Source organism: Excalfactoria chinensis, chromosome 16 (genome assembly GCF_039878825.1).
Source record: "Excalfactoria chinensis isolate bCotChi1 chromosome 16, bCotChi1.hap2, whole genome shotgun sequence".
Taxonomy (NCBI): Eukaryota; Metazoa; Chordata; class Aves; order Galliformes; family Phasianidae; genus Excalfactoria; species Excalfactoria chinensis.
Genome location: NC_092840.1, coordinates 7,872,698 through 8,161,055, shown reverse-complemented (window position 1 = coordinate 8,161,055; position 288,358 = coordinate 7,872,698). Strand labels below are relative to the sequence as shown.

The 288,358-nt window shown below is 42.7% G+C and overlaps 1 protein-coding gene across 3 annotated transcripts; it reads right to left on the bottom strand.

Moving 5' to 3' along the window:
* Nucleotides 1–114,357: 114,357 nt before the first annotated feature.
* Nucleotides 114,358–283,693, bottom strand: TMEM132B (transmembrane protein 132B). 3 transcript variants are annotated; one of them, XM_072350868.1, is made up of 9 exons: nt 283,675–283,693; nt 245,194–246,073; nt 217,878–218,018; nt 174,359–174,545; nt 148,368–148,511; nt 127,288–127,493; nt 120,781–121,054; nt 119,644–119,835; nt 114,358–118,923 (listed from the first exon to the last, which is right to left on the bottom strand). In XM_072350868.1, the coding sequence occupies exons 2-9, from the start codon at nt 246,048–246,050 to the stop codon at nt 117,778–117,780; spliced, it is 3,147 nt and encodes a 1,048-aa protein (XP_072206969.1). In that variant the 5' UTR covers nt 246,051–246,073; nt 283,675–283,693; the 3' UTR covers nt 114,358–117,777. The 3 variants fall into 3 exon arrangements, with proteins under 3 accessions (XP_072206969.1, XP_072206967.1, XP_072206968.1); XM_072350866.1 differs by lacking the exon at nt 283,675–283,693 and adding an exon at nt 283,391–283,613; XM_072350867.1 differs by lacking the exon at nt 283,675–283,693 and adding an exon at nt 267,842–267,977.
* Nucleotides 283,694–288,358: the final 4,665 nt, after the last annotated feature.

Here is a 288,358-nt window from a genome sequence, read left to right as displayed (position 1 = left end):
CTTTGAAGGTCATTTTAATTGCACTCTTATTTATAAATTGCTTACTTGGCCACACAGTGCCACTCACAGCAGATTAGATGTAAGAGTCTCTATCTCCGCCTTTGTTCTATGGAAAGGACTGATAAGTAATTTACTCTCTGTAGAATGCTCTACAAATGAGATAAGTGATTGGGAGAAAGATTTTTTCATCTGGAATTGTTTTCCACAGAGAACAAATGTGGTTTATCTTCTGACTACGAACATCAGGATATATGGAGCAGAGTCTTAAATGGAGTAAATTAGCAGAGTCATTGCTGATTTACACCAGATGCGAGTATTTTTCCTATGTTTTGTCTAGTTCTGTAATTTTGTCTAACCTCTAATTCCATCTTCCTGAACTTAGAACTCCTATAACTCCCACATCTGTTTATTCACTTTCTGGCTTGTATTGTTTTAGCTGGGTTGATTAACATACCGTGCTTTTCTACCATGTTCAACAGAATATATGATGCATGTTTAAGTTCTCATTTATAGTCTACATTTGCTTTATGGGATACTGTCTTGCTGAAAATCAATAATAAGGCAATTTAGGGAACAACGCGGTTTGCTCTTAACTCCAGTTAAAGAAACTGTGAATTCTTAATGAGAGAGACCAGTGTTGCTGCCTGTGAGCATGGGGATTTCTTTTGGGCTTCAGTAGGATTTAGTGGGGTACACAGACTCCTGAGTATTAATCTGCTGTCACAGCTGGGAGCTGAGCCTATCTAAGGAAATGATGCTTAGCTCTGTGTCAGTCCGTTCAGCTTCAGTAAAAAGAAAAAGGCTCCCAGCCTTCTTTCCAGATATTAAATATAGGAATAGGATTTTGTAACTCCAACTCCTAACAGAAAGAAGATTTTTAATACCTATTTTAAAGGCTTCTGATTTTTGGTTCTTATTTGTCAAATCTCTAGTTGTAGCACCTGCTGAAGGCTGGGCAGCTTCCAGAGTGTTACCCAAAGTCACACCAAACTCTGGCTTGGGGACATGTGAATGTCAAGCTGTATATTACACATCAACAGCACCATTGGTTTGAACTCTTCAGCCAGTAGATTGGCAGACAGAAAGACTGTGTGTAAATCTACACTGAAGATGTGCATGGCTGTATGCAGCTTGGGGGCTTTCTTCTGGAAGCTGAAAGTGTTTGTGAAATATGAAAAAAAAAAATGTTTGTTTCAATAAGTAAATGGTATTTTGTGCTGAACAAAAGTGTAGCTGCAGTCCTGTCTATCCCACCCACTACCCGATGCTCAGATAAATGCATTTTATTAATCTGTTATCATTCAGTTTTGGTGGAGTTTTATTATGCTTTCCATTGTTGTTGTTAGTATGTGAAATGCTGTTAATCAACCTTTATTAGTGAATATATGATTAATAGCTAGCAGATGTACTTGCCCCTGTGTATATTATGTTAAATGCAACGTGCCCACATATAATTCATTATTTTAATAACACAGTGGGCTAATAAATCAAAGGAACTCTTGAGAATGCAACAGACAGAATTAGCAAGGGGAAAACTGCATTGTTTTAAAAAAGATTAAATTTGTGTGTTGTTTTAGGTATGGCATGGACTTGATAATCAGGTACCTATGACTCCTGGTATCACATTAATGTGGAAATGACTAAGGGCTTGTAAACAACAGGTCTTTTCTCCCTGACCCCCCTTCTGTTAGAGAGCAAAAATCAATCCCAGACCCAAAGACCTTACAAATCCCAAGAGACAGAATGGGTAAAGGGTGAGGAAAAGGAGCAGCAAGTACTGATGAGCATGCAGTAAGTTGTCTGCAAATATCCTTTTCACTCTGTGATGTCTGTAGTTTCGTAATTTCAGTCTTGCTTGTGATCTCAAGTTACAAAGGTAATAGCTACAAGAGAAGAGCAAGGAAGTTGTAATAAATAGCTGATCAGCAGAGAGGGAGAATATTAAGTCAAAAGTGGTGGAGGGAGCAACCAGACAACACCATCAGTGTCCATCAGTGCCTAACTGCAGTGGTGCATTGAAATGTGTGAGTGATGCTCAATTTGACCACTCTGATATTTTCCTTAATAGGAAATCACTATCTATCCAAAGTTTTATGTTCAAAATCTTTGCTCAGTATTAATCACTGACAATCTGTAGTGACAGTTGCATTACTGAAAGAGCCCTTTTTGGTGACATATGTCATTCAGTTCCTGAAACAGAATGAAAAGAACTTTCCAAGTGGAATAGCTCCACAGAGGCAATAAATACCTTGATCCAACAAATATGGAACCAAAGTAGAGAAAAATGAGATAATTTGCAGAAATTCTAAGCTGAGAACTATGCCTTAATTCCTTTAGTCTCATAGCAGTATTCCCTCCCTGCTCTAAATTGCCTATCTCTAATGGAAAACATCTTATTTATGACAGTATAGTTGTGGATATGTTTAATGGTAAGTGCCATGAAGTACATGTAGTGTAACGCACACATCCAGCAACACAGCTGTGCGTGTGATTTACTGCTCTCTCTTATATTTCACAGGCTGCTCATTTTTGCTGACCTTGGCAATGTGCTTGATTCAATGAGGGATTATCAGATTTGATGGGCCCCGTATTTAATTCTGTGGCTTGGCTGAAAGCTACACTGCTTTGCATTGATTTCCATGTGCAATTAATACATTCATCAGTGACTAATGCATGCAGAGATAATATACTCTACTCATTTCAATCTCTCCTGCATGCGTTTTAAATCAAAGTAGCACCTGGTGGCCAAAACCTCCTGAGATGTGACAGATTTAAGGTGGGAATAAAGCACTAAGAGTTGCTTGCATAATACTGTAGTAATTTTCAGTAGTGAAACAACAATTCCTTAGAAACCCGAGTAGTTCAAAAGCTTAAACACCTTCACATCATTACTGTCTTTCCATGGCTTCCTTGTTCTGTGCCTTGCTCTTCCTCACGGTGCAACAGAATATCGAATCAGCTGGAGAGCAAAGAAAATGATCCCCTGAAATGTGAAACGTTTTCCCTCTGCTAAGCCACCAAGAAGAGACCCTTCTACGATTAATTGATAACAGCAGGTTGTGTGGTCGTGTGGATACTTTGCATTAAACTGGCTCTGAAACAGCATTTGTGCTCCTTGAGGAAGCATCATCCATTATTCTGAGTTTGTTTCAAACTAAAAAAAAAAAAAAAGCCAAGATTTCTTGAAAGCCTCAGAGATCATTTTACAATTAATTTGAAATGTTATTTTGCTCTTTCTGACACATTTCATGCATCTTTTTGACAGGTATAATTCAGCATATAATCTAAAAGTCATAGCTACCATAAACATTTAATTCATACTTGAAGACAACCAAACGTTTTGACCATATTCAACCAATAATTTTTATATCCAGTTATAAAGAGATTGATATCTGTGTTTGAAGCGCTTCAATTCTGTCAAATCTGTGTTTTCAGACACTACGTTCTTCCATTTATAAGTACTTCATCCAGTCAGCTCTGATGTGCAGTGTCTGAAGTTGCCAAGTTTTCATCTACCCGGTATAGAAATGGAGCATGACTGATAAGAGTGTTTTGGTGCTACTCCTGTCAAACTTCACAGAAATGAGACTGTTAGAATGTATAACCCAAATCCTCTCTTTTTGTTTTATGAAAAACATCCAAACTTCTTCATCCAAGTAAAAAGCTGCCTTTGATATCCTACAGCACTCCTTTTAGAACTCCAAAGTGGGCCTTTAATTTCTTCTAGATATGAAAAATGAAACTAGTGCTGAAACCTGAAACTTCTTACTGAAATAAAAGAAAACAATAATAACAACAAAAAACCCACAAACCAACCAACCAACCAAAACCACAACACCACCACCAACAAAAACATCCCTCTGGCTTTCATTATCTGTTCGTATTCTTCCAGCATTGTTGTTATTACAGTTGCCTGTGTAACAATAATGGATGATGTTTTCATCATGCAACAGTGTGACTGGAAGTGTTACTCTCAGTTTGCTGTCAGATATTTGGGGGAAGAAAAGGTAGAAAAATGGCGAGGTTTATCTCACATAACTTTAGATGTACAACATGAAAAGTAGATTTCTGGGCTAAATAAGGTGAACTTCCCCTATATGCAATAGAGAGAAGAAAACTTCTAGGGGGTGATTTATCATCCTGTGGAGGAAGCCCAGACAACTCAGACAAACACACTGCTTTCAGTGTGACGTGGGAGTCCAAGTAATCTGCATAATCAAAACAAGGTCTCCAGAACTGTAGCCCAGCAATAAAGCTGCATTCCAGCATACGCCTACTGCAAGTAATCCTAGTTGCCACTTCTCAGAGAATATCACATTCTGTAACCCTAAGAGCAGAGTAACTGAATTATGTGGGAATATTAACGAGCCCAGGCATATAGATTCCATCAGCTCTTCCAAGTCTTCTATGTCCACTCTGAAAAAAAGAGCTACCCACATCTGCCAAGAGTTTTCATCCATTTTGCTTTTGGAGTTGTTTTACTGGCTGCATTTTCCCATGCTTTTTGAATCTTTCTTCATTAGGAGCCTCTAGCATCTGACAGGTAATTTGCCTGCCTACAGCTTCCTCTATTAACACTACCTTTAGACTGAGCACATAGGAACAAATGGAAAATGGATGTTGTGCTGTTTAATGGAGTAGCTGTCCCTCATCTGTTTTCAGTCTGTCATGTGTCCTTTCCACCACTTTCCTATGGCTGTATTTGAGGAAGGAGGGTTGCTTACACCTGTGTGGATGTTTCTATTGAATGTTGCACAGATGTCTGTCCTAAACCAGAATGTGCTACTTGTTATTCAAAAGGATTACTTCTGCAGATGTTCCTACCACAATGCTCTCCTGCCTTTTCCTCTGACCGTCTCTTGTACATGAACAGATTGCAGTGAGTTTTTCTTTTTTCCCCTCCAGAGAACTAAATCCCAAGACAGTCCTCTAGGTTTTTCTTTCCTATTTCTAAGCAGCAATCCGTTCAGGCATACATATGGTTTTCTCTCCTTCCTCACCATCTGGACAGATGTTTTCTCTTGACTGTACATTCTTAATCCATGAGAGAAAAGAGAAAATGTCATGATTTTTTAAGAAAAAGAGGAAAAAAAAAAATCAAACATTTTTCTTTCCTGATGCAAACTGCTTTTCAGTTGTGTGTTCCTTTAATGACCTGATTTTCATATGAAGACCAGTCAATACAACAAGACCAGAAAGCTTATTCTCATTATACATGAATCCCATTGTGAGAATCCTGAAACAGTTTCTGCACATAAAAGGACAGCAGGCAAGTGCAATAATCAGATGAGAGGATTCAAAGTAGTGATGGGACTTTTGTGTTCCACATATTAAGCAGTGGTCAAAGAACTCCTATTGCCTAATTATAATGATTAGTTTATAGGTAAATGAGAGGTAAGAAGTTATTAGAAATAAATGTCTGGTTAATTGCAGGCAGAAAATGCTAAAGATCTATTTCACAATTATTTCTGGGGCATTTTGAGGTCAGCATTAGCATTATTTTTCCAAAAGTTCAGATTCCAGTATATGTCTTTGCAGTCATGGGAAGAGGAATGGGAATATATGCAGTGCCTGCATGAAAATAAGCTTTCTTGAAATTATGCTATTTTCATTTCTTCTTAATTTCTCCTCAGAACTGACACTCTCCAATTTGAGGTATCATGAAAAGATGAGTATTTATGCATGCCTGTGACCCCCCCGGGTAAAATGAGGCCCTGAAGTGGGAATGTTTCATGTAGCAAGCTGAGAACTGTGTCCATGCTCTTGTGCAGGGCTTTTTATTTGATGCTGTCTGCCTCTGTTAGAAACTTAAAAATGAATGAAAGATTCTGTCTCCAAACTCTTCGTTCTTCACTACTCACTATATAGCTCTTCCTAAATTAATGATTACAACCAAAATTTTAATACGATACCCTTGTCTTTCACACCATAAGCATCCCACACACTTTCACACCTCCCACCGTGACAGCTGAAGGAGCAAGAATGAGCACAGCCCCAGTGTAAGCAAAATCAAAGAGATTTATTCAGGGGTTTATACAGGTTTTGACACCAGAAATTTTCTTGTGACAATGGGCTGTTGGCTAACATTCAAGGTGATCTTCCCTGAGCCTCATTAGGCTGTCTTTTGTAGTTAGGCTTAAAATGGGAAGCTGGTGGCTTCCTAGCCACCTGAAAGAAGAAAGGATGAGATTCATCTCTGCTTGCAGTTCTTTTATGGCTGAGTAAAGTGCCTTGACTGTTATTCAGAGTGACTGCATGCAGAGTGAAGAATGCTGGTTCCAGTGAAGTCTATGGAAGAGATATAAACTGTGTTGAATTAGCTCTTCAAATATTTTGATACCCTGCTGAATTAATAGGCTTATTTTTCAGCATGACCCTGAGCAGATCCAAAGGACTATTGGTGTGTTTGAGGTGCACAGTAAAAAGGATGAGATGTTAAACTTTTTCTGGTACTAGAATCAACAAGGTTGCTGCTGTGACCTTCAGATCTGGCTAGGAATAAGAGCTTCATTCTATAATCAGATATTATTTTATGGGTGGGAAGGAGGAAAAGCTTGTATAGGAAGAACTTAAGTGGTCAGCGGGATTCCCAGCACTTGGGTTGTCTGAAGGATGAACCCTCAGAATTGATTTTATTCTGTCTTTGCTTCTGAAAAGCATCTAGAAAAGACAGGGTCAAAAAGGGCGAAGTTTAGCCAGTGTTGCCAAGCCCCAACCTCTGCCAGATTTTCCTAATCTCTTTACATAACAGACAATGGAGCTGAACAAAATGCTTCCCCCAAGACATTAGAAGCCTCCTTCTTTTCAGACATTACAGACACAGTGTCTGTTCCAGATACAAGATTGCAATGCTAAGTGAATATACAGCAAGGGTGTGGAGGCAGCCTGCAGGCCATGGGCCTGAGGAAGAGCATTCCCAAAGGGAACCCACAGAATTAGCCCCACAGCTGGACAGAGAATAGTACCCTTACTTTTGGTGTTGCCAACCTTGATGGGTGAGAGATTTTTCTTCAGATACTCTAAATTCTCTCTCAAGACTTTCCATCTCCCAGGTGCCCTTCCAATAGCCTAGAGATCTAGGTTATAGCTTTGGAGCATTGGGCCAAGAGTCATTCTTCAGATTTATTTTGAGTATCTGAAGCTTGTGCGGATGTTTAAACTGTCTGCATTACCCACATTTCATCTCTGTTTTCACTGTTCCTATAAATGGTGGAAGTAACAAGAACTTCAGACACTAATTAAAGAGCTTGGTCCAGGTACGTGTCTAGGGAAAGCCACTGAAGTCAGCTGAACGCACTGCACTTGCATAGTGGATAAAGGATGGACCCAGAAGCACAGAAAATCTTTTTGAGAGCATTTTCATCCTCCAAATGTTATTTATTTGGATCAGAACGGATCTTTTCAGTGATAGTGATATTCATCAAAACCCTTCTCTGTGATATAGTATTGCTCTTTTATTAAGCCATAATGCTAGTAGATTGTTTTAAGCCTTATGCTGTGAATCTCATGCAGATGAAATGCTGCATTGGGAATATCCATATGATAAGGAGATTGGAGGATGCTTTTCTGCATAACTTTATCATTCCAATGGTCTGGAGGATTTGGATGATTGAAAACCAACAAGTAAATAAAGCCCTGTCTATTACAAAGCCAACTGTCGGTAAGTATTGAGTGATGGGGAGGAATGTGTAGATGATCACGTGAGGCTAAACGGTGCTGCATGGACAGAGTGACTGAAACAGCATTTTAATCAAATCTGACAGCTCTATTGCATTATAATTATAGACTGCCAGAGGCACTTTTTAGACTATCAGTACTTTTGGGATAGTTTGCATCTAAATTAAAATTGAACTTCAAAAGCAGCTTGATGGGGATGTGTTTCCAAGGAGTTTCAAAAACGTGAAAGACACCAACTGATTAGCATTATGCACTGTACCAGCTGGTTGCTACTGTAAAAAAAAAACATAAAGTAGCAGCCATGCTGATTATCAGAAACCACTGCCTTGAATCTTATTAATTCTCTTTTGAATTATTTATTGGAGGGGTTGTTCCAGTCATGCACTTCCTTTCAAATGTTTATTTAGTTTCTCTGTAAAGGGGGAAAGAAAAAAAAAATGGAGGAAGAGAGAGAAATCTGGAAAACCTCCAAGGTTAGCTCACTGCAATCTGTTTAGACGTCCCCTTCTCAACCCAGCCTTGCTCTGCTAAATATTTATGGCAATGTTTAACAAATATATCTCACCCACCTCCCCATTTACAGTAAAACAGAAGAGTGAAATGCTTTAAGGGAAGATTACCTTTTTTTTTTTTTTAATCACAAGAGAAGGAGATACCATGAAAATATTTTGATTTCTGGAAAACCTGAAGTGCAGAATTGCATATGTGAGCATCTGTCTGTCCACATTACAGATGTTCTGCCTAAAGCTTCTATTCTAATCCCACCTCTAGACATCACCAACAAAGAGCAGTTCACAGCTCCGCAGTGTTTTCTCCTTCTTGTCATATTGTGTAACCACCAGTCAGAAGCTGCAGACATTCTCAGGGCTCAACTCTGTCTCCAGATACATACATGCATCACTTGGCACATTGTAAAAAGTTAGCCGGTGTCTCAGCCACAAGCAGAATCAAAATGCATTGTAAGGCAGGCTGTGTGCTGTAAGGAAGGAACATGGCCCTCATCTACTAAAGTATTTAGATTTCTCAATGCATTTCAAATGGAGATTAAAAGTTTTAAATATCTATGTGCTTGTAATGCCAGTTTCCCATCAGCTCCCATTCTTTGACTCATAGTACTCCATAATGAGGATCTCTTAATTCTTTATACTTTTGCTTCCACCCATTACTGGTTTCACTTAGCTTCAAATTCTTTAAGGGGGACTATGGTGAATCAAAGCAGTCAGGATGACACCACGTTCAGCAAAGGCTATGGCTGGACTCTTCAGAACAGTACTATGAAACTGCTATGAGATACATGGATTTTATTTTTCCCATACATTTATTCTTGTCCAAAACCAGACACTAGATGGAGCTTTTAAAGGAGGACTTACAGGTCTTTAAATTAAATTGAGTTTGATGACTGTAGGTGAAAGAAATGCCAGTTATATAATTTAGAAATATGCAGTTTGGCTTCTATATTTTCAATGATGTCAATTGCTATCTGGGAGCCCTTCTGAGGTTTGTCTCAAGATACTGCATCTATTTGGATGCTTCCACACTTATCTACCCACCTACAGCGCCAATCTGTATAAAACTGCTGTATGCAGAATCTATGTAAACAACTTGTGCAAGAAATTTGAAGCTCACTAGACCAATTTTTAACAAATAGATAACTTTCTGCAGAACTTTCAGACCTTTTCTGTCCTCATGCATTTATTTTCACTCTGCAAAACAATGTGTTAAGAATAACTCTGGTAAAACTGCAGTGTTTCATTTGTGTTTTGATTCTTATTACTGCCTTGCTGTGAGAGACTTTGGATGTTTGTGTATATTCATGGTAACCTATCTGTGACTTCATTTACTGATAGTGTGTGTAGCTAATAGCATATGGGAACTCTTTCCATACACAGTTCATAGGATGGCATCGTGCCTATTTCTTAAGCCAGAGCATTCACAGAATTCGTTTTGGTAGTTTCTCAGGGAAAGAGCCAGGAAAAAAAAAATAAAAAAAAAAAATGCATTTTTCATTAATTATTTTCTTTGAAATTATTTACTGTTTTGCAACAAAATGTGGAAAATTTGCCAGGCCTCCCTCAGCCATCAAGCACTTCCTTTTTCTCAGACCATGGGCACACAGAAGTATGCAAGCAACATAGGCTAAAACTGATCATCACTGTAATTATACATCAAGACCAAGTACTGCATGCAAATATGTAAGCTGATTTAAATAACTGAGCAAACTTTGGGCTCTTACAAGCTGCAAACATCTACATGCTGGACAGCAAGGTCTGGACACCACAAACTCAGATTTTAGTGGCAGCTTTGACTAATTTCATTGCAAGTTAACATGCCGAGCACTTAAACCTGAAGTGCTTAAACATACTCACTTATATTTCCTGACAGTGGCTGGTTCCCCTGCCTAGGCCCTCCTCAGAGTGCACAAGGTTGCACAAGTCCTGCTGTATGGCAGGGATGAGAACACCCAGTAGCACCTCCGTGCCATGACCTTCCATACACCAGCCTCTGTGCATTGCTCATTTGATCTCTCCTTGCAGTCCAGTTGCCCCTCACCTGAGAGCTGCTTTGTTGCAGACAGCATCACAGGCAGACAGAAGCTGCTTCTCGACAGGTTCTGCTAGCTTTTCCTCTCAGCTGACATGGATATTGTGACCTGGTAGCATAGCAGGATTTTGTTTTTCGTAATTCCAGTGGTGTTTTTTGCCATTAGAATTACCATCACAAATCGTTGCCGCAGGAGTTCTTCCCAACAAGAACTGACAAGTTATTAAAGAAAAACGCTTGAAGACATTTAAACTGAAAACTGGTATTCCCATTTACCCCTTGACAACACATCAGCCACTCTCTGAGACGGGGGGAGGCAATTTTCACAGAGCCTTTCTGCTTTACTGCACTCTCTCCCTCCTCCACCCACTTTCCTCTCTCTTGCCAACTGCATGGAAATTCAGAACATTTCCCCAGAAACAGTGTTCAGATCTGAAGCCTGGATATGTATGTGCTGGTAGCTTGTAGTTCTTGACATACTTCTGGTGGCTTCAAAGAGTACCTGCCAGCTGTTGGCCTGGAGCACAGAGGTTCTTACTGCTGTGTCTGAAGAAGCATCGGGCTACAGAGCCTCCCACCCAGTGGAAGCAATTCAGTTCAAGGAAGGCCAGAGCTTCTCTGAAATGGGGATTTAATGTAAGTCTGTCCAGCTGGGAGTACATCTTGTGCCTTCTTCCCACTCTGGCAATTTGCTTTATTCTCACTGACCTGCACTTGTTGCTAGCAGGACTCAGCTTTGGAAATAGGCCCGGTTTGACAGAATGCCCTGACACAGAGTTGCACACAAATTTCCATGTGCCAGCATTACTTCTGCTGTGGAATGCCTCTTTGTCATATCCCCTTTTCATATAACCTTATTTTTTCCTTTCTTCTTAACCAGGTGAGAGCCACCCAGCTTACAAAGCCAAGGGTAGGAAGATATTTCCTTGTGTTTCTCCCCAGCATGCTCCTGAGTGCAGGGGATGGATGGAATGTGCACAGATCCTTTCTCTTTCAGGGACTTCACTTTCCCTGACTAAAAGCATACCTCATATAAAAGTTTCAGCTGATAGCAACTGTTAAGGAAAGACCTAGTTATGATCAGTTCCTTTCACAGACATTAGCAGTACATTTCCATAGTACATTATGCTTTTGATTTCTGCAGCAATGTTAAATAACATTTATACAGTGCTTTCTTCAAGCTGCACTCTATATGTACAGTAAAACATTATGATAAACATGGCTTACTCTTATACTAAAGCACAGAAAAAGTGTGGAAAAGTGAAGCTAAACTTCTTGTTCAGTAACTACTTGTAAGGGGATTTCTTGCACTATAGGAGCACGTCGTTCGAACTGAACCATGATGTTAGACTTTCAACATAGGATAAGACATATCACAGAAGTGTAACTATATTTCTGTTGGCATCATCTTTGATTGAGTCCTAGGGAACATATGGAGTGCACTGAGTGAGAATAGATTCAGCGATGCTCTTCGTGTCTGCTGGCTGGGAAGTAATTGTAGCAGAATAAGAAGAAATCACCAACTTGTGCTGGCATGTTCTTCTGCCTGCTTAGATTTATATATTTAGCCAGCAAAGCCTTGGCAAGGAGTGAATGCAGATTTCAGGCAGCTCTTCCTGAGTGAGATGTGGTGGTGACAACATACTCTCATGTCACTTGGCTACAAGCAGTTGCTATGATTCTATTCAAAAACAATGAAATTGCTAGAGTTGCCAGTTTTCTGTTCCTCTATGGAACATAACAAGCCAATATAAGATGGTTTGATGATGATTGAAACCAACTCAGACTTAAATGGTATCAGCTGAGTTCCTGGTTGCCACAGACTTCCCACCTAAGCTAGGAGGAAGGGCCCCCTGCCCATTTCCCCTCACCTCACAGTCCTGCAGCTGTTGCCCTTTCCTCAGCAAAGCCATGATGTGCAGGGCTGGCGGTATCAGCCACAAGCAGTAAATCAGTACATCATCGGCTTCATCTGCATATGTTTCTTTAAGAGAAGCAAGTAGAACTCTAGGCCTATAGAACCAATAGGTTATAAACAAGTTCTGTCTAAGCGTGTTTGGATGATTGATTTTAAAAGTGTTTTGTCCTGCTTTGTCCTGATAGTCTTAATACTAAAAGTACTAAGTGCTAATACATGGTAATGCTCTGTGCTAAGGTGCAAGGTATTATGCACTGCAAATCTCAGAAGAAAACAGAAGCAATCCAGAAGCTTTGGGAAAACAACGCTGCTGCATCAGCCTAGGGAAAAATTATTTGAGATCATATTCAGTTGCTGAGAGGTCTCCAATTTAAATGCTTGAAGAAGGTGCTACTCAGGCATTCAGTCTGAGTTTCCCCAAGATTAATTTATTATCAAGTATAAGTGATGGATCAAGTAAGTTGTTTACAGGAGCAGCTTGCTGGTGATAAAATCAGGTAGGTCTCAAGCCTGCCAGCCCTCTCTGTGACATGCTCTGTTCAGCAAGGCTTCACTTCCACATTCTTATTATAGGGCTGTGTAGAGTGACTTATCTGAAATACAGGTAAGCAGCAATGCTTGCAAGTCTATTTCCTTGCAACACTGGGACATTCCCATTTGAGGAAGCAACTGTTACAGTGTCCTTAGCAGTGTTTGGGAGATCAATGTGTTCAGGATAACAAGTTCCGAATAACCAGAGACAGTAGGAGTTCAGAGTGCCCCATGCAGATGTTCGTGGTAATTGATGGATACCCATGGGACCATCAGGCAGTTCAGGTTCAGCTCATCTCTTAACTTACCATTAGACACTTTTCCAGTTGAACACGCTTTGGGTCTCAAATGTGGAGGAAAGAAAGGAGCAATAGGAAAGGGAGCAAAGCCTTTCTTCTGTGTATGGAAATTATTCTTCAAGTGTCTTTGTTGACAGCTGGCATGGCACAAAATAAACATAGGTCTATTTGCAAGTAAGCAAGAATTAGCATAAACAGCAGCTGCTGTATTACCAAAAAAAACCCCATGTAACAATAAAGATTTTTTTCTGCCTTTGGAAACAAAGGTAGGTAAAAAGCCCGCATGAAATAATGAGTTAGTTAACCACCTGTTAAAGTTCTGAGTACCAGCAACATGAAAGAGCCATTTGTTGATGGCATAAGAGTTTTTCTGAATCAGAATTGCTAATTAAAACTGAATCTGTACTTATGAAAAAAGAAATGCAAAGCAATATCAAAAAAAGTTCTCTTTCTTACCCCCTCTCTCTACCAAATTAAGGGAGTTCCACTTGCCTTTTCAGTTGCTTTCTTGCTGCATGCGGACAGTTGTCATAGTTTTTTCTTAGCTTGCTTGGATATGATTTCTTGCTCCCTTTCTCCACCTATATAGTACATAGAGCCAAGTCAGATCATCAGAATGTATAACTGATGAAGTATAGCCAGGTCGCATTAAGCAAGATAACTTTATGGTCTTATACATTTCTCTGGTAGAAGTTAGTTAGTAGTGTACTCAGCAGCACTGTCATGTTTTAACTAATGATCCAGCTCAATGAAATGCAGAAACATAAGAAGCAACTGTATCATTTTCAATTGATGATCCTTGAATGTGTATTTTAATCAGTTTCCAAAGGAAGGTAGTTTACCTGTTCAATTCACTTTTTGTTGTAAGTTGTACATCCAGCTCTCTGCAAATGCTACTCATTAGCTTATCTAGATACTCTTTACTATTGTGGCTTATAACTGGCTTTCATCTGTTTGAAACTGAAGCTGTGTGTCTCTGAATATTTCTGGTATTTTAAAAATAAATGAATAAAAAATGAAAATGCAGTAAATAGCCCTATTTAGAATTTATATAGAGCTTTACAATGTGTCTTAGAATCAGTGTAAGTCTTTCCAGAATACATTTGAGATCAGAATAGCTCACAGTCAGATCCTGATATTATTCCTTGCCAGAATATTCACTTTGTTTCGCAAGTCAATAAATCAGCTCAGTAAAATATTGCCCCTACACAGCAAAGGCATCAGAATCTTATGTTAAACAGACATCATAAACTTGGAATGTTTGCCCTGGGGGGAGGTGTGTAGGGGTGTACTGCTACATCTGGTGATGTGCTTGTGGCTGTGTAAGAAGTTCAGGTCAGTGCTGCTCCATGTCACGTGTCCAAGAAATACCATTTCTCCCAGCCAATTTCTGGGTTTTATTGAGGAGTGTTCTGGTTCTCCCAGCTCACCCAGGTAAGCTGACAGTGTTGCTGGGCTGGTGCCGCACTCTCATTAGGTATTGCAAAGGCATATTTTGAAGAGAAAGTTATAGCTGACTGAAAGCAAGGTGTTTTTTACTGTTGGAGAGGAGCTATGTGAGGAGTAGCAGTTTTTTGAATGCATATATGAAGAGGCAGATGAATGACAGGCTCACAGAGGCAGCCACACACATAAGAGACAACCCTTATTTTCATGACTGTTACAAGATGACTTGCATTTTCTGCAGAGAGAATTACAGCATCCTGCTTTGCTGGAAACTATTTCTTCCTTCTACTCCTTTCAAATTTTCCTCTTAATTGAAAATTGTAAGTTTTGAGTGGAGCTGATTGCAAAGTTCAGAAGATCTAAAGTCCTAACAAAAACAAGGTGTGGGGTGGAAATTTATTACTTGCTGCCATCATAAAGAAGCCTTCCCTCTTACGCATATCAAGGGCCTATAGTTTCACAATACCACAGGAAAATTCCACAACAAAACCCAGAACCAAACCCCAGGGACTTAAACACTGGTCCATTAGCCACCAGACCACAGCTTCTCCTTCTGCCCCTTCTGTTTATTTTTGTAGCTGACAGCTGAAATGAAGTTGATGTTCAGGATTTCATGACATTGTTTATTTGAGTACATCATCACACTGTGATTTTCCCAATGCCATCACTTCCTTACGTCTTAAGAACCTGACAAAGATAGGAACTTGCACAGAACCATCAATGCAGGCACAGGTCAGTTACTTTGCTTGTGCTTTGACTTTTCCTTCTCTTTTGTGCTTTCCCTTCTGCTTTGCCAGTCATTCAGTCAACATTTTTATTCTGCTGTCTAGTCTTCTTTCAGTGAATAACTTCACTATCTGCTAGGGTCCTAATAATTCGCTGCTTTTTTGTTTTAATGAAAAAGCCCTATTCTCTTGATATTAGGCCTCCCAGAGCTGGGAGTGTGCAAGCCCCTTCTCATCTGCTTGTTCTCTGAAACCCATGTTCCACAGGGATTCTGCGATCTATTATTCTTTCCCCTCTGCCTCTGCTGCAACCAGTCTTGAAAGGAGGGCACTTAAAAAGAGAGAGCAGCAGCAGTATGGCTTATGAATTCCTGGCACACTGCTTTACCCTGAAGGATATATTAAACAATAAGCGTTTTTTAAACAAAGACCTCTAGTAACCTCACCACGGGCACTGACTCTGCTGATAGATTATTAATTTTAGGCACTAGCTTCAAATTATCTCTCTGAAATACTGCTTGTCTGCTTGTAATATTTGGTCATCAGAAAGATAATACATCTTTCCTAAATGCTACCTTCCTTTGGTATTAGACTGCATAAAGAATAGAAACTTGGGTTTCTTTAGGTAGCTGTAGCCCAATATTCACTGCAGAAAGTGAGAATGTAGTAAATCATTGCAAAGCCTCCCATTGGAGCACACAGTTAATAGTCATGAGAGGAATAAATACCATTAAAAATTAAAAGTGGTTAAACACAAAGGGCCACTAGTAAACAATAAAGGGATTTTCACACAAAATATGTAGTTATGCTGCTTTGTCTCAGACTTTCCTCAGACTTTTACTCTAAATGACTGTCTCTGTTCAGATTCTTATTTATATTTATTATCCAAAGACAGTAAACATTCATCATTTGTCTCCTAGGGGCCATGCCAGGCACTTTCAGAAAAAGAAGTGGTTTTGGATAATAACTATAGGGTGATGCATGCAATTAAAATATCGTGCCTTGTTCAAACCATGTTCCAACAATATGTGTTGTGTTTTTTTTCTAAGTTGAATGTTGCCTATTTCTGTGTTCAGGAGCCAAAGCCCCTTCTAGCTACTACCATCAGGTGTCTGGAGCTGGACCCCCAGTGCTGCCCCCAAAGGAAGCTTCTGGGTGAGGGTCCATGGCTGTGCTATATGAGAAACTGCAGCTGAGATCTATCCAAGGCCTGAATGGCTGCAATGGGAGGTGGAGGGCTGGAGGCCTCTGGGAACTGCAGGGTCTTTTCCTTTGCAGACTTGATTTGCAACATATTCTATCATGAGCAGAGGAAAGTCATCATTCCTCCATGCCCACAGGGGAATGAGCATGGTCTGCTCTCTTAATGGCTTTGTGCTGCAGTTGCCTAAAGGACTCCTATACCTGTTTGCATGCAGAATAATAGGGCTGTGCAACTTTTCCAAGCCTTTCTTTCGTAGCAATTAGAGGAGCTGCAGACTACAGAATCAAACTTTCCCAGAGTTTAGTTGTGCCCCAGACCTATCTCAGATGTTGCTGCTCCATTGCAGTCATTAAACTCTTCTCTTTGCCTGATGAGAAGGCTCTTAAATTTTGCATTTTCAATGTGGTAATTATCTTAATCATATTAAAGTATAGAGGAAAGTTCAGTGGGGAAAATAAAACCATACTTCTCTTTTCGAGCAAACTTTATTTCCTTTCATGTTTGTATCTTATTGCCTGGACCTCTCCCACTAATAAGCTTTTAATGATCGTTCCCACTGATATCATAGCAGCAAATTCTTTGCATGCTATCTTTCTTTCCTGGAATAAAATCAATTAAGCTCCTTGTCTCCCTGACCCCATCTTGTATTAAGGCTTTGCACAACAATTAGGAGCACATTATGGTGTTCATTCTTTTATAAATTTGGTTCTGCAGACACTGCAGCAAGTCAGGTGTCAGTGCAAAGATGAACTTTGATGCAATGCAATGTAGTATGTGTATTAAAAATCTTCAGTGCTCTAATTACTATACTTATATGATTCACTTCTGCAAGAGTGATTTAATGAGCCTATGACACTTTTCAGTGGAATCTAATTTATTTATTTATTTTTTTGACTATTCTAATGACAAAGTTATAAATTTTGAAGACTTTCACAGACTTAAAAAGGTGAACTTTTGGAAGATGCTTCTATCATGCAGTGTAAAACCTCAAACAGCTACTTTAGCCTCCATTAAAGTCTCAAACTCGTACCCTTGAATTTGACTAAGTCTTTCTGGTGAGTTATCTCCTTACTTAGAAACAGGCATGTTATTTCCTTTTCTGATAAAGATATCCATTCTTAACTTGAAATGATGTACTTCAGCAAATAGTAACATGCCATGGGAACTGCTCTTTTTTCTCTGAAAGGAAGATAAGAAAGACATAGCATTCTACTGGGATACAGTGAGTGTCCTTGCTTGTCCCAAAGTAGCTTCTTTGTCCCTGTCCCTGCTGCTGTCTGTGTTCTAAGTCCTGGTATCCAGTTCCCCCTCCAAACTTGTCATGATAATTCAATAGTCAAAAAGCAAACTCTACTTTCCACCACTGGATGTCCTTTCAAGATTTTCTCAAGACATATCATCCCACCTCAGAGAAATCTTCTCCATACGTATGATTTCTAAGCTTGGTTCCGGCTGTGCTGTGGCATTTGAGGCCTTCTCCACGTCTTCCTCTTCTGTCACATTTTCCACAAGAAAAAACTGGGGACAAACTCCATAGTTTGTACAGTTTTGCATCACAGATACCAAACTATAAATAATGTTGCAGGTTGTCTCTTGCCTATGTGGGTTGTACTGTCATGTACAATGGTCAGCCTATGCATGGTATACCCAGAATCTTCAGGTTTCTCAGCTCACTGTTGTATTATGGGCAAACAACAGCAAGCTGCAAGTGGCTGCAGTGTATGTAGGAAGCAATAAGGGAATTTGGCAGGAAGGTATCAGGACTTGATGTATTCCACAGTTAATCCAAAACAAATATTTGGCTTATAGATAATACAAATACTTTGTTTCCAAATTACCTTGAAGAGATGGTTCGGAATTTCAAGTGAAAGTTTTTCCACTAAGAGTTTTCACCAAAAGTTGTGGCTTACTGTCAAAACCGCTTCAGCAAATTTTTACCAGCTTTAGAGAAAATGTTCTTGGGTTACTATAGCTAATGGCGTGATTGGTTTGTTGCTAAGCTGCTGTAGACAAAACCGTCACTCCCCTCTGCATTCTTTTTTAAAATCCCTTTTAACTTTAAGCAGGTTACGAGACCTAATTGATCAGCTCCTGCAATCTTTTGCTTCTAATTAGCTAGATGTCAGATGATGAAGGGAATAATATCAGATCCCATCATTTCACAAGAGACGCTTTGTACTAGATACTTGCTTTTCTCATAAAACACAGCACATGTGGCTCTTCTGAAATAAGTCCTTGACATGGAAAGACTTCACTGGGTTTGGAGTCCTTTTTTTTTTTTTGTGGGACTATTTGTCCTTCACACAGATTATTAGCCAGCTGAAGACCATTTATTTTGCTTTTTTCCTCTGTGTTTTTTAATTCACAATAATACAATCATTATACAGCGGGTCTGAGTACAAACTGAGTGCACTGAAGTCAACAGAGATGCCATATCTGTGTCATTTGTTTCTCTTTACATTCTACATCTGTTTCCTTCATCCTCATTTCTTTTCTCTGGATCAAACACCGTCTTCCTCCCCAGCTGGGCTGCATTAAGAGAAACAGTTACATCTCTGTGTTAAGGGATTGGGTTTTAGTAGCAGAAAGGAGTGTGAATACTGGTGTTGTACTCAGCGTAGGTTACCAGCAATGACACGGAACATTAGCTATGGCTTGATGTCTCTTGGAGTTTCCATCCCTGGCTGTAAAATGTTCTCTGATCCTGTGGCCTTCCACCTGCGTTGCCAGAGACTTACCTTTCTCTCCATTAGCTGCAGTTGCACTTCATCTTTCATGATTACACTCCTGAAACACAACTTTATAAGTTAATGCCCAATCCTAGGTCTCCTAGTGTGACTATGATTAAGCATTCATGTAATCACACCTTTCCAGAGGAAAGGCTTTAGAGAGTACTTTGGAGTGACCACAGCAGCAATACATGTGCACAGCAAGCTCACCTTGTTTCCTTGCAGACAGCAGTTCCTCAGATCCAACCCTTATAATTTGCACTCCTACCCTCATGAGCAACTTACCCAAGTGCCTGAAAGTCTCTGCTACCCGCTTCATGCCTTTAATATTGGCAGTAATCAAATACTTCTCCTGGAACCACTTTTGCATTGTTTATATATTTCATTCTAACACTGTTTATATATTCTATGGGAATAAATACTCAGATATGCTTTCATGCCATATCCTGCATCTTTGTGGATGTTCCTTTCTTTGCTCTCTTGAAGATTTTCAGATTGTTCTGGATGGGCTGAGGGGAGGCAGAAGGGCTGCCTACAGTGGACAGAATGACAATACCAATTTGCTTGACTGACTTTGGCATGAGTGAAGGATGAACAGGAGATGTTTTTGTTCAGAACTCAAGCCTTTCTGCTTCTTACATACATGCAGGGAAGTGTAATGAGCAAGGATGTGATTCCTGAGCTCTGCATCAGTATTCCCAGAGATCAAGCCCAGTAAGAGTTTTGGTTTAAAACACTTTCTGGCCTAGTTCTAACAGCAATTTGTAGAACCAGGCAAGCCTTTGGACAGAAAAAGGAGGTGAGCGTTTGAAGTAAGCACTGCTGCTGGCTTAGTGTGGAGGGAAGAGGACAGGGAACCTCTTTTCTGTTTTCAAGCAGTCGGGATAAGAGAAAGGGTAAATGAGCATCTGAATTTAGTCTGTTCACCTGTGATGCAGAAGGTAGTCCTGTCTACAACTATCAAGATTTAATTAAAAAATGAAAAGAGCAGAAACAAATTGAATTGCAAACTTGGCCATGTTATCATCAAGTCTGCCTAGTTTCAAGAATATTGAATAAATTGCTGTGCTTTCTGCGATAGCCTCTGTTGAAAACTTTGGTGACATTTCACTTTGAAAAAGAAATTCATTGTTCCCCCCAAACGTGATGTTCTGAAAGTCAAATTTCCCTTTCATGTCTGTAAGCAAAATTTTCAAAGAATTTCTTTTAATAATTGGACAGAGTTATTCATAGGAATCCATTTTCTTCAGAAAATTCTGGCTTTATTTATGCTTGGAATAAGGCTTGTAAAAATGAACAACAGACTCTCTGGATTACTTGCATGTAATTAAAGGCTAAGTTGAAGCTTTTCTATTTTCCCCACTGTGAATGGCAGCACTTTCCTCAGACTATCTAGGGACCACATTAAGGACAAAATCATGAATCAGACACTTTTTTCACCTTTACCTCCACCATCACTGCTTTCCCTTCCTGCAGCAGCCAGACTCTGCTCGTTGGTCCTGCTGCAATTCCTAAAACAGGTGGACCATTACCATGAGAAACAGTGATAGGACAAGGCAGTAATTATTACTTCATAATTTCCCAGACCTATATTCAAACAAAAGGAGATAAGTGAAGTACCTTGTTGTCTCTCATTCAAACCTTCAGCCTCGTTATAGTTAGCAATGGACATGAAGTCGCTTATAGTCCTGAATAGCTCCCAGGAGACTGTGAAAGTAGAGAAGCAGTGGAAGTCATTTCATCACATCTTTCCTCAGTCAGTACTATCTTTGATTGTTCATCTTCTGCCCAGAACCTATAAAAAAAAACAAAGATAAAAGTATGTAAGCAACAGGCACATGCTTTATTGCAATATCACTGCATGTGAAATTTTTCTTAAACGTTATATTGACAGGTCTAGTCACCGGCTATCTGAGATGCGGTTTATAAAAGTAAGGAGCATTTTATGTGGGCAGAAAACATTTCTTCAAGAGAAAGAAATAGGTAGATTTTTTTGAAAGTGATTTTTGGGAGGAGGAGACGGTTTTCTGACTGGCTCCCATTTTCATCTGGTTCCGTAACTCACTGGATCAGAGACGCTGCAGCATGGCCCCAGGCTGGGTACTTAGCAGACAGCTGTCTTCCTTCTCAAACAGCTTGCAGAGTCAACTCCTCATTATTTCTAGACAGGTATCTGAAAAGCCCTCTTGCTTGTATTTTGACACACACTCTAATTATGAGATGGAACAAAGAAACAACTCAGTGTTTTAAAGAGGACTTGAGTTGTGATTGATTCAATTGATGCTAAAACCTGCTTTGATACAATAACATCCCTCATTACAGTGACTAAAATTCTCACAGGCTCTTGGAGGGAAACTTCCAGTCTCCCAACTAAGCATCTGCACTCTCTGCTTACAGGAAGACATTGTATTCTGTAGAGAGGCTTAGAAAGGACTTTTGTCTTTGCTGGTGGTTACAGCTGCTGAATAGATATAGAAAAGTATGCTAACAGTGTTTAATATGGAGGATTGGGCGATATTAAGTACCTTCAATTTGAAAGCTCAGAAAGAGAATATAATTTTATGTGAATAAAATATAACAAAAAGTGCTATTTTAACACTTGTAGACTACTAGAACACAGAGATGCAAAAAAAATCTTCTGACTTGCACCATCAAGGTTATCTCAATTGAACTGTGGAGCAAGGTTTCAAAGACTCTTCTACTACAGAAAAGATGTTTGCATGACCTGCAGATCTTGGTGTGTTCTGACATTCAAACAGATCTTCTGTAGAGGATGACACCACTGACACAAATGAGAATCTCTTGGCAAACTCTACCTATTATAAACCTTTTCTTTCATCTTCCTTGATCTGTGCATTTCTTCCCTCCCATTCCCCACAAATATCACAAGGCCATCCAAAAGGTGGGATTGCTCTTTATCCAGTGGTAATTCACAAGTTTTACATAGGTTTCTATACACAGTATGAATCTTTTTGTTTTCATCAATTAACCTCATATATTTTAAGTCTCATTATTTTTGAAGTCTCTTGAAAAGACGTGACAACTGCAACTGTGCTATTCTGAATTTTGATCATTATATTTCTCTAAAAATAAAAGCTCAACATGAGACTCATTTACAGTTGTGCACCTGGGGAACCTCTGATTACTGCCTAAGGTATTCAAGGCTATTAAAATATTCACTCTGAATAGGCCTCTTTCTAACTCCTTGCAGTGAGGGAGAATTTCAGCTCCTTGAAGACTGGAAGGCAGTAAGTGCTCACTGTGGTGCCAGAGCACAGACCTGGGCTACTGAGGAGAACTGTGCGCCTTAAGTGGTGGGAGAGATCCAAGTTCAAGAAGTTCCTTCATGGGACTTTTCCATTTCAGGTTTTGAACTGTTCCTTATCCTGGTAGAGAAGCAGTTTGCTCACCAGAGCAACTCTAGCAGCAGGGCATGAGCTGTATTTTTTAAGAAAAACTTTCTCTGATCTGAGAGCTTTTGTCCATGCTCTAAGAAGCATTGGTTTGTCCTTATCATACTGAAATCAACATCTTGGTATTAAAAAAAAGATTTGATTTCCTGCAGAATTTCTTACTGCCATTTACAAGGTTTTCTGCAGATCTACTGAATATGTTGTTGCCCATTCTGTGAAAATGCCAATGGATATTCATGCCTTGAAGCACTTGCCTTCTAAGCTGCTTTTTTCTCTTATTCAATGGCAGCATGAAGCCAGAAGTACCAGCACTACTCTTAGACAACTAGATGCAAATGGAAGTAGGGCAATAAATAAAGGCTGCCTTGTTTTCAACAAAACCAAAACTGTGCCTAAAGAATAAAATAACAGTTATTATATGAATATGGTTGAAGAAAGGCTAAGATACATGTTGGAAGGGAATCAGTTCAGAGAGAGAAACAAGCCTTAGGAAAACTAGGCATCCATAGGGAAACTGTTCATTGTAACACTTTGTGCATCTGTCAGGGATTGAAATGAAAGAAGTTACCTCCCGTTTCTCTAAGTTCACAGTGTATGAGATTCTCATTTGTCAGAAGATTTTTCTTTTAATTATTTTTTTTTTTTTCAGTTAATATGCGGTGTTCAGTATTTAGATCTGTATAACCTGAGCTTAAAAATGAAAGGAAGTTGAAGGTGCTGCTCTTTTCTATAATGCAATACAGCATAGAAAACATAGCTACTTACTGAAGTCCCCTTTCCCTTCGTTATGCATTTAGGCGTTAGAGTTAGAAAAACTATTAAAATGCAATAAAGTTTAAGCAGAAAAATAAACTAAAAAGCTGAAACATAATTATATCTTCCTGTAAATGATGCACAAGCAGCATGTAGAGCTACCAAATAAACGATACGAGTCATTTGATAGTGGATGAGGACACTGAGGAAATTTAGATTCAGGACCAAATTACACCCTGATGAAATGCCATTGGCATTAATGAAGTCAAACTCAAAAAGAATTTGTCATGTGTAATCCTAATATTATGTAGGTTTCAGCATGTTATTTTCAACCTGCACTAGCTAAATATTAACAACTTGTGCACTTTATTTTGCAAGATTAACCAATCTAATTATTGAGAAGTACTTGGTCAAAATTACTTTCCAAATACATGTGCAAGTGTGCAAATAAAAACACAGTCCTACTATAATTGCAGCTGATGTTGGCTAACCTTGCAGTTGCTGCTAGGAGGAGAATAGCTGTGTTAGAGGCTTCCATCATATCCCTAGAAATATATTTTTCTTTCCACTGACTGCTCACCTTTTCAGCCTAAATATTTATTGGTTTCAGTATTTAAGTGATTTATTTCTATTTGTTTTTAATTTCCTTATGCAGTGTTTCAAATGGTACCACAAGCTATGAATGGTTGGTGTTAAATTATGTAGAGGTGCCACATTGCTCTTGAATGCATGTTTTTGATGAGGTTATTAAAACTCTGACAATACAAATTACCATAGCAACAAAACCCATAAATTCACAGCCTATACCAACCTCTGGAGTATGAAAATATTTTAGAGCACTCAGACATTTTGCAACATAGCACAGCTCATGTAGCTTGGCTTGCAGTTCTCTGCCATGTCCTAAAATATATCAGCATCCATTGGTCCTTGATCTCTCAAACAGAAAAGGAATTGTGAATTTGTTCCATTTTTTTCTATTTAATGTATTTTATCCAGCTCATATCCTTTCTGATGGTTTTCTCTGCAACCATCAGGTGATAATATGAGCACAGTCCTTACACAAATAAAGAGAGGAAGAAGAATCTGGCTGGAGTTGACTCTGATGGTGACAGTGGAGCTGCGCTATGGTTTTGATTCCTACCTAAGGGCTAATCCAATAATTTCCCATTTTTGCTTTAATGGTCTAAAAAGTCTGTTTCTGTAATGGGTTGTTTTGTGTAAATTACTGTAAAAATGCTTTAAATTCTTATTTTTTCTTAAAAAAAAGGTGTTAGTCAGCAGGTCTTAATGCTGGAACCCAGAAAATCTTGCTTTACAATGATAAAAGGCTGAAAGTACAATTAGGATTAGAAGAACTGCATCTGTTATCCCCTACATATTTCATAGCTGTTATTTTAGTACTAAGCAGTAATAGATGATTGTAGCTAATTCCATGGGCACCTATACTTCATGTTCTAAAATGCAAGAAGTGTAGTTCAAAAGGCACCTTCTCTGTCCTTGTTCAGCTTGAACTTGATACACATTTAAAATTATGGTGCAATTCAGGATGGTTGGGCAAGCTGATGTATGCATTTGTAGGAGGCAGATGGAGGAAAGAACATGAGTTCCTGCTTTTTAGATACCTTTCTGGTTACTGACACAAGTAATTCAACAGGTTAGTCATAGATGTAAGACGAGATTTTACATAGTTCTTATAAGAATAAGGACTCAGTGATCATTGTTTCTTGCCTTTGTGCTTTATAGACCAGTTTGGTATTCCATGGTTCATAGGGACATTACAAAGTGGTCACCATATGGTCTATTAAGGTAACCCTACTATTTCTATCTAATGTTTCTGTCATGAAATCACACTGCATCTGGTAAATTTAAACTGAAAATATGTCCCTATTTTCTCAAGACCTGTTTTCCTGTTCTGTTGATACTAAAACCTATATTTTCTACTTGGCAGTATGGCTCTTGTTCTCACTAAAGCACTTTATGCCTATAACAGTGCATGTATTTGAATACTCAGATAAACTATTTGGGTTTCCCACCTTCTATAAATGAACATTCTTTCCCTCTACCAGACAAGGATATTAAAGCTATCAGCAGGTAATGAATTTTGTGTGTTTGTTCACTGCTAAAATATACAATATAAATATACTTTACAGTTTGCTTTTGTGGAATATATACAGCAAAGATTAATGTATTATGATTCTTCTGCCTTAATCACAAATAAGCAGGGAAATAAGAACCAGGATTTAACAGCAAGGTGCATTATTTAGAACTTATATCTGTCTTTATCTCAGAATCAAAATCTGAATCATCTAATAAGATTTATTTTATAGAAAAAAGTGTTAATTTTGAACAATTTAAATTACTTAAAGAATTTAAATAGTTGTGAACTGTTTTATTGTCTTATTAATAGACTGTAGTTCAATTCTGTGAAAAACAGCATTCATAATCTGTAGAAACACGGAAGACTCTGTGTTACGGCTCATTTACTTTATTCCAGTGTCTAAATATCAGCAAATAATAGAATAAGTCTCCACTTGTTGAAGACAGAAGGAAAAAACCCTGACACAAAGGATCTACAATTAGTGATCTTTGATCTTTTGCAAGTATAGTTGTTACAAAACACTTAAACTTTTGTTTTCTCAACGCTTCTAACTTTCAGTGCAAAACCAGCATCATTTTACTAAGTAAGTAATGTCATTCCTGTCGTAGCTGGAGTTCAACCAGCAGATATTCTGTTTCATCATCAGCAAAGGATCAAACATTTTTACTTGAATATTTTTTCCTGCTCTGTAGGTGAGAAAGTAATGGCACGTTCTGTTTCTTCTGCTGGGGTTGGCATGCAGGAACCTGCAAGAATCTCACCCCTTCTGCAATACTGTGGGAGAGAGTTTTAAGCAAAAAAATCTGGTTATCTTACTAAATTAAAAAAATAAATTCAATTTGTGCCAGGCTTGTCACAAGTAGTTGTGACAGTGCATGAGTTGCTCTGTTATTTTTTCTCCTGTATCAGGGACATCAAGCACTGTCCTATAAAAGCAATAAAATTCCACACTAGGGCTTTCCTGAGGATTTGAAATGAAGTACTGTCTGCAGTGGCTGTAGAGGATGGAATGTGGGGAGTGTAAAGCCACAGCAATATTTTTTGTTTCTTTTGGAAAGAGTGGGAGAGAAATGTGCAAAAATACAGACAAGCAATGGGGGATGTCTGTCCTGGACAAAATGGCAGTAAATTACAATACACAATGGAACTGATGGGCACTGTGATAATATACTGGAGAAGACACAACATTGGTTTTGAAGATTCATTAGATTCCTTCCATCCTAGGTAATTCTTTGATTCTGTGGCTAGTGAATCCGTATGGAGAGGTGCCAAAGCAGGCCTTATGGCACGACTTTTTCATCAGCTCTTAAGAGTTCAGTGCTTTTTTCTGATTCAACTTTTAAAATTCATCCATTGGTTTTTCCTCAACTGAATGGTCTTATTGAAGCCTGTCAGCAACTACATATAGAACAACTGCAAACTGGAAAAGCTTTTGGAGGAAAGAAATTGTTCTTCAGTCTCTGGATTTATTTCTGTAATGAGTATGGACAGTGGAAACTGCTGCTTGTCCCTACAGTCTCATTTTCATGCTGGTATAAGAGGGGAAATGATCATATATTCTGATCCACGTTAATAGAGCTATCTTTGAACTTGTCCTATCCAGCCAATAAAGGTGAATTGCTAACTCTAAATTGGAAACTGTCACTTTAATTAGGATAGGAATAATCAGACAAAGTTTAGCAAGGGCTCTGTGCTGTGGGAAAAGGTAGCAGCTAACCAAATGGATCATGAGACTGAGACCTTATGGTGAAAAAAGAGTTTAAAAGGAAAATGAAGGGACTAGACCTGCAAGGAGAATCATTTCAGAGAATTACTGGACACCTCAAAGCACTCTGTTTTCTTTTCCCCACAGTAAACTTGAATGATCTTAATGACAGAAGATGAGATCCAGCAGGTGTAAACTACAGCATTTAAATATTTATGAGAAAAAGTAGAAGCAGGAACTGAATTTAAGTGCAGGGGTCACTAAGGGGGAAGACTTTTCAAGGCACTGAAGCAAAATAGCTGTCAGGATGCAGAGAAGATAGTGATGAAAGACAGCTTGAAAGAATATGGTAATGGTCGAAGTTGGCTTATAGGTAAAGCTATGAGGAAGAGGCAGATTGAAAAATGCTCTTGAAATGTGTCTGAGCCATTTCCAGAGACACGAAATTTTGTGCCGGGCTTCAACAGAAGCACTGGAGCAGAATTCAAATGGGATGTGAAGTCATGGAAGGGCTAACTTCTGCCCTGCATATTTCCCACAATATTCGATCACTGTTGATAAACCTGCAACCTTTCTTCCAAACAAACCTCCAAAACCAGATCAATTTGTAAAATTTCCAAGAGGTGGTTAAGGAGTTTTCTTCTCCATGATTTGTATCCACAGAACATCACTATAAGAGGAAAGTTGTACACTGTTAAAGAATGAGAATCAAAATAAGAAAAATAAGGTGCATAATTGCAGCTGAGAACTGGCTTTTTGGTGTGGTTTGGAGAAATATTTGATTTCCTAGTATCAGAAGAGGAGAGAATCCACTGAAATCTTGAGTAACTTTCCCATGTTTGGTCAATATGATGAGCTATTATATGAGTAGCTCTTCCAAATAACTGTCTGAAAAACTCAGGATGTCCGGTATTGCCAAAGACTGAATACCTATAATATAGCAAAAGCTCAGGTAGCGTGGCCCAGCAATGCTTTGAGAAACTGCTGCTCAGTAAAGAGTAAACCTAGAAGGGGTTTCTTGCCCCCATGAGGTCTGCTCCAAAACAAATGACTCTTTTTATAATAAAATAACCCATGTTATTAAAATATTCATTAACATCTATTTAAGTCTTTGATTTTTAGGGTTATAAGTCTTTGATTTTTATCTTTTCTTCATTCTGGGGGGTGTCTCAGACAAGCAGCACAGCTGCAGTTTTATAATACTAAAGATAGGTCATTTGATGCTGGCAAGCTATCAGGAGGGCAGGCATCACTCTACTCTTTGAACTGATGGATGTCCTGATGCTCTTCAGAAGGTTTTAGAGATTAGAACCAGTTAGTTTTATCTGCAAGTGCACAAACTGCTAACCTTCTGCTCCCAGATAGCAGCCCTCACCGTATTACAGTGCTGGGAAATTTGGCTACTTAAGCAGAAATCTCAGTCTAGACTTTTAAAATGATGTCTGCAAAGCTCCATGAAAAAAGTAAATTTTAGAGCAGCTATTCCAAAAATTTAGGTCTTTGGATAACATTCCTCCATGTTTGGGGATTGATAAACATATATATAATATTGAGTATGTTTTGGAGTAACAACATCCTTCTTCAGGTCATTTCAGTGTCCCAGTTTTGGTCACACTGTCCGGTGGTTATCTGTGCTAAACACATTCACCTATCTCCTGTTTAGTGTTCTATCAGCTCTCGTATCATCAAGACAAGTACGGGTTTTGAATACTGGTTATAAATGCCTGAATGTCTTTTGGTCTTTTGTGTTACTTTTGCTAAAACTTTGAAATCTCTTACACTGCCTCATTACCTTCTTGGCTATCTATGTTTGTTTAATAGTTGTGTAGTTGTTATTTTTTCACTACATCAATGGTATCTTAATCTAGCTGAAAGTGTTTCCGAATGTCCCCTCTTGGTTTTCAGCAGGAGAATTTGAGAGGCGTGCAGAGAACTCTATTTTTGTTCAAAGCATCTCTTCAAAACCAGCCATAAACACTGTGTCACATCACCGCTGCTTTGTTGAGACACTGTCTGTACACAGGGAGGAAGGAGCAGAGACAAAGAACAGCTAAGCGTGTTTTTTTCTCATTCTTTTTAACAACTTGCAATAATTGAACTTGGAATTTTTAGTATCTAATTTGAAACCATTTGTCTGTGAGATGACTGTCTTGCTGATCTGATTCCAGAAACGCAGGTCTGCTGGCAGTATTCATAGCTTGGATATGTTTTCAAACAGCCTCATGTCCCCTGGAATCAGGGAAAGTAGTCCTGGCTTAATGTGGAGTGACTTGCAGAACCTATGAGACCCCCATTAGCTGCTCTATTTTTTTATTTTTTTTTTCCCATGCAAGTGAATCACTTTCAATTATTCAGTGTGTCCCATTCTCTGACTTTGTTTTTACTACTTTAAATCTGATGATGATAGTCAAGGAACAGAAGCACATGAACATAAGTAGCCTGTTTAATTACCTATCTTGCCTGGAGATGAATGCCAGACCTAGGTGGAAATGAAAAATGAGATTGCATGTGATATTAAAAACAAAACATGTGGCACACGAGAAGTTTGGGTAGAAGCTTGACTGGCAGGGTATATGGTGGCAAGCTAAATTATTGCAGAAATCTAGGTCACTCCCCAAGGCACTGCTTTCTCAAGGCCATATTCCTGAAAGTGGGGCTAGAAGCTGCAACTACTCCAGCCCAGGAAAGAATGGGTGATGGGAAAGGCACCAGGTAAAAAAAAGTGACTTAAAATATGCACCAGTTTCCAGCAAATGAGTGAGTGAGCTATAGAGCCTTAGAATGTATAATACTAAAGATATGCCCCAGAGGTATTTTTATGAGTGATTTTAATTTTACTTCCAATGTCCTGAACTGCCCTGTGACATGACTGTATGCTTCCCCCCAAATGGTGTTACGCACAGTTAGGTTTGCACAGTTGACATTTGCAAGGTTTGGAATGTTTCTGTGGTCTCTGAAAGTGCTGTGCTCAATTTAACTCTATCTGGAGTGTATTCATGGTGAAAAAGGAGGAAAACACGAGATAGTGTGTTAAAGAAATGAGAAAAAAAAAATGACTCTACCCTTGAAAGACCATTACAGAAAGTTAGATCATACTTTGTCTGACATCAGGATGTGCTAGAAATGAAGCTATCATCAAGTGACTTAAACCAAGAAAGTACAAGGAGTCTTTCTGGCTCTCTTAAGATTACAAATATAACTTGAGAATATTGGCTTTCTGTTAATGACTCCATTCTAGACTGGGCAGCATTCATTTATCCCAGCCTAACACCCCAATGCCCAAAGCCCTAACTGTGTACAGATATTCCCTCTGTTTCTGAATTCATTTTGCAATAGAAATAAATGTTTGGCATCCAGCTCAGGCACATGATGTAATGAGCTCTGTGTAACCCACCAATAAGCAAATGTAGTTAGATCTGTTCTTTCGCTTCCCCTCTCAAATGTTATGGAACACTGGGGATAGAAATGGGGCATTTGCAACAGAATTTTCAATCTGTTTACATTTTCGGATGACTGTTAGTTAGACACAGAAGCCTGGAAACAGTGGCTTTTATCTTGCATTTATAAAGTATACATTGTTCCAAAGGGTTCCCAAGCATGTTGTAAAACTAAATGTGACTTTCAAGGGGAAGTTTTAGATAAGAATAAAATCTGCTATGGAGAGAACAAATCACATGAAGAAAATCTTTTGCCCCATTCGTAAAAACATTTGCAGAGTGAAGTTGAATTGGTTTTCTCTATACTGGTAATGGTATTAAATACTCTTATTTTACACCTTCCACCAAAACTTCCACTTCTTAACACTTCTAGGAGGTCGATATCATTGCTCTGGTTTTGTAAACAAGGAACCCTAGGCAGAAGGAGACAGAGTGGCAGACGTTTGGTTTTTGAATGTGTATTTTATTGAGGAACCTACAATTCTAATATGGCCAGTCTTTGTTACTCTTCCTTCAGAAGGGATTTCCTCATTGAGCTGGATGCTGCTAGCTCAAGGAGTTACACAGAGCTTCTTTTTTTCCTGAGTTTATGTCACAGTGTGAGCCTGGAAATAATACAATTGCAGGCGCAGAGAAATTGTCAAATAATTTCCTACCTGTGCCTATTTATAGTTTTAAGATTTTATTCTCTTTTTGAAGAGAGATTTACCCTGTAGATAAAAAAAAACTGTGTAAAAGGATGAGATGTAGATTCGCTTTTTGGACTAAAATATTTGTTTCGTATTCTCTGTTACCTTATTTATCACAGTTGTCTGAATGTTTTCTGTAGAATCAGCAGCTTTCATTACAGTACAGATTTGTTAAATAAATAATCATGCACTGAACAGACGTAACAAAACTTATAACTGCATTTGTCTGCTCACGTTGTGTATTGCATACAGGACTAAAAATCACTCCTCGCCAAGGAATATTGATCTTAGTGACAAAAGATCTTCCTGTAAAAATCCACTAAATACCATTTATTAAATAATGCCAGCAGAAGATGTGATCTAAATACATTTGTTACAAGAGCTTCATTTCAGTCCTGCAGGTACTTACCACACTTAGAGTGCTATGCAGGGAAAATGTGTCAGACAGAGGCTGCTTCTCGGGGCTCTGCAGTCCCCAATAGGGCCAAGTGAGCCAGAAGATTGGCACCGTCTGGTAGATCACAGGGAAAGAGATAATTATTGAGAAACAAGCCGTAGATCCTTCTTTCATTAGATGGCATAAAAGTATGAGCTGAGCCACATATATCCTTGCACTACTCTTGTAATGTGTGATTTCCATTTTCTCTGTGAAAATTGGAAAGGAGGAAGGATGAAATGATTTGCTCAAGTTTACACAGAATATTTGAGTTTAACCAAGGAGTTTTGCCTTGATTTTTTCATTCTCAATCCACACCATATCCAATTTCCTTCCTTCAAATTTTAATTTGATAGGACTACAGGTACTATGTGTAATTACTATTTACAGCTAATCAAGAGATAATGCAGGGTATTATATCCTTCAGTACATCCTCTGAATAGCTTTTGCATGGCACAGGCTGAAAGCTGAGTGTTATTCAGACACCTTCCCTCCCTGCCTTTCCCCACCAACAAATATACTGGCTATCAGGGGTTTTGTCCTCCCTGTGGCTCTAGAATCCTATATGTATCTAAGATTAAGCATTAAAAAATGAGATGCTTCTGGACAGAAAAAGCTGCTGTTGGTTTTTTATTTATGGGAATATTGTGAGTGCATAACTGAAAACAAAACAAGAAGAACATAAATGGCTGGGAATTAAATTATTTTTCAGCAGTTCAGCGTATTTTTTAGTAATTCTCTTTCAAGAGAAAAATTTTCACCTCAGTTGTGGTCATTGGGATCTACAGTGAAAGGAAAACAAGTTATTCATAATAATACTAAATATGTGGCAAAGTACAAGATATTAGAGCAATATAAACATGAGATCTATTATGCGGTGTTTAAATAGATCAGCACCACTGGGGACGTACTTTGGGGAAAGATTTGACCCGCTTTTTTCCTCAAGAAGAGTCTTCTGTCACTGGCATGATGCTCCCCCTGAGGATGCTTGCACCTTTTGAATGCCTGAATATGCTTAGAGATAAAATAATAACCGATTACACACAGCGCATTTTTATTAACACTGCGGTAATGTGGGTCACCTTCAGAAATAGATTCCTTTTAGAAAACAGGGAGAACAGCAGTCCAGCTACTATCCTAAGCAAATAATTATCTTAAATTCTTACTGCCTGTTTTGTTTTCATAAAATACTGTTTGAATAAGTCTTTTTTAAATGACACTGAAGAGCATTTGGAGGTTTTCAGATAAAAAGACACTGTTGGCATGCACTTTTCAAGAAGGATTTGGGAATGATTTGTGGTTCTGCATAATCCTTGGTTTTCTTCGTAATGTGCTAGTGCTAATAATATTAGTATTTTGGATAACAAGGAAGTGGCATGGAAACTTCATAACTTGCCCAGGAAGTTCAGTCAAATTAATTGATAGCACACCATATCGAGATAAAACTGGATTCAGCCTCCACATATTCAACCAGGCATGTTTCCAAAGCCTCATTTTATTCTGATGAGAAAACACGTCTATTCGCACAATTGCTGCAGGATGGATTTATGGTTAGAGTGTATTACACCTCCATTTCTGTCCTCCTGTACTCATGGTGAACACAAATTCAGGAATTTGTCTGCCTGTCTCTTTGTTGCTTTTGTTGTTTGGTTGCCTTTTGTATTAATGGTGGCTGTACCCAAGTGGGTAATACTCGAATATGTGAGGAATTATACAGACAGCAGCACAGAATTGCATGCTTTTACTGTTCCTTGTAACACTGTCACTCCATTGCACAGGTTTTTGGCTTGAATGTTTCAGAAATGATGATAGAACCAATTAATAATAAATTATTGATATTGGCGGCTGCTCTGCAATTTTTCCCAGCTGTTACACTCAGACGTGTCATATTTCTTGAATTCTGTTCTGATTTGCATAAATGGCAGAATTAATCATAAGGATAAACAAGATTTTTTTCTCCATCCCCTTCGGCGAAATACAGTAAAATGCATTCCTGGCCTCCCTTGTTTAATTGCCAAGCTGACACTGTGGCCTGCTCTCACATTTCAGTCTCTTGTCTCCCACCCAGTAGACCTCCAGTCACCTCTTCACATGGGAGACTGATGATATGAAGAAGCTGAGCATTCATAGTAAATCAGTTCTTTAAATCTTATTCGATCAGCCTTTGTTTGAGTTGTGGAAGTGGCACCTGATACAGCAACTGGGATCCTTTTGCTGTTAATTTAGCATATGCTCACACTCCTTTGTGGACTTCAGCACAACTTCCTTGTCTTCATGTGTTTCCAGGACCTACATAGAGTCCTCTTGCTTTCACCCCCCCCTGTCAGGCAGTAGTACGCTCAGTTGACAATCCATGTGATTATACAATTAAATTAGCAACTTATCAGTGTTGTTAAAGAAGACCTGCAAAACTCCTCACTGATTTGGAAGGGATTTTCTGAGTGCAGATCTGAAGTTCACAGTAGAACAGAATGAGCGTAAGCAGGGTTTTAACTAGTTTCCAGCTGCAGGTCAGTGCTACTCACTAATGAAAATTTTGCTGTTTCTCCTGGAAGAAAACATGCCAAACTCAGGGAGAACTTAACCTTGAGTTTGGAGAGCGAAGGTGATACCAAAGGAAATCTGAAAGCACTGAGAAGAGATTGCAAACCTTCCTAAATGTAGGGTTTGGCTTTTCTTTAGTTTTCTTTGTTAATCCATCTGCAAGGTGTGAGCAAACTTCCATTTAAAATCCCACAGTAACTGTCTTTGAAGATACGTGCCAAAAGAGCCAAAGTATGTGAAATTTTTGCAGCCAGACCTGGTGTCTAGTTATCCTGAGAGGTAGTCAGGTCTGATGGTGCAAGCAAGGATTGCTAGAAAAGAGCTATTCTGAATTGCTCTTGCTCAGCCTGAAAAAAGTCTAACCCTTATCTTTGTACCAGGGTCTCGCGTCTAGTCTCAGTGTTGATTCCTCATTACAAATGCTGTCAATATTGTGTTAGTGTTTTAGGCTTCTCTTTAACAGCCCAGCCTTAACAAAACACCCTAGTGGATAGCTTACTGCAGATTTAATAACGATTTTTCATTGCTGGATGATTTCTTCTAAATGTCTTTCTTTTGAAGTACTGAAGTCAGGGATAATGTTTCTTGTGAAGTTTCTTGTGAAGTTTCAAGAGCATGAGATACTGCAATAGCCTTCCCCCCACCTTCCTGTCTTCTGGTTTCTATACTGGTGTTCAGTTCTTTCTTCAGCTGTTTGTGTGCATTTGCACTGCATATATATCAGCTGTGTTTCTAACAACCTGTAACTAATAGAAATTAAAGACTTGGGATGTGGGGAGCATTCTGAGGAGGGACAGAGGTTAAGTGTCGCATGCTAAGTTCTGTAGCCATGAGGGTAACACACTGCAGCACACACTGAGCAGCAGCATATCTGAAGTGTTCACATTCCATAGAATGAGCAGGTTTACAAACAGACCCAGGTCTTCTCGTCCATCTCACATCAAGTACTGCTGTCTTTGCCTCTCATTGAGTACTGTAGGGCTGACAGCACAGTTTTCTATAAGCCACAAAATGTGTGTATGATGAGACTGAGTTGGAAATATGAATTTCTTTTAGTGCCTTAATATGTTTTTAAATCTAGAATTGTTTTTATGCAGCTTGATGTTCTAATCTTCAGACATGGGAGCTGCTGAGTTCATTTTAACAAGCTCTTAGCATTAAGTTCTTCCCAGAGAGGGCAGGGAGAGAAGGAGCATCCATGCACACCTCCTGCTAAAATCTCCCTTTGGTGGAGATAAGGGAAGGGTGAGCTAACAGGGACAGGCTGTCTAACTGCGTCTTCTTGGGGGGAAGGCGAGGATGCAGAGATCCCAGGACCTTCAGTTTTCCAACTCCTTTGGAACCACCATCTCAGCTTGGAGGGACCTCTAGTGGTGGCCCATATGAAGAAACTTCTAACCTGCCTCAGACCCTTGGCTCAGTGCTAACAATTGTTGGCTCATTTAACAGCATAGCCCTGGGTTTGTTTATGTATAAAAACAGCCTTTGAATCCTGTCATTTCTAAAATTTTCCAAGTCTGACAGAATCATGAGGACAAAAGGGCTGTTGGAGCTAATCAGGCTTCCAGAATGCAAGGGATCTTCTCTTGATTTAGTTTCTTTTTGATATTCTTTGCTGGTAATTGTGAGAAGCACGAATTGCAATTTGTTCAGCCTTCGAGTTCCAAAGGTTTTTTTCTCACTGATTGAATCTGGCCTTTCTCCTTTTCTCTGCTTGTATGTACAGATATTTCCAAGCCTTTATCTCCAAGATTTGAGATCCAGCTTTTCTTCTGAACTCTCCTACTTTTTATGTGTGTGTGTGTATCCATATTCTCCAGGAAGTGGATGGAACGTCTTTTCAAGGATCATGCCTAATGAATGAAAGCATACTTCAATCACCAGTAACCATGACTAGGACTTGGCCTCCATCAAACAAATACCCTCAGTAACCCATCTCCTTATTCAAAATGTACCTCCTTACCATTTACCTGTTTCTGTGCCCACAGCAAATGGTTCCTTTTACCTCATTGTGTTTCCTTTTTGCTTTTAGCTAGACTTACCTCTGCCAAAGGTGTTTTATTAAATCTCAGATGCTACACTGTGCTCTCAAAAGGTGCTTGGTCTGCTTACCCCCTTAGAAGCGTGTGTGTAAACCTGAGCTTTCTGGCTAAGATCTCTAAGCTTGTTGCCAAGCGGATTTGTGCTCTTTTCACCTGACCTTCATGACTCTGCTCCTTTGAGATTGTGCCTCTTTTCCCATGTTCAAAGCAAAGTACATTTAATCAGTGTGTGCTATTACTTAAGCCTCCAGTCCCAAACTGATTTCTTTCCTAACATTGTGGTTTTAGCAGCATGGTGGGGTCTCTTTCCTTAAGCTAGCTTTATCTGGAAGGGATTGCGTTCTGTTTTCCTGACCAAAACTGATCCTGACTCCTTCTCTACTCCTTCTCATCCAAATCACTGTAATCCCATCAGAAGAGGAAGCCCACAGACAATTATGCAGCCAGATGTTGTTTTCTGAGATGCTTAATAAACAACATTCCATCAAAGCTACAGTCAAGTCCGTGCTCATCTCCTAGTGCTGTTAACTTGGTAAAGCAGGATCAAGATTCAGAAGAGAGTCTGTGATTTCTGCTTTCAATATCCCTTCTTTTCCTTAAGTTTTGTCTGCATTGACTCATGCTGAAGGTATACGCTTAGAGTCTGTCATCCAGTCTAATTTCTCCTTGTGTGTTAAAGGCAATGTGGCTGTTTCTGTTTGCGGGGTATACACAACTATGTCTAAAGCCAGGTGAGAGTCAGATGCTTCTGTACATTTCCCTGTAAAACTGAGGGACATTTATAGATATATACATCTTAATTTTACTCAAGGTGGAAATTGTTGTTATTATAACATAACATACAGTATTAGCGCTTGTTGAAGTTCAACATTTAGAAACCATACGTCTGCTGTCATTTGGCAGGGGTGGAGGATTTTGATTAAGTAGGGAAGCACACTGGAAAGATGATTCTGTTGAGCCTCTGTATTTATCTCCTCTGCAGACAGAAGGGTGGGCGAGCAGATGCCTTTGCAGATGAGTGTAACTTAGCTCCTTGGCCAACACACATTTCAAACAGATTTCAAAAGTCCACCGTGTGTTTCTTCCCCTCAGGGAAATATACAGAAAGATGGAGGTGGGAGAGGAAAGGCAAACAACCTAATCGCAGCCATCCAACTGCTGACATCTTTCTTTATTTTTTCGGAGGGAAACTGTCCAGTGTCTGTGTGTGTTTAACTTATATACAAGTTTGTAAAGATATGAGAAAAAAAAAAAAACAAACCCAAACCAAACACCTCTGTGAAAACTCAACTTTGTTACCCATTGGGAGAGAGCTGTCTTGTAATTTCAAGCACCAGGAGATAATGCTGACAGCCCAGTTCAAAGCCACAAACTCAGAAGTGAATTGAGAGTGTGAGTATCTCCCTGCCAATGTATATAAGCACACTTTAAATAGCAGACACTATTATCTACGCATCCAGTTTTTCATATACAAGTTTTTTCCAAGTGTTTCACAAAGCTGATTGGCACAGTTTGCCTATTTACACATGGGGAAACAAAACACCAGAAGGAAGCAGCTAGACCACAGTAACCCCGCAGGTAATTGAACTTCTGAGCTGCACTCAGTGCTTTACCCTTTAAGTTTCATGAATTGTTACTGATAAATGTTGCTAACAGTCTCTGACTCTTCTACTGGAGCAAATTATCTGTGTGCAGTAACATAGAAAACGTGATTTCCAAATACACACAAAGTGAAGGTGGAGACAGAGATGAGGGAACTTGAAAGTAGGAGTCTGCTGATTCATGCACAAGTCACTTCAGTTTACGGATGCTGCATAACTGGTTTAGATTATTGAAAATGGGCTGTGCAAAGAACGCCTCTGAAAGATATCATTCAGTCTGCTCTGAAATCCAATTGTAAATAAAGAAAGAAAATTGAGAAAACTGAAATTGTTGGTGGGGCTGAGAAATAGAAATCAACATAAAGGGTGACAGAGGAGAATGGCCAGGAGAAGAAGAAAAATAGATCCCAGCTTGTGTTGCTTCTGACCTGAAATATGATAAGGGTGTGAGTTAGTCAGGTGAGAAGTCTTCACAATCTTGAGAATAAAACTCAGCTGCCATCTCGTAATAAAAGTGACTAGTGCCTCTGTGAATAAAGAACAAGCTGTAGCTAACCAAACTGCAAGGGCTGTTTATCATCACACAGCATAGTGCACGCTTTTCATTTACACATCACATTTTTCCCCCCTTTCAAATTGCAACCATAAGTCATGGAGGAAAAAAAATATCTCAATATTCAGCTCCATTAGACAAAGTTATTCTTTGAAATTCAGGGCAAGGAGCATATGGAAATTCCTACAGCAAGGAACTGACACTACATCCAGAATAAAAATCAGCACTGTGCAATACTGAAATGAGTGCCATTATGGGTTATTTTGAATCTGATCATGATGTGATTGAAATTCAATTACCTCTTCTGCTTTGAAGGGCCAAGTAGCTTGAAGAACACAAAGTTAGACTGTAAAGATTAAGAGAACAAAGAGTTTGTGCTGGTTGTTATTCTCCGTTCTCTTCTGGCTTGATGCTTTTAACCTATTCCAGAAGTCCTTGGGTAACATGGCATTTACAGTAAAGGCTGCTTGTGCCTTGGCTGTGCAGTCAGTTCATTCTTGTGGATTTCCTTTCAATAATGTGTTATGGGCAATTGATCACTACAGCAGCCAGTGCTTCTTTGGTAGGATTAGCCTTGTTTACAACTTGCCCTGAATCTCTGATTTATAGTGGAAGCATAGTGAGTAAACCTTATATCTACTTTGCATATTTTTCTTCCTTTTTTAGCCCGCATTTCTACTTGTCCATGTTCAAAGGCACTTCCTCCTTTTGTTCACACCTTGTCATTAAAGTCTGATGTGAAATTCTGGGGCCAGTGCATAGCCAAATAATGTGAACCCAAATAGTACTTATTACAGCAAAATGGGTAAGAGAAGAAGTGTTCGTAACTTCATGGTTGTGGCTTTTTAAATTGCTGAGTGACAGCAGGATGAATGCTAAGGTCTCTTGGTCAGCAAGAATCACTTATAATTGTAGATTATAATACAAATCATTTTGTTGTCATTTTGCTATGGCTATTTTATTTTTCCAAACTAAACTATGGTCATTCTGAAATATCTCAAGGATATTTTGAAAAGGACTGAGTGCATCCTTCACACTAATAAGAACTAGAATGATTTTTGTAGTCGATATTGCATAGCTTGTTTATACTGGAACTCAAGAGATTGGAGTACTTCTTTCCTAACATAAACAGTGTTTGTTATCATAAAAGCGTACTGATATTCTCCATGGTGCAATGTGTCTAGTTTCAAATCAAAGGAAAAACTCTCCTGGTGATCTGTGTATGCGTATATGTTTAACTGCTTATGTTTATATGTTTATTCATCTGCTTCTGGTTATGGATTAGGGAGTATGAGGACTGCATGTAGGTATGAGAGCTGATTGACTAGGACAAAAACCAACACACAAAAATTGATATCATATTTCCAATTCAATGAAAGTGGCTTTTTTTCCCCCACTTTTGCTCTTCTTTGAATAGCTGCTGTTTATAAAAAGCACAGATCGATTTTTATTAAGTATTAGCTGGATTCACTCTTTCTAAAGAAAACAAGACAGACATCTTACAGTGAATGAAAGCTGCATGGATTTCTACAATTCAGATAAGTCTGTTAAGTAGTCAGCCAGCTAGAAACAAACGTTTGTCTTCCAGAGCAAGACTGTAACCTTTAGAATATGCCCTTAGAAGAGAACAGAGCAGCCCTACCATTGCAGAAGCAGCTGAAATGGCAAAGCAGGATTGTTGGTTTTCCTCACTGTCATCAGGGTAGATGTGTGACTTCCTTGCTATAGAAAGAGTTTATTCTCAGTCACTCAGTCCTGAGCCTGTGGTGATCTTGAGGTTCTTTGGTAGTATGTGAGGAGGTGGCTCATAAAACAATTATAAAAGAAATAATAATAGTAAATAAAATCAACCATCCATCTCCCCTCCAAATCTGAAATATTTCCAATCAAGGAATGGTTCATATGCTCAAGAAAATAGCATATGCAATGAGAACGGAACTGGGAAGAGCTCTCCATTCATTTTCTCCTCTGTACAAAGACTAACCGAGGGGCAAATTAATGCACTGAATTTCTATTTATTTATTTCCCTCAAGGACTGTATATATACGGTGCTAGACACCTTCAGTTCTCAGTGAACTGAGAGCCTGTGAGCTGGGAGAACCATCTCTTCACTGGTTTTAATCTTTGTTCTGGTCAATCTGCTTAATTAAGGCCATTAGTATCTAAGTTGAAGTTTTTGTGAAACTGAGTCGTATTCCTGCGAAAGGAAATGTGATTGCAGCACAACAATGCAAAGCTGTTGTTCTTATTTTACTCTGTCTTCTCATTCTTCTTTCATAAATTATTATTCTCCAATTATTTAAAGATTTATTCCAAAGGCGGGGGAAAAAATTAATTTTAAAAAAGGAATAATCTTTTTAAAAGTACAAAATATCTACTGAGTCCTAACAGCAGAACACTGCAGGGTACACATTAATGACCCATTAATGCACTTCTAAGTGGTAAATGGCCCATTAATGCTCCCTTGTCATGCTATCTTGTATAATTTATTCAAATTCATAGGCAGGGCATGGAGAGAAGGGAAGCAGTGCCATAGAAATGGTGTTTGAGATATTGCCATCACAGATCTTGATCCTAGGGCAATTCCATGTCATCCAATGGAAAATGAATCCCGTAACCAAACAGCAGGTACTTTACTGGGACAAGCAAAGCTACCTCCTCTTGTGTTCTCATGGAGCCCGTTTTCACATCTGTAGCATCACTTCAAGGAATAATTTGTTTAATAAAATGTTTGCAGCATCTAATCTAATTCTCCCCTCTGCAGATTCAGCTCATTACTATGACATCCCCTTTACAAAAGCAGGTAAAAAGCATTCATTCCCCTTCTATTTTACATCAGCCTTTTATGTACTCTCAAGACTGTTATCCCTTCTTTTAGCCTTCTATTCTCTAGACTGCAGAGCCCCAAATCTTTCAGCCTTCCCTCATAGTCACACTCCTGGTGCTTTGATCTGTCCCACTGCTGGAATTAGTCAACTTTTTTCTTGAAGTGCAGTTTCCAAAACTCAGTACGGTTGTAGGTGAGCAGGGGATGCTGTGCTGTGACACATCGCTCACAGCTAAGCTACCACTTGTGTTTCCTGTATGGTTTATCGAGCTCTCGGTTCACATTCTGCTTCTGACCATCTATAATCTCTGATGTTTCTTCTGCAGAAAAGGGACTGGCCTGTCTTTTCCATCCTGATTTTGTAATAATTGTTGATCATGTGTATGGAAATGTCCATTTAGTTTTTATTATATCCCTTTTTCTTACTGATATATTTATTTAGCCCTTCAGCCAAGTAGGCAGTAAATAAAAAGAGGCAGTTGCTTTTTAATGTACACTTTAATTTTCTTTCCTAGTTCCTCCGATTCCGAAAACCTGTTTCAGCACATCTTTACACCCCAGCTCAGAGCTTCTGTTAATTTCTCTAAGAGATGAGTGTGATGCCTGGGCCTCATTGCAATAAAACTCTGTGCCATCAGTGTTATTCTTTTTGTTATCTCTTCCAAATAGTGTAGACAGTGGTTCTATGGAGATATATAGGTTCCCAGTGCTAATCTTTCCTGATTTTCATCACTTTGCATAGTAATGCTGGGAAGAGGGGTTTGAATGAACAGAATGGTTCTACCATACATGTTCCTTTCAAAGCTCAAAACTATTGAGCAGTTAGATCCCTTCTGATGACTCTGAAGGGATGATCTATAGCTCATTGCTATGTTGTAAAGCAGTGATAAATGGTCCATGACTGATCTATAGATGTACATTAAATATATTTAGGCTCCAGATTTTTATGAATGCCTGGTGACTATGAAATGTGGAGGGATGACAGATACTTTATACTAAAAAAAAAAAAAAAAAAAAAAAAAAAAAAAAAAAAAAAAGAGGACTTCTGCTGCAGCAGATTGTTCACTTTTGCACATAGATAAGTATAGAGAAAGATTTCCTAGACAAGCTGGCCCCATCATCTATACTAATCTAGGGCACACCTGGGATGGTTAAATCCTAAACTTATCAGGTAATCCTATCCATGTTGTCACTGTAGATGGCTGTTCTATCCAAAAACTAAGCCAATATACATGCATGTATACAAAAATCCACATGAGAGAGCTCTGGAGGGTAGTTATTTAAGCTGCAGCCACCTGAGCTTTCAAGAAATAATTCCCATGCACTCAATCAGCATCTGTTTGTTCTCTTCCTGTGCTCAACTATTTGTGGTGGTGAAGGGATGGATAGCAGGACACTGTGAAACCTGTTGGCATTGCTAGTGATGCAGAACAGACAGAATGGGCACATGAGCAGCACCCACATGCTCCTAATGAGGACAAAAGGAGGAGGATGCGCCTGTGCTAGCACAGAGACAGTGCCAGGCATCTCCTGCTGGTGGGCAGCCTAAAGAGAAAACAGTGTCGTCTGTGTAGGCTTCAAAGCTGTGTCAAAGCCCTCCTTACACACAATGTACCATTGCATCTGCTATTTCAGCAGAAAACATTAGGATAGGGGAAAGGAAATGATGCACCTAGGAAAAGCTGTTGTCCTGAGATAGCTGGAAAAAGCTTGTTTGACAGCATGGGAGGCACATCTGTGTATCACACAACTGAGTTTTGCTCGGGAAAGGGAAGAAAAGTAGAAATGAAAGGAGCCAGCATGGGTGTACCCTGTGTTGTGCAACAAACAGGATTTCCCTTGATCTTCTTGGGGCTGTACCAGCTCATGCCAGAGCTAGATTTGGGTAGAGATCTCATCCATAGCCTAGCCTATGCCCACTCCAGCTTTAGGAGAAATGGAGAGGCAAACTTTCTATTCTGACAGCACAGCTAACCACCAATAAGGTATCTTTTTTTAGGGTTTGAGGAGGGCATAAAGCCAAAGGCATCCTACATTCCTTATGCTAAGTGTGAGGGTTGCCAAAATTAGTGCACATGGGGAGTGCACAATAAACCATTTCCCGCTCAGTATGCCAAGAAGGCTGAGGAATCTGTGAATTATGCTGTTAGAAGGAAGCACATACCAACATCTTGTCCATCAAAGCAGAAAACACCTCCAAACGGCAGCAGGAGAAACTAGCATTGCATGAACCGGTGTTTAAAACCAGCAGCAGAAGAGCAACCTTGCAAATAAAATTCTGAGCTCATGTAGATGGCTCCAAACTTCCTGCCAGAAGCAGCGAACACAAGAGTGTAATCGAGCTCTTCCAATCTACTATGCAAGTGCCTCTGCAGTGGCTTTTTCTCCAAGAAAGCCAAAGTTCAGAGTGGTGTCTTGAGGGAGACATTTCACACTGCTGCTGTAGGTACCGCAGTAAAATTGCCTCAGCCATTGCAGCATTGCGTGGCTCTTTATTCCATTTTGCAGAGGTAATAACCATTAGCTGAATAATTTAGGCTGAAACATTTTGCCCCATAAATTTTTTTTTTCAGTTGACAAACAGTTATTTCTGTCATCCACAATAACCAGCAGAATTAGACTGAGTTTTCCATTTCACGCAAGCTTTTTTTGTTCAGAAGTCCTCATTTATTTACACTGAGGTTGAATTGGGAGCCATGATTTGAGGAAAAATATGGTTCATTGGAAAAAGAAGGCAGAGGGGAAAGGTGTGATATTTATTTTCCAAGCAAATGCCCCTCTGTTTCAACAGTGAGGGAAAGAGAAATCTGACTGTTTGCAAGAAATCTTCTATAGTTCCCTGAATTTATTCTGTGAAGCTAAGTGGGGTACTAATGCATATCAAAGTGAAGTAGGTCCTGCTCCTCTCCCCATTCAGATGCAAGTAATCAGAATGTTTCCCTGAGATAACTGAATTATACCTGTAGCAACATCTGATGAAAGGTGAGACAAAAGGGCAAGTCATTATTGCTCCAGTCAGGTGAAATCTCCTGCCCAAATCACAAGTGAGAAATGTAGGCAATTATTTAAATTGTTATGGAAAAATGACCAGGTTCTGCATTAATGCATGATGTAGGTAAGTGGAGTTCTAATGGAAAACAGCATAAGATCTTTTGTTATAAAAAGCCCTGTTTGTACTGTCCTTGATCCTATCTTATTTTGGTCACATAGTATCTCTCTAGGTCACTTTGAGACTTAAGAATATGAAGATGTCCTCATCCATATCACAGAGTTATAGAACCATTTGTGTTGGAATTGACCTCTAAAGGCCACCTGTTTCCACTGCTTGCAGTGCTCAGGGGCACCCACAGCTCTGTCAGTGCTCGCAGCCCCATCCCCTGCCTTTGGGTGTCTGAAGGGATGGGGCACCAACACCTCTCTGGGCAAATATATACAGCGTGGAGTATCCCCAAAGTTCTTTGCTTTGCAGACTGAAGCCTGCAGACTTTCTACACTTGCATGACCTTACAGCCTGGTAACACAGCAGGGCTTGTCTTTGGTCGCAGAGATAGGATGAGTTGTAATGATCAATAACATGCATTTTCTTAGCTCTGCTTTCCTTCAAAATAATGATTCTACATATCACCCCCACAGCTCTTGACTTTGGCTCCACACCAGGTTGTGACCTCAGGCCCCTTGGGTGTAAATAAGAGCAGCACGTATTCCTGGGTCTCAATTGTAAATATTACACTTTGTGTCTCAGTTTTTAGCACAAGTGATATATTGATGGAGATAGAAATGAAAAATTACCTCAGAAAATGGAAATAACACATTTGCAATGTTCTCTTTAATTGCAGAGATCTAATTGCATCCTTATTTTCAGGAGTATAAAAGTAGTAAGGCTTTTCTTTCTGCATAATACCTAATGCTAGTGAGCTTGCATCGTATGAAAGTAAATTCTCCACAACTATCTTGCAATTGAAGTATTGTTAAGACATTACCTAAATATAGAGGTAACATTAAAAGCCACAGCAGGCATTTTCTTCCTGATTTTTTTTATGTTTAGGTTGGACTTAAAAAAAAAAGTGTATCCGTAAATACTAAACAATGAATATGAGCACTTATGTGGCAGCTATGGGGAAATGGAATGGCGATGAGAAGAGAAACCAATGGCTTGTGTGGCCACAGGTCTGGCAATGAAACTGCTGTTGAAGAGCAGGCCAGGAGATTGGCTTTGCCTTGCAATGCAGCTCTTGCTATAAGGGTGCTGAGGAAATCCAAGTCCACGCTACCAGGCTGTGCTCTTTGAAGATGTTTAGGCAGAGTTCCATAGAGGGCTGGCTGTGTACTGCAGGCTGACAAGATAAGTGCAAATATTTGCCAGTCCAGGATTAGCATCAGTTTGCATCTGTGTAACACCCAGGGAATGAAATTCTTCAGTCCGCCAGTGGCCGGACCACACAGTCCTGATGAGAAGGAGGTGGCAAAGGACTGAGTTAGGGTGCATTTAGTGAGCAATGTCTTTATGCTCAAGCACACTCTGAAAACCTGAAGCTTCCTGTCTGTGAGCTTCAGCTTCCCCTGCTGCTAGAAAAGTTTGTGATCTCCAGGAGCTGATACATGAGCCCACTGGAATGCAGTCAGGTAGAAGGAATGCTGTGACTTGCAGACTGCAGCAAGAGCTTTAATCCACTCTGGGTTCACTTGGAGCCTTTTCTTTTTCCTCTTCATATATATATATATATATATATACATATATATATATATATATATATTCGTTCCTCTTCATGTATATATATATATATATATTCATATGTATATATAGTGTTTTAAACATGAACCAGCCTGTGAAATGCACACACACACATGTTAACTGAAATCTCAGTGTGATATTCTTTAGATGTTCAATGGCAAAAAAGCAGAACTGCAATTTGAAGCCCTTTGCTGCTCATGGGCATACAATGCCCTACATGATGCCACGGTACCACCAGATGGCTATCAGTGTGGCTACAGCATCTTTTTGCTCCCACTCCTGATGATCTGATATTCCAAGATCAAGGCACTGGGTTCACTTCATGCAGCCCACAGGGTTAAGGGGGTAAAATAATCAAAACTGAGATTGTTCTGAGTTGGATGCGACCCTGTGACATTTTGTTGTAGAGCAGGCTGCTTTAATGAGTGCATGAGCCAGCGTTCATCTTAAATCAAATCTTTTTCCCCTGTGTATTCTGCTACCTCTCCAAGGCTGCAAACCTGTTTCAAAGGTTATTAGTTTGGAAACACTTTAGGGGGTACATCCCTGTACTAAACCTGTAACTGCCTGCCTTATTTTGGTGGCAATAGACAAAGAGAGAAAAGCTCTCTTTGATTTTTTCTTTCCCTTTATCTGCTGCTTTGCAACTATTTTCCATCCAATTAATCTCACTAGGTTTCTAATTGAAGTGTTGGTTTGCATAAATATTATTCAGTCACTAAGTAAAGAGTCAGGGGCGCACCAAAAGAAGGAGCGTATTTGGTAGATACTCTGTTTTATCTTTGCTGAGCTCTCAGATTGCAGGAGATGCTCAGATTGCTTTTCCCTCACATGCTTTTGTTGAGTTTTATAGCAATATAGGTAAATAAATTATGTAAACATATTGCCTGTTCTAATTCTCCCATAATGCCATTTCAATGTGAAGTAAGTGACTAAATATATTCTGTGTTCATCTGGTCCCTCGATCCCTCTCTGCCTCAATGAAGTGAAAAATATTTCTTCTCTCTCCATACTGTAACATGTTGTGAGGATGAACAAATTAATGTTTTGGTGGCCCTTCTAAGAGTAGGGCTGTATGACCTACAATAGAAAATTAAAAAGCAATATTCTTGATACTCACCTTGGTCACATAACTCATTTGCTACTGGCACGTATTCCTTCTCCAAGTTGTGACAAGTTTAGATGCTTTGCTTTACAGGATTGCTTTGATTTCAGTGTTCATGGCTGGATCTGACCTCTTGGTTTGACCCCTTTGACATTGGTATTTCAGTTCTTCACAAACTTCTGAAAATGAGGGAACTGATTAGGAAGGCGACTAGGAAAGGAAATGAAAGTATTGGCTAGTTAGATGGTTCCTTCATAATGGCATTTAGCTGTGGAAAACTGTTTTCCCATACAGAACTGGCAATGCCCTGAAATTGCATCTTCTCTTCAGTCCCAAGAACCCAGGAGAGGCTGGCCTTTCTGTCCTGAGTTTTCAAGAACATTGGACATGATGGAGAAACAAGGTGGCGAAACATCAGCATTTGTGTTGATACCTCCGTGCTACATATACCTTTCCATCTTTGCACTCCTATGCTGCAGGAGGTAAGTGCCTATTGATAGATCCTAGACTTGTATTCAGTAGTCTCTCCTGCTGCTGTTACTAAGCTTGGTAAAGCTGAAGACACTGTTTATAGCAACACTGCTGTTAAAATGAACTTGCCAGAGGATAACAGTTCTGATGTATCTTATTTTACGACTTACCCTGCGGTGACATCAGACAGCCTCACAGGTATCCGGAGTGCACAGATACAATTGGAAGGGGGTGGGGAAGTGAGAAAGGAATCAATATTTTTCCTGCTGAATTGTAAGGAATTCTGGGGAAACAGGTGCAGTTCAGAGATATTTGCCTTCCTTCAGTCACACCATCAACCGCTGTTTAAGCCTCAAAACAAACCTCACCAGAATGACAGGCACTCATTTGCTGCTGCAGTGTGGAATTAGGATGTTCCTGGGGGAGTATTTTTTAACATCCTTGCAAAGCAAGGCAAGAGAGAAGCCTCCAACCATTGTGTGATGACAGCTCTTCCAAACCCTCAAACATGGGAACTCACTCTGTTGCCTGTCACAGTGCAATAGTCACCTTTCAGGACATTAAAATGGAAACTGTGTAACAGACAAAGAAATACAGCATGATATGATGAGGCTTGTCAGCTAATTATCTGATATCTAAACATATACATGTTCTGCATCTTCTTGTATTAAATCATTCTGCGCAAGTACTTAACTATTAAATAAAACAGTGTGGGACCATAATCAGTAATCAGAACATCAGCACCAGTTTTCATTTCCCTGCCTCCTTTGTTACAGCTTCAAGCTGTAACCATGTCACGTCAGAGCTCAGTGATTGTTATTAGTAGGTATGGGTAAACTATTAAGTCATTTTGGTTTGTTTTGGGGTTCTGTGCTAACCTCCACCACACACTGCATCAAGCTCATAGAGTTAAAGTGAGCTCAGAGCTGCCAGTGAGGTATTTCAGCAGTGGTTCTAACTGGATATAAAAAGAGTCCCCGTGAGTGTACTTAGGAAAGTTTACAAACTTGCTGCTATTTGCTTAATAAGGTCAGAATAGAATGCTGCATATCTCTAAAGGAAGCAGCAGGTTTTATGGTCAGAAAAAATCAAAACATGGTTTCTCAATTGTAAGACTGCATGGTCCACTGGGGAGAGCAGAGGGCCAGGGCAGCTGGGAGCAGCCTCTGCAGGTATAGCTTGATGTCCCAAGAAGAGATGTCTTGAAAACCATTTTCCTGTGCCACAGAACTCTGTGCAGTTTTGAAAACCCTCTGTATTTTGTCTTCAGGAACAGACCCTGGGGGAGGATGAGCTGCAGTAGCCCAACTGTTAGGTCACTCTTCAGGAGATCAAAGATCAAAAGTCTTTTTATCCTGGAAAACCAGATTTGAACCTGGGCCTACACAGTCTAGAACGCCTCTCCTTCATATGCATAGGGAAGAAAATAGCTCATGAAATCATTCTGCAGCTTTGACAAATGCTCACTTACAGATAAAATTATTTTATTTTATTTTTTTGCCAAAAAAATCATGAACCATTTTTTCCTTTGGCTCTGCCAGATCCTTTATTTTCCTCTGCTTTCATCCCCAAACCTCCTACCCTTTTTCTGTCTTGTCTATTTTGATTCAGTCCATGCCCTGAATGACTTCTGTCTTGCTATGTGCTTGTACAGTGTCTATCACAACGGGTTTCAATCTGTTAGCACCTAGAGGCATTAACATAATGCAGGTAATAAGGGCTAAATTTAACTTTCTCACAACTACTTTTACCCACACTAATATGCATCATGCTCTTCAACTGTCAGACTTGAATCGCATATAATAGCTGCCTGGCTACCATACACAGATGAAGAAGCTGGTAGAAAGCATTTACATCAATAAAAAGAATATTTTTCCCTTCCAAAAAGCCCAGCTTCATTTTTTACCATTGCTTTCAGAAGCTTCATGTCAAGATAGATTTTCTTCCCGCTGTGATGCCGTTAAATCTCATGGCTGGCATAAAATATGCTTTATGAGTTATTAAAGAATGTTACAGTAGCTGAATTGGGCAATCATTAAATAAATATTACTAAATAGTTTATAAAAAAAAATATTAAGTGCCTTCCATTTGTACTTCTTCTGCCTAGAAAGATGATTTCACATTTTTCTCTTCCTTTATCTATTCTTGTGATCTGAAATAAACTCTAAAAGCTGCATGGGTCATCCAAATACCTGTAAGAGGTTTAATTGATTAAGAGCAAGAAATAACTGACTGTCACGTTTCTAAATTTGTGTGTTTTGCTCCAGGAGTTTTCTGAACTAAAAACTCTAGAAAATTGAGTTCAAGTCCTTTGGTCCATCATTCTTTGCTTTTATACATCTTAATCATGGAGGCTGCCAGTAATAATCAAATTATGCATGGTTAAACAAAAAAAAAAAAGGGAAAGAGATAACTCCATTAAAAAAAACAAAACGCTAAAGGACTGAAATACAGGGAACAATTTCAAAGAGTTCGGTTGGGCATTTATTCAGCAACATAGAGGCAGGTGTGCATTTATGAAGGTAAATCCATGCCAAAATGAAATTCTCAGACAAGGAAGGCAGTGTCGGTGTGTAGCAACTTCATTTTATCAGTCACAATTGGATTAATCCACAGTTGTTGATATCTGAAACCACAGGTAATCTCAGCAAAATCCACATGTGAATGTAAAAATACCCAAACAAACTGGTAAGAACAATTACACTGTTTTAGTGTTTCCCATATAGTGATCTTCTTCCTAAAGATCTCAAGGCTTTGTGAACTGCTCGCAGTTGCCAACCTCTCTGCTAGCCCTGTTTCTTCTTTGGTTAAACCAAATTACAGCGCTACAAGGTTTTGACCTTTTCAAAATTCAGACACAACGCAATTGGGTCCAAACCCTGGATATGCAGCTTCCCTTTTCCATCTCTAGCATAACTGAATCTCTCTTGGCTCTTTTCCATTCAATTGTCTCCCATTTCAATAGATTCAAAAATAGCTCCCACATATTTAATTATGCTTCACTTCACTCAGTTCCTTCTACTCCATTCAATCTCCAGTACAGTGTTTTGTCTGCTGGCAGACTTTCCATTGAGGGTGGCTGATGTTCAACCTATTATACTTCCAGTCTGTATCAACTGAAAAAGGTGCTTATCTTATGAGACCAGAAGCCAGTGCAGCAAAGAACCAAAAATTAGGTCAACAATGTCATATGAGTGTCTCACGGTTCATGATAAAAGCCGCATGAAGCAAGGTTTAGCACAGTGAGCAGAGAAGTAAAGAAGTAATAGGGAGAATATTTCCCTTTCCTCTTTTACTAAGCTGTCGTTCATCTCTGTTCTACTTTGACCCATTTGGGGCATTGGGCCCGAACAGGGAAATTAAGAAGTAATAATAAAATAGTACTTTGCATGTGTTTAAATATTTGCAGTAGAAAGGAAGCAGTGTAGAATCTCTCACTAAATCCACGGTCTATAGATTTCAAAGTAATTAAATTTACTTCCAGAGGGATGTCGGTGCTTCAATCTTCTAAGATCCCTTGCAGGAAAAGTTTTCTCTGGAGAGTTCTGATCCAGAAGCCCATCACAGTGCACTGCAGCTCTCCCACTGACTTCTTTGAGTAGAACTCTAAAAGGCAGATAGAGCATTTTATCTGTTGAGGTAATAATTGTGATAAGTTGGGGCAGCACCAACACCTGCTGTCAGCATTACATTCCTGATATGGCTAAAGTAAAAGATGCACAAACACTGAACAAAGGGGACAGTCCCTGTGCTGTAAAACTTAATTTCCAGAATTGGAGCTTACTTTTGTTCTAAAGATAAACATACGATTATGAATATGACAATATTATGGATTTAACTCAGCAAATTTGAATGCATGTCAAGGGAATTGTGACAAACGCATGAGGGTTCTGGAGGTGAAATGAACCCTGATTTAGCAATGTGGATTACTTTCTGCAGGGCTAATGCATTCATATTTTGTGGATTCATGGAGCTCTCCAGTAATGTATAGTATAATGGAGTGTGAAAACAGCACTTCCTCTGAGCCAAAGACATTTGGCCTACCTTCCATTAGCTCCTCATTTCAAATGGATGTAGACCATCATTTCTTGCAACATAAATGTGAGTGGCATTTTATGCTGCTGAAGGTGTTTGTTTCCTCTGAGATGCACTTTTCATTTGTTACATTAATAGGATAGCATTTCTGTTTAATGCAAGTTATGAAGTCAGAAATCAGTGTGAGGGGAAGGAAGGAGCTGAAATACAGTCAGACACTGGTTTGATTCTCCCACGGAATGAATGAATGAGGAAAGGAGAATGATGCAGAAGTCTCCAGGCACTGAAGTGCATGATGGTAAAGTAGAAAAGATGCAGCAGAAGCTGACTGACCTGGATGAAAACAGAGATTTCTCTCATGCTAGCATATTGGTAAGGATTAGGGGCACTCAGCACCAGAGGATCCTTTGTGGGCTTGACCCACAGTCTGAAGAATCCAATCAAAATATGCTAATTGACTTCAAAGGGTGTCAGAGCAAGTTTTAAGTGTTTTTCTTCTGTTAACTTCAGTCATTAATATCTTGTCTTCAATCCATGTGAACATCCCTTGTTGATGGTATTGGTAAGTATGTGATGAGACTGAGAACACTGTATGCTGGTCAGGCCTCCGGGCCTGACAGAACTGTCAATTAGACTTGTGGCAACAAAAGAGGAGTGCTAAAGAGACATCACATTTTTGGAAAAATGTGCAAAAATTAATGACAGAAGAGACTTCAGTTTTTTGGGTTTTTTTTAGGAAAGAGGATGGAATTTGAAGAGTAAAACTGAAAGAAATTGCTGCAATCATATCGACCTTATCAAGCTGCCAAATTCTGCAAAACCCTATGGTGGCACCAAAGGAGAAAAAAATATATATGCCTTTTTATTTTGTCCCATAGACAAAAAGGGGGAAAGATCTTTGTGCTGAAAATATCATCTTCTGCAATAATTATTAGTCCTTAAAGAAATCTTTGACACGTATTTCACCCATCTTTGATATTCCAGAGGCTAAGCTTTATTCTAAGCTACTCGTGAAGGTTCCAGATAAGGGCTGAAGAGAAAAAGAGGCACTCATGGGGAGCTATTAATGCTGCTCGTTTTAGTCTGACTCCTATGGAGTTGTGTTGTTGCTCCTCTGTGTCCCCAGATGTCCTCCCAAGCCTGGGCTTCTGTGTACCCTGGGAGGCACCCCCAGGGGGGCAAGGCTGCAGCCTGCCTGGGGCACTGGCTGGGCATCTCTCAGCCATGCTGCACTGACAGGTCCCCAGTGGCTCTCCAGTGTCACAGGTATCAGTTCAGATGCCCCAAGGCCTAACACTTCTGCAGTGGAAAACTCTGCAATAATAGTTTTGCCATGCCTTGTAAAATGAGGATCTACCTATCCTTTTCACAGCCGTAGCCTTATTTTACCCTCAGAGGCTTATTGTTATTCTGTACTATGTGCACAGAGTATCATACATCTCAAAAATGGTTTCTAAGTCAAGGCCAAAACCACGACCAATGTAAGCCATGGTCATCATTACCCTTTCTGCCTGCATTTCCCTTGGCATGGAGGGGAAGAGCATGAGTTTGCCCATTGGGCGTCATAGTGCAGAACACAGGCAGGGTCAGTGAATGGAGGAAGAGGGAACTGAATGCAGAGAAGGGAAAAATAGTTTAGGTAATACAGCAGAGAAGGAATTAGGAGCATATCCCATCAATCCACGTGTTTAACAAAATGAGGATGAATTTTTAACTTTGAATTTTTAGCTTTGTTGGGCATCATCACATTTTTCTTTGTTGTTCATTGCCTTCCCCAAAACTTGAAACTGATGTCTCTCTTCTGACACATATTTCACCGCTATTGCAGGAGATTTTCCTTGTTCTCTGGCTTTTGATGTAATTTAGATGTGTTCTGAAGGAGGGAAAGGTACAAGAATATCTTTAGCAACCTTTTAATGAAATTGAGTGTGCTTCAGATATGAAGAACATCATGTTGGTAGTAGAATGCAGCACACAGGAAAGCACATCATAACTACTGCCCTGTGCCTCATGGCCGGGCTGCCCCTGCTTTAGGCTTTGGACTCAGCAAGGCGGAATCATTCTTAATTTGAAAGATAATCTCTGCAAAGTTTCCAAAGCATGGTTTAATGTCAAAATAACTAAGGAGTTAATTTTGTGCTGTAAAACTGTTGTTTGGAAACTGCTGCTCTTAAATAATTGCCATCGTTAGATACGTTGGGTATATTTTACCAACCAAGAAGCCACTTTTACACTTAAAACAAAACTGAGAACAAAGAGTGCCTGTGTGAAACCTAACTGCTTTAAACACAGCTGCAGATGCCTTCACAATGACTGCTTCTGAAAGGAAAGCACTGAAGTTGGAGAAATAAATTTGTCATTGAACACTGAATATTCGTGGCTAAACACACATTCTCATTCCATTTTACAGTACAACATAAACGTCCCTGGGGCAGAAGTCATTGTTAGTTACAAAAAACCTTGTAATGAACTGCCTAAGAGGTGCTGTATGCATCCCATAGTCCTCTGCCAAAGGAAATATGGAGCTCTGAGGCGTGAACTGAAAGAAGTGGGAAAAAAGTGATTTTTCTGATTAAAAAAATGTCTGCCTTCTCAAAAAACATATTTTTCCTTCTCACTAAGGAGAGCTGAAGATATTTATGTTTTCCTTTAGAGTTCAAAACTTCCTCATGTACTTCAAAACAAAACATAATTGGAATCTTGCAGCTTAGAGGAGAGCAAGACATGAATCCTTATGCACCATAGCTCTTATGGGCCAACCTTTCCCAGCTCTCTCCTTGGCAAAAGTTCATTGGACTAAAAGACTAAAAAATATATCCCTATGGAAAAAAAACTCAGCTAACCCATAATATGTGGGATACTGTATGCAAGCAATAGGTGGGGATTTTAGCAGTGACCAAAACATTCTGTGACTTTGGAAGTGCCAGTAAGTGGGTTTTATTCTTACTGCTGCTCTGTGCCAAAGGGATACAATGCCAATTACTGAAAATGATTTGAGGTAACATAAGATATGCTAACATTTGGGTTTCTATTCCCTGACCATATCATTAGAACCAACAGCAGAAATAGCTCTGAATAGAAGGGAGGAAGGCAGCAGAAGCATGACTTAAAACTTTGTTGTGCTATAACTCAAACATTTGGCTTCATCATACTTTGTTACTGGAACACTTAGATAATGTGAATGGAAAAGAAAGAGCAATTGTAATAGAATGTCTTCACTGAGTTGCCAAGTGCCCTTGAGGGCAGAAAAAGGTCTTTGTGGATGTAGATAACAGAGCTATCTCTGAAATCCAAAAGGAAAATCATTCTTATTGGATCCAAAGTTGGCATTTGCTCATCTGGTGCATTGCCAAGGCTTAGGTAAGGTTGAAATTTGATGCAATTCCCATCACTGAATTAAATAAAATTGCTTTCTAATAATCTGGTGAAAACCATTACTACAGTTTAGATGTGTTGACATTAAATAGCTTGTGATTTCTGACTTGTTCCAGGGTGCTAAAATGGTGCTAGAAGCAATTAGCTGCATTTGGAAGTACTGGAATGATTGATTGTTCTGCATCCTCTCTGCTCCTTTGTGGGTCCAGCTTTTATCTACAGTTTCAAATCGGAGGGTTCTTTTCATTATTATTTTTTTTTTAATCTAGTTTGCAATCTGTTGACAAAAAGGCCTTCCATCTGAACAGATCATATGTTCTTGTTTAGTTGGATTAAAAGAGACAATTACTTTAGTAGGAAGATATTGGTTTTCTTCTTGGGGGAAAAAAAAACAAACAAACACCGAAAGGCATAATGGTGTAAGTTCTGGTTTTGCTTGATGACTCAAGAGCCTTTTTTCACTCAGAAATTTCTCTACTCCAGCCCTGTTAAATAGCAATATGTCAGTATTTGTTTCATTAGGCTTTCAGTTCAGTAGAGGTTCTCAACTTGCAACTGGATGTCAGTGATATTTTCAAGATCAGTCCTTACAGGATTCAGGTCAGCGAGGGGCAGCTTTATTATAACAAAACTACATCAATCCCCTTATTTGAAAAGCATTCCCCAGTCTTAATGAGGATGCAAGATGTGCTGAGAGCCCTTCAATCCAGGCACTATGCTGTGACTTGCTGCTCTTGCTAAACAACACTGGAAACATTTCCACCCTTGTCATCTCTTTCCTGGATTTCACAGATCACCCAGAGAAGGGACAGTCTGCCAGAACTGGTCCTATGTAGCCTGTAGCATGATCAGTTTTCTCTTGAGATAAGCATATACCAGAAGTCTGGATCTCAACACCTTCGGAGTCAGAATATTTTTCAACTCCAGCAGCTGCTCTGCAAGAAATCTGTATGAAATTTCCCACAGGGTCCAGAGGCTGATTTACACAACAAACCTGCCTACAGCCAAAAGCCAACTAGGACAGAAAGGGGAGCCTAAAAAGGCAACTGGATTTACAAGCTTGCATGCAAGAAATATTGTTGTAAACATCATTGTCTTGGGCTATTTAGGAACCCTGGGGAGAATGCAAGCATGCTCCATGCCCTGCTGTGCCTTGTTCAGTGGTTACAGCTCCTGAGCAGGGAACAGGGACTGCTAAACTGATGCAGATGGGCAAGGAGGAAAGATGGATGGGCTCAGTGCTGTGCTTCCCAGTGCCTGCTGCAGTCTGCACAAGTAGCTGCATACAGAAGGGAAAGTCAGCTTCTTAACCAAAAAAAAAAAGAGAGATGAATGAGAGGAGCAAGAGGTTGAGGTTTCTCTTAGTCTCTGATCTGCCCCTCTAGGTAACTATGAACTGCTCCTTTCTCAGAGTGGATGGTAAAATTGCCATTTGACCAACCTGGATTACACCTACAGTGAATAAAAAACAGTCAGATGGCAGCTGTGTTCTGCAGTCCACTGGTATTCTGAAGCCCAACTATGTTCTTATGTTCCACCCTCAAGCTTAGTTTAAAAAGAGGTTACACCTGTAAATTATCCAAAGAGGGTGAGACATGCACAGACAGGCAAGACGAGGAGGGAGGACATTCAGAGACTTTAAGGCCAGGACAGATTCTCTGTCTCATTTTGTAGCCAGTGTGCATATTTATGACACGTAGATAGGAAAGGCCCACAGAGAAAATACAGCTCACAAATCATATATTTCAGCCTGCTACAGAGTTTGTTAAAGTTCATTCATGTCTCTTGTGCTTGTACTCCATTAATCATTTCTGCTTCTTAAAACAAGGGCAAAGTTGTATCCCCAATCTGTATGAAGATCATGTTCGTTTCATCTCACTCTTGTATCTCTTTCAAGGCAGTCTCATGAAAATGAATTGGAGTACCACTGCTTTGTAATGGCCGATGCCGACATGTCTGAGCCGGTGGTTTACAGACCTCAGTCTGCTGTTGTAAAGGAGACTTGGCTGTCCTCTGCCTCCAGCGCAGTCCAGTGAAGAATTGAAGAACTGAGATTTCTGCTCTTCAGTCTTAAAATCCGTGGGTAAGAAACACGTAACCTGAGATTTTATTTGATTATTTTCCCCCTTTGCACTTTGACCTCCTGTGCAAATTGAAATCAAAGCAGAACGTGGGTCTTTTATCATATCTTTATAACTGGCTTTTATCAAAGAGACCTCTGCCTTCCAATTAGAAGGTTATGACTGGTCTGAATCTTCACACTTGAATGCAACAAATGGCAGATCTGATGCTGGATCTCAGACATCCTAATTTTACATCAGTGCACTTCTGTGATGTTATTCCTGCCAGTGAGATCAGACTCGTGAGGTTGACTCAAAGCTGAAAGATGAATGTGAAAGAAAATAAATAGAATAAAATAGATATTCACTAGCATATGCTCTTGCAGCTGAGTGTTGCTGATATCTCTCTGCACTCTGTTCTTATGTGGCATATGTGCTAGAACTGAAAGACATAATAGTGTGAATTAAAAATTAGTCATTTGTTTTTCTCCAACACCTATCCACGAAAACTGAGATCTGCAAATGCAACCTAATTAATCCTGATTCTGTCACTGAGTTCAATGAAGTATGTATGTAGATATAGAAATACTGCAATTCTGCTTATAATTGTAACAAACCCATCTCTAGAGCAGAGCTCCAGCATCAGTCCTAACCCCATGGAAGTGGTTTCCTGCATTAGCACAGCACTTCCAGCTTCCTTTATCAGCCCTCTGCCAGGCTGTATTCACAACCAGTCCCAGCACATCCAGGGGAACAGCATTTGGGTCTGTATTCCCTGCTGTTGGCTTACAAAAGGATTAATTTCCTCTCTAGCTGGCAGTGGAATTACTCTCTTCAGTGATAAATATTTTGACTATAATACTTGGATGCTTTTGATTCAGAAGTTATTGAAAACCAAATGGAGGTTCAGCCACTGGGAAGATGATTAAAGCAAATCCTGAGAGGAATGGAGCACTGTCACTTCTACACTAGCTGGGATTTGCCCTTTCCTTTTCAACAGCAGATTCTTAGGATATTTTTCTGTGTTTTACTACCTGCCCATTTTCTTTCTATCACACTCACTGTAATGGTATTTATAGTTCTATTAGATTACGGTCAAGTCTTTTCAAATTGAACAGACAGTTGTGAAAGCCTTGAAAGAACTGGAACATGAGACTACAAGGTCTCGGGATGGAGTTATAGCTGCTTTTTCAGTCTTTCTACATAACATCTCTCATATATTAGGCAAATATCTTACAATTCAGTCAAACGTTTTTGTTCTTCAAACACAGAAATCCAGTGTGTGCTAGATCCCAGTATGAACCAGGAAACACCCTTGCTTTAACATTCCTTGATTCTAGCGAGTTGTATGCCATTACATGCAATTACTTGCCATTTTGCTTTTAAAAAACCTGAAGTCATGGCACAGACTGGGAAATAGATGTTCACTGGAGTGGCACTGCAGTATCCACATGGCACAGGCTTGTGCTGAGGGGACTTGACTTGCCTGTGTACAGTGGAGCCCTCAGCACTTGGGTCTGATTAGGAGAGGGTGGGAATATTCAAGATATGATACAAAGGAATTACACTGTATGGGACTAGGTTAGACATTAGAAAAAAAACTCAGTAAAATTCCTAGTAAAATTTAATTCCAATACTGTCAAGAACTGAAAAAAAGGAGACATTTTCACAGAAGTGTTAGGAGGAAGAGCAAGAGGGACATGGCAGTTCGTAATTTTAAAGGGTGATCGTTTTCTTCCTGACTGCCTTATTTTGATTCAAAGGCTCCCCAAGCCATCATCATAAAACCAACTGCTAACAAACCACCTGCAAGGCCACTGCTGAGCTCAGTGGATGCTGCACTGATTACAATAGGAATTCCCTCTCCTCCAGCTTGTTAGCACGAACTCCTTAATCATGCCTCAAGCAGAATCATGAGGGTTCTTTTACCTCATTACTGTTAGACTATGCAGCACAAAATCGGAGCATGCACGATATAAATAATGTACATTAACATCAGTTCATAAATCAGACTAACTGCCCACAAACAACAAATATGCAACGTATGGGAGAATATTGAAGCATATACGAGTCAGGATGTAAAACATCATTTACCAGGTGCTAAAATGCATTTTACAATGTTTTCAGGAGACTATCCAGGACGATAGATAGGCAGAATTAAACTGAAGGTCTTGGGACTGAAGGAGCAAACCCCATCTGCAGCATGGCTGGAGGAATGTGGCCTCAGGTACACTCTTTCCTCATTCACTTGTAAAGCCCTGTTTAATTCAGTGTTGTTTGGATACACCTTTATTTCCATCTTTTTAATTACGATTCTCTTAGCAAATGGCTTTTTAATTTTTAGAAATCATATTTAATTGACGTGCAAAAGAAATGGTAGAGGCAATAATTTCAAGCAACATTATTCAGAGACAGTAACCAAGTGGCAGGATTTCAAGACAGTGTGAAATGGATTGACCTAATAGCAGGTAGCAACTCTCATCTTCCACATATTTCTCCACTTACCAAAGTTTTTTGTTGCAAAGGGAAAAAATACCTTGAGTTAAGCCACTTTTTTTTTTAATATTTTCTTCACACCAGCAAAATCAATAGTTCTGATTCTTGCCAAAAGTTCACAGCGCTATTTTCTAAGATCACCTGCATTTCAATAGGATGCCAGAGATTAATTACAGGTATGAAGATTCAGATCCAGAGCTTCCTACTACGCTTGCAGTTTAAAGTCCAATGCCATCTCCTTATTTGAACTCCCCAAGAAATCCCAGCTGTGGGCGAGTTAGCTTTGCATTGTATGTACTGTTAGGTACTGGTAGGTGAAGTGAAGCTGGAAAACCAACTCCATTACCAACAAAGTACTTATAAGCACTTTTAGAATGTCAGCAGTGTTCATTTTCTTTACACATCTGTGGGATTACACAAGGGATGAATTTGGCCCAGAAGAACCAAATGTAGTGACCAGCAAGCAGTCCAAGATCCAAAATAGCCTTTTTTTCTCCATGCAGTCAGTACCTATTGGAGAATAAAAGTATTTGACTTGTTCTTTGGGCAGTACTTGGGACCTTGTGAGCCCTTTTTGAAAATGAGCTCCCAGTGGAGGAGTATATTCCCATGTAGCATAGCAAAGTAAGCATTCATTTGTGTATTTGTGTGGTGATGACACTAACCTGTTCTACATATTTGTTCCACTGACCTCTGGATCCCTTAAGTGACACTCACAGCTTTTCTGCAAGTGACAATCAATGAGACAGCCACCTAGTGGAAATGCATTAGTGCCAAATGGGTATGATATAAAACAGAACGAACCAGCAGCTCTTCAGACCCTATATCAGAATTTCATTCCATTGCCATTAGTGCCTTTGTACAGTGCTCTGTGCTAACAATCGATATTTCATTAGTGCAGCGGTATTCCCTACCTTTATGCATTTTTTCATGTTTTGCTGCATTTAATATATGTGTGCATCTGATTGTCTGGAGACACATAATGGTTGGTTATTTGAAAGTAACCACTTACTAAATTTCTAATAAAGCATATAGTTTAAGGGGAAAGGTTGGCAAACTCAGATGGAAGATTAAATGGGTAAGGCTCCCAGAGGTTTCTTTAGCTGGAGAAATTGATTTATAGCATGCAGAAAAAGCTTTCTTTTGGAAATTGAGTGAGCAGGTGGCTGCAATTTATATAAATTAAACCTTGGGCTTGTTCCTCTGACTTGAGGGTTTTTTTCTTCTGTTTTGAACAAAGTTCCCGGTGCATAAACAGCATTTGCTTTGGTTTCTAAATGTTGGTTCCTTACAGTTGTTTTTAATCATTGAGCCTTTTGGAATCAATTGTAAAATTAATCTAATTGCAGGCTTTGTCTTTACTCCTCATTCCATGGAGCACAGTGTGAGGGGAGAGTTGTGGCCAGGGAGAAAAATCACAGCTTTGCATTCTTGTCTCGTGTCACTTTCCTCTCCGATCTATCATTACAATCAAAATTCTTTATCCTGAAAATTGCGACATGGAATTTTAAAGCTTAAAATAGTGCATCTGTAAAGCAGAGATTAGATTATGCAAAGTGTTAATGCAGCATTAACTGAAGAGTCCCAATTAAATAATTACAAATAGTTACAAGTCTAGCCTTTTCGTTTCCAGAGCATCATAGTTTAAAAGTTAGAAAGCTTTTCTTTCTCTGACAGTGTTCGCGTCAGTTAAGGAGGACTGAGACATAAACATTCAGTTACAAGGTAACGAGCATTGTGAAGGATTGGTAGATCTCCCTGAGACACAGTCAGTGATTTAGACTTGTTTAAGAGATTGTAATAGATGCACACAATGATAGGACAGTATTAGCATTAATATCAGGGTGAACGACTCTTAAAATCATCTTCCTGTTGTCATCAGTAGCTATTTGTGACTTTTTCCTGCAGTTCTTCAGGCTGTAGCCCTGGATACAATCAGCCATTTTGATGCCCTAAGGGGAAGCAGGGCAGTAGTAGTTGGATGTCTTTGGAAAGGCACAGTCCTCATGTAATCCCCTATGATGCTTCATGTTGATTCCTATTCCATCTTGCAGTGGTCTTGTACACTGCCTACACCATCTTCTGTCTACAGATCAGATCTTACTCTGAGAAGCAATGATACTTTTGAAATAGGGCTCCTCCTCCTGCAACCTGCACAGCACTTCTCTGTGCAATGTAGACAACGGCAACATGCCATTACTAAGGATGCAGTGCCCACTGCTGCTGCTGTTGGAAGGAGGCTCCAGAGAGCACTTGACTTCAAGCACCAGTCAACTTTTGAGCTCTCCTTTTGTTTTCACTTCTTGGGTGCTCGGATTCACCCTTAACATGCAACAAGAAAAACGATTAGATCCTTGCCTAGTCTCTGGTGAAGTTAATGTCTCTCAGTGGTAAGCGCACCCTACTTTGAAGGAAAAATAATTTCCTGTCTACACCAGCAAGTCGTATCCTGAGTAGATAGAATTAATTATTTTGCTAATCTCACTAAGCGTTAGGTTAACATTCACTGCATGAGATCGCTTCCCAATTATTTAGCTAGCAACATCAGCAGCAGAACACCAACTTGCCTGGGGAATGGGAGGCAACCAACCATGGTGAAGCCATTTGATCCTAGACATCACGTACGTGCACAGCTCCCCAAAGACAGGAATGTAATGACACAGATTACTGAAATGATAGCTCTTGCACAAGCAGGCCTTTTATTTTTTCCAGTAGTGGAAGACACAAGTTCACTTGATAAACTTGTTACAACCCACTGCATTCCATCAGAAATTCTAGTCAGCTGTAATAGCACATTTTCTTTTCTGCAGAGCCAGGAGAATAAAAAATACACAACAGGATGGGCTGTAATCTCTTTCTCCCCCTTAGACATCTAAAGTTATGCTTGAATAATCTTTTTCCTGTAGTGTGACAAGTTCACTCTGATTCATGCCTTGTCATGACTTAAGGTAAGATGCTAATTATTTACCTAAGCTCTTCTATGTGCCATAATAAAGTACTTAGCAGTTTATTATCCTTCTTCCTTTCTCAAATATCATCATCTCTCATGCCTCATCTTCCTGAGGCAAGTCTTTTAAGTGATATGTAAAAATGTGATTAATCATAAGAGGCATTATCATAACCATACTACAGCAGGGACAAAAGGGAAGCAACCTGATAACAAAATGAAAGTAAGAATGACTTGAAAATGAAATTTGCTCTTAGCATTAGGAAATGGGGGTGTAATTCCAGATTGCCTGACCAAAGCAACTGGCCTCCTGAGACTGGAGGACTGAAAAACTGAACATTTCAGCCTTAGGAAGGCAATGCCATTATTACCAGTGTTTTAGAATTAAAGTATTAAATTCAGTCCATTTTTTGGTGTTTTTTGTCGTTGTTGTTGTTGTTGTTTTTCTCCCTAATTTATTTGTTTTTCCAAATGGAAAATAGTTATCAAATCCTCTTATTAGGAATTTTCTCTTTCTTTTTCAAAGTCCACATTCCCCAGGGGACTGGTGACCCTTTTCCCTCCTTCTGCAAAATGGATCTCTAAAGACATCTCCTCGCTTAACACATCTCTCCCCTGGACAAGGAGCAGGCATGACAAGATGAGAAAGCTTAGGCCTGTCACTTGTCCCTCCTGCAAACCAGTGTGTGCTCATCAACCAGTTAACCTACAACTGGTCTTTATTTCTGATGACAGCGTTATCTAAGAGAGTGTGACTCGGGAGACCTGGGTTCTATTTCTGACTCTGGTACTAAGCTGCCATGTGACATGGGCCTTGTCACTTCACTTCTCTGCCTGCTTTTCACTTAACCCTTTTTGACCATTTTGAAATGAGCTGTAGGGGAGTCAGGGGAGAATAGGGCTGTTTGGGATTTTACTGCCACTGTAACAGCCATAGTGTGTGAAAATAAAGCATGGAAGATGGACGAACAGGATGCACAGTCACCATCAGAAGGATGGAACAAATGCAAAATAAGACAACGCAATGATTGTGGGTTTTATCATTAAACTAACCCAGTGTTACTTTGCAATTTGACTTTAGTTATTTTCTACATCAGTAAAAGAACTAGCAGCTATTTCACTAAAACGCAGGGGATGGGTTATCCTTCCTATCCCCCTCTTGGAGGGACAAAGCAAATTCTCATCATGTGCTTTCTATATAGAATTTTTACAAAATAGGTAACTGTGATTGAGCTGTGAACCAGCTGACCTCAGTAATACTGTTTTCCTGCCTGACCTTTTTCTTTTAAAAACAGAAAAAAAAAAACAATTCAGTTGTGCTTAAACATCTCAAGTTTGAAGGCCGGCATTAGATTGTCATGATCTTTATTTAGTACAGTGTTGTGTTATTTGTTTAAGGCTGACGCTTCTTGACAGTATTAGGTTACATCTTAGGGAGACACTGTGAGTTGTGTTTGAAGCAGCATCTTGGATTTCCTGCAGCTGCCGTAAATATCAACTAAGCAACCTTCATAAATTATGCTAAAGGCATTTCTGAGTTATATAAGAATTATTCGGGTATGTAGATGGATTTCTGTTGGCAGACACTTATAGACTATATGCAGGTAGTGAATGTATAGCGCTTAACATTTTATATTTAAGGGCTGTTCCAGATTATAGTAGTATGAACACACTTACATTGTTTTCTACATAGTATACATGCAAAAATTGACCTTGCCATAAGTAATGATTACAGTTACAGTTTCCAATTTGTACATGTATAAGGAACAGGAGAGGCTTGTAGCTCTGGTTTTGTACAGATAGAAAGAGGAGTTAGTCAAATATTCAGAATTGCATTATGAAAATGCCTTACTCTGAGCACTGGGCACAGTCTGCACAAGGCTCACAAGCTCAGTCCTGCAACCAGCAAACACTGATGCATGTGAACTCAAGAGGACTGTCCTCACACCTGAAGCCACAAGAGAAACCCTTACTGAAATGACTCAGACAAATTTCCCTTTGGTTTTGGGTTGTGAAAGTTACTTTTATGGGATGATGATAAATGGAGTTAGGCAACCTACTTAGATCAAGCAGGAGTCAGCTACAGCCCAGGCTTGAGCCCAGAGGTCAGTCGTAGTCATTTCCTATGTATGATGGTGTGACAGAGATGCATAGATGTTTAAATGGATGTTTGAGCTGCCAGACCTTTGTGTCATTCAATGGTATAATTTTATTCCAGTACATCTCTGTGGCCATTCTGATCTGCCCATTTGCTCTGCCAAAGCAAGTAAATGAGATGTATGGATTAGTTCAATGATGCACTTCATATCTGCCCCTGCACTGAGGGTACCCAGCAAATCTCAGCTCACTATAGGAATGAGAATTGAGTAATGAATCAGGGAGACACAAAATAAAAACTTTAGTCATTGTAAAGCAACAACTGTGTCTTTGCTATCTAGTTTACAGCAACATCTAGCTCTTCCAGCCAAGGCTGAATGTGTGGTGTGTAAAACCTGTCTGTACATACAGGATCTTGCAGCATAAGATGTCAAGTGGCATGAAAAAAAAGTGAGGGGAGTAAGGCAGTCAATTCTATCTATAAAGAGCCTTTTCCCAGGCCCATTATGGAATCTTTCTATTAAAATGAGCACTAGCTTTGGACTAAGGCCAGGTGTATTTGCAGTGGCAGTGAATCTGTTATTATATCTTTCTGTCTGTGAAAGCAAGCTGCAGTATAGGGAGAATTCTTACAGTGCATAATGTACTAAGCTATCACCTGCTCTTGGCAAAAAAAAAAAAAAAAAACCTGTAATGTAGTTTTCCTGTAATAAAAACAATAATAATTCTTCAGTCATAGCTTTATGATTAAACAACATTGAGGCAAAGATTTTTTTCTTGCCTTAATCTGCATAATTCCCAGGCTGCAATGCAGAAAAACCTTTTGAGATATTAACTAGATTATAAGAATGTCGTGTCAGATTTGAAAACTGCCACTAACGTGAGAGTTTTAATTATGAATACTTTCTTTTTTTTTTTTTTTTACGAGAGAAACTGCTTTTCCTGTGGCAATGAGATTTTGCATTGTGTGCAAATACTAAAGCTTAGAAATGTTCAAAGGATGAAAAGTAAAAGTGAGATAAGAGAATGGATTATTCTGGAAAATAAAACTGATAAAACATTACTATTCAAACGATATATTTATAGGAGGCATTACAACAGAATTAATGTTGTTGGAACATAGAGGGAAGAAAGGTTATAAACCATTCAGGCCTGTATGCCAGATTTATTTCAAGAAATGAATCCTAGTGCTTGTAGCAGAACATTAGAGCCATGGTCCAGACAACAGTGGGCAGAAATGCATGAGAACTTATACTATAAAACATACATGCACAGATCAGCAGTGAAGAGAAACCTTACGCTTGGCAGGAGGAGATTACCTGAGTGCCCTGAAGGATCCTCTGCTTTCACCGGGGTTGCTCACATGTTTCTGTTCATCCCTCAGCTCTAAGGTGGGTACCTGGCTGTGTCCTGCACGCCTGGCTGCCTTCACAGTTAACAGACATCAGCGGTTTCCCCAAACAGCTACTGAGTAGATCCATGGGCTCCTCTCCCTCATGAATGCATCCAGAGCCAAAACCCACTTAATGTGGGCAAGATAACCAAAAGGCAGTATAATATTCAGCAGCCAAAGAGAGACACTGTTGAGATACAAACTTTGTCAAAAACAAATATATATTACATGGAGAGGGAGGCCACAGATTCTTTAGTATGGGTAACCACACACCAAATTCAAGCTGGAAGCAGTTTAGCTTTGTTTGCCCTAACTTGGCAGCCCACTGCCAGCACTGCACAGGCACAACTTGATGCCAGCCAACTCATTGCTGCTCTTCAGCTTGTAGTCCTGCTGGCTTTTCTTAGCACTAGCCTAGTGCTGATTGCATCACAGCCCACTGTACAATGCAGAAATGCTGCAGGGGACACCTACAAGTACATACCCACCAGCAAATATGTGTCAGTGAAGTTTTTGCTAATTGATGCATCTTCACTGTTGCTACTTTCTCACGTTGCCAAATAAAGCATCTCCTCTGCTGCAGCTACCATTGCACTGCAGTGTAGGCAAAGCCATAGTGAACACGCAAGGAGTCTTGGGAAGACTGCTTAACTCAGAGCAGCACCATCGATATCACTAATAACCAGGGTGGAACCCGTCTGCATCTAAATCAGATAAAGCCATTCTTCTCTTTAGAGACAAAAATGATTTGCAATTGTTGAGATATCTGACTAATTTAAAGCCCTCAAATAAATAAAATAATTATTGCCATCTATTCTTGAGACCAAGATTTTTCAACACAGCGGACTAAAGCATCAGCAGACCCACATTTACATAGGAGCTGGCATATCTGCTAAAGTGGTATTTCATGTTTAAACAGACTTGAATTGAGCAGATCTAATGGATAACAATATTTCAAAAAGAGACTTAATCTATTTCATTACATTTTATATGACTTTGTTTAATAAATCATCGTCCACTAGAAGCCCAGTCTAAGATGAATTTAACAGACTTTATAAATAATAGGTCAATACCAACTTTGTCATAAATTCATTTTTACTTTGGATGCAGGCCTGGTGGGTACTTTTGTATTGCTTTCTTACAAATGATCCATAATTCATAATTAACTTTGACTTAAAAAATGTGACAATGAATTTTCTTTTGTCAAGCATGGGTTTTTTCCCCTTAATTTTTCATTAAGAAAAAATGAATTCTTCTTTAATTAAAGGTTTTGATAATGCTAATTTCAATTTACTTTTCTGTGTTACATGGCACAGTTTGAAATCCCTCTAGCAACAAGAAGAACAGGACTGAAAACACAGACTGGCAAAAACAATACATGGAGGAACAAATTTAATGGTTGTCAACAGTTCAGGGAAATACAGAGGGGATTCGCGTTCTTTAATCAGCAAAAAAATTCTCACATTAGTTCTATTTATTACCCAAAAAATCATTTTTTGCAGATATTTAGAGCAAACTTAAGTATACTTGCGTTAGCACAGAGAAGACATTGGGGCAACAGGTTTATGGTGCAGATAAGGCCATTGACTGGAAAAATCCCAAGCACTTGTGAGACCTGAGGGTGCCACTTTCCAAGAAAGAGAAGAAATAGATGACCCCCTTTCTATTGCAAGAAGATCGGTTGTGATTTGTTTGGAACAACTGTGAAATTTAATTGTGAGGGTTGAGAACTTCTCAGGGTTATAGTTTGGGTGGGAACAACTGCAAACTTGGCAACAAAGTGGTGGGTTCAATGTAGAAAGCAAGCTAAAGAGGTTGAGTAGAGTCTTCACCAATGCATTGCACAGGCATGTGGAATGGAAGAGGAAAGTAAACAAACCTAAAAGCAACACGTTGATACTTATTTTTGACAGACTTGATACCTGCTGACTTCTGCATTGCTTTCTTTTCTTGAGTTAGTGATTTACAACATCCAGACTAGAAGACAGGACTGTGAATCTGCTGCTTATGAACAGCTCTGAGGTGTGTGTCACTGACAAGAGTTGAATTGCTGAATCCAAATCTCTGTTCTTCTGCTTTCCTTTAGTTTCAGTGATCACAGTGCCTTCTTCTAACTTGTTCAGCCCCTACAAAGGCAGCTTTGAACCAACCCTCTTGTGACCATTTCTCATTCTCCTGGGCATAGAAAAGTGTTTGGAAGTGAAGGGTTTTCATAAGCTCATCATCGCACCAGACATGGGATACCAGTAACATCTAAAGATAATCCCTGTTAAATTCTCACATTTCTTTCAGATTTCTTATTTATTTGTTCGTTTGTTTGTGCAAAAATGTGTCTGTTTTCCTCCCTGTGTGTACTCCATCTGAACTGAGGGTATGGTGAGTTTGCCTTACCTTGTTATCTTATTTGGCTACACTTATCAAATCACAACCTGGAAAAAATTCTCAGTGGAAGTCTTCTTGAGGGTTGATGGATGAGCTGCAGAGGAAGAAGTACGTACCTTTGGGAGGGTTGGATCTGTTGTGTGAGGTCTTGGCCTGGGCACTGGTGCATTTCAACTCTTATTCACAGTTTTCCCCTACCTGATCACTAATGCTGTTTGGAAAGATCTCCCCTTTCTTTGCCATTAATCATCCCTGGCACATCACTGGCACATTTTCTTTCTTGTGTTCAAGGTCAGCCTTGTCCCATGACAATAAAGTACACACTGTGCCTTTCAGTTGTAGATCAGAAAATGTATAAAAACCGTACAACTTTGATTTCTTAATCTGTTTTATGCAAGAAAAGTTCTGGTACTGCAGCTTAATGCACTGCCTGATAAAAGTACTGCAGGCACATCAGCAACCACATTTTTTTCCCCCCAATTTTTCCAGTAGGCAAATGAGAAATGATTTGACTGAGGTCAAATGGAACACAGTAAGTTAGACCTTGGGCCCTCTGTAAGAGCACGGTGTGCTTGCTGGGATGTTGGTGAGTTCTGCAAGAGCTTTCAGATCCTAATTGGTTCTCTCTGTTTGAACTAGGTATGGAAACACATAGCACTTACAGTTATTGCTCCTTTGCTCAGGGCTTTTATTATCTAGTAGCTAGAGCTGCTTTTAATCCCTGGTGAGAATTCAAAAATTAGCCCACAAATGCAGGATTTTAACACCTTAGGTAGCTTTGGGTTACCAGAAAGTCTTAGCCATTTCTGCCATGACATTCTGAATATTCTCCATGAAAGCATAAACCATTGATTTTGCCAACTTTTGAGCTGCTGTAACGGTGTGAAACATTTATTGACAAGTGCTACAAGCTTCTTATGAGAACTTTGCCATTTAATATCTTCCAAGACAGCAAAGCAGGGGGAAGGTGGGGAGGAAATGTGATAGGTCAACAAGTGTTACCTCTTGCTAAGATAATTCCAATGCAGTAAAGATTTGCATCCTTCCTTTTTCACAAAAATAAATGAAAATCTACTGAAGAACTTATACAGTGCTTCCAGATCTAATTATTCTTTAGCTGAATAAGCAGAGAACAAGCAGTTCAATTCATTGCACTTTTTTGTGTACATAGAGGCTCCTCATGCATTGTTTGTCATTAACCTTACTTGGCTGATGGTATCAAGAAAAACAACAACAACAAAAAGCAAAACCAAAACCACCACAACAAAAAGATATGAAGCCTGGCTGGCAAGTTGCTGGAGGGAGCTAGCAGTTGTAGCTGTGCTATTCCTCGCTTGTTTTTTTGTGTCCCTGTTCTGCAACCGTCTGTTGTTTTTACTGTTTTGAGCTAACTCCTGCTCTCCCTGGATTCCACTGTCTTTAATGGAAGCAATAATAAGCCTTGAGATATTTGTACCGTAACAGCCTTTGTTCACAAGTGCCTCTTATATCTTGAGAGAACAGTCCTGGAAGGGAAAATCTGTTGTGTTTCTGAAGCATAGGAAAGGGTACTTTAGACACGTTGCTGCCTTCAGCTGCCATTTGAAAAACTGGGATATTAATAACACTTTTTCTCCTGTCTTTGTATGTTTAGGCAGAAAACTCATCAAACTACAGTTGTCTGTTGTTTGCCTTGTGGCCAGTGAGAGTTTGGTCTTGGTCAGGTCCTGTGCATTCTTCAACTAGATATAGAAATATCTGTCTGATCATGGTTAAGTTGGCTTGGCAAGGGATTTTCAAAAATGCACAGCTTTCAACCTGAGTCTGTTCAAAGTGAATTGATGAACCTTACCAGCGACTTTAATGGGATACTAGTGACTTTAATGTGAGGCTAATTAGGCCAGCTTGAAATACTTTTCAAAACCCCACTGGTAAAGATGCACCACATTCACCTTCCTCTAAGGCACTGAACTGGACTTCACTGGTTTGTTTTATTGTGCAAACGCTGTGCCCAGGGGTGAGTTTCATTCTGTTCTAGTATTACAGATCCATTATGTATACCCCATTATCATAAGGAATGGCTTGTGAAGAATACAGCCCTTGGTATTAGCTGAATAGGTTCTAATGGAGATGATGGAGGTCAGATTTGAGCAACACCTGTAGGATTTGGCTCTGGTATTTGTATTGTTATTGATTTACTGTTGTGAATAGTAAGCAATTTTTCATCTTCAGGGTTTTGGGACGTCTTGCCATGTCAGCAGAGACAAGATTGATTCAGGAAAGGACATTTCAGTTATTTTCTCTCTGATTGCACTGCTCAAGAATCTGGCATTTCTGACATGAGTGAAGGATAAGAAAATATGAGAAAGTCTAAAGTTTTATTCATAACATGGCACAGACAACAAATGTCATACAAATTGACACATAACAAACTTCACAGTTAACCATATTTCTGTCCCCATTCTCAGTTGCAAAGTGAAAAAACAATTAAGGATAATGGCAAGACATGCAGAGAGTGACCTGGTATATCATATATACAGGGCTTAGAACAGGTGCGTCTGCTGTCATTGTATGAGGAACCAAAGTGAAAGTCAATGCATTGCTCCATCTCCGAAATATTAATGGGCCCCTTGATTTTCTGGGTTTCTATCTTCAGTAAATACTATCTGTCATCTATCCATAGATCAGCTTCAAATCCTGAATTATAACCAAGTTTTCCATTGAATTATGTTATATCCAGGGACTCCAGGCACAATATTTCATATTTAGATTGTGGTCATGCAGGTATAAGAAAAGCAAAAGTCATTGCTCTGAAGGACCACAAATAAGGCTGCCTTTGGACAGCTCTTCCTCAATGGTGGGTTATATTCTCCTTTAGCTACAAGTCCCTATGTTAAATATGAAGTGAACAAACTGTTTATAAATACTCCAATGCACCACTCTAGTATTTACTCTGAACATTTGGGAAACCTATAGAGGACTTTCTAAGACTCATTATATTAAAGAAAAAAAGGATTTTAGCTGCAAGATGTGAATTATATGGATGAGCGAGCATCAGTAAACAAGCTTATTTTAAACTGATACCTTGGAAAACCTATTTCTAAAAACAATTAGTGATGAATTACTTCTAGCATTTGGGAAGGTCATTAAATAGTGTTTTGCTACCTACGAAAGTGCAAAGAAAATTTGCAGCTCAGAGATGAGGAATGGGAATCTATGAAGTTTTTTTCCATCCAAGGAAATAAACTGGGCAATCTGAATTGTCAGCCTGGGTTTGGGAAACAAACAGCATTCCTGCATTCTGTGCATACAGGAGAGAAGATCAAAGAGGCCAAAACCTACGTATAACAGGCAACTATTTCAAATTCTCCATCAGCTCTCAAGCATCACGTTCACCTTAAAAATATTTCAGGATTCCAAATTGACTTCAAATTGAGGTCAATATTTTCTGTGCTGCTGTAGCAGTTCAAAAACATATCCATTCTCTCTCCTTGTAAATGCTGCTCTATCAAACTCTTCCGTCTCCATCTTGCCACTGTGAAACCAAAAAGAAGAAAAATGTGGAGACCAAGAAAGGAGCCTAATAGATGTACTGTCAACATCGTATTTGAGGCAATCAATCTGTAAAATGACCTCGGAGGGGTTCCTAGGGAGCCTCAGCATGCTGAATCTCCTGGGTTTGGGTACCAAGATAGTTTACAGAATTCAAAACTGAAGCAAAGAATTTACTAGAATCCTTTTATTTTAACCATGTGTGAATTGGGCTGTATGTTATGACTGTCTGAAGGAAGATCTCCTGGATGCAATGTCTGCCAGAAGCAGAAGCAATTCAGGAAGGCAGGCTGTGTTAATTAACAATGTGGATTAAAAGAATGTGGATTAAAATATTTGAAGAACTGTGCCAATTAAAGTGGATAGATGTGAATAAAACAAGGGATTGGATCTTTGGATTCAGCTCTGCACTTAAACTTCGGATTTGTCATCCTTGAGACACCATCTGGGATTCAGCTCTCAACATAAGAGGTATAGGAACTTCCCTTCATTTACTCATAGATCATACCAAGGCAACAATATCCTTTAGCACACCCCGCCTATTTAGACTGACAGTGTATATCATGTGCTCTATGAGACTCGCTCATCATTTCATCTGCCACAAGGTGCCAAGATGCAGGTAATGCAGGCTGCACGGGGTGAGCTATGTCATGCTGGTATAGACGTGTGGAAGAATGTTACCTGAAGAACCCAATACTTGGGCACATTCTACAACTGCAGACTCCAGAAGTAGAATTTATAACTTTTCTGAAGTACAGGAAAAAAATCCACAAACTAGTTTAGAGGTTTTCAGGAGCATCTCCTGCATATCAGAGCTGTTTGTCTTCCCCTAAAAAAAACAACAAAAACAGATGTTCTCCTATAAGCTTGATGTTTAAGTAAAAATTAGGTTAATAGCTGCGGTTACTATAAACTGCCTTCTATTTTTTCTCTATTGTGACAGGCAAATACTCCTCTCCATATAAAATCTAGAAGATTTGACATGTCATACAGATAGGATTTGGTTCCAGTAATCACTAAGTCATTTCAAAATAAACCAGTTATAAAATAGATTTAGAAAGAAATCTAGTCAGAGAGGAGAGGCAAAATAAAAAAAAAAACAACAAAAGATAAAGTGAGTTTCAAGGTATCTGCCTAAAGTCATGTTTTCTTCTGGTCAGGTAGATTATGATGTCAAAGGTTTTCTTCATCACACATCAGAGCAGCATCTGCAAAAGAAGTTCTCATTACTTTAAATGTTTGGCTTAAATTGGCAAAGAGAGAGAAGTAGGTTTTATCAGAGCTCTTCAGCATACATAAACAGCTTGGTGTCTAATGCTGTTTATACCTTTGACACTCTCTCTTAAAAGAGCCAAATTGGACAGACTTTCCTTAGGTAAAACACCCATATAAATCAGTGCATGGGAGGCAAAGGGACAGGAGAAGGAATGAAATTGAGATCCTTTGGGCTACGGAATATATGAATTCCTTTTAATGAGATTTTGATTACAAGCAGTAGTGCCTTGGAGCAAAAACTACAGCAATAATCTCTAATGTATTATTTTGGAGGAGAAATTTAAACATCATAATGCTCATCCAATGAATGTCCATTTAGGCTAGCTAATGATGGAACACTGTATATTACACAGTGCTAACCAACTAATATGGAGAAGGATGTCTTTTATGGGATTATGTAAAAAGAGATCAGGTTCATCAAGAATGCAGTTACTCACTTGGAAACCTTCCCATTTACTGAGTCTTGAAAATCACAGAGAATAAAAAACAGATATAATGAGATCATTTTCCTCAAGTAAAAATGGAATATATGCCTAGCAATTATTGATTCTTACATAAAATGGAGTTCTATGTCCCACATTCTCTCACCTGGTAAGATCTGGCCTATCAAGACCACTTTTTTGACTGGAGGGTCCAAGTTGTTTCATGAAGAAGTCCTTTAGTGGGGATGGTGGGATTATACCCATCAGTTTCCTCATCCTGTTCCCTCTCAGCAACATCAGCAGCAGCGTGTGTTGTTTGTGCCTACACACTACAGTGGGCTATCCATTGGGATACTATTTTTCCGACACATCAAGCAAGCAGAAAAGAAGACAAAGGATTCAAGAATCAGGACTGGGTCATGCAAAAAGACAGTCTGTGGTGAAGAAGACAGGATAGCATTTTCTTTACAACTCTCTCAAGCCAACTTAAGAGAATAGAGGAGAAAACTGCACAGCTGCCACATCTGAATAGAACGAGTGTGATCAGACCATCTGCTCTGCCTGCACAGCTAAGAGAACCTGCAGCTCCCAGACAAAAGCTGGGACATGCCAATGTGCTGGGGATCCTGGGTGGGTGTATGAAGGCCTCCTGTCTCCTCTGTCACATACATCATTTTCCTGACGCAGAGAAAGGAATGGCTTCCCATAGCATCTAGAGCAATTGCTCCTTGTGGTAGTGCCACTGGAAAGGCATCTGGTGCTTTTCTGATGTATTTCAGGAGGGTTTAACTGCTGGAAATGGGGGAAGATACTCAGTGGAATACCCACAAGCACCTCAAACTCCTCATGGAAACCCAGCAGTGTGGGAGCTGTTGGTGGCACAGAGCTGCTGCTCGAAGTTTGCTGCTCTGTTTGCTTAGCGGCTCCCAGAAGGCAGCAAGGCTGGGTTTCAAACAAACTCCATCTGCATTCTACAGACCCAAACACAGAGCACATCCTGGCACAGTCAGATGGAGATGAACACTTCTTCTGTATTAAGATGAAGCTGGAGATGAGCTAAAAAAACACTCCTATGCTTCTGGAGGTGAAGAGGGAAAAAAAATCTTTTATTAAATATACACTGGATGCAGTAGAAATACAACTGTAGTGGACAAGATGAATGCTGCCGGAGAAACTGCAGATCAGCACGGCAGGTCATCAGGCTACACCAGGTGCAAAGCTCCGTTTCAACACATTCCCGAGTGCCACAGGTGAGAAAGCAGCGCCCCGTGAGAGCCGCGGCCGTCATCAGCGTCCATCCCCCGCAGCTGTGCGGCACCAACGGCAGAGCGGCTCAGCCCCCAGCACGGCCGGCCGGCTGCACGTGTGTCCCCCCCGCGGCGCAGAAGGTTCCAGCAAGAGCTGCACGCGACGGCTGCGGGACGGCGGCAGTGAAGGGAGTTGCGGCTTTTCTGAGCGCCTTTTGTCTCCGCTGGCCGAGCACCCAGGGCTGAGGTGAGCTGTGATTTTTTTTTTTTCTTCTCGTGCCGCGGGTCCATGTGCTTTACCTCCCGGCGATGTGATTTCAGACGGTTGTGTGCCTTCGAGCATGAGCTGCAGCAGAGGATGGGGCTGGTGGGCAGTGCGGGCTCCTCGGGGGGTATCGTGTAGCACATTGGGCAGGGATTGATGGAAAACGCTCTGCTGAAACAGCAATAAGAAATGTGTGGACAATGTTCATGTGTTTATTTGTCAGGGTCACAGTTTTCCACTTAGAGTTTTGTGGTGAGCGTTGACTTCTGTTAGTTCAAGAATGGCATGTTTGAGCACAATGGATATCTTTATCATGAGTTTTTTTCTGTGTTTTCTGAATACTGCCTTTAATTCATAGCCATGGAAAGTGTTTCTTGGGAGCAATCATGGCTGCTTTGCTGCTGAGCTTCTAGCATAAGCATTTGGTTTCAGCTGGAGAGCCCATGAATGCTGGTGTAGATTACAAAGCTAAGATAACTTGTTATGATTGGGGACTTGCTTGTCTTGCTTCCATAGATCTGTGTGTGTCCGTGTCCTTAAACGTATAACTTCTTCATTATTCATTCAGTCAATTAATGATCATTTTGGCACTGAGGCAGGTGTGGAGTTTTCTGTATTGTCCAAGGTTGTATCTCTGAAATCAAGTGTAAAACAGAGCTGGTTAATGTGTGAAGTAAATCTCATTTAGTATTAAATTATTGGAAGCATATCAGACTGTCTTCCTTCTGTAAGTCCTACTTGGAGACAAGGTGCTTTATGGCTGCTATCTGATGGTGAGAAGTTCCCTCATTTTGTTTACGTTTCCTTTAAGATCTTTAATTTTGTAGCCCTTGGCCAATAAAGAAAGGTACTTGTGTACTTTGTTACTCTCAAGGAAGAGGCTGTCTTGAAAGGTGGAACTCGGTCAAGCTGTGACTTAGCAATGTTTTCTCCTCCTGCTTGGCGTAGCGGTATCAGTTTGAAGTATGAGGCATCTGTCCTTAAAGTTGAGCTTTGTGGTTCTTTGCAACCCAGGCCACTCCATGATGATATTGCCACAGAGGTCCATGAGTTTCTGACAATGTGGTTGCTTTATTAATCTCCGGCGTGCCTTTGCCAAAACCTGATGGCATCTCCAAAGAAGAGTTTTGTTCTCTGAGCTCATTCATAAGGATGGAAGTTTACTTACTAAAATGGTTCTCTCAAAAATTTCAGAAAGGAAAAGAGAAAGAAACAATTTGGGTTCAGTGTCTGAATGAAAAGTTACTGCTCCATGGCTCCAACAGATAGCTTGAGTATTAGTCCTAGATAACTTACGTGAGGATTGGTATAAATTACTCTTTGTTGGCTTACATTCCTCTTTGTGTCTGGAAGGTTTTTTCTAGTATTTGTTTTCCTGTGTATTCAAACATTTTGTTCTCTTCTTTTTGAGCTTAGCGTTGTTTCTAAGGAAACCTTACAAACCATTGATTATGATTATGTCTTTCATTATTTCTCACTTTTTTCAGCCCTACTGAAATTACTCCCATTGTGTATCAGTGCAGAGAAAGTGCTTTAGTACACCAGCTAATTTATGGACAGCGTGGTTTAGTGGGAGTGTTGGTAGGGTGGTAATCAAGCCAAATAGTTCTTATGGCCCTCATTATTCTTTTAATCAGGGTTAGAGAAAAAACAGGTAATGTGAGGTTCTTCAGTGAGAAAAAAAACAGTGCTGAGCCAGCCTTAAGATTTGCTGTGTATCCACATCATCCCTAATATCAATCAAACAACGTGGGTAGCATGGATATGGCTTATTACAGCTGTGACAAATACATTTGTTTTCTATGTTATAATTTACCGAGTTGGCAGATGCTAATGCAGGAAAATAATTACGGGTTAGGTATACATGCTGTACGCAGCATCATTCTAAAAGGTGCCAAGTGGAGCAGAATGGAAATGAGGATTTCTTAGCTTTCTGGCAACTGGGAAATTCAGGATGAAAATGACTGTCCAGGACTTTTCTAAAGCTGCCTTCATCAAGAAAGCAGGTGGAAATTCCTGAAGTTTTCAGGATTTTGACTTCTTTGTTAATTTCTTGGGGTCTTTGTTTGCTTTTAACAATAAAAAAGAAGTGAAGGCAAAGTTGGAACTGAAATAAGCTTTTGCATTTTCTTTTGAGTTTACTAGAGCTGTTTTGGAAGAAATGTTTTGGAGTTCTGAGCAATGTATAAATTGGCAGAATGGCCTCTTGAGATTTCACATATGGAATCTTCATGCAGGTCTTTTGGAGAGGTCTTATTAAAATCTCTAACTGGCCACATATGACTCTGTAGCCAGGTTCTTGTGATGATCATAGTGGGTATGGAACTAGGCAAAATGCTCTTCAGCAATAGCTGACAATAGGCTGTTTGGCTTCTGGACTACAGCTGAGCTCTCTGCCTCCCACACTGACTGCTCCACTCACTGCTGCTTCTTTTTGCTGCGTGCTTCCACTTCCATGTTAGCTCGGGTGATGGTGTGCTAGAGGAAAGTAAATAAACAGTGTTGTGCCTTAGAAAAAGCAGATCGGATGCATTCAGTGTGCTGTATGTTGCAGCAGATGGATACATGTGAGATCTACTGGCACAGATCTAACTTTAGAGTTAAAACTGTACCCTCTCCTGTGTCATCCAACTGGTTCCATACCCCTCTGTCACCTCTGTGCCCCTTTAACCCATCTAGAGCAGGTGTTTAAAAGAATATCACGTTAGTTCTTCCTCTTTACAACTGTACTGCGGTACCGAAAAGTTGTACAGGAGGTGGAACTTTTAAAATATGTTCATAGAAATAATTTTAAATCACAAGAATAACTCAGTACAGAATGTTCCTGGCTGCAGCAAAGAGAATCCAACTCAAACGCTGTCAGATTTCTGGAATCAGAAAGGTATTGAGTGTTGGAGGTAGTTCAGAGGGAAGAGTGAGCTGTAGGGGCTCGTATGAAAAGCAACATTAAAGGAGTGAAGTGCATGGAGTTTGGCTGAGCAATGGCTATAAAGAGGCAGAATGGCACACAAATGTTTGAAGGATCTGAGCACCAAGAAGGGAGTGGTATTTTGAATGCAAAAAAAAAAAGGCATTTTTTTTCGAAGAGCAGCGAGTTTAGCAGCACATCAGGAAAACCTGAGCCCTCAGCTCTGGAATCCTGGTGCATTAGCCACCCCAAGAGAGCTCTGAAGTGCCAGAAGTACTAGGCTAGACTGCAGTTGGCACTAGAGGAACTTCTCAGTACCAGGCAGGCTGGAGTTTTCTGGATGTCATTCATTGTCTGTCACCTCCATCAGGTTTTTAAGAGAACATGAAATATGTATGACCATTAATTTGCAGATTTGGTACCACAGAACTGAAAAATTCTTACCTAATCTTTCTAGCAGGTCATTTTCATATGCTCATGAGATAGAAATGAACTAATTCAATCATCGAAGTAATACAATTTGGCAAGTGAATAGGAACAGCATTTTATCGTGAAAATGCTTTCTGTAACCATTAGCAACTCTGATTCAATATCAGGTTAACTGTTCCTCCACACGCAAATTCCTTGTCCTTGAAGATGCTGAATAACATCAGGTATCTCTGGTAGCAAACAACCGTGTCCATCTGTCTTGCTGTTGCTTCTTCTAGATGCGGAGAGATAGTTGGACACAAAATTAGTAACAGGAGAGACTATCTTAGATAAAAATTCAACTGCTTAGTTTTTCATTTGTTAGTTTTCCAAGCAGGACAGCTGAAGAATTGGAGGTCTGGTTAAATATGTCCACTACTTTTGGTCTCACTGAATCTCTTGAGAGCTTAGTGGGAGTGGCTGGAATAGGGAATTTAAAAGATAAAAGGTATGAATATAATAGCTGGTGTAGACAGAACTTGAAAGTTAGAATTTGATTGAAAGTTGAATATCCTGCAACACTGTTCTGGGCTTTCATCTGAAAATGAAATAACTTTTCATTGGAAGCTTCAGGAAAGAAAGTATTTTCAAGTTTGAGTCCTGATGGTGGGAGGGGGAGGGGGGAGATGTACATTACTTGTCTGGAAGTCTTATAATGTAGTTCAGATAATTTATTTTCAGGCTAAGAATTAAAAATGCTGAGATCTTTAGAATTCTGTTGAACACTTGTATTTCTCTGTAAGGCTAACAGTTAAGGGTAAATGCTGTATTAAAACTTTTCCATAGTGATTCTCTTCAATAACAGGGAGAGATGTCTAAAATGCATTCCTTTTAATACTACTCTTAATATGCATGATGACAAGGCATGTATAGCTACACCTCGTGCATTTACCATCTCTCTTTGCAAAGTGGAGACAAGGGCAAGTGATGCTCTAGTGTGAATAGGTGTGATCCTTGAACCTGTTTGCCCTTCCTTGTCTAGGTCAGCATATAATCCAGAGAACTAGATACATTCCCTAACAGATCTGGTGTTTGTTGTGGCAGAACTTGATCCGAATTCCCACTGTGCATGATCAATAAATGTGGCTATTGAAGCAGAAATGGAACAATTAGTAACCCAAGTGAGCAGCACCAGGAGCTGAGAGGAGCAGGCTAGTGAGGAACGACACAGATAGATGCCAGCAATAAAGAGTGGGAAAATAAAGTAGAACATCTGTCCAATTTACCTAATTGTGTAATAAAAATAAAGGAAATCTTACTTCTGGAAGTAGTGCACTGGAAGTTTGTGCACAAAATATTCAAAGCATGGCACAGTTTGAGAAAAGGAAAGGTGATGATACCCTGTGTTGCTGGAAACCTGGCTGGCAGGTTTTCTTTTGGTGAAGGTCACAGAATCACAGACGACTTGGATTAGCAGGCTGGATGCTGTAGACTTGGTTTATTCTTTCATATGAGAAAAAGCTTTGAAATATTGGTGTTTTCTACAAGGTGAAAGCTATGGGGTTTGACTCGGTAGTGATCTAATGCAGCACAGGTATACATATGCACAATATATTCTGAAGCCAGTATATGCTGTGCTCTGTACCATACCAGCTATTAGCAAAATAGGAGGAAACAAAAGCTTCAGAGTTGTGCAAGAAACTGGGCTTTGAATTTCTAATAAGGTTAATTTTACATCCGAAGCATTGTCCAGTGCCCCCTTGTTGAACAGTGGGTAGCGTGAAAATCCCATAGACAATGAATGTTGAAAGCTGTATAATAGTCTTATCACTTTCTGTAGCAGCCTTGTTTGAGAGAGCTGTAATTAATTACAAGAAGATGACAAATGGTCAAGGCTGTGCTGAAAGCAGTGGCCCTGGTACTTGACATTGTAATGCAACTGGGGAAAAGCTTGTCAAATCAAGGTTGTGCTAATTTATGAGGAAGCTGTTTGTGCCAAGCTGAATGAAAGGAAGAAAAGAAAAAGGTGAAATGCTACAGCAAATATTAAATATTAGGGGGGTTTTCATCTGTGCGCTTTAAAGAGTGAAGTAACTTTATTCATCTGACTTCTGGTCTGGATGTTGACTTGCCAATAGCACTTCACACATTAGGCCACCACTGGAAGTCCATGTTTAATTATTACTTGGTTATCTGCTGTAGCCTCAGCAGAGTTTAGAAGTTCAGCCAAGTGTGGGATCGGCTGCTTGTCAATAAGTGACAAGTCTTTCACACCCTTTCTGCTTTAATTCTTGTCAAAATAAATGTTTCAAAATATTTCCTCCAGCTTGGCTGATTCTTCATCCGTATCATCTGCAACATTCAGCATGGTGCCGTGGTTAAATGGCTGGGTTGGTGTTAGAATCCAGCTCTGGATGTGCCTGTTGAGTTCCCATCTATTCTGAAGTGACTGCTTAGTACACTTTTCTTGAGTTTCATGTTTTCTGTCATATCTATTCCAATCATGATTCCTAATGACAGGAACTTTTTGTTTTAGCTATACAGGTCCCATCAAAACTTTCAATAGGAGTAAAAGAATCCAAAAGTTATTTGTCCTTAGAAAGTGTCATTGTGTTCTTAGACTTTAAAGAACATTGTTAAACTTCCCAATGAAACTTGTGTTGGAAATGAGTCTTGTAAGGACCAAGAAATATTCTGCTAGTGCAGCTCTATGGCACAGTGAGAACTTCATGACAGTAGTCCTAGAACTTGCAGTTCCAGCTTCTGACAGAGCACAGGTAACACTTGTTATTAAGACAAACACAAGGATTCTTCAGAGTCCCCTAATCATTAATCTGCCTTGCTTTTTTGAAGCGTATAATACTTCATAAAGAATTTTTTTCTATCCCCACACACAAGATGACACATGGCTTGTATTTTTTCTCTGAATATTGGCTGTCTGGCTGTGTAACTAGTTTGATTTGCATTTGACCACCATTATGTTTTAGGCCAGGATGTGATAATGTGTGATAGTGCTGCTTTTGCACGCTCTCTGGGTGGCTGTCACCAGCTCATCACTCACCATTCATTAATTCATACTGGGAAGAGCTGAATGATCTAACTGTAAAATGACTCCCAGAATGAGTAATTTTTTGCTCGATCAGTTGATGACTACAACTGCCATTTTGCAGCATATGCCTAATTAGAAACACCTTTGGCTGAATGTTAAGCATACGTCTACTGTGATGTGCTTCCAAGCATTGCTATAAATGCTTGTGTATGTGTCTAAGATATGGCTAGCTTGCAAAAATTGATTGAAGTGATGAATTCCCATTTAATTTCTTCGTTTACTCTGTAGGCTGGAGCTGAGCCTCCAGTGGTCCAGCAGTGTGTGATGTTTCCTCTGTCAGACCTCACGTTCAAAGGATTTCTGCGGCTGTATTGGCTAAATATGGTCATAGCCCTCAGGGATGCATATATATATGTTATGGTACTTAAATACAGAAGCTGTGTATGGACTGCTTTGGACATACCTTCTGGTATCATATTGTACTGGTGATGAAGTCCCAAAGAGTGGTGCCACAACACTGAAGTAGTGGAGCAACCCATTGCCCCTGCTTGCAAAGAGTTGAGAGATGGGCTGGTGCCTATGGCTGAGAATGGCCAGCCTCTAAACAATGAGCAACATACTGCAGTCAGTTTGTGACCAGAGGTGGCCGTTCTTATCCGGACATGGATAAGTATCTCGGTGCGAGGCAAAGCTGCCCCAAAGCGATTGGCAAGCTGAGATGAGGCTTATTTTCTTAGTTCTGACTGAAGATGAGTGCTTGTGGTTTTCTTTGTTGATGAGGCTCAAGACATGAAAATGTGTCTAAAAGACTTTCATTTCCACCTATTGAAAATGCTTTAAAAAGGGAAGAAACAAACAGATGGCTCTCATTAGCAAAAGAGTGCTTTAATCCTTTGCATGTTTTAAATTTTATTTTCCTTTCAATGTTTGTAAGTAAATTGGTATAAAATTAAGACTTCACCAGAGCAATTGAATTTCACACATTTCAGTCCATGAAAGGAGAGGTGGACTCTGTCCAAATTGCAACAACTGATGTAATCCTGGCATCACAATTACCTATTATGATCAGCAAATGCATTCAAAGTGAATGGAATGCAGTGAGACTGGCCTTATGCGTCTTACTCAAGCAAAACTCATCTGAAATCTGTGTACAACTGGGAGTCTTGTCCACAATTTAAGCAAACTTTTATTTTAAGCTGGAAAAATGCAGAACTCGTATTTTAAAGGACACGTGCAAGAGACTGTGGATAGGATTTGCAGTTGGTGCCTCTTGCTGAAGTGGCAGGGTGTCAGCAGTGCCATACAGTCCTCACTACTAAGCCATCTCCTAATAGTGGGCTGTGGCCATCCCTTGGCAGGTGTTACAATACTTAGATCCTCCTTGTGGCTCTGGAACTGGTTGGGGTCTCATTGGTTGATAGCTGTCATATAGAAGGCATTTTATTTTTAAGGCTTGTTTTATAGAGTGGAAATGAAGCTCTGTTCCTCTGCTATTAATTTGAGGGGAAAGAACATTGAAAACTATAGAACTGGTGGGTTTGAAACAATGCAAAATGAGGCGGGCTCTTAGAATTTTATTCTGTCCCTTTTAAAAGCAGAATTGAGTGTAAGGTGGGTTTTCTAGGAGCAGCTTTCTTAGTTTCCAAGAAAGAGTCTTTATTTTTGGTACTGCTGTACGACATTCTAATTCAAAAACAAACAAAAAAATCCCTTAGCATTTCATTTACATTGAGGCTTTTTATTTTGAGCCTAACCTTTTAAACTACAATATGTTTTGATATGAGCACCCGCGCTTAAATACTACAAGAACTTTCAGGTTGTGATATTTCACTGCATTATTTTAAATATAGGAAAGGCTTTAAAAATTGCTTGTTGAAATCTAAGTAAGTTAGAAGAGCTTGGCATGATTCTTCCTTGCATAGCTTGCTATCATTGATATTTAAATGAAAAGCAAACATACTGTTGCCTTATTTTTAATGCCGCTGCTTTCAGTTTGAAGACCACAATCACGTTTCTCCCTCAGTTCTCCCTGTGCTTACACAGATGTCCATCCAAGGCAGGTTTAGTTGGAACCATGGACCTCTCTGCTCAGGAAAACCACTTGTTTGAACAGAAAAGAGACATTCATAAGCATTTTACAAAGCTGTCTTTTGTCATCTGAGGTATTTCTTGGATAATCCAGATAAAGTTATTACAATGACAAGTCAATTATGTGCCAACGTTCTTGCATGAAAAATAATTTCCAGCAGTAAGTCATGCTTGGCTCTGAATACCTTTAAATTCATGGGCACACAGCTGATTTTTAAAGAAGTGCTGCCTGTTCTGTGTGCTGCATTTGGATTCAAATATAGATGTCCACATTCCTGGATGCCACCTTCTACAAAACTAATTTAGTACTGTCATATTGATACCTCTTTCTTATATTGATGCCTTTGGCAATAATTGCCACGCTGCAGCTACCACTGCTGTGTTAGTTGTGTAACACAAGAGTTGGTGACGTGTTGGAATCCATCCAGTGGATCTCAGCTGAGGAAAATATCGGGAGGTGGGAGGACACAAGTAGCAGATCCCTCAGCAGTGTTGGTGTGGCTTACTTGAAAACTAGGAGATGTCTGGGATTGAGGGGAAAACCATTCTACTGCTGTTTAGCCCAGTCAAGAAGTGTGGTTCATGATTTCCCTTCTGTAAGTCTAGAACCCCATGTGGTGTAGGGTAATACCTGCCCCTCTCAAGCTATTTATGCTGCCAAAGAATCTTCATTTAGTGTAAAGATACTGAATTAGGATGAAACTGCCTTTTGACTATGGCTGTTCTCTTAGGCTCAGAAGCTATTTGCTTCGACTTCAATGGACGCAAAAATGCAAGGTCTGATCTTGGGCTCACTCAGTCCCATTTCACACCATGTGTAACCTCATGTGCTTTTACAGAGTTACTCCTCAATTTTAGCAGTGTGCATTAGCTAAGAATCAGGCCTCCAGCCCCTGTGCACCACTGGTTCAGCTGAAGTGTACGTAACCAAATGTCAGCAGCATTTACCTGATCTCAGCATAACAGATAAAAGGCACTCCCAGGAGCAGAAATCCCCTTGAGCTGATGGAGAAAGAAAAAGGCAATTATGTGAACTGCTTGCTGTTCTGTCAAGAGCAAACACTAGGAGGACTCGGCTGAAATATACTTGGCAATACAGTTTCAACACCACCTGTACATTTATTTCACAGGCTCTGAGGAGCAAATAGAAAAAGGCAGGAGGAGGAGAAAGGCAGATGAGAACTTCAAAAATTAGAATTCCAATTAAGATTACTGACTTTTCATTTTACAAAAAAAACCTTCACTATTCAAATAATGGTCTCCCATTTCTCCTCTTTTGCTCCTGGTAGCAGGTTATTCCCCCCATGTTTACCCATCCCCTGGAACGTGGGTTTGTTCCATTTAGCTCATGTTGCCTTTGGTATCATTGACTTGTCATCTTCAATCCATCCTGAACATCTCCTGTCTTTTCTAATAGGCCTTTCTTCCTTACTGCTGTCTTAAGGCCTCTTTCACTTTGTTCTCAGTAAAGCAATGTTCTTCTTATCTTTGCCAAGTTCTGTCCCTCTTAGACATCAGATCACCTCTCTCTTTGCTGCTGCATCCTCTTTTAGCTGTATTTTCTCCTTTTGCAGGCCATCATTCCTGGCATGCTCTTTCAGCTTAAAAAGTCCTCATGTCTGCTGCTGCCACTGTCTTGGGTCATCGCTGGCTTCCCCTTTCTTTTACAGGGCATCTCTTCTCTATCTCCAGCCCCAACAGAAAATGTAATCTCTCAATAACGTGGTGATTCTGTAGATATCTCTGTCTGAGCCCTTACCTGAGCTTTTATACTTTTGTCAAGCTCTGACCAAATGCAGTTTCTTAGCTTTGGTACGAGGATAGCCTGTGAAAGAAAATGCAAGGTGATAACAGTAGTGAAGCTTGTTTTCCTGAAAAGTGTTTAAAATTGCTTTCATTCCTCTGGGTCTTTATTTTCTAGCTGTCCTAACAAAACAAAGTGAATGCGTTTCATGGCATCAGGAGACTTTGGTTGAAATTAGGGCAATTTAGAACTTTAATATTGTTGCTTTGAGATATTATTAGGGTCGCTGCTGGCAGACTATTGGAACAGTGTGTGGGATAAATATACAGTGCTTGTTTCCCTGAGCTCCTAGTCTAATACACAGCGTCTGTGCTCATGTGCACTGTTCTTCTTCAGCCTCTGTTAAGAACTTTTCAAGTTTAAATGGCAGGAAGAGAATATGATTTCTGTAGTGTTCTTGGAAGAATGAGACATCGCAGCTACTTGGTACAGGGTTTTTTTATGGGGTTGTTTTGTGTTGGTTTTTTTTAAAGTGCCTTAATGAATGCAACTACCCAGTACTGATGCCAAACCAATTGCTTTGCCAGGCCTTGCAGCACTGGCTTTATCTTTAGGATTGATCTAAACCTTAAGGAAAATCTGTCAGGAGATGAGCTGCTTATTGATTTGGGCTTCAAGGCTTTCTTGTGTGTCAGCTTCTGTAAGAAAGCTGTGCAACATAGAAAATTGGCCAAGAACAACTTTGTTTTGAGTTGGCAACCCCTCATTTTGGGCATGTGTTGTGTTTCAGTGTTTAGTCTTTCTTTTGAGCTTGTGTTTAGAAATGGACCAACATTATAACTTTGTAATGAGTAAGAAAACTTCAGGGCATGGCTTCCCCTTCTCTTAGTTTTTGTGCCCAAAAATAGGGATTTCCTTTATTCTAAGCAACATATGGCCTTTTCTGTTGCAGTGATAAGATCTGATAGTTTAGTCCAGATTTCATATTTTGTGGTGTTCTACTAATGATCATTGTTGGTGCTATGGCTGTATGGACTTGCATAAGAAGTTTTATTTGCATCACAGAAGGATGAAGTACAGGAAGGATGAAGTCCTTAAAATCAGAACACCGAGTTTCCGCAGGTAATGCTGTAATGAAGAGAATGACCCTAAAATACCCTTGGCCAAGTGGGCTCTAGGGCAGCAGTAGGTGTGTGATTTATCACTGTAATTGACTGTGGGAGGTAGCATCCTAGCTCAACAGAGTTTTAGCTACAGGCAGTGTGCCAAGTGCCATATCACATGGCCCCAGTTCTTCAGTTCACTTTAGAAGGGGGGAAAAAAGAGAAAAGAGAGCCAGTTGTGCATGAGCTTGAATGTACCGTAGCTTTTATGTCCATTACAGAAGTAGTATTTCAGGTAGCTTTTCTTGTAGCACTGTGTCCCTAGAAACTGGGATAGGAATCTAATGGAGGAAATAAGTAGTATCATCCGGTGTGTCTGTAATAAAACACTAATTCTGCCTCTTCTTTCTGAATTCAACTTCTAGAAATGCATTGCTCAAATCAGGTGTAGAGTTGGGTGTTGGTTTTTTGTTGTTTTGTCTTTTTTTTCCTTCAACACAACGACTAACCAGTATATTAAAGTAATGTAATTTGATGGGTCTGCATTCCCGTTGTCTTTTTTCCCAGCTCAAACGTTACGTCTGTTATCGTTTGTGCTGGAGGGTGTGATTATCCTCTATAGATAGAAATGTTCTATTGACTGAGTCAAAAGCATTTAGTTTGTCCAGAGAAGTTATTGTTTGGAGGCTAGAATGTCTCCAGTTCATATCCTAGTTCTTGTTTCCATTATTATATGTGTGATATTAATTTCTGTCTTTGAGAGGACAAAGAAATCCATCTACTGCTATGAGAAGAGGGTGGAAATGAAAGGGAATGACTGTGGACATCTCCCTTGGCACAACTTTTCATCTTGGTAACAGCAAATCGTAAAGGTTTCAATTTAAATTCACAAATAATGCAAAAAAAAAATAGTTGGAAGGTGACACGATTTTTATTTGGATTAACTTAGTTTTCTTCCATCTACTAGGACAGGGCTTAAATCTTTGTGTTAAATAATAAGAAACCTAAAAAAACTTGGGGAACCAAAAATTCCACTATGATGCATATAATGTTTATATGAGAGAAGTAAATCTCTCTAGCGGGGCCTCCAATATCAATGTAATCAAAACAGCAATACAGATCTTTGCCATACGTAGGAAAGAAACTGTGAAACATTCAAGCCAAGTAGTAAAACAGCTGCTGTGATTTATTGTTAAGAGAAATGCATTATAGTCATCGTTGCCTTTTATCTCAGCCGTAGTGTGGTAAATTTCGTTCTACCATCACTGCTTTCAAAATATCCCTTTGAATGTTTATCTCTAATGTGCAATCACTACAATGGCAGCAAACAAGCGAGATTGTTTTTAAGAGCTCTACGTGTTATTCAAGTGGTATATACTAAAATTAGCCAAAAATCAAGAGAGGCAGAAAAACAGAAGTAATTAAATTAAGTTACTTTCCACTCATGGAGACTTATTACTTAAGAACTGCAAAATATCCCAGAAAAGGTACTGCATGTTGACTAAGTATAAATGTTTAGACAAGGTGTGAGGTGGGGTCCCAACTGATTGCTGAGCTCTCTTCTTCAGCCTGCAGGTCTTCTCTCAAGCAGTGTTTTCCTGTCGTGTTGTGCTGTTACTGGAAAAATTCCTTTTTCCAGTTAGAAGCTTACAAACTTAGCCTTACAAGATCCATGCCTAAAACACAAATCTTTTTTAGCATCCCTTATCCACACCCAAAGCCATTTTGCTGTGTTGCTGCATGGCTGTCAGCAAGCCAGAGCACCTTGAGTGTCATAGAACAGCCATCTAAAACAAAAGGCACACAAAAAAAGATTGAGGGCAGGGAGCATTTGAGTGGCTACCCTCTCCCTTACCTCTGTGGAAAGCAGCCAGTTAATTTATTTAAAATAAAAGTATTTGACCAGCTGGATGGTGGCATTTGGCTGCCCTTGTAGGGCCTCCTTGGCATTTACTCTAGTCATGAGGTAACTTGCGTATTCATGGGGTATAGAGTAGCTGTCAATACTTAAGGCTGTATGTAGAAGGAAGCAATACAATACAGTAGCCCACCGATGGGTAATTCAGCATAGGAAATGAAATCACCCAAGCCTGACCTGTGTAGCTCAGCCACTGTGCTGTGCTGCATGGAGATGTACACTTTGCTTTGGATCCGTATGGAGCAGTGTGCTCTGGCAGATAGCAGTGGTGCTCAAAGGATGCTCTTCTCCTTGCAGTGCAGGTCACAGCAGGACAGAGCCACGGACTGCAATGTGCACAGAGATCTGTTTAGACCTGAAAAAGATGCATTTTCTTTCACTATGGGAGTCTGTACAAGAACTTGTTGCTTTGAAAGTGCAGCACAGGATTGGCTTCATTTAAGCAAGTAGTAGCACAATTTATTCCGTTCCCTGTGAGTAACTGATGTATGCAAGGTCACGACTCACTCTGCATCAACTTCTTGCCAAAGGATTTAGATCTTCAGTGATGAAATGTATTTTGAACCAACAATCTTTTTCAGAAATTAGTGAAACTTCATTACATACCTTTTAATTGTTAATATTTAACTAGTGAACGTATTACTGCCCTTTTCTATTACTACATCCTTTGGAAAGAGTACTTTAAAGACAAAAGCCCAGTTAGGTGACCTGCCATGATATTTGATAGCTTTACTAAATACTTTCAAAAATGAGAAACATGATGAGCCAGATCCTTAGTTGGCACATTTCATGCTTTCCCCACTGGACTGCACCAGCTGTCACCCTCTGAAGAGTTGTCCAAAAGAGCTTTTCAGTGGATACCTGGCAGGGTTCGACTGTGTCATTCTGAGCTCTCAGTGGCTCTGTGTGTGAATTGCCCCTGATGTGAACTGAGAACTGCATCATTCACACTGTCTCTTGGACACTGGGAGACTTCATGGAAGCCAAACAGCTATGGGACCCAACTACAAATGATAGCATCCATCAACTGAAACTGAGTTTATAGATCGGAACCCCAGCTAAGCAAAACTTGGCTAGCACTTATTTGAATCTTTAAACCAGATTTCTCCAGCAGTGTTTTCCCCGTGTTTAATTTTCTACTACTGCTCTGAGTCTGACTGCAGTAACAAGCATGCTTACTCGTTTTTCTTATTTTCTCATTTTAATAGAGAGCAGCAGAAATAAAGCAGTGTGGTATTAGCAACCACAGATATTCATGCCTGGAGCTTATCTCTGTGGATTTGTCTACTGTGCCAATTGAAAATCTGAATATCAGGGTGAGCGATGTTCCTGAAATGCTGCAGGTTCAGGAATCATTCCTCAGAATTACTTTGCTCTGATTAATTTGGGAGGTTTTGGTTCCTAATTTATTCATATTTTTTTCCAACATTTTAATTTGTCAAAAAATAAAATTAAATAGATGTAGAGAACGCATTTTAGTGGTTCTAGGCATTCTGTGCCCAGTTGTGCTCTGCTCTTCTACATTTACTTCTTAGTCACATGTGATGTGTTGATACATTTGGAACAGAATCCAGGCATTCAGGCAAGGATTTTTGGCTATGAAGATGGGTGTTCTGTGAAGTTAGATGCAAAGCCCTTCTCACTGTACCTACAGTTGCAAATGGATAAGTGGATTTTGGCTATCTGTTATCACAAGAGTGAAGGAACGTGGCTAGATCAGTATGACAGAAGGGGAAGACAGATTTTGTCTGTTGTTGTCACCATCCATGGCTATCTCATGCTAAAACCTCAAATATCAGCATTGTAATGTTACAATATAATATCAACAAAAAGAAGGAAATTGTGTTTCTCTTCACTACTCTTTAAGCTTGTTTTCTTCACTCTAATACTAAATATAATGGAGAGTTGTGGCTCCAGAGTCCTCTGTTTTATCTCCTCTTTATGAGCCTATGCAGTGGGTTGCAGAAGGGCATCAGTTTTTCTGCATCATTTGACACCATGCCACTGCAGCTTGCTTTAAGAGCAAGTAGTTGGGTTATTCAATCCTCTACTGGAAGAAAAACTCACCATTTCTTCAGGTGACTGCATTCTCACATGGAATAAAATGAGTTTGGTTCTAGAAAAACAAAATGCTCCTCTCCTCCTCACCTACTTTCTGTTTAGCATTCCGCACCATGAACTGTAATGCTTAGACTCCAATAAGAGTTCATCAGTCATGGGTTTTCAGTCCTGCTGAAAAAAGTTCAGGTTTGATTAAACAATGCAGTGCAATGAATGGATAGGATAAAATTTAGTGAGATTAGCTGGGCTGCATTTTAGATGCCAATCATATTTAAAGCAATGAGCAATGTCAAGATAGATGAAATATGGTGTACTGGAGAAGTGTCGCCATTGGGAATGAGATGGTGACTCCCACATAGAACCAGGGATGTATATATTTGTTTTTAATAATGCCTGAAAGAGGATCTCAGTTTTAATTCTTCACGGTGCCATTTGGCAGGTTTTAAAGGCTGATTGTGTTTTCAGAATAGACTCGTATCTCCCATATCAGAGGTGAGCAAGAAAGAAACCATTCACCAGCCTTTTCCTGTTAATTGTGTTGTTATTCAGATACTCTTGTAATTATTTTAGGTACTGTTCCAAATATACATATATTTTTTTTAGCTGGATCCTGATGATAATGAACTTCCAAGGTCTGTTTTCCTACAGCTGGCAGTGTCATGCTAAATGGACTGCAACAAGAAACATTGCAGTGCCGGAGCTGTGCTGGAACCAGATCATAATTTGCAAATGTGTTTTTTGGGAGCTGCTGAAATTTCTCACCACCTCCTTGCAGGGAGAGCAGAACAGTGAGGAACACTTCCCACTGCTCAGATCTGAGTGAGAATTTCTCAGGCTGATCTTCTTGACAGTGACCAGCAAAGCATAAACCAAGGCTTTCAAATGAGACTGGGGAATTTGGGGTACAGCATTTCCCTTTTGCTCTCTAACAGGCATTTGCAAATGATCTGGTGTTTCACAAAGATTGCATTATCTGCCTTCTAGCAGATAAACCTCACCTCAGGTATGTCAGGTTACCAAGGAATGTGCCTCCAAAATCACCAGTAATGTGATCACTGAATTACTGGATTATTTAGAATTTTCTCAGCTGGGGATATGTGTGTATATTTTATACAACACCACCTTGTTCACAAGTCTTGCTATTAGAAAAAATTAAGGAAAGCAGAAATGGTGAGGAGTAGAAGTAGGTGACAGAAAGATCAGAGCACCGATATAAGGTGATTAATAACTGAATGAGATACATTAAACTATGTGGAGATCAGGAGCTTCATTATGAGGTAATGCTTGCTGTCACAAGTCAGTGAAAACTGAATGCAGGCCACAGGTGCTCAGTAATACTGCAGCCTTAGCTTGAGTTCCTGGATGATACAGGGAGGATGGAGAGGCTGATCCACCATTTGTTTAATTGGCAATCATTATAGGAGCTTGGGTTTCTGCAGCAGTCAGTTGAATCCTGCAAGCCATTTGGACACGAACACCTCCAATTGTTTTGGAGGCAGTCTGGTAATCTGGACTGTCATTCCTCCTGGTTCTAATGTAGTGCTTGCAGCCTTGCACATTTTCCACTTTTCTCAAAGAGAAAAAGAAAAAAAGCTTTAAATAAAAGGTAACGACTTGATTTTGTCCATTGATATTAGGAAGGCAATGAAAATGGCAGCATTCTCAGGTGAAGTAATAAAATTAACATATTCTTTCTGCAAAAGGACAGTGCCTATTCTTCCCATAACAACAGAAGTGTCTTGATGGCAAAATTATGAGAGGGAGGGCAACAACATACTATAGTGGGGACATACTGTTGCTTTTCTTTTTCCTCCCCATTATCACACATCTTATTATTCAAGAGAAGAAGGATTTCAGACCAAAAGGCAGTGTGGGATGAATGAGTAACGTGCCCACTGCTTGTGGAGATAGGCACAAAACAGAATGGAAACGAAAGGCTCCCACTAGAAGGGTCTTTTTTGTTTCTTCCACAGTGAGAATGTTTTCTTCAGCACCATAATAGAAGCCTCTAATGTCAAATAGTAAAACACTTTCTGAAAATAACTGCTGTGATGTGATTGGAATTTATATGTAAATGGATGACTCCTACCACATGGAACAAAAATGTGCTTTGATTGCTGAGCTCACGATCATCACTATTAGCATCTCTCACATCTGGCTTTGTTTCTGCAGATGCTTGTGCCCTGCCCCAGGGAGGTGTTCCTTCTGGTCGTTGTGCTGGTTGGGAGCCATGCTTCTCATCTTTAGCTTAGCAGTGCAGGAGAAGCACACTGACAGATCTCAGCATTGCTCTATTCTTAGAGGAGCTACTTTGGGAAGATGGGTTGTTTTAAAGTTTGCCAGCAAATGATAGATCCTCTTCTGGGTCGTGAATTCTTGCCACCTTGTATATTAATAGGAACTGCCAAGGTTTCTTCATAAGTTTTGTTGGTTACAGTAGGTCATGTGAGTAACAGAACCACAGAGCTGAGCAGCTGTGACCCATATACTGAAGAAAAGAAGGGAAAAACAGTGGAATAAGGACACGGTGTTTGAGTCAGTGCTTGATTTGGCTAAGCAAACATGTTTATGCAATACTCTGAAAACCAATTGCAAAGTGCTGCTACAGTGTGAAGTGTTGTAACAACTAATGGGTTTTATCGTGATTACTCTCAGCTACCTCACACCATGCAGCACATGGGTGTTGAAGGGGGGTTTGGGGACTGCCTCTCTCAATTGCTGCTCCCCTCCACCTTGAGCAGGCAGAAATCCTTGTAAACTTTAGGCAATTAGCTTATCCTGCATGTATGGTCACAACATCTTGTGCTACCAGCAATGGGCACTGGCGCTCATGCATTGCTCTATTTCATGCTGTATGTGAAGAAGGTTCATTTCTTGGTTGTTTCCTTGCATTTTGAATGATCAGAGGTTAGAAATGCTACAGAACAGAAGTACAACCTCTGGGGCATCTGCCATGTCAGATGTTAGTAGGATTGCCTGTTGGCATACAGTACGTGGCAGCCAGAATAATTTGGTTCCATTGGAAGTCAATACAAAATTCAGTGACCACAGTGCATGTCTGCCACTTTGAGGTCTGATGTTGTGGTCAAGTCAGCTTGCCAGTTTAATGGAGTGAGAATAGGTGGTAGTTGTTGAAGATTTACTCTGTTAGAATGTGAGTTGTTCTCTTAGTGATAATGGATTTGCTGTTGGGGTAGGGGGCAGCTTTCCTGCTGTCCTCCATTGCACTGTATGCTGTCAAAATCTGGAAGCAACCGGGAGTATCCTCTGCTCACCTCTAAGTATCACAAATATTTCTTCCACACTGTCACTCATGGCAATGCTTTGGTTTCAGACAGTATTGCCCTACTGCATTAAGCTTCCACACACTCTCTTCTGCATTCCTGCAAGCCGAGTCCAATTTGACCCTGTCCTTCCTGCCCCTTCTCACATGGAGAAATAACCTCTCCTCCAGTGTTACTGAGAGTTATCTGCCAGATGTGACCAACAGCATTGTTCTGTGAAATGAGGGAACCGCAGTGTGTCTGCTGATGGCAATATATAACAGCTAGCTTTTTAATTAAAGTGTGAAGAAACAAATGAATAATTAGCATATAGATAATGTGAATTAGCCCTTATGTAATACATGAAACTGTTCCACTTATTGGACTGTAGTGCACAGTTGCAAAGTATTAAGCTGAAATCTGTGCCCTAATTATTTGCTATGATGTGCATGTCTCAGCTTTTGTACTAAATGAATGTAGGTAAAGATAAAAACATATTACAAAAAGCTAGGATTCTAATGTAAGATAGGCCAGTGCTAATTACTGGCTAATCATTGTGTTAGAGTAATTATATTATGTGCTTTCACAGCCCTGGTTAGTGCCAAATTGAACACCAGCATGTAATTTTCTAGAGAGGAGTTAATTTTTTTGTTATCATAACGAGATAGTATTTTCCCATTTTTTAATCTAAGGTCTTCAGAAATGTAGGACGTGGCCATTGTTTTCAGCAATTTTCCCATCTTGGTGATACAAGGAACCGTTTTGGAAACGCTAGTGTCAAATTTTAGGGGAGTTTTCATTCTCTGTTGTGTTAATGGGGGAAGAAAGCACTATCGGGTTGTGACCCATCAGGGAAGTGCTTGCCATGGTTCTATGAGGCAGCATTTTCAAAATGATTTTTTAGTGTTGGCCTCCTTACTGGAGCTGGACGGAACTTTTCTCTTGAAGGTACAACAGCAAAGAGTCATTGTTCTGTATAGCAGGCTGGGTGACGTCCCAGCCCTGATCCAACACACCTGGCATGCTGTGACAGCCTTTCCTTTGTGGACCCAACACCTTTTCTGCACTGGGTAAATAGACACACTCATGGAAGCTGATTGTAGTGAAAGCCAACACAGTATTTTTAAAGAACTGTTTACCACGACTGCAATTATGGGAAGATGGATGGTGTGAATCTGCAGGGCAAGCGAACAGTTAGGAGCAGCTTATCTTCCTTGTTTAACTTCTGTTCCCATTATTCCAAAGACACGTGGAATATATCATTAATTTTAAAGAGGGAAATAAAACAAAAGTGAAGGATCTAGATTCAAGGGCAGTACCTAAGCATCACCATTTATTCTCTCTGTAATGGCTTAAAAACTTGTGTTGAGCTTCTTATGACAGAACTGGCTTTCAATTAAGTACAGATTCTTTGTGGATCAGAATCGAAACCCTTTGCTAGGGAAGAGTGTTAAACTTGGTGGGGGAAATAGTTCTTAGATTCCTGTGTGTTGTACTATATCTGCTTTCTTTTTTTATACACATGTACAGGCAGCTATTTCTGACTGACTCACCTAGCACAAAACTTGTTTTTGTTTCACTCAAAAGTAGTGTTTTAATTCTTTCCTGCAATATCTCTCTATCCTTGACACGGTAACTTATTTTAGTTCTTAGATAGATGCAGAACTCTCTTGAAAAATCTGACCCCAGCTGTAAGCTGAATATGTCTGAAAACTGATGTGTTGTTTTTCAACCAACTGATAGTGAGATAATTATCTGCCTCCAGTATTAATAGTGTGGGAGAAATGTGCTCTGAGTGTCTTGCATGAGACTCTGTGACTGTATCTGTACTGATAAATGGGCTTTGGGCACAGGCACCCCCAGTGATGCTTGGCATTCAGGTTTGCCTAAGGGCCCTTCAGCTGGTTCTCTTCCAGACAGCTCCTGGCCAGGGTTTGGGATGGCAAAGTAAACTTCCACTACGGATAAAGCTATTGTTGGGGGGATGAGAGCCTGAGTATTTGTATGGGTAAGAGGAGGAGGTAGGAAAGAGGCAGGATTAGCTCACCTTTTAAATGGACTGGTATCTGAACAGGCTGGTGGATCTGTCCAAGGAAAGTGACACGATGATGATGTTAATGCAGGACTCTGAAACATTACTTAGTTTTATCTGCTGGTAATAACAGATTCTCACACATCCACCTGTTTACGAATGACTGATCTTTTAGAGAGGAGTGTGCTCTTTTAGTGCTGCCTCGAATGGAAAGAGTACTACCTTGTCTGATTTATGGAGAGTATATATCTAAACCGATGTCCTAAACACTGCCTGTAGGGGCTCCTTCTTAAGATGTGGTGCTACCTAGCAGTTTGCCTCCATGTTACAGGATGACAGAGAAGCTCCTAGTAATGGGTCTCCTAAAGATGTCACCAGAGTTGACTCCCATGACAGAAAGTGTTAGAGCTATCTGTTTATATCTAATATTAATGCCTTCATTTTTGAAGATGAGCTAGAATCCGGGCTGTCAGAAAAAATACCCTCTTAGATGAATCCAAAGAACTGCCTGAATCTGACAGCAGAATCTCATTAATGGGGGAGAGAATGCAGACATGTGAAGACTTCACACTAAGCAAAGCTGTGGCAAGAGATCTCACCTCTCTTTTATGTTTATAGTCTGAGAAAATGCCACCTAAGAGACACTACGAAGCTTCTGCAGAGGCACTGGAACCTTTCTGTGTTATGGGAAGTGTGCAATAAAGCTCAATAACTGAAGGGACAAAAGTTAAAGGGCCGAATACTTCCAGTTAAGTGTGTAGCAGCAGTAACTCGCATACAGGTATTGAGTGTTGCCTCATTCTGGCTTGATTCTGTTGCTTTCAGAAACTGGAGAATCTGAAGTAGCTGTGCCCCGAGTCACAGCCAGAGCTCAGGTATTGACTGCTGTTGTGGCAGAGACAGCATTGTAGCACTGACCTTCTGCAGGTTCTTGGATGGCTCTTTCCCTTATTGAGTTTCTATTTGCTGCTTCCACTATTTGCCTATGTAGATTGCCAGGCTCTGTGGAGCAAGGATTGGTTTTCATAATGTTTGCTGTGCTTTTCATAATAGCCTGAATCTCAGGTGGGCTGCTATTAGTCATGAATTATGTATTAACTTTAAATTTATGGAGTCAAATCACAAAATCTAAACTGATAACTGACGTGGATGGGAATTACAGGCTATATTTTACAGTGATGTAAATGATGCTGTAAGTGGCAGAGCTGGGGGATTCAAGGGCAGAGTTGCTATGGGAATACTAACAGAGGGGGGAGAGGAGAAAGGGCTCCATGTTTTTTGAAGCCTGTTTCAGTTTGTGTCATTTCTCAGTTTCCTTTATGACATTAAGGGAGATAGAAAAACAGTTAATCTAGTGGGTAAGGTCATCTTAATAAAGAGAAACTTTGAAGCAGCCCCTTGTAACTTTGAGGATTAGCCCAGTGTTGGTTGCTCTGGGTCTGATGGTGGAGTTGTTGGCACACACAGGTGGGAAGAAGACCTGCTGCTGGTGGTAGTGAATGCAGGGAGCTGAAGGAGGGACACAAAGTGCAGACTGTGTCTGCAGTTGGGTACAGGTATAGGAGGAGGAGGAGAGGACGCACAATGCAGAGAGGAAGATGAGAAAGAACCTGTATGTTGCAAATCTCCCAGCAGCCATGGATAGCTGCTTTGGAATTCTGATGTAAATTGTGTTGAAATTGCCCTTACTGTGGGATTAACAGCAATGCAACAGAAAAGGAAGCATTTAAAGTAGGAGAATAACTTCTTCTAGCATTAAAGCAAAGAAAGCTACAAAGAAATGCAAAGCAAGCTTGGTATTACAAGAGCATGTCCTTCTCCTAGAAACAGTGGCACAGATCTCATCCTGACTGAAGTCCATTGCAGTCAATTTACATCTGTGGTGAATCAGATCCAATGAACTGACTGAGCCTCTGGCATGTGAATTTTGGTTTTCAACTGAAGGGAAGCTAAACTGCAATGTGCTACATGCAGGCGTCCCATGGACTGCTGAAAGATAGGAGAATGTAACAGAGCAATATCTGTGATTGGAAGTGTTTGGAAAACAACTACCAGGCCTGAAATGCAGCACGTTCTTACTGGTCACTTTAAAATCCTGATGAAGGATGGCCTTGCACTGTGCCTCTTGCAGGGGGCTGCTTAAGAGCAGCAAACATCACCCTATGATTAACTGCAAAAAGGAGGATGTTACTAAAGCCTTGGTCAGAGAAATGCTACACTTAAAAATATTTGCCAAATTGGTCCCTGTGTTGTATTTCCCTCTTGATGTGCTCCTGGGCCCATCCAGGAACACCAGGCAGTCTGCAGCATATGGCCATCTTTCCAATCAAGGATTTAGTGTCCTGAACATAATCCAGGCTCTGGCTGGTTGCTTAACGCCACTGGCATGAAGCATGGAAGAGGGCAGAATACAAAACAGATGTGACAGTGAAGGGCGGCTCTTTGAAAAGAGCCTCGGTTTGCCTGTGTTAGCTGCAGTCAGACAGAATTGTGGGAATGAATAGAGAAGTCAGAGGAAAATAGAATATAACTGTGCTCTCCCCAGTGTGTGCTGCCTCTATGCCTCGGGGAAGCGCTGTGCAAGGTCCTTGTCCCCAGATCACGTGTGGTTAGTGCAGAGAAGTTGCAAAGAGGTGGAGATGTTCCCAGGCAGGACATGGCTTGCAGAGAAATAAAACAGGGCAAGATGCATCAGCTTGAGACAGACTAGGTGCAAGGTGTGTGAAAAGGAGCTGGAGAAGGTACATACCGAATCGTTTATTCACTCCTTTATCACTTTTTGTAACACAAGAGATAGATTTCATTGTCAAACTGCTGGCTCAGAACAAATATGAGGAATTAATTTTTTATACTAAATGTGATTGAACTGCAGATCTTGGTATCAGGGGGCGCTGGAAGAAGCCAAAGGGTCTAAATGGTGTCAAGCAAATTCATGAGAGATTGGACAGGTAAAAGTAACTCTTAGCAAGATGACCTGGCTGCAGTTTCCAGCTGTGGGGTCACTGAGGCTCTGACTGCTAGCAGCAGCTCAGTGCTTAGCAGGGCAGGGTCACTTACCTGATGCCTTCTGCATTTTATCTGGGTGGTCTGTCTTAACTTCTGCCAGAGCAAGATGCACTTCGACCTGATGCCATGCTGTTGTTATGCTATTCCATGGCACAGCCTGTGCTTTCATCCATCTTCATTTAAAAAGAAGTTTGCAGAAGCTTCGCTTTCTTTGCTGCTGTTTCAGTATCTTAATATTGTTTTAAAGCTGCCTTAGCAGCTTCTTTAAGTAACTCCGGGAGCCTGACGTGATGCTGCGGTGTGCTGCCAGGATTTGAGCAGAGCTTCAAATTCCTGCACAATAAATTCAACAGTAAGAAGTGCTGCCTCATATAGAATCACAAATAAAAGCCAAACCCTTTCAGCGAAATCTAGAAAATGAAAAGTAAACACATATGACTCATTCAAAAAGCTCTGTTTTTTCTGAGGTTTGAGCCACTTCCCAGTTTTCCTTAGTTAATGAGCTCTGAGGAAGGCAAAATGAAGTGCTTCAACTTTGTCCAAATTAACTATTTTGGAGTGCTTTAGTGGTAACTTTTTGCCTAATTTTTTATGTTTTAGACTTTTGGTAGTTGCAAGAAACAAACCTTTATCAGTAGATTGGGCCACTTGCACCAGCTCTACTTGTGCACACCAACACCATCTGTGTCGTTGCTGTCAGTTTGCACTGTTCCTACATTTATCTGCTGCAAAATATTCCCAGGTAAACTTGCCATTTAAATGCCCTTGAGACTTTCTTTTCTTGGGGATGGATAAGGGATGTTTGTGTGAAGAGGCTGTAAATGGAAAGAGCACGCCTTGCTGCTGTGCCTTTACTTCATGCTCACTGAAACATCCAGTGGTAGTTATGGTACCAAGTTATGGTGTTAATTTCACTGTGGTATTGGGCAGATCAGCAGAGATTAAGATGAAGAATTATAATGCTTTTTGGCATACGACACTCCAGCTACCTTTCATGTTCTATTATGAGGATGGAGATAAGGTAGCAGTCCTACTGCAGCAATGCAGCAGTGGTGAAAATTAGCAAGGCACCATCCCCTGAGAAGCTGCTACTGCTGTAGTAAGGTGGTCAATGCCCTGTTGTTGTTCAGCAGGCAGAACAAGAGCCAGCTCATCAGCTGCAGTATTCTGGTCAGTGTTAATTGCAGGACAACACTATGACACTTTGTTCCTAAAGAAACGCGGACTTGTGAGTGTTGTGATGTGCAGGACTCGTGCACCGAGCGCATAGCAGCAGCCAGTGGATGGCACTGTTGTTGCAAGGAAACTTCAAAAGAACCCCAAAACTACCAACCCAAAACTCAACATTTCTGAAATGTTTGGATGGAAGTTTTCCATTGAAAACAGCGGTTGTGTTGAAATGGAAGCATTTCATGGCACATATGGCTTCGCAGTGAATTTCTAATGGGGGAGAATGTAAATGACTCAGTTTGACTTTATAATTTCAGTTTAGCTTTTTTTTCCTCTCTGTTTTATTGATTCAGTTTATTCATTCCTGTGGATACACAATTTTGATATAATTATTTATTTTATGATGTTTATTTGATTCCAGTGACTCGAACTCTCACAATGAAGCCGTCTTCCTTTGTGGAAAGGAAGCATTGCTTTTTGTAAAACTAAAACAGCTCTTAAATGCTGTCCCAGGGTAAAAAAATAAATAAAATGAATCTTTGTTCTCAATGTTAGAGAAAAAGTAAGGTTTTAGGGTCAGAATCTCAAACAAGCTGGTTGTTCTGTGCCTAGCCCTCCTCCAAACAGGGCTTCTTGCAGAATGTACCTGGATGGGCTGTTTGATGCTACCCAGCAACGTGTGCTCTAGGAGGGACATGTTGGTTGGGGTTGCACAGGTGGTACCATAGCCTTGGATTGTGGTAGGTTGTCAGGGGCAGGAATTGGTGCCAATGTGGGTTGGGATCTCAGGTAGCTGTGGCTTTTTAAAAATAGCTGGCTGATGGGGTCTGGCTGGGAACAGTTTGCCATCTGCATGAGTTCATGTGGTAGCTGCATGATGGGTGTTTACAGGATGACTGAATGCAGTGCAGAAGGAAAGAACTCATATGGAGAAGGAACACCTTTCCTCTTTCTTGTCTTCCAAAATCAAAAAACCACCATTAATTCATATGTGGCTTGTCTTGTTATGGCAAATATGCAAAATGCAGTTTAGTTCTACATAGACAGGGTAAGTTATTTATAGTGAATTTTAATACAGTCTTGTTGGAGGAAGCCCAAATGCTTCATTCTGCCATATGAAAAACTTACCGCAGTTATTGCAGTCTTCTCAGTTTCTGCCCACTTCATGTCAAGTTAGCATTGCTACATCTTCACTCTGCAGAGCAGTAGGATTTAGAGCAACATACACAGGCCCTATGAAAGTAAAGTGACAAGGATGTTGGCTAAAGGATCCAGAACCAATATCTATAAATAGAGTTTTTTCTAATTGGAAGTGAATAATGGCCTCGTAAGCTACCGTGAGCATCTCTCTGGGATGTATGGCACAGCTGCTGTACAAAAAAAGTGTTTAAGCACATGCAGGTATCTCAGTGAAATGAAGATTCTTAATTAGGTCAAAACAACAAGAAAGGTTGTGTTGTTTTTTTTCCATTGGAGCAGTTACTGTGCTGTCTGCCAACAGTGAATTACCACCTCTGTCAGTTCTTAAATGGCACAGCAGAGTCCCCTCTCCTCCCCAGATGAGGAAGAGAAATTCATGCTGTAATATTAATAACTGTGGGGCCCTTTAGCCTTTAATAATTAACACATTGCTAACTGTAGCTGAATGTTCCTTCTTCTGATTCCAATTACAGACCCATTTGGACTCAGCTCAGCTGAGGGAAGTAGCAGAGCAGTAGTGTTATAACACAGACCTACATCTGATTGAAATTGTTCTCCTTTGGCCCACACAGTAGACTAATGAAAAGTCTGGTCCCTCTGACAGATGTGAAGCCGGAGTATCAGGTATTATAAAAGAATGAAGTACTTTTGTACTCCAGTTATTCTAACCTAGGGAACTAGTTGAGCATCAGAGCCAATTCCTGGAGCCTGCTGACAAACACACTCACCTACATAATGAAAAATGTTCCTTTCAGTAGGTGCCAACCGATCGTATACTTGTTACCTCTCCCCAGGATACTGCTTTCTGGGAGGCTCTGTGCTTTGTTCCTTGTGGGATGGCTGCATATCTTCATCGGTAGGAGGATAAGAAAGAAGACCTGGTCAAAAACTACTGATCTTACATTGGCAGGGCCCAGTATTTTCTGCCTGAAATAGAGTTGCTAGTGGAGCTCTAACAAGAGGTTTAGCACGTAACAAACCTACTGTGATCTTTGCAACCTGATTTACAAGTCTTGGATAAATGTTGTTTGTGTTTGCTGCAGCATTGTGATGTTTTGGCAGAATTCCTGCTACCTCAGACACTCCTGCTGGCAGACAGGCCAATTTAACCATAACAGCTCAAATGTTTCTCAGCCTGTAGCCTTATTTCAGTAGGTCTGCTGTTATGCAAGCAGGACTGGGAGGAAGGCAACTAGCAGATTCTAAGTGGTGGTAACCTATCTGCTAGAACTGAGCAATATTGGCTGCCATGTGTGCTGGGTTCTGTGGTCTCATCCCTTCACACTGAGTAAATGGAGGGAGCTGATTCAGCTGAAAACCAGGCTAACAAAAACCAACTCCGTTTTTGTTGATATGGTTTCCTAGTTGTGTTTGTGTTAGCCTAAGCTATTGTGCCATTATACACAGAAGTAATCAAAAGAGCTGGTAGAAAGGGCTTGGAATTGTATTGGTATATGTTACATAGTGGGATGTTTTTAGTAATTCTGTCGGTTATGCTGTCAGGCTTTTGTAATGCTTGATGAAATGTTAATTCTTGCTGTTTGTGGCCTAGCCATGGGTGTGATCATTTTCTGCTTCCTGCTGACAATTAATACGAGTCTCAAGAGATCTTCTGATTTTTTTCAAATTATTTTCTCGCTGCTTTAAATTGGAGAAGTTGTGAAGTGGAAACAGAGAAGGGCTCGGAGCGAGGAGTCCTTTAGCTCAGTGGTAAATGTTGAGCAGTAGCTTTCAGCAAAAAGTTGCTTTAAACTGAATGAAACTGGATTGTTTTATTGGATAACTGGTTCTGGCAAAAAGAAAATCTGCTGGGTCTGTGCTTCCCCCCTTACTGACTTTCTGTCTCCATGGATGGGGCATCCACCACCTCTCTGGGCAGACTGTGCATTGCCTCACTGCCCTCAGTGTGAACAGCTTCTTCCTTGTATCCAATCTAAATCTCCCCTCTGTAGTTTGAAGCCATTTCCCTTATCCTTTCACAGCAGACTGATAAAGAGTCTGTACTTTCTTGCAGCTCCTTTAGATACTCTACAAGTATTTGTTATGGAAACATAAACACTGAAGTAGATGAAACTAAGAAGGGTTAAATATTGAGTATAATCAGATATTTCAAAGGTGCCATTTCAGAATTTTCAGCATATGTGCAGAGTTGTGTTTTGTTGTTGTTTTTTTTTTTTTTAAAGTTTTTCAGATGTTTTTAATTAAGAGTTCTAAGAAATTCTTGTTGGAATTGCGAGCACTCACATTTGTATCTAACAGCAAAATAGAGACAGGGTTGCTTCACACATTTTGGATGTTTTGGTGGAGGTCACTTTCTGGTTTCTCCAAGCCTGCTCACCCATCTGTGTGATCCTCTCAAATCCCATTAATCTAAAATGTTACGCCGACAGTGAAGAGAAAAAATCAGTTTAATAGAAAGTATGTTGTTTGGCAAAGCAAGAAAAGCAGAAGAAATTTGACTATAAAAGTGAATCCAGTGAGGAACCTGTCTAGAGACTAAGTACCAGTGGTTTCCTCTGTACCTGTTTGCACTTCATGGACTTAATGCTAGAAAGGCAGTCAGCTGAATGGCAGATGAATTACGGTTATATAAGAAAGACATTGGACCAGGTTGTGAAGTGATGGGTTGGCCTTTCCCCACTCCTGAGACAAAGATGGCAATGTTCAGGGAAGAGGCTGCATGTTCAGTTGAGTCCTAGTAGCACCTAGCAGAGCCCTGCTACTACTTACCACCACCTGAGGGGTCTTGGAGGTTTGCCTCAGTTTAGAAGTTGTTCTGCTGTGAAAGAGGCATTTTTGGAAAAAAAACAAAACCTCTGCAGGTTCCAAGTAGGATAAAGATCTGGGTTAAACTTGCCTGAAACGCTGGAAAACACCAGCTGAGTTCTCCTGCTTTGGTGCCTTATGTATGGATTACCCTGTTTTATGGCCATGCTCACCCTAAGAAGGCAGTGTGTTAGCAGAAAATGTAAATCAGAGGGTAAAAAGTTGCTTTGTAGGAGACACTTGAAGTTATAGTGCTGGACTTACCTCAGTACTAAATAGTAAAGTGAGAGCAGAGCTGTGACATAAACTCCAAGGTTAACGACAGGATGGGCACAGCGTGTTTTGCCTGCATTTTTGTATCCTTTCAAAGTCCACCAAAGGATGCACACGTCATCACCATAGGAAGTCAGGATACTCATCAGAAGAAATGGCCAACATAAAGACACGTTTTAAAGGTAATCCATTTTCCAATGAAAACGCTTATGGGAGGAGATCACATTTTTAGTGTCGATCTTTTCTCCCTGCTGACTATTGCTCCCACCTTACCAGTGTTCTATGAAAGAAAGAGAAACCTTCTGCAGCTGCAGAGGCAATTTAGAGGGATTAAAAATTTATCCTGTTTTGAGCAGAACATTCAGCAGGTGTTAGGATCCACTTAATCACAGGTGGGCAACCTGCACAGCTTCCCCTTCCCAGGGCTCTTCTTCCAGTGCTGCTGTAGAAGACTGTGTGGGTATCTGATAAATGATGGGAGGTGGGAGGCAAATGGATGAGACCAGGCTCATCTTGGTGGTGCACAGCGATAAGACGAGGAGCAATGGCCTAAAACGAACATAGGACATTCCATGCAAACATGCAGAACTTCTTTACAGTAAGGGTAACCTGCCCAGAGAGGTTGTGGAGTCTCCTTCTATGGAGATATTCAAGACCCATCTGGACACCAACCTGTGCAACCCATTGTAGGGACCCTGCTTTAGCAGGGGATTGGACTCAGTGGTTTCTTGAGGTTCCTTCCAGCTCCTGCCAGTGATTCTGTGAAAACAATACCTTAATTTCTAAAAGACTCTTAAGCATGTGTTTTCTTCCCATCTCTAAAGGAAACCTAATTAAAGCATCTCATTTCAAGTATCTTTTCAGTGAGATTTCATAATGATTATAACGTTAAACGGAGCACTTGGCTTCAACAAACCAACATCTCTGGGGTATGAAAACATTACCTTGGAGGTGAGGAGAATCCTTCCCTTTGTTAGTTAGCGGGTCTGTTCGCTGCTATCACGGTTGGCTTACTAATCCATATGAATGAGCAAATATTCACCACTGCTAAGGGCAGCGTGCTGCTAAGTTTTTTTTCTCAAGAGAGTAAGTGGTGGCTGACAGTGACACACTTGGTACACTCTGTACTGTTTGTTTACAGATCTACATGTAGTTTCCACCCACCAGAACTAATTGCTTTTATCAACGCCAGTAATTAGAAATGCCGAAGAAGCATCAAATTTCCTAACTTAGCACGATATAAAACGGTGCATGGCAGTGTGCTGTGACAGGTTGGGCTGGGGAAGACAGTGATTTAGGGAAAGGTTGTAGGCAGAGGGCTTTGTTGGTACATAGAGAACTGATCATTGGAGCTTCCTGATGCAGCTGTGGGGGAAAAAAAGGCATAGATCCCTCTCTGACTTCTCTTGGTCATTGTCTTTAAAATGCTGTGAAAACATGGTGGGATTTGCAGGGCCAGGCTGCTTTTGGGAAGCCTTTTGTTGAGAAAGTTTTCTCAACACAGCACAACAGAGCAGCACCGCTGTCTGATGCAAGTAGAGCAATTGGATTGTTGGGACAGACAGGTAAAAGGAGAGAGCTCCAGCACAAAAGAAGCTCCTTGAATGTTTAAAAAGCCTTTGAATCCAGATCTCCCACAGCAGACGAGCATTTTTATCATCACGGTGTTCAGATGTTGTCAAAGAGGGGTATCTGTCAGTCTGTCCCATCCTAAAATAGGGTCATGTTGCATTGTAAAGCGTATTGGAAAGCTGGAATGCACATCCTTCTTTCAGGCTGAAGGTTCAAGCTTCCTACCTCAGTGCCAGACAGGTTTCTGCATCACTCTTGATAGGTAATAATGGAAATCAATTTCTGACTAAGCTCTAAATAATTGCTGCCAGAATGCCATCGTGGTGCTGATGAGTATTTACCCAACAGAGGAAAAACAGCATGTTGATTCTTGAACCACAGAAAGCCGTAATTGTCATTTAAAATCTGGCATGTTGTTTAAAATACTAAATTCATTATCTTCCCGAATCTTTAGATGTATAATTATAAACTATCACTCTGAATACATTTGCAAGGGTAAAGAAATAGGCGTTGTTTCTTTCTGACAAGAGATGAGCCTGTTGACTTGCTCCATTTTTAAGATCTTCCCTAACCTAGATACACAAGGCCCAAGTAGGAAGCAACACTTCCTACCTGCACAGAAAGTAAAGCATGCTCTGTTTCAGAGCTCTTTATTCCCATTAGTTCCTCCCATAATTATAGTTATGAGATTGCAGTGCTTGAATTGTGTATGTTGCTCACACAGTAACCAATGTTCCTGCCCCTCCTCTTTGACCGTAACAAGTTGTGGTTTTTTTTTTTTTTTCTTCAAGTGTTGGGATAAAAAGCCAACAGAACATTGAAACTTCTCAGCTTCAGGGATGCCAAACTGCTATCAAGGGCTGTGACAGGGTGTGTGTTTTCAGAAGTATTGAAAGGGGGGGGCTGGGGGGGGTGGAGGAATTTAAGCTTTGACATAAACGAGATGATAACAACCATTGGCTCTTGTTCAGTAACTGCTACCCCAGAATTTCAGCACTGACACAATCTGGCTTTCACTGATTTGAATGGGAAGGGATCTGACTTAGATCGTGCTCTGCTCAGACCTGGCTGTTATTATTTGCACTTGTTTGCTGGAAGGATTTTAATGAAAATAATCCCAAAGTGTGGTTTTAAGAACAGAGAGTGTGGTAGGCAGGTAAAGCACAGTCAGATCCAGATCCTGGAATTAGCTCTGCCCACGGATGCTTTCCGTATGGAAGGAGAGCTTTTGAAAATCCAAAGCTTTGAGAGCCTGAAGGATCCATCCAGTGTAATGAAATGAGGATCTCAATGTGAAATATTCTGCCAGTAGGATGGGAGAAAAATCATCAAGAATTGGAGAGTGCATAGAATCAGTTTCACATCATTTCTTGTAGTTGCAAGCAGAGAGTGGGAAGTGCTGGCCTGTCTAAGCCCAGTGGTTTGGTGCATCTGCTCAGTCACTCCTTGTTCCCATTCTGCTCGTCTGCCTTTGCTTTATTGCAAGGACAAGTTATTACTTAGATAACACTCCTGTTTCCTGGAGTAATAGTGTTTTGGATTTTAGTTGGCTATCACCCTAAAGATCAACAAGGCTCGGTTTTCGTAATTGCAAGCTGTGGTGTGTTTGGACAGCTGAGGCATCTTTTATATCTTGGATGTCTGGAGTATTATTTGTCAGTAACACCAGGAATTTACAGGCTTGGCATCAAGATTGCACAGGGAGCTCCAGGAATGAGAAACATGACAAGAATGTGGCCAGGTATTGTTAGCATGTGTCTGCAGCCATCCCCATATGTGCTGGGCTGGAGACTGCATTTCAGCATCATTGCTATTGAGTACAGATTTTGTGATACGTGCTTTTGGGCCTCAAGTTAATTCATCTCACACTTAAATTTGAGATGATGTAGTTATGTGCCAGGGAGCGTCATGTGTGTTGTTTGTGCGTTCATCATTCAACCTGTGCCATTTTGGCAAATAGAAGAGAAAAATAATATTAGGCTCTGCTTTAGAAGAAACTCTTCAAAATTTCTGGTGTGTATGATGGGTTTCACAGAAAGGGAATTGAGCTGAAATAGTACTACAGTGAAATGCTTGATCACTAAGGAGAGGAGATGTAATGATTTTGGGCAGCAGCTGTCAGGGTTAAGAAAGTTATTTGTTCCATTGGTTTATAGCACAGACTAGTAGTATTTTATTGTCAAACAGAATTAGTTTTATATCAAGAAGAGCGATTACTTGGGTTCACTGTGTTTGAGATTAAACTTGATGATTTCATGTCCATTATTGATCTAGGCTTTACATTCAGAGAAGTAGCGGTTTATATTTTACTTAAGGGGATTTGATCACAGTGGATGTAATCTTCAATGGTTTCTGCAAATAAATTAGTAAAGTCGCAGTGCCTCTTACAGTATCTGAAGGAGAAAAGTGAAAGGGAATAAAAAACACGTTACCTCAACAAGTCCTCAACAAGCAGTGCAGCTTCTGGGAAACCTGTAGCTTGGAGAAGGCAAGTGGTTGTGGCACCCAGAGCTCTGCTCCGCTGGGCAGCAGTGTGTGGCTACAGGGGAGGGAGACAGAATTTCATGGAAGGCACTGGAAGATGGCTGTGTCAACTTGAGAGCTGCACAGCGTTCCCCAGGGGACAGATGGTATGGGATGCTGCCTGTTGTACCTTCACTGGTAGCTGTGGGAGCAGAAACAAGTCTTGCTGGTGTTCTTTACGGCTGTTCTATTCAAGCCATCATGATTCCTAGCTCCAAAATGCTACACTTTGTGCTCCCCTCAGTCCCTACAGTGTCTTTGACACTTCAGGGAATCAATGGTGTGCAGATCTGCCCCGAGTGTCAAGTGCATGATCTCATTCTTCTTGCACAGTCCCTTGCTGCATGGCAGAGCATGTTTCTCTGTGACTGAAAAGTTCGACATCTGTTTAATTGCATACCTAAGGTAATGTGCTCATTTTGTTCATTTTGCTCAGGGTGCAGCTACAACAGAATAGAGCAGTCCTTATGTTCCACCTATTCCCATTCCATCCCTTCCTCAGCTCCATGCCAGAGGAACAGATACATAGCTTGCTCTGAAAGTAGTGCCTCCTGCTTATTCCCATAGGCACGCATGCCCCGCTCAGAAAAATCTGCATGGCCATCTGGAACGTGGCACCTTTCACATCGTTGTCACTGCTGCTGCAACACACCACCCGCTGCCTCACAGTGCCCACATCCACTGTTTGGTCTCCATTAATGCTCAGTAGGTGTCAGTGGATGCCATTTTTTAAGCATGAAGGAATTTGGTGATGTATCTTTGCTTCATACACACAACTATGTGACATGCTGCTTTGTCACACTGCCTCTGGGGAGTCCAGAAGTGAAAACAGCATTGCAGGTGTGGTCTTAGCAGTGTCGAGTAGCTTTTCCAGGCTTTGGAAGGATGTATGTAGTCCAAAGGAAAGAGAAAAGAGAAGGAGAAAGTAGGTGCGTGGTTTTGAAACTAATTGGATGAGTTCGTTGTGATGGGAGTTAAAAAAAAGATGTTGCCTGAGGCATTAGGATTATTATTTTTACTAATTTGGGGATTTGTTTTTCACTTTAGTTTCTCTGCTCAGTGAACTGCTTCATATTTAATAGCTCACTAAGTTATGACTACAGTTGAAATGACAGAGCATGTATTTTCTAATTTAGGTATAAGGAAATGTGCCCTCCTCAGCAGGAAGGAGGAAAAAAGCTCTCACTGCTCAATGAGGACACGGTTGGACCAGGTTCTTCTCAGCAAAGATGGCAGAGTGAGCAGCAGGTTATCTGTCCTTGTAGCCCATAAGCTCCTCTTGGTGCATGCACTGCCTAAGCATAAAAAACTCCAAATGTGACTGAGTGGTGCTGCCAGACAGTGAGCTTAAGGTCATAAATCATTGATGGCACATGGAGTATGCTACCCACTGGAACCTGGGAGCACAAACCCTGTTAGCTTTCAGGAGGATCTCATCTTATGCTTGCCTGAAAGATTTGTTAAAGGCATTTGGATTCTGTAAGGGATGTCAGAATGGATGTAGATACCAAGGAGTACTTCAGAATCTCAGCAGCTTTCTAAAGAGGGCTCAACCTAGGCCAGAGTCAGCTGCTAGCACTGTTGAGCAATGCTCTGCTATCTGCTGTTTCCTTCCCACCTGTGCACTCTTCTTTCCCCTTGAGCAGTGAGAAATACCCATTGCAGCCTTCCTTTTTCTCTCGTCTGCACCGGTGTAGAAAAGCAGCTGCTTGATGGGATGTTGGGGGGAGTTGGTTGGTTGTGCTTTGGTTTGACTTTGGTGTTGTGGTGTTTTTTTGTTTACATTTTGAATATGTCCATACTTTAAAAATGGCAGAAAATAAAAGTAGAAGGCAGCCCCACAGAGCTGTATGTCTCCCAGCATGGCCCCAGTTACCAGCTTCTGGCAAGTCGAGGGAATGAGCTGCCTTACAAACTCTATTACATTGACAAATGCATGCTTCCATTATTCAGACTGCTGGAACACACAGTGCTTACTAGCACTGCCTTCGAAAATACTATACATCCTCATGAGTTACAATGACCAAGAGCCTAACAAAGTAAGCCATTGTAAAGAAACATAGCCCAGTCAAATAACAGCTGAACATACAGCAAAATCCTTGCTTTGATCCTTGTTTGCCTTCGGAAATACTATGTCAAGTGTCTTTATTTAAATGAAGCTTAGTTTAAAGTAGAAGCAGTTGTTTCAGGAATGCCATAGTGGCTCCTGGGTGTATAATTTCTTTTCCTATTAAGAAAATGGTTGACTGATTTATTCTTTGTTACTCAAGTGCAAAATCCTTAACAGCACATTGAGCTTTTGTGTTTACCAGAAACATTTTCTTTCTGCTCCCCTGCTGTCCCTGTCTGGCTTCTGGAGCCTTGTATATCTTCACCTCTGTACAGGAAAGTCACCCTAAGGAAGCACATCTCTATTCCACTTTGGACAGGGTCCAGAAGGTGGTGCAGTTGCATGGCTTACAACACGGCAGTCATCAGCATCTTCCTCTTTGAGAAGTAATTGGGAATGCTGAAATGACTCCCTACATCCCCACCATGATCAGGTATCCTGCCAACTTCCCTTTTTCAATGTATTTTCTGCTTGTGTTGCAAACAGAAAGAAAGACAGCAGGAATAAGATGAACTCTCTCCAAAGTAGGGAATGCCCTCAGAAACTTTGGCTTTTACTAAACCTTATCTAATGGAATGCAGCTTTTGTGGGGCAGCAAATTAAATCCCTTTAGTTATTTGCTCAGCTTCTTATGGCACAAACCCTAAAAGCCTAAAATCCTTTTCTAATCTATATTTTGGTGATGAATGTTTCGGTCCTTTTACAGCAAAGTCAGATTGCAATGTTAAAATGAGGCATTAGAGATGCCTGAAAGCCAGGAAAGGAGTTCTGCACCGAGCTAGAAGTAATATGAATCAGTGTAGACACAACACACCATATTTACAAATGCACCAGACAGAGGAGCTACTTTTATTACCAATAACAACATAACCTTGTACCTAAGTAGGTGTATATAATTCCATGGTTTTATATTATGGAGCATTTGTTGTATTGAACCACAGCCAGTGTTTGTGGTATCGGCCAGACATTCTGCAGGCTGGTCTAACAGAGCTGTTGCTGCAGACATCCATGCTGTAGGCTTTCTCAGTGTTTGCTGAACCATCTTCCTGTGGTTGTGGACTTCAGTAGGATGTCAGCATAGGTGGCTGTTACTGTGAGCTGATGGAGCAGATTTCAGGGTAGATCTTTCTTCAAAGAGGGCTCAATTGCTCTGAGCCCATGTGAGCAGCCTTGCCAAAATGTCCCTTTGCTAACTTGGCTGGGTAACACAACACAGTGACCATTCCCTTTATGGCACAGGATGCTAAAAGAACATCAGTAGGGACCCTCTCTGGCAAAGACCAAGAAAGGAGCTGAGAGCTGGGTGAGCTCTCTGATTTCTTGCATTCCTGCTGAGCCCCTTCTCTTACCATTCAGGGGCTGCGGGTCTGCTTCTGCTTCCTGCTTGTGCAGTCCTCTTCCATTTCTCTGTAGGCAGATACCTGTAATGTGTGGGGTCAGGAGCAGTGCCAATGTCTTATTACTCTTAAATGAAAAACAACTACTGAAAATAGCCTTTTGTGCTTGCTGCAGAGTGAGTGGGTGTGGATCCTAGCTTACCCATCCTTTTTTTTTTTGTAGCTGAGATCAATGGAAAGCTCCCAGTTAAACATCATCAGTCTTTGGTTACAGTCCTTTAATTTTGTGTATTTTGTTAATATCCTGCTCAGTCCAGGCCTCTTTGATCCTTGATAACTCCTGCAGGAAAAGCTCCCTGTAATGTGTCTTCACACATTCAGCCTTTGGAACTGACCTACCAGTTTAGATTTAGCACTAACCAGGTAGATCTGTATGGATTCTCACCCTGTTCGATTTTTGGCTCTGAACACTTAGCTTATACAAAATTGGATTAAACTGTGGAAATAAAGCACTCCCAATCTATGTATTGGAAATAAAGTGAAGTACCTTGTCAAAATTAATTTTCCTGGGAAGGTGGAATATTTTACCTCAAGTGAAAGATTGATTTATAGCAGTACTGCAGTATGATAAGTGGCACTTGTTTATATATGTTAAACACTTCAGAGTGTTTGAGAAGTTGCTAATTTATAACAAACAGTAGTGCCTCCTGGAGATTGAGTGAGGAAGGGAAGCTTTCACTCTGGGATTTCTGGGGTCATTCTTTTTAAAGAAGATGTAGCCATCTCATGTTGTCTGTATGCCAGGCAGAGTCAGGTTTGGGCCGGTCCAACTTTTGCAGGGCTTGGTCTGGCCAGCAGCAGTGCACAGAATAATGGGGATTCCTGACTGGGTCTGAAATCATAGAGATTCCATGGCACCGAGTTTATATCCTATTTACAGCATCCCATAATGCCTGCCAGCAGGGTATGTGGATGCAGGAAGTAATGAATGGAGAAGATTTCTGTGTAAATACACTACGAAATGGCATCATTATTTGTAACGTGTGTGTAAATTAGAGAGGCGGCATAGCCAGACTTAGCTGGAAATGAATGCTTTTGAGCAGTCACATATTTCAGTAGGATCACAACTTTGTTCACGCTGTGGTTTTTAGTGAATGCTTTTTAAAGTCTCTTTATTTTTAAAAACCATCCCAGAGACGACATTGAGGCCTCAGTGTATTCAGCTCTTTACCACAGCTTCAAATTGTAGGATTAAAAATATCCACTGTTGATTTCCACCAAATCTTGAGCTCATTACTTGGGGTTTATATCATCAGACCCCATTGATTTTTTTAATAAGACTAACCCAAGATTATCAGAAGGAACGACATAAGCCTTTATCCATATTGGTTTATAAATCCTTAATCCAACAGGTATGCTTTTGGAAGTAAGGAACAGCATTACACGTTTGAGGATTCTCAGAGCTCTCACCTCAGTGCTGTTTCATGACTAAGCTGCCTCTATCAAGAATACAGCTCAGCTTTATTCCCTCATAACCTGTAGGCTCTGTCCATACACATCACTGGAACAGAAACAAACAGAAATGTACTGCTACACCGAAAGGAACATAATGGGAGGAAGTAGACTTACAAAAACTATTTAATTGTGCAGCTTTCTCCACTTCAACTAAACAGTATCTCTAGTCTTTGTGGATACTACACAGTGCCATGTGTCATCAGCTGTGTAAATTCTGAATGCAACCGCTTGCTCCGTTTGCTACAAGCTAGAGGAGTTACTGACTGCAAACAGCAGCATCCAGCGCTAGGTGCTATGAGGCCATACCCGATCTCTTAGGCTTCAGACTGGATGGGTAATTGTCCATCCCTGCTTGTTCCTGTCACAGCCGATCTCCTAACAAGTCTAGGGGGAGTTTCAGCTGAGACAGCCTTCAGGATCTGACCTATTTCATCTGTGCCATACAATGCTATGTGAACTCTTGCCTGCCAAATTCCAAGGGCTTGATTTTTTGGAAGCAAAAAAAGTATTTCTTGGCCTCTTACGTTTTCTTAAATGAATGCAGGTAATTATTTTCAGTTACGTGGCACAAACATGTTGGTAGTTAAAATCTGCTCCTGAGATAATTGTTTAGAAGAGGTTGACTGACTCATGACTGTAAAGGCTCGTGGTCTGATACCTTCAGTGGCACTGTGGTGTGTGTGGATGTACAGGAAATCTCTCAGTAAGATGTTACCAGGGAGAAAGGTCATAGTATGGGTCAAATATGGACAAAATATTACTGGCTTAAAAGAGTCATTTGCAATACATGCTTCTTACTTTACTGTTGAGAATGCAAAGTGGTGATAGTGGAATCTGTGCCCAAAACACATTAAAAATTAGTTTCTCTGAGGTGCTCTCTACATCAGCATTCAGTCTACTCATTCAGTTGACTTTGTATAACAACAAGTTTCTATAAGCTAGAAATGACAATAGTGAGCCTTGAATTATTCAAGTGATGTTAAATCGCCCCTGTTAGCACAAAACAGCCAACAGGTTTGCTGTGAGTTTATACAACTGGGTCTCAGCTGTGGTCCACTTGAAAACAACAAAGGACTTAATAATTTTGAGGCTCTGTGATTCTCATGGGAACATAAGACATCCTAGAAGGAAATTAATAACAATAAAGCAAAATCTGTTCACAACAGAGAGCTAAAGGGAGGCCCCCAAATAATCCACATGCTGGCAGTTGGGCCCAGCGCTGTTTGCTGTCTGCACATCACCCTCAACCCAACCATCAGCTCACCTCAATCAGTACGAATGGAAAATGCCTGAGAGTCGATTTTAAGAAATCACACCAACAGTCTGTTTATTTCTCCAGAAGAATTTGTGTCTTTTTTCACAGTCTTTCAACTGCTTCTTTTCTGAAGAGTGAAGTCTTTATTTCAGACATCTGCCTATAGAAAATCAGCGTGGTTGTTTTAAGGGCACATTTAAAGATGAAAACTGAGGCTTGAATAACTTAGCATACAAATTACACAGATATAAAAGTTGTCTTTCATTGTCTTAACTTACAGTTTATTTTGTACAGAATTCATTATGTTATACATCTAAGACTTAGTATATCGTATAAACATCTTGGGTGTGATGTATATACATATTCAGTGTTATAGATTCAGCAGTTAATGTATGCATTTCACAATACACTATAGTGTATTTCAATGTAGTGCACATGATATATTTCAGAAAAGAGCATTTCCTCTATGAAAAAATGGTATTTCATTCATAGGGTACTCTACCTTGAAATACAGTTATTGGGGTTTTTTCCACTCTATCATGGACTGTTTGTACTGTGTCATATGGCTGTAGGATTATCTTGTACATTCCCCAATATGAATTAAGAAACAGCAGCTCAAAATGTTACTCTGTGTGGTTTCTACATCAAGAGGAGAGCAGGTCACTGGTTTCCTTAATTCTTATTAAATGAGAAAGAATGCATAGACAAGCCACATGGAGCGAGGCTGTGTGTGATGTTCGAATGAAGTCAGTTCCAAAGAGATGAAAACCACTAGCTCTTCCGTGCTCTCTGAATGCCAGCTCTTCAGCTGGCATCAGTGCCCAAGCTCTGATTTACAAGAGCTGAGGGTCTGGCTTCAGCTCTGTTTTTACAGTTCACAAACTCGCTATTTTTCATTAACCCTCTCTTTGCTTGCTGGATTGTTTCTTCTATGTGCATTCATATTACATATTGCCTGTCCTAGATATCAGGTGAAGAAACTTGCCTTACAGTGCCTTTTCTGTATGCTATAAATAAGATGTTCTGTTTACTCGGTGTTAGATGTACAGGTGTTGCTTCCTGGGCACCTACTGATGCACAATTCTAATTAATCTGTATAGTTTGTTTTCTTTTTCAGACAATTCTAGTTTCTTGCATGCTTACCAATTCTTATCCTTACAGTTTAGGTGTAGCTGTTTGATTTTGGTTCAGAAGATGAGCACAGCTGTAGGTCTCTCCATTCGGTGTGCCATAGTGACTAGGGCCAGAGTTTGACATCTGCTGCTGCAGTTGGCAGAACTGTGGCCACACTGAAGTGGGTTACAGAGCTGAGCACAGTGCATCCTGGTTACACTAGTAAGCTGCTGGTATGCGCTCACAAAGACAGCAATGCTGTTTGTCCTGCTCAAGTACCATCACTACACTGTCTCACATCTAGTTCAGGTTTATCGGTGATTGATTTATACAAGGGGAGGACCAGGCTGGATATTAGGACAGTGTTAATCACTGTGAGGCAGTGGGCATGGCACTGAGCTGCTGCAGCTCATGGAGCACCTGGACAGCACTCTCAGTTAACAGCATGTTGGGAAGAGATGCTAAATCTTAAGAAGGTGGGTTTTCTTCCCCTATTCTTATTAACAAGGATCATAGCAGGAATTAATGGTTCCTCGTGAGATCTGGTGCATTTAAAGAGGAGGGAAACACTTGTTAGACATTCTGAAATTTCACTGAAGTACAAGTACTGCATCCCTTATCAAATGGAAGCATCATGGTGGCTCATTACTTTATCTGCTTAAAATTGGATTATAACAGATGCTTTTCCCTGACTATGCAGTTCAACGCCAGCAAGTGAAAGTCTTTAATCACTTTTATAAGCCTGGTGTCCTCATTTTGCTTTGTATTCTCACTACCAAAATCTGCTATTTTGCAGTAGTTTCTCTAAGTGTGTCCCCAGTGGTGGATTCGGATCCAAATGCATGATTTGCTGGAGTAAAGGCTATCTGGTCTGTTCTAATATCGGAACAGAGTTACACAATTAAGGTTTTATCTTGCAATGTGGGAGCAGTGTTGTCATAGTTCATACCTTATCCATCAGAAGAACCTGTGCTTTGTTGTGGTGGTGGTTTATTAAGCATTATATAGCTTCACCTTTCTTCTAAATGTAATTTTCAACATATTTTAGTTATTCTTCCACACAAATATATACGTAATGCCTGCACAAGGGCAGCTCTGAATCCTCAGCATGTATTCCTTGTCACAACTGCAAATAGTCACTTTATAATGTGCCCAGTGGGCCTTTTCCTTCCTGCTCCCTTTTTAATGAAATATGACTTAAATGTGTAGTTTATTTGTGTGTTTTCTTTTTAGCAGCCATATGGTCAATGATGGTTTAGTGGGTGTCTGGGGCATCATCTGGTGTCCTGCTAAACTCTACCATCAGTGTATTAATTTATTAGTACTAAGTAACACTGACTCCAAGCCTTTGCTTCTTTGCTAGGACATCCCTTCGTGTTCTATGCATTTCGGTACCATATTTGGCTTTCTCCTTGTGATTATGTGTATTGTCAACCAAGCTGCTGTGTTTTCCTTTGAAGTATGTGCTGTTTGTTTGCAGGTTACCTTTTCATGTAAGCAATGACAAAAGTAAATCTGGAGTTGCTCCTCGATTTTTATATTCCAGGGTTGTTTATTATTGTATTTACAGTTCCCTGTAAGATAAAACCCTTTCCCAGTAAGAGTTCTAACACCTTTCTATGTTTCTAATGACCCATATACTCACATGGAAGGAAGATAATCGGTGGTGAAGGAGGTAGCTCTAGGAGCTGATGCAGGTGAATGGAAAACCTAAGTAGTTATAAATATTACTGTACTTCACTTTGGTACAACAGAAACAAAAAAAGATCAATGGAAACAATGTTCCCTAAGTCAAATAAAATTCATAAACAATACAAAAGGAAATTAACCACATGGGTTGTTTTTTTATATGTGTAAAAAACAGTAAGACTACTTGGCTGCATTGCACGTAGGCAATAAGATTAGATTCATTCATATCCCTTTTAATATAAGCCATGTTTCAGGCTGTAAGCAAGAAATGTCCACTGTGCTTTACAAAGAATGACAACTAGAAAAATCAATGCAAACAAAGATCCCTTTCTTTTCTGATTTACCATTTATCATGAGAGATGACAAACACATGAAGTCTCCTCTGAGTCTGAGCGTAGTTGTATTAGCATTTTGCTAGTACCAGGCAGTATACAAAAACAGCCATCTTGTGTGACACCTTCAACACCTACAGGTAGCTGCTTTAGGGGCACATCCTGGTTTGTGGTGAAACAGGTTTAACTCAGCCAGCCTCTTGTACCTGCTCAGTGATGCCCGATTATCATCTCAGTAACTCCAAGGTTGAACTGTCTTGTTCCTATTGCTGACTGGACTGACTGCTCCACCATCCATAAACAGAAGGCATAAAGGTGATTACAAACATAAGAAAGCAGTTTTACATATTGTCTTGCAGTCTTTCCATATAGTCCCTAAGTTCCTTGGAATCACCAAGATTCATATCTTGGCATACCCATTTAATATTATCATCACTGTCAAACAGAATTGAGTTGGTGTAGGGGCCTCCATCCTCCGGCAGTATTGTTGTGTAGGAAGTGAACTTCACTCGCTTCTGCTTTGGCCCAGAAGGATTTATAGGTTCACTTTTAACTTCTTTTTCACAAAGGTACTCAGAAGATCTGAGGATATGATTATGAAGAGTCTTCTGAGAACTCCCATTAAGGAGAAAGTTGCTTTCTTCAAACTGCATTCCTCTGTCAATCATGGTAGTGCACTCCTCTGATGGGAGTGAAATGTCAACTGGGTTCTCCAGCAGTTCAACCTCATTTCCAAGCCAGACCCAATCATGGGAATGGGGGATGTTGCCTTGCTCACTCACGGCAAACCTTTTATGCCTGTATTTCCAAGCAAATGCCACGCAGTTAATCAAAAAGACCAAGATTGCTAAGCAGAAAACACACAGCAGGGCATACATGCCGATCTCTAAATCTGTTAATCCTCTCGAAGTCAATGTGAGATCACTGGGATTGTTTTCTCCTGGTATTTCTACTTGGGCAGGGAAACCTGTGAAGGCAGTTGGGTTATTTTGGAGCTGGTCATCCTCCAGGGAATCCTGATCAATGGGAGATACGAAAGTTGTGCTTTTGTTTGCATTGTCCTCACTAAGGACTCCATTTTTGGACCATTCTTGTGCTGTCCTCTCTTGTTCTGCAGTTTTTTCTATGGAATTGCTTGCATGGCTTTTAAAATCTTTATCTGTATCATCAATGTCATTGGTGCTTTCTTTTTGATCAGAATCTTTTTGACCAAACTTCACTTTGACGCTTCCCTTTCCAACAGCCAGAATGCTCTTTCGCTTTGTCTTCTGACATGGCTCACTGATGACCATTTCAATTTTAATCAGAGGTCCTTGACCATCCCCTTCTGCCACTACCCCAGGCCATTTTGACTGAAGATTCTGGTGTACAGATACTACCATCTCATCCAGTGAAGTGATGGTGATTGAGAAATCCTTTGAGTCATAAATATCTAATGGTGTCACTGACCCATCACTGAACAAAATCCAAGCACTGACTATGGCTTCCTGCAGGGAAAAGAGGATTAGAAAGAAGATGTGTGAAATGTAAGTGAGCACACAGGCAGCGCTCAGTTGTTTGTTTGACACTGGCTAAAGAAATACACAGTTTGGCTTTGGTTTATCTTGTTTTTCAAATACAAAAATGAAAAGGTCTGCTCTGCTTCTCATTCTCCTCTTGCAGTTTTGAGTTCTGCAGGCCCTTGGGCATTTATCTCATCTTTAGGAACTATCAGACACAGGCATCTAACTTTAATAAAAATTAACAAAAAAAAAATAATAAGTCTTTAAGTCTTAAGCAAAACTCCAGCTTGGGATAATGGAGCTCTGCTATGAAAATAATTGTATTTTCAAAGTCCTGGTTAATTAATTTTACAAGTGCCTTATAATGGGAAATCCCTGTAATGCTGCAGTTCCAATGCTATATTTAGTGCAACATGTGGAGCAGTTACAGACTGGAATGGTGATCCCATTCAGCCTGCTGAAACAAACTAGGTTAAGAAAACAGCTCAGTACAGTATTTTAAATGTTCTGTCATGCTTTCAAATAGACACAACTGCATTAAATACACAAAAGAGATTGCAGTTCTTTATGGAAAATACAAGAAACATTGCAGTCCCCAATGTTTAGGAAGACTTCAATGAAAATAATTTGTCCTACTGCAAATTGATGGTGAGAAAATAATAGTTGTACAAACCAATTACTTCTATATGCTGTTTTGTTTCATACCTGTTTTGGTGTATGAAGGATATCGTGTGCAGAGGTGGTGGATACAATAGCTCTCTTATTTCCTTTGCTGATTTGTAAGGAGAGGGACAAGCCTGAAACTAGTTGTACTCCTAGATCTGTAATAGTTACACGGTCATCTAGAACTACCACTGTCTTCTCTGCCAAGATGGAATCAGAAAGAGGTGACAGAACCTGGAAAGACAAAAGAAAACCCACTCATGAAACAGCAACCAATTGTGTTAGAAAGCATCATTAGTCTTACTGGTATAACACTTTGGTTAACCTCAAGTTTGTCACATTTATTTATAAACGATAATTCCTGTTTCTCCCATGAGGTTGGACTCATTTGCTACCAAATGACTGTATTTATAAAAATAATTTAATAAAGCACTTCAAAAATGGCCACCTCATCTCAACTATGGAGCATGGTTTAAATTAAATGAATTTTGGTATGGTCTATAACATTTTCAATGAATGCAGTATGGCTGGATCAAGCCCCAAATATTTGCCATGTAAGTTATCCAACGTAACATCAGATATCTACTCTATAAGATATCTGCATCTGAGCTGGCTGCTTTCTGCACTATTACAGTCACTGGGGAGAAAGAAGTACTTCAAGGGCAGAAATCCCTTGTCTTCTCTGTGTTGTTTGTTTTAGGCTGACAGGAACTGAGCTCTGATTCTGTGCACTGACTACTAGGGAAATGTAACGTGACTGGAACATTATGAGTGCTTACAGTTTCTCCTCAATGCTCATATTCCTTTGTTTTGATTTAAAAAGCTGAATTAAGATAGATGGGTAAACATGAAAACTCTGAAAGATTTCTGAAGATTGTTTTTGTGTCCATTTTTTTGTATTTCGTTTTGTGTTTTACTACATCTAAGTAAAAATGCAGGTTTATCTTAGGTAAAACTTTCTATCCAGTAAATTCATAAGGTTCCGATTTAAAAAGAAGCCAGCTGTGTGGATAATGTTTGGTAAATCCCACTGTATTCCTTAGTCCCAATAATATGAATACAACCTTGCTAAATTTCACCTAAAGGTATTGTTTGGAAGTGACAAACAGCAAAACTGAAAACCTGTTCCAACTTCTTTTTAGGCTTCTACTGAAGCTGCAGTGACACCATAGGCAGTACCTGGACTGTGGTGATGCCGTGCTCCCGACCCACCAGAACTCGACCATCTTGAAGCTTAGCAATCCTGGGATCTTCCACCTTCATGAAATCAGTCACAAGGTCAGTGATGTCAAACTGCCACTCAGAGCCTAGCATATAGGTCAGGTAGCCTCCAAACTCAGAGGATTCGGCTACAAACTGTGTGAGGACTCGCACCATGGCATGCTGATACTGAAGAGTGCAACCTCTTCCTTTTTTCTCATCATCTTCTTCATCCTCACTGTCACGGGTAGGCCTGTAAATGTATTTATGTTTATTGAATTGCCACATTGAATCTCCATACAGCTCCATTTGCACAGTATGTTCAATTAGGTTAAGGTTGGCATCATCTATTACTGCTTGAGAAACAGGTAACCAGTTTTTGGAAGAACACTGCATCTGGGGGTTACACATATAGATTTTTGTGCTGTTAGTGCTGAGATTTCAGTGGATCCACCTCTTGCTCTGCTTACTTTCCTTTGGCAGTCAAATCTGGTAGAGTGCTAAGGAAAGCAGTGTGAAAGGTTTGTGAGAGGGTCATTTGGGAACAAAGCCCTACAGTAGCTCAGCAGAGGTGAGACAAGAAGTTTTAGCATCCCTTCCTCCACCCTTGCTCATAACGTTTGTATCGCATTGCCAATCTCCTCAAAATGCTGCCCCATGTCATGCCACTGCGTTTGAAAACCTCATATAATTCATGCAAACTTTACATTTAGAAACACAATCACCACACAGAACTTCAGAAAGTCCAAAAAGGCACTTAAATGATGTTATTTATGATGGTGCTCTACAAGCATCATACCAGACTGGTCAGACTCGCCCTTAGGAATAGGTACAGCATTACCTACACTTCCATTAATGTTTTCTACCTGCCTTGTCCCCCATGCAAAATATAACCCATATCAATATCACAGTTTCACATAAGCCTTTTATCAGTGATTTGTACATTTGTACATGGTTTTTAGGGCTCGTCACAGCTCACAGTCTTCTCTAGTTTAAAACTTAGCTTCCCATGAATTCTTTGTTGTTGTTATTTATTCCTTGGGGCAAATACATGGATGTTCTTATCTCTTGCCAGTCAGGCATTAAGTCCTAGGTGGTCAAATGTTTACTCGTTATGCCCTCACACTGTGGAATTTATTGTTCAGAAATATTTTGCCTTCCTCTTTTGCTCATTTATTGAAGCTGAAGTGACTTTATAGCAAGGGTGTGAAATACCGGGTAAGCCTCTTATTTTTCACAGTATTTTGGGAAGCAGTTTTGTGTTTACTACACTCTTTTATCTTCCTTTTTGAAATACCAGCTATGAAAAACTATTATAAAACAGAATTGCTTTTGTTATAAATTGTTTTATGACAAAGTTGGCAAACTGTAAGCTGAAAATGTATCTAAGAGAAGCCCTTGTGCTCTTCAAAATGCTATAAAGTCCTGGTGTTACAGAATCTCATTCACTAGAAATATATTCTCAATGCATCATTTGTTAGGTGGATATACGTATATATTCAGCCTGAAATAAGTGGTATTTGGTACAGCCCTTTTTAGTTTTGTGCGTGTAAAACAGCAGTGTTCATCATTAGTCACTGAATGAAGCACCAATGATTTTTTTATGACAAAAGAGGATCTTAAGAGAGGATTTACATTGCACAAACAAAGGAGACCAGCTGAGTGGCCGAGGGAAATTTTCAGTTGTTCTCTATTTCCCAGCTTGAGTTTCAACCTGGACCTGTGCGCTGACGCAGCTAGTCAGCAAAACAGCCATTGAGGCAGCACTCAAAGGGATGTTGATAAGACTTTTCCTGACCCATCTGGATGTCTTTTGGCTTTATAATGCTGTAAAAGAGTTCATAAACTCCTTAAGGTTCCCACTTTTAAATTATTCCTGTATTCTAATGCTGTTTAGTCCATCTAAACCATAACCCAGCTCTGAGTAATCACAGGCTTTGGGAAACCAAAACCTCCAAGAAGCAGAGCTTTTACCCTGCTTTTTGACAGTGCTATTAATACCAGTGGAGAAGAATGTGCAAGAGCCAGACAGATTTGAGCAATGCGTTGTGGGCAGCAAGACCAGAAGTTAAGGAGCATGGTGAAAGGCCAGATGGGGAGCACTACTGCTGGATTATGAGGCTTCAGATTATCTGGGCAGCCAAAAGATGATTCAAGCCATGTATTTCCGTGTGTTATCTGATGCAGGTGAAGGTAAGGGCTCTGTTTCCCCTACAGACATATTTACAGCTATTTCTCCTTCAAAGTACGTGGTTTCTACTGCATGCAAATGTGGAACAGCGGAAGAGCATCTTCAAGTCATGGAGTGGGCAAGACACTTTCATATGTCAGTGCAAAGGAGAAACAGAGGTGTTTGAATTTTCACTGCACGCTTTGCAACTCTGCTTTGCCAGGTACCAACTCAGGTTCTCTCTCTCTTTTTTCTTTTTTATTAAATAAATGATAGCCATTTCCACTTCAAAGCCACAAATCCCCGATTCAGTTTATAAGAGCATTTGAGTGCTCTGTCTCCACGGACCCAACAAAATGTTTGAAAACTACTGAATTGCACAGTTCCCTTTAGAGTCTTAAACTTCTTGTTCCAGTGTTTTCAGTAGGATTAAAACCCTTCCCTCCTCAAGCAGCGAGCTCATTTTCTTTTTAAGATGTGTCCTCGTGAATATGAGCTATTGCTGCATATTTTGCTTTCCCTTACCCTGTGGTCATCTCTAAGGTTAACTCTGGAACTCACTTAGAATCCTTATTATCCAATTTTTTGCTGCTTTTCAACTTTGTTTGGAAGCCTTTATTATTATTATTATTATTATTATTATAATTTTCTGGAGCAAAGCAAGGTTGCCAGAATTACATTTCATTTACATTTCACACAGAAAAGCCTTTGCCAGAGAGCTGAGTTAAAGCAGCAGCCCTGTTGCGAGGATGCCTGCTAGCACTGATCTAATCAGTGATCTGTCAGCTTCACGTTCCAGACACAGCCTTCAAGCAGTTTAAGTATGTCCCTTTTAATTTGCACCACTCTCAGACCAGGCATCAAGTTCTTGGGCCAGATGCTAATTCTGTGTTTAAAAAACCCCAACGAGATCAGTTTTGCTGGTTTTGGATTTGAAATACCCATTGAGAAGAGTCACGTGTTGAAAAGGAATGTGCAACGTCCCCAGCCGAAAAACAATCTATTTCAATACAAAACTCAAGCCACTATAAGGTGATTTAGTGGGAGATGCAGAAGTTGTACTTAGCTCCACTCACAGCTCAAGAAGAGAAACAATTTCACTGATACCTCTGCAGATCCTGAAAATGCAGCCTGCCTGTGAACAAAAGCCACTGTGGCCTTATCTCCATAGGGCTTTAAACTCAGCTAATGGAAGGTGTGAACTTACAGGGCGTTCAAGCTCTGTGCAGATGTCATAATTCACAAATGAAATGGTTTGAATCCAGTTTCGCTTGATTCATGTTAAGACGATGGCTTCATTTCCAGGTGACAGCGCTCACAACGAGGTCCAGTTAAGCACTTCCTGTCCCTTCGTTTCATTCCAGCTAACTTTCTGTGTTCATCTCCAGTACCAGACAGGACTGAAGTTGACTCACCACCAAACACATCACCATGAGTTCAACAGGGTGCCATTCACAAGCGTTGCCGTGTTTGGCTTTAGTAGATCACAGAGGTTTATGTGATGTGAAGGTTCCAGTCACCGTGATCTAGTAAAGGCTTTATTAGCTCCTGCTCAGTGACCAGATGCTGGTACAAGTCCAACACACCATGTGCCCGACGCTGAAGCATATGCTGGAGTCCTGCTGTGTGATGTCTGTTTCCCTGGGAGCCTCACAAAAACAAAGTGCTATTCCAGTTGCAAACAAGTACTTAAATTAAATTTCTAGCTTGTTCTGTGAGGCTTTAGCCATGCAGTTCCTATTAACGCAAGTTTTAAGAGCCATTCATCATGCATAAATGTATTGGGCATAGAACTAGTGCAGGAGCTTCAGGAAGAGGATAATTATTTTTCAGATGCATGAGGAATCAAAGTAAATGTCCTTGTTAGACTGGCAGAATCTGGCCGGACCTCTTCTCCACTCCAATATTTGACTTTAATTTAAACATACATCTGTTTGCTACGACTGTGAGCTTCTCTGCAGCCCATTACAAGCAGGAGTAATTCTGTGAGCCCGTGCTGGCTCAAGGACCCTTCTCCACACCCACATAGCTCACTTCCATCTGCTTTTCCTTCCCTTGCTCAGAGCATTAGGAAAGAAAGCACTTACGAAAGAGATGGAGGAATAAGGTAGGTTGAAAATCAAAGAGAAAAATCCAAAGAAAATAACAGAAGAAAAGCCATTAAATCTCAGCTAAAATCCAGCCAGATCTAAAAATAAAAGAAATGTAAAAACCTCAGGTACAAGGTAAATAGCAGACTGAGCAGAACTAATGCTCGTGCTGGGTTGCTTGTTGGTTTATAATATTCCCACAAAGTTTAAAAAAAAAAACAAAACAAATGAAAATTGCATAAAATAAGGGGTACGTTATTTCCAGCTTATAACCGCATGGATTGCTGACACGTAGTGCCATAAACTTACCAGCTGCAGTTCTGGGAATGGTATAAGCAAGTCTCTGCTCCCCACCCTTGACAGCAAATGCCTGCCAGAGCCATGCCAGCAGTTAGGATGCAATGTGAGCAGCAGCACGCTTCTACAGTTTGCCAGCTTGCAAACAGAGCAGGCTCTCAGACCATGTCTTTATTTCAGCTGGCCAAATAAATCAGGACTAGGCACCAGGGGGTAAATTTCCAGCACTCTGTATAATGGATTTAAAGTCAGAATGTCCACGACTGTTAACCAGAGTTGAAAGTCTGACTCGCAGAGCTTTCTGCTGGAAGTTTACTCCTGCAATAAATACCAACAGCCTAATCCTGCAGCCATTTACTCAGCGAAATCCCCACTGGCTTTGATAGGAGTTGTGCCTAAGGAGGTGTTACATCACCAGGCACGCTGCATGCAGGAGGTAAGTTCAGTGAGACTGTAAGCAGCTGGCGTGTGTTCATTCATTGCCTATCACATCTCTTCCTTCCACAGACAGCAACTTGGCCTTTATCACTGAAGCAAGCACACATTTCTTCTGCATCAGATCCTCATTGTGTATTCTTCTGTTATAGCTGGAAAAAACATCCACATAGCCAAGAGGTAAGGCAGTCTCTTTCTTCCGAGCTCATTACCTGAGTTTCTTGTACATTTTCTATATTATTACCCTGAGTTTTATGTTCTCATAAAGCGTTAGATAATTCTTCTCCACTGCAGTCTATCCGGGCTCTGTAAGGCTCTTCACAAGCTGAGATGTTCTTCTGGGCAAACTGAGTGCTTCAGCTACATTGCCACAGTGTTTAGCACTTCTGGTGCTGCTGCCAGAAATGCTTTCCCACTGTATATAAATGTGATTTGGTGCCCTGCACCATTTTTCAACTTCCGAAAACCACCAATAGAGTAGCATTCCTGGAAGTTCTTCATCTATTCTACAAGAATGGATATTTTCAGTAGAGAAGAGAACAGAGCTTAGAATCCAGGCGTGTTAGTTTTGTAGTCATCATTTTCAATCCATGTGTGTCCTGGTAGAATTTTGTCTTCAAGTTTTTGAGTGCCTAACCTGGTACGGTGCAAAGCTATGGGACAGTGAGAGCATGCGGAGACCTGAAACATGGTCAAAGCAGGTTCTGAAAATGGCTGTTAAGAAGCCATTATTCTGCTCTGAATTTGTGAATATTAAGTGTTGCTTGTTGTTACAATCAGAAAGGTCAATGCGGTAGAAGGGCAATACAAGAGTGCAACAGAAACAGTATTGTGCAAAGTGTACTTTTGCTCCTGCTTTGGAATTTGGAAATGCCAAGTTATGCTAAGGAAAAATAAAGAGCTTGTAGGGTGAGTTTGTTAGGGGAGCTGGATGCTGCATTACAATAATGGACATGGGGCTGCCGAGGTCAAGAGGAGAACAGGAAGGAGGTCCTCTGGATCTGTGTGGTGCCCTTTGGTTTTTGGTGTAAGCTGTCCCCTGAACCATGCCCAGGCTGAGTCCTGCAGAGCACAAACTGACTTGTGCAACATCCAAGTGCTGTGATCGCTCAGTGACTCCATGCCTGACTCCTCCCTTGCTTTCTTTTATGCAGCCTCATACTCTGGTTAGTGTTGAACATCACTAAACTTCTGTATATGGGCTTGACAGAGGTCCAGGGCTTTTTTTTGTCAGATTTGCACACTGGAGTTTGTGATACAATCTCCTGAGTATGCAGGGAATTGATTACTGCTCCAAGCACAGCCACTGGCTTTTAAACTATACAAGTCAGGGTAAAATGCAGTCTACTCATACTGTTGTTGGGCACTGTGATGAAGGCAAAGACAGAGTATAGATCTCATTTCAAACGGGAGGGTTTAGAGTCTGAGAAACACTAAAAATGTGAAGCGTTCTAAAACCAGAGGCTCAGGATGGTGCTATTGCTGCATGCATACCTCTTATTGGAGGTGACGGGTATCCTCCAGCCTTTGATCTGGCTGAGCTCCGTATCAGAGATCTCAATCTGCAGCGGCAGGCGTGGAACCCAGACCGTCACTTCTAATTGGGTGGTAAAATGCTCGTAAGTGAAGTTAACAATAGTATCCACTTTGCTTTTCATTTCCTTGCCATTAACGAAGACGGAGTCACATCTGTCAGAAACCTTAAAAAAAAAAGATAATAAAAAGATTAATTGAGAAGTGCATAAAAGATCCTGAGGAAGCACAAGGAACAACACATCAGCCCAGAGACAATGCAGATAATGCGAATCACGCGTATTGTCTTTCCAGTTTTGTAATTAGTAGCAAACAGTGATAAATGGATGCCGGGGAAACAGTTTTGCTTTCCTCAATGGAGCCTACTCAAACGCCAAAAATAATTTCATGATGTTATATAACCTACGTGAATCTTTTATACCAGGCAAATTAAACTCTTCATGAATCAAACTCCATATGCATCAAAGTTTATGTTTACAACTTGCTTAAAGAACCTGGAAAAATGGGGCCATATGTTAGTAAGAAAAAGACTGACTCAGAACCGTAAAATAGAATCCTTTTCTTTTTCCTTGAGCACTGTAATACTGAAAGGCAGAAGCTCCCCGTATGGCTCGTGAGCAGAAGTGCAGCAGAAGCATTAATTTTTAGAACTTGCCTGTAATTGTTTTAGCAAAGTGTATTCATGGTGGCTGTGTGTCATTATATGGAATCGTTATATAAGGAATCTGGCATAGCAGTGCATTTGACTTGCATCCAGGAAGGATGGGACTTCTTGGTAAGGCATGTTTTTTATATTCTCGTGTGTGTGTATATGGATACTTTTAGACCATGCATGCATATAGATTAATGTACTGAGTTTATATAAATGCATATTCATGGATATACATGTATATATACATGCCTATGTACTTGTATTCATTACACGTCTGCACTCTGAGTCATACGAGGTGTTTCTGTCACTAAAATGGGCTCCATTCTCTCATCAGGACTGTTCCATGTTGCGTTGCACTGAGGCTTGCATATAGAATAACACAATCATTAAGACTGGAAAAGACCTCTCAGATCATTTAGTCCAACCATCCACCTACCACCAGTACTGTGCACTGTATCAACAAAGATATGAAGGGTTATTGGCTAAAGCAGGGGTTAAATTCCAGTTACATGGAGTTCATAGAAGCACAGAATGTCCTAATATCTTACAGCCTTGTTGGGAAAGCTCACTGTGTGGTGGTTTTCTCTCTGTTTATGCTACTCATACATAAAGCAAAAAAGCTTCACCTCCACTTACGCCATGTTCACATCAGCTTGTCAGATTCTAATCAATATACTGAAACTAGAATCACTTGTTTGCAAAGTAACCTAAGTTACAAACTAAGGAGCACAGGACCCTAAGTCACTCTAGGAGAGAATGATCCTTCTTCATCAATGCTGAATAAATGCAGGAATTAAAAAAAAATGAAATTTAAATATGAGAAATAAACTGTAGCTATCTGATAAAAGAGCTTCTAATGGATTCCAGTCTCAGGAGTATCACAAATGAGATGGAGCATACTCAGAATCCTTGTTTCCCCCTCATAATGTGTCACAAGTGTCTCTGGGAAATTGAAGCACGTTAATCAAGCCCATTAATTGAATGAGCAGTTGAGATTCTAACTCCTAAAGCCACATCTAGGGAGTTTTCTGAGAATTAAAACAAGGCAGAAATAATTAGGAAAACGCAAAGAGGGAGAGATAAACACCAAGGCCTGATCGAGGGAATAACTAATACCTGACAAGACAGCGGCTGATATTTTAGGTTACTCTTTGTACTGGCTTAAAAGGTCCTTGGATTTTTGTCAGCAAGCAGGCAAGGTTCTGAACTGGGGAACAAAAAGCTGGACTTTAATTGTAGCTGTAAGAATATCATCAGGCTTGGCTTACACATTTCACAGATTACATCCAGACAGTGTATCTTCTAGAAAATAATCCGGTCTTGGTAAGACAACTTGAACAGAGATCTGGTTGTTGTTTCAGTTCCCTATCTAGAGTTTGTGTTTCTGTGTGGCTTACAAGGAATTTAAAAGCAAATTACGTTTGACTGTGGAAGTAAGGGTGAGAAAAACCTTTGAATCCAGGTGTTAATCTGTGATGTGGGGCGTGAAATCACAGCCACTGTTCATCCAGGCAAAGCTTGCTCTGCCTCCTTGCACAAAGAGTTAATTTTGTCCATCCTGCCAGTCCTCGCAAGTGAAGATGGAATGAGAAACGTGTTGAGCTTTGGGGACTCAGTGCAAGCCCTGCTCTCTGGCCTACAGGAGGCCAAGGGATAAAGCAAAGATTTCTCTTGGCTTTGTCCCCTGTTAACCTGGTGCTGCTGCTGGAGGAGAGCGTGTCCCTGCTGCTGGGGCTGGGGGCAGTACCATAAGTTGCTGCTGAGATGCTGCTTCTGAGGGAAGCAAGTGGGAAAGGCTTGGTTGGTCTAATGCAAGCATTACACAGTGAGAAGGTGGCATGGCCAGAACTCCTAATCTAAAATGTGCAGAGGCTTTGTAAAACAGTCTGCCACTGTCCACTGTCAGCTGCCAGAGAAAGACAGCAAATGCTACGTGCAGGACAACTGGCTATCTGCTCTGTGTGCAGGGCAGGAGAAAGAGGGCTGCAATTAACCCCTCCGGGCTTTGAAGCAGGTGGTTGGCTGCAATTCCCACAGGTAATTGTGAGAAGCACGGTTTGCCCTGCACAGCCACCTCGATTGGGCCTCATCAAGCTCTGGCAATCCAAAGAGCAATTGGGAAAGCATTCCCTGTAAGGGTCAGTGTAGGTTTACATACTCTTTGGGGGAACAGGTGAAACAGAGGAGATGGGAACTGACAGGAAAACAAATCAGCTTGCTGTGTGGTTAATTTTTACAGCTTTCCATCAAAATCTTGCGCTTCATCCTCAACTCACAGGTCATTGCTTAAAGAGACTGAGAGACAGCTGAAACAGAAAGCAGACCAAATCCTCTTGTTTGTTAACCAGTGAGGAACTGTTCCATTTTTGAACAGCAAAGCCCAACTTGCTATAGCTCCCCTAATAGTCTTAAAATGCTACTTCTTCTGTGATACTCCTTGAACACTTTCTTTTCCACCTTTTCTGCTATAATGCTCCTGGCGTTGTCTTGTTAGCCCATTAGGAAGGTCTTGCTGTGCTACTCCTAGTCCTTATGCTGTGTGATTCTTATTTCTGTCTCTTCCAGCTCATGGTTTGCATTGGGGTCTACGGATATTGTCTCCAAGCAATTGGAGTCAAATGGCAGACTGAGAATAGACAGAGTGAAGGGAGGCAAATGACAAAGTGCTGAAGTTGGAACGAATGAAAGCAGAAGTTTTATTCCCTTTTAATTTCAGACACACGCAGAGTAGTCATGGAAGGCTCATTTCTGAAACAGTCTCTTCACATTAATTTGTTTTTATTGGCAAATCAGTTCTCCAAGTACTATTCTCTGGAATAGCTGCCGTAGGTTCAGACACAAGGATTGGCTGTGAGAATCCCTTGAGATATGATCTGAAGTTTGTTTCCTACTTAGAAACAATTGCAAGAGTTCCAATCAAGTATTCCCCAATGCGGTGTATGTGTTTGCTTTTCATCTTAGCAGTAAGTAATAATGTCACATATAAACAATACACAAGCAGCATGATTCAGTGCACTCCAATAGCTATACTTAGAAATATCATTACAATGAAAGTTTCTCCCATCTACCGGCTTACAAAGGTCGAGATGGGCCTGAGAGATTTCCCATGTTTTATTTCTTTAGTTGTCAGATACAGGCAACAACATCCATAACTCCATTTGCCAGACTGGGCTCACTTTGAAGACTACTTATGACACTGGCACAAAACACAAACTGTAGTTTACGCTCTGAAGTGTAGCAATGGGCAGCTGGAAGCTGGAATGAAAGGAAGATCCTTTGTCCATGGAACCAAAGATTTGGAAAACTTCATGACAAACGAAGTGCTGCATGAGCAACAGAGCACAGGAATGTGACGGTATGTGTGATAGGCTTCTGGAGGGGATGCTCAGTCACACAGCTGCCCAGAGCTCTGCATGGACAACGTGAGACCATTTCAATACAAGCTCAGCAGCAATTAGCACAACAGAATTAGTGACACTCTATTGTTTCATTAAGGAAGCTTCATTTCTCTCTAGATGTCACTGTTTACTGATGGGGAGCGGCAGGAGGAGGGAGATGAGATTAGGTGTAGCTTCTAATGATGTCAGTGCCTATCTGAAGTTTCAGAGTGCTTTTACCTTTTAACCCCCATTGAAATGCACTGAACTAGTGGGAAGGACAGCATGGAAGACATTAACATTTTGGTTTCACAATAGAGACAATTGCTGTGGCTTAGAAAAGGTGCAATGATCCATAAACGTACAATGAGAATTTAAAAACCTGCTGCACTGAATGAAGTGAGCACTATTCAAAAACTGTTGATCTATGCAAAATTATTAAACAACACATGAGATCTGCCAAGATTTCAGTCCCAGGTGCAGAGCAGCTGCTCTCATTCACTTTCCAGCATGCCATGCAGGGGCGTTCCTGCTGGAGATGATAAGTTTGTTGGGTGCACAGGTTAAAAGAGGAGGACCAGAGAAAGGTGGATGTGCTTTCAGGCTTCAGCTTGCTCCTTGGCCAGACATAATTCAGGCTCAGTAATAACCGCTGTGCATTCACAGTGGCTGTGCAGCTGCAAGGATGGGCAGACACTCTGGCATTTCGTTCTCACTGATTCTGTGGAGTGAATGCTGGAAGCGGTTAGGGGCAGCTAATAGCAGTACATGGTTCCTGCCAACATGGTTTCTGCTCCATGTGCAAAGACCCTTTACTAATCAGCTGAGCTTTTATCTGCTTTTTCTCTACAAAAATCTGAGGAGTTCTCTCGTAATTAAATGCGACTGTTTCTGCTCTCCCCTGTGATTCAGCACCGCTTTGTACAGATCACAAAAAAAGAGATCATCTTCATTAGGTGAAATCAGTGGGCAGATTAAGATGATATCTTTGGAACATCTTTGCTTGCAGTACCTGGAACAGTGGTTGGTCCAAACATGATACCTTTGTCCATTTGCTATGCAAGTTGTTCCATCCTTGCTCCCCAAGTTTCTATTGCTTAGGCAGTCTGGTACACAAGTCAGTTTGGCTTCTGCTTGTCTTGTCACCCAAAGCAGTGCTGCTCCTGGGCTAGCAGCCTTCCCAGCCAGCCATGCTCATCTCTAGACAGACATCTTCATTCTTTGCACTGAAATAAAGCATCTCTAACCAGTACAAATTCTAAGCACATACTTGTATGAGGTGTCTTTAGCTTAAGTATTTGATCCTTAAATGCCTGCAGATTAAGCATTACCAACACTTGGTAGTTTAAGTAAACATCCGTGTGCTTCATATTCATCAGCTGGTGTCCCAGGAGGGATTAAGAGATGTTTACCTGGTGAAACCCCAACAATATGGTGCCAGCACTTTCTTGCACCAGTTCTAATTTCAAATGCTGAATCTGCTCTGTAGAAGCTGCTCATTGGGCGAGACTAACACATATGTTTGAACTATAAACTGCTTTTTTTTTTTTTCCTCAGTGGTTTCTTTTTTTCTTCTTTATTTTCTTCACTTGAGTTACTCACACAAATGGGGTTCTGGGCTGACAGTAATTTACACATCGTTGAGAAGAGTGAGAGGGGAGAATATTTAGGCAGACACAGCATACTGCAGTTGCACTGAAGTTCTTTGTAAAATAATGGGCTTAAAAAGTAATCTTCTGTGTACTAAGTAAACTTATTGTTCGGATTCATGGCTCTAATCCCTGTGACTGAAATTTAAGATCTAAGGCTCCATGAAATTAAAAGAAAAAGAAACAATTACATGCGTATTCATTCAATTTCATGTGTTGCATATCCTTCAGTTTTCCCAATGAAATTTTAAGAGGGAATATAAAGGTTTCCAAAGAACTTGTTATTAGAAAGAAAAAGAAACAAAACCTGCAGGTCAGCTGCAATTGCTGAAGCTTACTGTGCCTGCTGCTTTCTTCTCACTCCTGGCAAATGCAGATTACCTCCACATTTCCCCATCTCCCACAGGCACTTCATAGGTGCTACAACACAGCAGGAAGCTGGAGGACACTCGGTGTTGAGCCCTGGTGTAGGACACGGGCACCCGGCCCTCCCACTGCACAGCAGCATGGTGCTGGAACAGAAGGACTTCACAGCAGGGCCAGGACTGCATGCCCCATCTTTGTGCTGCTCCTGGACTGCTCCATAGGGAAAAGGAACCCATATGCTGCTTCTGCCTCTAAAGGACACCTGCACCCCTTCCCTTTGAATATATGGCAACTACAACAGCGCCATAAAGCCACAAGTCCATCAGACAAACAGAGTAAGTAACAAAGCTTAATGTAGTATTCAGTGATGTGTTCCATCATGAATATTGGCCACACCAATGCAGCCTTTAATCTTGTACCAGTCATGAAAGGATACACCGTTTTTTGGCCTAAAGAATCATTTGAAAACCAGAAAAAAACATATCCAAGAGGAGTTCTTAAACACACAGAAGTACACTTCTATTTTGCAAAGGAAGCGTTGGTCCTATGCCTAGATTTTAGTGCATCTACATTCATAAGTCTTCCCTGCTAGCTTTTAGTTTCTGAGCAACAAATAATTCATTAATTAGGAAAAATAAGGAAAAGAGGACATTTAGACAGCAAACACGGCCAACAAAAACTGCCCTTAAACCATTTTCACTCAGCCAAGTGCTTCAATATAATTGTCCAGAGGGAATGCCAAGAGCTAAGAAATTGTCTTCCTTCTCTGGTCGTGTAGATATATATATTTAGCCTCTTACCAGACTGCTTAATACATTTAATACAGGTTGATGCAGAAATGTAGCATTAAGAGACGGATCTCCCTAATGCAGTAAGTGGAAAAAGCCAAGGGATACAGCTGGGTGTTGTTCAGAGAACCAGGTGTAGAGCTGTACATACAAGGACGGTGCAAGATGCTCACACACATACAAACAGCCTCTAGACATTGCTAGATCACACGTCCCATGGTATTCCAGCCATACAGCACCTGCCCTGTGTGTCCCAGTTGCTGTGCTGGCTTGGCTGTGCGATGCACATTGCTGAGCTGTGCTCCTGCAGACAGTGCTTTGCAGGGCGAGCTCTGGGACAGACACTGAAGGAAACCCAGGGAGGTCCTTCAGGGTGAGCGCACTAGAAAGAACAGAGTCTCTGTGTATCAAAAATGCAGCTAGTTACCATTCAAGTGCACAGTCTCAGGGCTCTTGAAATTGTCAGGAGGCGACTGAGTGACACAGCAGATTTTTTCAGAGAAAATATTTCATCTCTCCATAATGTCAGAATGATACAATTGTGAGACTGAGCTTAACTCCTTAATGCAAAGTGCCGGATTTGCTTGCTTCTGTAGATAAACAAGACTCTAAGACTGTGCTAAAGATGGCATGGTTCAGTCGTGACACAGCCTTAAATTAGAAACTTCTGCATAAAAATTCAAAGGAATTACTACACCATACACACAAAAGCTGCACCTCAGTCAGCTGAAGTCTCTTGCAAAGAGATCCTTACATAACCTGCTCCCTTATAGCCCAGGCTATAAGGCGACACATCTCAGCTACCTTGTGCAGAGCAGAGGAACAGCACGCCTGGTGCAAACACCTGTCATACTGATGTTCATCCACTGTGCTGATAGAAAAAGAATCCATAGTACCAAAGATGGAAAACAAGCTCTCTAACTAAAGTGTCTAAAGGGCTAAGAAGGGTCACTGCAGTCTCCCACTATCTCCACCTTGTCTTTCTACTCTATCTTCCAAGGGCAAGGGACAGAGTTAAGGGGTATGGCATAGCCAAGGATGGCATCTCCCCTACACAATCCTTTTTACCAGTAAGGGAACACAGCCTATTGAAATCACTGACCAGAAGAGGAACCCTGAGGATTGCTGTGGTGTTGGCCTAGAAATCTACCCTTCCTGCACAGATCTCTTAAAACCCATAGTTTGCTACTGACTTTGATTTAAAGGCAGAGATTGAATTGTCGGGAGGATCAGTGTTGAGCTACATGACTCTTCCACGGCTCTAAGCCCATATGACCTGGGTGGACTGAACTTCTTGCTTACCAAACTAAGACCCTGTTAAAATCCAGCTACGAACAAATGTTTTTCCTGTCAATCTTTCTGCCATCTACAGCTGTTGTGCCTTCATGAACTCTATCTAAATGCCAAGATAGATCTGCAACGCTCTCGAGCTCCCCTGTCAAATCTGGGCCAAAACAGCCATTCCAACTCATGCATGAAAGATAAATGACAAACCACAGAGTATCACTGTTAGTTTTCTGTTGTACTTTTGGATTTTTTCCTCTTTTGGGTTGTTTTTTTAGCATCTCCCCCTAGGGCTGTGTAGGTACAAAAGAACAGGCTGCAGTCAAAGAATGTTAAAGCACAGGGACATGAAGAAACATTATTTTTTCTTTAGACCAATTCTCTTCATCACAAAAAACGTATATGTAAAAGCTATCTACAACATCAAAAGGCATCCTAAACCCTGGAATCACAGAAATCATCATTAAGTTGGTGCTTCTATGAGAAGCTGTGATTTCTCTTTCCTAGCCTAAAGGTACATTATGGACTTAACAGGAAAGTTTACTCAACCAGTTCTATAAGCAAAGTGTGAGCAAAACAGGAACAGTTACTTACCTTGACCCACATGTATTTCTTTAATAATGACACTTAGAAGCCTCTGGCATGGGACTGAGCAATCATGGATTCATACAGGGCCTCTGCCATTGATCCCATGTGGATCCCAATCATCTAGGGGATGGCATCCCCTACTGCATGTAAAAAAGTGATGTTGGAGCTACAGGCCACTCCAACGCTGAGGCAGACAGGCATTCAGATGGTAAATTTGGTGGCTGAATTGTTGCTGTTGTGACATAGTAATAATGAAAGCATAAAGAACTGAAAAATGAGCTGAAAAATACAAACAAACAAACAAAAAACTTCCGGATTAAGCCTGAATGGAGCTATTCTAAAAATCCCAAGAAAGAGGCAGGAAAAGTCTAGGTTAAAAAACCCTGGAACAAGAGAGACCTGAAAAGCAAAATGGAAATAAATCAGCCAGGTAATCCAAATGCACAGCATGTTTACAGCTCTGGCAAATACACCCGATCAAGCTGTAGTTCACCTGGGTTTGGGGAAAAATGTATTACATTTGTCCATGTCTGACGTGTATCACTGACTCAGAACCCTTAGCCCAAGCTGAACTGTTTGCATTGGCTGCTATCAAAAGTAGTTGAAGTTAGCATCGATTTTGTGCAAACGTTAGTCACACTGACAGTCCAAAACAGGCTTACTCAGAGGGATATCATAGCTCTACCAGATGAACAACCGCATAGGAGCAATCAGATGCAAAGTATTCTGTGCACAAACTACTTCCCTATGAAATCCCAGGTCGTTATCTTCCTTTCCTCTCCTAGCTTGCTACAGCTGCCAAGAAAAGAACAAGTTACAAATTAACGTGAAATACTGATTTCATTTTTCTACTTAATGCATACTTTTTCTTTTGTGCTATTGTGCTCTGAAGACACTTTCTTCCCCGCTTGAATTAAACAGAGAGACAAAATTAAATAGTGACAAAGAACCCGGTGCTGTGGCTGTCACAATTCTGCCTAAACAGAACACAAATCCTATGCAGCTAATCCCGTGTCCCTGGCATGCCCTACCTGAGGTAACCTGTGGTTTTATAGTTATGAGCACAGCACTGAAGGCTTTCTAAATTCTTTTGCTCTTCCTTGTCTTTAAGAAGCTCATGCTCTCTTCAGAACTACCAACTTTCAAGGAGGGAGAGTGCATGAGTTTGAAGGAAATTAGTCCTGCCTGCCCATAAGCTCACCCCAATAGCAGGTCATCCTCCTGCAGCAGGCATCTCTGAAGTCATCTTGTAGCTACCAAAGCTATTAGATTCTGTTTACTGCAATAACACTATTAAAGTCTCCTGTTTTATGCAGGTCAGAGATGTAGTCCTATCGATTTAATGGGAAAGAACACTTTTTCTGTGGTGGTAAGATGTTTGCTTTTCTACACTTTGCAGCCTTCCTTGTTACCTAACACGGACTGTGTCTGCAGTAGATCACTGGATTTTAGTGAACTCGTGTTCAGTGCTGCTGTTTGTCTTATTGAGCCAGCATCAAGGGCTGTTCTCGTGCATCTGTATGCTGCCTCCTCAATCTATAGCCCACACCACTTCCATCTGAGTGCCCAGATTCCAGAGGGTTATTCAGCAAAGATTTTACTCAGATGGGTGTCACTGAAACACACTCTTTGTTCCTGTGCTGTTGAAGGGGCATGCAGACAAGCCAACATGCCTGCACTCCGCAGCTCACATCTCACACTTTATGACACTGTAAGGTACTGAGCAAGCATTCCTAAGCCAAAACCAGAACAGAACAACTCAGTGGACAGCAGCTGGGCAGCATCAGTGGGCATCCCCTCTGCCTTCCAGAGAGCACACACACAGCAGCTGCAGCAAGTGTGCACCAATGTCCCACCCTGAGCCAGGGGGGCTGGAAGGGCTGAGCTGCTCTGCTTTCAACCCTGCTTTTCAGGATGTCTTGTATTTCTTTCCCTTAGTTTTCTTGTTGCTGTTCAGTCACATCATATCTGCCTTTAGAACCCACCTTCACTTTCAGGTACCTCAGGCTTTTTCTTGCTGCAGCTCTTTCTGAACTCCCAGTAACAAAGAAACAATCATTTGAAACACAGGCAATGGCAGACACCTTTCCAGCTCTCTTCCAGTCTCGCTAAGCAGGATCCCTTCCTGTCCTGACCCCGTAGACACTCACACAATGCCAGCAGCCTTCTCTAAAGAGTCACGACCCTGTACAAAACCATCTGTGTCTCCTTCAAATGGGATGAAGTTGGAGGCATTTTCTTACCAGAATTAAGGAGATCAGAGTTGGCAATAATACATTTTTCCTCAGCAAAAATTAGTTACAGAAGATGAAAATATCAATAATAACATAAGGCGATTAAACAAGCCACATTGTCAAGTTTGCAAAGAACAGAAGGTCCCAGCAAATGGCTGTCTACTAGACTTTAGACAACCATACTCACCAACAACACTGTAAAAAAACAAACAAGCTGTAACCTAAATAGTTGGAATCACATTGCAGAGAACAGTGGGAAGGATGCACAGGCTGTGGGCAGTGGCTTTGTTCTACAAAGTGCACACAGGATAAGCCCCCCAGCATCTCCACAGTGTGGTTGCTGGATAGATCTTCCCAATCTTGGGGTTAATGCAGTCATTCAGGACCCAGCTGTACCTGCGTTCTTACCTCCCCGGGCTTTATTGCATAAGAAGACAAAGAGACATTCCCCAGACCTCCCCATGAGCTGTTCCTGAAGGGGCTACAAGGAGACACCCAGCTGTGGGCATTTGCTGCAAGGAAGATGCAGCCGATATCCCCTCCCTATCCTTTATTTGTTTCTGTGTTACTCTGCCCTTGCCTGTGGCACTGTGGTCCTGCTCAGCACTCACTCATTTTGCAAATGCAGCCTTGGCGTTTATAACGTACACAATGTGCTTAAAAACACAACAGTAAAGCACTTTAGCCCAAGGAAGGATCGCCTCGTTTTACACCGATCATCTTTTCACTCTAAACTCTCTGCAGGTTGGGGAAATCCAAAAGGCTACAGCTTCTGCATGGCAGGAGCTCCTCAAGTCTCCAGTTATCCAGTATTGGTGTATTGAAATCTTTGATTTGTGGGGTGGCACAAAAAAGACACGGAGAGAAAATCTCCTCCTCTCCAACGTGTACTCCTGAAAGGCCCTTTCAAAGCATTCCAGCAGTGAGAAACCCTTGTGCACGCTGCATTCCCAGCTCCTCCGCCCATCCCTTCCTGCCTCCCCACCCTCAGTACTGGAATCATACATTTCTTTGTGCTCTGTATTACACCATTGCTAGAAAGAAACTCACATTATCTTCACACATTCGGCCAGGGGAGTCCTTGCAATCAGGTTATTTTCTTCCACGCAGCGCTGTTGGGATTTTATGTTTCTATGCAGCCAAGTGTCATCAGTTGGCCATACAGCATTCATGTTTGGGGGGGAAAAAGAAATCATTGTATTCTGATATGCTGATTGCATCAAATGGCAACTAGATTGGAGGACAGTAATCACGCTGGGCTCGGGCGATTAAAAACTCGCTTGGAAAATTGGTCCTTGCTGAGCCTCTATAGAAAGAAATGAATTAAGAAGGAAAACAATAAGGAAGAGTTTGCATTAATTTTGCTCCACAGCAGATAATGGAGTGTAAGAGATCTGAGGAAGGACTGCATGTCTTAAGGATTTTCCCTTGTTTTTACAGGAGGAAACCGAAGAGTCGTTGGGGAGGGGTTGTAAATTAAATCCAGGCAGTAATTGCAGGAGCAGGAATCGGAAAAGCTCAAATAAATACAGCATATAAATAGGAGATCATGCTTCCTGCTAGGAACTTATCATTTCTGCCCGTGCAGCTCCAGCAGAGCACTCCCCCTCGCTGGCAGTCCTGCTGGGCAATCTCCATTCTCTGTTCCCTGGGCAATGCCATTCCCTCCTCACTGCTAAGCTGCTCTGGGTATTTGTACAAGTAACTCAATAAAGGATTACCTCCCAGAACGTCTATATTGTAGCAGGCCCTGTGCAGCTCTCATTCAGCTGTGAGATCTGTAGGATCGGCACAGCGTCCGCACTGCTTTTTATACAGAGCTGAGTACATTGTCAATACTCCACAAATAATAAATGCATGCAACTCAAAGGAATGCTCTTCACTGAGGGATATGTGTATTTAACAGCCCATTCTTGGCACTTCAAGGAGTTCATGCATCTCCGCTCAGCAGTCTTTCATTGATTACAGCACATCCCTTTTTCTGGCTCATGACAGATCTCTGATCTACACTCACGTTTAAGGGAGGACTTAACACAGGGCTGCATGGCAGCAGTTGTTACTCACTGCAAATGGGACCGTTTGCACAATAATTATGGCAGCAAAAATAGAACAGGAGCAATAATCATTATACTGTCTGCACTGTATACATAACACAGATTTTGTATACAGGGATCATAGAATTATCAAGGTTGGAAAAGACCCAGAAGATCATCTAGTTCAACCATCACCAATACTTCCCAGCTAAATCATATCCCTCAACACAACATCCAAACGTTTCTTGAACACTCCCATGGTTGGTGACTCCACCACCTCCCTGGGCAGTGCATTCCAGTGCCTGACTACCCTTTCCGAGAAGTAATACTTCCTAATGTCCAGCCTGAGTCTCCTCTGGTGCAGCTTGAAACCATTCCATACATACATCTTTATTTTCAGCATAGATCTGTCTTTGCTGTCTTTGCACAGTTACTCATTCACTGGCCAGAACACACTTGTATGCTCTGGCTTCTCCCCATTTGGAAAAACATAGAGGTAGTGGATTTAGTCGCTATTTGCTATTAAACAAATGTAAACTTTGAAGTTCTAGAGATGCCTGTGCTGCGACCTCAGCACACAAAGATAACAGCTCACCTCTAGCAATGGAAACAGGCCTCTGATGTGGGAGTGAATTACGCGCCTTACAATTTCATCCCTCTTCTTATGTTTCAGTCCAATGACATTTGTATAAATCAGACCTTCAGAATCCACAACACAAAACAAAGGGTTAAATCCTGCCATTTAATTAAAGCTCAGCACTGCTCCACTGGAACCTGGTGGGTATTCACAATTACAGCGCATAGCAGAACTGGAGGAGGACAAAGCCACATCCCAGCAAGCACTTCCATCCCCTGTACTTATGTAAACAGAAGAAAAAATACCACTGCTAACTTCTCTTTGTTCCTTCATCCTTGTCTAACTCACCAATACACTATATAGCTACCGTCCCTTCTGGTTGGGTTTTCCCCATTCCCCTCTCGATCACAAATGCACCCCAATCCTGATGCAACCATTGAGCTACATCTATTTCTCATCCTGCTGCTGTTTCAATGAAGGCAAAGTAGTTCTCATTCTGGTTTCCAGTTCAGTACAGTAAGAATGTAAAAAATGTTAATTAAAAATAGAGCAAGAACAAAACTATCTTCTCCCACAGCTGAGAAGGGGAGCTGGCTGCTGTCAGTGGTAGGTGCTTTTCATGTCAAATGAATTAACTGCACTTCAAAATGACAGCGGTGTGTCAGGCTCATCATCCCCATCCTCAGCTGCTGTTATGTAGCTCAAGGGAGAGCTTGGAACACATCACTGAAACGTGCATGTGGAGCAATTCAACCCCAAAACAAACCCTCAAGCTGCATTCCAACACCCAGTTGAGGCCCACAGAGCCAGCGCGATGGCTGCAAAGCTCTGGTGGCAGAGTGGTGGTTGCTGCCTCAGCACAAAGCTCTCTGCAAGTAAAGCCTGTTAGGAAGGTTGGAAGATTCAGCATTGTACGCCCATCTTGCTGCTACACAGCACCTCTGTGCTCAAAAAATTATCACTTACCTAAAATGGAAGGCTCCGCTGTCCAGAAAGCATCATTTGCTGTCCAGCCCTTCTCTCAACTACGACCTCTGCAAAAAGGGTGGAGATAAGGACTTTTTCCTCATCCCTTAGCTGACAGCTAATGGCTGTTGTTGCACTCACAGGGAGCAGACTCTGCCCTCTGGAACACCTCTGTCACCTCAGTGCCTTTCACACAGACATTAGCTAGAAGCACGTTTTGGCCCCAGTTATGATGACAATGGAAATCTGAGTTAATTTGCCCAGCCAGAATGACAGTTCAAGAGGTGTAAGTGCCTGAGAATCCATGAGATTCACACAGCCTCAATTAAAATATTCAAATGGCCCAACTGCATCGAAGTTTATAAAGCAAGGTTAATTTCCTACAGAACTTGGAGAAAAAGCCTCCAGATATTTGTCCATTTTCTCTCAACAACAGTCTCTTATTGCTACATTTGCTTCTGTTGAGCCATTCATTCTCCGCATCTCTTAGTAAAACATATTCAGAGTTGATCCTGAGCGGTATCGCAGTTCAGGCTAATGACTGTTTCCCAGGACTGGGATCCATGCCCTTTGCATTTCTGCTCTCAGAGCAGCCAAATGCTACACCATAGAATTGTTTTCTTCCTCTGAAGCAGCAGCTGGTCTCTTGGAAGACACCATAAGCATCTCTGCCGAAATCTGTGTAATTGCACATGTCGGCATGGTCTGTTCTTAACGGATCCTCTCCCAGACTAAACACTGTTTTCTCAAGCTGGCTTTGAAGGCTGTGTTTAAAAATAGCTTCAGGAAGACACACACATATATTTTGCTATAAACTGTGTACAATGTGTACTGTGTACAGAATATTAATTCTTCAATATGTGATCTCGTACACTGGCATCCTTATTGCTATACATGGAGCCGTTTTGTGTGCAAATATGATTCTAAACCCAATGTTTTAGCTTGGCACGTTCAAAGAACACTATAGACTTCAACCTGTTGCTGTGTAACAAGTATGTTTTTAAGACAAATCTGTTAATATTCAGTAAGTGGCTATGCTACTCTTTTCTGATCGTGCTTTGTCCGGACAGGAAACTAATTAGCAGAATCTGGTGACCTAAATGTCAGAACCTCTGATATTTCAACAAAAAGCAAAATCCTTAATTCAACAGTTGACATATTGCTGAGAGATGTGCCATATTCTGCTGTCTCTCTCTTGTGACTCATAGAGATGAATTTTGTTTGGGGGCAAAGGGCCTGTTTTCTGGCCAGAATAACTAGAAACCAGAAGCTCTAATTACGAGTTTAATGCATTTCAAGCAGCTCGGTGATATTCAGTTATTGCCCTACCTTAGGTAAATCTGTCTACAAGTATAAAATAAGACAATCCACAGTCTCCAGCAGGTTTCTTGCCAATAAATCCTTCTGAGATTGAAGTATTCTGGTCATCCCTGTGGCACTACTGCTACAGACCATCAACTTCACAAAACAGGGTTGGAGTAAAGCAGGGAGGTAAAGCAAACACCTAAATCCAGGGTGGGATCCTCACCTAAATCATTCTTCCTACTGGCCAAGGAACACATTGCCGCCGTAAGGATCTTGGTTGGGCCAAGCATCAGGGGGAGTCATTATTTCAGGATTTGTGATGGACCGCAGAGTCCATCACCTCCCAGCTGTCAAAGAAGGATGGAGATGAAGTCAACAATGACTTCAGGTTGTTTCCAGCTGATTTCATGGAGTTGATGATACTGATTCAGTGGCACTAATCAGGTGAGATTAAAAGCACCGCTTGGGCACGGAGGTGGACTCACCCAATTAAACACCCGCACATGAAAAGCTTTCTAGCTGCGCAGCTGCCTGCTGCAGCCCCGAGCTGGCCCTGTGCTGGGTGAGCAGAGCAGTGAACCCTCCGGTGCTGTCAATCTCGAATCCCTCAGCAGCACTGAAGAAAAAAAACAAATCATTTAAAAGAATACGATCTAGTTCAAAATGAATTGTGTAATAAACCAACTGGCACCAAAAGTAAATCCATCATATAAACGAGAAGAGAGCAAAACGTTTTCACTGCTTACTGACTTTGGACTCCTAGAATGAGCTAATTTCTGAGCGAGTGACGACAAATAAAGCTCTCAGGTAAATGCAGTGATAGGCACTCAAAAATATGATAGATGGAGAAATAAGATTAGCTCCACTTTATGAACATTACATTCTTGATCACATACTTTAATGGCAACGCAGCTGCAGAACTTGAAAATTACAAGCACTGCTTTTGTTTTCAGAGCTTCTGCATAAAGCATTGTGTTAACAACTGCAGGCAGTTGCTTCTTTCTGTAACTTGTCCTAAGAATGTGCTGCGGGTCTGCTCCCAAAACTCAGCATAATCTAAGTTAAAGCACTGCAGTCTCTCCCTGCCATCCTTCCTCTTTTTCCCCCTTATGGCCCATGTAGCTGTGGCTTGAGATCACTGTGCTCAGCTGTTAAGAAGGTCCTCACTCATTCACCTGCTTTTGTCTGAATGAGGGAAGAACGTTCTGCAGATTCAATCTAGTTCAGCTATTACCTTGCCAGCCTTTCTGACACTTGTTTTACTGTATGTTAGATAACGCCTCGCCGGCTGCTGCTAGCAAAATTAGGTCTTCTATTGTTTTAACATTAATTATGGAGAGTTCAAGATAAGGTTTGTGTTAGAAAAGTAGGGGGTGGGAATGGTTTGAATTTGACTTTCATTATAATTAGGCAGGAAATTATGTAAAGGTGAAAAATAATTCACTGAAGTGCTTTTCTCTAGCAAGCTAACAAGAGAAGTGCATTCTTGCACAGATGGAGTTCATGGTATATTACTGAAGCACCACTGTTTTAATGTATGCCACTGCTTGGGCACATTGAGCCTGTTGCCATTGCACTTCACATGTGGGCAGAAATGAGAAGGCTGAGGCTCTCTGGTTTCCTTCTGTTCCATTGAGGGCCTTTTCTGTTACAAAAAAATTAGGCTATATTAGTCCACGGCATAACTCCATGGAAGCCACATGAATTACAGCAGACATTAATTTGAACCACCAGTCAATTTCTGTGTAACTTGCAAAGAACATGAAAATATTACTATCTAAGAATGAATTAACTGGGCAGCTGTCTCCCTTCCATTTGTACATTACTAAGATAAACATTTGGACTAAGAAGCTGTCCTCATTATAATTTCCTCACTTGATGCTGTGGTTCAGGCTTTTAAAGGGAGGGAGTTCACAGACCTTGCATGGAACATCTGTGAAGCTGTAAAGACTGGCAGCGCCAAAACTCACACCAGGTTAGACTTCTCCATGCAATACAACCATCCCGAGGTGCTCCCTCCATCTCTACCCTTTCTCCCTAACAATGCCTCAAAGGCCAATGAGGAGCATGCAAAACCCACTGCAGCAGACCAGCAAACTTCAGCAGTGCTTATACATCCTGTCAAGAAAAGGAGGTCCCTGCCATGGTAATTAATCCTTTTCTTTAAGGCTTTTTTTCCCCACCTGTGAGGACTGAGGCCCCACGGTTTGGCACACATCTAGAAAAAGCACATCCCAACATCCCACTTTGCCTACAGGCTCCTTTATCTCAGCACCAGAACAGCTGAGCAACTTGCTCATAAATTTCCATCATTTCCTTCTTTTCAGCTTCACCCCCCTATTTAGTTCTGGTTTGCAGGAAAAACAAAACTTGGGAGAAGACCTTCATGGCAGAAGACCACTGAAGTAAATGGGGCTTTTGGAGATAAGGATTTTGTCCATTCAGAGTCAACTGTAGCTTGAAAAACTACATCTTGCAGGCTGAGGATGGGACTTTTTTTCTCAGCCTTGTTTGCAGATAAGGAAGTGAGATTCCAAGAGGAATGACTGACTTACCCAAAGCCACACAGGAAATCAGCAAAAGATATGGAAATAAATGCTGAGAAGCATTTCAGCGCCTTAATCATAAAGCCATTCTTTTCTTTCAAATGCCAAAAACATTAAACATTCCTTTTCAATGACGGAATAAACATGAGAGTTTTGATGACTCAAGAATAGTGTCTTCATCTCAAGTTTTTACAGCGTAAGCCATTTCAAGCCAAAATGGTTGGTCAGTATTATGGTCTGTGCCCAACTGCAGGGACCAGGGATGGCAATACAGCTGAACAAGTAGATCTGTGCAACTCTGCTGAGCAGCATCAAGTGAGTCACACGAAGGTCGGTAAATGCAATGTCAAGCAATGGGTGTGTTTCATTGTATTTACCACTAATTATGTAGGCCATTAAAAATGTGGGCTGAATTACTGTCTTGCTGGGAAGCTATTAAACTGTTAGGCAGAGGGGATATATGGCTTTAAGCAGGAGAGATTCACATCCCTTGTCTACAGACAAATCACTCATCACCTGTCTGTTGGGCCACCTCCGAGTAGCATTTTTATCAGTATGATACCAAGGTAGCTGCCCAGCTAAGTGCATTTGGTATAAATACATAACAGACTGGGCCAAAGTCTGTTTCTATTTAAATTAGATTCAGTTCATTGTGTCTTAATTGAAAATAATGGTGTTACAGCAGTGATCAAAGAATCGTCTCATTAATTGTCTATTAAATCATTAGCTATTAAACAGAAATAAAAGGCTAAGAATGCAACATTCTGTTCTGCCCAAAAGAATATGAATATCTCCGCAATTACAAAGAAACAATAAAGGCAGAATTAACAGTGAAATGATCAAAATTAGGTAAATGCATCCAAAATGCCTGACAACCCTCATTAGAGGGTTTAGCAGTTATGACCATGATAGAAAAGTCAACACAAATCCAGAAGCTAAGTCAATACTGAGTTTACCGAAGGGGCTTCTAAAGGGAGACTGGCAATTCATGTGAATAAAATATAGGCACATCCAGCATGTACTAAATTTTAACTCAGCTAATTCATCCTTATGAATTCTGTCTTGCAACCAGTATCTATATTTCCAGTTAAAAAATGAAGCCCGAAGAGCATGAAGCCTGAAAGCTCCTCTCAGCAATCTGTGACTGAAATCCATTATAAGGATCCTCAAATATTCAGGAGAATAATATTACACCCATTTTGAGACCGTTTATATCACCAAGATGGGGCAAGTAGAACACAGAAAAGACCACATTCAAACCTTTGTGTTTTCATTAAGTTAGCAAAGTTGGGTACCAGTTCTGGGAAAGAGTCCCCAAAGCACCATCTTCTATCAGCAAATTGATGCCCAAATAATTGCACAGAGGCGTGGAGACTGGATTTGTACCCAATGTTGTCATTAGAAAGAAAGAAAGAAAGGACGAGCTGTAGGAAGATACAGCAAAAATCCTGTAAAACCCGTGCAGCATTTTGGCCATCGTTTTGGTCTGATCTCCCCAGTTCATTGAAAGGGATGGAAGGCCCCTCACCACATTGAAGGTGTTTTGGAACAAGTCTGTTTCCACCTAGAAATACAGCTCATTTTTAAAAGCTAGAAAAGATGATGGTCAAAGAGCAAGAGCTTTGCTTTCTTCAAGTGTGTAAATCCAGGGAAGCGGCTGGCAATCATGTCTCTGCTCAGAGGGGTCACGTCAAGCTTTATGTAGTTGCCAGCTTCAGTGGACCTTTTAAATTCAGGAACCAGAACAACTTCATAGCCAGTTTTGACAGGACATCCATACGGACGACTGCTGATTGAACTAAATGGACTTTAAACAAGCAGTGCTTTGAAATAATAGGAGTTCTTTCCCTCATCTTTTTGTATCTGGTTCTGTCCCGTATTTTCTAATAGCGAGTCCTAGAAATCCAATAAACTCAATAGAAAGAGAAGTTCACATATCATCTTTTAGACCTTGTTTTCTGAAGTGCAAAGAAGAGAAGCCTGAGCAGCCTGTTGATAATATATAAATTGGTGCTTGAGTTTATAACACAAACGCTTCATTGTCAACTGATAAATAATAGCCACTGGTAAGAGACAACTAGCTGCACAGGACATAGCAAAAAAAAGAACAGCAAAATGTATCAAAATATTCATCTATAACTGCAAAGCAGTTTCTTTCTTATAAGAATTAAAATGCAATTAGATGTTGGGTGTCTTAGAGGATATTATTTATTCCCAGTATTGGTGAAGAGCTCATTCAGAGTTGTCAAAAATAGGAACTGCATTTAATAATGGATGCAGAAAACCCACATGAGAATAAAGATTCCTGCACAGCAAGCTGACTGTTCCCACATGGGATGTATCAGACAACACATTCTTTCTTGCTAGCACTACCTGGCCAGCAGCAAAGACCAGGAACACGCTTTCAGCATCTCTTTCCTTCTCCCACACCTTATGGAAAGCACCAGCACAAATGGCTCCACGTCAGTCTACAGAAACGTGCTAACACTGCATAACCTCTGGAGATCAGGCTCCTTACTGCACAGTGGAAGCCACCCAACACTGCAGAAACAGCTATGATTGTATAAAACCATGCAAAATCCCAACTGTGGGCTACATCCCAGTACAGTGGTGGCAGAGAAGGCAATGGAAAAGACTTGTGTTTCCCTCGTGCCCCATCTCGCGTGGTCACCTTACCTTTATGACGTCTTCATCAGCTGATTTGCACTCAGTGGACTCCGAAACATCGACGACCGACCCATCCTCCTGCACCGCAACAACCTTGACTGGAACTGACACCGTTTTGCCTGTCAGGATGGCTGTGTTAAGGACTTCTGTGTCCTGTATGCACACACACAATTATGGGATGGGCATTAGAGAAGCAAAAAGCACAGAACACAGCAGAGATCAGACCACAGAACCAAAACCCTCTCTCAGACAGGGACAGGGGAGCGACGTTTCCCTGCACACAGCCTGCGAGCTCCCCGCAGTCAATGGTGTCACCATTTTCAAGGCCAAAATCTGCATCTGGACCACCAAGTTCTGATTTGACAGACATACAGATTTACTCTGAGCCCATTTATAGGTTTGGCTGTTGTGGAAATGAAATCCATAATGCAATGATCCGCAAAGACACATCTGTGGGTTGGCAGAACCTCAGTGCGTTTCAAGCACCACCTCCAGGGGTGTCAACAGCTCATCCCACCCTTATGTCCCAAATTATGTCCCAAATCATGCCCGGGATGTAGGCAGCAACTGCCAAGCACTACAGCAACAGCATTTCTTCCATACTGGCTCAACTGTTGGTTGGGCCAGTTGTCCCTTTTCTGGACATAAATATATGATCAGAAAAAGCCACTCATGAAGCATGCTATTACCAACTAAGCAATGTCACATGCAATTTTTCTCATCTTTCCCCATCAAAATCCCACCTGGTGATGTTTTACCACATTCCTCTCTAATCCTGACGAATTCACAGCACTAGCACTCTAATGACTGCATTAAAGCAGCCTTCCTCAGCATCCCAGTGTGGCTGCAGCTTGATTAATTGCTCCAAGTGAGTTGCCCAGAGGTCCCTACCTTGCGTAAGCAGAGCAGACTGGAGGGGAACAGCTCTGATGGAGGCCTGCAGAGGAACATGTCTCTGCTTAAGCACTGCTCACTGCAGGCCCAAAGCTTCACACCACCTCTGCTTCCATAGAGATTCAGTTCAGCCTTCTAGAAAAGCCTTCACAAGGAAATACTGCTTTAAATCCATCTGCTGCTCATTTTTCAACTTCCATAAAGCTAATTGCTTGAGTTGGGGGGGAAAAAAAAAGTTGCTTCCAACTAATCTATCTATAAATTCCATCACTTGAATTAGTGGAAGAATAAACAGATTTCAGTGGAAAATTTGGTGGCAGTTTGCATAGGAAAATATATTCACTATCATTTACTTCTGCCTGCTAGTTAAGATTGATAGAAAATAATGGGCATTGACCACCAGCTAAGGACAGCTGGAGAAGTCCAATAAATACTTGCAACTAAGATGTATTATTAATCAATATTCGGAAACTTCTACAAAAAAGCACCCTGAATTAAATGAGTAGAAGTACTAATAACATCAGTGCCAGCTAACTAATACAGTCTAGTATAGCTTTATGGGCAGGCATGTTCCAGAAAAGCACTTAAATGTGTACTGCAGTCCATTTCTGTTCAAAACAGCACTAAAAGTATGTGGCTCAACTTGACACTTAGACTTCTCTGTGATTTAAGCACATGTGTAAGTGCTGTCCTGAATAGAGATGTTTTTTCTGAATTACACCTCATGAAATAAATACAATCCTCCTTGTCCTGTTCTCTGCCAGGCACCAGGCAGATGTTTCACGCAGTAAATGACTGGGTTTTGTTTACGCTGAATGGGATCATTTATCACCAGCTGCCACCCATGACAGAGGGACACCAGCAAACAGAGATGCAAAAAAGCAAAAGTGTGAAAGAACAAGTGGAGAACCTGTACAAAGATCGAGGCTCCAACAACACGAAGGAAATTCACTGCTGTGTGAGAACAGTTAGCTGCAGCACGGGTAGAAAGGTGTTGTGTAAACCAGGTGAAGATGAATGGAGGGTGCTTCATGCACAAATACAGCAGAAGGTAGGCAGATGGCACCAGACCAATGGCAGATCAATCTATGCAGTCAAGTTGATGTATGTTGAATACATGATGTAGACATGGTGGTTTCATGTCCTGGTTTGTCATCAGGGTGCTTCTAAGGTGCTCTTCAACAACAGTCTTCAGTGCATCAGGAGAAACAGCATGTTTGCCAAGGTCATGGGCAGTGCATACATGCCTAATTCTGCTTCCAAAGCCCCTACTCTTAGCTCCATAACTCCTATGTGTCAGGGGAAGGCAGCACTCACAGTCTGATCCAAAGCCCTACTGAACAACAGATGAAAAACCTCTTTTGACTTCAGTGGACTCAGAATCAGGTTCTCAGCAGGCCTGAGCTGGCTGCTTTGCTCCTGCACTGTTGTATCACCCAACTGCCGACCATCCGTGTGACAGCAGCCAAACACAACCTCTAGTCTATTAACTCCTAAGAGCTGCTCAGTTTCCAAGCTGAAGTCACGCTCTGATGTTCCAAAGGATAATGCAAAAAGATTTACATTCTTCTGTCAACTCTCAGTGTGAGAGAAAAGGGCTCGGAAATGACACATTGCCACTCCTCCGTTTGTAGCTGCTCTGCAATATGCTCACCTCTCTCTTGACACGGCACTGTCCCAAACCTCCCCTCCGTCCCAGTAAGTGCAGATACCCACAGTGCTAATTAGCTGGTGCTGCTTCACAAAGCTGCGCTTCCCTGGTAAGCAATTCTACCATAGAAATCAATATTTCAGATGCCTGATGCCTGCATTGGGTGTTACACAAGTATAATAGGCCGTGTAAAGACCTTTTTAAGAGCTGGCTATTTATAGACTGACAAAACATATTTCCTCTGAGGAAGAAATATGAAGGCAGAACTGAACTAATTGACTGTCTGTTAGATTTATAAGCAGACCTCTTTTTTCTCTTTTTTTTTTCTTTTTTAAATTTATTTGCACCTTCAGTAGATTCTATTAGGTGTGTCTTCTATTTCCACAGCAAGATTTTCTGGAGAAAGAAGTGTCACTGCATGTAAAGCAACTCTGCTGGTCACCGTCAGCATCACTGAGCTCTAGAGAGAGGTAACAGCGCTGATTTACATGGGCAGGTCCCCCTGCATGGCACAGCATCCCTGGGCATCTGGAGCACCACCCAGGGACCAGCACCAGCCTCTCACCTCCAACTCCCTGCAGCTCCCAGGTAAAAGACAGAGTCCATTCCTACTTCCTCTGCCATGGGTTTAATATGGGGTCTTGACCAAGACCTGGAAGTTAAGCAGCTGGGGCAGAAACTAGACATTCACATTGCTGCACTATCCTTGAATAACAATTATGTGTGTGTTTATCTCCATTCCTTCTCTGTACCTGAATGCATTAGTACTTCAGCAGAGCTCTTCTTAATTACAACTGTAACCTGCTAATAGCGTTTCTTTGTTGTCTGAAGGAATCTACTCCTTATCCAGCCTAGGCTAAATTAAAATTTAATACAACATCAGGTTGCAACAGAACTAGGAAGCAAATGACAGCTGTTTAATTAAAACCTAAAGCTGATTAGATGGCACTACTGAGAGAAATACTCAAGAGGAAGAGTAGAAAACTACTGAAACTCAAGGCCAGGATAATGGCTTTATTTAAATATGAATAAACCCTGCACACTGCCTGGGTAAATGTTTGACAACTCATTGCTATGGACAAATGGGGGAGAAATGTGAATGGGAGAGGTGTCAAGAGCCATGGCTGTTAGTGGGGATGTGACCAGTAGGGATCACTGAGGAACTCCAGGCACTGAGGTCCCAATAATCAGGCTTTAAACAACGCCACACTGACCTAAATCCTCACCAGGCCCATGACTCTGGCCCAACCACTTCAAGCCAAGAAGATAGTGTTGTATCCATTATACAAGGAACCATCTCATGGGCCTTATTACTCACACCTCAGCCTAGGACCACCAGTACACCCTTCCTACCCCTTGAGAGCACCCTGCATCCCTCTCCTTTCCACAGAAACCCTGCACTGACCCAATTTACTGCAACAGACATCATCATCCTAGTGATTAATACACAATCTAGATGTGCTTTTTCAGAGGTTAACAAAACAAGCTACAGTACAGCAAACCCAATAAACACTCAATTGTAAATCAGGAGGGAAACCTAAAGCCAACCCTATTCCACTGACAAATGTTACAGCTAAATGCCTTTTGGCATTTAGTTGAAATGACTGTCTTTAGTGAGGAAGGCATAGACCCGAAACATTTGTCTGCAGAATTGCATTGCTTCATTATTATTTTTTCCCCAGAGTGTACCTCATAAAAATTCATTTGTAACATTGGAAGGAATCTTTAGGAACCAGTTCTCCTGCCTGGAAATGACATCTCTTAGAAAATGGAAATTATAGGGCAGGTTGTGATGTGTGGGCTGGGCCAGGGGATTTTATATATATATAAATATATATATATAAAATATATATTTATATATATATATTTGATAAATTATTCAGCACCTTTTTCTTCAGATCAAAGAGCAAGGCAGTATAAGCCCATTAAGCAAGCTTAATATATAAATTAGATGCTTTGCTGAAATTATTATAATCCAAAGCAATTCTGTACTTTTTTTCCCCTCACAGCTGACTACTTTTTTAGCTTTCCAATACATATTAATGAAGTTGGGTTGCTAGAAAGCTATTTCTGTATACCACCATTAGATCAGGTAAGATTTACCATTTTGCAACCCAGTGGTGAGAACAAACAACTGAGACTGTGTTTATTAAACGCATAAACAATCTCTGCAAAGAGCTCACATTGTTCTTTAACATTTTTCCTCCCTACTTTTCCCACAACCAGTCCACATCACACGTGGAAGCAGACCCACAGCAATGCTGCTGGCTTTGGTGGTTGGTGCTGCTGAACAATGTTAATTCCTTATCCTGCAAATATCTTTTTACTTGTAGACTCACCTGTGAAATCAGCTGCTTGCCAGGTTTTCAGGTGTCAGAGCTACACTCAAGTCCTTCAGTGGGTTGATGGTTGACTAGATGATCTTAGTGGGCTTTCCAACCTTAATAACTGTGATCCTACAATTCTGCTCCAACAAGCCACACCTGCTGCTCATCCCCACTCCCCTCTAACTTCCTCTGTCTCCAGCTGTTCCCTCATTTCAGCTTTTTTCCAGTATATTGCTATCAGGAGTCATCAGTTATGGCAGATGGTAAATCACAAATGCTGCTGTCAGAGTTAAAGGTCATCCTTTACCTCCTTTGTTTACCTGCAAAATAGCTTTAGTTCATATTGGGATCCCCAAGGAAGAATAGGCAGGCGTATATATTCTGCATGGAAAATTAATTAATGGAGATAGAATCATACAGAGTGGTTCTTAATCACTGATTCTTACAGAACAATGTAAGCAGCAACTATTAGCCTAATTGAATATTATTCTGGATGCATATTACAGTGCAGGCTGCAAAAACAATTTGCTACAGCACAAAAAAAAGCACAATACAGATTCCAAAGCGGAATCTCATTCTATAACTTGCCCTTTTGCCACAGATACACTGAAGGAAGCTCTTATCTTAGCAGAGTGTACCTGGCAAACGTGATCAGACAGTGGAAACTCTGCCTTGGAATTTGACACAACTGAAGTTGAGATTTATGCCATTTCCATGTTGGTGTTTTTTTATGATGGAAATTCAGCTCATTTAGAGGTTTATGTAGGATGAATAAGCAAAAGCTGCTGCTGAAGGTGAAACCTGATTAGAAGCAGACACTGTCATATCTAGGACCTGAGGCAGTTTTGTTTCATTTTTTTCCTAACTCAGAACAGATCTGCCCCCATTAAGCAAAGGTTCAGAATGCAGCCTGGTGCACTTGGCAGAAGTAATTGCAACCTGTCAGGCAGTCTCCACTGGCTCAGCTAAGTACCAGTGCCTTCTGCACCAGCAACAGACCTTTCATGGGACCGGGCTCCTATTTTGCTTCAGCCCATTATGTACCAGCAGACTCTATTCTCCAAACCCATGTTAAACATCATGACACCATCACTCTGAAGCACATGCCTGAAGCAGAAGAAATGGGAAATTCTTACAGCTGAAGAGCAGCTATCACACATCTGATTTTAGTTGTTTGCACGGAGAATACAGACTGCAAGAGCTCCTGGCTTGCATTTCTCTGCCGTTTAAGCATCCTATGAAATAAAGATCAACCTAGAAGTATTATGGTAAACTCAGCCAATCACCCACACTGGAATTTGCACGATGCTTAACAATCTGCAACTCACCTGAGCATTTATCTGATAGATAAATCCTCAGTCACCTGAGGATCTGTCAAAGGCTTCTTCCTCTGAAGAATCTAGGAAGGCCATGTTTTGCCTAGTTTAGGAAATGCAACTATTAGATTCACTTGAGTGTCAGCAGTCATCAAAGATAAAACCTTTCTGGTCAACATGAATTTTTCTTTGTCTCTGTCCCATTGGTTTCAGAACATTCAACAACGTTCTTGGTAACCATTTCAATAAATTTCTTTCCTACTTACCATAGTTTCTGTTGGAACAGGCTGGAAGAAGGGTTTTGTTTGTGTGGGTTTTTTTTTTAAAGGAAATTCTATGCTATGGGGGCAATGGAGATGTTGGCAACTCACCAGCTTGAAAAGGCTTCAGTTTCACAAGTGCAAAACTACAGACACTGAAACATAAGGTTGCGTATCATGTGAGTTTACTGATGCAATCTGTGTGCTCATCATCTACCATGAGTGCTACCTGGGCAGAAATCCACGTCCTTCTGTAATAACAGCTGCTTAATGCTATAGCAGAGCGCACCAATTAATTACGGCACGTCTTCATGACTTCCCAACATCCTGCAGGAGCATCCTCTCAAGGAAGGAGCATGGCTTTTTCTCCTTTGGCACACATTAGGCCATTCACACAATGGCTATGGCATAATAATACCCACTTATGAGCAAAACAAAGTATGTGGGAAAGCAGATGTGACACAGAACCATAGAATTGCTCAGATTGGAAAAGACCTTTAGTCCAACCACAACCTAGCCATGCTACCCTAACTCTATTCTTAATGATTCTATGAGGATCCAAACAAGATTCTGGTGGTTTTTTTTCCTCTCCTCTTTTTTTCTTCTCTTATCTGTCAGGCCCAGACTGCTACACATACCTACATCGCCTATGGAAGTAATTCCATGGGCTTCCATCTCTCTACTCCCATGACGTAATATTCACACACCCAGCACAGCAGCACTGTTGATCAGCAGACCATGCCCACTGCCAGCCCTCACCCACACAGCGATCCCCCCGGTGCCCACAGCATCCCATTCCCTCCCTGGCAGCTGCTGCCTCAGCCACATATCTCAGGGCAGCGTAAGTGTGGAAGTTTTCTCTCTCTCTATTGCCTGTTAAAGGGCTCACATGTCTAGTTTAACCTTGATGGCTGGAGGAGAGAGCTCTTTTCCTCCCTGTTTTCAATTACAAACAATCAGCATCTATACACTTCTGTTATTTACTCCTAGGACAACATTAGCAAGTACTTACAGCACTGCATGATTCCTAACTTTGACACAGACTTCTACAGCCATATAACGTGACAAAAACCACCAATGGAAAAAGAGACATCTGTGAGAGTATTTGGGGGGGGGGAGAAAGAAAAAGGAAGCTCATATTAAATAGTGATTTTTTCAAATGACAACATTCATTTATTTAAGTGTTCTGACTGCCCTATGGATTTCTGGAGGTTTTTCCTTCCTTCCTTCCCCTGCTGCTACGTGACTTGCATTTTTGCTCTTCATTTTTGTTTTTCTACTTGTTCACCTTGTACCTGTTCAGAAGTGCTGTCAGTTCCATCCTGCCTCTACGTCTGATTACTCCTTTTTCTGCTCAACTTTATAAAGAACAACCTCTGCTTTATTTGAGTTCAGAACCAAATCTCATTTTTGTATTTTTTTATCTTTCATGATTGAATTTCTCAGCACAGCATCTGTATTTGCTGCAGAATGGGTCAATATCAGCTGTGTTCCATGAGTTGAGCCACTGCTTTCAGAACCAAAGTGTTCTTCCAGAGTCCATCAGTTCTGGGGACACACAGACCCTTGAACTGAAGAACATTCTAAGAACCTCCGAGTAAAGACTGGATTCTGCTCTTGGCTAGAATGGTGCAAGAGAGCAATTACCACGAAGATCATGGAATTACACAAATGTAAAAGTCCTGTGAAATCAGGATCAAACTATTTAATCTTTCATCTTTTCCCATACGGCCTTCAACTGTTCTAAAAATTACACACTGAATGTTTAATTCACGTTACTCCTTATAGCATCTTACCCTTCAGCAACACTTTCAAAAACAGCTCTCAGCTTTGCAAGGGACAAGATGGTTATCACCATTTTACAGGTCAAATAACAACGAAGGAAAATCCCACCAGGCCAATGACACAATGAGAAACCGAATCCCCGTTTCCCATCTCCTAGATCCATGCCTTTCCAGCAAGATTACACTCAAACCCACTTCTGGTTCTGCACAGACTAAATACCGATTTACTCATCTTTCCTACCAAACGGCCTTTTTTGCTGCAAATGCTGAGCATGCAACATCTCAAACAGTTAATTTATTGGTTGGTTAGCTGAAATTCAGCTGTGCAGCAAAACAAATGCCAGTGATTGTAAAGAAATACAGAAGGCCACAAATAAAGCGACCAGTAACAGATGCAAGGAAAGAAACTGTCTTACTTGCTGCCTTTCCTAAGTGGAAAATGATAGCAGCATGCTACCATGTATCCCATTGCTGTAGATAACCTCAAGAGAAAAGAATACTACTTAATTTGAAACTACTGCAGTATGTTCCATTTAAAGAGGGCTTCTGATGCCATCCCAAAGGTGGTTTGAAATGGGGCAAGACAATAAGTAGACAAGGGGGATGACATTAATGCTTCTCAGGAACAGGAATAGAAGTGACAGTATTATTGGTTTTTGATAGAAGCATTCTGTAAGCAGACAAAGGTCTTCACTTGTGGTTCTGTGAAAGCAAGCACGTATCAAAATCACAGCGTGTTTCTTTGATAAAGAATTTCTAACAATGGCTCCTTGTCCTTATCTCTGTGCCCAACTCAGTCCAAGCAGAGACTCCAAAGAAACTTTAGAAGTTATAGTTTTAAAACGCCTGCAAAATGCACAACGTAGTGGATGACTTGGTTCTCTGTCCCAACAAAAAGCACTGAAGGACAGGAGGAAGATGAAAAAAGACCTTCTATCTTTGCTTCCAGAGCATTATCTTCGTAATTAGCCTTTAGAAGGCATTATTCAATTCAAACTTCACAATTATTTCTTTAAAACCTGCTACATTATGAGTAATGGGAAAAACAGCAATCTTCCAGAAGGACAAGCTACGTAAGGTAAGTGAGTAAAAAGAGAATTACCCTCTTCATGTTAAAGAACTCATCTACAAGAACTATCTTGGAAGAGGTGACTATCCCCCATTTGCTGCCATTTTATTTATCATGAAATGACTACACAGCCCAGCTCACTGGCAAAGAGAAATTAGATCGCCATCACTGGACTGATCAAATAGAATTAATAGTTGCCATTTTCATCCATTAAGGAAATTTATCTTCCCCAAAACCGGCTGTGTTAACTATTCATTCCTTCCTTTCTCTCGAAAAGCGGGCAAATTTCCAAATGATAGTTCATGTATTTCTCCTTTTGCAGGATGAATTTCAAATTGTTTACTGTTGTAAGGTAGGAAGAAGACCAGGTGTAATACCCTGTTCTTTCTTGTACTGAAGCTGATGGGGTCCTTTTGCTGTATAGCCATTGTTCCTGCTACAGGGACAGACCAATACAAAAGAATATGCTTTTTACAGAAGATGGAGCTTAAGAAAAGATACGGTTCTGTGGCATTTTGACACATCATTTTAGTGAAGGAATGACGAGGAGAGAGTGTTGCATTTCAAGGCCTTTGTAAATGGATCACAGAATTCCAGCTCGAAAGTGCTCTCACTTGAAAGCACCCCTATACAATTACGGCTTTGAAAGGAGCAAGGGCTCCTCACCTTCCATTTCTTGTTATGTTGGCTTTTCCTCTTCCATTTCTTACACTGCGCAGCATTCAGCCATGTTCTCCCTCCCGGATGGCAGCTCTCCTTAGTGCTTGAGATGGACTCAAGTGGCACAGGTATGGGCCAGTGCTTCCCACAGGTGAGAAAGACAATAGAAGAAAGTGCCCTTTTTTCCCCCCCCTTTCCTGTAGTCCCTTAGTCCCATCGTAGTCACCACCTGTGCTACAATCCTCTGAGAACCAGCACTGCAAATCAAAGTATTCCTCTAAAATGGCAGCGTTAGATGCTCAAAGACACCAACCTCTTGCATCTATTTGCAAAACCTCACTGGGAGCATTCACCTACCAAAGCTGAACCTCTGACTGCTGGGAACAAGAAAGTCCACAAAGAAAGATATACAGAGAAGATGGTGAGTAAAGTGTCTCATTTAGTACTGCAATTTCAGCTTTTCTTAGCAGTGGGAATCTTCTGAAAACAGATAAACTGGATTTTGATACAAAAGGTGTTTCAATACATCTTTGGGGTTGTTTTTTTTTTTGCTATGCTGCAGCTTCATCACCTTCCAAAAGGCCAGAAACTACTGCCAGAAGGCATCTTACCACATAACACAGAAAAAGACAGTCAACAGCTTCACTCCACATTCTTCATGCCTCACTGCAGGCTGGCTTTGAGTAGCAGATGTTTGTTCTCATGGCCAACACAACACAAGGTGGCCAACTAAAGCCATTCTTCTAACATCAGCAGCTACAGCAAACACGTTTTCCTGCTTTGTTTCATTCTTTCTTGTTAAATGAGACTGACTTTAACAAACTGCCCAAAGGTTGTTCTTAAATGAAGCAATAGCTGGCATTTTAAAACTCTTCTTCTTCATTATTGGAAGTAATTGTGTAAGCTGTTGATTTAGTTTGGGATCTTTCCCTCAATAATCTTGTAACTGAACTCCCGTATGCACGTCCATTGCAATGTGACACAATCTATTACAGAGAACAACCCAGAATGAAACTACAGCCCTGTTTCTTCCTAATGCCAAGCTGAGATGGGAGTGGAAGAGAAGATGAGGTGAGCTTACTCTGAACGAGTCACAGAGGGCTGGCAGCAGGCTGACTGACTCAGCCTTGGCCACGTGAAGCAGGAGCCCGTCCCAGGCTGCCACCAGCAGCTCCATCTGCAGGCATTAGAATCCACTCAGCACAGCTGTGCGTAGCTCTTGCAGCCCATATTTCCCCAGCTTTTACAATATATTCTTCTAGCTTATCCAATATGGTCTCTCGGAGAAAACAAAGCCAGAGACCGTACATTTCATTTAAAAAAATACCTGACATGAAACGTGGACTGGGATTCGATACGTAAAGACTTTGCTATCTTTACATGTGCGGTGATATTTAGAAAGGTTGGAAGTGATGTTTAGGTTTTACCTATTTCTGGTCACATGGATTGCCAGAGTGACTGTCTGCAGGTTGTTGGGACTGAACACACAGAAAATGTGCTGGGTTCCAGCACTTCATTCACAAAGCATTGCTAGCAATTCTGGTTAACCCTGTCCACATGCCCACAAAGAGTGCTATGAGCACTACTATAAATTGAAGGGGAAAAAAAAAAACAACCAAAAGACACGGTGATTAACGGAGCAGATTAACCTCCAAAACACTCGGACAGCTGTTTCAACATACTGAGAGTTGGAGGCCAATCTGCTGAAACAGCTGTTCTTACATATAAGGTAAACTTATCTGCGTTGTTTTTCGATGTGGATCCCCTAGTTCTGTTTTAGTGACTTTGATGCACATCTGGAGCACTGCCAACATTTTTCACATTTCTCATACTTTTTTTTTACCCTTATTAGCAGCTTCACCAGTGTCAGCTCATTCCTTCGGCACGATGCTCAGTGACAAACTCAAGTGGCTTCCTATCATCTTACATGGGACCCGCACTCTCAGGCTGCTGTCTGCCATAAGCAAGATGTTATGGAACGGATGAATGAATGCCATTATTTCTGCATGTAGCTTTATAATAGCACAAAGTTCCTTAAATGGAAAGCATGTTATGGTTCGTGATGCTTTCTCCTTTTGTTTCCAAGGCAACCCAATACACAGACACACGCAAACACACACGTGCATGCTAATACCCTTCATCATTTCTTCATTTCTCAATGAAGTATCAGCTCCAGCAACAGGGAATGCCTAAGCCAAACTTCTCACACAGTAACACACATCAGGGAAGCATTCAAGAAACATTTCCTTGTCAATGTACGCTCAGACACTTTGTTGCATCAACACCTCCTGTCTCATCATGCCAGAAATCAGAAACCCCAAACGCCCCTCTTGCCATCCCTCTGCTTTCTACCACACAGTGCTTTCAGGCAGGGAAAAACCAAAGAGTTGGGTTTGCACACGGAAGAGACAACGTGTTTCCTCCTAAGAGAAGGGAGCTGATGACCACGCAGGCAGTTGGTCCCTATGTAAGGTCCTACAGCCTCGGGAAGCCCTGCAGGAGCCAAGTGCAGAAGGTGCACGGCTGCACTGACACTTGGCACCCAGACACAGCTACGTCCGTCTGTGCTTCTAAATGAAACTCATTTCAGAAAAGCAAGGTCTAGGCACAAAAATGATTTGTCATGCTCAGCACTCCATGCTAAATCACTTTTATACCCTCTGATTCTCAGTTGTAATCCTCTTTGGAATTTGCTTAATTGCTGGGCTTTTAAGAGCTGGAGGTCAGATACAGACACTGAGTAACAAGTAAAAAACGTCAAAGGCAAAGTGAGAGTCTCACAAATTCTGCTGTTTAGCTGAGAAGTGAGATGTGACAAAGAGGAGAGGCAGCTGGAAATTGCAAGAGATGGCTTGAAAGAAGCACTTTGAATCATTGTTCTGTTATTGTTGTTTCCATCTATCTGATTTTATCCTCTGCATAACAAAAAGCCCTGCTGATTGCTTTATTGCCGGGGGTTTTGTGCTTGTCCTTCCCACTCAGAATGTCAGTGCAATGCAGGTTTGCAGAACAAGTCAGACTTCAGCCAGAGCTGGCCCTGGCCTATCTGAATAACCTGTTAACCACAACAGGATGGTGGCAACACAAATCCGCTCTGTCCTTAGGGGTCAAGTGCCATTTCCATATAAAAACAACACTGTAAACGTGGCAGGAGTATTTGCAATAATACCTAATGAAACAGCAATGCAAACCCATGCAACATGAATCCAGGTAGGAGTTCTCACTCAAGCGCTGCTCACAGCAGGTTTGGATGACCATCAATTTGATTTATCTCCAGACTTAACAGTGCAGCGTTATTCTGAAGTGGGACTTTACTCATACTGACTTCAGTTCAGTACCAGGGCTGATTTAGGAGCAGCTGCCAATGATTTAATATATAAAGGAGAGGCAATAATTCCATTAATATTAGCAGAATGTCTCTGTGCTTCACAGCAGCAACACTAGGAAACATGGACCTTTTTTCCCTAACCACGATGCTCCTCCTCCTGTAAATACCTGCAGCTATTCACCTATTCTGAAATCAGCATTGCCTGGTAGGCCTGGAGTTGCGTGATGTTGCTCTCCTTGTTTACAGATAGGTTTATTAAAAGAGCCAAGTGCTTTTACTAAGAGCCATCACTAACTTCAACAGCGGCTCCGCTAAGAGTTTATGGATACAATTTGCTTAATTCATGCACTCACTAATTTTTCAAGATTGCTACTATTAACTTGCGCACCATGCAGCCTTAATGATTTTATGTTACATTTTATATTACATGCTTCTATTTATAAATGGTTTATAAGAGACTAATCAATATTTAATAGGCACTTCAAGCATGCGGAAGACATGAGTAGCATGTGTTAGCAAAGGTTATGGGCAAGTCAATGGAAGGGTCATAAACACCTATAAGCTATGGCTCATAAGTAGCTCATTGGGCTATTTGGATTTTCTAGCAATTATCCAATTAATTTTAAAAGTATTAATAACTGTTAGTAAACTGTTTGTAAATGGAGTCCTATTAGAAGGAGGCAATTCCATGACCTATCCTGCCTACAAGCATTAGAGAGAGATACATAGGTTTGTTTTTCCATGCCGTGCTCTCCCTGTAAGCTCAAACTAATGCTGTAGCATTTCCAACACAAACAAGTTACAGCATCTTTCTGGGATTTGGGCATTTTATCCTAATCCTTAGGGTTAAATTCTGCTTGAAGATGCATAAATTCAAGTCTCACAGGAGCCACTGGAGCTGCTGGCTGTGCATATGTGTGTGTAGGAGGGTAGAACTCAGCCTTTTTATTTACAGTACCATTAATTAAATTACTGCAATTAAATATCAAATCAAATTGCAGTAAGATAGCACTAAGAACCGCAGCTTGTATGAGGGTTAATGAGACCTACACATGGTTTTTAATGTGCCACTCTATAAACTGTGCCCCAAAGGATATTGCTTGAAGTAACACACATGAAAATAACATTTCATGCAAATACTTGTTAACGATGTCCTAGTTTTTGTTATCGTATCCAATCATTAATGTGGGCTTCCTGCTCCTGTTTTCTTAAAGACGAAATAAGTAAGAAACAGAAGAGCTCTGATCAACTGGAATCAAATGGAAGAGTTTCCAATCACCTCAGAGCAATTGACAACGTGCCACGAAATGAACTTGCAGTCAGTCCAGGGCACGTGCCCCAATAACAAATCTATTAGACTTTATGATTTTCTGATTATGATCATAAAATGTACCGATTTCCTAATTTCTATGACTTTCTAATTAACCGTCATAATAACTGACGTTTCTGCAAACAAGGATTAAAACCAGAACATTTTCTCCTATGCCAGCATAGCCCTGCACCATTGCCGGGTGCACTTGTTGTGTTCTGAATTTAATGTTTTCTTGAAACATTAAAGTTTGCTTACCCACTGATCAAATCAAACAGAAACGCATGTGCCTCTATTTACTGCAGGAGAAAAACATTAAGGAGGTTCAATATTTATGCAGTATTTCATGGAAGTTCAATAGAAAAATCCAATATAATTTCCCAATTAAAATCATCTGCTAGCTGTCTTATATCCATTAATATTATCTCAAGTCACTGTATACTGAAGCTATCCACACAACAGTGTTATGCGAACATCCATAGCTTAAAAATTAGTAATTACTGTCTAGACAATTCAGTTAGCTATAGCTGAGTGAATATAATGAATTATGTATTTGATGAATTTTTTGCATTCCTTTTCCTCCTTGTGAATCGTTCATGACCAGTGAGGACAACTTGAAAATGCACACATTGCTTGGAATTATTTTCAGCGAATAATTCTTAACCTGAATATCTTTCCACTGGATGGAACTATTTAAACTAGAGGTTTGATACTCACATTATGGTATGTAGACCAGATTTGAACCAGCAACCCAGAAGCAAAAGGCTGAGCAATCACTGCAAATCCCTTCTCTGACAAGGAATTCAAAGGTATGTTTTTCCCTTTGAAATTCAATTTTAATTAGGTGAGCCTCAAAATGGAGGCTGAAACAATGAGTGCTTTAACTCTGCAGCAGATCAAATGCATTTTGACATCCATACGGTAAGGAAGAAATTGCACACTAATGAGAGACTGAGATCAAATGCTCCACATTGTCACCCCAACCTCTAGCAAGGTGAAGTGCTGGGCCATTAACCCACACCTGGCACCCCATGCTGCTGCAGTAACAATGGCTCCAACAGCACCTTCCTATCAAACTTCAGCTCTTGTGCCTTCTCCTCTTGCAGGAATGGGGATGAAACATAGAATCACTGAGGCTGGAAACTACTACAAAGATCCCCAAGTCCAATCCTAGCCCACCCCCACTATGCCCACTGACCACATCCTTCAGTGCCACATCTCCACATTCTTTAACACCTCCAACTCCGCCACCTCTCTGTGCAGTCTGTGCCAATGTCTCAACACTCTGGGAGAAGAAACGTCACCTAAAATCTAGCCTGAATCTCTCCAACACAGCCTAAGGCCATCAACTCCCATCTCATCAAATGAATACTCTAACCAGACTGCAGTTTCTCAGGGACATTCTCTTCATGCATAGAGCACCGTTGAATCCCACTATCAGAAAAGGAGTGCATTTATCACCTCTTGAATAACCTGGAACTTGTTTCCCTGCTTCCCCAGGCACTGCTGGCCCCACTCCTGCTGTGGAGCAATGCTGCCTTCTGTGCAGGGCTGCAGTCTCCCACTATAGAACAGAGAGTTTTACCTTCCAGCTCCACAGGAGGCAGAGCTGTGAAACTGCTAACTCGAGGTCTTCAGAACTGAGCAACACAGAAGATTATGAGGCTGTCCCAGAGCGCTGCGTGATTATCCTAATAAAGCTGCAGAGCAGCATTTTCAGTAAAGCTGAGGCACCTCTGGAAGAAATTTATTTAAGCACAATAGCTGCTTACAGGCTACCTTACAACTCCTACCGCGCTCTGATTGCTGCTCTGCTCCATCGTTACGATGCTGTTTTAATTGAGTTTAAAAAACCAGAAATTACGTGGAAAATAATCACCAAACCCAACTGATGCTGGGGCCACGGAAATCAGAAGGAGACAGATGAAAGTCAGTGCCAGCCCTGAACAGGAGCTAAGTACAAACATTTAGAAAGAAAAGCTTTCCATGCAGCAATGTGTGCACAAGGAACGCAGCATTGCATCTGACTGGCAAGAACATGTGGGTCATTTGAATAAGTGTAGACTTGTATGTATCACTCACGTACCCACAACACACCATCAGTACATGCAGAAGGGACCCATCTCAGTGCACATCTCTCTAACACGGGCTGACAATTAAACGGTCCTAACAGGACTTGCTCTCCAGCTAGCAGAACAGTTCAAAAACAAACATAATTTTGTTCATGCGTGCCCATTATATTCGTGTGCTGATTTAATTAACAATAATTTCAGCATCTCTGAGATTTCTTCTCTGTTTTACGAATGATGCCGTTTTGATGAGGGCTGTAGTTCAAATTACTGGCCAATCCACTGCAGCCCAAGACTGGAATGCTGCATTAATTGGCAGTAAAACCAAAATGAGCACTCTGGAAAAAGTAATTGATGAGCCAAATTATTGGGTAATTGTAAAGGAACAAGAGGAGTCTCGTTTTAGGCAGACAACATAAAAGCTTTGGAGCTCCCTTCAGCACATTGTGGTTCCTGCTTTTGGGTCTGTTCATGGTCTCTGCTGCTCCCAACACTCAGCACAGGTTGGCTTGTGCCTTCTCTCTTGCACTTGCTCGGCCAAAGGCTCCCCATGCCCCTGTCCCCAACAGCCTGCCCAAGGGCCCAGCCATCCCACCGACAGCTCTCACTGAGCTCCCACCAGCAAATCCTCATAAAGGCAGAAGCAGCAAACCTGAAGGAATGGAGGCAAACAGCCTTCTGGAGGCAGCACAGCCATAGCAGCTCAGCAACAGAGCACCTCTTAGCATTCTCCTCTGTGCAGTTATTATTGGAACCACTTACTTCTAACAAGAATTTAGTGCCTATGCATCCTTGGAGAGGATTTTCTAAGAATAGCAACTCTGCAGATGGAACAGGGAGACCTGAGATCGCGCTGGCTGCAAGAATACCTGGATGTCCTCCTACCCTTCGTGCAAGGAGGACATGGCAATGCTTCCAAACACAGTTTTATTTAGAAACACCTCACCCGAGCCCCTATTGCTCTTTGTCAATCAAGTCTGAACTGCCGTTCCTTTTCACAGATGCAGGTGTGCAGTGCAGACTTCATTTGACCAAACACAGAATCTCCAGACCGGCACACCTTTAATAAGGAAGCAGGGCAGACAAAAGAACAGACAAGCAGTCCATGCAGCCTCATAGAATCACCAAGGTTGGAAAAAACCTACAAGATCATCCAGTCCAACCATCTGCCTCTCACCTATAGTTCTCACTAAACCACATCATGAAACAAAGGCACTTGGGACATACTCAAAGCCATCTTGCTGGGCTGGGAGGCCTTTGTTTCATGGGGTAATCAGTGCTCTTCCTAAGTGCAAACAGCCAGCAATATGTGGTCAATCACTGCAATCACAAAAGAGTGATTTCCAAGATTAGTGGCAAACAGGACCTTTAGGACTTGATTCTGAGCAGCTTGCAACAGGATCTCTAAAGCGCTTGGCATCAGCATGCCCTGCACAGTCATTAAGGTTTTGGACCACGGTTGTAACAAGTATCAGCAAATGTATCTAATTTTATGAAAGAAAATTATTGGTTCACAGTGGAATAACACGATGCTTTTACCCAAGCAGGCATCAAACACGAGTATGAAATCCCGCACATAATCTCTAGCTGTTGTCATTCAATGTTTATCATCCAACGCAGTTGAATACAATCCTTATCATTGATGGATGTGGCACACAATAGCTGTTTTCTTGAGTGTTTCATAAATATTAATACTATTCACAGAGCTTCTTAACATTTGTCATGTCGCATCGCTTTCATAGAAGCAGTCAAGATGCCATTATTTTGGTCCCACCAATAGCAAACTCTTTTTTTGGTCTCTTTCATTTTTTGCTCTAAGGACTAAATGGCAGAATATGTTGAACTGAGCAGAAGGAAAGAACAAGGGACAATGGATGGCACTGAGCAATTCCAAGAATGAGTTTAGATGCCCAGAATGAGAATGAAAGGGAAAAAATTGTGATATTCTTTGGAAAATACAGTTCAGCCAAAACTGAAACACTTCACAAAACAGAGGAGAATTGGCTGGAATTTCATTTTTGGAAGAAAACCAACAAAGAAGTTTGATGTTATTAAAACTCTCCTACTCTACCACATTCAGAATGGGGTGTTTTCACTTAAGGAAAACACTTTTCCCACCCCCTCCTCTAAGTCAAATATTTGCACATTATTTAATCGAGTTTAATCAAGCAGCTGAGTGCTGCAAGGAAAGATGGTTTCTCTCTGTTAAACAATTTTGATTAATCCAAAATAGCTTCTCTGAATGTTCCTTCCCAAACGAGGCTGAAATTGCCTGGCTCTGAACAAGGCCCATTTGGGCACCCTTCATGATATATGCTTTCCCCACACACTCCTTTCAGCGCAGTCAAAGCCTGGGTCCAACTTAATCCCATCTTTGCATTTCGGTTGCTGTGTTTCAAGGAATCCTTTTGAATTGAATCTTTCTCCATAAAGTTCACCCTGCACTTGTCAGAACATCCGTACAAAACAAAGCCACTTAATTCCCTACAACAATTAATTTGATGGCGGTAATAATTGCAGAAGATCCTATCTCTGCTGCAGAGACATAGAATGCTCACTGTGGGCATGAGAAATAGAACAATACAAATGAATTTCTGGGTGTTTTTTTTTTTCCTCTCCACTGTACTTAATTTGCTTTGAGTTGAACATCCTTCCTTTGTGGGGTTTTAGGGACGCCCAAGGCTTCGGTCCCGCTCCCATTAATCAGTGTTAAAATACACTTTGAAATCTGTGATCTGAGATTCTCAGAATCTGATTTTAGAAGGAAAAAAGAAATATAACCTTGACAGTCCTTGATATTTCCAGAATGAAGACTAACTTCCTGCTGAATATACTTTTTCCCTTGCAGTGGTGACACAATCATGTTCCCATGGTTCACGTACAACAGAGACACAATGCATCATCTTAAAGGGAACTGGAAAGCCAAAGGTCAGAATGATTCCAGGTAAGACATACACATTAAGTGCAATGGATAAACACACATGGGATTCCGTGCACATCAATCCATTTTAACCAGCCTTTAAAATATATATAAATCATCTGGGTTTGCCAGAAATGACTGATCCTAGTCTGAAACTTTTGCCACTCCAGCACTGGGCATTCTGGGGTTTTATAACCGACCCCAGAGAAGGGCACAGGAGCTGTCATGACTCAAAGTCCTCCCAGGCTGCATTTGCCTTCCGATGGCTCATTGCTACTTGGCAGCCAAAGCGAGATGTACATTAAAAAAAAAATGAAATAAATCACCCTGCATTCCTGCTTTTCCTAAAACAAATAAGCAAAGTGTTGCACTCAGCATTTCCCTTTCAGCCTGAGTTATAGAAATGGGCATCTTTGAGGACCATTTTTCCTGGGTGTTCCTGTCAGCACGTTTGCTAGCAGCAACTGGAGATGCTATTATTCAGGCTCCCATTTAAAAGAAACCTTACTAGAGTATATACAGCCATCTGTGGTTCTAAGTGATTCACAACATTAGTCAACCATTAGTCAACCACGAGCTTACATTTTTGGGGAGTAAATGAGATTTCTGAAGACACAGATTAAATACTTTTAACATATACAGAAATGTTTCAGGCAGAGGGGCTGCGAGAACCAGTGAAATATTGATTGCTGCCTTTGAAAAACACTTTAGAATAATGACAGACAGGGAATTACAATCCTATTACTATACCAGAAAGGCTCTGTAGCACGTATATCTAAAGCACTAGCGACACCAGTCACAGACCAAACCATCATTTTCCTAGATAAGACAAGCACACTAGAGATTCATCTGTTATTAAACCCATTGTTCCTCAAGCCTTCACCCTCACAAAGAAAAAAAAAACAACCCAAGAAACAGTTGTATACATCTCTTCAGTACTTTGTGCTTTACATTGACTAAGTTCCTGGTTGCCTAGAAACTCTGTAAAAGAAGTGGAGTTTTCTTTTCCTCTGTTTTTGCCCCAACTGTTAGTTAGATAACAATCCAATCACATTTATTTGTGACAGAAACTTTCATGACTGGCTGAGGACTCGTGAAGTCTGCTCCTTGTATCCCAGGAGCCAGGCTCCGCCAATGGCCTCGTTATTAGGACTCTTCTATAACCCTGAGAATCCCAGCCCACATCTGGTTAGATCGATGGAGGTGACTAAGGACTGCATCCCAGTCGGACAGACTGCATTTAACTGTGCCATCAGTGTCTGTAATTAGCAGGACGTACACTTCACAAGACATCACCCAATCCACAGTTCACACCTGACTTCAGTGCCGTACCATTTGCTTTAAAAACAAACCCCACAGTGTTTATATTTAATAACTGTGATACCAAAATACCGATCCTGATACACACTAACAACAACAAAGACCATCCAAAGTGGTTCAGTTATAATTTTCCACCCCCAGTCTCTATTCTGCTGGGCACAATGAAAGTGGATAGCTCTTATACTTTTGGGGACTTCAGCTCCACGTGTCAATCTGCACGCCAGATGTTGGAAGAATCAATTACCTAAGGTCGCAATTGTCAAAAAGAAAACAAATAAGCCTCAAAGGAGCAGAGCAGCTGACATTCTCATCTGGCAGTGCATCATTGAACAGCCATACTGATCCTCAAAGGTTTTTAGGGACCTCTTAGCACCATGCAGCAGTACCCGAGCTGGAAGGCAGCACACAGCCAGCCCAGGCAGCACTCCATCCCATTCCCTTCCTATGGGCCACACTTCCCAGCAGTTCTTTCCTCTTGAAAGCCTACAGTAAAACATTAAGACAAAACTCAGCCTTCCTCCTGCTCTCATCTAAATAAACTTCCTGGAGTCAAATACTGCAGCTCCTAAGTAAGCTTCAAATTAAGGGAGCAATCCCCCCATCCATACATTTTTACCTGAATTAAATTGGCTTAAATAGTTATGGGCAGCGTTAGATGATAAAGCAGCATTTACATTCTTCAGAGCCACTCATCTGTGCTGTCATTACTTCTTGACAGAATTAATCCTTCCTCTTTCCTAAACGAAAACGTTTTTAGGGATATTAAGCAGTCTTATTGTGAGATTTTTTCCCTAAGTGTTTTAAAAAGTACCTTTAGGGGTATGAAAAGTGACTCACACATCATACAGGAGTAGGTAAAACTGAGCAAGACTGACTTCATTTCCATGTAATTTTCCATTCTTATCAAGCTTCGCTTATTCAGGTCTGATTAATTAATGCCTGCAAAGTGTTCTGAAAGTATATAATGCTACATAAATACTAAATAATAACAGTGCACTTAAAGTAAAAATAATTTGTTAATTTGCATAGAGTTTTAGGAATTAGCATTTACTTTCCCTATGTCTATCTGCTCCCTTTCAGCTATCAGAAAATGTGCAGGACAAGGTGGAATTATGTATTTTATGTCAGACAATCCACAGCAAAAGAATTCAGAATTACTCGTGATGTTGAATTTAGAGAGGAACACAGATACATCCTGTTTGCATTCATTTTCAAAGCCAAATTCCCTCTCAGCAAGAACCAAGCTGCACTGCTTCTGGGATTCAAATAATTAGAATTATTCCAATTTCAGAGGTTGCTACAGCTTGGAGCTATGTGTTCTCTCGGTGTGTTGTCCAAAGACCTTAGAATTTCACTGTCTGAGAAAGGCATTTCCCTACATCTTTATATCTGGGCATCTTACACCTGTATTTTTTTATGCTTCTGCTGCTTTATGAGAGCAGAACTAAGCACATATCCAATTAGGAAATCCTATCAGTAAGACTTCCTTGCTCAGAAGGAGGTGAATTTTCCAGTCTAGCTCTATCTACAAGACCTTCCAGGAACAGTAGACAGGCTATAAGTATCAGCACTTCCAGGACACGCACCATCCTTTAGTTCATAACACAAACAGGAGGTACGATAGGTATGGAAGACCCTGAGTCCCCTTTGATCATATCAGCATAAGTCAACGAAGTGTGAATACCAGACAAAATAAACAATCTGTTTCTAAAATGGTGTAAAAACGCACACAGCAATGCCATCTGGGATCAGCTCCTAAGCGGGGCTGGAAGCAGTGCCAGCAGTACAGCGAGTGCTTCACACTTGGAATTGCTTTTGAACCGGTGCTCATCACCTGCTAAGAGGTAATAAGGCCACGTATGGACAATTTGTTTCAGAGGTGCCATTTACCCTCTTACATCCTTTCATGTCTCAAAACAATCCTCACATAAAACCCAATGGTTTTTTCCCACCGGGCTTTGGTTGGTTCCTCTCCCACAGCAGCCTCAGCAGCTGTGGATGATGGAAATGACAGCATAGCATAACAAAAGCCTTCCCCACCACCGTCCTTTAGTAAGGCCTGAAACTTCTCAGCAGGTTTCTGATTTACAGGAGGAGCTAAAAATCAACTCCACAAAGAAAGCTGGTCCTTCCTGCAGCACTGGGGTTATCACAGCTGTCACCCAAACCCGAACCTGAGGCAGCAAGTCGGCTGCGTGCAATTGTCATCACCCTTTTGGCATTTCTCTTGTCTTTGCTGTGTCAGCCAGCAATGGTCTGCATTCCCACTGCATCCTGCCCATGTGCTTCCCTACTGTGCACAGCACCTACGCTGCCCACACAGAGGCAGAGAGATGACTTTTAGAAAGCAAACCCTGAACCACTGGACTATGCCATTTCCATCTGTCTGTCATTCCCCTAGAAATCCCAGCAGCTTGGCCCCGTGCAGCTGTGGAAATGGGGGGGGTTTCAATTAGAAGAAGCTTAAGGACCTGGGGAGAAGCGTCCAATGATGCAGAAAAAGGACTCTTTTCCAGTATGAAATTTGTTTCGTTTTCTCTCATTAGTGCTAATGTTTTATTTATCTACATGTTATGAATGCACCGAATTTGGCAACAAATAAGTTAAGAGATTTATTAGATGGAGGATCATCCAAATGAAAATGGACAGTCTGGGGCAATTCCCAAGAGTCTGCAATTCTATTGTAGTCCTCCTCTTCCAACTAAAATGGAAATAAAACGTCCCAGCTTATTTACACGTTATCGTATAGAGAGAACAAAGCGTAGAGCAGTTGGTAGACCAGTATCTCACCTGGAGACCCTCCCTGACCATGCCATCTTCTGTGCATCTCAGAACAGTGCCTATTAATGTGCTTCTGAATCGACTCCAAAGGATTAGCCAGAAATAAGCTGCAATATCAATTCATTACAGCAAGATTGTCTGCTAATAAGGAGCTATTTTTTTGCTAGACAATGTGCAAAAATCAGCTGTGTCTTCACTCAGAAGCCCCAAAGCAAAAAGAAAAATAAAAGACAAAAGCAACAACAACCAAAAAATGCCTTTCAAGCTTGCTACAAAATGTAAATGTTAAGAACATCAGATTTTATGTTAAGGGCTTCATAAACCCACTAAAGCAAGAAATCAGCTCTTTTCATCAGGCTATTATTCAAATGTTACTGTGCAGTCTGCCACATCTTTATCTACCAAAAAAAAAACAACCCCAAAAAACAGGCTGCTAATGAGGAAAATATCCCCACTGCTGCTTCCAGAGCCACCACAATGCAATGACAGAGTAAGTCATCTGCAGCTCTTTCTGTTTTCTATTGCTTGTTTAAGAAAGTAGCACAGAAAACAAACTTGTGATCAACTGCAGCAACAAAACAGATGCTCCAAGCGGTATATGGATGTGGATGTCTCCACATTAAAAGGCCCAAAGCAGCCTACAGAGGCACACACATATCTTGGAACGAAGGAATCACAGAACATCCTGAGTTGGAAGGGACACACAAGCACCACCCAAACCCAAACCCTATGTCTGAGAGCACCATCCAAACACTCCTTGAGCTCCTTTTGTCCCTGACAGGGCAACACAGTGCCAGAACCTGCACAAGTCAGAGACAATTAAATGGAGCAGCACTGCTAACTGGCAATAGTAAGGGGAGGAAATGCAAATACAAGCTGCTGCTCCTGCCACTGATGCCATCAGTTCTTCTATCAGCCTAAGGCCAAGCCAGCCAAGGATGGTCACATGCAGCGACAAGTAATAGCCCACATGAGACCCTCAATTAAGGCGCAAGGTCATAAATTCATAAAAGCTTTTTGCTCTGCTCCACAGTTATCTTATAATGACGAATTTTGTGAGATTAGCTCCACTTCAAATTCAGGTTTCTCCTCAGATTTTGACCAAGGACACTTAGAGATAGCTTAAAGCAGCTGCCATAACTGCAAAGAGATGAAGTGCAGCACTGGCCAAACTCTAGCACAGAAAGAAGCAAAGCTCTGATCCAGCGTTGACAATGAGTTTTGGGGTTGGATCTGCTTTTCCTTTATACCCACAGTGCTCTCTCCACATGGCATAAAACCTGTGCTATCCATTTGGAACCAGCAATGCTATGTGCAAGTCAGTTCACGCACTACGTTGTTTTTATTTTATATCTGATTCATCACTGCTACTTGATAACATTCCATCCACACAATTAGAGGTTTGTTTCATCTCCTCTAGTCATGCTTACTGTTTACTAGAAGAAAATTCCCTACTGACTTTTCCACACATCATTTCTCCTCTATCGCTTGCTGTCAGTAAGCGCAGCCTTTGGCAGTACGAACTGGAAATAAGATTTATGTAGGGCCTTGTTTACCTTTACAAGTATCTTTCCTTGTTTTTGACCGACTAGGAGAAGCCAGCGGCCATGCAGAGGAAAATACCAACATTCCTCAGTTAATTCGTAGAACAGAGAGAAAAGCAACCCAGAAAAGGGACAGTATGGAGAAAACAATTCACTCATCAACGATGCTTAGCTCAAATTTGCAGAGATATGGCTGTTATTCTAGTATGTATGCACCTTAAACCCTGCCTGGAAAACACGTCCAGCACTTAAAGCCTTCAGAAAGTGTTTTGTCCTTTTCCTGTAACTCCAAGCAGGCCTTTTGTTAAATGGACACTTTGCAGCTCACTGGTCTGCATGGTTCTCAGGGGAAAAGTAAAGCAGAAACCAGTCCAGTTGTTTGGTTTACCAATGAAGTTTCTCCTCACTTGCATGATAATTTATTTCATTGAAAACGTCCCAGCTAATTGCAACATTTACCCTTAGAGCACACGCACGGCAGTCACATTAATACACCAGAAGACAATGGCTCCAAAGGAGCTATTACCATGTACCAGGCCAATAATCCACAAACACTAAAGGATTTACACAAAAGACTCAAATGGTTTCCTAGGAGCCATTATGGCATATCAGGTAAATAAAATATTATTGAAAAGTATTTTTTGCATTTAAATCATTTGCAGCAGGTGCACGGGAAGTAACACATAATAAAAGCGGTTCGCGTTCCCCTGAATACTAACGAGAATCAGCGGAAACGTTTAGCAGAAAGAAGCAGCAGCAGGTTCTTACCATGGCAAGAGGAACGATTCCAGCAAACAACGTTCGGCTGACAAAGATCTCAGAGACCACCAGTTCGCTCAGAGAATCGTCTCGAGGGTATTCCACCTGCCAGGTGATTTGCTGAGCCCCCGCCAGGCTGCTGGTGTTGTCGATCTCAAAGTCCATCTGCAGGATCTCATAGGAGGTGATGTTTGCTCTGGAAAAGAGAACAAATTCATCTGTAGAAGAAATATCACTAAGATGTTACTGGCAAAATACATTCTGACTTCTCTTTTCAACAGGATATTTACCATTAAATTTAACATGCAGACTTGAAGACGGAAGCCTAAATTAGGCTATAAACCAGGCAATAGCCATCCTTTATAGACAACATCTTCTAGTTTCCTGACATAGAGGCATCCCTCCCTTTAAACTCAAGCGTTCATTCCATGCAATCATGAAGAGCATATAGAATAAGCCCCAAACCCTGGGAACTGCACGGTATGGCTGTTGCTGTATTACTCAATATCACATTCTTATAATGCTGCTGCAAATATTAATGCTCCAAAACAACAGAACTGACCAGACACTTTGGTGTGCCCCTTCCCATAACAGTGATTCAAGAGCTGTGCTCACAGAGAGCTGCCTGTATGCTGCTACAAAGAACAGACACTTAAACATTCTTTTCCTCTTCCCAACCGCACAGAGGCAAGAAACTGTTTTTGCCATATGTTTTTGAAGGCACATTGTAAAGGGAAAAAATCTGAGCAGGAATTATTGATTTTCATGTTTTCTTTCTGACAAGAAACAACGAAAACATATGCTTCAATGCCTGGAGGATAAATATTTTCCATGCTGACAGAAGATAATATCCACCTTCAGGCAAAACTAGAAGCATCTTTGGGTGGCCAACCAGGCAGCCAGCAAAAACTCTTTAAGAGAAATATTACTGCACGTTTCTATGGATGTAATTAAGGCTGTTCTGTTAAAAAGTGCAACCACTGTGGGCACTACGATGGCGCACTCAACTTCATGGTTTTCCACTTATCACTTCTGGCAGTTTGCTTTATCTACATTACCTAAAATGAATTTGCTCGCAATGCAGAAATAAAACCTCGAGATGAGCTTTACATTCACTACGGATGTGGTTATTAGCCCTGTTTAGTACGTCTGGATCTGCAGTTTAGGTTCAATCTGTTCAAGCCAATACTTGCCACTCACAAACACCCACAAGCAGCTTCCAATTCTGAACAAAACTACTGGCGGAGGGTTTTGCTTTGGATTCACCAGTGAAATAATGTCCAAACACTGTCAGGTCAGCCTGTACTGATCAATCAAATCTGTCTGTCCCACTGATGGGCCTTTGCTCTCTCTGTCAAGCATTCAAGTTTTCCTTTCCTTGTTTTTCTTTACACACTCCCAATGTAACCATAATAGAGATTTTATATTTTTATGGCACACCAGGACTCAGATCCCTATGAGAAGAACACGTGTGTCTTGCCTATATAAGCAAGCTGAAGCAATGCCTGGGAGTAAATGACTGCTGCCCCTACAAATACACAGAGGCCTTCACTGCATCCTTAGCACATCAAGGAGCCTTCACTGGAGTGCTACACCAGACAAAAGATTCATTTAAAGACAGAGATGACCATGCACTGCTAGGTTGGAAATGAGCAGTGACACAACAGAAACTTTCCTCAGATCCAACTGATAGTTTGTGCACACTAAAGCAGAGCTGACTTCCCAGACAGGTGGTGGTCCTGCTTTCAAGGAGAATCCTTATCGTTGCCTGTAAAAACAGCAGGGCTCACCAAATGCTTTCTGGTTTTGTCTCATTAGCAAGCCATGCGATGTGAAATAGTAATAATAAGTAAGGGTCCATTTCTCATCTGGAGTTTTGCTGGAATTATTGTATCCAGCCAGCTTTTACTCATAGAATTTCTCTACCGATTGTGCAGCTTTAGCAAACAAGTGCTCAACTTTCTGCCCCCCTTTGTTCACCAGCAGGTTTTCAGTTACCTCCTGAACAGCAGGTCAATGGATTTTCTCAGAGCTATGGGCTCTTTTTTTTCCTCCTCAGGACAAAGACTCAGTTTCATGCAATGCCAAGCGTGACAGTATCTGGGTCACAGAGTACCTCTATGGACTAACCCACCCGCTTTGTTCTGAGCCTCTTCCTGGGTTACAGCTGGAACAAAACCATGAGAAAACCTGAGAAGTTTTCTCAGAGTAGAGCTTTTCTGCTCACTGCTGCATCTCCTGCAGAGGCTTCTTTCCTAGCAAGAGGATTGGTACCATATTCACACTTCTTGCAATTTATTATCCATCCTCTATAATACCGTGTGGGAGACCTCTGCCTTTTCCAGTGAAATTGAATGAGGTTGCCAAAGTGAAAACACAATTATATTCAATCATAAGCGAGACCTTAAAGGTTAGCATTTACTTCTATCAGCTCCATCAGCTGATAACTCCACATCACAATACCTGCATCTCCATTTCTCTCCTTGATATGCAGTACTGCACCCCTTTATCAAAGGAGACATCCCACCCTGCCATGGCCAGTCCTCATCTTTTCCTTGGTGTGACTTTCAGCAGGTGACCAATGCTGGTCTTTGTGGTCACTGTCAACGTGAAAGAGTTTGGTGGAGACAAAGCACTACGAGTGGGAAAACCCACCAACAGAGGAGATGATGACTGTAACTCACGCTGTTATCAGTCGTTAAATCCCACAAAACCATATTTTATCCTTTATCCTATTTCAGCTTTTTCTTAAGACTTATTCCATTTGTCTCTTAAGTACGTCTGCTCTATTGGGAAGAGCCTGATGGAATCTAAGACTATAAATCACTTCCCCTTTCTAAATCTTTCTTCTCTTTTTAGTTTAATACTTCTGTTGCCCAGAGAAGTCTTTCCTTGGTTTAGAAGGATTTTGCCAAACCTCAGTTTGAGTTTAGAGGAGCAATAAAAAATAAAAAGTCAAAATTACTTTTATAAAAAAAGATTATTTCCTGCAAGCACAAGGAAAAGACCTTATAATTTTAGGCAGCTGGCATGGTTGCTAATAAGTCCATTTCTATGGAAATGAGTTCATAACTATTAATTTTGCCTGCTCCTGATCTATTCTTGATGAGCCTTTCAAATTTAGAAAAGCGCTTCATGATTCTCTCAATTTGGTAATTACTAACTGCCTTTGATGAATCCAGCCCAGTATTTCAGACATGAGACATTCATTAGACATTTTTCTTTCTGGTGAGAGGAGAAAAAGAAACCATGGCCTTGGATTTATTTCCTCTCTCGAACTCCGGCAAGTAGACCTTCTTCCTATCGCAGTTTATAATGCTGTTGTGTACTTTCACAACACCACCTTTGGTGCTGGAAGAACCCCCCACAAAGCCCTGACATTTGGGCTCAATTTCCTGATGTCACGCATCACGCACACCTCACCAGGCTGAAACTGAAGCATTTCCTCTGGATGTTAAGCCAGAAAGCAGCATGCACCCACACACAGCCTGTTTCTTCTCCATCAACAGCGCTCTCCCAGCAGAACAAAGCACAGGCTGCACAAAGAACTACAGCAGTAAGACTTGGGTTTCAAGTGCTCCTAAGCACCTCTGAGAAGTCCTCCATCCCTGCATTCAGGTGCTTTTTAGAGATTCACGCCATTCTTGGAGGGCTATCTGTTACCTCCTCACATATATTCTAATGGATTCTCTTCCTGAATCTGCTCGTATGTGCAAAGAGTAAGAAATATATATTAAATATGAACCTAGGGAAAAAAAAAAATAAAAGCCATATTTTGCTTCTTACCATTTATTATCTTATTAGGAATTCATATGGAATGGCATAGGCTCATCTTACAAAATGACAGATTACTGTGAATGTCCGCTGTAGCATTAATATTAGTGATTTCTGTAAGGACTACAAAATCACCTGGCATTGAATAAGTGAAGAATTCAACTTAGTCCTCACTTTTGTCAAAGCAAAACATGGGATAACTGAATTAAGTACCATAAGGATGCATGGTGATTGATGTTGTGGTGGCAGTGGCAATCTAAATAGTTAGTAGTTACCAGAAATAAACAAACAACTATTATTAGCTATAAAGATTTGAAGAGCCTTATCTGCATAATTTCAGAGAGAAGGAAATCTGGCCCCCACCACCACTGCACTGAAAACTTAGCTGATATTCTGAACCTTCTACTGGTGCTCTTGGCTACTAGAGGAAATCATGAGCTCCATCCGTTCATAAAACAGCTTTTCCTGTAAACATCAAACTAACTGTTTATGAGGCACACAGCAGAGTAAATAAACTCAAAAAATGGAGCAGACACAAAGTAAATGAAAAGAATAAAATGCCTGGTATCGCGTTGCCTCCGAGTCTTCTCAAGGTTAATAATGGTCAATTCCACTCTCGCTGACAAATCATCACCAAATTCAATGAGAACAGGATTATACAAGCAAAGTACATTAGTTTATGATATATTTCAGTAATACAGGTCTCACTCCTTTGATCTCAGGAGGATTAATTTCACAAGCGTGGCTTACCAAAGAGCAAACACTTACAAGGAGAGTTTTCAACAACTGATTGGAAATGCTTGTGACTCTAATTTCTTACTGAAGTCAAATGAAGCAACAGACAGCCAAGATCTCCTGGGGAGAAGATCCAGATTGAAGGTCCTGACCTTCTTCCCCTTCAGGAAATTAAGACTCCAGTAGTCCAAAATGAAGGAAATGAGACACAATGTCTCCTAACAGAGCAGCATCCAGTTTATAGATTGCAAAGATTTGCATACTGTCAGCCCTTATACCTTGCTGAGTGTTGCTCTTCACGGACACACGGGCTACGTAAACAGCTGTACGGGATAAAACCAAGCTGTTACACATGTTAAGAATGCATGGACTGACAGAGTAGGTTTTCACAATCAAGTAAAAGGCATAAAAACCAAAGAAGAAATTTTTGTTTGAAATGCACCACCAAGACCAGGTATTATTCATGGTATTTTTGCTTAGCCAACATTTCCCCACAACTGAAAACAATAAATCTAGATAATGAGCAAACCTTTTAAGCTTTTCAGCTACTTCCACTGCCAGTTCACAACTGTGCTGCTCACTAACAACTTGCAATAACTTTATTTGATCTTATCAACATCATCATGACAACCCTGGAGACAACTGAGACAATTGCTTCAATTATTTTTATTTGCTTCTCCCCTTGTGACAGCAAACAGAAATTCTTCCAGTAAAAGAGTCCTTAGATACTATTTTAGTTAGCCTTTAGCAAAAAAGGACTTAAAAGAACCAAAATCAGTCTGGATGTAATTGGTACAGTCCATTGCTGGGTACTGGGACTCCATTTGCTCCTTTGTTACAGCTCTCCCTTTTGAAACAGCATGTAAGCTTTTGGGGTTTATAAAAGCACTTTGATTGCACTGAATATTTTTCTGACTACTATTTAGAGCCTCTTTATTGCTGCGCTGTGTATTTCTTGAAATAAAGCTCCTCTGCCAGGAGAAAGCATCTTGCTGGGGAGTACAAGAAACCCATCCAATAAGAAACTGGGGCCAAGGTTTAGCTGATGTTGGATGCAAATATAGAGGGAACTATTTTTGTACGCAAACAATAAATGATTTTCTTGATGAAAGATTTACACTGAATTCTAACCAGTTAATAAATACCAGAGCCCAAATGGTGCTTAGAATTTTTCTCTACACTGCTCAGAAATCTTTGCATATTTACATCCCATAATCACATGGTGTGTTTGCACACTGTTGTGCAAGCAGCTGAAATACACCATAAAGCAGCGATGGCTTTTTATGCAACTAATGACTAAACTTTAAAGATAATAAATACAGTGATACTAGAACTTCTTTGCAATGCGTAACTTCCATTACAAACATCTCCCTTCAGAAACTCTCAAAAGACCTTTAAGTGAACAACAGTACAATTTTGGGAGACACTTCTTGTACCGTTTCTGATACTGTAGTTTAATAACCCAAGGCATGTCTATATTCAGCCAAGCTGCACATAACATCAGGGCAGCAAACACTGCAGTTAACCTTCAGAGAGAACTGAATGGTCGGGGTCACTCAGGGAATCAATGGTGCAGCCACTGAATATAACCCAAAAGTTACCCAAAATCCATTGCCATGCAAGGGGGACAGGCTCAATCTGCCTATAAAGTCACCACAGCCAAACAAATGCACTTCCTGCAGGTAATTAAGTAGAAGAAAAAGGCTGATCTCCCACACAGCTCCTCCATCTCCTCTACCCCACATTAGTAGCTACAAGCCCAGCAGAGAAAAGATGCTCCACTCCATCCTGTTCTTCCCCAGCCAACTATGAAATGGAAGACATGTAACAGTTTAATTTCCCCCAACACTTCCAAATTTACCACAGGTTACCAGGACAAATGGCTCACATGACAGCTCCTGAGCTCATACCACTATGCGAGGCTCTTGAATCCTTACAAACACACACAGGTTCCTCATCTCCCTGAGTGAAGAGCTTGATAACAAACCCCGGGTTCATCAACCCTGGGGTCAAGTTCTTACTCAACCTACACTTCCAACAAAAAGTTTCCTTGGCATTTTAACACCTTACAGTTTCCACGTGGCTGACATTAGTAATAACTGATTAAACTCATTCATATACACCAGGTGCATGGGTATAGAAAAATGTGATTTGCCCCAGGGGAAGTTGCTGGTGATCCAGTTGCTGTTTTGATTTCAGCATCGCAACTGAAGCTGGCAGCCTCAGCGCTGAGGAGAAACAGCAAGCAGAGGGGATAATCTAAAGATGCAAACTCCCCACGTGCTGCATTTATGAATGAAAGGGAAGAGGAGACAGCTGCAGATGGTAGCACTCACATACCTAATTCGCTGGAGGATGCATGAAAACAGTGACAAATGGTGCTCTGTTCTTGAGGACTTTAAAAGCCTAATGTGACACCTTCATCTTAATCCTCTGCTTAATGGGCAAAGAGTGGAAATGAACAAGTAGCAGAATGTCAAGCAGTCAGCAAGGACAATGGAAAGTTAATAAGCAATGGTTTGTTCCAAAACTTGCTGAGCGCACAGAGCTCGTGAATCTGCTGCAGAAGATACCATAACTCCACCTGCACAATATAAAGAACAAATCAAAGCAGAAACATGGGCAAGAGTTAGTTTCTTCCTCCTATATTCTGACAACATCCTCAATGAAGCTAACAGAGATCAGTGCTGGCCGTCAGTGTTAACACAAACAGGACCTCCTCTCCCCCTGCACCCTTCAGAGAGACCTGATGCACATATGAATGCTTTATTTTACAGTCTGATAAGTATGAGAAAAAAGAGCTAAGCTTTTCCTGCTGCTATTGATATCCACTGAACAGACAGCAAAACTGTTACAGTTAACTGGCACCTAAAAGTTACCCACGTTTTAATTGATAAACAGGATTAACTCAGCTGAGCAAGCAGCGTTTGCACACAGGGTAGGAGCAGAAAAGGGCCACTCACAGTCCCACTGCATACCCCTTCCTCTTGTTAGCTAAGATCTGCTTACAGCTCTCATCTTTGCAACAAAACCCAAAGCAAGAGAGCTGAGCAAGGAGGTTTAACGTAATCCACTCCCATAAAGCCTATTTTTCTCCAAGAAAGGAATCCCAGTTTCTCTAGAAGTGCCAAGATAGCTCCAAATGACAAAAAGCAGAGAGGTGGATTTAATATTTCGCTCTCTCTCTCTTCTAAAATCATTCCACAATTAGCTTCTAATGGCATGTAAGTGAGGTCAGCACAATGGTCACCACATAACATCTCCGGGTCACCTTTTTAAAGGGTAATCATTACTTTGTCACACTTGCAAGACAATGATTTCCCAACACGTGATGGATTCCCCCGCAGTGACAGCTAATGACAAGCACTGGGTGGCTGCTGGGGTACTGCTCAGAACTAAGGTCAGCCCATGAATTAATGAGCCTGGCTGCAAGCGAGCAATAAGCGAGGTTAATTCATTTAGGCTCTGGAAATGAATGATTAGAAACAGAAAGGGGAAAAGAGGAGTTCCATCCCACCTCCCTCACTCTTTGTATATAGGACAAAGTGCCCCCAAAACTGCAGTTCCATGGGTTTCCTCAGCAATGGAGACTTACTGTTCAAGCCATTCCCTCCTTCCTCATGCCTCCCCACTGGACCGGAGAGGTCTTTCCCAACCTTAACAATTCTATGACTCCATGACTTTAATTCAATAGAGCAACCCCAACTCCCCACCACCCAAATCCATCCTTCTACATCCATGAATCTGTTTCCAAGGCCCCGAAAACCACCACCAAACTCCCAGATCCAGCTTCCAAGCTGCCAGTCCCTCACCAACCACACCGGCAGCCATCGCTCAATTGGATCAGCAGTCACTTTTGAGCACCTCCATGGATTTAACAGCACTTTCAAGTGTGTCCTCTATGTTGACTGAAAGAAATTCTGTCAGCGTTGGACCATTTAAAAGGAAGGAAAAAAAAAAAAAGAAATGGAAAGAAAAACACGGTATGATAAGACAGCAGCTAAACGTATACTGATTGCAGTAATTGCATCCATTCCTCTGTTGGAAAGCCTTGTATTGTATTTCTAATATGTGCTGATAAGTGCATTCACAACATAAGATTAACAGCCTCCAGACAAGAATGGCTATTATGTTTAACAGACTGATTAGCAAGTGACAGAGCTGCAAACTGTACTCCTCGTAAATCGGTTGCTTTTAAATTACAGCAGCGTTTTTATGGTCCCATTTTTAAAATGCAATGGTTTGTTACACATATGCGGTGTAATTCCTATCTGACAATAAGTAATAGAGGACAGCAAGATTTCAGCGTTTAATCTTCAGATCTCAATTAAAGCATTGCTCGTTTTCTTTTTAATTACAGTGAAATCTGGGCTGTACGCTGCACTCTATATGGAAGCTCCTGGCTGAAATGTCTCCCAACACCATCCCCAAGCACAGGGACAGCCATTCTAACCAATATCTTTTACAAGTCCTACTTCATTCAAGCTGCCATTTTTGAGCTCCACCAGCCCTGCTCACCTCCCAGAATCGAAACCAAAGCACAGATCTCCAACTGACGTCCATTAAGACTTGCCAGAGCAGGCTTGCCCCTACTACAACCAGGTCTGCTTACACCTCAAGTGAACGGAGCTCCTAATTAATTCCCTATATTTTCTAACAGCAAATGGTAGGATTTAGGCACATCGTTCCTCGCGGTGCTTCTGAAAATCCTGCCATCAAAATGTGTGATTCTGTTTTTGTTGACTGCTCTTATTTTTCTCGCTGTAACATATGAAAGCACCAGCCTTGGATTTGGGCCCTCTGTGTATTTCGTACGAACACAACTATAAAGGCAGTCCTGACCCCATAGAGCGTGCAGTCCACAAGACGGAGACAGAAAAGAGATGCAACAATCTGCACCACTTTAAATTCATACACAAAACAGAAACCTTTTAAACGTGAATTTATCTGCAGACTTTCAAGCTCAATGACATCATGCACTTCAAACCAGTTTATTTATAACATAAAGCCTAGTTTAACTTGTAAGGAGACAGAATAAATGAATTTGTTCTATCACAGAACTTCATCAGATACAATACAGATGGCTCTGCCACCACGGTTAAAAATAGCCTACACATTCTGAAATCAGCTCAAGGCATTTATCAAATTAGGAAACTGGTGAAGGAGGGCGTCTAGCTTGTATACTGTAATTGGAATATCCACCCAGAGGTTTGATGCTTTTGGTTTTGGTTTGCTTTTATTAAGTCTACCTCACGTGTTCAGCATTTGGTCCTGGACTGTCAACTGAACTGAGAGATCTCAGTTTCCCAGACCATTTTTCCTTGCTAAATAGCGGGACAGAACAACTCGAGGTTGTTTAGTAAATGTAGAAGAGAAGAGGTTAAGCCATTCAAAGGGCAACCCAAGGTAGAGCAGAATATAGAATCATAGAGGTGCTTACAGTTGGAAAGACCTCTCAGATCTTCAAGTCCAACCACCATCCCATCCCCACCATGTGTCACTCAGTGAGACAGCTACCCCCTTCTCGAAGGGTAAAATACTTCAGAAGCAAAACCGCTGTAAAGCAAACCTGGAATGTTGGCTAAGCAGCCCAACGCGTCATGCAGCATGTAAAAGGAAGATTGCAATTAATAGATCCCAAGTGGTAAGCCCTGCAGTTAATTAATTGTCATTGAGATTGCACCACAAAAGTGGTCTTGTTGACCGTGGCTTCCTCCTGCATGCTCCTCAAGCCATCTTCCTGTGTTTCCCAGCTAATCTGGAGCAGACAGGGACACAGGGTGCAGACCCCCCCCCCACGGTCCTGCAAACACTGCTGTCTGAGGAACGAAATTCATTTGCTTCTCAGCTTTCATGGCTCTTGTTCTCACATTCCACCCACAGATGGAAATTAGGTGTTGATGTTTGCTGAGAACTTATTTACTGAAGGATTTAAAGCAAGATTTTTGAAGGAGCTCTGTCCGTTTCTTCTACTAAGCTGCAGCAAACCCTGGGGTCCCCAGATGCCTCTGTGTCCTCTGCAGCCCCCACCTGCTCCCATTGCATTGCATCCATATCACAGCCCTGCTCCCTGGGGGCCTTCCCTCTGCAGAGCCCTTCTCACTGCCAGCTCTGAGCCACATCTACTGGATTCTAATGTTAGTTCTGTGCCCGGATCCTTGCACAATCACCTGTGGTCAGAACACCAACAGAGGTATGATCTATTACCAGTTATCAGACCAAGAAGTACCCTGCATGTTACTCAACAGGGCAGGCATTCAGCATACAGGGCAGGACCACACGGGAAGGCTGAATTTCTGAAGTCAGCGTGAGCTTTGCAGCTGAGATCTGTGGGCAGATGATTAAAATCTGTTTTCATCTAAATATAATCCTATTTTTTTTTTCCAGAAGGGGAACATACATTTTAAAAGATCAACATGCAATAACTTCTGACTGGAATATTGAGTTCAAAGTTTACTACTGCCTTCACAAGATGCATCTAAAAGGCAGAAACATACTATTAGAATTCATAAGATCCACACTGTGGACTTAGTGCTTATTAAGATAGGTATTAGCTGCTTCCTCCTACTTCAGTTTATCAGTTGCACCGTGCCCATATTTTGTTTTCAAGAGGATTACAACAGCACATCCAATAATACGAATGTTTCCGCAGGTAATAATTGAAAATGAGATCAGTTGATAAACTGCTTTGATAAGGATTCCAACACGTACGAGGAGAAAAATATGACATGTATCCCTTCTGGTCTCACTCCTCTGCAGCGACCTTAGGAATGAAGGGAAATTGCTTCTCATTCACTCCTGCTCATCTAAAGCCTACCTTGGTCCCTCTGGATACTGCTGCTCACAGCATCACTCCCCCTTGCTGCCTCCACCTCCATCTCTGAAACATCAGGATAGAAGGGAGAAAAACGATTTAAGAAAGCGAGGGAAATTCCTTTTAGTGAAAAAAGAGAGGGAAAAAAAATAATAATAACTGGAAAAAAACGCTTTCCAGCTCTGTTTTGTTTTTAATTCAAACCACTTCCCTCCAGAACCCCAACCCTTCCACCTACTTTGGTGCCCAGGCACCAAGCACAAAGAGCACAATGTGGGAGGGAAGTGTTGCTTATTCGGCTGGCTTTAGCTGTAAGATTTGTACTTCTGCATTCCCTTCCAGCGGAGAAAATGCAGAAAGAAATAACAACAGGAAAACCTTGAAACTCAGGAAGCAGGTTGGAAGGCAATCCTGTTCTAATCCTAGGGTTTTCTTAACGTTTTGTGGGCAATTGGAGAAGCTACGACTTTAATTTCGTATAAAGCAATTTTTGATTTCAATGTTAAAACGTGGGTGTTCCAAGGAGACCTACAAAGCAGAATAAACAAGATAAAGGCTCTTTCCCCCTTAATCAGCACTTGATGACACATTGGCTTTAGACCTCCTTTTACACAGTACAGTTTGCATTGGGCTTATGGAATAAGAACAAGAGGATCTTCATGGAACCAGCCTAAGCCTGAAAGTCTTTTTTCTGGGAGAACCCTCTCTTCATTGCCCCTCCTTGTGTCCTGGAGTTATTACTTCTCTATCACCTTCCTTCACACTAAGTGAATGACAAGCAGCATACGATGAGCTGCAGTGCTGGGTTTGGTGGTCTCCCTCCAAAGCAACACTTCATCTCACTGAGCACAAACCCCCTCCATCCTCTCCTTCAGCAAAAAACAGCCCAATGTGCCAAAGGTGACACAACTCACATGGGACTAAAGAGCACAGAATCACAGATTGGCTTAGGTTGGAAGGGACCTTGGAGATCCTCCAGTTCCAACCCCAGTGTGAGTCCACAGCCCTGCCCATAGCCACCACATAGCAGAAGTGGCAAAGAAAGGCCAAACATGCACTTAAGTGAGGACCACCTCTTCACCCCACCCCATTCTGAGCCCAGCATCCGAAATCTGCTTCAAGAAAAGAAAGAATCAAGAAAAAAAACACCACTAAGAACATCAATCACACAAACATCTGGTGAATAACCCAGCAGGGCACAACGTTTCTTTGGAGGTCTGCAAACAGCCAAGAGATGACAACGCTCTAATTAAAACGGCAGGCTGCAAAACGCATCCAAATGACTTTCCTTTCCAACCCAGCCCCTGCTCAGAACCTCAGTGCTGAAGAAAACATCAGGTTGCACCGAGATTTGTTTCCATAAAGAAAATACAGATGATGACGCATTCTTAAAACTCTCTTCATTTAAAGCTGAGGGGACCATGTGAATAAATGGGGCAAGAGGCCAGATGGTTCTGCTCCCAGAGTGGTACACAGAAGCAAGGCTCACCACAGGCCTTTTCTTTTACCTAGGATTTCTTCTTGATTTACTTACTCTTCTTTCTCTCTTCCCTCATCTATTCATCTACCCACTGGAGTACTGAAAATTCAAGTTCTTGTTCTGATTCATATTCAGATTCAAACACATATAAACACACAGCACAGCCTTCAGTGTGAAAGTTTGAAGACTTCTGTTGTGGATTTAGGGTCTTTTTAAGCGTATAACAAGCCAATTACACAGGCTGAATCAGTACCTTTTACATGAATACACAGGAAATGAGAGGAACGTGGCAATAGTGATACATTTTCCAGCCTGAACTCCCAGGAACATGTGGTATATGCTATTATTTTATGTATAATGAGTAACTTGTAATGTGTTTATCTCATCAAGGAAACCACTTTTCCCCTCACTTTCGCATTCCCTGTGTGCTTAATGAAGTGGGTTTGCTTTTGATGAAGGTAACTGCATAACTAATCTCTTCTGAACGACTCCTGTGGTTTGGTCGTGGTCTCTACAGATGTGCTCACGTCCTCAGCTGCCAACCAAACACAACCAAGGCCACCTGCTCCAAAGGCCCGAGGGTACAGGAGACCATCTACAAAGCACCACAGTCAGATACAGTCAATGCCATTCTCATAGTTGAATGTACGCACACTGCTTACTCTGAGTTCCCTTCAGCTACATCCTCTGAGACCCCATTCATACAACAAAGCAGCAGCCCCCAGACATACAGGCACGGGCTGTGTCACACAGCACATCCCAGACCCTACAGGGGAAGGACAGTTTGGCCACGCTGTGCTCTGCGAGGACCCCTGACCAAGCCCACGACCACCAGATAAAGCAGACAGCTGAGCCTAAGGGCTCCCAGACAGGCAATGGTGAAAGAAATGAAGCACCAAATAGGACAATGTCCTATTAAGCTACTCAATGTTTTTGTTAAGCAGATGTAAATCAACACATTTCTGACAAGTCCAATAAAATAAAAGACTCCAGTTCAGAGAATACTTCCCCAAAGGGAGGCACTGCAGTAATGGTTTACTAACAGAACATTTAATGCTTGCCTAAAAGCTAGGATATTCAGGATTTCCTGTTGGGAAACCATTCTGGAAATGATTCCAGTCATCACAGAGGTGGGTGACCTCTTCAGTGGGGCTTGGCTATTTAAGGGAAGTGGGCTAAGGCTTTCTGTCCAGATGGCCCCTGCTGTGTGAATTCCCTGCTTACAACAGAAGCACCAGAGGACCTGCTAACATGGCAGGCAGCAGCCCCACAGCCACGCTGCCATACGGCACCTAAATTTGGAGTGAAAGGGAAATGCATCCAAGCAAAGCACACAAGAAAAGTTTAGGGAGACAGAGCACACTCAATCAACTAGGACACGGGGACCAATAGCAATGTTTCTGCAAATACCAGAGAGATACAGATAGGAAAAGCAGTCAAGAGGGACATCATTTTGTCATTTATGAGCAAGTCATCCTGGATCCACCCGGATAATACTCTCATTGTGGAACAGTGGAGCAATTGCTGCCAACCAAACCATCAGGACTACAGTCTATAAGGTGAATGATGCTTCTCCTCCTGTACATAACATATTTCTTTCTTGCACCTTTCCTTCTGCTCTTTAACCTTAGGGAAAAAAATATATGATTTGTAATAACAATAATAAAAGTGGATTTCAAAATGAATAGTCCTTACAATCACTGTAATAAATTTATGGAAAATACATTTAATTATTACCACAGCAATCTGGAAAGTGTTTTGCTGTAATTAAAAGGATAATTACCTTTCTCTACTTTAACAAACTCATGAATTAATAATTCAGGGCAGCTTTGCCAGAATAAATTTATTTGCATATATTCCAAATAACACGCACTCGTGGTACGATCACTTTGGATCTGTAGATCCAAACACACAAGCTTGTCTTGCTTGAGCAAAACGACTGCTTCAATAAGCAATGTAGAACCCCAGAAATCTCTAGCTAGGGTATAATCCTTATTGCATGGGTAATGGTACCATACTCAGCAAACGTCCTCGTGGCCATGAACTTACCTGCTGCTGATTACTATCATATGCAGAAAGAACACTGAGCACCTCACCCATGCTCAGACCTACAGGCTGCGGTCATTTATGAAAGATTCTTGCGAAATCATTTCCAAAGTCAAACAACTTGCTCAAATCACAAGCAGCTGATGGACAACTTGAACCAAGCAGAAGCAAAACAAGGCATCTGTTACAAATTGTACACCCAGTTCAAAAAATTGCCTTGAGTAACTCACTGTTATGTTTTGGTTTGTCACCTGCGATGATATAGTAAGGAACAAAACTCTTTGCTGAAGAATAAATGTATCCTATTTTAGAGTTCCACTCAGCAACGATGTTATAAGGTCTGTGTGTGTAGGTCACAGATGAAATATAGACCGTGAGCTCTATTGCTTGAAATATAGATCTCTATAAGGAGTATTATAAAGCTGGTGCTGCCTGGAAAACTGCCATGTTTTTTTAGATAGAAACAATGGGCACGTTTGTTTCTCAGTTGAAATAAAGATGCTTATGAAGATTGCAAAGGGAAACAAACTGAAATTACAACAATATCTGAACTGCAAGGCTGCCTAGTATGTAATTGTTTAAGCATTGAATCATTTAGGATGGAAAGACCACTGTGATCATCCAGTCTAACCACCCGATCATCTTGCCCAGCCATAAAGATCCTTAATAAGTTACACAAACAAGCTTAGTATATAAACTCAAGTTTAAAGAACAAGTTCAGTTTCTGGAGGGGAACCCACCCGCTCTCTCACTACGAAGATGATGCACAGGTCTCTGTGGCTTAGCATTAAGCCTCCTGCAAGTGCAGCTTCCCAGCAAATGGAAAGCCTGAAGCCCATGTCAGTACGTCTGCAGCCTGGCATCACCACATCTTGTGGCTGCCAATTTGAGATTTCCATGGATGGTGGTGCTCAGCAACACCAGTGACCATCTGTTTCTTCTTCCTCCTCCTCCTATTTCTTCTCTTGCTTCCACTGAGCTCTCACTATAATAACTGAGATATCCTAGAAGCAACGGGAGTTTAGGATTTGCAGTAGACGATATAACATCTGCTGGTTTAATTCCCAGCAAAAGGAAGGGAAGAAAGGTTTTGAAAGAGGGTGTAACACAGAGGGTTAATAGGGAAGATGGAATGGCTTGGAGCTGCAGTCAGGCAGCGGTGTGATTTGACAGCCTGTTTCCCTGCATGGTGGGTTGAAGAGCAAGGCTCCAAACAGGGTGTGTCGGAAGCAGGGATGATGTGATTGCTGCGGGCAGGAATCAAAAAGAAAGGCAAGCTGACCCCTGGCTATCTCTGCAGCAGCCTGCTATGCAGGGGGGTGAGCAGGAATGGAGATTAATAGCTTTGCTCAAGTGCATTGTCTCTGCTTTCCACATTAAGTGGTTTAAAGCAAGCGATCATTTTGATGCTTTGCATTTCCACGCTTGCAGCCTACGTTCTCCCATGACAATGTACCAAAGGAGTTTCAACTTTCCTTTTAGAGCTTCATATTAACCGAGGAATGCCCACACCACCTCTCACTCTGCTTTGGAATGAGATAGGGCTTTGCCTCAGGAGAACTCCAATCTGGTGTCAGCACTTTATCGGATAGCTTCTGGCTAAGGGAAGTATTAGAGGACAAGACCTGGTTTTGCAGCCAAATGGCCACAACAAGGCCAACAAACCACATGCTACAGCTGCCTGTTACTGTGCTGCACTCAAGTGTGGGAGAAGAAGGGCAAACAGCCCACGTGGAGGAACCCAGCATCTCCAGAACTGCCCCCTCCTCCTGGAGGCACTGAGCACAAGAAGCACTGCAGCTTCAGCATGCCTCATCCCTGCCCCATCCCACTTCATTTCAGGACTATCACACAATTAAGAAACAAGCAGTGCTGTATAGAGGAAGGAGCAGAGCGGACCACAGGCACATCCCTATCCTCACTGTGGCCCCAGAGATTCCTGGGGGAAGGTGTCTAAGGGGGTAGAGGGTGTCCGGATGGTGCAAGCATGCAGCAGTCTATGCCCCAAGCCCTCCAAAAACTAGCAATGACACACTACACAGAAACTTCACCCCAAAAACGAAAAGTAGTATAACCTAATGCATTTCTCAAATCGTATCTTTTGCTCTTCCAAACCCTCTGACTTTCATGGCTCACGCGGTCAGAGATGCAGCACCTTCTTTTACACCAAAGCTGCCAGTTTCAGCTGATGCCACCAATTCTTTTTTTGGATAAGAATCTCCCTATTCACCTGACACACTGTTCACTTCTTCAGACCTCCTTCTCTCTGAGGTAGGCATCCTCATGCCAGCAGACATGTTCCCTTTCCTGCAGAACACAGATGCTGCCTCCTAAGCTGCTAATTTTTCTCTTTTCAGTTAATTAAAAATTACCTTCTGCATCCTCAGTTTCATAACCAAACGTCTGCTATATGTAAGGCAAAGGAATTTATGGAAATTCAGTTGAAGAAAGTAGGTACATTTCTTTAAATAATAAATACTAGAAAGATATTCATTAAAGCAAATTAAAATGATGGTACTCTGAAATTAAAAGGTTACAAGTAATAATTTCTTTCAAATACAGAAAGCACTCCAAAGTGGGTTCAGTCTGCAGCAGCAAAAGATGTGGCATTGCATTATGTTTTATATGGGAGTATTTCAGGCAGTCAGCCTGGCAATTTCAGCTCACTGTGTATTACGTAAGGATGGAGAACTAAACAGAAATGGAGTCGCTTTGACTTTACTCACCAAGATTCTGCTCCAAACAGCCACGTCTGTGCTGATCCCCAGCAGGGCCTGTATAGCTGCTGCCCCTGTTATCTCCTGGAGAAGAGGATTTCCTACCTGTGTGAAAACTAGAGCCTCTAACTTTTCTAGTTGTGAAGGTGAGACGCCAAGATACAATGCACGGCTAACACAACAATGACTCAACAAGCAAGCAACCTGTCCTGCAAACAACTGAAGGATCCAAAAGAAAGCAAGCAGACTGAATCTAAAATAAGCTGGTATGCTTGAAAGAGGCAGAAATCTCAGTTGCTTCAGCAGCAAAAACCCGGAGAAAAATGACTGCCAAACATCACAAAACCTGTAACCATGGCGTGTCTGAGTTAGCTTGCAACCAAGCATTACAAGAAAGGAATTTCAGTGCTGAGCACAACTTAATTTTAGAGGGAAGTGGATGTTCTGTTGTGATATAACATAAACGAATTAAACCTCTTTAACAGGTTCTCAACAATAATGCACATTAAATGCTCGCAGAAATTCCTCCAGGCAGCAGTGATTAAATAAACGTAAAGTGCTTTCACATTAAAAGGGCATGATCCTGCATCAGGAAAGAGAAGTCTGGCTTCCTTTTAACTGCAGCTTCAAAGCACCTGCACTGAGCACAGTGCCATACAAACGACAGGTGAGATGCAGCATCCAGCCCTACATGGGAGCAGCACAAAGCTCGTCAACAGTGAGATCAAAGCAGCACCAGCTGCCTCCATGCCGCAAGGAGCGATGCTATCAGCCCTGCATGGGTCCCAAAGTGAGTAGGGACCTACTGGGAAGATGACGTGAGTATGGGAGCTCTTAGAAAAGAGCCACGCTGACCAAGTGCTGGCACTGATCAGTGGCTGCCAGAGCTGTGCTGTCTGTGAATGGAGACATCCTGCTGTCACCCCAGGGCAGGGCGGCCAACCCAGCTGTGCAGCCAGGTGCAGGGGTAAGGGTGAATCACACACTCCAGGGCTCAGCTACAGAGGTCTCCGTGCTAATGACTGGTTTCACAATTATTTATGCACAAACCATCACCCACACACTCTCTGTTTAAAAAACAAAAAAGTACCACAAGTTTTCCACTGCATTCCACATCTGTATGAATGGGATGAGGTTTCACACCAAGTCAGAGGCAGCTGAGCCATGCCTTTGAGCTGGTTAAAACATGAGGCAGCTTTCCGCTGACATGCAAAACGTTCTTCCTCTGAACAGCATCTCAGGATCTCACCTTTTCTGAGCTCCCTTCCCCAGCCAGCGGGCAGGAGTGCCGCTGTCAGGGGGCACGCAGGAGCCTGGCAGCTCTTCTAAGACCTCTTTAGTGGGCATATATAATTCAAACCTCACTACTAGCTTTACTTAAAGGTGAAACATAAAGCAAACACCAGGGATGTCAAAGCCAGAGGAGTGTTTGCACATGTTAAAAATATACTCACAAAACCACAGTTTTCAACAGATCTTCTCAGAAGCTGCTAGCAGGGATTCAAAACGTTGCTCCTAAACGTGGCTCCTAAAGCAGCACCTCTTGGGACAGGAGATGCCCCATCAGTAAGATGAGCAGTCAGCATCCTCCCAGCACAGGAACTGCTGTGATGCCGTCTGTGCTTCCAAGCAAAGCCAGCTGCAGACCCTCACACCGACACACACAGACAGAGCTGGACTTGTTACACATTCAACACTGCCACCCCCACGTGCCAGGGAAATAAAAATATGGTATTCCAGAGACATGGGACATTAATTCAGGCTCAGTTTAGAACCCTGTGGGCAGTAAAGTGCTTCACCCATTAAAGCATAAATTACCATTGGAGGATGGCTGATGAGAGGCTGGGGCTACAAGAAAATGGCACTAAATCAGAATTATAGGAATGCTCTTTCCAGGCTGACTATGGGAATTTACTCTCCTCCCCAGCGCGTCTCAAGATGACAGGTGAAAATTAAGGCTGGTTTGTATGGGAGATCAGGATTAAATTGTTACTCTCCCTAAAAACACCCTTATCAGTAAAACACCTTCTTAATCTCATCGGCTGTACAACACCTGTCACTCCCCAACCTCCCAGTCTTTATAAAAATGGGGTATTTATTCTCATAATCATCCCCTGCATTAGGTAGCAGCAGCACGCTCAGATGCATGATGGAAGGCAGATGGACCATCCTCCGCAACAGAAAGTGACATGGCCAAAAGCAGCAAAGCTGAGAAAAAAGTGGGCCCTCCCGATCCTTCCACTCATTAAGCATCACAGCCAAGGATCTACAATGAACAGCAGCCTTAGAAAGGAGCTCTGCTCTCCTCGCAAAATCTTACTGCTCCTTTTATAACAGTGCCTACAGTATTGCTGTGCAGGGAGTCTTGTTCCCTGATTGTACAGACAAAGCATCGGGGTAAAATGCACCAACTCAGCGCAGTAGTCCACAACAGACCCAGAAACTTAATCCAAAACATTTCAACTTTTCCCTATGGTTTTAACCCAGAGCAGCTCCTAACTCCTCTTCTGGGAATTAGAAGAAAGTAATCAGGACAAATTTAAAGTGCTCGGAGGGATTGAAACTGTCAGCTTATGTATGGTCGACAGATAAATCAACACATTCAGATAAACTTTCCATTTGCCAGTAATAAGTTCTTTGACTCCTGAATTCACCCATCTCTCCAGATGCTTGTTTCCAAAGCAACACTAACTCATACTTCTTATTTATGGCCCATTCTTTGCTCTCCATTCCACAACAGCTCTGAGAGAAGGGCTGCTCACCAGCTCACATCCAGAAAGCACTGTCAGCATCACAAGGGAAGATGGCAGTTCACTGCTATTCCTGCAATCTGCACTGTGTGCTTCTGGACCTGCTGGCTATGTCCCTGGGCACCACTGGGAAACAGGACCCCTGACATGGATATATAGCTCAAGAATGATGATTGAAAACCCAAATAAACCAAGTGTCAATGTTTAGAAATGGACCATAGCCATTCACCCACAGCTGCCATGCACAACTCCTTTAAACTTAAATATTTGGCTTCTTGCACTACAGGTTCTATAACTGACACTCCTTAAATTCTTCTAGAGACATATTTAGAGCAAAATAGACACATTAAAGCACACTGCACTGGCTTCTTGTTTTTTTTTCCTCCCAACACAATGAAGACATATTCCCCATTATAAATGGAAAATTGCTCCCGCATTGGAATGGCCTCTGCAACAAACAACACAATTGAACTGCGTGTCCAGGCCACCAGAACTAAACAGCAAGGGAATGGCTTACACAGGTCCCAGGGTGCACGCTGATGTGAGATGTGGTCCTTATTTATTAAAGAGGACGCTTGCATACACTGGGAAAAAGTTATTTGCTGGCCTTAAATCATCCACACAGGAATAAATGAAGGCAAGTACATCAAAGAAGGGATTCAAGACTGAATCAAGGCTGAGGCAGGCAAAAGAGCTTAAGTGAAGATAGGTCCAAGTGAGGTGGCTGGATGCTTGCGGTAGGATTTGGAGAGGACCAAACCAAAGCCACCACCTCATTTGTTTTGTAGCTCCTCAAACTGAAGCACTCAGGAAGAAACCGAAATAATAAGAATGGTAAATGTTATTAAATTCCCAAGAGCACAAAGAAAGCCTAACGCAGATATCACTTCCTTGTCATTAATTTGTACCCCACACTTCATAAACTTTTATTGTAAAGAGTGCACTTGGAATTTAAAGAAATGCTGAAATTCAGCAACATCCAATGATCATGTTCAACACGTCCCCTGGATGAGAGAGAAATGGTTGTGCTTGTTTGCTCTTGTCGTTATGAAGTGGTAACCCATATGTTCCTCACATTAGGAAGATATTTAATGTATGCCCTTGGCAAACAGCAGACTATGGAGCATCTGAGACAAACAGAACCATCACCCAAAGATGATGCATATTTCTGTTTAGAGAGAGGGAGGCTATTTACAGTAAATTAAAAAGATACGTATCAAATCTCATTTATGGTAATATAAAACTATTTCTGAACTTTAATTATTATGATGAACTGGTCTCCTGTGGCTTGTTCATTTCATGCAGTCAAAAAAAAAATAATGTTAACAGTCTTCTAATTATATCAGTTTTCTGTGTTAAAAAAAAAAAAATACAGCTCACATTTATTACTCTGTCTAGGGAAGCTATGGATCATCTTGCTATTCACTTTATGCTTTTAATTTACATATCAGAAATACTAATAAGTGCAGCGTTATTAGATCATATTCCCATTCGCTTCCCATCCAAGAAAATGGCCCATTTTGTTTAGCTGCCACAATTAAATTAATTTATTTTTCTATGGCTGGCTTTTTGATAAGGGCTTTTATCATAAGTTTGACTGTATTAAGCTTAATAGGACATCTCTCATTAAAATAAAGTGCAAAAAGAAAATATGTTTCATTAAAATCAAACAATGGCTTTGACCCCCCACCCAACCCCATTTGGGCTTCATTAGCATTTTTAATAGAGGACGTAATTGCGCCTTTCACTGGAACAAGAGCCACAAAATGTGAAGGTTTGGATTTGCTTAAAATTCAATAGATTATTTCGGTATCATTTGATGAGCAGCACTGCTGTGCCGTGAGATGGCCAAAGCAGAAGGAAGGCAAGGAAGCTGGATCTGGCATGTTCTGAATGTGTTTGACATTAATTTTCTGTTGCGCTCACAGCACAGTACCCAATAATTTGGTCTTCACTCCCTAGAGTATTTACAATATATTCCAATGGTATCAATTATAAAATATCCCGTAGTTCACTCTTAACAGACATACAAGCGTCTGTTAGAAAAGGAATGGAGCCCCCAGGCTACAAAATCGACTCTAGAAACCTTTAATTGGGAAAGCTAGCTCTTTTCTCCAGCAGAAACAATCTCCAGTGATAGCTGGGCTCACTCCTGGTTGGGCTAACAAAAGGAAAAGGAAAACATAAATCACTTTACTGAAGAAAGAAAAAAACAATACCTGAGAAAATCAGCTTTCAGAATAACGTGGACTTTGGGAGAGGTGCTGAGGTTTTGCCTTCTTGCTGTTTCACCTGACATCAACTATTGCTTCTCACCTGTTCCACCAGGGCAGGGCACAGCATCCCCTAACGTGCCTGGATGTCCAAGGGCTCTGTGCTTTTGGAGCTCCCCTCCCGCTTCCAGCACACACTTCTAAGAAGACACCAACCTTAGGGGCCGAACAGATACCAACCTGACAAAGAAACGAGCACATTCTGCTTTTGGTTTGATGCTGGATAGGGACAGAGAGCTTAGGAAAGGTGTCATGGTTGATTCAGAGCCATACAGCGATCCCTTTCCATTGTCAAAATAGAAGACTCGGGGTAGATGAAGCCAGGGCCCCTCTCAGAGAAGCAGAACCTGCTAAGAATGAGGTGGTACACCCTTCTGGTAGGCAGCAGACAGACTAAGGAAATAAAATGTGCGCTGATCAATGTTGTGTACACATCCCATCCATCATTGCCTGAGTGGATCCAGAGAGCGATTTTATCCTAATAACGCAATTTCAGTTAGCATCATTCTTTTGTTCTTCCCCTGACACCCACTTAATTCTTCTTCTCTGCCTCCTTGGGAAGTTTCTAAAGTTGAAACTTTCACCTAACCAGCTGCACTGCTATCTTACAGTCTCTTTAAACAGATTTCTGCTCCCAGCGGAGCAGACATGAGCTGCCGTAACAAAGCAGCAGCCCATATGCAAAGCGTGCTTGGTTGCACCACCATGTCCCGTGCCTCAACTCCAAGCCAAAATGCCCATATGGCCCTGGAAAAACGAAGGGGGGAAAGCATAGAGTAAAACGTCGAGTTGCTTCTGCTGGAAGGAAAGAGGGACTGTCAACACCAAAATTGGATTAACACCTCAGCCGTGCAAACAAAGTTTGTCATCCTGCCATACGCATTACACCAACTGGGAACTGAAGAGCAGCAGCGCAGCAGTTTCTCCCTAACATCTTCCTTTTCTTAACCCCTCCGAGCACTGAGGGACATCCACGACCTGCAGGGATCACAATGCATACTGCTGGTGCGAGCGACCCACACACACCACAAAGGTGAAACTGCACACTGAGTTCATCACTATTGGCATAAGGCGCTTTTTCTGCATGCTGTTATCAAAGTGTTCTTATGCTGCTCATTTATCTGGCTCGTATGTAGAGGAGCTGAATAAGAAGGGCTGCCCGCAGTGCCAGCATCCCTTTCAGGAGAGAACTCAGGCCTACAGAATAGAATATTAGAGAATAGAATCTCTGCAGTTTATTCTGATAGCTGATGAGATGTAGCCTTAAAATTCTACCCAACAAGAAATTTAAATAAATCCAAAATTCGAATCTCCAGATCTCAGTATTTCTGGTTTTAAGGAGACAGAACCTTTTAAACAGCAGTCCTCTGAGAGCTGCGGCATCAGGAACACGGAAAACAGGACTGGAAATGATTGTGCGGGTTTCAGACCCACATTTGGGCAGGAGAACAGCAGCACCAACACAAATGATTGCACAGAGGAAGCAATCTGCCAGCCCCTGCGGAGAGTACCTAGAGCATATGTTCAGTGCAGCATGCAAACATCTCTGATTGCAGCAGGCAGATCAGCAATGCTCTGACTACACGTTTTTAGCAGTGGGAAGCAGGAGATTGTGGCACGAGGCTTCTCTAACTCTGCTGCTGTTGTCTGAGTTTATTATATTTATACTGTTTATGGATCATCACTTCGGCAACCCTGAATGTAGAGCGTGCAGGTCACAGGGAGGGGAGATGCATGGGGCACACAGTAGGCCCTGGTGAGAAGCAGGCTGGCTCATCTGCTTCTACTGCAGATCTCTATAGACTCTTGCCTGTGTGCTATTTGCACTTGCAGTCCTGCTGCTGCTTGCATTTACTCCTGAGCCAGGCTGAATGCAGATGTCCTTCCCACCTGCACAAGGTTTCCTCATGCACAGCCCTCAGCACTTCTTCAGGCAAAAACTTATGGACCTCTACACAGCCCTAATATTAAAGCTTCGCAAAGAATGTATATATAGCTATATTGAACATGACTAAATCTGAAAAATAAACTTGCAATGTTTTGAAACAACAATGAAAATGTTCACCTGTAAAATAAAATCACCCAGTCCACACCTGGGCCAGGACATGGGTTAATAGCAACCTTCCTAAGAAGGGAACACTGACATCCCTTCTTATCTCTATGTACAGCCACCTCATTTATACAGCAAAAGTTAGCACTAAAACAGCCTTTTATATCCTGCTTTTCACAGGAGGGTGTGCTTTTCCTGGTGTACGTCCCCCTGTTTACCACTTGTGCCATTTATTTTCTGAATCTTGGCGAGATGCTCAGCTGCTCTGTAAGCACAGCCTGCAGTCCTCCAACCGCCAGACATCAGTCTCTCTGCTTCAGTCACTCACCCACCCCAAAAGCTGACAGCTTGAAGAATTACCAGCTCCCCGAACATGAAATCTAACTACGCCTGGACAGCTGTACAAGGGAACAACCTGCATTTCCATGCTCTTGGGGCCCTGCGTGACACAAAACACTACAGGAATTCTATCAGCTTGCCTGGGAAAGGCATTCGATCTCCTTATAGGTATAAAGCAAGAAAAAGGCTGCCGATTTTGCCTAACTATGATTTTACCAAGCCCTTAGAACAGCATCTATGGCTAAAAAGAAGTGAAGAAGTAGGCTGGATTGGTGGTAGGATTGAGAAATAGAGACTTCCCATCTGAAGATGCCCAGTTACATGGTTTTTCACTGAAATTTCATCACAATCCAGCACAAAAGGGATGTCAGTGACATAAGAGAAGAGCCAAATGCATCTGGCTTTACTGAGTATAATTGTAATATCAAATGCCTTGTTGGGTTGTGTCTTTCAGAAACAAAAACAACCCATTGTGATACTTTGGAAAGGTTCCTTCTCATCTGCATGGAACTCATTGAGAAAGGATGATTTAAAACAAAGGAAATATTATCCAATATTAGAAGTAACCGTTAGCAAGGCTCATTATTGCAGCACACTGAAGCTACATTCTCTGCAATTCCATTGCACAGCTAAACTACTGTAATTAAACCACAGTTCCTCTGTGTTATTTAGCAAAGTAAATAATTACACCATGCCCCTGAGGCTTATTGTTAATTTGCAGCATCAGGCACAAACCCTTACTGTCATTTCCAAGCCTCCATTTTATGGGTCCATATCCCTATAGCACTGCCCTGTTACTGCACAGAATGTCCAAGTAACTGCACTGACATTCTACATGTTCCACATTGTGAATTGTAGTCATCATACAGCCTTAAGTACACCTGTACTTGAAGCAGCCATCAAAGCTTCCTACCTTACAGGCAGGGCTCAAATGATGGGTCTGGGTTTATTTCCCAGGGTGGGACTGCTGGCATTCCAACTGTGCACCAAAACCAGTCAGGATTCATCCACTTACTGCAGTTTAACTTTCTATGGTCCAGAAGTGTAAATTCCAGCAGGGCAGGGCAGGTCCCTTCCAGCATCATTCCTGCTTCAATAAGCGCAGTTCCTCCTGCACTCCTGACATGGGCACAGCTCTATCCTCAAGGACCCCAGACTGAAATCAAGCCCCTTTGGGTAATAAGAGCACAGCCAGCAGGATTACAGCTACCTCCCAAAACTACAGCAGCAGCAAGAGGGCTGACACTGCACAAAGTGACAGCCAGCCCATTGCTAGCGACACACAGAGACAATCGTCCAACATCCCTATGCAGCTTTTGAGCACAGTGACCCAATAATACCATAATTCAAGCAAGAAAATACATATATATATATCATACATATATACACCTCTATCCCAAAAGAAGAGACCACTTAATTCTCACGTATCAGCAGGAAAACTGAACACACGTCAACTTCAGTCTCTCCTGTCTGGGAGCAGCAGCTCTCTGCTCCTCGGGAGGAAGATGCTGTTTCTCTTGTTTTCATGCACCTCCCAGTGGCTGAACAGAAAGCCCTGACTGCTGCTGCAAAGCAGAGAATGCTGTATTCCTGTGCTTTGGTCATCCTCACTGTCCCTTGTACCCAAGAGCTGGAGAATACTCATCACGGTGCTGTATGTGCCCAGGATGAATCAGGAAAAATCCCTCATGCAGAAGCAGGAATTTATTATTCTATTTTCTTGGAAAGCCCGTGACTTACATGTCAAATTTCATAATGGTACAGGTGATGAAATATAAGTATCTGAGGGAGGAAGAGGAAGGAAGAGGGAAAAAAAGAGATCAAAAGCTTATTTCCCAGGACATGGGTTTGCTCTGAGATATTCCTCAGATCTGCAAGCATTTAAATCGGTAGTTTGTGCGTACTTGCCCAGGACAAGAGATAACACTGTACTTCCTCCCCAGTTTATATCAATAGCATCCTCACTGTTCTGTGCATTACTGGAAAGAAAACACTATGAGCTGTGAGACACACTTTGAGTGACTCCTGAACACCAAGCTTTTGCCTCTGACAGTCGTGCACCAACTTTTGATAGCTAGCTTTACCGTGTTTCTTACAGTCTTCCCAGTCTTTTGCTTTTCTGGTTGGTATTTAATTGATGGAAACAAAAGAATCACTGCTGGATCTCACCATTAGACTGTGATGTTTAAATGTCTACCCACCACATTATTTTTAAGCAGCACTTTATTTAGCCTCAGCGACTTACTGCATGTCTAAGCCAGCTTCACTGCGTGTTGTCATTTGGAGGATAAAATATTGTCACTGCTAATTAGTGCCATACAGCCTATATTGACTCAGAGAGTCAACACACAAAAAGCAACTAAGTAGGACTGTAGGTGTCCTGCTGAAAGATCTGAATGATCCAGCCCATTCAGAAGGTTCTACGGGCAACTGCACTGTATCATCCCATTTGTAAGCCCTGTTTCAGCTGTGGTTGTGTCTCAGCTCCTTACAGTGCAGTATTTCAGTGCATTATTCAAATGCTTAACGTGTCCTTTGCATTATCGGTCCTTATAAATCAGAATACCTCATTAAGGCAGACATTTCTCTTTTGCTGCCCATTTCTGGTTTCATTTAAGTTAGTGAAAGAACGACAAGGAGTTATATACGGAAGGATTTGTCTTATAAAGCTTTATAGGCAGCAATCCCTCATCTTGATAGTTTCTCAAAGTTGGTTGCTTTCTTTTCTCCTTTTCTTTTCTGTCAGTTTCTCTCTTTATCAAAGTACAACTAAGCAAGCAGACTGGATTGCAAAGTTTTGACAACAGAAATCCCACTTCTCTTGCCTTTTTGGCTGATTCTGTCAAGTCTGTCTTTAAATAATGCTTTAAAACATTGCTTCTACCATGAAAACAAAGAGAAGAAATGAGGACAGAAAGAAAGAGGAAAAGGGCAAAAAAAGAAACAGGAGAATTATGAAAAGATGAAGAAAAAAGGGGAAAAAAGGAACGGGGGGGAAGGAAGGGAGAGAAAAAATGTCTTGATAGATTATAGCCATGGTCCTTAGAGGCTTCCTGCCTACCTCAGTCTCTTATGAATTCTGCTAATTCAATAGCTGTGTTAGAGACAAACTCTTTTCCTCAAGAAGTGAAGCAGGAGTCATGCACCCAATACCTCTGCCCTCTTCCTCGTTTCCACTGAAGCCTGAAGGAGGGAAGGTTCTTGGGTGCCAGCAAGGGGAGGTAAAGCAGCAAAAGTTCACAAACTCTGCTATGTAAGGGAAAGAACAGCAATCCCATGGGTGATGTGTATGACAGCAGCGATAGGCCGGGGCATTAAACTCACTCATACAACTAAAACTGGGTATTCTCCATCACTGCTGAAAACAATACAAAACAAAGAATTCCTTAATCCAACAAAACTTGTTCCTGGAGGTCTGCAGAATACCTCCTTGCCTTTTACACCTTCCCTCCCCTTTCCTATATATGCCAAGTGCCCAAATCCATTACCTTGACAACACTGTGCATCACTGTAACAGCATGAGTCAGACTCGTGATTTTTGTGACCATAACAAAAGCAGACTCTCATCGATTGGCGTGGAGCTCCCTGTTCCAAACTATAATTTCAGAAGGATACTTGCTTTAAATCTTTCTGCTCTTTGCTTTGGTTCTTGCCAAACTTCCACATATACTAAAGTCCGTGGCTTGTTTTATGGTCTCATTTTAATGGGTTTGTATGTATTCCAAGGCCCAGCAAACAGAATGGAAACCTTCTACAAGGGTTTTCATTTGGGGCTGCTTCTTCATCCTTTACATATCCAGCCTTCTGAGGCTCAGTTCAGCATTTGGAACCACATCCCCTGTTTCCAAATGAAGGTTGCTATATTCTGTTTCAGACTAAACTCCAAGCATGCAGGTGCTTCACTTGTAAAACCCCTCTGGCATACACGGAGGCAGACCAAAGGCTCAGACTGGCAAAGGAAGGAATGAAGGAAGCAAACAAAGCTATATGTCACATTTTCTATTGGAAAAAGTACTGCTAGTAGCAGGTATCGATCCAAAGACAGGGAAGACTGCTGGCTAGCACGTATTTGGCTGACAAGCCAAGAAAGTGAACTGGTTACAATAGCGACAAAAAACTGAAGTCACCACAAACACACAGCAATACATCTTCTTTAGAGGATCCAGGAGAAAGAAGGCTCAGCCTCCTGTGGTTCAATCCCCTTCCATTGTCAACAACCCCCTCTGATCATCTGTGCTGTATCTGGCTTAGTTCATAGCCACATGGCAGGGACATGTCTTGCTGTGAGCTGCTGGCAGAAAAAATGCTGTTTCAAGGAAGTGAAAAAAGCCCATGTGCAATCCAGTGGTGACCAGACTTCTCATTGATAATGTGGGTTATGAATTGCCCTGCAGGGTTATTGAACTGCCCTATAGGGTATTCAATAGGTCATGTTTTAGTGCTTCTTCCTGGCACCCATTCATCAGCTTAGAAACATCTAGAAAGCAGAAAGGTACAAAGCTCTCTATCAGTCACATAAACCACTAACTAGTAAATGCTAAAGCAGCGAGAGAAGTGATGGATGCCTCTGCCTTTGTAGATATCAAGATTACAAGATGAGATGTGACCACCACTGTATATTGCTGACTACTGTATGTATAACAAGAAAAAATCTTACACTACAATCAACATTGCTTTTTTCCTAAAGCCAAAACACAGCACCGTATCAGACACCATGAAGAAAGAAATTACCTCCATCCCAGCTGAAAGGAGGACAGAAGGGAGCCTCCATGGCCAACAGGAGCCTGCAGCACACCACAGGCAGCAGGAAGGATATCCGCACTGGACCAGCACAGACAGCCTCAAAGGGGAGGACTGGTGTTGATGGCTGTACTTGTGAGGGGGTGCACACCATAGAGGACCACTCCTCAGGTCTCTCCCCAAATATTTCAGAGCCAGGAGCTTCCCATCTGTTCTTGAGAAAGGGATGGAGGATCTAATTAAGGCGAGATTCGCAGCAAAGGCTTGAGGCAGCAGAGTCCCTGCTGGAGAGAACTCAGTAACCTGCTGGAGCTCTTTGAACAAGTTAATACAATAGTAGAGAACTGTGAAAGGGAACATAATTTTCCACAAGTTTTCAATAACTTTCCATGTAATAGAGCAAAGGCCCCTATCCTACCCTTAGGGAATACAATGTAATAGTTCAGAGGAAAAGAAAAGAAGGAAAGAAACAGGTAAAGCAAGATAAAAATTGACTTTCAGCCCAGCATTCTGACGTAGTTGGTGATACACATGCAACTATGAACCATCGTGTCCCATTAGGAAAAGGACACATCTCTGTCCTTCAGCATCCCAACATACACATCACACATTCTACCTGTAGAGCATGAGGACAGCAGCAACCAGGCTCTGTTGGACAAACCATTGGCCACCAAAGAGGATGGAGAGGCTCTTGGGTGAAGCCCCCTGGGGTCACTGGTGGCAACAGACACAAATAGAGCCTTTCATGGGATCTTCTGCTATATGGCTGCCAGCTTCAATGAGAGTATTTCTGAAAAACCCAAGGAATTTTGCCGACATGCTTATGCAGAAGAAGGAAGCATAGATTTTAAAGCCTTCTCTTGATCATTCCTCTTTCTACAGAAGCTCTGTAACTAGCGCATTCATTTTCCTCAGTTAAGAAAACAGGCCAAACCAGACTCAAACCCATGGGTGCTGCTGTCTGCCTGCCTGAGGAATGCATGCCATTCCCCACAGCGCTCTCTGAGAGTACTTAATGCACTGATTTCTGTAGCTGAGTCCCCTGTAAGACAGGTGGATGTTCATATTTGCATTTTACGGTTAGAAACTGAGGCACAAAGAGTCTTAGAGCCTTGGCCAGAGCCTCAGAGGGAGCATCTGGCTCAGCAATGAGCTGCAGCCCAGCACCAGGCTGGCAGCCAAACTGCTGGAACAGCTGCTGTCGGGAACAATTCCCATGTGGAAACAAGCCATGAACACAAGGACAGCCTAATTACAATTAAAAAGGAATCTTCCCAGACCCAAGTAGGGTATCAGCAACCAAGGTACGGTTAACCCCTTGCAGCAGGAACCAACAGCAAGCAGGAGGGGTCTTGCCACCCAGAACACTTTTGGAAAGAGCTGACCCCCCTCTGTCACTACCAGGAGGTGGACTGAGGGCCCTGCAATGAACCAGGCCCTGTGGTGCTACTCAAGATGGCCACACTCATCCTACAGCATCCTCTCCCCAACTCCCCAGCTCGCGCACACTGACATTTCACTGCAAATACACTTGTTCACTCTACTTAAATCCCCTCTGCGCTTTCCTTTGGAAGGGAGGATTTCAAAATTTGATTTGTTTAAGTCACTAAGTACACTCTGGTATTCCCAGCAGCTTCTTTAGCTGACAAGGTTTATCCTTGTCACCACTTTGTTGTGTTTTATGAATAGGGACCCAGCAAAACCCAAGACACCATTTAACACAGAACACATTAGTCTTTTACCCCGCCTTGCTCGGCGCCTGGTACCACTCTCTCTACCAGAGTGTTACACACAGAATGGTCCCTCTAGGCGATGTACTCAGTCAGGAAGGATATTATCCGCCCCCAGCAGAGCGTGCAACTGAAATTCCTGCAATCCCTGCAGTTTACAGCACAGCTGGTAAAACATTTGCGCACATCAGAGGGACAACGATCTGGTTCCCACCATGATGGCCTCAAGCCAAGCAACCCGGGTGATGCAGGGGGTGAACGCCTTGGTGCATTCATCCCAAAATGTCCCATCCTTTTTCTAGGGCACCAGGATCTACAATTGCCTCTTTTATTAAGGACATGAGCTGGGCAACATGGAGTTGCCAGCAGGAAGCATAGAATAGGCAGGGTGAAAACCACGTCCTGCCCTTGGTGCACCCAGATAAAGACATCAGCCACACTGCACTGAAAAAAAGATAAAAACCTAAAAGGAAGGTGCTACCCAACAAAACACAACAGCTGATACCAGAGCATGATTACCCACGGCAGGCAAGCAGAGATGGTGAGCAACAGAGGAACACAAGGAACAAATGAGAACAAGGCAAACACAGAGCACTGTTGGCTGAGGCACTGGGAGCTGGTGTTTGGTCAACCCCGTGCACGTGCACCAAGCTCCCACATAGCAAAAAAGGAATCAAAACCTGCCTGTACATCAGGAGAGGTGCTACACCCACCTTTGGCTGGCAGAAGAATCAAAGACTCTCTTCCTTTCCCACTTTTCCTGTGCTTTGGGATGGAGTTTACAGTGAGTGACAGAACATGGGAGATCAGTAACATGCAGGTGTGTGACAAACAAAATCAGCGTAATCACAAGACTCAGAAAATTGCTTTTAATGTTATGTTTATACATGTAATTCCATTAAATTACTTGGGCAGGATGTAGATGGATTTCACTTTATACAACTGCCTAGAAATCCTAAAATTGCATGTATAATTACTATACAGATACGATGCAGACTGTAGAGATGCGTCAAGTAGAAAGATGACACTAAAAATGCTGCTAATAAAACAACACTGCAAATCAATCATGGGAAATGGTTTCATATATACTTAATTAAAGAGTTGAGCAAGTAAATGTATTCTCTTCCAGACAGGGATGTATTACCCACCTCAAAAATTTTAGTCACCTTGACCCTTAAACTTTAATGGAAAGGTTTTCAGGGTAGTAGGTAAGGAATTACTTGATTGACCTCTGTAAGAGCTCTAGAAATCGCCTACATTGCTAACAGCATGAAGTGCCTGATGAGAGGCTCAAGAAGTTGATACAGAGATAGGAGGATACAGGATACAGAGCGTTTAATTGCTGCTCACTAGTTCAAACCTCACATAAAGCAGGGATGGTCAGGAGTTGTTGCCATGCAATGCAGTTTGACCCCTGATGTGAAAGGAGATGTGAAAGGAGCTATGAATCTTCCCCTCCTCAGCAGAGCCCATAACATAAATGTCCCTGCCACGTTCAGTGCTATATGGTCCCCTTACCGGCAGTCACAGGGACACTGCTACAGGTCCAAGGGCAGAGCATGGGGGGCTGCTCCACACTGCTTCTGTCCCACCCTCAGGCAGCCCCTCATCTAGACAGAGTGGAACCTTTAGCAAAAATCAAGGGTGGGGTGGGGAAAAGAAAATACATTGGTAACTAAAAATAAAATGCTATTTCATTTGGTAACTGTGTAATAGTGATTTTACACAGTGCCGTCAGAAGTAAAATTCAGACAGGAGGAACTGCTGACTGCTGCTAAACTGCAGAATTTTCAAGTTCTTTGAGGCAGGAACATGTCAATCTTTTATATGTCTGCAAAATGCCATGAACATCTATGGCACCGTATAAATCATAAAGAGAACGATGCAAGCAAATAGGAGTTATGGGATCTTATCTCTTTGGCAGATTTTGCCCTATGGATAAGGTAGCTTACAAAGCAATAATGAAATACTATCAGCAAAATAAATTTTGGATTTTACTCCTCACAGCATTTTGCCAGCACCATGTCAATAGAAGCAGAGCTTCAACTGGGAGCAAAAAGTTCTGATTTGCATACGTTATCATGCAAAATGAGATTTTATTCTACTCTTGCCTTCAGAAACACTGAGCCATGCATAAGATCAGATCACAAAATTAAAACAATTTATTGTACTGGAAGTCTCTTCTGTTAGTTTTGGCCAAGTTCCCAGTTCAAGTGATTAGTGAAACCACAGAAATACTAATTAGCAGTGCAGGGATCCTCAGAACTTCCAGTGTTTGTGTTCACGGTGTATTAGCAAGTAGACTGACCATGTTCATCTTACAATTACTGACTGCTCCATCACTAATTGTCGAGACAAGAAACCAAATGACCACTAGCAGAAGACAGATGACTTAGGGCTGACTGTGTGGAAGCCTGTCCTACCACAGCATGAGGTCCAGCTGGTCTAATGCAAGAGCCCTCCTCAGCATCACCAACACCAAAAAAAACCCCTGCACATTCATGAACTCATCCTAAAGATTCCTAGAGTTTTTCTGACTTCTTTCTTTGCTTTTTGTCTTTTGAATCTCATGAAATTTTCATAATGTTTCATGACAAGCAGGATCTTGCTTTTGCCTTTAAATTCAAGATGAATCCTTTTATTAAATCGCTCCAGGAGTCTGTGACTTACAGAATAAGCATTTGAAGATACATGATAGAAACGGCAAGACTTGTCAATATGCACCACCAATACTAATTAATCAGGATCCTCTGTTTCAAAGAGTATTGCCCCAGTATTTTATGGTAAGTAAGTAAAACCACAGCTGAAATTAACTTTGTTCATTTAACTCACAAAGAACCCATGCGTCACAATTGATTCCTACATAGCACTTTGAGAACTTAGAGAGGAGTCCAACCACCAGCTCAAGGATCAAATGCAGATCAGGGAACTATTCAATCCTGATCAACTCCCCAGCACTTTGGTTTCTGAACAGCCATCCTTATACAAGATACCATTTTGCACCTGACCAGAAGTGAACTTAGTTGTTCATCCAGAGTCCCAATTAAAGCTCTTAATTTAACAGAAAATTAAGAGTTGGGTACAGTGTGCGCAAATGAGTGATCTGCCCCATTACTGCGCTCAATCCAGCACCAAGCATATTATTTGCATGTACTGACAACTGAATAAAACTTTCAAAGGCAAAACACAGAAAGCTGCTACGAAGGGAAATGGGTCTTTCCTCGCCTCATCAGATGAAAAGTGCATTGGCAGCTCCATAGAAGATATCCAAAACTCTAATTAAAATGTTCCTCCTAGAGCAGGCCCTAACCCTGCCATATCCCAACTGCAACATGCGCTTCATATTCCAGAAGGCATCTCCCACATAATGGTTTAGCAACCTACACTGTTGCCTGGAATAGAAAAGTACATCAGACTTGAGCAATTAAGTTTTTCTGTGCTACATAAGCTGGAGAAGAAACCACACAAAGAAAATAGCAGCACAGAAAATGAACGGATGGATTACAGGCATCAGCGACAGCAGATAAAGGAGTAGTTTCTTTCTTTCGTTCAGTAATATATTTGGAGGAATAAGGCTTGTGCTGACATAAAAAAATGTAACAGGCAGGACTGCAAATAAACTTGCAGTTAGCATTCATTTCATCATGGAGAGCTCCAAATTCAAAGTGCCTTTAAGCACTTGTGCTAAGGATAAATGCACAAATGCCTGAGCACCTCCAAACCAATGCAAGTCTGCTGGTACTTTCAGCTCCTACACATGATGTGGTCTTTCAATTCCTCCACTATGGATCTTTTGGAACACGCATAAGTTCACCTGGCCTAGGGCAACAACGTACATAAAACCTGAATATTAGAAAAGCTGATTGAATTGTGTGCTGGTAAACAGGAGGGAGCTGCAGTGCTGCACTTGACCTATTCTGCTATGGTGTCAAACCTCTATAAAATAAAAGGGCAGATCCTGCGTCCATCCAAGAACTGCCACCCATGCTCTGCATGTGCTGTGACATGGATGACATTAATCCAGTTGAATAAGTAAATAAGTGGCAAAAGCCCAACGTTACTGAACAACCCTTAATCCAGCTGGATGCAGAGAAGCTATCAAATAACTCAATTACTGGACAGATTTCAAAGGAGATCAGCATCCCCTTAAAAATGATACCAAAAACAAAGTGAAATCAAGGCATACAAACCAGCATGGACATCTGCTCTTTGACCGTGTGAATTCCTAAGGACTGCAGAACTGTAAGATACCCCACCTATCACAGCAGACCCTTTCTAAAACGCTCTTGAAAGAAATTGCCCTACAATGAGTTTCTTGGAGGAGTCTCAAGGTGATGTTTGTGAAATAAATAACAGTTTTCACTATGAAGGCACTCACAGTCAATGCGCCCCATACTCATCCTTAACATTTTTATTTTCTTCTTAAAAAATTATTATCTGCTTTTTTTTTTTTTTTATGGCAAGGCTCGGGAGTGACAGATGATCCATCAGATTATCTACTGATTTTTAATGACAGCATTTTGCATTCATTATTCCCTACTTAAAGCACTCTTTTTAAAAGAGGAATAACTTCTTTCCTTCCCCTGTCACCAGAGAAATTAAAGAGCACACCATTAAGGAGGGCGCTTATCTAACAGAAAGATCCACCAATCAGATGCGGAAAAGTAGCATGGATGAAAAACTGCCTAAAGAGGGAGAGCAAAAATAACAGTCTTCAACTCTGTTTGTCCGCTCACTGCTCAGTAACTTCTGCAGACAAATCTCCACACTAAAAACTCCTAAGAGAACAACCTAAACTTCCTTTTGGTTGAGCAGAGTTGAAGTGCTGTAAACATGTGGGTGATGCCAACTCCAGAGCTGCATAACCACTGTGTGGTTACCTTAGAGGACCAGGGGATTTGCACAAGTGACGAGTCTCCATTTACAGATTCAATCTAAAGCAAGAATTAATTCATGCAAAGTTAATGCTGGGATATTATATAATTTATTTGGCACGGATGATTCAAATAAATCAAAGTAACAAACTTAATATTTGCCTGTACTTAATAGTTGCCTAGCAACATCACCTCCTAACAATAAAATGAGTTTAATTTTTGGCCAAACGCCTAAGAAATAATTTGTTAGCTTTGGTACTTCCATGCACTGGCTGTTAAGTAAGCAAGTCAGCACACACTGCATGGAATTCCTATGTGTGCAGGAGGCTCTGCTACAAGACAAGCTCATAAGCGGGTAAAGGTGCGAATTAAACATGCCACACATACCAGCTCCCTGATTTCATACACATTCAGTAATCTTTTCCAGTCCTATTATATCAAGGAACAATCCAATTATGGCTTTCAAATCTCTGTGTACAATTGCCAAAAATAAATCCCTTAGTAACATTTCTAATACGCTCAGACACATTTCTGTGCTATAGAAGACTTCAATTTCCAATTACCACTATATTTTCAGGTGTGACACACTAATGCTCCTTATTATACATAGTGTGTCTTACCATCAAGACCTGTATTTTCCACACAGAGCTCTCCCTGATTGCTGACTCCAGGTACCTCCTTTATCATTATAACTGGCATCAAAAGAACCAAGGTAGATACTTAAGAGCAAGCAGGTACTTAAGTGGCACTCTTCTGAATCTAGACTTAAGTTTGCCAAAAGAACAGGTTTTATTACTGGGAGTATGTGCCTATGTACTGTATTTACAGAAGAATCAGGTCACTTTTGTGGCACAATGGTTTTGACCATGTGTTCTTCCTCCCTCTGAAATCTCCACTAAGATCACTGAAACTTTCCTATCCACAAGGATGGACCTTCTGCAGTAACTCACATGCAGTAATCTCAAACAACTGTGAAAACAGACAACAGACTGATAGCGCCTCAGAGAAGCCCAATGACTCTTGAGTATGTCATACTCCCTTTGGCAACTAATATGGAAAAGCCATGCAAGCACCAATGGATGAATAACAATTTGAAGTCATTCACTCATCAGCATGCATTTGGTATTTGTTCCCTGCTATATTCTCACAGTCCTAATTATGCAGACTATCCTACCCTGAAATTAAACTTTCCCAACTGTTACATTAAGATTCACATCTTGGAATGATATACCCAAAATGAAGTTAATTAGGTCAAATTCAAAAACAAGACTCGTTTCAGAATGATTAGGCTCATCTTTCAGAAGAAATATCACTCCAAATATCCAATGAATCAGGAACACATTGGTGAAGAGGTTATGGAAGCCACTGGTTATACTTGTTGCTGAGAAGACCAAAGTATCACTGAGTTGCACATACACTTTTTGCTCTTCAACCCTGATAATACACAAAATCAAAGACACGTATTAAGAAATGGCTTCCATTGGCTTTCACCTTCTGAACTGCCAATACAGGAAAAAAAAGGAGATCAAAATTGAAAGGGTAGAAATTAAAAGCTCAGTGTTGGTCTGTCAAACCACTTCAAGAACCAGGAACCAGACTTCAAAAAAGCCATAAGCCTCAGACACAGCTGTGACCTATCGAGTTGTCAGGAACCAGAATCTGCTCCAATCCCAGGATCATACCTAGAGGTGAAGAAAGGCCTGGTGATCTACCTTAGACGCTCCTTATGTCAGATGTTATCAGATGTTAGTTTTCCAAGTCATTTTCATGCCCCTGCACTGCATCATCTTAAATCACTGAATACAGGTGAACACCATTGTGTTCTTCCAGAAAGAAGTCTCCCACTTTCTGGATTTTCCAGACAACTGTCAAGGTCCCTTGCTGTACTGCTCAACAGGTTCTTCTAGTTATCAAAGATTAATTTGTTCAAAAAGATTTCCTTGGGCCATAATAAAAGTACTGCACCAGCACAGCACGGATGCCCTAAGAAGAGCCACTACTTTCTTGGATGCATGAAGCACAGTAAAGAAGCACAGTGAAGAAGCAATTACCCAGACTAGCAGTAAGTAATCCCTCTGACCCATCTCTTCTGGGGACTTTACCAGAGCAGCAGTGAGTTTAACTAAGACAGAGTAAGAAACAGCCATCAGAAAAAGCTGGCTGGCCAGGAGGGGAATCACGTGGTCATCAAGCTATTAGGCTCCCAACAGGAGATGGGCAGACAATTTTATTGTTCTTAGCCTTGAATGAAAAAAGAAGAGACAAAAAGAGAAAAATATCCTCCTGAAATGATACATTTCCATTTGATTCCAAAACCGCAGCTTTCTACACTAAGTGGTCCTTCCTACTGCTGTTAATTGTCCATTATTTTTTATGTCCTCTTTAAGCTACTGTGAGGTGTCAGTGCTTTTATCTTACAGAAACATTTCCGAGCCTGCTTGGATTCTTTTATACAAAAAGGCATACATGTAAAGAATAAAGGTTAGTTAAAATTCTTCTTATCAGGTTTCCTGTGTGACACTATTGAGTCATTTGTGTTTGAAAATGTGTGTGGATGCTTCTCAGTGGAACACTCTTTACACAAAGCAGAGCAGACTCCACCACTCATAATAGAGGTCACAACCTTAGAACTGGTGCATTATAAGATAAAATTCTCTTCATCAATGGCTCAAGAGACAGCGCTGTCCTGGGGTCCGGCCAAGGCCAGAGAATGAACTCCTACAGGATCTATAGGCCACGCTCACTCCACATTCAAAGCACATTTCTTTGCCCATGACACTTCTGACCTAAGCAAAGCAGCAAGCACATAAGAATAGGAGAGGAACACCCAAGGCAGCACGCTGCACCACTCAGTCTATGACTTCAGCCCACACCTTCAGCTCCTCTTTTCCTTTACAAGCAAAACCTTCTTTTCCAAAGACCAAAGGCTGGCTGCTGTGGTGGACGCAGTGCCGAAGGACAGGAGCTCACACTCCTCCTGCCTCCCCTACCTCGGCCCAGGGCCAAGCTTTAAAAACAAAAACCAAACGATCCAACGTTTTTGCTAAGTCCATCAGCTCCAATAACACAGATTTACTTTAAATAAACACACGCCCAATTCTTAACTGGCAGCCAATTTCACATTTACTTATTTCTTTTTCTCCTAAGTGAGATTTCAGGTTCAAAGGGTATTTCCCAAGTGCAAAGAAAAAGAGAAGTGAATGATTTCAGAACACCAGGCTCTATTTGCATACCTATAAATACATGAAACAATAACTGCTTTCCCTGATTTAAAGATACATATATATATACGCAAGCGCTATGGTTATAATTTTTTAAAGTCATTTAAATTATTTGAATTCTTTGAACACCTTTTTAAAATGGCAGAGAAAGGGAACATCATTACAGCATATTAATGTTTCATTCAAGTTTAAAGATAGATAATGTCAAATGCCAAACAGCTGAGCCGGTCTGCATCAATTAAAAAAAGATGTAAAATGTCCATGCAACAGAACAAATAGTTCTGACAGAAACTTAAAGAAACCTCTGAAGATTTCAGCTTCCCTGCTTCTGCCTTCTGAGCATCCCCTCATGCAAGATTAATTTATGCAGTGATGGATATCCTGAGAGATGGAAGCTGCATTATTGACACGGTGATAAAATAATCCCTGAGTGAGAAGAGCAGCTTTGGTCACTTTATGCTCAGCCTGCAGGTAAAATCAATTTCAGTAACTTCGCCAGTTAGCATAAATACAACCTCTCTGATTAAAGCACTACTTTGTCATGGAATTAGATCTCCCCCCAGCTAATAACCCAATAAAATGTAATGACAGTTTTCCTGAGCGAGGAGAATGATGTCTCTTACACTCCCTACCAAAATCGAGTTGCCACTTCCCAGCCTCACTTTTCGAGTCTGTGCCACCTCGTTCTTCATGAACCAAAGGTCAGGTCACATCAAGGTGCTATTCTTCAGCTTTCCAGCAAAGTAGAAACTCAGCACCGTGATACACGTTGCTTTGTGGGGCCTTTCAATTGAAAACACGAGCAGGCTGAAATAACCCAATCCTATAACATGCAGGATCACTGGCAAAGTTCCTGCCATACCATTCCTCTGGATATCAGTGCAAAGTTATGGGGCACAGCAGCTAGCAGTAATTCAACATTTGCTTTTGCAATAATTCAACATATCACCCTACACCGCAGGGGAAGATGCCAGTCCTTCACACACACACAGCTGTTCTGCATGGACAACTGGGAGCACCTGATTCTTATCTAAGCCTGCCAGCCCTGACTTCCTCTGCTCCTTGCACAATGCACTCTGTGCTCAGCACAGAAATCCATTAAGATCCTTTCCTATGGAAGAGAAGCACCGGGTCCCAGCTACAGGCATCATACAGGAGCATTTGTGCTTGAAGTAGAAACTGTGTCTTTTTGAAGCAGCGAGCTTCTGATCCAACTAACTCATCCAAAATGAGATTCATGGAGTTCCGCCCCAAGCAGAGAATAAGCGCGCATGACGACAACCCATCTCCTCGCTCAATGAGCTCCCAAAGAGCTCCTTTGAGATGACAGCAGTAAGGCAAAGCAAGGCTCCGCACAGAGCAGAATAGGTGCGTGCAATATACTTGTGTATATTTAAAATAAATCTTTTGATACTCTTTGTTCAACTGCATTATCAAAAGAGGTTTTAAATACAAGCGTTTGGGACGACTAAAGAGGTGAATTTATGAATGTATTCTTAACAAAACACACTCTGCAGAGCTTTAATCTGTGAATTGTGACAAGCTTGGACAAAATGGATTTTTAATAGAATATAATGTAAACTGCCTGAAACATTGTGATAAGGATTTTTTTTTTTCTTTAAAGTAATGCACAGAAAAGGCATGATGCTCTCGGCATGAAAAGAGGAAAGGTCTTAATTTAAACCATTTTAATGAACACTCCATTTGCGTAGGGAAATGTGAGAAACGGAGATGAAAACCTCATGATAATGATAACATTGCGGAGGGGAGAAGGAGAAGATTAGGAAAGTAAGCAAATTTGAAAAGGCTCCCGCCGATAACAGCGGCTGAAGGGAACGGAGAAGGGATTACTACCATGTCACAGCCTGACACCGCAGTTCTCCTTGCAGCAGGGAAAGCTGCAGGCTCTTACTGGGGTCATGCACTGGGGAGGTGGGAGCAGCCCAAGTGCAGAGCAATGGAGAGGCAGCGGACAGACAGATTTTAGCAGCAGAGACGAGGCGGGATGGTTCTCATTTTCCCCAAGCCTCCACTCACATATAAACTGCCCTTAAAGAGCTCCTTGAGTTACTCAAAGGCAGTTTTGCCACACTGACCTTAGTAGAAGCAAGTTCAAGTCCCTGCTTGTTTACAGGAAGCACCAGAATCCCTACGAAACACTTAACATCCTTCAAAAGAAACAAGAGGGCCACTGCTATGACCAAAAAGGCAAACTGAAGTAAAAATCAAAGCTAAATATTTACTCTAAGCACTACAATATTTGCAAATCTGGGAGCAATCTTTCAGCAGTTTCCATTTGCATACTTTAATTAATCCAAAAATATTAAAAACTAATCTCACAAAGGAAAGGGTCAAAGTATTAATTAACTCGAGATTCCTTGCTTTTGTGCAATTTAACAGCTCAATACAAAGCAAAAATCAGTTTTAATAAAAAGTAAGTTACTGTGACAGGTGTAATTCCATGGATTAGTGACATCATGTACATGGCAGTAAGTTTCAGTAGCTTGCCTGTTCTTTTTATTAACTGTATAAGAACAGCTGCACGAGGTAGAAACTCTCTGTTACACCAGCCTTCCTCTTGCTTCAGCATTGCAGCATCAGGGACAGCGCTTCACCCCCAACCCCAGAGCCACCATCCCTGGATGAGCTTTCCACCACCAACGGGTTCTTGTTGGCGCTGGAAGAGCAGGGAAATGTAGTTGAAAGGTAAAGGACCTGGTGACAAAAACGATGAGAGGCGGCCACTATTTCCAATATCTCAAATTCAGACTTAACAACTTCAATGAATGGAAAGAAGAGCGAAGTTTTTATTGTTGATGTTTTCGGTTGGTTTGTTTTTCAATGGGCAGGAAGGGCATTGAAGCAGGTAATGAACTGAAGCATTTCTGTGACATTTAATGCCAGAAAGCTCAGCATCACTTAAGAGACTAAAAGCGTAGGAACCGCCCCTCCTCGCTTTGTGTGTTTGCAAAGCAAACGCCCAGCATCCCACTTAGTCACCTTCACTCTCCATCCTTACTGAAGAGAAGCAGGAGCTTTCAGTTTGCCATGCACTAGGCCTGTTTTACACACCCAGCAGTGTTCTCACCTCAAATGTGCCTTTTTATCACTGAAAACAGTTTTATCACTGCAAACTTTTTATCACAGTAAACAGCTCTCACCTCAGCACACCTACTGCAGGTATCCAGAACCAGCTGGGGGTCCTTTGCTCCCCTAATACAGCTACAGTAGTCCAACAGAGCAGAAATGCATTTTGCATGCCAAACCTTTGGCCATAATGTTCGTAGCTCTAAACAAAGAGCTTTCAGGAAGGATGGGTGCAGAAGGCTCCTCAAATCAAAGTTTTGACACAAAGTTTCGCGCTTTTCTAATTACGATGCAATTTCATGCTAAATGTATGCATAGTGTACTCTAAATGTACAGTAACTGCATGATAATGAAGAGAAATTGCTTGTATTTTGTCAAATACGTAATTCTGGCTAACAATATAAATTTCTCATTACGTTTGATATAGCTGGTGGGAGCATTACCATAACAAATGCACTCGGCATTCATAAGACAGTTCATAGATACTCATAGGTGTTCTGCAGCATTAACGAAGAACACTGAATAGCTATTACTTCTACAGCTTTTCAAATAAAAGAGACAGCATTGTCCTATTTTGATTATTTCTCAGCTATTCTCCACATTCCTCTGTTCTAACCCATTTATTTCTGTTGGCTCTTTGGCAACGGGACTTTTGCTGCCCTGTAGGTGCAAGCAAAGCAAATGTGAGCCAGGACGAGTTGGCTGCCTCTAGTTACACTCAGTCATCTACTTCTCAAGCTCAGAAGCGAAACGAAAGGAACAAAGCTGTAATCACAGCACTTACAGTTCTTCCAACACAGACAAGAAGGAGCAAGCGCTGCTGTTAAAAGAGCAATACCATTCATCAAATGAGTTTCCATCAGCATTTCGGCAAGAGTTAATGCACAGAGGAGCTTACCTGCTCTCTGGGTCAGGATCATTGTGCATGCAGGTGATCGTGGCAGTGGTCCTGGCACTATCAGTCTCCTCTTGAACTCCCCACTGGTCTGCATCGCTGACTCTGACGTCCAAGATCTTCACACCTGGGGCTGTTCTAATTCTGTTGGAGAACCACAGAGATCCCCGTTACTTACAGACCCCATCCACATAAATCCACAGAGGTGAACGCAGAAGATGACAGAGGAAATATTCCCTCTTGCATTAGTAATAGACTGATACATTGCAACTGTAAGTCAGCATGCTTCAAAAATATAAAACGGGCCCAATTATCTTAAACAGATGAAGTATGAGTTTCATTATGTGCAAAGGCAGTTAATTTTCAGCTGGAACAATGTGGAAAGAATAAGAATACTTTTTGCTTCAGTGGCATCAGTTTGATATAAATGAAACAGATGTGACTAAGCATAAGTTGATTTAATTTGTTGCGTCTGTCCTGCAGTCTTAGATGGAGGTTCAGTGCACTGTGATTTAAAGTTGATCCTCCTGCCTGCAAACCTTTGGGAGTGAGGTGGCTCTTAATATTAGGGGGATTTGCGTGGAAAAAATGTGCTCCGCTGCTCGAAGACCGTAAGATGGGAAGGGAAGAGAAGGAATGTTAGGATAAACCCTGGACACAAGGCTGGAAATAATGATGCCATTGCCCTCCATCAAATGGGACATGCAAAACCCGCTGGTAGAAATGGTCCATCAACATGAAAAACCTTAACTTCACAAGCACAGGTAACACTAAAAGCATGCAGTACTTGGTAAACGTCACCATTTTTTGCCATTTGCTTAAACAAAAAGAAGTCCATGCACCAGTGGGGCTCTGCATTAGGAACAGATTGCTAAGGAATAGGAAACAAACTGCTTTTAATAGCAGGAACTTCATTTGTGCAGCTTGACTCCAGAAACAAGCCTGGGATTTCGACAGGAGTGCTGCAAATATGCCTGGAGAACAATTAGGCTGAAAGCAACTGCTGTAGCGCCACGTTTGCCACTACTGTGACTTAATTAATTAAAAGCAAAGCCAAGAGGGACCTCTTAGTTGTATGGTGGAATTAAACAGCAACTGCTGTGACTTGAAGCGTTACTTAACAGTGAGTTGTGATGGATTGGCCCCAATGCCTTGTGGCCATTCGGCCCTCACTCTGCTCTATTAAGAATCTCCTTTAAGTTTTAGCTGAGTTCGCGGTCTGGGATCAAACCAACTTCAAGACTCAGTGGGTGTTCTTTCCCTCCGAGAAGGAATTAATTCGTCCTGCTCTTATAATGTCCTTGTTTCTCCCTGCAAGGCTTTCCTGACGTGAAGGACCAAACCCATGCCTGGCATAACCAATCTGATGAAAAATATTTCCTGCGGGGAGAGAATTTCATTTGATATTTCTCTAATTGTTTCCATCATGTTTCTCCGCAGACACTCCTATCTCCAGACAACATGCCTCAAAGCTTACGTGCCCTTTCCGTATCATTTCCTCTTTTCTTTTTTTTCCCCATGGGAACATTCATTATTTTGTAGTAATTACACTGGACCAAATCATTCCTGCAAAACACCTACACGGCTCCATTTCAGATGGATGTGTGGTTTACATGAGAGAGAACCAAGCCTTCAGCAATGGAGCCAACCTTTTTTGCCTTTAGACTTAGTCAACCACTCTTCAGCAGGGAAAAGAAAAAGAAAAGGGAGAAAAAGAAAGAGATGCTGTTTTAATTTTCTCTTTCCCAGACAAAATTGTGTATTTTCAACAAATTCACCTCCCTACTGTCCCCTCAATTTATCAGTTTTTTCTTGACAACACACTTGGAAAACTCTAAGCCAGCTTTCCACCTGAGTTAAGGCCCTGGTGAATAAAAGCTTCATTGAAGGGCAAGAGGCGCATTAGGGCCAGGACAGCTGGATTACACCATGATTTCAGGATTCATCGGCCTCTTCCCATCTGTCAGAAGCCTGGCACACCCTCCCACACAGCTCTTGCACTATGGATATCTTCACTCTGCAGCATGCTCTGTCTTCTGCTCCACTCTGAGCCTGGTGGGACGTGGTGCAGAAGCAGGCTACAGCACAGCTCCATCCTTCCTCTCCTGGGCCTGAATGCAGCCCATCCAGACAGCAGCTGAGGTTCTCCCAATGTCCTGCTTACCACTGGGCTCACCCTTCAGGGCACTGTCCCATAAGAAGGGCTCACTGACTGCACTTGCAGCCTTCACTCACTGCCTATCCATCTACTGTCTTGCTGGGTTAGCATCAAGTGAACATCACATCCACTGCTTCCCTGCTCTGTTTTCCAAAGCCATCTCCAAATGCTGCATTTTAGGAAAATTTCCAGTCTAATCCTTTGCAATGCATCTGCTCTGGTGGGCTGAGACAAGATGTCATTTTGCATTTTTGGATATCAGTACAGCCAGAAAGGTTGAAAGAAGGAAAAGAGTGAATTCAGCTTCTCGCTTAGGAAAAAGTCAAGAAATTCAAATCGAGCATCCTACATACGGAAGGTCGGAGCTTACTATTCTTCTGATAAGAGATTCACGTCTTTTAGTCAGCCCCCAAATCCTCAGGCACAAAACTGCTGTGAGAGCTGCTGACTCAGAGCACGGAAAAGAATGGGAAAACCCAATGGGAGCTGAGAGGAATTGGAGCAGAGATGGTGAATGGCCAACGTGAGAGCCCAGGCATTGGGTGTGCTGCATGCTCTGTGCCAGGCTTCAATGACAGGCTTGGGTGGATTGTTTCATTTCCTTACACCTCCTTTCCCCAATACAAACTACGGGGAAGTGCTGTCCTTCCATCTCCTAGAGAGCTGCAACAATGCACACAATGGACTGGAATAAAAAAAAAGGTAGCCTGATGTCCTTTAAATTTACCAGCTGTATTCACAGCCTGTACCACAAAGGAGGTGACCATTTATTCATGATGCTCTCTTCTTTAGGGCTGGAGAGAGCCCAAGAGAAATGTGACATTCTCAGGCACAGCCTTTAGTGACACTTATGCCTGTAAGATCTTCAGAAGAAAGAGCTTCTGAAGGTGGGGATGGAGGGGGTAGTGTCAAAGCTATTCAGAAAGGGAATCAATGACACAACTGCTTCTCGAGTGAATCTTGCCCTCTTCTGCTATAAATGCAGAATGGAGGAAGCTACTTTTGAGTTAGACTACAGAATACATTTGTTATCCCCAGCAGAGCTTTTTACCCCAAGCAGTTCATCCTCCATGTACTAGGGAATATAAAGCTAAAACATGATGGACTGAATGGAGTGGGTAAGAGAAGCATTCTCAGCCTGCCAATGCTGAAACAACTACTTTAAAATGCAATCCCAGACTTAAATGTATGCAACACCATGAATTCAGCAGCTCTCTCATTTAGTACAAGAGGAGGAGAGGGGAAAGAACAAGTAATCACCAGGGCTGGGTTGTAACTGAAGGGCTGCAAGAGGGATTAAGGCAGATGAGCACTCAGCGGAATAGTGCTGGGACTGCCACTGCCTCCTGGTCAATTATGCTGCAGCATCCGAAAGGTAAATGTGGGCAACACACCCAGCACCCCTCCCAGCCGGAATTGGGAGTAAAATGAACTTTAAAATAGAAAGAGAAGAGAAAGATGTTTAGGAAATAAAACAGGAATGTGCTCACAGCAGATGGAATGTGCTCCAAACAATGGGAAAAGGACTTTTTTGGAGCTATTTTAGAGATCCCCTCATCTCCCCCCAACCCATAACAGAGGAAAACAATCTGAGTTAAATCCTCTCTCAATAACGTACTAATAATAACGGTCCTGATAATAAATTTCCTTTGCCGTTTCCAAGTACTCCTGCATTCAGTCCTTCAATGTTCCTCTTTAGCCCAATTAAAAATAAAATCATTATCCCTCCCATACAGGCAATCCAAGCTGTAGGCCAGCCTGGCTAACCTACCCAAAATCATAGAGCCTCTGCAGAGCCAGGAATGTACCCATCCACCCCAACTCCATGCTCACACAAGGACTAGACACCCCGACCCATCTTTAACACCAAACACAGCAGAGCTGAGTAATTCCAAGCCCTCACAGAGCATTTTACGGATTTGAAGAATGGCACAAACAGCGAGCAATTAGCTCTGAATGAGATCCCCGGGGAGTTTCTAGTTAAAATACATGTGTTTTAGGATACATTAAGCCAAGCACTATAAATTAAAATAATCACCAAAGTCAGACGTAACAGCTGAGAACTTTCAGGAGCGTGGGTGAGACAGGCAACTGCTCCCGTATGGCAGGGACACAAGCAGCCCTATACAGGGGTAGAGCATGTTTTCTAAAGTATTTATCCAAGATGGTTATTTCTTTGTTCTCTTACATTTTAAAAGACTTGTCACAGCTTTATGTTCAATCTCTTTCCCTATCAAATTCTTCTTAAAATAGCAATGCTAGGCCAGCTGTGTTTGTATGAATGTCAATGTGAGTAAAGCTATCTAAGTATTTAAAACACAGGTCAAAATACACAAAGATCCTGGAACGAACCAAGCCTTCTTCTAGAGGCCACAAGTGCAGGAGCACAAGTAATGTGCCTTTTTATCACGCCAGTGAAGCAGGCAACCTGCAAAGCCCGGAGGAGAGGTGTAGGCAGATGTGGGACAGAGGGCATTGCAGTGCAGCAAACAAAAGGAAAACCCCAAGATGTTTGAGTAATGGCATTGGGCAGCTAAAAACAAGTTAAAAAGCATTCCAGGTACAAAGCATTCCCCAGTACAAACCCAGTGGCAATCTGTACTACCAATGAAATAAAGTGGGAACTGATGGTGGGACAAAACCCCACCATATTTGGCTTTATCCCTAAAGAGAACTCAGCAGAGATGGAAGCAATGACATTCGGGGTCAGCTAGAGTTTTACTCAAGATATTACCTCATTTCAGCCCAGCTAAAACCTACTCCAGAGGCTGCTCCTTCATTGCCAGCCCAATACATAATTGGTCCAAATTATTTGTCAAAACAAGAGATAGATTCACTGTGCTCTGCCTGTCCTGGCTAACCACCATGGGGCCAAGGTTCCTCATCACCACCCCACAGAAGCGCCTCTCACCTTCGTACCACATCAGGAAATTTGCCTTTTCCTCTCTCCAGGATAACTCAATTTCTCTCAGCATCTGCTATTTTTATATAACCTTTTGTAGCAGTCTTATTTAACCCCATCAAGCACAGGGGATGCAGTTGCTAGGAAGGCAGTTATTACTTCTGTATATCAAAATATCTCCATCCAACAGGCACTCAAGGAATAAAAGTCAATGCCAAAGTACCAGGAAGAGCAAAGTAAGAGAAAATAACCGCGGTGACCAGTGCAAGGCAAGGCAGGAACAACACTGACCTGGCAGTCCAAAAGCAGAAAGCCTTGGGGAGGTGGAAGCCCTTTGCAACCTCAGAGGGGACCCGTGTATTAGGCTTCGAACAATACAATTACCACCCTTCTAGACAGACTCGTGAAGTTATCAACCTATTTTTTCAGCCCACTGAATGGATCATAAAAGCTTATCAGTATTTTAGGATAGATTCTCTGCTGTTCTAAATCACCAGAGATCACTGAATTTCACAGTGAATTCATGATACTGAGAAGTTAGATTTCACATCTGTGAAGGTGAGTCAAAGAAGGAGGGATCACCTCTCAGGAGTTTGTTCAAAGGGAAGGTGCCCCTTTCTAGATATAAGACTAGATATAAGACTCCATTCACAACATCAACAAAGAGCAGGTGAGCATCTCCAAGGCAGTCAAATATCGCCATGCCTTCATCCACCCAAATGGAAAATCCCAAGCTTCTTCTTTTAAAGAAGTTATTTTTCAATGTTATCGTCACGTGGCAATTTTCTCTCTCTCTTACTCAGGTACATAAAACAACAGTAGAAAGACATTCTAATTGGCTTGAAATTAAAGCTATTAATTTTTATACTTATTCCCGTCACAAACCAGACCTGTTTATATGACTTTGCAACGCTGCTATGGGGAACTGAGAGGTTCTGAAGTCTTTCTGCCAATACAAAAATCAAAACACTGTCTCCCAGAGATCTCCATTTCCATCAAAATATGTCAGTGGTGCATTGTTTTCCTTCAGGGAGAAGAAGGCTGCCACATACACGGGCAGGAGATGCAGGGTGAAAGCCTTTTGACTCACAGCATTCTATTAACCATGTAACTGTATGGGCACATTCAAAATGGGAATATGTATCTTTTCTTGCCCTGGTATGGAAATTCATTCCAGGAAGAACAGAATAAATACTGCAGGTCAAAGAGTTCTGTAGCATTTGGCATTTTCATAATAAAACTGAAAGCTGTAATATTTCTTTTTTTCTCTCAATCCACCTGAAAATATTGTTGGGTCTTTGACATATCAATGACTTTAATTATAGCATAAGCAGATGTGGCTTGAGATTGCGCTGAAAGCTCTTCAGTCCCACAGCCCAGCTCCCTGCCCACCTCCACAGGGAAGCATCCCAGGCCTTTTGCCTTGGCTCACCTGGAGGGCAGCAAGCACAGAACATCTGCAAAGAAAAACCCAGTTCCAGCAGCTGTCTGACACCTTACACTTACAGAGCATTCAATAAACACGAACTGAATATTATTACTGTTGATCAAAAGGAGAGGGGGGAACCTTCTCCAAACTCTGATTCTCGTGCTACCAAACAGCCCTTCCTCATTGGTATGCAGCCCCTGCTCTGAAAAAGGAGTGACATTTTCCTTTCCTCCTCTGCCTCCACTCAGTTAGCTGAGTTACCACGTGGTGATCATTATTCAAAGAGCTCAAGAGTGCCTGCTGCCATGCACCCCTCCGACACCTGCAGGAACTGAAGTATGTGCCCTCTCTTCTGCAACACAACAAGCCGTGCTGTCCCTCCTCCATGGAGAGGAGAGGTAAAATGCTATAATGGTTTCCTGTAACATAGGGCTGCAGAACAAAAATCAAAGCCTGCTCAGACACTTCAACCTTTCTCTGAAAGATCTGAAACACACCGACTATGTCCTTTACCTTGAAACCAACGCAATGCTATAATAGATGAAACCATTCCTTCAAGCCCAGAAGCACAGGAGAAAACGCATTATCAAATCTGAAGGTGTCCAAAGTATTTGAACTTGGGATTCTTGCAATCATGCAGAAACGGAGCTTTGAAAACTGTAATGAAAATATCAAAGCAAGTCAGAGGTTTCCTCCTGCAAAGACAAAGATACTTATAGGTTTCCTTTTATTGAAGGGCTCCTTTCAGAGATCAGCGCTGCGGAGATGTTTGCAGCCTGAGCAGAGTGCAGTCCTCCTGGGAGACAGCGAGTCTTTGTGAAGGGGTCATTTTTCTGCCTCTACAAGTGGGAGGGAAAAAATAAAAAGAAAGAAAGATGGAAAAAGGAAAAAAAAAAAGCCCTGAAGGTCACAGTTTCTGAAAGCACCTAAACAACAATAAAGAGTAAATCTTCCCATCCCGTCTCTCCTTGCAAAACCGGGTAACGAGCTCCATAGCCCTTGTCTTGGCCAACATGGATGGAGTTTTAAGTGTTTGAAGTCATCCATCACGGTGGCCACATTTGGTCATCACCTCAGAGACTCACACATTTCCTATACGGAACAAGTCTATTCCATACGTACAACTGAAGTCAGTCTGGGACAGCCATGCTCCAAGATGCATGTGAGGCCCACGTCAGCCCGCCTGTAGCCCATCTCTACATGCCACAGCACCAACAACACACCTTTATTAGGGCACCTATCGCCATTTGTTGACACTTGCTCTGTACTCCAAACCAAAAACCACTATAGGAAGGGCTGCTGTCAGGAGCACTGCCCAGGTTGTGGCGGGGAGATAAGTCACCTGCGCACAAGGGGGGAGGAGGAAAACAAAGCACTGCAATGAAAATCCACCCAGAATTAAAAAGGCCACGAGAACTTTGCCTGAACTAGTGGCTGTTGTTTTTATTGAATTATTTTACGGCGCTTTATGTTGTTTAATCGAAGAAAGAAAATGGATGCCATAAAGTATGCAGAGCTAACTGGGGCTACGGAGTACATTGCTGCATATTGCTGGTAATGCCATTTCCCCTTTACTGTCAGAAAACAAAAATGTTGTTCTTTATATCCCTGTCACACAGAACAGAGGTCCGCTCACACTCACGATCCATCTTCCTGGAGTGCACCTTTACCTCGAGCAGCGTACGCCAGGATGGAGAATAAGCAAAGCTCAGGAAATAATCTCCCTTTCCACAAGATAGAATTCAATTTCCAGTACAGCTCAGACCAGTACTTTTCTTGAAAAGGTGGTACCATAAATTACAGTAAGAAAGCATTTTTTCTGCTGCTAGCAAAAGTTTTAGTGAGCATTATGATTATGTGGTTTGTACTCCAGGCACCAATGACCACCAAGCAGGTTAATAATGCGTGAATTCTGATGAGAACCAGCCCTCCAGCTGGGATAAGCCATCAAAGCCTTCTTTCCTGCTTTTTCCCCTCTGCGTTCCCTCTTGTAACCATTTTTCTCTAGCTGCAGACAACAGCCTTCCAAGATGCTCCTACAGAGCAAGCACTTCCCAAGGAAAGGGACACCCCAGGCAGCCCTTTGGCCACTGCCCCAACAGGGTAACGAGGCTGGGAGGATGCACCCCTGAAGCCACCCAGCCCTACGCTGCTGTCAGGAAAATCTACCAGCCTCAACAGAAAAGCTGCTTGCCATTTGTGACCGTGATTGATGGTAATGCAAGAAACTAATGGCATTTTACTTGCTCGTCAAAAGAAATTACTCACCCCAGGCCAGCAGGATTGGGGAAGGATTATTTAATACTTGCAGCAATTTTTAATTCAAACTTGAGTGTTCGCAGAAGAGCAGTCAGGCAGCAGCCTGCTTCAGGATGGACCCAGATGTGATTCAGCACAGGACAAGGGATTCTCCAGTCCTTCACCACAAACTCATTCCTAAGGTGGACTCCAGCACTGTGTGCCATCCCCGGGAATTTCAGTGACACAGATCACTGATAGATAGAAGTCCCTTAAACCTTGAGTACTTCAAAGCATCCGCTGTGTTTGCAATAACAAACACTCTAAAAACTGGCTTTTCCCCAGGGAGTTGGGGGGCACTGAATCAACTGCCAATAAAAAAAAGGCTATGATGCTTTTTTAACACGTTCAGTGGTTTTCAGTGAAAAACACTCAGTGAGATACTTTGTCCCACTGAGCATTAAGCACTTACCATCCCCCTGTTCTCCTTTCGCAATCCTAACTACTCCCCACCCGTCAGCCGTGAATTTGCGATTAATGAGCCTTGTTTAGAGGATGCAAATGCTGAAATCGTTCTGATATACAGGCTGGAAGCACAAAAAGACGAGCTCATTCAGCAAGGGAATCTGCTGTCCTTGGGGGGAATCCAACCCTCCCATAAAGGAAACCAGCTGCGCAGTGACTGCAGCAGGGCAGCACGCTGTGCTCTGCCCCGAGGTGCCCAGCTATGCTCTCGCAGCTCAGGATCCAGGACAAAACCATCCCTGTGTATTAAGGATGCTGAACGTCTGCTTGCAAATCTGGGGCCGGCCAAAAAAATGGCTGTGATTGGAAGGAGGATGGGGTAAGTGCAGCTTCATTCTTAACTACAAATAACAGGCACACGCTTTGGGTTTAATACAGCAAAAGACCAACCACCTCAGGCTGTCACTACCTGTGCCCCACGCTGTAATTATTTCCTCCAGCACTCACTGCACTGTATCCAACACTATCATGGATTCAAGCGCCAAGGCATTAAAGTAACAATATCTTCTGTGCCAGTAATTGCTGACTCAAAACCATATCTCAATTACTTGCATCGATAGCTTGTGAATACTCAAAGAGAAGCCACTACTTCACTTTGACTGAGTTTTCTTTCTAATCTGGTAGTTTGGATATAAACTACCTGATTTGTTGATGAAAACCTCAAGTGACAAAGGCACTGTTCACAAAACCACTAACTGTATAGACAAGTTCCTTTGATTTGAAACGGTGTTGAGTAAAGCTCTCTGTTCCTCCTGGTACCACAGCCTCCTTGACTTCAATCTTCACTGTCAAGCCATCACTCTCAATTAACTTCAGGCCCAATGACTTCAGGTGTAACACGCTGCCTGCCAGCAGAGCAAAGCCTTCAAAAAGCGTGCCTTCAACCCGCAGCATAACACTCATCTGTCCAATAGACCAACACTGTCCCTCTGAACTACCGACAGCCTCAGCATTGCTGGTGCAGTCAGGCTGTACTTCTTCCTGGGAACACTTTGTCTCATTTTCCCATGAGGAAGCCCTTTCTTTAGAGATAGGATCTGGCAAAGCAAAGTGGCTACATGCACATGGTGCTACAGAGAGTAAATTGTGGCATAAAGGGAAGTCGAGGTTCAGTTTCCTCGCACACCGCAGGGAGATGCATGCACTGAGAAAGGCCAGATCCAGAGAATGTAATCAACATCTGCAGGTAAATATAAAGTATAACTGCAAAATGCATTTCTTCATATTTATTACCCCTTTCACATCTGCATCAGGCAGATTTCATTCCACAGATTGAGCCTGATCTGAAGTCATTTAGTGGGAGGCTGGTAGCTGAAACACAGCTACATTTCTAGAACAATGTAAGTACACTGAATTTAATGTGATTTCCTGCCGCTGGTTTAAAAGTGCAGCCTCTTCCACACCCTCCATTTACACTGAGCACGGCACTCAATGTCAAACCACTTCTACACCATCAAGCAGAGCACTGCACAATGGAAGAGGTGCTCCAGGACCCCTTGAGTTCTCCCCACGTCCCTCAGGCAAAGGCTGCTGGCAGAGCGCAGTACCAGAAAGCACAAGGAGAAATAAGAAAGAAATGCAGTGATTCAAACCTGAACCAGAAGTGGTGTGAAATGAGACAACAACTCGGCAATGGGGACAGCATCACTGTGTTAGCAGGAGGGTCTGCAGGGCTCGGCAGGGCTTTCATTACACAGCAATATGACTGAAAATAATCTCTGCTCGCCCACCAGCACTACAGCAGCTATGTATTGAGATTTCTTTCTGAAATAAGTGCATATTCATTTTGATTGACGTTTCTTCACTTCATACATTCAGATCATGTCAGGGGAAAAGTTGACTGAATTCACAGTGCGGTACCGATTGAGTTTCTAACAGGTGCAGCTGTCAGGAGGATGGGTAGGAATAACTTTCAGAAGCACCCTTGGTCTTTCAGCACAAGGAGCAGGCAGGACATGCTGGGACACACAAACAGCCCTCGGTGCCTTCACCCAACCCTAGGCATGGAGCTCACGTGGGAGCAGGGGTAGCTGGAGGGCACAGCTGGAAGAAGCAGCCCCCAGATTGGGGGAAAGATGCCAAGGAAAACTGGCACAAGAAGAAACTCAGCTTAAGTTTGAGCCCTTGGAGAGTCCCAGCCTTGAGCTATGCTTCCTGGCACAAGATGGGCAGCTCCCATTGATCTCAATCGCTGCCTAGAAATCAAGAAGCCCTGTGGTTTTCTTCTGTTCATAATCCTTCCTCTGAAGTTTTCTCATTCCCTCAGAAAGACCTTTATGATATAACTTTCAAATACACCAAGGCTTGTCCAAATGTTTTTCCTTCTCTGCACAGATCTGGGCAACCACAAGACCAACCTTCAACAACAACAACAACATGGGCACACAACAGCTCTATCTGCCTCCACCCTTTTTTAATTAGACAAAGAGAGGGGAAAAAAAGAAAAGCAGGGCTCTTCAACACTTTAAACCAACCCGTTTCAATTAAACATTTAAAACTGCCCTGCTTGTTAGAGCAGCAGCATCCGCAAAGAGACTGCAAACGTTGCCACTGTTTTGCAACACGGTCACCCACAGCTGGAAGCCCCGGGATGCCATTTCAATCAGAAATGTTCCATTCCAAATGCATTTGGCAGTTTGTTCGCGGTGAGAAGTGCTTCTCCGCGTGGGAACTTTCAGAAAGCTGCAAGGAGCGAAAGGCGGGTGGCTTTTTCTTAAAGCCTGGGTCAAAACACAATAACTCAGGTTGCTGTAAACACTCTCTTTTAAAAATAAATAAAATAAGCAAATAAGAAAGGAAAGGTGCTGTGCCGTGCCTTCTGCACCGCTATTAGGAAGCCGAAAGGCTCCTGCTACATCAGACAAAGCCTTCAGTCAGTCCCACAGAATATTCACAAGACAGAATGAAAAGAACAGTGGGAGGAATTGGCTTAAAAGTGCATTCATTGTACTTTCCTTTGCTATAAACGTAATAATAGGTAACAGCTCCTTGCAGTGTTGAACAGACAATGCCATTAACTCTTTTCTTGCTCCAGCATTCCAACCAGTTACACCCACTCTACGTGCTAACATCCATCCTCTACTACAGGATAGATCTCAAGGTCCTGGTTCCAACCCTCCCTCAGCTGAGTTCTTAGGATGATTTCTGCATGATGCTTTCATGCTTTTCCACAATGTCACTCAAAAACCTGAAGGCTCAGAAGCTCTGGGGGAATTAATGACAAGTACCTGCACATTTCTACCAGGAACCAATCCCTGAATGAAAGAAAAAGGAGAGTGGAAATAAACCTGGAGGATGCATTAGCAGGGAGCGCTTCTGAGCCACTTCCCATTTAAAGCACGTATGGGATAAATTCATCTTAAAGCATCGCTTCAAAGGGAACGGCCCGCAATCAAAATAAATCACCACTGATTTGGCTGGAGGTTCGTGTCCCAGGGGCAGGCTCTGCAGCTGCAGCCACAGGCAGTGCAGATCCCTCTGCTGTGCTGGTGCCACCGGAAAATGCTGCAATGGGATTCAGGCCAAATTTGCTTATCGGCTCTGAACCATGAGGCCAGCCGGCAGTATGTGCTGAACGGTGCTCTTTTTGAGGATGTCATCTTTCTATTTATGTTACCTAATTCTTCTCGTCCAACTCCCCGTGGCAAACCAACAGTTGGAATCACACAGTATAAGCTAATAGGGTTATGTAAGTGTCCATTTGCTGCACATATGCTCTCCCCCTTAAGGCGAGCGATCACCACGACTGTCTGCAGCAAGAGGCTCACCTTCCATTCCTGATGCGTAAGCATGTGGGAGTTGTGTCCCTTTTGGAGGGAGAGGTGTGGGTGGCTGAGCACAGAGGTATCTGAAAGCACCGACAGGCAGAGGGAAGCTCAAAGGAGGGATGTCCCCAAGACAGGCTTCTCCCAGCTCTTGTCTGCCCAATATACATAGCTACACCAAAACAAGGCAGCTCCACACACAGCAGCTCTCTATACAGCACAGGGCAGGCACAGCCCTCCTGCCCAGCTCAATTCCTGCTGCTGCCTCCACGTGAGCTCTCTGCCTTCATGCTTCACAGCCTCCAGATCATCCAGTCCAACTATCAACCCAACAGCACCATGCCCACTCTTTCCTTCTCCTTCCTCTTCTGGCTTTCTCAGCATCATTCTCCAACTTTGCTTCTTTAACATAAATGCAAAATAATTTGCATAAACAAACTGTTTCAAAACCAACTGTGTGTGTGGACACGGATACTTCCTTAGTTTCAAATGCATCTGCCTTTGTCTACGTAGAGTTCCACATAAGAACACTCATGCTTGAATTCCTGCACCCACCACTCCAAGGTACGCAGGAATGGCACAGGCCCTACTTTGGAAACCACATCCATTGCTTTCTGGAACCTCTGAAAACATATCTAGAAAATATAAAGCCTTGCAACATAAAATTTTAAGTATGTATTTTGCTTACACAGATTCACTGTTTTATTTGTTTCCTATTTTTTTTTTACCATTCCATTTCTTCTCTCAGTTCTGGAAGGACCCCTTTCTAGGTACAGTCTGAACTTTCCAGAGCAGTCCAAGCACATAAATCCAATGGAGGTGGGAGTTTTGCCCACTTACACGTACACCTGCTGTCTGTACATCTTTCCCTTTACACCTCCCAAGATTGCCACTGCTCCCTCCTTGGCAGTTCGGAGGGCGCAGATGCTCTGAGCACACAGACAGCAGTGCCATTCCCAAACTGGCTGCTCCCTGCAGTTTTCTGGCCAAATCCATTAATCAGGCCTGATCCGGGGAGCCTGTATGTGCATGTACTGTGAAATCCCCTCACAAGGCACTGTCTTCCACCAAAACACTGCCCTTTGCCAAGCTCCCCCGCAGCACAGCACCAGCTAATGGAGCCCGGCACAAGGCCATTTGCCACACATATGCTCCGTGTGCCCTCCAGAGCCCTCTGCTTGTCTGCTGGACTGAAGGGAAGGGACGGCTTTGTAGAATTACAAAGCATAGAAAAGTCCACTAAGATCATCCGGTCCAACCAGCAACCCATCACCACCCGGCCCACGTTGATTCATACTGCTCATTGTCTTCCATATTGAACACATCATTGAGGGAGGAGGCTCTTCCCAGGGCACAGCATCACCAAAATTCACTCCAAAACATTTAGCGTTTGAATCTAAGCTTATGTGGCATATCCCCAGGACACATGAAATTCAGAATCCAGCATTTCCAGCTGCTGTTTCTTATTGCACTTACCTCCTTGCCAGCAGACAGTCTTTACTGAGCCTAACAAAAACGATTCGAGCCAGTGTCAGGCTCCAACATCACACAATAAGAACAAGCAATAGCAGCACACGAGAAATGTGTCATCTCCCCCATCTTTTCTTGGATAGTAAAGCAGAAGTACAAGAAAAGCAAGGAAAACACTCAAGGCCACACACCAAAATAGCACCCAAATCCCCCACCACAGGACACTCTACATACTTGTAGTAACAGAAATACATATGTCACTGCACGTCACAAAAGCTCATTCAAACCCAACATTTATCACTTGCTTCGGACTCCAGCCAGGTGACAGCACATACATCACAGAGCTGTCAACAATCTGCCAATCTTGGCTATGAAATGTAGGATAAAAAGCTTAAAAATACACTGCTCATCCAGAAGCCATAAATTTGGCTGGCTCTCTCTCATATACCACTGGGTAATAGGTCTGCTCCAGCTATCTCACTCCCATCTACTGCAGTTAAACACTTCCTTTTTAAACGTCTATTTAGGGAATGGCAATCAGATGTACAGAATAGCAGAATTCAGACATATGTGAACAGATAAGTAACAGAGACCCTCTTTTGGTCCATGGCTGAGAAAAACTATCAGCTTGCACCTGTTTGGAGGGTGCAAAGGGATGTCAGAGCCCCATCAGTGCAGGTTGAAGCAGTGTCTTCAGTGCTTGTTCATGGCATCTCATGTTGGGCACACTTTGAGGAGAGCCTAAAAGGAATGCAAGCCTCTGTGCAGGTCATGATACTTTACAGTCAGCAACTCACCAATGATTGCATTACCCCACTTAGCTTAAATGCTCCCCTTCCGGCTGCACAAGTTGGCATTCAACCTGCCATGCTTTGTGCAAACCCGCTCCTTTGAATGAATTTCTCTTCCAGCAAATAGCTCGGTGTGTACCTGCCATTCTTCATTTCCGACTCTGGCCACAAATTTCAATTTCTCTCCACAGCACTTAAACAGCACGTAATTACAACTAATTATCGATCACTGAGGAATTACCAGTTGACAAATCCAATTTTCACACTGTTATCAAGCATGACGGCAGACCAGAGAGGGTACCTGCAGGTCTGTACACAGGGTGGAACCAACGCTGTTACCACAACCATTCTTTAACCCAACACTGGCCCCTGAAGATCGTTGTGTTTAGGGACCTGTCACAGTAAGGTACCATAAAGCTATAGGAAGTGACAGTTCTCACCCCAGCAAGTTTTACAAGCCTAAAACACCCCTAGCCTTCAACATCTGTAAACATATTCAATTTGGCTGTGTTCATACCACCTCTCAATTCCGTTCCTGCAAATACTTTCCCTAAGGAAGTTGGCTGGCAGAGATGCTCAGAAACAGCTCATTTTGAGGAAAAACACCCTTCGGTTTTCCTCAAAGCATGTTTAAATGTGCACACTGCAGTGCACCTGCTGATCCCCAGCAATGGATGCACCACAGAAGGCAGAGCACTGCACAAGGCTCAGGCAGCCCCTGCCCAGCCCACATATGAGCTGCAGATGCCAATGGTCACAAGTGGGTTGGCTCAAGGTCTTGGGGGGGGAGACCATGCTAAGGGAATCTGAGGGGGAGAAATAAAAAAGGCACTCCAAAAAACTCCAAGGGAAAATATATGGAGCTGGTCAGCAGGCTGAAACGGAGCAAAAAGCAACTTGTTTTAATAAGAAGTCGGCTGATGGATTTTTTTTGCCCCCTCCCAGTAGTATTTCAGTGGAGTTATTCGCATAATTCAAGCAGACACAAATCCCAGTGAGACAATATCCGTGCTCTCGTAAGCCCAATGGCAGCCATTCCAGCATGACTTACAACCAAGGGAAGGGAAAGTCCGTTCCCGTGGTACGCACAAATTGCTTTACTATTAGAGCTCATGCTGCACCATTATTTTCTGACAGAAAATGTATTTTTCACAGAATAGAAATTTCTGTAAAAAGCCATTTTTTTTTAATTTTTATTTTTTTGTTGCGAATACTTAACTTTTCTTTTGGGAAAAACCACATTTTGTTTCACGTCTGGTTAACATTGAAGATACATTTCCCTTTCCCTTCAGTTCCAAAAGAAGCACAGCGCAATTTGGAAGACGCCGCACTAAACCTCCCCTGCTCCTCAAGCACTGAGCTGAGGATGAACCTCACATGCAGGCTGAGAGCTTCATTCTTACAACAGACTCAATTCTGCTCCACTTCCAGTCTATGAAAGTGAAACATGATTTTATTAAGTGAAGCCCTTAAGACTCTGTCACACTAAACGTTAACTACATTTCCATTGTCTTGCGAGTTCACAAAGAAAGCTGCCCTGCAGGGAGACAAACTCATTCCCAGCTTCCTAACCTATAGGGAAAAAAAGAGTTGCGTGTATTCATATTTTGGGTACGTTGATTCCTTGGGACAGGACTGCCTACATGCACACCAAGCCTTGCCCAAGGGGAATCCATCGTCCCCTCCCAGCACTTGGGCTTTTAGCTTGGGCTTTTTGCTCTATCCATCCAATGTGAGCCCACTCTGCCTTCTCCCAGCCTCCTCACGGCTCCAAGCCCACGCAGCCCTCCCAAAATCACACCTGGATGTAACGGAGAGGATCCAGGTGGGCACTGACAGACACAGGCAGGCAGATCCCCCACTGATGAACTCCCACTATGGGGCAGCACAGGGGGTGTGAATGGGATGGCAGCTCCCTGCCCAGACTTACCACTCAACACTGGGTTTTCCTTTGGCTATTCAGAACTGATTTGCCCTGGAGAGAGAGCTACAGGAAAGAGCAGGAATAGCATTCAACCCCATGGCCCTCCTTCAGAAATAGCAGAGTTTAGGGGTAGAGGTGGTATTGCCTTCCTACTTTTGGAAAGCATCTCGTTTTGAGGAGGATCACTGGAACGCGAGCAATAAGAACAGCAATTTGTAAAATGAAAGCAATGACTGGCTCTTCTTGTAAAAACACCACGAGGCATTACAGATAAAATAACATTACATAAATAGGCCAAGCATTAGAGCCACGATCACCGACAGCAGCATGGGGTGCAGCACTTCAGTAAAGGAAGTGAAAAATAGAGGATGCGATTTAAGAGGCAGACAGAACCTACACTGGCAAGCTGTAATTACTGCCACTGAAACCCAGCCAGGATCCTGGTTGACTGCCTCCAGGCTTGTGAAATGCAACCCAGAATCTTTAAATGAACAAATAATTGAGACCTGGGCTTCGTGTCACCGGCGAGACGCTGCCATCCACCTGGCCCAGCAGGACACAGCCCAGTGCTAACACAGAGGAGGAACAACGCTGGTCTCTGACCAGATATTGACCTGAACCAGTTCTGATCTGCGTGGTCATTTTTCTTCCCCAGACAGTACAGCTGCAGGTTTCTTTCAACCATTCCTCAACTTCAGCAACCTGTAAGCACCCAGCGTCTAGGCAAAGGACATCATTCATCCCATTTGATGGTTCCCAGAATGCAGAGATATCTACCCAATTTCCTAAGACACATTAATATTACAGTATGGCTTTCTCAGCCCAACTCATGAAGGCTGAATCAAGTTCTCCTGACGCTTTCTGACAAGGTGATTAATAATACCAAGAGAAAGAATGAAATGATACCAGATTATAAACTATTGTAAATCTTTCAGTCATCCCAGGAATAATGAATGTAGATTTCTTAGGAGAGCAGTACAGGTTTAAGCAGAATCCTTTTAGTTTTCTTGTCAATCAAAATGCTATTTATATAATAGCAGAAACAGACAATGAACTCGTCTAATCTTAAAATGAAGGTGCAGCATATCAAAGGCAAGGGTTACCAGTGCTTTAACTTTTTTTTTTCCATTAAAAATGGGAATAGGAAAAAAAAAACATCCTAGGCTTATAAGCTCCAAAGTCACTGAAGCAAATGTTCCACCACAGCCATCATTTCTGAACACAACCAGAATTCCTGGTCAGGACATAACAAGAAATTCTGAGTTCACACCAACCAAACTCAGTCCAACTTGGAAAGCCTGAGCTGACATGGCCTATTTTAGTTTTTTCTCCCAAAAATACTTGAGTTAAAGTGTCGGAGCACGGTCAAAACTATAGCAGCCCTAGCATCCACTGGACCGCAATGCCCCACGCTTCCTTGGCATGGGTCACGGTGCCAAGCAAAAAGCAAACGCAAGCTATTTGTGAGCTGTTCCACAGATGCCATTGACCTTGTAGCCCCCACCTGGGACAAGGATTGTGCCTCGCTCTGCTTCTGTTTGCACAGGGGACCTCTGCTCTCCAACCCCTTGTAGGCTGTCCTAGACATTACCTCCATGCAGTAATTAATAAATAATACTGAGCTCAGGCAACTCATACGAGGCAGAGTCTTCCAAAGGAAAATGAATAATGCATAATGAAGAGATTCATTTGGTGGGGGGAAAAAAAAAAGCTAACTTCAGTTTGAAATAAAGCCCTGGTTGCCTTGGCAAAGAGGATTTAATTGCTGTAATCACTACATCTCCCATAAGGTCGCTGTTTGAGAGAGCCCACAGTACTCTATTCATTCTGTGCTTGCTCCATGGCCAATGAAGGATACTGGTCCCAAGAGCATCAGTCAAATACTTCTGAAAATGCTTACATTATTTTTAAAGGGCTATTAGCTTTGGTAAATGAGTCAAAAGTCATCTTAGTTGGAGAGCAAAGGTACTTACACCACATTATGGAGATAACTGCAGGAAACACCATAGTTAAGATGGTACTACAAGTGTAAGTGTGTGTCATTAAAATCAGGACCCAAAATATGACCGCTCCCCATCCATCTGTGTCCTATCTGCACACCCCAGGGCCACCAGTGCCCCCAGCACATCTCACTGCAGTTATCGGGATCACGATGCCAAAGCGCTGGCACACACACGTGTGCCTTGCACACAACCAAATCCACATTCAAACAGTTTTACTGGCACAAACCCTAGGCAACTCCACAGAAGTTAATTAAATCAACCCCATTTTCTTTGCATAAGAGAGAAGACTCTGGCCAGGCAAATTAAATTAGAGATGGGACAGAGCCAAACTCCCGGACCCAAAGCAACCCAAATCTCACAATGCACTTGGGTCGCAGTCCAGGTTCTCACAGTCTGCTCCCACTTCTCCCTCACCCTCTGCCACCTCCCAGGATGGGACAAACCTTTCACGCTGCCCCCAAGCACCACTCAGAGCATTTTACCACCCTCTTCCACCGGGGATCTGTATCAAAGCGCTCATACGTGTGCTTCCTGTGGCACATTCCTTGCCCAGACTCCCATTAACTTAAGCAGAAGCCCATGAAAAAGGCTCCATCTATCCCCTCACTTGTCCTTCTTTTCCTTTCCCACTTGCTGTCTTCTAGGAGCAGCGCAATTAACGATGGAGATTCAGTGAAAGCACATTTGATGACTCCTTCATTAATCCCACAAAAGCTCGGGCCACACAGTGAGAAAAAAGCAACCGAGAAAGTCTGCTTGCCAGGAAAATGAAAACAAAATCAAAAGAGAGAGGGAAACAGGGAGGGAAGGTATACATTTTGTATAGGCATTCTTCTCTTACATACGTGTAAATTGGTCTCAAACGAAGCACTGCTCTGCACAGAGTGCTGATACAGCCTCCATGGGCTTTAGAAATAGCTGCACGTGCCAGCCCTGCTCACTGCACCACAGGATGGCACATCGTTTGTCACTGCTTCCTTCTCCTGCAGCTCCTTTGATTCACCTGAGACCCAATAACTCTGTTAATATGATTGCTTTCATACACTGGTCAAGCGCAGCATCCAAGGCAGACATGGTAACTCTCTGAAGCAGAAAAAGCCACAAACTGAGTGCAGGTCCCTGCTCTGCTCTTTCTGAAACTCGATTTTCTCATGAGTTCTATATGGGCATAAAGTGCAAAGGGAATAGGGGGCGTATCTTCCAAACCAGGAAGATGCACCAAACATTTTATTGTAATACTACATCTCCTGCTCTTCCCCAAACCTCTGCAAGGCCACCAAAAAACTTATGGGGAAACACGAGGATGAAAGCAATGCTGTTGCATCAGCAGGAACACAAAGAGACTGAGATCAGCTGCTCACCCCAAGCAATACCTCATCGCTTTGTGCGCCTGCACCCAGACAAAACAACAGCGAGGCACAGTCCAAAACACTCATCTCAGGAAGAAAGCAAATTTCAAAGTACGCACATTTTTATACATTTAGTTCTATTCATTACACATGAGAAGTAACTGCAGCAACGACTGAGCGCTGTTGTGTCTGAGATGTTGCGACAAGCCCGTGATTTACTGCGCTGCCAACTAATGAAGAGCCCTACAATGCCCCCATTGTCAGGCAGCACAAAGCTGAGACCCGCAGCAGATTGTCCCAGACAAAGACCCCCAGCCCCCATGCTCCCAGCCAGGGGCTCACGCAGTGGGACACACAGTCTGACACAGCCACAGCACCCTTGGTTGGAATCGATCACTCCAAGACAGCAACCTGTTCTGACCTGTGTTCTCAACCTCATTATACAAGGTGCAAAAATATAATTAAATTAAACAAAAGCAGATGATGTTCATCTCACCAGGTGCTGATGGTTGGACTGAACGATCCCAAAGATCTTTTCCAATCCTAATGATTCTACATTACTTGCCCTGGCACCAGGCAGCCCCTCATACCCACCTGTAGCTCTGTACCTCAGATGCCCCCGCATCAGCTGACTCAAACCTGACATAAATGACATATATTTTCTCTTCTGCTTTATGGTTCTGAATACAAGATACAGCAAACCCATTTACATAACGTTGCTACATCCCTTAGTGCTCATAAACTCAGATGGGTTGATGAATGAGATAGCTGTGCTGCTGGCAGGGCTGAATGCAGTGCATGGGATCTCAAGAAAAACCAAGCACCTTTCCGATGCACTGCGGGGCCCTGCCCCATTCCAGCTGCATTCAGTGTCCATCCACCCCTTGTCCTAAGCACAGAACATCCCCAGTCCATCACAATTGGAAATAATGAGACAAGTTATGCATCTTCTTAGCGAAAAAAACACCCTAGTGAAACACACACAGAGGCTAAATATTGTGAGTTAAGAAATCAGGTTAACTCCAACTCCTGGGAATGCTTCCCTACTTCCACAGAAGAAGAAAGCATCACTCAGCCAGGGCTGCTCTACTGGAAGAGCACCTCTATTCAGACACTGCCATCCAGCTGCAGCACAGGGCTGCTGCTCCCCATGAAACCCCAACACGGAGTGACCATAGGCAGCTCATCTTCAGCTAAAACTCCATCCAACTGCTTTATTGACTGCGGTCTTGTGGGTCTTTATGGATTCACTCAGTCATTAATTCACTGCCGCGTATCCGGTGGCTTTTAAGCTTGTAGGACTGTTTGAGCTGTAGGAGGAGCTACTGTATTTTTGGCACCTGTAGCTGTTTTAAAAACAGCTGTAAAAGGGACATGGGTTCTCCCTTTTCCCTCTCTAGGTGCCTGGGGCAGAGAAGGTTATCTCAAAGCATGAAGAAAGGAGAGAGCCTGGGGGCCTTGCACTTCAGCCAACACCAATTCCAGTCCAACCATGTTATGCAACGCCCCAGTGAAACGTACAGCTCCATCCCACCACGTCACAAACACCATCGATTAAGATGCTTACAGCACTGCCAGGCTTTCATCGGCTGAAGTTTCTTCTTCTGAGTCAAACACCCGTCCCAGAAATCAAAAAAGCAAAAGAATGGTTCAACCCTTCCACACTTATAGAAATGGTTTATCCGAGCTAAAATAACACAGTGACAGGTCCCAGCCTTTGCAGGAGGGCCCTGAAAGGATGTCACTCCTTTTTCTATCTGGGGATGAAACAAGAAGAAAAACTAAACAGTGGGAGCAAGACAGTCTCTGTATCTAATGAGGCAAGCTATCTGGGAAAAGGTAGTGAGAATTCAGCTTTGAGGAACATGCTAAGATGCACACACACACACACAAGGGCTGAGTCAAGACTGCACAGATACTTCTGGCACTTCCAGACTTGCAGTGCTTGGTATTTTTAATTAATATTGAGCACTGGTGTTTCATATTTCACATTTAGTACAGCGTGCATTTAGGCAGAAGAGAGAAATAATCACTTCCAACATTCATTCCGGGTTTATTAGCGCCTTTAAGTAAAAAACAAATATTCCCAAGTCGCCAGTACTGCCTTAATTCCGTAATTATTTCTAAATCCGAATTAGCATTTCTGATTAGTTCCTGACGTATGTTTTTCTCCTTCTCGACACTTTTGCTACTGCTGCATTTTCATCCTAAAGCGATGCTTCAGTTAATCATTTATTTCTCTCGCCAGCAATAACCCTGCCCCGCATCCCCACCCACAACAGCTTGCTCGGGGCAGCAGGAGCCGTGCAGAGCCCACTCCTCTCACTGCACTCCCCACAGTCTGTGCTCTCTCATTTTTCTATCCATTTCCAGATCTAAAACCTTCTGTTTTCTTTCCCTTGTTTGCTCTCGGCAGCTATTGGCAGGAGACATCCTCTTAATGATCTTTTTCTGGCCTTCTAGACGACTGCTCAGACTTCTACGGATCTTTCATTATTAACGCGGAAGCCTTGTAAGTCAGTTTTAATGGCCTGTGCAATTTTTATCCCTTAGCGGGAGACATAACCTCCTCCATATGGATATATGTTTATTAATATAAATCCTTAATATCATCTTTCCTAGGGAGAATAATCAGTAAAAGCCAACTGGCGTGTATTACACCTTGTACCAGTTCACCCAAAAATCAAAAAGTCATCTTTGCCCTGCCAGATGTGGAGCACAGCAGAGAGGATAATCCTTCTCCCTCGGGTTGCCAAGGCACCGACGACAGCCAGCTTTCTCTGCAGCCCCGATCCAGACGGAGGGCCACAGCCGCTTTCATTTCTCTGCCGTGGGATTCATTACCTGGTTTCAGTCCCTTCCTATTATTCCTGGAATATCTCCAGTCTCCGTGTCTATTCTGACCGGGGATGAAAGAAGGATGGGTTGTTCATGTTGGGGACGTGTAACGAATGCCAACAAGCCCACTTTTTTTTTTTGTCTGCAACCCGACAAATTGCTGTGAGTGCTCAGCCCTCATTACTCAAACATCCTTGTGGATGGTTTAAGAAGGAAGACTCGAGAAACAGGACAAAACTCCACCATTCATTTACAAAGAGTGTCCTGGTTTCTTTCTTACAGCCGCGCTGCAATTGTCCATTTTTTTCCTTTAGATGCTGTATAAAATGACCCCCATTTTTTCCTCTAAATACACCTTTTGAGTCTCAAGCTGGAGTTAAATAATACCACATCTCTCCCTTTCTACCATTCTCACATGTGTTTCATGGGACTTCCTCAGTCTAGCAATTAGCACATTGGCTGGCGTTGACCCTTCCTTCACCGCGATTCCCATCCTTCCCCTGTTTGCTATGTTATAGCCACGTTCATCAGTAAAAGAAGGTAAACGAGATATTCCCGTGCACGGAAAGACAGAAAGTGCCCACAAATTGGTGACAAATGCACGTACCGGTCCTGCAGGATTCTCAAAGCTATGCTTCATCTTTGCTTTTTTCAAACAAAGCATCTCATTAAGAAGCTTACTCACAGTAACTTAGTCCATTTTGCCTATCTTTATGGTTATGCTATGGTCAGCAGCAGCCCACCTCATGTTAGTGGCCATGATTTATGCTCACAGATGGCAGATTTCACAGTACGGACCAGAGCAAGGCCACAAATTAATCTCCAGCGTCACAAGAATTTCAGTGTACACACACATAGATCATCCGCCAACAAAGGGAGCAATAGGACTGTCAGGCCCAGCAAAAGCATGACATCCACACTTAGCCTCCAAATTCTGCCCCTTGACATATCTCAGCCCTTCAATTACACCCAGCAGCACTGTCTAGATTGCAAAATGAAAAGAAATTCCCTGGGCCACAGCCCACAACTTCATCTGATATTCCAGTTATTGAATGGAAACAAATGGAAAAACTTAGCTTAAGCTGAGCAAACCCAGTGAGGGGTGAGGAAGAGAGCTCCACATGCACCCTGCAGCATCCATCCACTGTCCAGCGACACCAATGGAAGGATGGGGGTTAACAACTGAGCACAGTGCTGGACCAGGAAAGTGCTCCCACCTGCCCTCCAGCTTCCCACCCTGGGGAAGAGCCTGCAGTTTTCCCCCCAGAACAAGGCAGAACTGGCTCTCCTAAGAGAGAACAGTTTGGCTAGAGCAAAATGCAACACCAAATACAATACTACACAACACAGCATGAAACAGCGAGAAGATGCATAAAATTGAGCAGATCTGTTCTTCTGCACAGTGCCAGAGCCGTGCAGAGGATGACGTGATTTTGATCCATCATCTCCTATGAGCCAGGCTGCAATTTCCTCCACTCCGCTTGTAACAGATATGATTAAAAACAATCAGTTATATTAGGCAAAAAATACTTCTCCCCAAGGCAAACATTTACTTCAGCATATTTCTCCCCTGTAACACACAGAAATTCGATGCATATAAAAACCTCCTGGGTTTTTACATTAACACTGAGCTGAGCAATAAGAAAAGCCTAGGAGGGAAACCATTTACGTGGGATGCATGTACTAAGGTGCCCTGCTTCCCTCAGCAGAACATCTTGTCCAATAGGTAAACTTTGGCTGGATGACCCCTTATGGGTCCCCATTATGTCACTGGCAGCGCTCTCAGCTATAACTGCTGCTATCTCTCCATCCCACAGGATGAGTGAACCATCAAAGCTGCAGCTTGGTTCTTACTTACAGCTTCCAACACAAGGTTTAAATAGAAATCACTGCAGTTTCTCTGATGAAAATCACAACAAAACCAAAGAACAGACAGGACAGAACAGGCTACCAAGAGCTGATTGTGGCTTTTCCAAAGCAGTGTTTCTGCGTGCATACAACATACCTATTTATTCTAACAGAAACATCTCCTGGAGACACACCAATTCTGCACATTTCTCCAAGGAAATCCCCATGGAAACTGACTGCCTTCCCCTTCCCAGCAGCTCAGGAGCTCTGGTGGCTGTGGGAAGCTGAGGTCACGGCAGTGCCTGTGCTCCTGGGGCTCATCCTGGGGCTCCTGGATTGAAGGATCCCTCTAGTTCTGCCCCCTCAAAACCCCACCCCATAACCGTGCTCAGGAGCTCCAGATGCTATTTTGGTTTCATGCTTTTGAAGACAGCATTGCAAAACTATCTCTGCAGGAGTATTTTGGTGCTTTCCTGGCCAGTGGAAACTACAAAACCACCATCCTCACTGCCATTTATTACAAGGCTCTCTAATACCTCAGGAATTTTATCCACGGCATGGCAAAGAACAAAAACCTGACAAGAGCTGATGCAAAACCTTGGGCAAATCTCATCACTTCTCTGTTTTAGAGCTGAGGATCAACAGACAACTGTTTGAGTCCGATCACTCCACGAGGTCCATCTACTGCCCTGCTCAACAGCAGCTGCTTACCAAAGCCACATTTATCAAAGAAAAACCAGTGAACGCAAGCAGAAGCAATTACAGAATAGCTTGGTTTAACAGGAAGAGTCTCCCTCACCCAAACCACCTGAAGACTGGTTAAACCCTATGATGCAATATCCTTTCTCATGTATTTGACCCCACCACAATGAAACCTAAGAGTCTGACTCAACGATCCTCACGGGCCCCTTCCAACTGAGGACATTCTATGATTGCATGAAAAAATGCTTGAGTACAGGTGGCCCATGACTTACCCTCTGCATGTACACCATGTCCTGCTTTGTGCTGCAATCTCATTCATATGCATGTGCTATTTCACAACAGTTGAACGACGTGCAAGCACTGCCTACAGCTCGCTGTCTGTTTTCTCAACATCTGTCCCTGAAGTGCACTTCTGTCATGTTCTGCTCCCATCCTTCTCAGATCAAAAAGTTAGAAGTAAGGCATGAATCTGTCTGAGGTTGCCAGCACGGACTGCAGCTCCTTTCCTCCCGAGTGCCTCGTGTTCTCACTGCAGATGACAATTTCCAATTACCTTTTGGCCCTTCTATTCCCTAAGTCTGGCTCACATTTCTCTCTGAATTCCGTCTCTACACAGCTCTGAACCTAGAGTCTGACAGCTAAGGACGTAACAAACATGCAGCACTAACCCTCAGGGTGGTTAGAAATGCCTGATTTCTCCTATTACAGGCACATTCATGAGTAAAGGTCACCAAAAAATGTTTAAACTTAGAACAAAAATGGCTCATGCAACAAGCAGCCACAAGATTGAGGAGGTCAGACAGGCTGTCTTGCAGCAAAATCAAGGCAGGTCTTGCAAAGCCTGAGTTTGAATGTTGGCTCTGCCAAAGACCTCCTGCACGAGTTGAGGCACATGCAATTTCTCTCAGCTCCCCTCTACAATGCAATGAAGCAGCTCCTCACTGCATACAACATGTACAAGATGCAGCCCATGAGCTTTGGAAAGATTGTCTGGAAAACAATGAAAAGTGGGGATACCTCACCAAAGCAACAGAAAACACTCCTGCAAACCACCCAGCAAAATGGGTTGTGGCAACTACGCTGGCAGACTCAGAGAGGTGTAATTTAAGAGCAAGAAGCATTAAGAGAAGCAAACAGAATTAAAACAAAAGATGATGATGCATATGTTAATAGCGCATACTTTAAAATCAATTTCCACGTTCCAAAAGGAGTCATCCACACAGATAACTTAAGAGTATTTATAGTTTTCCCCAGCTGGAGAGCTAATACTTGAGTTCTCCGAGGAAAACACTGAACGTCACCACAGCAATTACATCTGAGATCAATTTGTCCTTATTTGTAAACTGCTTAGCATACAGCACTTCAAATATTCTCTTACCTTAATACAAACTGGTCTGCCAGAGAGTCATCTGCCAGGGAGACATGGAAGGTCACAACATCCCCTTCTCTGACCGGGCTGAGTGGCAAGCGGATTACAACATTCTCATCTAGCCTCAGCGAAGACTGTTTTAATGTGTCTTGATTTGGGTAAACAACAATGCTACCAATCCTCTCCATAGCTGGCAAAGCCTTCTGTTCGTTCTCTTGATCCGTGTGAATATTGTTCTCCCACTTTTCATCCTCTGGAGAACATTCCCCATCTGCTGTATAAATCTTATAGAAGAGCTCTACAGTAATCCCTTCCAGGGGAGCTGTATCCTCTGAAACCAGGGGTGGAGGGGAGCTGAACCAGCTGGGAAACAACTCCAGCTCTGCAACACATAACCCCAGTTGGCCTGTCAACCTGCAGCTGGCCACCACTTCTCTAGATTCCAGGAAAGCAAACATCTTCACACAAGGCAACCTCTCCTCAGGGTCATAGTCATCCCAGTCTTTCCCCGCAATGTAGAACAAGGTTTGTATTTTAGGTTTGTTGGAATAAATGGAGCTGTCTATTATGTGTGATTTTAATTTCCAATTAAAAGTGAATTCATTCGTGAAACCAAAAGATGTAGAAGACAGCATGAGGTCCAAAGGAACCGCCTGTTCCACAGAAAAGGGTCCGTACGTGGCATTTAGGACGGGAGGCAGTTTGGATTTGTATATAATGAATGAATCCACCCTGGACTGCAAACTGGAGTTCCTGGTGATGTCCTGGTTGGTTTCCTTAAGGAAGAAGAAAACATCAGCATTGCAGATGTGATAGCTGGCGGGGAGGTACGTTGGCAGGTTTGAGAATCTCTGCACGCCGTCCATGATCCCTCCTCGGCTCTCCACCACTGCAGGCCAAAGGAAAAAGGAAACAAAGACAATTCTAACGTTTGCTTAGCACATCCCACAAGAGCAGATCAATGCTGTTATAGGTACTGTGCGATAAACACGGAGCCATAGAACCGTCTGAGTTGGATGGGACCCTCAAAGTCCACGTGGTCTCACTCCCACACAGTGCATGAGGACACATACAGCTCCATTGGGTGCTCAGAGCCCCATCTCTGGAAACACTCAAAGGCCACCAACCACCACCTCTTGTGGTACCCCATGCCAGTGCCTCACAACCCTCAGCATAAACATTTTCTTCATATCCTGCCATTTTTGGCTTGAAGTTCATACTTCAAGCATCCCACTGGATTGGCTTCAGTAGGCAATGAAACTTTTCTTTTCTCCAACTAAAGACAAGAGAAGGAGAAATCCTATACGGGAGAAAGGTTCACGGATGCTTGGAAGGATTTTGTTTGTTTAATTCCAGAGGAGAATGAAACACATTTGGAGATCACAGAAGTTTCTCTACAACACAATGGTCAATCCTCCAGCCAGCACCGAGCAATTTTTCCTGGGCAAGAAAAGACTCCAGAGGGAGGGAAGGCTCAGACAGCTGCCTTTGGCTGGGGCTGATCTCTAATTAATAGTGAGATATATTCAATCTGGGCTGAAAGATTCTACCAAAAAGAAGCGGTGGGTCTTTCAGACTAACAATTCATCTGCTGGTGAATGCAAGCTCACTCCTGGGACCGCCACAGAGGAAATAAACAGAAGGCAAATGAATTAAAACAAAGCGGCTCCGTAACGCGGAGATAACAAAAGCAACAATGACAGATCCTAAGGTCAGAGCTCTCATGGTCTCTCGCTGGAGCTCGGTGGCGATTTCACTGTTTGTCACGGCTGGGGAGAGCAGATACACAACGCAATGACTGCAGAAACAACGACACCTGTTAGCAGCCGGGTGATCAGGTACTTATGGCCGCAATTTAGCACAGATAAAAGCTGGAATATTTAAGCTGGGTTTTTGGTTTTATTTTCAGGTTGTGTGCTTTAAAGCCCGTACTTCTCAATGACAGCTGCTAGGGCAAACCTCGTCCGTCTGACTTTGCTGCACTCTTGTTTTCTGCTGAGATTCTGCTCATTTACTTTTAGTTGCTGGGATTCCAACCCAGCTCCGCAAGGCTACATTTGAAAGCCATACTTTTTAAGAGCCACATTTATCATAAAAATTGTGCTGCTTTGTATATATATATATACATATATATATGTATATATATATATATATATATATATAAAAGCAGAGGACAGACAAGAGTACCTTCTGATTTGGGGGGAGGACTGCTACTATCTGCCCCCACCCAGCACTGCAGAGGAGACTGACACAGCTCCCGAGCACACAGCGAGAGCAAAGATGAGCCAAGGCTTAAATGCATCTGTGTTTAGATGACAGCACTTTTCCCCTCTCCTTATCCTTCACGCAGATACTTCATCTCTCTCGAGCACTGATTTACAGGAAGTCTGAAATGTGTGGTTTTTTTTTCCCCTTTTCCTCCGCTACATTACAGTGGCAACATTCAGTACTGCTGCTGAGAGCTGGTGTGAGAGCCAGGCTATCAGCCCACAGTAACTCAAACTAAACGAGACACAAATTTTGTCTGAAAGCTTATATGGGAAGCCATAAACACTAGTAGACAGGGCTGGGCTTTGTCCTAGAACCAGCCTGCAACAAAATATGATGTCTGAATTTAGCAGCATTTTATGATGCTGTAGGAACATCTGAAAAGGAATACTTCATATTATGGCAAGGCCTCACCCCACCTTTTTAATTCAGCACGTCAGCCCCACAACATCAATCTCCTTACAGTAACCATCACCAGCAGAACACACATCCATCTCCTGATGGACAGCAAAGCAGATAATGAATCACCTGCTCCTTTAATAATCACTCCAGCGGGATCAAAAGCGTGCAGAACATGGTTGGTCCTAATTGCAAAACAAACAAGAGCATGACTGGAAGAACAAGTTGATGGAGGCCAATGGGCATCCCCAGAGCTCAGGGCCACCTCAAAGGCTGGATGCCATTTATGCCATTTTTCCAATGACTTTGGGACCAGGGGGTGTGTGGGAATAACACAGAGCTGGATGTGATTTGAGATATTAAAACAAGTCTTGTTGGAACATAAATATCTTCCCTCTCTATTAGCTTACTATTTAACAGGAGACAAGTCTTCCATCAGCTCCATAAGCCAAAGGAGCAAGAAGCATTTAAAATACTCAACTCTTCCCATATTGGTTTTTTTTGGGGGGGTGGAAAACAAACAAGAGATCTAATCTCACACCTGTGAAAGACTGAAAACATTAAAATTCATCGTTCCTGCAGCATCATCAGAATTGTAGCATAAGATCATACAGTCACTCCTCTTTGTAAGAGGAATAATTTCAAGTAATGTGGTGCCAGTAAGTACTATGATGTTATCCATGACTCATACAGAGGCAATCAATGGCTTGTCTGTATAGGAGAAAAATCACCAGCCCTTCCCACCAGCCCCCACTAAAGACCATAAAGACCAAACTACACATGTACATTATTCCACTATAAAAATGGCTCTATTCATAATAATTATTTTGCTCGGGAAAGGCAGGCATTATCCTTGAATAAAAACACACTGTACCCCAGAACGGGCTGTCCACACAAGGAAAGCTATTCCAGAACTGCTGCCTTATAGGAGAATATTTGAACCCTGGACAAGCTCAGTAGGTTCCTATCTCTCATGCACACAAAGGGCGAGACCAACAACCTGAGAGGACCCCAGCCAGGAGCAGCTCAGCATTCAATATGCCCTGCATATAGACAACCCAACACTCCTTTAACTCTCAGGTCAGCCCACAAGCTGCCAGAATACCAAAAACTGCAGCGTAAGAAAAGATGATAGGATCCCTTTAAGCTTCTTGTTTGTTTTCTACTTTGATGTGAGGATAGGACTTGATATGAAACCCACAACCAGTTTCAATTCGGTCTTGATTAGACTTAAGCAAAGCCATTCACTTTGCAAAATGTTGCTGGTTGAGCGTTTTCTTTTGAAAGATGAAGACAAGAAAAATGATGCAATATAAAAAAAAAAAAAATACTCTATTTAATCCCAACATCTAAAGCTGAAGAGAGGTTAATTAACTTTTGTAGGCTTGGGCCAACGTCCCATGTACTCATCCCCACATGGCCCATCAAACTGCCGTTCCCCAGGTGTCACTGCAGCTGTGCATTGCAGCCACCAACGGCAGCAGTCCATCTCTGAACACTCCCATCCCCCAACACGCATTTATCAGTGAAAAAATTAAACCTTGCATATGAATAAAACCCTCTGACCACACAGCAGACCACAAAGTTCAACAACAAACGGCATTACTGCACTCCTCAGCAAGTTCAGCAGTATGCCTCCTTTCCACTGCCAAAAAATGAAGTTGCATGGGGAAGTTCCCAAGCTGGGCTCACTGCACTTTTAGCTCATGTGCATTTTGCACAGTCACCCAGACTGAAAGACACACACACACACAGCAAGGCCACCTACAGATAGTAATAAAACCGAGCTGTCTGAAAGGCTGCCTATAAATCTTATTAAAGTAATCCCTTCCCTGAACCCAGATTATTACATTCACCTTTATGGTAGAATAAAAATTAATTTTCTCAGCTATAATAAGTGTATGATAAGAAGGCATCACTTGAGACTAAATAAAGATTATAATTAACTCCAACTGAATAAATTTAGCTTGGACTAGCAATTTGTTTTCATAGATTTTCCTCTGTGACAGAGTGAATAGGTACGGCAGGATTAGCATCCCATGCCACTTCCAGCACTGCTGGCATGGAAAGGCACGAGGAAGAGTGTAATCCAATACCCAAACGGCCTCAAGATTAATTCGGGGTTCTCTATCAGTAAAAGCTTAGAGAAGAGCTCAGAACTGCCTTTAGCCCTGCAAGGAAAGCTCAGAAAGCACGGGATCCCAGAGGAAATGATGCTTGCTGTGCTCCCTAAATCAGCATTAGCCAGGCCAAGACCTCTGACAGCAGGTGCTGAGAGCACCTTCAGGGGAAATATCCCCCTCTATCTGCCTGAGCTCACTCATCCAACCGAGCAGCAGCCTCGGGGTGCCTCAGCAGTGGGCTGGGCCAGTTGGGTCAGTGCAGCCTTACCAACCTGCTCCCCTCTGTGATGCTCAGGGCGATCCACGGAGCAGCCGCAGAACAGGACACAGCGTTACACAACACAGATCCAAGTGAGCAAACAGAACAGGGGGAAGCAAAGGCATCCAACAGCTGAACAAACTTTACCCTGAATTATTACTTTTTTTTTTTTTTTAAGTCTCAAATAAAAAGCCTTACAGCAGCACAGCACACGGCGGATCGCAGCTTTATTTATCTTTCAAGGAAACGAGGCTCTGCTTATACAAGGTTGAGGAACCGGCTTGTTAAGCCACTGCCTCATTATTTGACATTCACGGAGAAGATGATCGTTAACTACTTTATTACGGGGAGGGAGGCATTCAGGCTTGTTTATCAAAATAGATCACATATTTATCCTGGCCAGGGAACGGCAAGCAAACCCAAGCAATAACACTATTGTGTTTGCTCCCCTGATTGCCATGCTGGCCCATGCAGACATCAGATCTGCCTGCATAAGAAGATTTTATCAGGCATGCAGCTGAAGCTGAGCCATTATCATTACAGCAGTATGGTTCTCTGAGCGGATATGTTTATTTCCAAAGATTGGAGTTCTTTTAGCTTAAAGTTGACACAGTCTGAAACCAGAAAATAATCTTTTTAGGATGAAATCAGAGTGCGTATGTAAAGCATCGCGCCACTATAATAACTTCAATTTGCATCTCATGAGGGTTTAACTTTCCTAGACCTTGTGCTGAAGGATGCAAGCCCCAGCCCCCAGGAACCTGCCCAGGAGTTTTCTCATGTAAGTGGCCATTGCAGTCACTCTGGTTATTCTGTTGGGTTGATCACTGGCCTAACTTGTTGCAGGGTTCCAGTCAGAGGCATTGATAAAGTAGTTAAAAGTCACACGTTGCTCTTGGTGAGTTTCTCTGCATCCCTCCTCCCACAGCGACAGGAAATTGTCCTACCCGTTACAATTAGAGGCACTGGCACAGCAGCTAAAGGTCACAAATTCATCAGCTGAATGAGCTGAGCTGAAGCTTAAACACACCTGATTAACCAGGCAGGGTTTCCATTCTGCTTACCTGCAGGGGAGAAACAACTGCTAAGGCTGCCCACATGCACACACACAGGTTGTGCACACCTGCCCCAGGTCCTGCAGCACTGCTCACACTGCTGCTCCCGGTCCCAAAGCACAGATGATGCTTCCAGCACAGCAAACCCACCCAAGATCTGACACATAGGGTTTTGTCAGGGCTGATTCGGGGCCTCACTGCTAACAGGAGGTGAGCAGAAGGCTCCCTGCTCCTGCTGTCTGAGACAAAACTCCTTTTCCCATGGTGGTATTTCATAAACAACAGAAAATGAGTGTAGGAGCGTGCGGTTGTTTCCCTGCACAGGAGAAAGGCCTTACGAAGGGAACTCATTCACCAGGTGATTGCCAAAAGTAAATCTCTTAAATACATGCCCTAAACTATTAGCCAACTGTGAAATATTTGTATTCAGAGTCAAAACATCTATGTCACAGGAAGCCAAGAGACTGACAGGAGAAAGGCTAGGATTTATGTTCACTGGGGCCTATCTGTCATAGAGATAGGAAAGCTGAGCGAGAGTCCTTTTATTAAAATCACTCTCCTGCTGCAGATATTGATCTCAGCAGCTAAGGTTGAATAGCAAAGTGCATCCCCGTCTCTCACAAAGTTACTCATCGGTTCAGTTGCAAAGGAGTGGGGGAAGCACTCTCACACCGACACAGAGCCCCACAGGCAGGGGTCAGGGAATGAGGGGCACTGATGGAAATGGCATCCTGCAGTGCCACAGAGCCAGCAGGTCCCACTCAACCCCACTTCCCCATTTTCCAGATAGCAGTTCTGCTTCCCAAATCACTCGCGTAGGTTGTCTTTGACTCCTAGACTAAATTCCCCATTAACATAAGGAGAAACACAGCACTGACTGCATTACTTACAATCCCACACTATCCAGATGAAAAAAAAGGGGAAAAAAAAAAAAAAAGCCATTTCATAAGCATCTGCTTCAACATTCTCAGTTTTTCCCCAAGCAATACTAGCTTGGCTTCATAGTTCTGCTCCTCTCTGGGCTGACCCTTCCTTGGCAGCTCTCCCTTGCTCCTGGAGGACCTTCTGGCTGCCTGCCTCTGTGCAAGGCCCAAGCTTGTGGCTGCCATCAGCAGCCTCAGGCATTACACCTAACCATGAAACGAAGCAAAGCAACTTGAATTTCTACATGCAACAGACTGTCTGCACTCATTGGATACGCAGATGCATCATATTATAGTGCTTCTCATTCTCCCCTCAGAAGCTTTGGAGATATTGAAAAAGTCCTTGCATGAGCCAGAAATTACAGGATCCTGAAATGCTGGCAGCAATTCCTCATTAGCACTGTCACAAAGAGGTGATGTTGGTCCAAAGGCTTTCCCCAGAGCAATGGGCTTTCTCCATCCTCTTGTTCTGGAACTCCTGAAAGAAACAAACTCCAAAACCACGAGCCCAGACAGCCGCAGGAAACTACAAAAGCAGCTTACAATAAAACCCCTGTAAAGTTATTAGGAACACAGATGTGACTTGAGCACATAGAAAATCCTCTGTCTTACAGCACTTATCCATATCCCACGGTGACTGTAATCCCAGAAAGAGCACGTGCCACGTGCAGCAACACCTGGGGCTGAGATAAGGCAGAATAGGATGCAGAGTCACCACAGCCAGGTCCTGGGGGCTGCCCCAGCACCAGGAGCCTGCTCACTGTACTCCCCATTGCTGTTGGGTTTCCCATCTGGACAGCCATCCTACCAACATGTGCTTCCAAGTTTAAGCACAAGCTGTGAACTTTCAGGACAGGGGACCTACTAGGCCACCAGCCTTTAGACCGCAGCAGCAGATGACAAATCAGAGCTCCACGGCTCCAAAAATTCACCTACTATTCTTTCAGAGATACCCACACCTCATGTCCCCCAACCCAACCTCTACCCTACTCTTCGCAATGCTCTCACAGGCAGCCAACATCACACCAACCAGACTCCCACAGCAAGATGTGCACTTTGCTCTCGGGGGAACAACCACACCGCCCTACTTGTAAAGTTCAGACATCGTTTCATTACCAGCTCATAAAGTTATCAGTTCATACCGACCTGCCAAGGAAAGCCGCACAGGAAATATGAATTCACTCCTCTCTAATGACAGCAGTCTTTTTTCCCCACACCCAGAACAAAAGTTTCTGTGCTCTCTCAGATTCCTTTGCTTGATTCGACTTTTTATTTTCTGAAATGACAACAGCCTCGAGCAACTCCATTAATTTGTTACGGAGTAAAAGAGTTTTGCATTCCTGGGGTGATTGCCGACCTTCCCCCCCTGCTCCCTCGCTTATTGAAACACTTCCCTTAGAGCACGTCCTGCTAACGGAACAAAGCATAATTTTTCCACACTTGAATGCATTATTTTACGTTCTGAATCCGCCGCTGACATATTTTACAAATTCATGGCAGACGCTGTCAGAAAGGACAAAACAACCATCCCTCGGTACCACTCTTCTCTTACTACAACCACCAAAGGCTGCAGCTTGTCACTCACACAAGGAGAGCAGCTCCTTTTGGGGAGAGGAGAAGCAGCCTGCAACCTCACCCAGATCTTCCTGGCTGCTTGTTTGGCTGCCCGGTGCCCTTCTGCAATTTAGAATTCCATCTGCTAAGCATAAGGACAATTCCCAGCTGTTCCAGGAGGCTGCAATAGGAGACCCTACCAAAATAGTGGTGCACAAAGAAAGCAAAACCGTATTACAACTTTCCTCCCACGGCGCACCAAGCACAGTTATCTTCATCACAGACAATTTACAGGCAGAGAATAAAAACTTTCAAGCAGAAATCAAAGTTGGATAAGCTCATACTGGTTGCATGGTCCTCACATGTCCACACATTAAGGCAAATGTTCACCCATACATGCCTCAGCTAACAGCAATCCAGAGCAGCGTTCTGCATGTGGATGGCACTGCACCCACACATAGTGTTTTTGCACACTGGGGACACCGTGCCATGACAGTATTTGCCAACCCAAAGCTGCCCAAACTGGAAGCAAGAGGGAAGAGAAAAAAAGCTGCGTTCACCTTCTGCCCGGTGGCACCTCCTATAAACCTCTGTGTGCAAATATCACAAGTGCAGTTCAGGTTTGAGTCAATTCAAGTTCAAGTCATATCTTATTATATCGGATATTGCTCATCTACCCGTAGCCCAGAGAATCAAATCCTGCAGGAGCTGGGCACACAGGTCACCTCAGTGCTCTGCTCTGCCTGGCATTCATAACCAGAGCCGAGCCCATCATTCACACCGCATGACTTATCCATGGGATTTAGCCCTTGGAACACGCACAGCACACAACAATTGCTCGGTGCCTGTTTATTTATTTAGAAAATTCAGTCAATTTTTCCTCTGTTTCATCTGAACTCTGCAAAAAGAAGGAAATTATGAACCTCTGGCTATGTTCTTCCAGGGCTTGAGCTCCTGGTTAGCTGTAATCAGTTAGATTAATTCACCTACTTTTCAGTCTTATTGCCCTCAACTATTCTTGTTTCCTTAGCAAAGGAAAACGCGTGCAAGCATTAAATCCCAAACATTCTATTCCAGCATTTGGATTCCGTTATCCTAGAGATAACATATAACCTTATAATGATATGTAATAAATTAACATTTAATCTCGTATCAGAAAGTTCAAAGGGATCACAGCCAGCTGGTGTTAAAATAAGCATTTGCTAGAGGCTGCGAGTGGGAGCCGACAGCGAGAAGCGAGATCTAAGCTGCTCTGATGCTTTGGCTTGGCAAGGCTGGTTGGCAAGGAAAGGATTAAACAAATCCCTGATATGAAGGAAAACATCTCCAAAATCAACCCATCTGAATGCAGTCCTTGCAGCCCACCCGAGACGGACAAACAGGAGGTTTCCCTTTGCAGAGCTAGCAAGCTGGGAAGGTCATTGCCACGCAGCACTGCACAGGGGGCTCAACTCACTGCTTGATGCATCCATTGGTTGCCAAGGGGCAGAGATGCAGTGAGGCTGGGCAATGTGAGCTCCCAGCTGCACCCTATGGCACAGCACACCTTACTGGACATTTGCAGACCCTCACGTTTAGTTTTTGTTCATAGGAAGCATCAGCAAAAACAAACAAACAAACAAACAACCTATACTGCCATCAATCAGATTCAGGTCCTTTCCCTGAATCCACAGATACACCTCATTACTCCATCTCATACTGGAATATATTATAAATAAATAAATAAATCAGGAAGGCAAGAAAGCCAAGAATCCATCACAGATAGAGACGGCGTGTTGAAAAACTACTGTAAAAAATCTTTTTTGCAAGCTTTCAGAGGAGACTCATCAACCTTGCTGCCAAATTAGCTAGAAAGTAAAGGCACTTAAAAAGGAAAGAGAACCCCGGACATCGTGGCCAATAAAAACACAGAGCAGACTGAATTTCACAACTTCTGACAGTGACCACAGCTCTGTTCTGAGGAAAACTTAATAAATAAATGCAAGGAAATAAAAGAAATCTTAAGTGTTATGGAGTTGTCAGTGCTGTAGCACATAACACAAATTTCTATCACCCTTTCTGGATTAGCCAATTGAAGATCAATGTATCTATAAAACTCAATGACATGTTAATGCAAACCTTAAAAAAGATAAAATGCCTTTTATCTCAGTGTAAGGAAAACCTAATAAAGAATTAACAGTCCATGAAGCCATGGAATTTCACTCAAGGCTTTACTTTATGCCAGGACTTCCTACTCCATTAATTCTTAACAGACAGGTTTCCTCAGGCTTTGGGACATGTAAGTACAATTGTACACCGTCATTAAAATTGGCCCTATATCTTCTTCCAGAGGCAGGATAGGAGCCTCACTGTGTTACACAGACTTAAAATACAGACGACCATCACTATGAAACCTCAACGTCAATCCAAAGCAACTGCTAAAAACAAATAAATATGCCAAAAAGGAAGGACAAATATTGGTTTTGAATAATCACCTTGATGGCAGTTAAAGCCAAAACTTCCACTCCTTTTCACACCTGCAGAAGAAGCACTTTGGATCAGAACTCATTTGTAACATCAGCATTTCAAATTTACATCAGAAGCGACTGCTGGGAATCTACTAACCCGACACCAGGTGTTGAATCTTTAAAGGGATGCAGTCAAATATTAGCCTAGGATTTGGTTCAAGATTGGCAGCCAGAATTAATGAGCCTTTAGTGACTGCCACGGGCTCACCTCCTCCTCATTCTTTGGGGCACGAGGCGATGCACAGTCATGTCCAAAGACTTCAGCTCAGGGTAAGGAGCTGAATGACTCAGTTGTTCTCTCGTGTGGACGTGGAAAAAGGCCTAAAGACAGAGCCGTGTGTGCTTCTGTTTCTACCTACAAGCATTGGATACAGAACAACAGCCCCAGATGCATCCTGTGCTGCAAAGCCATTTGTTGGCAAGGAATGCTTACTGTGCCATCTTCACCCAACAACATCTCACATACACCAAGTACACTTGGATCACCAAGGGGGGGGATGCTAAATTAATCAACAGGAAGCTCTGCCTCCCAAGGCAGCCTCTTCTAGAGCCATTCCTGGCTAATCTTCAGGCAAAGCTCTGCAGCTCTTACTCACACAGAAATATTTTAAGAACTGTAAACAAGAAAATATGGCTTTGTGCAGCAGGGAGGGGTTCACAACTGCATCATTTGTCACCTGGCATGGAAAATTCCATCACCAGACCCCGAAATCTGACAAGAGTCCCTTCTAAGAGTCACTAATTGTGAAACTTCATATAAAGATCTGCGGTATAATTCCAAAAACCAAGTATAGACTACGAAAATAAAGGTAAAAAAATCTTAGCACTTCAAAGACATCCTTTAACCTCACCATCTTCACTGAATTTTAGATTAAACTCAGAGCCAAGTATTTCTGGGCACCAGACTCAAAATGACCCTCCCTTTTGCAACTACCCTTCTAGCCTTCAGTTCCCAGATGTGCAAGACAGGGACGTGAACACGGAGGGTGAATCGGCTCAAGGGGAGGAACCTGTCAATCAAAGCTGTTAATGCAAGCCCACGATAAATCTCCAGTTTAACCTCGGTGGTGACCGTCCGTCATAATGTGGCACTTTGACTGCTTGTCAGCAACCTGCTTTGAAGAACAAGGATGCTGCAAAAAAAAGTCTCCCTGAAATTCTACAAGGAAAAAACACACCTGTCTGCTGGTCATCCATCAAGGCTTCCCAAAGTCTGCAACCTAATGAATTCTCAACAAGGTCCAAGTAAGTTAAGGGGGGGGGGGGGGAACATATAGACAGGGGCTCTGTGATGCTCCCTTCTTCTTCATGATAGGGAGCTGCCCAGCAGCCATAGAAACTGCAGGTGCTTGCGAAGGAGATGGCAGCCAGATGAGTGGGCATTCCTTCTTCCTTCCTGCCTTGGATACCAGGAGCAGGTATTAAACTTGACCCTACAAATGGACTGCAAGCAGGTTCTGTCTTCATCACCTCATTTCTATCTCTACAGCCCTCACAAATAACACAATTCTAACTGACCGGCACTCTAATCTTACCCCTCCCTGAACATTTAATCACATTTCTTGCATATGCAACCTGCAGAAGAGACCCAAACTCGTTAATTTTCCAAAAGCAAGAAGCGATGCAAAACCCTGCGAAGCAAATGAGCCGATCTTCAAGTTGTGAATATAGACATCCCATAAGAGTGGGAAACCCACCCCAAGGGAGCACAAGCTGCTGGCTGCACCTCGGCTGTCCCTGATGGCAAAACTCACACCAGTGACTAGCGTTGTTGTTTTAATCAATGAGAACCAGAAGTGTTGAAAAACAGCTTTTGCTGCACTTTATGTTTTTTAGCATAAACTAAAAATCGATCGTGTCTCGTTAACAACATTCCGCCGTGACAAACCAATTAGTGAGACTCATTAATTCCTTAAGCATGTTACTGATGTGCACAAAGCCAGCTCACCTTTCAGTGACCAGCAGAGCATACATTACACCCTTCACATCTCTCCCTTTCTCTTCTTTGACTTACAATAGTTGCCATGCATTTTTCAAGAAGCACAGCCTGGCTTTTCAGTGCCACTCAGAGCTGAATTCTCCACTCCACCTCACAACTCCCCAACCACACTTGCCTCATCCAGCATGGCCAAAAGACTGGGGAAGCACAAAGATACCTCCAAACTAGTTCTGACTGCAGAATACAGGTGAGGGCATGGAAACAGCCCTCCCATAGGGGCGGGTAGTGACAGGGCAATGGGGAATGGTTTTCAACCTAAAGATGGAAGAGTTAGATTAGAGATTGTGAGGAAATTCTTAATAATAAGCTGTAGTACCCCATCCCTCAATGTGCTTAAGGCCAGGCTGGATTGGGCCCATTGCTGCCCAGTCTGGTGGGGAAGCAAACAGCCCAGGGCAGGGTTTGGGACTAAATGACCTGTAAGGTCCCATCCAACCCAACCATTCTGTGTAACCCAAGGACACTGTGGTCACTAAGACCTCCATCTCTGTAGGGACCAAGGAAGGCCAGCCCCTGTCCTGCTCACCCCTAGCCAGCTCCCAGCCCACACACACGCTCACGGTAGGGTGCTCTTGCTGCTGGCTTCCTAGCACATAACCCAAATGCCAGCCAGTCCACCTCAAACTGGCCCCAAAGGGCAGAGTATGTGGCTAACGGATGCACACGGTCGTTAAGTCAGTAAAGCAGAAATAAAAGAATTCAGAAATAAAATGAAACTTCTGCCTGGCTAAGGACCCCTGGATCAGGCATTAAATCTGTCTGGTATCTCTCTCCAGTGTCACTGCACACCTATTTTCTCCTTGTAAAGCACAGTATTGATTTTTAAATGTTTTCATTCACACTTAAAAGCCTTCCAGGATTGGACTTTATTCCTCAATATTATCCACTGAACAGTGAAACACTGGATCAGATCGCCTGGCAGCACTGCAGGCTCTTCATATCTGGGAGCCCATAAAAACAGACTGCACAATGGTATCTGCAAGGAATAGCTGAGCTGTCCTTGGGACAGAGGGATGGGCTGTTTGATCCCACACATTCCCTCTCAATCCTATTTCCCTACGAGCAGCCAAGCACAGTAAACAAAGGAGTTGTGTTAATCTGCCCTTTGAAGCATCAGCAGTATCTCAGCAGCTGGGAAGCCGAGAGGTTATCTCATCCCTCAAAAAACCTGGTTATCTCAGCATTTACCTATAAACACACTCTGAATTTTCAGATCTTACCAGCCACCACAACGTATTGCTCAAAAAAGGGCAGTAGCTCTTCAGAGCTCTACACACATCTGGAACAGTAGTACCTGTTGGATCCAATATGGGTTCATCACAATATGGGCCAGTTCAACTCAAGACTGCAAATACACACACACACCTTTTGTTTTTTCAGCCATGCATGGCTTTGAATTTGATAATGACAGAATGTAAGGGCTAAGGGTCCTCTTAAAAACAGCCCACAACCACCAGGAAGGGACTAATCAACAGCTTTTGGTGCCTAGCTATGGGCAGGCACCAAGCCCTTGGGAAACACAACCCATATTCACCACGGGTATCAGTCACGTTCTGAGGGTTAATGTGTTAAAACACAGCAAAGCAGCGAGTGCTAAGGAGTGTTATCCAAGAGACAAGTGCTTATGCATATTTTATGAAGCATCTTCAACCGTGGCTCGCTGTATCCAAGAATGCGGATCTGGAGAGGAAATAACATATAGAATAGAAGGACAGATGTTGCTAATTTATGATGCAAAGGCCTTTACTGAAAAGTGCACATTTCACTTAAGATTCTCTACAAACGCTATTTTAATGCTGATTTCCTCCTCTTTAGAATTTCACAAACTCTTCTCTATAAAAACTTCAGCTTGGCTCAGAAGTTTAGCTTGGATCAAAAGCAGCATCTGTAACCAGCAATTAAACCAAGGCTTCAGTACTGTGCATACAGGCATCTTTGAAGCATATCCACTTTTAATGATGCCATTTGGAAAAAAAAAAACCATGGATTCAATGTTTTAGGAAATGTGAGGGCTCTTTTTGCCCTCCTGCCTTCCATTCCACCAGGATTATTAGAACTTTCTGACCCAGGATTAAATTCAGAACTGCAACCGAACAGGAGCTCTGGCTCCTAATAACCAACGAGATGAGAAAATAGAAGTCAGATTCTCTCTCAAAAAATAAATAGAAAGCAATCTGTTGGTCCAAGTGCTTCCCCAGTCTCTCATGTCCTTCTTGCAGGTGCTGTGCTCACCTTCTATAGCACACCAGCCCTTCCACACATGCTCCTCTGCAGCTTTCCAAACACACTACAGAGCAGATTATTTTCTACAAGGCTGCTACACTTCCAAGGGGTCTGTGAAATCCTCCTCCTATGTAAATATCAGTTAAAAAATTCAGAACAAAAACAAAAGCCATGCCGACTTCTCCTTCCGGCACCCATTCCAGACTGCTGGATCAAGCCAAAGTGCAAACAAGTGGCAGATGTGGTCAAGTATAGATGCTGCACTGAAAAACCTGATACAATTCAGGACTTGCATATGATCACAGGACAGTTTCTTCTCCTGAATTAAGCCTGCATCAATATTTCAAACAAGGTGCCATAAAAATAAACAAACCGAGGTTACATAACCCAACAGTCACAAATTTAAGAATTAAGATTCTCCTCACAGCCCTATTGAGGGCAGGGATGGTAACACCAGAGATTGTCACAGCTGCTTGGCTTCACATCTGATGATACAGCCTTTAGGTCATACAGTTTTTCTACCAGCCTTGATTAGGATGAGTTGAAATCAGGTTCTCAGTTAGGCAGCAAAAAGTCTTTGCTTTGCTCACCATGCATCCCTTAGTGCTTTGGTTTTGGGCTGCTGAGATGGGAACCTAACACACAAGGAGAGGCATCCAGAAATCCTCTGGTTGGGTTGCATCGATTTCCTTAACATCACACATGAAATGCACGGTGAAAGCAAAGGTAGAAGTCTTGTAATTCAGTAACAACTCTCCAGGTGGATCACTACTGCCCCACAGCAAAGGAGGCTCTGTGCACACCCATACCACACTGGCTCCAGCCAGCTGCCCTGCTCCCCACACTGGCAGAGGTACAAGAGAAGGGTCACACTACTACAGGACCCATGGTGGCAGAGGGACTCAAGCAGGGTCCTGCTACCATCAGACACGGGCTGCACTGCAGGCAGATCCCACACAGCCCCTCAACAGCTTGAGCTGAGCTCGGCAATGCTTCACACTCAAGTATTCCCACGGTGCTTTAGAGGAGAGTGATTACCCTGCAGAGTGCTATCTCGCCCATCACAAGCAGAATTTATATATATATTTTTTTAATCTGATAAGTTCAAATTTCAGTACACTAGGCTACAAAAACACTGCATTACAAAGACATATAACAAACAGCAATTGTTTATAGACTGGGTTATTTATTCCCAGAGCATCCTCCTGCCTTTTACTGGCCGCATCTTTTATCAGCGATAACCAAGTACCTTTCAAGTTGACATCCCGTTTGGTTTACGGCAGGGAAACACATCCAAGTATGTTTCAAGCCTCTTCTTGCTGTGCTGAATTCAAATAGCTCGACAAATATAATTCTTGCAAAGTTTTGTTTTGATATGAATCATGGTTTCGTTTGTTTTAATATCAGTAAAATCTTAGGATGGGTTTCTTAAGGTCAAGAAAACTTAAAATCAACAGCGACCACTGTGCTAAAACCTATTCTCACAGTCCAAATACTGCTGTAAATGATAGAGTCATAGAATTACTAAGGTTGGAAAAGACCTCCAAGATCTCAAGTCCAGCCATCCACTTACTCCTGCCATGACCACTGACCACATTCCCCAGTGCCACCATCAACATGGCCAAGATACTTTTGACTTTATAAAGTCAGAGTTGTTCCCATTTACACACGCAGGGGAATGGCAGCACTGGAGCACCTCATCCTGCCATCCCTCCATCTCCTCCCTGCAGCACTGCACATCACTCTTCTCACCATTTCTTACCATTGGAAAGAGCCGATTGGTAAGCAATAATCAGGCCTTTGATTTTTAACACTTTGATAGTACTCAGGTTCTCACTCTCCCTCAGGCCCCCTCCAGATTCACTGCAGTGACACCTTCCCTTCAGATTTCCTCTCCAAGAGCTTTCACTTCTCTCCCTAACTGAACTGTTGTCATGGAAATCATTCCTCCTCTCTGCCTAACTGGGAGATTTATGACAGCAGTCCCTACTCCATCCATTGCTGTGCCCCAGCCTGCCCTACCCCACACCGCAGCATCGCCATCTCCACAGCTCCTCCATCCTTCCCAGAAGCACAGTATCCTCCCAGCTTGGGGACCCCTCGCTACCAAACACAGCCCATACCACTTCATCTGATGGAAGCAAAGACAAAACCAAAGGTTGTAAGGCCAAGGATGGCTTTCAGATAAGGTTGCATAGAGAACCACCATTAGAACATCCCAAACTCCTGCATGGGAGGCACAGGCAGGCACTCAGCCATGACTAATGCCCCAGATACTCTCAAGATGGAAATCTGCTCCACAATCATTCACTGACAGACTCCCATAAAGCTACTAATTAGAATGGTGTTTACAGTCTATATTTCATTTCACTTCATGTTTTTACTCTGATTAGTTATTCCATCACCTGCAGTGAGCTAGTTAGCTGAATGCAAAGATGTCATTGGACTTAATCAAGTGAAGTAGCATTTCAGTGACAGAACTCAACAAGCTCTGCCCTGCTCACTGTTGTCACCTTTTTAGTAACTTCTTTAAGTAAAATCAGGGCTGAAAGCTAAGCAGAGTCAAGCTGGGGCAGTGCTCAAACGAAACACCTCCAAGGCAACGGGTGAGACAGAGAAAAACTGTGCATTGCAGCTCATTTCCTCTATATAAACACTGCAGCTGGGCACCACGGTTTCTGGAGAAGATATAAAGCAAGGCTCAGCACTCCTGCAGAACCAGATGGCACGACGCACATCCCAGAAGGACGCTCCCCCAGCACCTCCTCACATCCAGCCCACATGGATTGCTTTGAGATTTCCAGCAAGACACCAGGGCTTCCTCCCCTCCCAACTCACAGGTCAGCAGCCAAGCTTCCACACCACTGAGCCCTCCCAGGCTGCCGGAGCAGCAGCATCGCTCCTCATGTCTTCCCTGCACACAAGCCCTGCAGAGCGCTGCTTTTATCACTGCTGATTTTTGTCCTGCTGATAGCCTACTGTAACCCCAGATCCTTTTCCTGAAGCGCTGCCTAGCCTGCTATTTGCCATCTGCAGCAGTTCTCGCCCTAAGCTATCACTTGGCCCTTTTATCCTTTTTTCCAGATCACCATTTCAATCTGTCCGGATTATTTTAAGAAAGCACTCTGGTACCCTTTTTTTTTTTTCCTCCCTCCATGAATCTGCAGTCCCTCCTGACTTTGTATCACCTGTCAGTTTAACAAACGTATTCTCCATTCCATTAACCAGATTGATAATGAAAATATTGAATAGAGATGGACAGGAGCCAGCCCTGCAGAGACTCAGATTTTCTGGGAATCAGAGATAAATGTGCTGCTCCATAAAGCCTCGACTCCTCTTTTAAGCACCAGTACCATTTGCACCATTGGCTTTCTTACAGGCACCATGCGCTCAGCACCCACAGCAGCACAGTGCTGCAGCCAAGTTTCTGTGGTGTCTGAAGCTCTGCAGACCCTGTGCTAATGCTGAAATTGCAGTTAATGGAGAAGCATCCCCTTTACTGTTGGTAAACGTGGGGCCTTTTGCTCACAGTGCCCTTGTGAGGCACTCCAGGGCCTTCAGCACTTCCCTGCTCAGCACGCAGGTTGGTAGAGGATGCAAACGCACCTCAGAACAGAAGTTGCTGAGTTTTTTCCCCTCATTTAGCTTTCTAATCACAGCTAGACATGCAGCCCTGCATTATGCAATAACGCACTGAGAGCAGGGGGGAGTTTGCATAAGCTGCGTGCAGTAACCAAAGGCTTTTCTCCCCCCCCCTCTGCTGGGGGGCAAAAGTAAACAAAACAGAACAAAACTGCAAGGGCACACAAAGCAACTAAAACCTCCGTCCTCTAAGAGATGCTCACTTTCAGCAGCCTTTTGTTCCGTTTTAGTCATCCATCTACTGATGGTGTTCAGAACAAGAGCAGAGCAGAGACAGCTCAGTTTGCAGAGAGCTGTGCTCACCTCCACAGAAGCCATTCAGTTTTTCCCCCCCCAAACTCTACTTACAATAACTAAATAAATCAAAATGCAGGAAAGGTTGGTCCTCCAGCTGAGGGGCTGGAGTTTCCTTTTGGAAGGGAAAAGGCCTTTATTTAGTTATTCGAGTGGAGAAAAACCATTCTTGACAAGAAACGGAGCAACAAAAAGCTCCAGAATTAATAAACTGGACTTCTGGGTGCATTTTAAAACGATAAACCATTTTGCAGAGAGCCTGCATTTAAAGTTGCGGCCCGATGCAAATCCAGATAGTAATAAACACTTCAAAAGCACGTTTAGAATGGAAACGCTAACAAATCCTTAACTAATGGAAAACGGCTTGCCAGGCAGCTCCACAATGTTAAATTAATCCTTAACACGTCTTAATATATATATTTTTTTCCTATTCCACTGGGTCATTTAATAACGTGATAACTCATTTCTTCCCTCCGCCTTCATCCCTCACATTGCCATGGAGACAATTGTGAATCAGATATAAATAAAAATACTCTAACGCCGTGGCACCACATGTTCTCCTGATCCGCTGCCAGGACCATTTTAAAATCACAGGAATTCACAGGAGCGCAATAATTAACAATTCATTTTGCTCCGAAATCACTTCTTTTCAGCCAGTTTCCTGGTGATTTGCTAACTCAGGGCCGCTCGCAAACATGAGCAACAAATTAAAAGTTCCGTGCTTCCTTCCCAACGCACGCCTTGCTCTTCCATCTGCAGCAGGGCTGCAAACAACCCGTGCACCCCCAGCTTTCTTCTGTGGCCTTAGCAACCTCAGCTGGTTTTTAATGGCAATTCATTTTAAGGCACTTTTTAACCGTTTGAATTGAGTTTACTGCTGCTCTCTATTACAAGTGGTAAAACCAGTGCCATTTGTTTGTGAAGCCAGCATAGCAGTAGGAAGATTAGGATTAATTATGCGTTAATGATCCATGCACCCCCTAACCGATACCCACTGGCAGAACTCCCCCATGTCTTTCAGCCCTTGAAGCCAGCAAAGATCCCGCTGTCCCAGCCATTACAAAGGCTCTCACCCAACCCAAAGCGTTAGCTGCTGTTACAGAAAGCTCTCCATTAAGCAGCACTGTTGCACATCATTCAGCCTCACCGGACGTGTCCAACACAGCATCCCAAGAGCAGAGCCTCGTGTTTCTCTGCACAGCATCTTCTGTCTTCCGCTGCTATGGAAGCAGAAAGGCCACTGTGGGCCACCCGAGCTATTAATCATTGCCACCTTCCTGCCTTTAAAACACATAGGCAGTAGCTCTGCAAACACCTCCGTGTGTCACAGGGAAATCTCACAAACATGAGGTCTTGTAAAAAAAAAAAGCCCCCAGTTCTAATAACTACTTTGTCCATAAAGAGTCAAAGTGATTTAAGAGCTCAACTCTGACTCTCAAGAGCAACACAAGCACCTACGGAGTTTAAGTAATTGCATACTCAACAGCTCAGAGCTTGCCTTCCCAATATAACTCCTGCTGTAACGGCTCATTTTAATTACTGATGCAGCAGGTAACGGCTTGATACCAGCCCCATCCTTATGGTGACCTACAGCAAGCCTAGAGCAGACCAGAGGTAGGAAGAGGAGGGGAGGGTGAAAAAGAATGAGGAAGAAGAAAGGTCACAGTTTAGCACAGAGGAGCTGCTCAGGGCTGTCCCCTGGGGGCACAGCACATGGCAGCCCCACCAGCTGTCAGCACACACAGCTTCCTCAGCAGCTGCTCCAGCACAGCGCTGCCTTCTCCCCCTCTGCAGGAACTCACAGGTGGGACAAGAGCTGGACGAGATGCTTCAGAAATGGGACACTGGTGCACTCGAGGTGTTCATCCTTTCTCCATCAGCACACAAGGGATGGAAGCACTTAAATCTGGCTTCCGGTCCAAATGTTAACTAAATACAATAGTTACTAATTGGATCAAAACTTAATAGGGTCCCTATGGCAGGCAACCAGTAAGGAAAGATAAACACAGGGCACCAGTTTTGCTGAAGGTGAATTCGGTCTTTAATGTTCCCCTGACACAAGGTGAGAGACCCGGTGCCTTATCAAGCAAAGCAAGATGTGCTGGGAGACACAAATAACCTGAAGAAGCAGGAAAAACACATGGTGTTCTGTTCTGCCTGGTTGATAACACTGAGAGCAGGGACACACAGGCACACTGCACACAGGCAAAGCACCTTCAGGTTCCCAGGAAATGCCAAATAGTGCCAGAGGACAAGGCTGAGGATGGGGAAGGCTACCCAATTCCTCTATCTCTTAACGGGCAGCCTTCTGTTCTGCTCACTGCCTGTGTCCAACTTCTCCCCTTGATCTGGCTCAGGAGGCTAAAAGGGCTTTAAATATAAACAGCAACATTCACATCACAAAGAACATCAACACAGGGCAGGGTTTTTGGTTGACGAAAGGGCTTATCCTACTGAATAAGTCTGATGGTTTGTTGTACTTGCTAAAAACTTGTTTGACACCTACAGCTTGGCTAAGAAATGTGGAAATAAAGATGAGATCCTAATCAACACGCAGCCTAACCCCGGAAGGAAAGCAAGACGTCACAGTGCCATGCTGCATATCCACTATCCCAGTCAGATAAATCCATGATTCATGGTACTTCTGAACACCAGGCATCCTCCACCCCACGCATGGGGCACTGAAAGAGCCTGAAAATATTTCAGTGATGAAATGAATCCATCTGCTGGCCTTACCCATCCTAGAGGCATTCAAGGCCAGGCTGGATGGGGTCCTGGGCTGCCTGATGTGGTGGGGAACAGCCAGCCCACAGCAGGTTGTGTGACCAGGTGATCTTTAAGGTCTCTTCCAACTTAAGCCATCCTATGACTCTCTGACCTCAATCATGGTGCCTGCTAATAAATCTCACAGACTAACCCTGGCCTCAACAGCGGGCTTTTAGAAGAATATACCACCTCTTGAAGAAGCACCACACATGGATGGGGAAACCCACGGGACTGGGGGAGGGCTGCGCATGGAGCTTGCTAATATCCCTCAGGCACACTGCCAGCACTGCCCTGCAGTGCCCATCCCACGTGGGGAAGCAGCAGTGCCATGGAGCCCAGCTGGCCACACAGCCCTCACCCACAGCACAGCTGGAGCCAGCAGCTGGATGGGGTCGTCCACCCGGCTCAGGGCAGCCAGGCAGCAGTTACGACGGCAGCCTCATTTTGCAAACATTATCTCTGCTTTACAACCAGAGAATTGAGACATGCACAAACCAAACGTCCTCTGAAATTCCGAGCCGGCTGAGTGCAGCTCCCCCGATCCCAGCCTAATAACTTAAAACACACGGCTATCTCCTACTCTCCTCTGTCGAAATACCTCAGTCATCATTAAAGATTCAAAAGGGAGTAGGAAAGCTTACGCACCAATTAAGCCGTGTTTCAGCAAAGTATCATTTCTGTGATGGATGCCCCGCTATGTCCCACGCGCTCCTTCTGCAGGGCTTTGCCTTCCATCAGCTGCCGCAGCGCAGAGTTAATGACACGCGAGCTTCCACCCTCGTTAGGATGCTGTTGCCTGCCTTTGCCCATGACGGCTCCCCGTATTTATTAGTGGTTTGATAACAAAGCGAAGCACTTGTGAAACCGGCCCCAAGCTCCGCTCGGTGACCTGTGAATTAACTGTAAATATAATTAGAGCTGTACCTCGCACTTGGGACTGGGAGGAACAGGAGGTCTGCCCCAGAGCTGTTACTACAGCAAGTCCAGGGCTGATAAAAATAGCAGCCTGAGCTAAAAGAGCAGAATTAATTACATCAACCGCAAAAACAAGCTCCGCAGAGTTAGTCAGTGGTTGTGCTCCTCCACTTCAAAACCAAGAGGAAATTTCTCCATCCTCCCGTCACTGTTTGAGGAACCAGCGATAGCTCAAGATGCTGCCGTGCCCACCCACTGCATTACTGACTTTGCTTGTGCTCCATCCAGCACATCTCAGGCATGGAGGAAAAACAAGCTCAACAGATCCCCCAGCTGAATGCCATCCGCACCCTGCCAGCCAAACCCAGACTTCTGTAGGATGGCAAACACAGCCACCACGAGAAGGCAAAGCCCAACCCCAACGGGGATCCAAAGCAAGGTGAGCAGCACTGCATCTCCCACCCCCAGGGCACAGAGGGGACTGCAGGGCACACCGTGGATAAACACAAGTAATCCCAGGTCCCTGCACCCACCCTCACATTTCCACATCAATCCCAGAGCAGCGAGGCAGGCAGCATGCCATAAATCGAGCAAAAAGCCTCGTAACATAATGTCTCCTTGTGTTGCCTCCTCCCATAAACAAGCAAGATTTATGCGTTCCTGGGGCTAATAACAAGAGCCATTTGTCTTTATTTCTGCACGTAACTAATAGAGACACCAGCAACATTGATGAGCCTCGTGGGATTAATTACCAACGCCGTTTTCAAAGGGGTATCTCTGGACTTGCCTTCCTTCATACAGCAGGAAACGTCAAGCATTTTTCAAAGCAGGGGATGAAATTTCATTTAAGAGACCAATGGCCCATGTGAGCGCAATCATTACCGGGCTCAGGCGCGGCCTAGCGAAAAATTACAAGTGTCCAAAAAGGTTGACGACTTTCTCAAGTTTTTTCTTTAATTCCTTCATTTTCCAGATATTAAAGCAACACAGTGAATCCAATCCAACAAGACCAAAAAGAGAAAACAACCCAGCAGGTCCGTAAGGGACCAGTCTGACCTGATGGTGGCCAGAATCATGCTAGCTCCCCTCAGACACCCATTCCATCCTGGAAACACAAAACTTACTCCATCCGCTTAAACTCAATGCCTTTTTTATCTTACAGTTCCAGTCCTAAACCCTCCCCACGGCATGATTCACCCCAATTACCCAACGCTCAGCCCTAACAAGCCATGGTTCCTTTGCATGCTGCTCAACCCAAGACTTCATCCACCTCTTGCACCCTATACCCCTCACGTGCCCCAGCCTCTGGCTTTCAGGATGGTCCCATCTCCAGGGTGAATCACATGCACAAGAAAATAATCCAGAACATCTCACAGTGCTCAAAGAGTCAGGAGGGCTCGGGACCCCACAACCTCATGTCTTCCATAGGTTCACCTTGCTAAGGTGCAGGATAACCAGGCAAAGGTTGCAAGGGGTGCAAAGACGGGGACAGGCTGGAGATAGGGGTGACAAAGTTTAACTTGGTAAAGACAAGCTTTCACCAAGGCGACACAAACAGAAATGAGTCATTTACTTCATTTATTTTACGAAAAAGTTGAATAAAGGTTAATAGAAAATTAGTCATCTTGCCTCCGTTTTTTCCTTTTTTCCCCACCCAGCCTACATAATTTAATTAAAACCGTGCTATGGAGTTCCAGAGGATGATTAAAAATAACCTCTCGTTTTCCATTAAACTCCTTCGGTTTGCACAGGAGTTCCTATAGAACCTTATTAAATTTCTGTTTACCTCCGCTACGTTTCATTTTTATTCCATACATCTTTTTTCTTAAGTCCAAAGGGATTTTGTGACGGGGATGGCTTATTAAATAAATATTATTTCCCACGGCTGGCAATCCAGCCTTTAGATCAACATTAGATCAGTGCAGAACATCCACAGGGGGAAAATTGTTTAAAAAGCGATATTATTGGCTTTTTTCCCCCCCCCCGAATGGGAGACAGAAAGACCTTTCCTACTTATGGCTGCTGTGACCCAGCTGAAGAAGGCTTGGTATGGCTGTTGGGGGGCTTTTTTCAGCCTTCTCTGTGTTTTAATTTCACATTGGCGCATGCGAGAACACAACCCATAGCAACTCAGCTCTGCAGGCTCACAGAACGCCAAGAATGGCTTTTTTTTCCCCCCCAGCGTTCTCACCCAGTTGCTGTGGAGCTAAAGCATGGAGCTATGTAGCACTTATTAAAACAAGGCCAGGTTGCTCTGCAGCAGGTAGGGTATATTCAGCAAACCCAAGGAAGAACGCGAAGCTCGCAGGCACATGAGACCTCTGCATGATGCAAAGGACAGCCCCATGTCCTTGCTCCAGCAGCAGAGCTCGTGCTGTCGCCCTCCCTGAAAAGCTGCCCGTGCTAATTCTGAGCTCAGTCCATCTGTGCTGAAGCTTGAGGCAAACGGGACACCCAGAAAGGCTCATACGATGCAGACAGGTTTATTCTTGGGCACGAATGAGCTGCACCAGACCTATTTCTGTTTAATTTTTCTTTTAAGGAACGCCAATAACTTAGTAGGGGCTGCTGTTCCTTAAGGCCCACAATGAAATCCCCAAGGCCTTCAGCTCTGTCTGGCTGCCACAGACTCTGTTCCCCAACACTTTATTGCCATTGAGTGCTGCCTATCTTCCCATCTTAACATAAGATTTTCTTTTCTGAACAGAATAGAATTATCCCTAATTTGAATTCCACGGCGCAACAGAAACAGCCTGTAAAACCTTACAAAGAAGCCAGTTCCCTCCAGCAGAATGGAAGATATATTAGGCTTCAGGACTGTGCAGAGCAGAACATAAAATTAAAATAACAGACATCATAGAGTTTGATAGCATCTCCCAATCGCAAAGATCCCAAAAATACATTACTGACTGCGACAGCCATTCCTCTGTCAGACAACAGCATATCTCCAAAGTGAACAGTTACAGTCAGGAGGGGAGTTTAGAAATCTTTATGTAAATGGGAGCTGTTTGCTGAATGCTCTCAGTCCTATGGGGAGCCCAGCAGCACAAGGTCAGAGCAGCCCCTATAGGTGCACCTGCTGCTCCAGCCCATCAAGGGTACATCTGCATTTACTCTCACCAGCAAAGAAACACCATCCCATAAGCGTGTTTCCATCAGCATTATAATTCAGGCTCCTCATTTTCTTTGCTCTCCCCTGTACTTAATGGCAAAGGAACATATTCTGTGGTTAAAAATTGGTATTGCTATAAAGCGGCGCAATAACAACATCCTTCCTCAAACCACAGCTCCCAGAGGCTCCTCGCAGGATGGTTTAATCGAAAAACGATAGTTAATAGATGCTTCAGCATCTTCATTAGTGCCACCTCCTTCTTAGCTCCAGTTTTCAAGGAGATAAAAAGAACAAGAGCATGAACTGCTCTAAAAAGTCACTGAAGCTCCCAGGTCAGTGCTGGCGAGTCAAAGCAGGCCAACAGAGGGGGATGATTCTTAAACTCTCATTCCTCACTTTTTATTATACGCCTTTTACAAATAAGCTTGGTTTATTCCTTATCCTCTTCAGGCAGACATGGGAGAGTCAGATCTATACTCAACTTCCACACAGAAAAACTCATTCTAAGAAGATGGTGGGTTTGTTTTTTTTTTTTCCCCCCTTAATGCAAAACCTAGAATTCAATTTTTAGGTCTCTCAAATACCTCCCGATGCTGATAAACAGGAACATAATCCAAGCAAAATAAGTGCCTTGAATCCTCACAGCCAAATTCCAATTTCTGTGCAAATTTCCAGCGTTGCCCTTCAGTCCCAAGAGCCTCAAACATTGCACAACAGATAGGAAAGGCAGCGAACCTGATCTGTTCTGCTGAGTACATAACATGTCACGGAGCACTGCTGAGGAAGGTGCAGAATTAGCCACTGAAGCTCCTCTGTGATCAATGGCAAAAACCACAGGGCTCTCCCCAGCCACCCAGCAGGGCTCCAAGCCCTGACATTTGCTTTAGCAGCTCTTGCTTTCCAAGTGTTAATTTGCTCATGCAGCATTTCACAGCTCCGGAACAGCAGCAAAGCATGGCGCCTTGGAATCAGAAGCCCAAGTACCTCCTTATTTCTCCTACCTATCCTGCAAGGACCTCCTGGCAGCAAAGAATAAAAGGGAACCAGTGTGGTCTGATTCTCGGGTGGTGCTGTGAGGAGCCAGGAGTTGGACTCAGTGACCCTTATGGGTCCCTTCCAACACCCAGACTGCCCACAACCCCCAGCCAATCCCACAAAGCAATCTTCCCTACAACCAGGGAGACCCTGCTCTGCATTTCTGTGACTCATGCTCCCCCTGGTTGTATTTGGTTGAGCAACGTAACAACCACAGATACAGGCTGCAGAACAAGGATCCGCGCAACCTGGGACAGCAAGCAGATGCAACATGGCAGCCCCTCCCATAGGAAAAGCATGACTTTATTAGTTAATCCTGTCCTTGTGGCATCACAAGAGCACAGCTATGTATGGGAACCCACAGGACAAGAAGTGGGCATGCAGGATGCTTTACCAACACGCAATAGCATCCCTCCCCAACACCAATAAATATATAAACAGGATTTTATACTTCCTCAAAACGGATTTCAGCTTCAGCTATATGCCCTGTGCCACCCACCTTCTGTAACCACTTTCCATTCAATTTAATGCAGTACGATAAACATGAGCAAGGCCTTCATGCTATCCTCACACCGCTGGACAACCCTGGCTGCAACCACAGCTCATACAGCTCTAAAATGCCCCACTGAGATGGTAATTCCCTCTGCTGGGACAGAGGGAAGAAAAACTGCTGTGGGTGAGGACTAGAAATACATCAGTTTCACTGAGACCAACCCTGCTGGAAATGCCATCCCACCCAACACAGTGTGCTGACCCATGGAGGAAACACATGAGGACTTATTGCAGAGCACAGCGTTAAAGCATCTGAGTTGGTGTAGAGAATCACCCTCAGAAGGGTGAGCAGAAGTGGGACAAAACCTGCCATGACCAAACTTTCCTTTGCTTGCACATCCCACCTCCCCGGGGTTTTCCTTTCTATAGGCACTTACAGGACAAGTAGGAAGGAAAATTCCAGATGTCACAAGGAACCACTGGAAGCCAGCTGGGATAAAAGGGACGCGGCAGTGCCTGCTCCTCCAGCACCCCATGCTAGGATGGAGCCAAACACCACCTGCATGCACCACGTGCTCCTACTCACCATGCATGATCCATTGGGCTGCACACACACCGTTACCTGGGGACATGTAGGAAACTGCTGCCAAGGTAACACGGACAGGAATACAGAGCAGCCAGGGGAGCACCACAGCCAGGAACACAGCGCCTTTCCTCGGGTTATGTTTCCATTTCCTCTCTCATAACCCTCCTTGGTTATTAACATATCAAATATTGCGGTTCTATAATTTGACATCTTTTTGTATTCTATTTTTTTTGGAGAACTAAGATCCAAGGTTTTCACAGCTCCGCTGAAAGAAAGAAATTCTCATTACTGACGATGCTGAGAGATTTCTTACACAAGGGCTCTCCAGAGGAGACATATTTTTGTGAGTCAACAGCATATGTCGCTCTCAGAAAATACAGCATCTGAATGAGATATTTCCCCTCTCCTTTTATTTAACGAACAAACAGAACCAATCCTCAGCACGTCCCCTCGCAGCACTGCCTGGTGAGGCAGCAGTTAAGCCGGTGCTCAAACTTCTCCACGACAGGCAAAGCATTTCCCAACACTGCCACACGGGTCCAGGGAGAATGGATGTGCAGGGCAAACAAAAGGATTTATTTCCCTTCTTATGATAAGATGACAATTCAGGAGCCCAGCAAATCCTGAAAAAGAAGTCTCTGGAGGATGGTCTCAAACAGAAATGAGCCTGGGCACCGCTGCTGCTGTTTTGCTGATGGCATTTATATCCCCACAGCCACCAGCAAAGGGAAGACTGCGTCCCAGGGGGAGCAAGGCTTGCTCAGGGAGCACATTAAGAGTCGTCCCACCTGCAGCTCCTGCACCACGCACCCACCTCACACAACACCTCCTGCATCATTCTACCACTGCCTTTCACTGCTATCCTTGCAGTGGCAGAACCAGAGGGAGTGATGCAAGGGAGGTGAGGTGGAACCGCTGGGACCAGGCACAGTGTCCTCACCCACAACCATCCCCAAGGTGGCAAAGGGGGATGAGGACACCAAGGTGAAAGCCTGGTCATGGTGTGCTGTGGCTGCTGTGCAATGCCACAGAAGAGAAACTAACATTTGCCTCCAGTTCCCCATCGTGTATCCGAAAGGCTTGGAGTCATCCTGAGGGCATCCACAAGGGCTGCACTTTTGGGCATGGAAAATGAAAGCTCTCTGAAAACCACCTCCAAATACCAACACTGCACAAACGCGGTACCAACAGCACTGCATCTGTACATACCTAATGTCCCTGGGCTCCAAACCACATAAAGAAAGTAAAATCAGCAAGCAGAGGTGTGCCAAGCGCCTCCTTTTCAGACTCAGGATAAATGCAAAAAGCCTTTTATCCCCATACCTCCATTTTGCTCAGAACCAATCGCACGGCCCTTCCGCTCCAACTCAAGACCAGCCAACACAGAGCAGGATGCTTTGTGCCAAACGCTCAATGACATCCATACATTCATGAACTAACCCAACCACCACTCGATGCGATGCAAAGTGTTTGGCGGTCAATAGCTGCGAGCATCGATCCCTGCAAGCAGCATTCCCCGGCCCCAGCCCCCCCAGCAGCCTCTGCCTGCACAGCTCCACGGTCACCGCCATCTCCCCCAGTCAATGCCATCGATGGGGCTGCAGATGGAAGCCCAGCGTGCAGCCGTGGTGCCCACAGGGGTTGCTCAGCAGTGCTGCCTGCACCCAGCAATAGGAGAGGTTTGGGCAGCAAGCAAACCAACAAGCAGGGAGAGGCATGAGGAACTGCTGCAAGCAAAATAAACAGCGAGTGCTCTGCCTTTTCTAAGAGGTTTGTAGAGATTCAAGTTCACCGGTTATTATTAAAGGTGACCCGCAATAGGCAGAACAAATCTTCAGCTGCCATGTTGTGGCCAAATAGCTCCAAACCTGTTTGGGAAGGGAAGGGCTTCTCAGGGCCCGCTGTGCATCCGCTGTGTGTGAGCAGTGGGATCCTGCCTGGTGCCTCCAGCACTGCAGGGCTGCACACACAGCCTCATGGTGGGGCCGTGCATGTCCCAGCAATGCCTGATGGGCTGTGCCTGAGCATCCCCGTGTCAAACGCTGTCAGAGCAGCTGGGTCCTCAACTAATAGCTGTCAATCTCCATTTGTTTGCAAAGCCGTGAAGAGGGCTTTTATATTCCTCTTAGAGATATGGAGCAGGCACTCCGATTTGGCTTTAAATGAAAGCATGAGATAATGCTGGCTGCCGGTAAACCTCAAAGACAGCATTTAAACAGCAGCAGAAACATTAGCAAAGACAAGAAATAGGCACCTTCGGGCTGCAACCCACATCCCACAAACTTCTTAAGCATGCTGCAGGGCCCGTGTCCATCAGCACTGCCATCCCCCAATGGGACCACGCTTGGGCAGAGGAAGCTCTGAAAATCTGATGGCACAAGGCACGCTATTCTCTTAGTGATTCCTTTTAATTGCATTATTATTTGGAGGAGGAGCCCTAGGAGCTCCTTCACTGCAGCCTCTGCCTTCAGGCCATGGGTGGCACTGCTCAGCACCTTCCTCCTGCAGATCGCAGGGCAGTTCTAAAGCACCAGGTGTGGAAAGGTGCTGGTAGGAAGCATGGTTAAAAACAACAACAACCACCACCAAAACCCTCTAGGTGAAAACCTAAAGTGCAGCCAAGCGATGGATTGGATGCAGCCCTCCAGCTACACCAGCCCTGTCGCTTCTCTTCTCCCCTGAAGTTAAATTGAGGCAATTTTCATGAGTATGTTAAATTGGCAGGAAAAAAAACTCAGAGCAAAGAACAGCTTGTTTCTGCTTTGGAAATCCCTCTCTCAGCCTCATCAGGGTCCTTGCCAGTACCCAGCATCTCCTCCGCCATTAAGTTATGCTCTGTGTTAGCAGAAACCTTCACTGAAAAGAAAAGGAAGCCATCAGTAATGACTCAGCCCTCATTGCAGGGTCACTTACGAGGATTTCAGCTGCCCATCACGGTGTGACTGAGGACCCCGGGCTGCCCGCATTGATCCCACAGGTGCTGATCTGATGAAATCAAAGCAATACCCTGGGTGTGATCTTCAGGCGATGGGAAGATGTAACACTGCCTAAAATAACCCCCAGATCCTGCTGCAGAAAGGTGGACGGGCACGTCAATGTGTGCCTCTGCTTTATTACATTAATAAGCAGCCATTCAGCTCTCACCGTCATGCAGCTCTCTGACGGTGTCCCCAAGCTCAAGTGATACACGGAGGTCTCCTCCTGCTCCTCTTCCCCACTTGATTTCCTCTTCCCACAAAGGCATGTGCCAAAACAGGACCCAAAAAGCTCAGAGCTCAGCTCAGCCACATCTCCCTGCCCACCGCAGCCCACCCCTGCTGGGACAGCACCAGGCACACAGGGCAGGGACAGAAACACAGCAGCAGACACATGGATATCATCTCCCCACTCTCCAATGAGCACCCTGTACAGCTGGAGCATCCCAAACCCCTGCAGTGCAGGCAGACCCAAGGCTCAGAGTTCTTTCATTTGCAGCATCTGGTTCCTTGGCAGGCTCCTCGGGCTATTCTGTCCCTAGCTGTTAAGCTGTCTCTAGCTCTGCCTCACAAGTTTGCTGCTCTTGGCGTGCAGCAGTCTCTTCTCATCTTCCCAGTCCATTATTTTGGCTGAATGTTGCTCTTAGAGCACAGAAATCAGACCACTCTTATCTCCCTCTAGGAGCCAAAATCAGCAGTACCCATGATGCTCTTTCAACACAAGCACTTGTTTTACTTCCCAGACACACTCAGGTGCCCACAGCCACTCTCGTGAAGCACCATGCACTTGCAGCTCCATTGCAACCACCAAGACACTGCGAGCAATCGCACCCCAGACGTCCCCAACCAGCAGAGGTGGCAGCTGCAGGCCTGGGACAACCAACAGGAGCAGCTCAGACATTCCCAAACCTTGGAATGTTTGTATGGGAAAACACCCTTCACCCCTTTCCCTTGCTTTTGGGGCAGACTTACAGCTTCTCTGTCCCCATGCAGAAGCAAAGCCTCCACCATGAAGAACAACAGAGACCAACACAAGCAGAGCAGTCAAGGGCACTGCCATGAATGGTTTCAGTTGGAAGGGACCTTTAAAGGCTGTCTGGTCCCACTCCCCTGCAGTGCACAGTGACACCCACAGCTCCATCAGGTGCTACGAGCCCCATCCAGCCTGACCTTGAGTGCTTCTCTCCCAGATCACAGCAGGGACACGCGGGATCATTCACCCTGGGACTCAGGGTGCATTTATCCCTCCTGAAGGAATAATCCCATAAAGGAAAAATTACAACAGATCTCAGAGCATTTAAATGCATTTCCATAACCATTCATAACAATTCCCAGACAGCAGCCTTCATTAAGCTGGAACAGAGGCTGAGAGCACCAATTAGCAGCAGAAGCATTAAGGAAGAAGGATGGTAGCCATCCCCAAGCTGCCTGGCTTTGCTGGAAGCAGCGCAGGTCGGTGCTGGAGGGCAGAACACGCCACTCAGGACACAGAACCAGCTCAGGTCCCACAAAGGAAATAAAATGACTTCTTTTTCCCCCCACTCTCTCTACTTTTCAGCAGATTCCTTAGCTTTACACTGTGCAGTCCTGTCGATGGCCCATGGCAGCACGATCCTGCTGTTGAGCTCCCAGATACAGCAGCAAAGTCACCAACTTCAACCCCTTCCCACAGATGCAACCTGCTCAGCCCCATTACAAGCTTGGTCAAACTAGCAGCGAAGATCCTGACCAATGCAACACGCAAACCAACAGACAAGATCAAATCAGCTATTTAAAGGATAAGTGTTATGGATTTTTGTTTTTCTAAGAGCCACGAGCAATTATTTTCGAGCACAGAGATCTCAGCCAGCCGCTTATCCCAAAAATATAAGTGGGAGAAAGAGGAAATGATTGCTTTCTTCATTCTTTGTCAGGCTGCCGGCACTGAAACAAAGTCAGAGGGCTGCCAGGAGATCTCCTTTGATCCAAGGAAGAACCGTCCTCAAACATTTCAAACCCACAGAGAGGGGGGGGAAAAAAAACAACAAGTCAAATCTTTCCATCACGATTCTAAAGATAAATACCCAAGAAACAGAAGAAACCCTCCTCCTTCGTGCACAGGATGCTGCTCTTCACCCCAAACACTGAGGCTTGACAGAAATGCCGTTGGGGTGAAGCAAAATTGGCCCAGGAATGGCCAAGCCCGACATCATCATTCACAGCGAGTTAGAGATGTTAAAATATATATATATAAAAGATTCTACATCAGGAACCAATTTACTTTTGCTGCTCCACAGAGCAATCGTGCCCCAGGACCTGCAGCTAAATGGCTGGAGCTCACGAAACTGGAACAGCAAAGGCAGCGGCAGAGAACTTGAATAGCTTATGAAATTCAATTGAAATTGATGGTTGGGAAAGGGAAACATTTAACACCCTGCCAGTTTAATGTCAGAGCACACACACGTGTGCACATATACATGGACTGGGGAAAGCGGGAGCTTGTTTTCTGCATGCTTACATGCCCATGACCGCCACGGTGCTCAGGGAAGGAGACGGCACCTTCCTGCAGCACTTTAACCAACACTTGGGTATTTCAGCACCCCAGACTCTCCTCTATGGGATCCTTTAACACAAAGCCCATCGTTAGTGCATTGCTGCCTTCACACCCTGCAAGGCTGGGAGCCCACATCCATGCAGCTGCAGATCTCTCCTCCATGGCACTGCCCAGTGGCTTGTGTTGGTGAGAACCAAGCAGCCTGCATGCTTTGTGCCCTCACAGTTAATGGGAAAGGAAAAAAAACAAGCAAACATATGGGCTACCCAAAAACCAATGGCAACCTATTGTTTCCTATTTATCTTTTTAATTCAGTCCAGTTCCTATTTGTCAAAAGGTGCTTAAAAAAGCCAAGCAAAGCCCCACAGACTGTGAGCACGTTAATGGGCTTTAGATTTTGCCCATCCTCTACGTTAAAGCAAGAAACCTGCAGCAGTTTTGTTCCTTTCAACACCAGGGGGCTGATTACTGTGCAATGAGCTCAGGTTCCTCCCACCATGAGGACAGATGGGCTGCTGCTCTGCAACCCCTCCACCGCAGGGCTGAGCCTCAGGGGACCTTCAGCCCTAACCCTAATGGCCAGCAGTGAGAGACTCACTAACGGCCCTGAGCATCTTGGGGCACCTCAGTTCTGATGGGGAAACAAACATGGGGTGAGGAGGAGAGCCGGAGCAGGGCACTGAGCACCAAGGGGCACAGCAGGAACCCACTGCTGGTCTCCATCCCACTGCAGCCAAGCAGAAGCCCACAGCCCTCAGCCATGCCCTCCTGCACATCCCCTGCCTTATTCACCCCTGCTCAACCTCAGGGAACAGCAGCGAAGCAGAGGAGGAAGCAGGCAATTCCCTGCCATCTGAAAGCTCACTTTCTAAATCAAATCAATTTTTCTAACGTAATTTGCCTAATCTAAATCACTGACCCGTGCGTTTTCTCACAATCCTTTGACAAGAGCTGCACCAATTGAAGCAATGCTAAAACACTTCAACCAGACCAATTCGTAGGAGCCTTTAGAGGAATTCTTTCATCACTGTAATTAATTCTTTAAGTACCACAGTGGGATGCTCAGAATTCAAACCCAGTCCGAGGAGTAATGATTATACTAATGGGAGAAGCTACGAAGTAAATAAATGCAAGCGCCCCGCTGGAAGAGAGAGCTTTCATAGGAGATAAGGGCAGGATGTGGTCCTGCACACTGACTGGGGCCCAGCTCACACCAGTGAGCTCATCACAGCTCCAAGGGCATTGCATATTGCAGATGGCTTTGCTGTGTGCTATGCAGATGGGTACCCGGGCTCTAAAAGGTGTGGCTGCTGAACGGCTGTGCAGCACAGCCCCTGTAAGGACAGCCCTGCTCCCAACACAACAGGGCTGGGGGCTGATTTTCAGCATCACCTCCATCCCTTACCTTGTGCCAAAGGCTGCCCCATAACTCTTTCAATGGGGCAGATCCCTTGTGCCCATGGGCATGGTGCCCCCAGCACACAGACTGCAGCCCAGCAGCACCTGCTCTCATCCCCCTCTGGGAGCTACAGATGGAAGAATGAATCACATTCGAAAAGGGGGGGAAAAGAAAAAAAGAGAAAGAAAAATGCCTCAACTGCAATAAAATTCAAGCTGTCTTCTGTTTCGCTTGCTTTTTCCTTTCTTAATGATGGAGTCGAACCTTTCTTTGCACCGATATCACGGTAATAACTTTCAGCAGGCTACTCCAAAGCAAGACAGAAAATGAGTAACTGAGCTGCATTAACAAAAAAAGAGGAGGAAACCTTTGTATATTAATTCTCGTGGCTGTCAGAGATGAGGATTTAATAACGTTGGTAACTAAGCTGCTCCATTACTTCAAAGAGTAGAGGAGAATGCCTTCGTGCAAGGTGAGAGCCAATGCAATGGCCTTCTCTGCACCTGTGGAGCACAACCCCATGGCTCAGCACCACCAGCTTCACAGGCATCACCTTTTGTTCTGCCAACACCTTGTTCAGCCCCCACCTGTGAATGCAGGCACAGCCCAGGCTCAGCTGCTCCTCCCTTTAACCATTGGTCCCGTTCTGTGGCAGCAAATGGATCAAGCAGGAGGCTGGGCTGCTTTTGAAACTGCACAAGCCAAAGGTCTATAAAGGATGGCGTTACGTTGCCCCTCAGTATATTGCTGACACGTGCATCTCTCCCGCCGTTCCATCACCAAGATTCGGGAAGAAAGAGCTTTCAAAGACAGATAATAATCATAAAATAAAGGGAGAAAAGGCGGACTCGAATCTGGAGCACATGATAAATTCATGAAGCTTTCTGAAGGCTGTCAGGAATCAAACACGTTTACGTAAACAAAGAGAAGCTGGAAGTGTGAGGCAGGAGGATTTCTGGATAGCGTGGAAGAAATGTTAATATTTGCACTGCACCTGAGCCTGCAGCCCAACCTGTGCGAGTAGGAAACCCTCTGTGCATCACAAGGCCATTCCCAGCACTTCCAGCATCCCAGCAGGGAATGGGAATCCCCAGAGAAAGGGGACACACACAGGGATCCCCCACCCCAGCAAGAGGAGCAGGTGCAGCACAGGGCAGGTCAGCTGGGTGCTGATCTTCCCCTCCGTGAGATGATGGAGATAAAAGCTGGAGGAGGGAGGACGGGGCTGCCTGCAGTCACAGCAACTCACATCACAGCATGAGAAGTGCACGGAACGCGTCTCACCGCCAGGCTAAGCCGCCTTAAACACGGAGCTGACGGTGCTCAGGGTGAGAGCTACGGAGCCCCTTATCATCCCCTGTAATAATACAGCACATTAATTGGGCTGCATTGATTTGTTTTTTAATGTAACTGTTTTGGCATCCAAACCTCAGGAGAATCGATCGATCGGCTGCAGTCAGGTGTCAGTGCGTGGAGCTCTGCAACCGAACCTGATGAGCCAGAGAAAGCAAGCAGAACCCGGGGCAATGTGGGCTGTCCCCTCAGTGCCCAGGTCAGAGCATCGCCCTCACGATGCCCGAACCCACAGCAGCTTCACCACCTGCACAGCAGCTGCTGGAGGTTTGCACGGACTGAAAGCAGAAGCCAAACACCTGAAATACATTGCCCTGATGGGTGTCACAGCTGGAGGCGGCCTGCTGATGTCAGGCCGACCCCAGTGCCCCTCAACCTCATCCATGTGAAGTTTGATAGGGGCAGAATGCTGAAGCTTGGACTGACGTGCAGAAAATAACCCCCAACTCCAGGACTGCACCCTGCAAACCTGTTGTACAGCAGCCGGCACAGCTGCTCCTTGTTGCTCCTGACGAGCCTCACCACAACATGGAGGCACTCGTTATGCAAAGCAACACGGGGACAAACACCCCAAAGCAAGCACGCCACCTGCCCCACAGCTCTCCTTAAGTCTGAACGCAGCGCCCAGACCCCTTATGGAGAACTCTGGTCCAATGGGAGGCTGGAGCACGACCTCCAACAGCCGCCCCATGCTGAGACCATGGCAGCACACCTGGCTCAGCCCCACAGTGAGACACAGGGAGCTGCAGCTCACACAGGTGTCTGTGGCACGCACCCACCTGCCTGCTGTGCCCCCGGAGCCCACACCCACAGGGCACAGCACGGCCCGGCGGGGGGCTCGCAGCCACAGCCCGCTCCCAGGCGGCTTTCCATATGCTGAAGCACTCGGAGCCGTGCTGGAAGCATTACACCCACAGCCCGATCTCACCATGGTAGCTGCCCACACAGGAGGAGAGGGGAACAGCAGAGAAAAGATTACCATTAACGTGGCAATGCAACGGGAGGAAAAAAAAAAGAAGAAAGAAAAGGAATAAGAACACATTCCTTCGCTGCTTTTAACTCTCTCCTTGGTTAAACGCAGAGCACTCGGAGCGGAGCATGGCAGCAAAGCATTGCTGTGCCCACCGCCGGCTCAGGCTCGGTACGATCCCCATCACAGCCCAGGCAGGGAGAGGCCCCCTCCTGCCCCACAGCAGCCCTTCTCACCCCTTCTCACCCCGCTCCTCGCCCTGCAGCCCCCGCAGTCGCTGCCCGCTCAGTTTTTCCCCCCCGCTTCGTTTCGAAGTTTCCCGTACCGCGGCCGAGCGGAGCCGCGCGACTGCAGCCCCACCGCTCCGTTACCGCCCGGGTACGGCAGGCGGGCGGCACGAGCGGGGCTGCTCCGGGAGCCCCTTCCGAACCGGGACCGGGGGTTGCAAGCGCAGAAAGGAAAACGTAGGAGGCGTTACGACCCTCTCCGAGGGCCCGACCCTGCCCGGGTAACACCGACTGCGTTACAAGTAACTGCGAGAAACCCCTCGACAGCAGCTGAAGGGCGCGTTCCCGGAGCGCTCCCCGCAACCCCCTCCCCAGTGCTCGCGGACCCCCAACTCTTCCCTCACGGCCCCCAACGCCCCCCGACCCGGAGCGGGCAGCGCACAGAACCGCGTTCAGAAAAGCAAAGTGGGGGAAGTGGGAGAAGTGGGGGGGGGGGGGGGGGGGTGAGAAGGGTTGGGGATAAAATTAATAACGAGGAAACAATAAGGAAGAAATAATAAGAAGGGAAGAGTTGCCGGGTCGCGGCGGACGGGTTACCTCGGCAGAGGAGCAGCAGCGGCGGCAGGAGCAGCGCGGGGCCCGGGGGGAGCATCCTCCTCGCTCCATGCCCAGAAGTAGTCATGGTGCTGATTTATGGGCGCGGGGCGGGCGGGGGCCGGGGGTGTCGCGGCGCCGCCGGTAACCACTCCCCCGCCGCTCCCCCGCTCCGGAGCCCCGCGGGGGTGGGGATGGGGATGGGGACGGGGGATGGGGGGGGGAGGGGGGCACGGCCCCACCGCCCCGCTCTCACCGCCTCATGGCCGCCGCTGCCCCCCGCTCACCTGCGGGGACGGGACGCTGAGTGAGGGCTCCGCGCACGAGCCCGCCCCGCTCCTCCACCGTCCCACCACCCCCCGCCCACCCCCCGGGGCCCGCCCGAGGCCGCTGCCCCCGGGGCCCGGCCGGATCCCCCCGAGCGGCGGCGGCGGGGCTGCCCCGGGCGGCCCGAGCGGAGCGGAGAGAGCGGAGCTCGGTGGGGCGGAGGGAAGAGCGCGGCTCCCCCCTCGCGGCCGCCGCCGTCACTGCGCGGAGCCGCCGGGCCGGGAGGAGCCCGAAGGGGTGTGCCGAGCTGAGGGCAGCGGACGGGAGCAGCGTTCTGCAAACGGGCTTTGCGGGCGGCGCTGCGAAGCGGTGCGCGTGGAAGTTTGCAGCGCAGCGCGCGCAGCGGTTTGCAAAGAGCCGCGCGAAAAGGAAAAGGCGCTGCAAGAACGAGCCGCCCGCTGTGCAAAGAGCGGAGGGATTCGAGAAGGGGCGGACGGCGGTCAGCAAAGGGGCAGCGCGGAGGGCGGGGGGTGCACAGGGAGCAGCACGGCGGGGTGCAACCCCAGATCTCTGCCTTTGAATGCCGCACTGCTGGAACCCAGCGAGCGGCGACGGCCAGCGCAGCCCTGCGGGAAAAGCCGTCGCTGAGATTGCGATCAATCCGGCAAGGTAAAGCAGGAGAATAACCAAAGAAAGCGTCCCTCTGGGCTCCTCCTGGCTTTGCAAACGGAGCCCCGAGTTGGGTTTTCCGCTCCCTGCGCAGGCACGGCTCTTCTGTTGCGCTCGCTGTCCTCTGGTTTGCAATCGTGGCCGATCCTGTGAATGTGGTTCCAAATTGCAGCCTCCTGTTTTACTGCTGCACCCAAACAGCGATCGTGGCCTCTTCGACATTCAGATCAGAAAGCATCCTTTGGTTATCCCTTCTTTATTTGCCCTAATAGCTGGCCGTAAAACCCACTTTTAAGGAAATAATTGTGTACAGAAGAATCGGTCCGCGTGCCCCAGAGATGCTGTTATTTGCATCATTACGAGGAGCCGGATTTTATCTCTCAGCTTTGCCAAAACAAAGAGGAGCGATCTCACACCGCATTCCTGATGCCCTTGAACCAAGCAGAACAACGCAGCCCTTCCCTCCAACGAGGCCGGGCTCCTGGGGTTCACACACGGTTCGAGCCGTGAGCTCTCCCTGCTCTCCACCCCATGCTGGGGCAGCCCAGCTCCTGCTCCCCAGTGGCAAAGAAGCACAGATGCTCAGCGAGGGGCTGCTCTGTGCTGCTCTGACCCCACAGCAGGTGCAGCAGGTAACGCAGATCAGCACCTCGATCAGCCCCAGCTGTTCTTTCTCACAGGGCTCCGTCGTTATCAGGAGTTAACTTTGCATCAGGAGCTTTCCGTGCTGCCACCTGCACTGCTCGGTGCCATCAGGAGGCTGCCAGCAGGTGGGGAGGGGGGGCACGAGTAGCACAAAGCCCTAAGGCAGGGCTGGGAGGTGCTGCAGGCCAGACCAGCACTGATATAGAACAGAGATCGACTCAGTGCAAGCCCAGGCAGGCAGCATTTTACACCCCCATCTTCAGCAATTCAAGTCTGCCTCTCTAATGAAAAGGAGAGACTTGTGCCACCAGGAGCACAGCAAAAATTAATGGAGATGATGGCTGTAACTGCTCGAATCGAATGCAGACCCATGTGTGGCACGGCCCTTTTGCAATTTTAGCAGCTTGTTACAGCCCTGTTTACAGCTGTCCTTGCCTGATCTGAGCCCAGCAGGAATGAAGCTAATAGAAAGCCAGCAAAGTGAATTAGGAGCAGAGAGGCTGCGAATGCAGCGCATCCCACTGCAGCCACAGCACAAAGTGCTCCCCTTCCTTCCTTCCTTCCCCTCCTGTGTGCAAAATGCTGTGTTGGCACTGAAGGGACAGCCCAGGTGGAAGCAGAGCTTACCCCAACTTATTGCTCCTTCCTTCTGCTGGGGTTGCTGGTTGGGCAATGCCTGCAAGGTGTCTGAACACAGCAATGGTTGGGATGCAGAGATGAGATCTGAGGGCAAAGGGGCTCCTGCTCACAGCTCAGCTGCACGGCTGAGGACAGGGGGCTCCCAGGCACAAAACTATCGATTTTGGCTTCTACTTTAACAAATGAGAGGGGAAATTTCCACTCCCTACAGCAGGAGACGCTCTGAATATTTATGCTATTTTTTTTTCCCCATCGGTGAACAATAAAGTGCCATAAATGCACATATTTGGTGACCCAATTTGAGTGGCTCATTACAATCAGATCAAGCTAATTGCCAGCCTTGTATTTCATTTGGCAACTTGTTAAGCTAATTGAACAAAATAAAACTAATGAACAATTATAATGAAGTTTATAATTAGACCGTTGGAAAAACTCAGTGTGAGAATGTTTAAGGCATAATGAATGTTTGGGAGGTGGGGGGGGTCAGGCAGTGATGCCAAATGCTCCTTCCCAGGCCTGGAGATGGTGGAGTGTCACTGCTCCCAAATCACATCAATGCAGCGTAATATTAATTGCATTCATGCCCTTCACATACACACATGGCATTTAGCAAGCCTAAATTCAGGGCTGAGCCTATTAAAGGGGCAGCTGAGAGCTGGGTGTTGTGCTGAGCTCCTCACACTGCCTGTTAGGACAGGGCTGTTGTGCTGCTCCAATGCAAAACTGCATTGCCAGGTAGGAGCCAGGGAGACAAACCAGGAGGAACAGAAAGAGTGAGAGAAGGGAGACGGATTGCATAGAAATCCAATGGGGTGGCACCACACAGCTGGAACAGCAACCCCAGCACACAGCAGCCTCCTCGTGCTGCTCTGGGCTTCTCCTTCCTCTGTTTCATGTCCCCATATATGTTCCATAGCAGCACAGCTCAGCAAACAGGAATAAACCCTCAAGCAAAGCGTGAAACAGGCCCCGCAATGCCGGATAACCGGGGCCATTTACAGCCTCACTTGGCATTTGCATTAAAGAACAAACCCTGGACGAGAACCTCTCTCCATGCTTTACACTCCTGCATTAATTCATGAAGTGTCGTGTATCCAGCATATTTCATTATACATAAGAACCAGGCCAATTAAAACCCTCAGGTGAGTACAGCAGCCGCACAGCCAGGCCCACGGAGGCACGGAGCTGGACCTGCCTCAGCTCAGCTCCCCTCCTGCAGGCAGGTCATTTCAGTTCAGCATTACCTTCCTGTAGCTCACAGCAGCTGAAGAGGTGCTCCAGCTGACACCGATCAGCTCAGCAACGGTGCACTGCTCTCAGCAGCTTGGCCACGCTGCACCACGGCTGTGCATTCCTGCTGCAACACACAGGGCAGCATTTAGCTCCTTTCTGGTGACCCTACAAACCCCCAAGCCCTGCAGCTCCATCTCAGGATGAAGCTGTTCCACTCCACTAAGGTATTTTAATATTACCTTCATGCTCATTTGCCTGTGTGACTGACTGCCCTGCCTTGCCAGCAATACCCTGGCATTGGGAATAGGCAGCACACATCACCGGGTACAACGGGTTTACACACTGACAGCCCAAAGGCAGCAGATCTTTGGACAGAAGACCTGAGCTTGCATGAATTCCTTGCAACAGCATTTGCCCCCTATTACTCTATGTTTGATCACTGTTTCCTTATGCCCAGGCTCTGAAGAGAGCACAGCCAGCTTATAGGTGTAGATGGGGAGCAGGAAAGCTACATTCTCGGCTCCTCATTGCCAGCTGGTGAGCTGCCCTCACCTTTCCAGACATTCTAAACTACCCCCATCTAAACAGAGCACAGCTGTGTTCAGAGCTGTGTGCCAGTACCCAAAGAAATTGGTTACCTGCATTTCTCTTTGCTTACCTTTAGTGTACATTGATTGTTTGGAGGACAGGAGGAGGTTGGCCTCAAGAATATAGCCTGGGAACAGCTTTGTACAGCCTGATATTTGCAGGAGATCAGATTAGATCTGTTAAAGCTTCCTATAATTTTTCCAGTAGAATATAGGATTTAAAAAAGCAGCCTCTAGGCATTATATATGTTTTTAGCATCTCTGTGCTTCTAAACTATCTTTAATTAATGAAATATCCCCAAATTACTTATTAATACGGGTCTGTGGGCTTTGTAAACTCCAGACATTTTGCATGAATTAAAGAACAATATAATGAAGTTTTAATGAATACAAAGTCACAGCTAATGTAAAATTTATATATAGCACGCCAGAGGGGAAAGGAATTTCAAAATACTTTTAATCATAGGTTATTGGCAGCCAGATAGCTCATTCTTATCCTTTCCTAACGGCTGCTTGGTATTTATGTGCTAGTATTTATCACGCCAGCATCTATACTGTCCAACTTGGTACGGTTCAAAAAGTCAAATGGAAGCCAATTCATTTAAAGACTCATTTGCTAATGAGGCATTTCTGAGCACCACAGTGGGAGTGGAGCTGCTGCCCACCATGGCTGCGCCCTTTGGATTGTCACAGAGGGGCACTTTCACCCTTAGTGAATGAACAGCCGCACTCGATGAGCTCTGCAGCATCATTCAGCTTACTGGAGCTGGCTGTAGTCTGTCACTGAGGGGAGGAAGTCACAATTCACATTGACTATCTGCAGCAAAACATCACCACCAGGAACTCCAAGATTCTGCCCTAAGCAACAGAGTGTGCCCCTTCCTCACAGACGTACCCCAACGTATTGCAGCCTGCAGCTCCTTCCCATTCT

Coding starts and splice junctions, on each gene's coding strand:
- TMEM132B (XM_072350866.1), bottom strand. CDS start 283,475: ATGACTACTTCTGGGCATGGAGCGAGGAGGATGCTCCCCCCGGGCCCC. Junction 174,546..217,877: donor GATCCTGACCCAGAGAGCAG/GTAAGCTCCTCT, acceptor TCTCTTTTCCAG/AGCAAACATCACCTCCTATG. Junction 119,836..120,780: donor ACGGCATCACCACAGTCCAG/GTACTGCCTATG, acceptor TTGTCTTTCCAG/GTTCTGTCACCTCTTTCTGA.